The sequence below is a fragment of the Falco biarmicus genome, chromosome 5, assembly GCF_023638135.1.
Source record: "Falco biarmicus isolate bFalBia1 chromosome 5, bFalBia1.pri, whole genome shotgun sequence".
Lineage (NCBI taxonomy): Eukaryota > Metazoa > Chordata > Aves > Falconiformes > Falconidae > Falco > Falco biarmicus.
This window is the reverse complement of record NC_079292.1, coordinates 72,208,596-72,496,953: the sequence shown is the minus strand read 5'-3', so window position 1 is coordinate 72,496,953 and position 288,358 is coordinate 72,208,596. Positions and strand designations below refer to the sequence as shown.

Sequence of the window (288,358 nt, the reverse complement as noted above, 5' to 3'; positions counted from 1 at the left end):
GTACAAAAATTTAAAAAGATTTAATCAAACACAAGAGGCCAATAAAATCCTCCTTTTAATTTGTCTCTTTGGTTCTCAGCAATTTCATCTTCTAAAACTATTTTTTAATTCATCTAGCTAAAAGCACGGGGTTTCCCATTCATGTACATGTGTGAATCCACACATACATGTATAACAATTACAAAAAAATCCTATTATCAGAATTAAGCCGAAAAAATATTTCAGAAACCCGCAGATTCTTCTGCAAATAATTGTGGTCTCTAAATGAAAGCTTCTTTTTTTCACCCATATGTAGGTGTTAGTGGTTTCCATGACAACTTTCTGACAGTTTTCCACTATTTCCAGTAGGTTTTTGAATTATAGCTTATATATGTTATTAAAGATTAGCTTTAGTTTTTGCAGAACCCTAAAGCCTTCTTGACAAAGCCGTTATGCCAATAATGTTGGAGAAGTGTTTAGAGTCAATTTTGATGCAAATGTCACATCTCTTTGGATAAAACTGTAAAAAAAAAAAGAAATAGCAATGACTACTTACTTTTGTTATCTTGCAGCCTCAGTAGCCTATTCAAAACATAGCATGCTATCATTCAAGCATATCAAGAGGAGAAATAATTTGGAGACAATCATACAAGACAGATAGATCTCTGACAGCAATCTAAGCCATGGCAATCAAAACTAAAACTGCTCCATTTTCTCTGCTTTGTAGTCAAAAGCCCATAAATCCTTCAACTTTCACTGGGTCTCCCCTCCAACCATAAAATCAGCTTTGATTCTCTCAGGCTTCTAATGGGTTGGCTCAGGGAAGGAGCTCAACTTTCAAATCAAAGGAGAAAAAACTGTTATGCAAAAAAGAGCTTCTGTAAAAATAATGGAGCATTCAACACGGCAAAATTATGAAACTTCATTCATTATATGACAAGACATTTTTCTTTCATGCAGAAGGTGGCTGGAAGAGATTTGTTGCCATGGCATAAAGCTTGCAAATGTGGTGACTGAGGAAAGAGTTCTGCCATGGCAGAAAAGGCGAGATATTCAAGAAAGAAAAGTGCAACCCAACCATTGAAATTCTCAAGAGGGGCCTAACCTTAATCCTGCTTGGTTGTATCTCTTGTCATGACAAGGGTGTTAAAACAGACACGTTATTCCACAGTGGGATATCCCAGAAAATTAAGCCATACGAGGTTGGGGTTGAAAGGTCGTAGTGTTTGGTTTGTTGTGGCTTGTTTTTTGGGGGTTGATTTGTTTTGGTTTGTTTTTCGGGGGGTGTGGGGGTGTGGGGGTTTTGGGGGGATTTTTTTGGTTTTGGTTTTTTTTGTCTTTAGGTGGAACATTTGACATCATGTGTAACTCAGATTGGCTTGAATAAAAACATGACCTTGTAAAGCATCTACAATTGGCAAGCAGGCTGGGTGAGCATTCAGGCAGCACAGATGGGTGCCTGAAAAGGAAGAATACAATCGTCCGTGACTGCACATGTATAAATCCTGTGAAGATAGAAAAAAAGGATGCTGGCAATTTTATATTTTTCTTAGAACAGGGAGAACCTTGTACTGACCCCAAGCAATAGGAACAGTAACATTCAGTGATCCCAACCTGAAAGGGAAAAATACTTTCTCTTACATTTGGTGCTAGACTTCTCTCAGGAAGCATCTGGACACAAGAATTGGAGGGAGGAATGAAAGCACATTTGGGAAAGCCTCAGATTGTGCCCAACTGTGCACATCTGTGACTATGCACAAAGTTATGCAGTGCCTCATATAGCTAAACCTCTTTTTGAAACTGAACGTGAAGATCAAGCAATACAAAGCCAGATCAAAGAAAAGTGGAGAATTTCAAATTTCCTAAAACCTGAAAAAACAAGTTTCAAAACCCTTCTAATGCCACCCACTGCCATGGGGCAATCCTATTTGGCTGGTGTGCATCAGATCCTGTGCACAATTAGAGGTACACCGTTACTACAAGAGCTCTTGTCACACAAGAATGACAGGACAACAGCTCCTGCAGTCAGAAGCATCCAAAAAGGTCTTAAGGGTGTTCAGAGTGTGTTTTTAACACTATTCAGTACTTTAAGTCCTGTACACTGAGACCTGAAGTCAGCATTGGCTGACTAAGCCAGTGTCTTAATACAACAAAGCTAATTAGGTCAGCTCTTAGAGTGAAGGTCTGAGAAGGGGTTTTATTACCTGGCTGGAGTTGCAATTAAGCTGTTTGCAGGAAAAGTCCCTAACTTTGAGTGCAGTACCACAAGGATGCTTTTCAGTGCTTGCAGGAGTTTCCCCATTCAGTCAGAAGACAGAACACAACTGTAGCAGCTCTGAGGATCTTTCCTGTTGCCTTTGCCGTAGATGTTTTTCCATCTTTGTCAGATAGGCTATCCATTATGTTCTGCCTCTTATGTTGCTTCCAGTGCCCTTGAGTCCAAGCCAAGTGTCGCATGCTTCTTTTCAAAACCTCAGAACATCTCTGTGCTGTTATTTACATTTGGAAGATGAAGCAGAGACCAAGCTACTAATTTTCAGTGTCTACAAAGTGAGTCAGACCATTTGACTTTACAAGTCAAGGTAATTATTCTGTTTAAGCGGAAAGAACTCCACGACCTATCCTTGAGCATGACAAGGGGGAAGGAAATCAAACTGAACTCACTGACTGAACCATCATTTCTCCTTACAATCTAACTACAAGTGCAAAAAACAGGCAGATGGTGATAGATTGCATCATCTGACTCTCATCCTCTCTTAAGTGAGTCTGTTCATAGGTGAGCACTGCAGTGAGGTTCTGTGGCTTCCTCTGGATGTCACCAAATTCTGTTCCTTCCCACTTGGGGAAAATCACTGTCCAGAGAACAGCAACAAAAGATAACCCTCATCTTCCGCAGAACTTCCTCTCAATAAGATCCTGGCTATGAATATTTAAAATATTTCTGAAGCAAAGAAAAAGTTGCTCTTATAATCCATTGCTGATTTTTGTATCATTATACTGATCTTAAATGCCATGCAGTGAACTACTAGTTGGGTATTGAGTTTCCCTCTGTACTGTACACATCATGGGAATTCTGTTCCTTTCTGTAAAAGGAAAAGTGATTTCTTTTAAAAGTCTGTTTCAGCTCATCCAACATGACACATATATTGCTTTATATGAGGTACTCAAAGAAGGCAAGTTGTCTTGAGGTGGACATCCAAGTGATTAAAGACAGTTGAAGCGGCAGGCAATAATTCTGTTAGGATAACGCTAGGAAAGGATGCTACTCAACTGGCTTTTCACATGGATAGCAACTCTCTTGTCTCATTATTCTCCCCATTCCCACCTATGGATGGGCCCGTAGTAGGAGACAGACTTCAGTTTGCAAGAACTTTTTGTGTTCTCCACTGTATAGAAGGTCTATGCCAAGGTGTCATCTCTTGGCTCCTCTATCTATTCATACTGATAAAACTATAAAACATCACTCTTATAAGCACCTCTCTTTTTTACAAGTATTCAAAAGAGAGGTTAAAAAAAGAAAACCATCAAGTCTTCCCCGACCTGTCTCTTGGGAAAGAGACTGACCTCCCAAGAAGGCAAGGAATCAACTTCCAGCACCTCGAAACATAGCTCCTCCACCAAGGCTGCAGAACTGTTAAAAGGACAGAAAGCTCTAGAACACTAAGCACATTGTTTTCATACAGACAGTAAACCTGAACAACAAAGTGGTGCTGCAGATGAACTTGTCTGGGTACTTGTAAACCAAAGCAAGAGACTGTGCTCTACCCCTTGGGAAGCACTTCGCAACTCCTGCTGAGCAGCTTTTGAGGAACTTTCTGGCAAAAACAGGCAGTAAAGAAACATCTGTAATATATGAAAAGAAAATAATCTATGTAGTCACTACCACAATACAGTAATAAAATTAAAGTAAATCAGTTTTACAACAATTCCTGTATTCATGCTCAATCATATTGCCCAAAATTATTTTCTGGGCCTTCACTGCTTACTAAAACTAAACTTGAGATAGTATCAGTTCTGTTATTTTTTGTTGGATCAGCAACATTCTGTCTCTAATGTGGGAAGTTGAACTTTCACACACAATTCCTAGTCGTTGCTTTGTTTCTAACAGCAGAAAGACATCTATATTGCCTTTTAAAGTCAGCCCAAATGGTCTAGAGCAGAGTTGCCCAGCTGAGGTTTCTTTAGCATTCTCCTAACTGATTCTTCATTTTTCTTTTGCAGAACATTTTATTACTAACACCTGGTGCAAAACCATGTACCTTAACTGAAAATTAAATATCCTTCACATCAGTTCCAGTCAAGACTGTTGCTATACATTGTTTATATTGTCCCTATGATGCCCATTTCACTTCCCCTACTGCTAGAATAAAATTCTCTGGTTGGTTACTTGGCCCCTGATGCTAGTGTTCAGTCATTTGCACCACTTCACACCAGCTGCAACCACACCAGAGAGGACTGTGACGGCCAGTCAGCAAACACCTCCTCCTGCCTGACCAGTATAGGAAGAGCCCATTCCCAGAGCATGTGTAATCTGGTTTAGTAAAATTATAGAAAAGTTAATTACTACACCTTTTTCATGAGGAGGAAAAAAAAAAGTTACATCTTTTCAAAAAAGGAGACTGATTAAACTGGTTTCTTCCGTATCTTCATTAGTCAGATCAGAACAAACAGTCCCAATTCTTCCAATGACAGCAAGTGCTGCCATGGTGCTTTCATACCACCATGGCAGTAAAATAAATGTTTTATTTTATGTATATTATTTATATTTATATATAAATAAATGTTGTACTTAATGTTGTACACCGTCTCAACTGGGCTCCTCAAACAGATTATATCTACCTATCCAAAAATTTGGCGACTTTTATTACAAGAACTATCCAGACAAAGGGTCACCTTGTAGACTGGGAACAGAAGACAACTGATCTACAATTTCCAACAGTCTCTTTCAGCAGTGTTTTTGAATCAAATTATTTGGCACACAGACAAAACTTTTCACTCTTTCCAGAAAAATAATTTTTTCACTAGATTTTCTGTAAAAGACAATGATTTTCTATTTTTAAAAAAATATGGATTTTCAGGTTGGTTTGTTCCACAGATGCTCAGCTGAAATCCATGCACTACTGGTAGTAAAATAGATTAGGAATTTTAAAGGCAGGAGGAACGTTCTGTAGGTACTCTATTCTCAGTCCCAGCTAAACCTAGGTTAATAGTGTGCTTATAACTAACGTAGTCCCCCCTGTACCTGAGTTTAAGGATCCGGCTACTTATCTACGCAAAGTTGCTATCAGGATGGACATTCATGGTTTCAGGTGTTTGGTATTACAAACCTGAGATCACTGTAAGGATGAACACTACAGTAAGAGATCTCACACATTAAAAGTAAGGCTACAAGAGTTTTTTGTGTAGTTGTTTTGGGGTTTTCTTGTTTCGAGGGGAGTTGTTTTTGGGGTTTTTAATAGCTCATCCATATATAGGAATTTATCAAGATATTTCAGAAGTGCTATTTTCAGCATTGGCTAACAGATTCCACAGAGGTATTTGAGCCTTAAGTTTCATGTTATAATGTAAAACATTAGAAATGCTTACTTTCTTTTTTTCAACAAAACCACTTGATTTGATAAATACGGACCAAATACCTTAGTGTCCCAAAACACAAACTAAGCCTGAACATGTATGTGTGCAATTCTTGCATACATTAAAGGCAACCAACTTGAATAATAAAAAAATAGCTTTTGTTGTGGTATGCTACCTTTTTGCAGAACTGTGCTTTAAGTTCATATAGAGGAAGTATTTTCCCTACCTAGGTTTCCTGTGATTTCACAAGCTTCCTGTAGATGTATATTAAAGTTTGCTGAATTAACATATGGAATGTCTCAGACCATATTACCACATATTCTAAATATAATCAGTAATTACATATGATATCATCTGAAACTAATTCCGTCCCCTTCACAGCAAGCCTACATTTTAAGCTCACATCATACCGGCCATGTGCATTCCAATCTGTCTGTATCTGCTGCCTCCTTCTTCAAAGGCGTACAGGTGCCTCAGTGTCACCTTCCTTGCTGCCCCTCCTGCACAGGGCACACTGCCCAAGTCCACCAAGTCCATCTGCCAAGCTACCCTCTCTGTCAATGTTTGCTTTCCATGCTGCCTGTAGGAACAAGGACAGTTAAAATACAGTGTCAAATCAACAAGAGATACATACACCTCCCTGAGCTGACCGTATGATCTTCCTTCTACCTTCCTGTCTGTAGTAAACAGTTCTATGTTCTCACATTATTTCACATCAAAGACTAGGATTTTTTGAACCAGAATCCACAGACTGAATACGTGGCTTACTTTTGACCACATGCACAGATTACCCAACACAAAAGCACCTTAATGATTGTGACACCATTGTTAGTTATTTCCTTTTGTTACTAATTCTGCTGGTATTAATGGCAGTTGATGAGTACTTGACACTTCTAAAAAACAATCTTCCTTAGTAAGTAAATAAACATTGAGTGAGGAGCCTATCTTTAGAGACTCACCTATTGTAAACCTTGGACTTCTACTGGATGCTTTTTCTTTTCAAGCTAAATTAACTGCAAATATTATCCCACTGTTAATATCGACACCACTGAACACCAACATCCATTGACAAGCTGTGTTTGGATCATCTCCTCACCCCCCATCAAATATGCCAGTGCTTTAAAAACATCCTCAAGTAGTCAGAATTACTCATTCAAAATGTAAGCACTATAAACTTCACTCCATGCCGCAGATAATTAGTTCTGGGCATCTCATCCATTATGCCTTTGGGCATTTTCTGCAAATGCCACCTAAAATTCCAGAAAATGTGCTTTTCAGTCAAGAATCACAGAAAGCAGTCATGCCAGGAGCTGTAACAAGCTTGCTGACAGCTCTACAACTCTCACTTATCCAAAGCAGTCCTATGTTTTTTCAGCACTTTTTTCCTCTAAATTCATTCTTTTCCCACAAATGAGTGCTGTAGAGAATACAGCCTTGATAAACCAAACCCACACCCCCTTTAACAACAAGTGTAAGAAATGCTATGCCATCTCTAAAGCTCTTCCCTCTCATTCTCAACAAATATTCTGCTGATATAAACCAACAGTACTTTTATCCCAGCAGATGGATACCCCACCATCATTTTTTTTTTAAATTTTCTACCTCCTCCCATTCAGGGAGGTAGTAATGAACAGAGTGGAAAAGCAGCTTTTTGCCACTCGTGCATGGGAGGATAGTAAGTTTTAAAGCTTCTTGGCACAACCAGGCAAAGCTGAGCTTGCCTTAAAATAAATTCCATGTTACCAAGTCCAAACTGTCTTATGATAGTGGCTATACAAAGTAAATAAACATTATTTTGATGTCATAAAAATTGAAATCAAACTGTAGTGATACTTATGCCTTATGTGACATTGCATTCTGAAAATGCTTAGGTTAAAAAAAAATCAACACATTTTTACTATTGTATATAAAGTAACAGCCATACAGAGATGCCAAAAAAGGTTAGGGTTCCATCCTGTTAGGTGCCCTATACATACACAAAGACACAGAATTTGTCCCACCCAAGTTACACTCTGAAGTTAAGTTAGAGAATTTTTTTGAGAAAGAACACATAATCCTGATTTTACAGGTAAGAAAACTGACATATGTGATCACTGATTAAGATTAACAGCTTTAAATGTGGATCACCAGGCACAAGAACCTGTACCTGGACACTAATACAATCAATGGAAACAGCAGATACCACTTTGGAAAATCCACCACCATTAATTCACTTTAAATGGATCGCAAAGAAACTAAATTACTTTCTCAGTGTAGCGGATAAATCTGTGACTGAACCAGGGATGATGGCCAGATTTCATGCTTGTGACACAAGCACAAAGTCATTTCTGCTCCCTAGAGTATGTTTATTATTAGGTCTATTAAACAGACAAAAGCTCTTTAGCTTTCTACTAACAGCTCTTCAAACTCTACTGCCTTGCTGTTCACAGCTTCTATTCAGCATGACTGGATGGAAAATATGTGGATTTAGATTTTAAAGTGCTGGCAGAAAACAAATCCATATTTTATTGCTCTAGTCCATTCTGGAATACATTGTAGGCAACTTAATCTGTCACCTCTAAATCCTATCCTGGAGACTGCTGCAGTAGCCAAGAATGCTGTAAAGAGGTCCCCTATGAAGATACTGGTTTTGTTAGACAATGACTCATTATCACAAATGATATGTGCATCATTAAAATGCATTTCAAGTCTGATAAAGATTCATTGTTTCAAATTAAGATCTTTAAAAGGAAAAACACATGCAACATATGTTGAGGAACAACATTTGACAATTACATTTAAGCCAAGGTGTTAACATCAAAGCATCATACTACTATGAATGTAAATAACTGTATTAATAAAGTATTGTTTTGTTACACATGAAAAGTGTGATTTGTAGAATACACATATCTGTACAAGTTACACTGTAAGCTGAAACTGGCTGTGGTCATCAACAAGGCTGTGAAGGCTCCTGTCGACCCTAGTTGTCCTGATTGCTGAAAGCACAGGCAAACACAAAAACTAACTTCGCCATCCTTGCCAGGCCCTGACAGAAAAGATATTTGGCCAGTGGATGTTTTTCTGCTTCTTGTTGCTAGCTTTCTTCTCAAGAAGACAACAAGCAGTCAGTATGACTATGGCTTGGCTGCAGAGGCAGAAGTGCTCCGGTTACCAAAGTGGTCATCTGTAACGTCAGTGCCCATAGATCCACGTTGGGAGAGAATCCAGTCACTGCAAACGTGAAGGTGTTTCAAAATGTTTGAATATTGACAATACATTTGATAGAGCAGAATATGGCCAAGAGTCAGCCACATATTTGCAGAATTCATTTTATGAAAAAGACTTACTGTTAGTTCACATCCCAAGAAAGCAGCAGAGAACACGAAACACAATACAATAGATATTGGGAACTGTTGAAAGTGTTAATGAATTCACCTCGAATGAGCAGAAGTGACAGTGAAGACCAATCTTTCACAACTAGCACATTAACAAAGTAGTTTACAGGTATGACACCATGACAACTTATAACAATACCTGAGAAATGACTGTTCCCCAGGAACAGAGTTGTTAATGGAAAATGTGAAAAACCCCTCTAACAGTCTGTGTGGGGAACCTAATTCGTCAAAACCAAAGCAAAAAAAAAAAATCCCTCAATCCTCCAAAAAAAAAACCAACCCCCAAAAAAACCAAACAGCCATGTGTAAAATGTGTAAATAAAACCAAAAAACAAACAACAAAAAAACCACCAACCCGAGTCCACGAGTGTGGACTGAAAAAAAACCTTGGGAACACAAATGCAGACAAGGAGACAGAAGATACCACACTAAAGACAAAGCAAAAGCAGATCCATAGACATCAGGGATACTTTACTATTAAGAAATTTTACAGAGTTTAAATATTGCCAACCTAAAGCAACTGAAATACTTTAAAAACTGAAGAAGGAGCAAAAAAAAAATTAGAGCACTCTCAAAAAGAATATCCAAATCAGTTATCTGATAACTTATGGGTAAACATACTGGAGAGCTAGTACAGTATGCTTATGGAAGACTGTCAAACATTTAGTAATAGTGTTTATAATGATATACAATTACTCATGAAGTCAAGGATACATACAATATCATAGAACAGTTTGGGTTGGAACAGACCTTAAACATCATCTAGTTCCAATTCCCTGCCATGGACAGGGACACCTTCCACTAGACCAGGTTGCCCAAAGCCCCATCCAGCCTGGTCTTCGAACACTTCCAGGGATGGGGCAGCCACAACTTCTCTGGGAAACCTGTTCCAGTGCCTCACCACCCTCAGAGAGAAGAATTTCTTCCTTATAGCTAATCTAAATCTACCTCTTTCAGCTTAAAGCCATTCGCCCTTGCTCTGTCACTACGTGCCCTTGTAAAAGGTCCCTCTCCAGCTTCCTTGTAGGGCTCCCTTTAGGTACTGGACAGCTGCTATAAGGTCTCCCTGGAGCCTTCTCTTCTCCAGGCTGAACAGCCCCGACTCTCTCAGCCTGTCTTCATAGGATAAGTGCTCCAGCTCTCTGACCACCTTCATGGCCACCTTCTGGACTCCAGCAGGTCCATGTGCTCGTTATGTTCAGGGCCCCAGAGCTGAATGCAGTACTCCAGGTGGGATCTCATGAGAGTGCAGTAGAGTGGGACAATCGTCTCCCTCAAACTGCTGGCCACGCTTCTTTTGGTGCAGCCCAGGATTCAGCTGGCTTTCTAGTTTATTAAAGACTTAGAGTGCTAATGCTCAAGATGTCTCAGAAGAGGCTTACGAGAATAGCAGAAGGGAAGGAAAAAGGCTAAGTTTCTTGCAGGTGAAGGATTTTTCAGTAAAAGGCAGAAAGAAGTATAATAAAATAGGATGGTGTTACCACCAATGAGATGAAAAGGAGCTGACAAACATTTGAGCCAAAGTGGTAAAAATTTAGGGATAACCTGAGGAATGGTTGTTTAAATTTGATATTAAGCTTGGAAGGAAACCCTGCAGTTTGCTGAGGGACACAGGGCTTGGCACAGTCAAACCAGGATCAATTTCCACAATTACTGAACCCACAAAAGGCTCCTGTACAGCTCTGTAATAGCACTCCCTTCCCTCAGCGTACCGCTACAGCTGTCCAGGCATACAACACTCATTGCAAATCTTGGCAGAGTGCTTTTTTGGAAGCCACAGAAGAGAACTTAGAACAGCATCAGAAGTTCCCCTTTAAAAAAAAAAATAATAAAAAAATTAAAACAAATAAAAAAAATATTGATTTGGATTCAGGTTTACTGAGAAGAGCAATAGGCAGAAAGCAAGTTTCAAGGAAACACCCTGAAATGAGGAGAAAATACAACACAGTTTCCAAAGAGACTGTATCAACAACCTTTCTGTTTCATATATTTGGATGAATTTCACTGACAGCTGGAGCAGAAAGGCATTCTTCAAAAGCCTTTATCCAAATCTCTCCAAATTTGGTCAAAAGAGATCTTTAATCAAGCAGCTTTTAAAGGGAAGGGGCGGGGAGGAGGGGGGAGAAAAAGAAGGAAGAAACAAACTCAATTAACACCACACATATCTATTAGATATCTACGCTGCATGCTTAGTTTTTCATATTGCAGCACAGTGACACTTACACTGATAAAGCCAGAATCAACAATTGTTGGGTTGGGGTTTTTTTCTCCTCTTCCTTCCTCCCCTAGAAAAGGGGACTGGTCAAAGCTATAGTGAAGAAAAATCTTAAGTACACTGTACATCCATTCTCTGAAGGCAGGAAGAAAAGAGTGAGGGGCACTGGAGAAAATGAAGCACTCATCTCAAAATAAAACAAGAAGATGACACTGAAGCACAGCCAGAACTGTCACATGCCACTGTAAACAGAGCCTGTGCGAACAGCTCCATCCCTGGAGTCCCAGGCAGATGCTGGTGTCAGAGGAGCGCCCTGCGTGGACAGGTCACAGGAGGCCACGCTGCTCCCCAAGGGGAGCAATCAGTGGCGTAGATCTAAGACAGTTCAGCACAGCAGGATCATGTCACCATGGGACAAGGATTCAGAGCGTAGCTATGTTGTCTTATCTAGCAAGTTTTACTTCTGGCTGACAGAGCTGGCCTTTAGGGTCTCCAAAGACGCAAGTTGCAGGCTTCTTTGATGTGCAAAACTCTAAATGTTTGCTCTAATCTCAGCCTGTTTGAAAAATAAGCAAGTTTCTATCCCTGGTCTATCCTGTATCTTTCAAAATAATCTTGACAACATATACTGACTGGTAGAGTTGAACGTGTCATAAATGTTTTTTTACAATCAAGTTACTTTCACAGTCAGGGCAAACAACTGCTCAGAGCTGACCTCGGAGATCTCACTCAAGTTTTTAAAGGATCTCTGTTCATTTCAGCTGTGAAGAATAGGCTGCTCCGGCTGCCAGGGCCAATGGCAATTGCTCACAGCTGTAACAGCTCTAGTGTGCAAACAGTGTGATGGCAAACCACTAATTCCAGGCTAGGGCTGTGGCCTGAAAGCTGAGGGACCATGCAAGAGTCTTGCTCTTCTGAAGAAAGTACTAAAAACTTAACTAAGCCCAGCAGAAGCCAAAGAAAAGAAAGCACTGATGACAACTCACCATTCTGTCACTGCTGCTTCTTCTGTCATCTCCAAATCATAGGGCAAGCTCCTCAGACCCTCTACAAACAGTGTTCCTGTCCAGAGCCTGTGACCAGGGTATCCCCAAGAGGTCTGCATGGTCAGCTTTGCTGAAACTCAGAAACAACCTGTTTAAAATTGTGAATGATGGTAAAGTTGGAAGAGGGGGAAAGAAGGGGGGGTGGGCAGGGGTGTGTAGAGAAAAAAACAGCCAAAGGGACTGAAAAAATACGAAGCTGTGTAGATTCATCTGACCTAATATATTTATGAAAGCGAAGTTCAATAGGTATGACAGAACTTCATGATGAAGTCTTTTTCAGATCTCAAGGACAGTAGAATGAAAAAATAGTGTGATTTTTTTCCTAGTGTCATCAGCCAACCTACTACCTATGGCAGGGGTCCTCAAACTTTTTAACCAGGGTGCTGGCGTGCAGATGAAGTGGCAGGCAGTCATCTGCGGCTGCTTGGTTTCCCCCCCCCCAACGCCCGGCAGGGGGTTCTGTAAATACCAGAGGCCGGATTGAGGACCCTGGGGGGGCCATAGTTTGAGGAACCCTGACCTATGGGAAACCTCATCCAAAGCATGGGGCCATTTCTGGTTCTGCCATGTTAAATCTGTGAATCTTAGTGGCTGCTGACAGAATGGCATTATGATAAAATATGGTTCTTGTCACAAGTTTTCTGTTGGTTTGGTTTTCTAAGAAACGATGACACAGAAGCCCCACAGAACTTGCCTAAGAGCATGTTACGATGTGAAAAGCATGACATACACCATTGATGAAAATAATCTGAGACAGATGTCCTCAACTATTACATGGATCACTTGGAGGACTTCAGAAAGCTAAAAGCATGATGGCATCCATAAAAGTCATTGCATATATGTTGGAGTGCCAGCTATGTTTTGTGTATTCTAGAGACATACAAGGCAGAGAGATGACTTGTTCAGAGCTGTAGTTAGTTTAGCAGTCTTTAATGAGTTAGGTAGATTTTCTAACAAAAACAGTATCACGTGATCCATCACTACCATTTACAAAAAATGCAAGATAAACACTTCCATACAAAATGCTTCAAGGATGTCTTTTCCTCACAGAACGCATTAAGGGTGGATCTTCTACTCTATTCCCTCAAGCACTGCAGTCAGGCACAGGAGCAAAAAAGCATGTTAAAAAAGCTTTTGCAGGAGCTTGATGTCTTCCTTCTGCTTTTTTTGGACATAGCCAAGGTCTATACAGGTGTATGCCAGATGGGCATGGTTACACTGCTTGTGTTGACAAGTGCAATATTTCCAAACGTTTTCTTGTTTTTCTTGAACAGCCTTCTGGAGAATGCCTAAGACTTCTGCCATGTACTTCATTAAATTCTGGAAAATTTTAAACTTGTCTGTAGAAGCCAGGAGAAGATGAGAATATTGCAGCTGGGACTGGATGTTGTTCTGCTGGAGTTTGAGGTATTTCTCCATTCTGTCAGACAATTGGTGTTGGAGAAACAGAGTTGTATGAGAAGATTTAATGCACCCTTTGAAACCGAAGAGCTGTTCTTTGGAAACGGTAGGCAATGCTGGTTTTGTGCGCTAACAGTAAGCAGTGTAGCTGAGGGGTGAGAGGAGATGGCAGCTCAGCCAGGACCATAACACAACAAACTGCACAGGGGAATACACAATGGGTAGGACAAGTTCCTATGGAGTCCTTGCTGCAACTTCTGGGCTCTTTCTGGAAGTTGAGTTGCATGGAGAAAAGGATCCAGCAAAAGGAAAACAGAATGGTGCTCCCACAAGAAGAAGATAACTCTTTTTGTGATGTGCTGGGACCACCAGCTTGAAGTCAGTTCTCCAGGTGCTTGCAACCAACACAGTACTATGCAAAAGCCCTCGTATTGCAGTTCTGCACTGACTTGCTGGTTTTTTTCTAGGCATCTCCAGACACTTAAATGAAGTACAAGATATTAATTCAACATTGCTCATCCTTCTTGGTCTAGATTTAGTGACAGATTCCCCAAAGTAACATCCAATCCAGCCTTCACAGCTGGCTCTGTTTCCCACACACCTAGCACTACCTGGGAGTTTTTCCTCTATCATATGTAATACAGTTACAGCTTCCCCTTTGCCACCCTATCTGCAGCTTCTGCAAATATTTATTTCTTAGAAGAGAACACACCTGGGCAAAGGATTGCATCCTGTCCGTTGCCTCTGAAAAAAAGCAGTCATTTATGCTTTTTTAAGTTTCTCCAGAAATCTTAACCTTGATATGCCATGACAAATCCAGACATGAATTAACATATTATTGTTTCAGCATTAAGGCAACTAGTTGAGTTCAAATGACTGCAGTTATATAAAAATAGACATAGAAGCAGACAACTTGAGTAACAAATAATACTAGTGCCAGGGCTCTGGGGTTATAAGATTGATTTGCTATAAAGGAAAGCACCATAAGAAGGAAGGCACCATATGTGCTGTCTTGGACATCAACACAGGGAACCTAAAAAAAAGAGCTTATTCCTTTCAGCAAGAAACAAGCTTATACTTGCAACGAACCTTCTGTCTCTTTCCATACACTGGCGAAAACAACCCATGTCTGTAACACACGATTCTTTGTACCCCAAAGTGGCATTGACACAGACTTAAGAGGAGCCTCATTTGCCTGTACTTATCCTAACTAAAGAGAACTAAGGCCTCACTGACAGAAAGACTAACCTGCAAATTGAGGTTATTAAACAAAATTTCCCTTCAAAACACACTAAATTTTCTATCAAAGTTTTATTCTTGTCTCTCTCACACAAGGCACTGAGAGTGTTCACAGATGAGCAGCATTCTGTGCTATATGTGAAACGAGTTGGGGTTTTAAACCATGGAGAGAAAACTTCCACTTGCACATTTGGTCTTCAGTTCCCAGGATATCAGAGATGCATGGAATAGACTTTAGATCTCAGGGGTTTTGTGTATTTAAAAAAAAATAAATGTGCTAAGGATCACAGTAAATTTGGATAATGATGTGTTCGCTGACTTTAAAATCCAGTGTATTAGATATTAGTATCCATCAAGAAGTATATACCACATTATCCATCTTGAGCCTTTCTTCTAGCGTTCTGGAGGGTAGCAGTACGTTTCCCCCTTTCTGAACAGTACTCCTGGAGGGATTCTAGGTTCCTTGCATAATTTGGCAATTACTCAATTGGTTAAGCATTCAAGTAGACACTTTTTGAACACAGAGTACAAGTTTGCCAACCTCTACTCTTAATAGCTTCTTCAAGCTTAAGGGGTTGTTGAAAGTTGCTGAATCCCTGTATTTCTTAGAAAATTATTGTAGCAATTCAGAGGTTTTGTATCCCCCGTTTGCACTTTTAGAAGACCTAAAACTTTCAAATACATTTATTAAAATGGAACACTGAAGATTCAGTGATTCATTTCAAACTACAGATTTCCCAAAAACAAATCTTAGGCTGCCAAATGCAACCTGCCTAAGCCAGTTTCTGATGTTTTCACGAGGATATGACTGCCAAGATATGTGAATGGAGTGACTTTTTTCTGTCTTTGTCTTCTAGAGTCCAGATACAAATTTCTCATGAAATTTATTCATAGGGCTCTTCCCCCTCTACCCGCGCGCCCCCTCCCCCCCCCCCCCCAAAAAAAAAAAAAAATAATTACCAACTCCCGCTTTTTTGGGTGGTATTCTTGTGTTTACTTGTTCCTGACTGAACTGTCACATCAAAGAGCTACATCCCCTACATGCACTTATTCTAGTGTATTGTTACCAAAGTACACAAAGTACATAATGACTCTGTATGTATCTACAAGTTATCTCATAACAAAGTCAAAAACAATGCTATTTACTGAAGGTGAGAAAAAGCATTCAAGTTTGATGCTAACATCTACAATGGATCAATTGTTCAAGTTTAGCATTATGAATAGCATCAGACCTTTGTGCTATTTTTCTTGGCACACCATATTTTACAACATTCCTCAGTGGACTGTGGTGGAAGTTTCTAAATTAAACCTGCAAGTGTATGACTGGCTCTCCTCTCCCTTCCATTTGCTATCCTCTTTCATGTTTGTACAGGGTTTCTTACAGAAGAAATCTGGGCAATTTGTGATCTTCCAGGCTGAGACTAACTTCACCTTCGTAACTTTCATTGATAAGATCTTTTGCAGATACGCCTCTTTATCCACTGACTTTTCCTGGTCCTTTGCTTCTTTTAAGTCAGTAATTTTACCACTTATATTGCCTTCATATGCTTCTGTCCTTCTTTACAGTTACCTGGGTCTTTGTCTACAGCTTTCTCACATTTGTTTTTCTTTTCTCATGATGTTAGGCTGTGACTTCCTTTGTTAGTGTCCTGGGGAAATAGCACATGTAGCACCAGCTGACTGCATTGCTTCTCACTCCTCCTCTCCATCTAAGGCCTTTCTTGCTTACCCTTGGCAAATATTCCAACTCATGCAGACTTTGCAGGGGGGATTTTTCTGGAGGTATTACAGCACCTTCTTATCACTGTCTTCAGCAGCAGTTTCTTTGTTTCAATGATGTTTTATTCATGTACATTCTCCTAGCTCATCTTTCACAATTAATCATCACAACAGCACAAACTCCTAACAGCATTATTGGAACGGCACAACGAACTACAGACCTAGCAAGTGACTCTGCCTCGAAGCAACAGCTTGTAAAAATGAACTCAGGGATAGCTGGACAATTCTGCTTTTCATGCCCTCAGGCAGGATAGATATGTAGAAAGCTTAGACATCTCATACATGTACGGTACCTGCACTCCCAATAATGCCCTTGGAAACCATTTGACTAACTCAAAACTCAAATCCTACCATTCCTCTTGTAGTTTCCACCTCCTCTCTCCAAGGGGAGAGCATCCCCCTCCCTCATCTCTTAGCCACATCAAGATCCATGCCCAATCAACATCCTTTCTGCTAAGGAAGTTTTTTCTAATACTACTTTTATTGAAATTGACTGGCTAGAACTACCCAGTTTTTCACAAGTCACTTATAAAGCTGCATACCTTACTGATATATATATATATTGATCTTAGACATTATCTACCCGTAAAATTTTAAGATATGTGCAAATAACATGCTTGCAGTTTTTAAATATCAAAATAAGCCATCAATTTCTTATCTTTATGGCATAATAATGTTATATCTTGTAACTCACGATAAATTCACACATCTGGTACTTTTCTTGTCTCAGAATACCTGACTTGAGAGGACAGATAACTTCTCAAGATTTTGCATCTTCAGCTAGTTTGTACAATGCTTAGGCACGACTTAGTGCCTTCTCCAAAAGCCCTTTCAAAAGCATGTAACATTTTCAGAGCACAAAAATTACCTGTTTTCAGAAGTATCTGAAGCATTCAGAGGCTGAATCTTACTCACCTAAAAAACCCAGGCACATTTACAACACTGATGTGCTAAATACCTCATGCCAGACAAGGGTTTCATCTGTGTCAAATTGTAATTACCTGTTGCTTTATGAATGTCATCGTAATTATTACTTTCATTCTACATTTTAACCTCCACAGTGGATTGAAATACTCAGTTTCAGCTGAAAACTGCTTGATGGTTGACATCTGTCAACTCTGACACCACGGTTGTGCATTTCACATGCTTGGAAGGAATATAACCATATAAGAATCATTCAAGACAACATTTAAAAAGTCCCCTTCACTGGATCTACAGGCAATTTTAGTACTGCTGTTGATTTGAATAACTTTCTGCTGAGAACTTGGGTAAGGCTGGGTCAGGGAGAGGCGAGACATTGGCAGAGGTGAAATAAAGCTTATTTTCAAGAAATGACTGCTTTTGAAAGCACCAGCCCAGACCACCAGCACAGCCCACATGACAGGCCAGCTGCCAGGCACAAGGGTGCTGAACGAAGCCTCTAGGCTCAGGAAGGATGAGGTCAGGCAGAGGCAGAGTGTTCAGGTCCATTTTTTGTTTTCCAAGGGGCTGTTAGGATCTCTAGAGCATCCCAGGCTGCAGTTAAAAAATTAATTTTGTTAATCCTACTATCTTGCCCTCCAGCCACATCATTCTTAAGGATTTCTGGTCATCTGCCACAGTCAAGGTATTTTTCTGTGGTGAAAAGATAGAAAGTGCATCACACAATCTAGAACATGTAGTTTTCAGACTCTGGAGTCCTCAGCCCATGAAAAGGACCACACACATGGTTGGCATCCAGAAGTACCTCTGCCTAGGAGTCATGCTGTGCCTTTTCACACTGCTAGGGGACGAGAAGGGGAGAGAGACTGGGAGGTATTGCATAGGTTCATTTTGAGCAGATTGGTATAGTGACTAAACAGTTTCTGTAAGCAGGGCCAGGTTAAAGTAGTTCCCAAAGTCTACCTAAGAGACACCAGTGTTCCTTTTGGCTCTTCTGTGGCCCAGAGAACAGAAACCAAAGAAATAAAGTGATTTATCAAAATTAGGGTTTATCAGGGTCTTTGTGACTTAGCCTGGACTGTCTAGGTTGACTGTGCTCTGTTCCCTGCTCTAATTCTTTGGTCACATCTTTGATTTGTGGGCCATCTGGATATTTTTTTTTTATTCTTACTTATTATACAACCATGCTATTGCTTATTGGTGACTGAAGTTTTTCCAGGTACTGCTGCACAGGGGTGCAAATTCTCAGTGCAGTTTGGCATCTCTGTTGTTGTTACAGTCTAATCCCACCAAGCCAAGTGGCATATAGGGTCCCTCAAAGACAGTCTGCTTTACACCTTTTTACATAGACAGTTGGCAGTTTGACATTATCCCTGCTCCTGCCTCATGCTTTGATTTAGAATCTTAGGGTGAATATTTACACCAATCCAGAAAGAGCAGAAATATCTTTTTTTATTTTACCCAGACGTGCACAGCCTCATCTATCACTGTGGTACTGGCTTCTATCCATTACTCATTCTGTATTCCCATTTTACCATCTGCCCACGGCTAACCTGGACTTGCTATGTCTAATCTGTGCACCACCACTACTCTCTCAGCTGAAAAATATAATGGATTTGCTTGAATTCACTTAATTAGGAACTACACCATTCAGGGTGCTGTACCAAAAATAACTTGATTTATGAGTTGGCAATTTAAGTAGCCCCTTAGCAGCACTTAACAACTACTGCTGATGTAAGATGTGTCTATTGATTTAGGACCATCCAGGTTTGAAGTGAGTCAGGTAGCTCCAGCTCATGTGTCAGAGCTGGCAGTTCACATCTGGAGGAATAAATCCAGGTAAAAGACCTAGCAAAAATCTACTATCAAATCACTGTCTGGAGAAAAAAATACCCCACATCCACAGTTCTATTACCAAGCGAGTACAGGAAAGTAAATATCTTAGTGCTGCACACATTTTACTTACTCTTTTGATACATGGAATTGTGAGACAGATGGAATATATTGTCTCTACTTCATTGTTTTAAACACAGCTTATCAGCTAGTAGTTGTTTTCAGGACAGTCACTGCAGTGTGCTTTAAGATGCAAGAAAGTCAGGAACAACTTCTGCTTCCTCAGATTCAGATCACACTCACACAACACCATCCCTTGTTATAATGGAAAACAATAGGGACAGGTGAAAGTTGGATCAAATCCTGCTTTTACACTGGTGACCCCATGACCATACATCAGTCAGGGTTACATTTACTAAAACACATCGGAAAAAGTCAGACACTGTTAACCCATGTTCCCACAGACTTTCCTTCTGCACACCCTCCTCAATGCACATCACTGTTTTCCACTTTGAAGTTGGGCTTTGATTGTTGCAAGTACAGACCACAGCCTGAAATCAGTGTCTTGCCAACCCTCCTTGCAGAGGATGCAGCCTGGATGATGAGAGCTCACCAGCCGTCCTCCACCACCCTTTTTGCCATGTCCCTTGTACTGCAGGCATTTACCTACAACTGAAAGAGAAACTCCAAGTAGCCAATGGACCATCCACCTTATATGTACTTGTACCTGGGTTTTGAGCAGTGGCTGTGGGCTGACAGAGAAAGAAAGGCACCCTTTGGCATATACAGATATCTCAGAGTGCCGGGCTTTCAGTATGCTCCGGTCTGGGAGCGGGGGCAGAAGCAGGGCCCCTGGAGAAGTGGGGTTGCTAAAATGGGAAAGGAATGGGCACCTATGGAAAGGCTTAGATTCATACATGCAGAGGCACAAGGCTGGGGGAGAAGCAGGGGTGAGAAGCAGCCAGCAGTTAACTGTTCACTCGGGAACAAGCTGAGCTCCCAACAGCTCCAGCACAAACCTGGAGGATTATAAGTCACCCTAAATGAATTAGATGCTTTTGAAAAGTCTAAAAAAAACCTGCAAGGACACATTAATAGGCGAGGTATATCCTACACAATATCTGAAGGCAGAAATAGACTTAAATAAATTTAGGAGTGAGTACTATTATTCTTGTAAAAGCAGGAATAATACTACCCCCGTGCCCAGTAGGCAAGAAAACACATTTTTGAGCAAGGCACCAAGAGGCCAAGAGTGACTTGGGAGATCAGGGGATGAAAGGGATGAATGAAAAGCTCACTATGTATAAATAGACGTATCTGAGCACTCTAAAGATTTTGTAATCTGTTAACCAAACTGAGATTTTTGAAGAATAGATACTAGAGAAAACAGGGACAGAGAAATAGAGAGGACTAGGAGAAAGAAGATAGGATACCGTGACCGAGTAATTCTCCTTACACATAAAAAGTTTGGAGGGAAGGGAAAGGGGCGTTGTACAGCTTTAAACTCACATGGTGGTAAGTGTCAGTTCCGTGCTTCTAGTAGCTAGTCCAACGATAAACACATCTGAGCAAGAACTAGCCCACGCGACTGGGACATGCACGTGTGCCTCACTGAAGGACTTGTCATGTAGATCACAGATAATTCATCTGATGTGGCATTTGCTCGGGTAACCATGCAATTTTCTGTGAACAGCAAGCTAAGCAACCGTGCAAAATCCATAGTTCATTGCTCTCCTCTTCCCTGGGGTTGAATCAACTTCTGTACTTTTTTAATGCAGTATTTAACTATTTGATCCATTCATACTTCCCCCTCTCTTCTTTCAGCCAGTCTCCCATTTATGAATTTGTACCATATATGAGTGCTCATTGCAATTCATTCAGACATTCTGCATTCATATGGATGCAGAAGAGGCAGACACATTTATAGACAACATAGATCCAAAAGCGTGCTGGAGATGGAGATTGTCTTAAGTCTCCTCAAGTAACGCAGAGGTGGTCTTTCAGAAAAGCCATCCACTAGTGGACTCCCTAGGGGCTGCCATGGGATAATTCATCAAGGTATGCATCATAGACTGAGGAATCTCTGCTCCAGTGTAATCAGTTCTTCAATCTCAGTCCCCGGTTTTGAGGATAAAACTCCTGTTCCTCGTGTGATACCTTGTGTCTTATGCAATGCAGTATGGCCAATGCACGTGCTCTCCCCACTCCTCATTTGGGGATTTTCTGTGCTAGACATGGGTGGGTTGTCAGCTGCTCTTCAGTAGGTGGGTTGGAGATTTGTGATAGGTTAGGGTTTTTTTTTTTTTTCCTATGAACATTCCATAATTCAGTGAGTGATTCAAATTAAGACCCCCCACAAACCATCATTGTTGGCTGGACAAATGTAAGGATTCGTAACAGTGTGGTGCCACCTTTCAATTTCTTTTCTTGTCATAGCATACTCTTGCTTATGGTTCAAGCGCATAATCACCAAACATACAGCGTGGTATACAGATTAATGCCACGGTAGGACTTAAAAGTTTTCCTGATTTGAATGTCACTTTGTTTCTTATTAAATATATACATACAGAAACCTCTGTAGCATTTCAAGGTTATTATCTATGACCACACACAGAGATGTTTGAATTTATTATGTTTTTAAAAGCCTGCTTACCAGGTGGCCTTATTTTCTCTCTCTCAAGAAACAAGGCACATGTGCATACAAAATTCTGTCTCACAATTTATAGTAAAGGGGTGGTAGTGTGTGTGGGGGGTACTTAAGTAAGTAGATAATGTGCTTACCGCTTATGCAAAAAAATGAAGGTGTGCACACATCAAAAGATTTTGAAGAGGAGTATCCTATAGGAATACATTGCATCTGGGAAGCAAGAGGAAACAGACCAGACCAGACATCTGTCTGGTTTTTTCCAGTGCAGCAGTTATGCATTTGGCTAAATTACTTTGACTCTCAAAATGACAGTTCTGCTTCTGTACAATAATTCACTGAATTTTGGCTCGTTATCAGGGAAGGGTTGAATGTCATTCTATTCATAGAACCAGTGATCCATTGTTTTCAACCTTACCTGTGTGCCTGAGGCACCACAGAGGCTCGTCACGTTCAGGACTTGGGAGATCCTTCTGATGCAAGAATAGAACCTCCACACATTGAGCCACATGAAACAGGAACCCATTTTTTTTTGCCAGCAAGTCACATGATGGATACAGTCCTATGCTATGGAGCTATATGACAAAAAAAGCCCATCCTACCCCACTGCTGCAGCATGCTGTACCTTACCTGCCATTCACAGGTCTCACGCACCATGTGCTGAAAGTTGACGCACTAATGCAGGTTGCATTGGCTTGAGACTGGGAAGAAAGCGTAAGGTGCCATTCCTTTAGTGAAAGGACAAGATACAGGTACGCAAATCCTACACATGAAACACAACACCATATGTCTACATCATGTTCAGATGTGATGTCTCTGGGCAATTTGCCTTAAAGATGTTTTAGTGAGAAAACAGCGTTCAGGAGTATTACTGCAGGGCATTTAAAAACAATGGTCAGTGACCCCATGGAACAATTCTGAACAAAAGTGCATTTAAAACCTTACAGGAGAGCTACACAACCACACAATCAAAATGCTGGCCGACTGGCCAGTACTTCTCACACAGCAAAACTTGTGCTAAAATTCCACTTGCAGTGAAGTAACTCCAGACTTGTACTCATCTTAGACCCTTAACGCCTGAAGAAGCATTTTAAACTGTTTTCCCCATATTGCAACAATGCCAAGACCTGCTGGTGATTATACTAGAAGGACATCGGTCCTGTGTAAAATCCCTGCTGAAATCAAGTGGATCAGAGCTAGGCAAAGTCAGATCTCTCAAAGTTCCTCTGCTCTTATCTGCAAGGGCAAAGCCATTATTTGCACAGTGGAGACAAAATTTAGTTTGAAAATACACCTAGTTTGTGTGCCCATAGGGTTCAGAATTTTGCAGGAACACCAATGCAATAAAAAGCAAAGTTGTGCTTTGGATAGGACAGATCCTCAGATGTAGATAGGTCTCTGAAGCTACAAAAACTTCCCATCTCTCTTTAGAAGCTGATTTTGTTTGCTCTCATTTCCTAGCTACTGACTGGATGTCTTGACAACACAACAAATCTTTATTTCACTTTGAAGGTTTAGCATATCATACAAAAATAACCAGATCACTCCCCCTAACACACACACACACAAAACTCCACACACACCCCTCCCGCCCCAAAAAACAGAACTGCTTAGAAGGAAAGTCTTATTTGTGCTTCTGTTGTTTAGCATCAATTATTCATCATGTGAATTACTTCTAGAAAGATTTAAAACTCATATACCAGAAAATCCATCAGTATCTGTGAAATTATTCCACAGGTATCAATTAGTTGTCTTGAGATACAAGTCAAACTAGTGATTTCCTCCCCCAGAGAAGCCCAGAAAATGTTTGTCCTGACATTCACGAAACATAACCTACACTAATGGAATGAAAAACAGGAAAACAAGGCAGACAATGTAAAATTAGGTGTCCAAGTTCCTGACTCCCTGTTTCTACAACTTAAAAGACTCTCCTAATCCTAACACTCAGAGAAATTAGAGACTTTCGGGTGAGCAGAGGGCCAGCAACATTTAGTGCTAGTGCAGGTCAGCACCTAGTGGGTTGCGCTGCTCCCAGTTGCACAGCCATCTACAGAGCATCAGCCACACACAAGGAGCCCAAGAGGAGGATTTTTCACCCCCCTTCCTGCCAGGTGGGAGCCACAAAGTTTATCCATGTGCAGATGCATTGGAGACAGAAGAGGAGGGTGCTGGACTGTAAGAAGCTGACCTACTGCAATCAGGTGATGATCCTGAAATTATGGAGCTTCAGCTGTGCATCTTTCCTGCAGAACCGTAATTTCAGCTAGGACAGTAAGCCACTTAGCACAAGTTTTGCCCAAACCCACCCCTCCATGATACGGTTTATATTTTTAAATCCTAAGTTATTCTTAGCTGTGTTTGGAAGAGGAACCCTGCTACTCCTGCACTTATTGATAGCCTCCCCACAGCCTTTCCTTTGCTATACTCAACAGGGTTTTAGATGGGCTTCAAAAACACCCTCCCAGATCTGCTCAAAGATAAGGTTCCTCCTCTTTTTCAAAGCCTGCAGTATTAAATTTGATTGAAAAAGTCAAGGATTTCATTAGCTGGAGAATAACAGCTGCTACAACTGTTTTAAACATGGAAGCCAGCAGAAAGGTAGACCTTTTGTATACACAGTAAAATAAACAAAAGGTTATGTAGTATCCACGCTACAGCTCTGAAAATACCACCACAACCTTTCTGGTACTTTTCTAAAAAAAAAAATTCAAAATACTAATAAAATCTAGGAGTTAACTTCAAGTTAACTACAACCATTTCTATTGCCACTAGGTAATCTTCTTCCATACAAACGGAAGGTCATTATTTATTTCTTATTTAAGCATTTGAGAAAACTTAGTCCTTGCTGGTTAATTGTTCTTTTCCACTGCATTTAGACATATGCACAAGAAAGGAACAAAACACCTAAGGCTCCGCTTAAATAGATTCATGCCAGCAGATCCCAGCTTCTGTTGGGAACTCTCTCTAGAAGCAACCAAGATGAATGAATAGGGAAATGCACGAACATAAAAGCTCCATCTGGGCAAAGTTTATTAAAGGACTGGGATCCTAAGCTGACCACACATTAATATCCTATTTGCAATGCGTAGTATCAAATGATTCACAGATGTTTTAATAATTCACTTATAAGCCTATGTAACAAGCTATGTTTTTATAAACATCTAGACTATACTAGACAACCACCTTTAACTGTTTTATAAATGGAAGCTTAACAACTATGACCTTAAATTTTTGCATAACAGTACTAAAACTACGGAAAACCTAGAAACCTTTACATCAGGCAAATGCTACAAAGCCCATGATCCCAAATAAAACCCAACACAGAACTCCAGGATTTGGGTTTCTGCTCCCAAACGCTCTGAACTTTTTCTCATGTTGTCTGCAAAAAGAAGATTTTTCCTGCCTTCAAACAAGATGGTCTGGGGGCTGAGAGGGGAAGAAGTAGATTAAATGTCGACTGAAACACTTAATGACCTTCAGGAAGAAATATGAATGCCAGGTGCTAGCCTAAGGTTCCAGAGGCCTGTAACCAGTATTCAATAAAACTGAAATATTGTAAACAGTCTTCTGCTCTTTGACAGATGTTGCAATGATGTTGCTGCATTTTTCTGTTTTCAACACTCACATACTTGTCTTTTGGACATTCCTCATACTAAGCTCATGCTTATATCCGTTGTTTGCAGCAAGTCTCTAAGGCAACAACAGGGTTGGGCAAATAGTTTCACTTTGTACAAGATAATAGGTACTTCAGAACATCCATTTTTTTAAAGCAAACTTAAGTCATCTACACATCAAACACTGCAGTTGACTAAAAGTCCAAGAAAAATGAAACTGTGTGTCCAGCTAGACAATAACAACTTGATCCCAAAGTGCTGTAGCTGCCATTAATTTACAGGGTCAGAGTTGAACTTCAGGGGTGTGTAAAACACAGCCAGCTGCCAAACACCCACCCGTCGTAACCACAGGGTGAGGAGACGACTGTTTAAGTGCAGGATTTATTGCCAGAGAATACACATATCATGTAGTTTCACCCAAGGTGAAATTCTCTTCTGTCCAAAAAGTCTTACTGGCACCTACATACACAGCAGGTGCATCTCATGCAGGTGCCAAGACAGAATGATCCACAGCTCGAGCCAAGACACGCTCAAAAGCTGCACATGATAGGAAACAACCATCATCCCCACTGGTCTAAAGTGAAGCTCTGTTTTACCATCAATACAAGTCAGAAAGCAAGGGCTTGACCCTGGTAAGATGCAAGCGCTTGCGATTCCCTGAGCTTGACAGGATGAGACCAATTCACCAACATGAAAAATGAATCTGTCTGCTGTCTTTTCAAATGCATGGAAACAGAGTTAACACCACTGATAAAACTATTTTTTCTGAACACTTGTCATAAGAAAAGCAGCTCTTCCCCAAAATTCCCAGTTACTCTACAATTCCCAGAGGATCAGAGCAGAATCAGGCTACAGCTCTCAGCACCTTAACAAACCAGCCATTGTTTAACATCTTTGTTGGTGGCATGCACAGTGGGATCAAGCGCACTCTCAACAAGTTTGCTGATGATACCAAGCTGCGTGGTGTGGTCAACACGCTGGAGGGAAGGGATGCCATCCAGAGGGACCTTGGCAAGCTGGAGAGGTGAGTCCGTGTGAACCCCTGAAGTTCAACAAGGCTAATTGCAAGGTCCTGCACGTGGGTCAGGGCAATCTCAAGCACAAATACAGGCTGGGCAGAGTATGGATTGAGAGCAGCCCTGAGGAAAAAGACTGGGGGGTGCTGGTGGATGACAAGCTCAACATGAACTAGGAATGTGCACCTGCAGCCCAGAAACCCAACTGAATCCTGGGCTGCATCAAAAGAAGTGTGGCCAGCAGTCTGAGGGAGACGATTGTCCCACTCTACTGCACTCTCATGAGATCCCACCTGGAGTACTGCATTCAGCTCTGGGGCCCTGAACATAACGAGCACATGGACCTGCTGGAGTCCAGAAGGTGGCCATGAAGGTGGTCAGAGAGCTGGAGCACTTATCCTATGAAGACAGGCTGAGAGAGTCGGGGCTGTTCAGCCTGGAGAAGAGAAGGCTCCGGGGAGACCTTATAGCAGCTGTCCAGTACCTAAAGGGAGCCCTACAAGGAAGCTGGAGAGGGACCTTTTACAAGGGCACGTAGTGACAGAGCAAGGGCGAATGGCTTTAAGCTGAAAGAGGGTAGATTTAGATTAGATAGATATCATATAAATATAATAAAACCTTTTACTGTGAGGGTGGTGAGGCACTGGAACAGGTTTCCCAGAGAAGTTGTGGCTGCCCCATCCCTGGAAGCGCTCAAGGCCAGGCTGGATGGGGCTTTGGGCAACCTGGTCTAGTAGGAGGTGTCCCTGCCCATGGCAGGAGGTTGGAACTAGATGATGTTTCTGGTCTGTTCCATGATTAAAGGGTTTATGTATTTGGGACCCTGGAGACAGAAAGAGTTGAAACAAGCAGTGTTGTTCTGGGTCAGACTCTGGTGGTTGAAAGCGGGAGCAGGCTATCAGGGCCAGCAGGTATCTCTTCACTCAGCACGACGAGATCAGCAAAGGGGAGCTGTAGGTGGTGCTGGTAGTACCGCACAGCCCAGAGCATCTACCAGGTGATACCAGTGGTGTGGCAGGACCACCAGTCAGCCGCAGAGTTTCTGAAGTCTTAGCAGAGCTTTACTTACCACCTCCACTGCTCCCCAAGCTGCAATGAACACACTGCTTTATGGTATGGCTTCTGCACTGTATAGCCATAATGCCTCCAGATAATGCTGCTGCTCTGAGCTCCTGTGTAGAAGATTATCTTATAAACTAGCCTTTTTCTTCAAATAAAGTTTACATTGATTGACATGTTTTGCTTGGAAAAAGGGGATGTTTGTTCTGCCTCACACACTGTAGGCCTAGGTACTCGCCTTAAGTGTTGCTGGCAGTTTTTCCCTGATAATATACACATGCATCAGTGGCTGGAGTACAATCACACAACATGTTGCCACTCTGGAACTGAACAGCTTAAAACAGTGCCTTTTCAAAGCATTGCACATGCTCTTGGACGGCTTAGGACTTGATCCTGCAAGCACCTCACTCACCAAACAAGACCCCCCTTGAAACTGGCTTACATCCTAGCCTAAAAAGGACTGGGCCCTTGACATTTTCTTCCATTTCATCATTTTCCTGCCTTCTGTGTATTCAGGTGTTACTAATTTCGAACTCAGCTGGTGCCTATGCTCAATGCCAAGACAGCGATCCCAGAAATACCTGAGAAATAGGATAACAGCAGTTTTGCAAGCCAGTTGCAACAGTATCAGTAAATCCTATGGACCCCAGAAGAACTACTATTGCCTCTGAACTCCCAATACTCTAAAATCAAAATAGACACGATGCCCAGTGTTTGCAGAGTAAAGGAAGGTCACTTGGCTTACCAGTAATAATATCAAGTGACCAACTGACATAGATCTCACCACGGGTGTTTGTCCCCCCCACCAAGGAAACCCAGAATCTGCTGAAAACTTTGGTCCATCACATGGCAAACATAAGTCCCAGTGTCTCCTCCTCCCACGAGGAGGAGGCTCCCATCGAGGCTGCAACATGACTCTTCTAGAAGACCTTTTATTGAACTTCGCAATACCTGGAAGTCCAAGAGCAGGGGCAGGTTCTAGATTCCACAGCAGAAACATCTCAAACTGTCACAATTTACTACAATTTAACTCATTCCTCCTTCAACAAGGAGTCACAAGTCCCTCAGGATGAGAGGAACCTTGCACAGTGTTCAGTGTAGATGGGAGATGCAATATTCTAGATTTATCATCTGATACAGCAGCACAGATTGTTTAATTGCAGAGAGCTGTTCAACGTATCAGCCTACACATCTGATAAGAGTTTTTCACAGAAGTACACCAAGAACACCATCCAAGAGTGAGTTTCACAAGTCACCAAGTACATTAAGTTCCTGAAGTATTTGGACAAGTGGCTGCATACCAGAACTTGCTAAGTGTACTTCAGATGAGTTAAACAAAAGACCAAAGCATTTTCACAGGAGTATTCAAGAGCTTCATTAGTGAACAAGCTTTCCAGTTGGTACCCCATAAACATCCTGGATGAAATTATCACCACAGAAACCAACTCCATTTTAGACATCAGCAGTGTTGAGGTGTCACACGCAGTGACATCATTTAGTGCCACAAGGACCATGACATTGTCCTTACACTATTTTATTGACAACATACTTTGGAAAAGAATAACCAAACTAAATCCAAGTTTACTACTTAAAAATCCTGAATTTTGATAAGCAGATGGACTACTAAGGTTAGAAAAGACCAGATTGTTACATCTGACAGTAATAATTTAGATGACAGCTGTGATCGAAATAAACCATTCTCAGCTGTATTTTATTGGTATTACTGGGGGGGCGGGGGGAGGGTGCACATGCAATTCTCTCACACAACAGAACAAGCATCATCTTATTGTAGATTCCCAAGGATGTTTCTAAACCATGGAGTCAGCATGGTGGTTCCTATTGCTCAGGTCTGGGCTGGAAAGTTGAGGTCCAAGTATGCATCATTTCCCACCCCTGCTCCTCCCCACATACTGGTTTCTTTTGGAAGGGTATCTGGTGAATGAACAGAGCAGTAACTGTAACAGATGAGAGAAGTGTCATCTTCTCAACTTAGACACCACCCGAAACACAAACAAGCTGAGAATACAAATTCAGAAGGGAGGTTTATTTAGTTTCATACTGTAATACGCTGCTAACTACCTGCTATATAGGTGCAGTTATAGATATATCTGTCCTCAAGTTACTCAATGAGGGAAGCATCTCATTCACCAGACTAAGAGCTCTGTCCCTAGAAAAGTGCTCCTCCATTTTTTCCTTTTAAGCCTAGGTACTATCAAAGGAATATTTTTGGTGACAAAAATAATTTGTCTCATGAAATTCTAGACATCATAGCATGACCTACCTGGTTTGCAGCCATTGCTACAGAAGCAGCAAGGTCTCCCATAGGATCTACATCATCTCTGTCAGCTCTGTGCAATACCCTATAGTTTAGAAAGCGTACCAAATGCCTGTATGTAGGTAGGTAGGTGCTCCCCAGATGACTGCTAGAGCCACAGATGGAGCCATAGTTCATTGCAGCATTTTTAATTATTTTTTTTTTTTACAAATGTTTGCCTTTTCTCTAGACACTAGCAGCACAAACAGATATGTATCTATATATAAAAGACCCTTTTTTTCCAGTAGAGAACTAGTGTACAAACTGCTGGTTAGCCTGGGAGGTGGTACATAGGAGAATGTAATTATTTGGTTGAGGTTCTCTTCTGATCTTGCATGAGACTTGGTGGAATTTGATTGTTACCAGATGTTATTTTCAGCCTTAGGGTACAGTTTTTGGTTGCAGTTTAGTAACTAACCAGACTGACAGCTTGTCATGGATGTTTCTTTTTCTGAGATAGAAAGGATGTCCTGGGACTAAGGTCATGACAACCTTTGCACAACTAATAGGGTTTAAGTTGGGTGGATTTACATCCACCCTACCAGTCACTAGTGTATACAGTATCTTGTTCTCTGCTCACCGCTGTTTCCTTGGAACATCTGAAGCTTAGAAAAAGCGAAAAACCGCAAACAAACAAATCCTAAGACGTTTGAGGATGAAACAGCAGCAGATGACAGATGCTCCAGCTTCCATCTGGTTGTCAAGAGTGCTAGGATCAAACTCACAGGTCACAGATCCCGAACAGAAGCACAGGTAGACATGTGCTCTGAAAGATGTCAGAATTCAGAAGACTACAATACCACTGCAGATAGATGGGGCTCCTGCAGACCTACAGGAGATGCACACTGACTTCTACTTGAATAACTATTTTTCTTGAAAAGCCTCTTTTGTATATCCGAAGAATGGAATTATTGGCATGTCCTGTTAGAATGAAACAGAGGTACCATTGTCATACAGCTGCTTTAAAAAAAATTCCTAGACTGAAATAAAAACAACTGGAGTCACAGTTGGATCAAAAGCAACTGAAGCTCTTGGGCTTGCATCCATTAGCTGGAGGTGAACTGAAATAAATTCCCCATTCCACAGAGCTTTGGCAATCTCCCGGGAACTATACTCACCTCCAAAGCTATAAATAAATAAATAAAAGCAGCAAGCCCAGACCTCCCGCACCATCCTAGCTGACATAATAGTCCACACTTGGGTGGTCCAATTCGTAAACCAGCCTCTCTTTTATGACAGTGGAAAACCCTAAATTATGCTTGTGAAAACTGAATGTAGTTCCCAAAAAGATAGGAAAAACCCAGAATATAAGCAAAAGTCAGTTAAGTGCTCAAGAAGGAAGGTGTTGAATGAAAGAAGCTATTTAAAATCAAACTTGCTTTGGGCACTCCATGTTCCAGCGCATTTTGAGTCACTTTGGCACGCCCCCCCGCCCCCATTTTCTGAAACATCCAAACCTACAATAATATTGGCTGGGGACAGTCTCCTGCCCCCCGTTACAGAACCTCAATGATTCCAGGTTTGCGAAGTGTCAAACACCTGGCATCCTCTGTAAAAGAAAGATAAAATTTCATGAGAGCCCTTCTTTCTCCTGCTGAACATGCTTTCCAGAGAAATGGCAGTTGCTGAGGCTGCAGCAATCCTGTTCTTTTACATTATCCTTATGCTGCACGTAGCACTTCTGCATTTCCCCATCACTGTTACTTGAACGAAGACTTGTAATTCTCCCTAGAATAACCCACAACTGCAATATGAGAGCACAAAGTCAAAGCACCCCCAAGACACATACAGAATAAACATTCACACCTGAAGAGCCTGCCTATGGTTGCATGCAATTCCTTTTGGAAACTATACTACACCCGGTTCCCAAAGCCCAAGATATAACCAGAGTCCGAAACACACAGCTCTCCACCGAAGTCATGCATAATTTTAGGAACAAAAGAGCGAACATCCTCCTTCTAGTTTTAATTACAAAGCTTAAATGGAGCACATTTAACACTGTAGGGCTAGAGGCTCAACTCCTACTACCAGAGCGTATAGCTAAAAATTGTGACATCATAAACCAAACCCAAATGTGAGTGCATTGCACAAGAGGAATTAAGATTATTCATATAAAATAAAAACAACAGGTGTACTTTTCAGAGCTTGACTTTGCAAATTAAGCGGGATTTATAACAGCAGCCCTCAGGGTTACATAGAGCTTCTCTCTTACATGAACCCGTGTGAGACTAAATAACATGAAACTGCCAATTACACATTTTCACCTGTACCACCGGTTTGAAGGCAACCTTGTCTATTGATCACTAAGACTGTTTTCAGCTGCTTAATCTTATCATCTACCAAAGAGATAATGCTGATGGATCTCACTCCCACTTCTCCTTCCACATGTGCACCTCCTTACCTTCCACACTCACAAACCTCAAGATCCTTGTGTTCAGCAGAGGTCCCTGTAGTAACCCAAGGCCTCATTTCAGATCAGGTCTCAGGTGCCTATGAGAAAGCCTCTCCTCTACACAAATACTCAGGAGTACCTGGTTACAAGTATATGAGCTGCAACTAATAAACTTACATCATTCAACAGCTTGCATAAGAAGTCACCAATGAATCTGCACAGAAATTCATTACTGGGACTTCTCTTTACATTAAGTTTTACCAGAAAGACCAGGACTTTCCCTTCATACCCTTTGGGTTCAGATTCTTCTGCCCTCAAAAAAAAAAAAAAAAAAAAAAAATCATAAACCCCAAACTTTTGGTACTTGACCAGAAAAATTATGTACTTTCTACCCAAGACAACACATCATGACATCTCCTTAATTTAAAAGCATTAATCTTGCTCATTCTCATACAAGAATGGCTTTACACTTTGACACCGGAAACAGAAAAATCAGGCAAAACATGGACTCTGACCAGTATGAGTTACACCTAGGCTGGGATTGAGCAGTCTGACATACAATTGTACCTTGTAGCTCTACTAAAGCAACGAAGCAGCCAGAAGAAGAAAGGAAAACTTAAGTAAACGAGGTTTTCATGCAAAAGGCTTCACAACAAATTCAGCAGCCATTGACACTACTATTTCTGAAAGCGTCAGGTTAACACTGTTACCTTTAATTTTATCATATTTAGGAATAAACCCATCCTACAGCACCAGCAGTACATAAGATGTTTACACTAAACTATAGCCTTAAAAAAAACCACAAAACCCTCAAATCTCTAATAAATGAGGAATACAAAAGGTAAGCCAAAATGCATTATTTGCTTTTCCTTTGTAGCACAACTGACCCTCCTACAGTCTGCAGTTTTAACTATAATATTTAAATTTCTCATTGATTTTCCTAAAAATTTATCCACATTATGACTTACATAGTATACCATTATCAACCAAAATGCTGAAGAGCCACTGAGCACAGTATATATGTTCTGTACATATAATACATGATTAGTATTATATGTAAATCAATACAGAATATATAGTATATCCTGCTCTCTAACTTATCAACTATCTTATATTGCAAAATAAAGCTTAAGAGACCCATAGGCAGCTTTATTTGTTAGCAGTTTTAAGGATTTATGGCCGTTTTGGAAATCCCAGTAGTATACTAAAGCACATCTCATGTTCAATTTAAATAATGCATAAAGTCGCTTCATTGGGGGATGATGAAACTAGTCTACCTGAAAGCACTCCCCTCAGTTTAGCTCTTGACTTCAAAGACATTGAAGTGACATCTAACTACAACCAGCTTCATGTTTCATCCGTTTCATGTAATATCCTGTACATGGGTCTTTATGTTTTGTCTATAATAAAATGACCACTTACAGAGTTTGATTTTTGTTATAAAGTCAGGTTTACAAAATATGAATTAGCTGTATGAACTGTATTTAGGCATGATTACTGTGACCACGTCTTCAAAATCCACTTACTCTTACTGCAGAAATTTCTTTTCTTCAGAACAAACAAGGGAGAGAAGCAGTTGAAAGGGACAATAATTTTTGTTGAATCCTCAAGTCTTTTAAACACATGCACTGGACAAGAAACTGAATTTGAAGGAGAGGGTATAGGGAAGTAAGTGACAGGGCAAATTAGGTCATTTGATGATGTTCTGTAAGGAATTTCCATTAAGGACATGCGGTCTAACAGACACTCTGTACCAACCCTCTGATCAGGTAGATATGCCATGAATATAACTATGCCATCTGGGACGCAGACAAGATAAGCAGAACATGTTACTAATTAGGTTCAGCTGATCACCAAAGTCCTGGTTACAGTGAAGACTACAGCTGTATTTTGGAAACCAGTGAGTCTTGAAGGGGGTGGGGTAAAAAAAGCTTACTTAACAGAGCTTAGGGTCCCACACCACTGAAGACCCCAAACCTCTGGTAACAGCTAAGGTCTCAGAAGTGGTTCTTAGCACCACCAACCCGTCAGAACAAGAACCAGAAGGCAGCAGCCAGCACAGCCAAGCAGCCAGGCTGATTTTAGTATTCTAATGTAAACTAATTCACACGAAGACTGAAAATGGAACCGGGCTTTCTGATCTGCAGCCTGGGCTCTTAAGGATTGTATACCTTTTAAGAACCTAGACACAAGAAGCCGCGTGCTCTGCTTGCTTATATGCTCTCAGTGCAATGAAGATGACAGGTATCATTCAGAGGGAGAGACATTTATCACAGAACTCACTGTATGTTTAAGAGCAGTTTCTGTACTAGCTCTTTTGCAACCTGGTTGCAAACCTGATTTGACCTTGTGCTTTGGTCTTATACTAAAGGCAGATGCAATTTCCAATGCCTCATATTTTATTGCTGTTATAACCAAATGTATCCTTACACATGCATCACAGCCTGCTTTCATTTACACACACACACTTCAGACTACGACTAAATCTATCACTATCTAAAGGTTGGAAAACAAAGCCTGCACTGAAAAAACCTTAGAAAATTTTTCCTTTCACGTAATCATCTCGAAGGCAGCTGCCTGATAAAACAGTATTAACACAGTGAATACTTTTGTTAATTTAGAAATACTAGTACAGCTAACTCAAGCATCAGTCCTAGACATGCTGTACTCTGCTGCTAAAACAGGACTTTCCGATAGCTTGTGTTTACTGAAAGACTCGCTTAATGCATCAGCCCCTGTATTTCTCATGGAACTTTGCTAATAATAGTGAACAGGTCCAGAAAACTGGAGTCATTTGGGGTCATTTATTTAACAGTATTAAACAGACCAGGAATGTAGCAAATGGACCAATCATGCCAGAACCCAAAAGTTCATGCAAAGGTAACTAAGGGTCCTCTGAGTAGTAGGGCAAATGAGAGGTAGATTGGGGCATTAATAGGAAGGTAGCTCACCATTTTAATATTCTTTGTGGGCACTTTCACGCCCTCAGTGATGATAGACTTCTTCAGGCTGTAGCCCTTTTCTGGTTTTCCCCCTAACTCTAAGAGTGTCCTTTCTTCTTTGAAAAATTTACAGAATCTGGACTCACAGACATAAAACTGTACGGTTTAATACATTTGAACTGTAAACTGCCTTTACACTGAGAAAACAAGAGCTTGTCTGCATAAAAGTTTTACCACCACACCTATACAAGTCAAACACACCTACCCATGTAAGCACAAAAGCCTGTTTCTCCCGGTCACTTCTCAGTCTGGCTCAGTGTCCTTTCACACACACATTTAGCTGAAGAAAAACCATGGTGTCACTGCAGGAAAGCGACTACAAGGCATTCACATCTTACATCAGTGTAAGATTTTGGGCAAATTCACTCTTCCAGATCCAGATGCACTGGCAAAAAGAGGTCCATCTTTAGAGACCACCATTCCAGCAATTTACCACGAAGCGTTCAGGTGATTACACATTAATTCGCTTCAGGTAGGATTAAGTTAACCTGAACAGTGATGACAGCTGACCTCACATAACACAGAGGATACATATTATACTTCTGCCTTTGAGCAACACAGATCTCTCATCACCACTTGGCAAAACTGGTTTACAACAGTAAACAAAACCTGCCTTCTCCCTTGTGGGAGACTAAATGGGTTTTCCTTCACCCAAACATTTCAGAAAACTGGGGGGCAACATGTGTATGCTAATCAATATAAAGATATAAATTATTAAATATAGACCATCTGAATAGTATCAAAGTGTTAGGTTTCAATTTATTTTTGAGATAAGATTTCTGAAGTCAATTCTGCATCAGCAGAAAAGTTTCTCACAAAAAAATCCACTCTATCACACTTCTGTTTATTTCAACATTTGTAAGTGGCTCCTTTTTCATAATGCTTTTTAAAAGCAGCAGGAACCCTTTCTGATTTTTATAGTGTAAAACTTGTGCTGGAACAGCACAACTGCAAAATAATTTTCAATGCTTGAAAATACATTTTTATATCCACTGTTAATCAGCAGAATTAATGTTTCAAGCACTTATGGATATAAAGGAGGTTGGTTGTAAGCAGCATATTCCTTCACTCTTCCTTTTGTTTTTACTTTGTGATGCTGATCTCCAGACCAGATCTTTTCACTTTTGCTCAGTCATCAGTTGGCCAGAAATCCTACAAACTTTGGCAAAGAGCATGCTTAGGTGAGGCATCCCTATGATTGCCAAAACAGAAAAGGGTAAGCAACCGTTGCCACCAAGTTTATTAAACCAGGCAGAAACAGAACCCAGGTCTCCTGCCTCCAAATTCTTTGCTGTCATTGGCATCTTGGGAAGTCACAGCACCACTGAGCTAAAAAGAGTCTCTGAGGAAACATGGAGGACCACAGCAGTAGTGAACACATGGAAGGAAGGATTTTGAGTATTGATGTTGTGAATTATGTCATCCTATGAAGAAGAAAGTGCCAGATCTCAACGGAGGGTGCATATTAATTGGTTTTACTCTATTCCCCCCCCACTAGATTTGTGCTGAAAAGCCTCCAGATAGGGATGATGCTTTAGCACTGGACATCTAACAAAGGTCGGCTTGAATGGTCAGAATAGAAGTAAACTGGCAATGTCAGGCCCCCTTTTATGCTTTTTACCGGTGAACCATTTGTTCCTTTCCTGTGGATGCCCCTTTTCTGTATATAAACCACCATAGGTTCTGTGGTAAGAGAACAAAAAAGCCCCCAAACTGAAGCCAACTGATCTTCAAAGGGGGAAAGAGGAAGAAAGTACACACAAGAACAGAAGGGCATGTTGACTTTTGGATTTTTACTTTTAAAATATATAGTGATCAAAACACACATCACCTGTATGACTGACAGCTAAAACTTTGTCCCTTTTTATAAAAGGGACTGATGAAGTGCAGATGGCAGCTTGTGTATTGAGTTGGCTGCTTCATAAGCTGTAATTATGGTGGATGCAAAATGGATTGCCTCATCCATCTGGAATAAAAATGGGATTATCACTTGGTAATTTTGTTCTATATAGGACTGCAAAGTATCTTGCCCATCCCTACTCTTTGGCATGGCAGGGGTTTAACAATGAAATATAAAAGAATGCAGAGTCCAGATTATCTTTTATTTACAGAAGTGATAAATTAACCACTGGAAAGATAAAACCTGCCCAAGCAATCATTTCTCCTCACTGACCTCATGCTTAGGCATTGCTTGGAATGAAATCAGCTTTGGAAAAAGACATCCATAATTGAAAACAAATGGTGACAGTGCACAAAAAAGATACACTAATAACTGATGTGTAGCTTCAAAAGTTTCCTAAGCTCCGTGAAAGCCTGAACCTTTCCTAAATAGGCAGCCGGTATCTAGTGACGTACTCACCACTGCTTGCCACATTACTGTCATGCGTACATCACACATCAACCAATGGATTTGTTTGTTAAAAGAAAAAAAATAATAGGAATACTGTGCTCCTTTTAGCTGTGCAATCTACAACAAAATATATCTCACTATGAAGTCCACAATACATCATACAAAACACACAGTTAAGGACCATGGAAACCCACATAATTACCACTTCCATGAAATGACATTAGGCTTGGTGATACACATGCAAGTAATGACTTAGTTATTCAGCATTTACTTGTGTACTTACATTCAGGAGCTACCCAAGTGATAAAACCAGTGTTTTAAACCCTAAAGATTATTTGGTGATGCCACTACCATTGGGGGCAGGGAGGGGAACCACACAGACAGTAAATGCACTTTACACTTTGGCATGGATGACAACTAGACAGTTTGTAGAAATAGAACAAACAACTTGCACTATGGATTCCAACCAAAAGACAATCATTTCTTCTGTAACTTTTGATGAGCACCTTGCTAACACAAGTAAGAATTCAAACCCATCTGGATCATCAGAAAACAACCAATGTGGCACAAACAGATGTGGCTGAGAAAAAAAATAAAATAGCCTTAACACTGGAAAAAAAAATCCCCAAAAGCCTCTAAATCCAATTTGCAATTGTGAATAATTTACCACTATCCCATTATTTCTAGTTTCATTCAACTAATCATCTGCTGCCTTTCACATCATGGCAGAAAACATGCAGGAATTCTATACTTCTGCTTTGGCAGTATTTTGCAACCATTTTGGATAACTACTGAGTTGAAGAGCAACACTTAATTTGGCTCAATAAATTCTTACTTAGCGAAGATGTTTGCCCAAAAAAACCCCAACCACCTGCAAATACCTGTTTACTCACCGTAACAAATAAAAAATAATAAAAAAAAACCAACCCAAACCCAAAACAACAACAAAACCCCCAAACCCTGGATCTGCAGAAACAGAGAAAAGAGGTTGTATAAGAAACTGCCATCCTGGCACCTTCTCTTTGCAAGTCCTTGCCACTGCAATAGTGAGACTGAAGTCTGGGTCAAGGGATCGCCTTCATGTCAGCCTTATCTGCAATTAATCTACTCACATATTTTTAGCCTTCATCATTGTGATTAGAAACTGGAAAGTACGAGCCAGGGGTACAGAATGTACTGACCTCTACCAGACACTGCAAAGAGCCCATGACTATAACCATGGGTACAACACACTCACCAGAAACTTGACAATGACATTATGGGAATCCCTAGAAAGCTACGGAGGGTGATGAGAAGCTGGTCACTTTCCAGACAACTGCTGAATGATGTGGGCTTGCAACCAAAATATCTGGTATGAATCAAGGCTTAGGTTCTACAATTCCTGGGGTAGGTGTGGAGCACAGTGCATCCACTGCTGTGTTCTTCCACATCTGGCCAGGCAAAATAGCTTCTGAGATGCCAGGTTAAAAATTCAGACACTAAGCATGAGCAAGAAAGACACTGCACATCAACAGCTCTCCGTTTACTGCATTACCTTGCACCACACTCCTGGATTGGTGCAAAGTAATTCCCTTCCTTACTGGGAACAGAACTATGCTGCATCATTTCTCCTTTACTAGAGGACAAAGGTTATGTAGGTGATGAATGCAAGCCAGTAGACGCACAACAAAATTTTGGGCCACCAGAAGCTACTAGAGACCTCACGCCATTTAAGAAATACAGTAGAAAGCAAACCAACTACCACCACTTTTTGGAAGGAGGGTTTTCTTCAGAGAAGTTCTGTACAAACCAGAACAGAAAAAGGTTTGGTACATCTTGCTGCCATCATTACAATGCTGCTCTCGGCCAGGTCTGAGGGCAACTGCAGTTCTGAATTCAGGAAGTTTACTTTAATTCTGCCTTGTATGTGACTACTCCTTTGATAGACCAAAAATACATTTTCTCTCTGAAAGGACAACTCAAATAGAACAACTCAAAAAGAAACCGTGACCATGATTCTAGCAACATTTTTTTTTAATCTCCTAATGTGAATGCTGGTCTGAAAGGTTTTGCAAGTGGCAGGAAGTTAAAAGTTGGGTTGTTTGGGTGTTGTTTTTTTTTTAATCCATGCTGATATTCAATACTTGGATAATAAAATGCTTCTTTAAAATATTTTCACTTTTACTTGTCAGTTTTATTAAAAGAAGGCAGTTTCTATTCTCCTCTGCAATATCTGAGAGATACAGCTCAACAAGACAGTTAGGAGAGTTGTTAAAACAATACATAATTCTACCCTGTATCAACAAAGGTAAAAAATTGCATATAAGGAGACTGGTTTAAAAAAGCAACTAAACACCTTAAGTATTATCCCTACCAAGTGAAATATTAAATTTATGCAGTCATAGTGTGGTAGACTGCTGCCACCTTTTGGTTACAAATCGCTACAAAATTAAGTTTGCACCTAAAAGGCACATATAATGCTAATGCATAATGTGACGTGCGGGATGCTAGCATGTTGGAGAGCAGTGGGGTGGCAGAGGTACATCATTTATACTTTCTGTAAACTGCGCGGTGTGTGGCTGCATGTCTGGACATTTACTTACCGTCTTCCAACTTAAAACATCTTCATATCTTCTATGGCTGAAATCAGCTCCCATTGGAATGCATGTAATGGTTACTACACTATGAAATACCTACTAAGATTAAAATTAACAGTATTTTAGTCCAAGGGAATAAAAAGAGGAAAAGGCGGGGGGAATAAAAAGAGGAAAAGGCGGGGGGAATAAAAAGAGGAAAAGGCGGGGGGAATAAAAAGAGGAAAAGGCGGGGGGAATAAAAAGAGGAAAAGGCGGGGAGAATAAAAAGAGGAAAAGGCGGGGAGAATAAAAAGAGGAAAAGGCGGGGAGAATAAAAAGAGGAAAAGGCGGGGAGAATAAAAAGAGGAAAAGGCGGGGAGAATAAAAAGAGGAAAAGGCGGGGAGAATAAAAAGAGGAAAAGGCGGGGAGAATAAAAAGAGGAAAAGGCGGGGAGAATAAAAAGAGGAAAAGGCGGGGAGAATAAAAAGAGGAAAAGGCGGGGAGAATAAAAAGAGGAAAAGGCGGGGAGAATAAAAAGAGGAAAAGGCGGGGAGAATAAAAAGAGGAAAAGGCGGGGAGAATAAAAAGAGGAAAAGGCGGGGAGAATAAAAAGAGGAAAAGGCGGGGAGAATAAAAAGAGGAAAAGGCGGGGAGAATAAAAAGAGGAAAAGGCGGGGAGAATAAAAAGAGGAAAAGGCGGGGAGAATAAAAAGAGGAAAAGGCGGGGAGAATAAAAAGAGGAAAAGGCGGGGAGAATAAAAAGAGGAAAAGGCGGGGAGAATAAAAAGAGGAAAAGGCGGGGAGAATAAAAAGAGGAAAAGGCGGGGAGAATAAAAAGAGGAAAAGGCGGGGAGAATAAAAAGAGGAAAAGGCGGGGAGAATAAAAAGAGGAAAAGGCGGGGAGAATAAAAAGAGGGAAGGGAAGAGGACTCCAAGGAGATAATCAATCAGATAATACAATGTGCAGTTTGTACAGCCTGTATAGGTTACCCAGATGAGGCATTAGTCAAGATAAAGCTATTGTTTTGCATTTTTCCTCCACAATAATTCATTTCTGAATGATAAATGTAGCTTATTTTGAGACAGAAGCCACTTTTTTACAGCATACATTCAACTTTTATCTTCATCTGTTCGTTTTTAAAGCTATTACTAACTAGTCAAAGAGAAATAAAGCATGCAAAACCATTACTGCCACCATAGATTTGACCTACGCAGCCTATGTTACAACTTGAGACTATGTATATAATATATGAACGAGCAAATCCAGACAGTTTTACCCATAAGGAAGGTATTTCCAGACTTTGAGATCCGACTGTAACATAAATCCTCAGCCATTAAATCAATGGCAAACTCTCAACAACTGTAGAGGGAACAGCTGCAATGAAACTAACCGATGAGCACAAGACTATTAAAAAAAAAAAAAATCTCCCCGTCATCCTCCTTTCTTAAGGCTGTACAACCCAAGCAAACGTGATCTGAATGAGGCAGCACATCTACCTGGTCAGTGAGGACACGAAACTCATGAATGACTGAATAGCACAGCACAATGAAATAGCAGCAACACCACACGATGGCTCCCAGTATGGAGGCAGAGAAGTAAGTTTCTAATAAGTAATTACACATGAACTTGCTGTCAGCAGAATGCCTCTTGATATCCTTTTGTTTCCCTACCTCCTCACTTGTTTAAAAAGAAAGAATCCAGCTGCAGGCAACTGCTAATTAAATACTTTGGCTTTCAGCTACAGTTGCTGTATGCACACATCTGCTGTGCAATAAACACTGTTTTAAGTGTAATTGACATATTTTCCATGCTCTAGGAGAGAGTATTTATGACATGAAGAAAGAAAAAGCAAGCAGGGTCCAAGCCCTTGCCTCATATTCTCTAGAAAGTAAAAGCTGCAAACTGTTCAAAACTGTTTAAAATGCCTTTATTGCTTAAGGGCAGTCTTTAATCTCACATTCAAATGCTGTGCTCCCACAACAATATATTTACTAATTTTTTGGCCCTGAAGTTATGTAAATCCAAACATAAATTTCAGTGCCTAGGCATGTTTTAGTGGCTTATGTTGAGCATTTTGGCTCAAATCAATCATAAGCAACACCATATTCCACTCCCTCCGATTTCACAATCTGGGTTTCAGACAATGGATGTGGACAAAGGTAGGCAACTCAAATATCCGTAATGGGGTCCTCCTAAGTCAACAAGGTCAGACTCCGTATGTCTGTACAAATTTAACTGAGCTATGGGAACGCAGACATAGCACAGACGGAGCAAGCCAGAAACCATGACTGATCAATGACATTCAGTAAAAGGAGATCTCTGGAGTTTGGTCAGTGGCATTAAACATCTATGTCCTGCTTTCGGCTGGGATAGACTTAGTGCTGTGTTCTGGATTTAGGATGAGAATATGTTGGTAACACACCGATGTTTTAGTTATTGCTGAGCTGTGCTTACACAGAGTCAAGATCTTTTTGGCTTCTCACACACACTACCCGCGAGTGGGCTGGGGGTACACAACAAGTTGGGAAGGGACACAGCTGGGACAGCCAACCCCAACTGACCAAAAGGACATTCCATCCCACGAGACGTCATGATGAACAAATAAACTGGGGGGAGGTGGCGGGGAGGTGGCAGCCCACTGCTCAGGGACAGGCTGGGCATCAGTCAGTGGGTGGTGTGCAACTGCATTGTGCATCACTTGTTTTGTACATTCTTTCATCGTTATTTTCACTTCCTTTTCTGTCCTATTAAACTGTCTGTATCTCAGCCCATGAGTTTCGCCTTGCCCCACTGTGTGGGTGCTAGTGAGCAGCTGTGGGGCATTTAGCTGCCTGCCAGGTGAAACCACAACACACCATCACAGAATTAGCTTTTGACTGTAAAGCTGTTGTGCATTACTAGTATTCAAGTATTTCTAAGTCCCTTTGGAACTTCTAGTGAAGCTAACATAGCATAAATCACAGTGTATTGATCTTCACAAACTGCCAGAGCTGAATTTACCTGTAACTGGCTGTCAACCAACAGCCTGCTTTTAGTATGCAATCAACGATCTCGTTCTTTACACTTAGAACTACATTTCTCTATTCTGCTCTAAGTTACACTGTGACACCAAAGACATCTTGACTTTAAATTTTCTCTAGGAAAGTATTAGAGAGGGAAGTGCAAGTATGCATGTGGGAGAGAAGGGGAAATAAGTATGAGTAACTTGATGTACAGCTGACAGCAAAATAGCACCAGACCAGAACATTGCTCTTCTTTTGTCTTAACATATGGGAAAACAGAAAAGAAAAAAAAATACGCATAGAACCTTAGAAGAGCTATCTGGATCACAGTTCCTTCCAGCCTGAAGCTAAGCACACTATTACTAACTCTCAATCTTCAACAGCTACCAAACTCAAAAATAGCATCTTCCCCTCTAGTTCCAAGTTTGCATGAAAGATGACATCCGCTACTGGTCTGAGTTACTGTTGGCTCCACTGGACAGCTCAGCACACTGAGCCTTGTGGATATCAACAGGTAACACTCAATTCTTGCCATCACCCCTGAAAATGACGGTAAGAGGCTATATACTGGAATTGGTATGTATTTTTAAATAATTCAATAAATTACAGATAAAGGTACTTTAAGATGAGGATGCAAAACAAGTTTGCAAAAGTTAGGGCACACAAAATTACGGCTATGTGTGGAACTTAACTTTGGTCCACCTCTGTACTTGTACTACTGTGTGATATAATATAGCGTAAATGGATTAGCATGGAACGTACTGGACAGAAAACATAAGCAAGTTGGTTAAATTCTATGGATTACAAAACATTAAGAGGCAGAGAACAGTATTCCAACTCTATACATCATTAAAATGAAGAATACAAAGCAGTGATTACAGAGGATTTTCATAAAGTTACATCAAACCCCAGACATATATACTCTACAGACTATTGCAGAGTACCGTATAATGTAATATAAAGACACATGGACGTCCAGTCTGGGGAGAATTTTTTACTGTGAGGACAGTAGGAAAGCACACAGTAGGAAAGCAAATCCTCAGGGTTCCCATTTCCAGTCAAAATCCAAAAATACAGGTTGCAACACTGGTCTATGCTCATCACATTTCTTACCCAGAAAGAGTAAATTCACAGCTCCCGTCTCCTGGAACCAATGTTCTGTTTCAAACACAACACATGAACCTCTATTCCCACCCACCCCCAGCCCCAGGGAGATAACCTGAGATTTGACAGCATATCTAAATCTGTTTGGTTTTTCAAGTTTGTCAGCTATATTCAGGGAAACATAACAGATGATTGAAAAAAACCTTACTCTTCCATGAATATGAGGTTTTATTGTTGGTCAGATTTTAGTTCATCCTACATTAAGAGAAAAAATTACAAATAAGATTACAATAGTGAAGCTCTTCAGCACTGTAATAATTTTTCTCATAGATGTGCTTTGAGAGAGATTATGCCTGATTCCTCTCATTATAAGCACTAGGAGACTACAGCTGTATTAAGAAGTATTCATTCTTTTAGTCTCAATTCAGTTTCTATAATTGCAAGCACAGAGAATTTTAGAAAAAAGGGGTCTTACTGAAAAGGCATGAACAAATGGATGGATATTCTTGATTTTAGAATATTTTCTTCCATCAGATTTTTCAAAATAATAGTGGAGGTGAGGCTTCCCCCCCGCCCCCCCCCCCCCCCCCCCCGAAGACACATAATTCAGAAATTTTTATTAGAAGGTGAAGCAATGTAGTTTAGCACAGAATATTCTTTACTTGGAATAAGTAAACACCAGGATAACTAACAAATCTCAGGGCATCTTTACTTGACCAAGAAAATCCATGTGACATTAAGACCATCTTCTGCTGCTGGAATGTTTTGTTTAGAGTATCTAATTTTAAGGATCAAACTGCTTATTTTTCTTTCAGAGCCACATGCATTACAGGAGCCATTCACAGAATGTCTACTTAAGAACTTAAAGAAAATGTCTGAAAGAAACCACAGATTCAGCTGGGTTTTTAAAAGCCAACTTTCCTGATTAGATGGTATCTTTTCTGTTGTATTTGTCATACATTAATGTGACAAGAGAAATACTTATGACCCGTTCATACACAAGTTTAAAATGTCAAGGCAAGAAAGCATTAAGTGAGGATATATCATCAATTTCAGACTGAAGTATTAAAAAAGACTGGTTTTCTATGATAATCAAGTCACATGCTGCACTGAAAAGCTGAAAGGAACAGAAATCAACAGCTTAAATTCCTATTATTAAAAACAATGCATATTTAAACATAATTAACCTTTCTGTTCCCAAGTGAAGCTAGTCCAGATTTACTACGTAACTCATAGTGAAAAGAACTAATATAATTACCGAAAAGTCAAGAATATAGTGTTACCTGTCATGCAATTTGGCAAAAATCTGAAAAAAAAAAAAATCACAGTTACTTCAGAGAATCTTATATCCAGTAAGTATTAGTAAAGAACTGATGTGTTTCTGCTCTGTCAGCTAAGCACTTTAGTAGACAGAATGAGATGTAGTATCAAACCATCAGCTGTTTGCTATGCTCAAATGCTAGGAAGTCTTCCCAGGCAAGGATTTCCATCCACGTAAGCAAAATGCAGAGACGTTCTTTATTCCCAAAACAGCACTCCTCACTCAAAAATCCTGTTATTCAGCTTTAGAAAACTAAAATCCAAGACAATGCATTCCAAAAGGACTGGTGATTTGGGGCATAGATAGCTGGGTGCACTGCAACTCTGGAAAAGTGTGACTTTCAAAAAGCTTGATTTGGCACTTCCTCTTTAAAGGTGTCCCAGAAGTAAGAACCCAAGATACCCAGAACACATTTCAGATCTCTGAAAACCCTCTGAAAAACCTGACAGCAAAGGAGTAAACATTCCATGCCATGCCCTTTTCTGACCCACATCCTCAAGCATCAGCATCTACCTTCAGATAACAGCTCCAGTGTAGTTCAAGCATATAGTAGGACAAAACAGACAAAAGCTCCAGATCCAAGTTACTGCCACAGATGATCAGTTTTCAACTAAAACAGCTCCAACTCTAGCCATGATCTATGAACAACTCGCTAATGCAACCTAAACACAGGTGATGTCTAAGAGAAAGCCTGCTTAGCTCCAAATCACAGAAATGCAGACTAACTCATGTTGGGAGGGACCTCCAAGGGAGTATCTGGTCCAATCTCCTGCTCAGTGAAACACTAGTAACACTGAATCCAGACCAGGTTGCTCAGGATTTTCTTTGGCTCTTAAAACCCATCAAGGACAGAGATTTCTGGGATCTCTGGGAGTAATCCGTTCCAACACTTGACTACCCTCATAGTGAAAAAAAATATCTCGCATTTCAGTCTATGACCACAGACTCTCACCCTCCGGCTGTGCAGTTTTCAGTGAGTTTGGCTCCATCCTCCTTGTAACTTCTTAGGTACTGGAAGGCTGCTGTGAGGTTCACCTAAAGCATCCTCTTTCCAGGCTGAACTTGTCCAGCTACCTCAGCCTCTCCTCAAGGAGTACACACTCATTTTGCTATGATTTAACTTCAGCTGTAAAATCAGTCATATATTTTTGCTCACCTTCTGTAACGTGTTAAAGATAACACACGATCTCTAAGAAAAAAAGCATAGATTTAGGATATTTACCTCGTTACTCATTAAAGCAGACTGGAAACAGACTGCAGCAAAGGGTAAAATAACTACAAGTTTTTCCTGGTGCCTTTTCTCTACAAAGAAAATAAACTCTGCAGCTGGGTGTAGGTATTTGGAAAACCTATTAAAAACCCCAGCCCTGCTCTTGAGAAAGTTAACTTCCCAAAAGAAAGCACATGGAACTACTCAAAAGGGGAGGGGCCAATTAGTTCATTAACACTTTTCAAGGACAAAAATAAAAGCAGTAAGATTTTATTTTTTTTTCCCAGAACAAAGTGATCAATGCCACCCAACACACTCTACCAGTCCCATATTATCTGATACTCTAACAAAACTGAAATTCATCTGGGGACACACAAAGTGAAACAGAGCTTTAGAGAGGCGTGATTGTCATTTGAAATAAAACACCACCAAGTAATAACATAATTCATAGAACACAAACAACTTTCAAGCATAAATAGTTTTAGCAATTCAGTTTGATAACTTCAAGGTAAAAGCAGCCAGCAGTCCACTTACCTGTTGACTACTATGGAACCTTCAATTAACTCCAACATATCCATTTGTTCACAGATGTTTTGAATTTAAACTGATTTTTCCTTCCAAGGTAGAAGCTGTACCATGAGAACATCAGATAATACTTTTCTCAAACCCAAGAAAGAGCCTTTGTTTACATGAACAATACATGACTTGAATCCATTAATTCCCTTTTTTTTAAAGATATGCCTGTTACTATGTACAGAGTAAATAATGCGATAGTGACATTTTTATATTTATCTTTGAAAACTTCATTGAAATCTTACACTTTTGAAGCTAATGAGGTTTGTTTGCTTTGTTTTATTAGAAAAAATACTCAGGCAAGGTCTACAATCATCTGTCAATTATAAATGACTTACAAGAAACTCATGAAGCAATAAAATTAAAAAAATACAAATACAAACTATATCTGAAACACTTCTATTTGGCAATTTTATAACAAATTCAAAAAAGAAACAAAGATTACGGATTACTTTATAGGTACAGAAAAAGCAGTAGGTGAAGTGCTCAAGCAAAAAAAATAAAACCAAAACACTGCATTTTTTCAAAAATAAAGTCACATCACTACAGATTTTATGAATAATACCCTTATTAAACAACCATTCCAGAACATCTTATATTAGTGGTGCTTTTAATCTGCACTTTATTTCGTTTGATAAGATTTTTTTTTTGTGTGTATATAAGTAACATTTTTAACCCACTGGAGCTAAGCAAGGCTCTCGTGTCAGTACCAATGCAGAATGCATTTGTATTATATTAGGATATGCTCACTTCTGCAACCAAAGGGTTACTTTAAGTTTTATTCTATTTAATAAAAATTTAGTGTAAAAACTGCTGGTTATTAGTTTCACTGTAGTAAATTCCTCCCCAACAAGGAAGACTAACTCTGCAGTTTGACTGCATATATCCATACAAATTTTACATATTAGTTCCTTCCAATAGTAAGGAAAAAACTAATTTTGTGTTTACTATTAGAAAGGAGCGCCATGAATTAACTATGGGTACTATTCATCCCTCTAAGATTTCTGGGAAGGATGTTCAATGTATTTTTGTTCTTACAACAGATATTAACAGTAGTATATAGTCCCTTAGGTATGTAAAAGAAGGGTTTTTTTATTGTTAAGGAAGGTGCTTTTTTAAAACAATTCTTCTGGCAGCACTAGTGAATTACAATATCCTTCAATATTATTTCTACCATAATATATACATTTTAACTTTCATGCCTCTAGAAAAACATCTACAGTACATTTCATAATATAAAAATATATTACAAATCTGCTGAAATATTTACAAGCAATGTCCTATTATCTATATGCAACATTTTTGTCTCCATACAAAGACTAAACAGGTTAGACGCATCTCTATTTGTCAGTTAAAAAAAATCCATGGCTTCTTGCTTATTAAGCAAGAAAATGATTTTACTTTCCTTTTCAAAGCCAACTTTGGTGCATAAAGGATTGAATTTCTAGATTATTTTTTTTCAAAAATACCATTTTCTTTACATCTAGAAAACATTAGGCCAAATAAAAAAAGTATACTTTACAAGTGAACGGGGATCCTAAAGGGCCAAAAAAGTAAAACAAAACACCAATAACACTAACTGCTTAAGTAGAGGTTTTTCAAAACCCGTCCATTGATACGGATCACATAAAAGCAGATCTTAACATACTATACTACTCCTGAAAAGGGGGTCAGACATACTGCAACACTCTTAACATCTTTAAACCGTACTATATGTATTCATAGTTGATTGGAAAAGACAAGCATTCCATCAACATTCATTTAAATATTATAATCCAACATATTTTAGGGATCTGCAAAAGGACACGAGATTACAAATGACAAATGATTACTATCCACCATACTCAAAGGGCAACAGGATAATCCCTCGGTAGCTGTTTATTGTCTGGCGTGTGTTATATTTAGTTAACATTGACAAGAAGCCTAATAGCTTGTTGACAGTTCTCCTGGGAATTGTGAGTAAATGGTGATGGTTACTTTTTCTTTTCATCAAATATAAACTACTGTATTCACTAAAGAAAAAAGCAGCTTAAAGAAGCAAGCATGCAAAGCCTTTCAGTTGTTCCACTAAGTTGCCAGAAGAGTGTTTGCTCAGTCTCCCACTGTACCATTCCATGAAAATGTGGATATACAGTAATATATTAATATATTCCACGGAAGCATCAACTTCATTCACAGAATGTTTACACTAAGCATAAATATTTATCTAAGAAAAAGAAAAAAAAAAAGGATGGGATTTGACTAATGTGCAACTTTATTTCTAAATCCATTGTCAGTGACTAAGACTGCAGGTGTCCCCACTTGCTTGGTTTTTACCTCTTCAACCTCTTCTGGGGCATTGTTCTGTAAAAGAAGATAGTACAGTTTTACATAAAGACCCTGAAAGCCAGCCAGAATACACTATGAAATCATGACTGTATAGAATCTAGTTTAATTTTATTAAAACTGAAAGCCATTTTAGATGATCCCATATTAGCATACACTTCAGATAATTCAAATTTGCCGTTGGAGTCATCATTTTAGCGTGACATTAATAGCTGTCACTGAATTTCTTTAACCACTTTTTCCCCTTGCAAAATTTTAATCTTCAACTTTCTTTGACCTCCCACAGTTCATCCCAAAGCTCTTCTTAATTATACACTGCTCTGTACTGTTAAAAGTCTAGTGCAGTATCATGTGATAGGACTTTAATTTTATTTGGGAGAGAGAGAAAGGGTTGCTCATTTTTCTCCAAAGACTTAATCCCAAAGATTACATTTTTATTTTGAAAGGTTATTTTTTTTTCCTTTTCAAATCAAACTAATCTATCAAGTTCTGCAAAAGTAAACAATACAAAAATTAACACCTAAATCAGATTATAAAACAGTCACTGTGTTAAGCAGTTTTAAAAGACACAATCCAATTTCCTCATACCATTTTTATGATTTATGATTAACATCAATTGTTCATATACTAAAGTATTTTAAACACTTGTATTTGCAAAGATAGCAGATACAGTATGATGATTTATTTTCATATTGTAAACCAAGGTTTCATTAATTTGATTAGTGAAATACGCTGAATATTAAAGGTGAACTGAAAGGCTTATCATATACTGAGACCTCAGATTAGTGTTCTAGTTACTCCTTTAGACCATCCTAGGTCACTGGATATTAAAGAAGAAACACAGGAACATCGAACTTCTGTTACGGCAGAAAAAAACTCTTTTTTTCTGACCCATTTTCATGAATTTTTAATAGAAACCCATAAATATGTATCTCTGGATGTTCAAAAACTTTAGAGTGAATTAAGCATTTCAGATTACCTTTAAGAACTGTACACACACAGAACTGTGGGTACTGACAATTATGTGAGCACACTAATAAAGGTGGGTGGGTGGGGAAATCAGGGAATTATTAGAAACAACATGTATTAGAAGCCAATCTGAAGTCCTAAAAACACAAATGTGAATGCAGCTTAAAGACAAGTGACGTACTGTCCCCTTCTGTCCCCCTCTATAGAATCTTGTATTAAAAAATAACAGTACTTGGATACAAGTACAGATTTCAAGGTAATACTGCATGTATTACAGTTGAATATAAAATATGTAAAGATAAATTTGGACTTTAAAAAAATTGGTATACAAACCAGTATGTGATCTTAACAGAAGTGATCTTTCAGGATTCCACTGTATGTACCTCCTTTACTAGAATTTCTGTACACCAAGCACAAAAAAGTAAAATACACTTGGTAAATACACACATTCCCCGTTTCTCAGTAACTAGAGTTCAGTTCAAGTAGTAAAGTAATTCTGAAACAACTTAAGACCTCAGAACTTAACTCCTGGACGCTGACAGGATTGAGGCTCCCTGGTCTAGTGTATAATGTATTAGCAATCCTGATATTCCAACGTCAAAAAGTTAAGTGAGGCTTAAGACTATATTTAAGAGATTCAAAATTAGGACGTTACCTGTATATGTTCGGGTCCAGAAGCAAGGCAGTATCTTTTGGTAGTTTTGATAAATGAACTACTTTAGTTTTTAACTGATGTCGCTCACTTTCATTTACCCACACATCAGGCAGACTATGAATAAATAAATAAAATAAAAATATTCAAAAAAGATCAACTGTTTTTCTTACCATAAAATTATGCGGTAAACTAGTACATATGATTTTTTTAAAGTAATCTTCACATTTCACTGGTTAAAAAGCATTTGCACTGGCCTGAGGAAAAGACAGCCAGTCTTTACACAATGAACTTCAAAGTTTTTCCAAGTTCTCAGTGTGAAAAAGATACTAAACAGAACTTAGATTATTCCAGAAGGATACTAAACCAAACATACAATGATAATGGCACTACACTCTCCAATTTAATGTGAAAATGAATAGCAGGAAAAAACCCAGTTCTTTGAAAACACTTTATTTTACTGGGCATAAATACTTGGATGTTGTCAAAAAGTAAAGGCCAGGATATACTGCAGGCGCTGAGCTTCAAGTTACACTAATTTGCTTGCTCCAAGTTCAAAGCTTTCAATGTCAATATGCTCCAACTCTGCCAAAGTTAATAGTTTGATTATATTCTGAGGAAATCCAGGCAATCACCACAAAATATTCTGGCTATGTAACAGTTCCCATTGTGAGATGGAATAAAACTTGGTCTTCACACAATAAAAATAATTGTTCTTTCAGTGTCACTTGCAGTGAAACTTGGGGAAGAGAGAGGCAGATAACACACAATTGAGCTATGTTCTGTACTTTAATTCTTTGAAACCAAACATGCCTACTTCAGAGTGGCTTTATTGCATTATTGCTTCTTTTACTGAAAGTACATTGTGTTTTTAAGGCCTTGCTGAGGTTTTCAGGTGACACATTGTTAAGAGAGGTACTGGGCTTGCATAGGTTATCAGTATCTTACTTCCCTGTCTCCTTCTTAAAAGTCAGCAATGACCAAGGCCATGCAGAAAACACAAGTGATCCATTTTGCTTCCACTACTGGAAAACATAGAAAAAAACCCACACCCACCCAAAAAAAAGCATAAAAAACCAACCCAAAACCCAACAACCTCCTGAAATCCCACATAAAATCTGGGAGATTTTTGTTGGGTTTTTTTGCGTGTGTGGGTTTTGTTTGTTTGGAGGCTGGGGGGGTGGGGGAGTGGTGGGAATGGTGCTTGTTTTGTTTTTGTTTGGGGTTTTTTGTTGGTGGTTGGGGTTTTTTTTGTGTACATGACACAAGAGTCAAAAAGTAATTTCAGGTTAGGGAAAAAAGTTTAAGTTTGTAGCTGAGAATTCTAACATTCTGAAACAAAATTCAAATCGAGCAACCCAACATTTAAGACTATTTAAATGAAACAGTTCCTTCCTTGACCAACACTATATAACACTATATGCAATTTTAGAGATTTTTGCAAATTATTAAACTGAATCTCGATTTTTCAGCAATAAAAGTTAGCTGCAATTCAAAATCAAATTTTTGGGTAATCCATCCAAAAATTGAAATGAAACTGAAAACTTTTATCCTGGTAGGAAAAGGAGTTACTCCAATAATACCTTTCCCTTTTCAGATGAAGATGGAAGAAAAAAGAAAAAAAATGGAGGGGACGACACCAAAACACTCAGGAGGCAATATGCTAAGGTTTAATACGGATCATGACAGGTGAAAAACAATAAGACTTTTTTTTTTTTAAAGTCAAAATCAGGTTTTTGACAAATAACATTTGAAAGACATTTTTAGTAGAAGCTATATGCTGAAGATGCAGAACACCACAAACAGCAAATAAGAAAACTTTTCACATGCAAAGACTATTTGAAATATACATAAAGACAACTAATTAAGCTAAGTAGTACTGGCACAAAGAATAAATTCCTGCTCTAATTTAAAAGTTATTTCCCTCTTGTAGAGGAAATGGCTTAAAGACTGGTATTCACTTTTCCTGAAAAATTACTTAATGTACAGATAACCTGAGCAGTTAAACAGTTTCACAAAATGACTCAGCACAGAAAAAGTTAAAATTATGACTAGGTCCATCTGAAAGACTGATGAACAGCTCAGCAGAACAGAAAGTAATCACCATGACTGCATTCAACTCTTCTGAAGCGCGAGTACGTTCACTGCATAAGACTGATGACATGATACCTTGCATTTGCTGTTCTTAACTGCAATAACTGATGGAATTGAATCTACTGAATACTCAATAATTCAAAACTATGTAACTCAGTGCAGGAAATATACCCTCTACCTAACCCAATCAAGATGCAAGAAATACATCAATATAAAATACATTATTCCTTTGACCTGACTGACCAAATCACATTCTGTCAGGGATGTCTTAACATTACTGAATAACTTGTCTTCTCTGATGCAGAGATTCTAATATTGTATTCATCTGCATGATCAAAAAAACTCATTCAACTCTGTATAAAGGACAAAAAGTACTCTGTATGTTCCCAGTGTTTTATGTTTTTAGTGTTTTTTATCTTAAAATGCAATTAACTATCTTTACCTATAATATTTTAGTAACTTCAGAATGCTGTTACATGAAGTATTACCAGCTGTCCTAAAAAAATCCCAAAACCCTACACATTTTACTAGAATATTTCAGTTATCTTCTTGCAAGTTGAATTGAAACTTGCAGTCTACAAGTGCTGCAGTGAACAGCAAAAGTTACAGACACTTTAAAATTGCATCAAAATGCCAAAGATAAACAGCAGCCTTAGCCCTCTGCAAATAAAAGTTATAATAGATTCACACTGCCAAGTTCACATTACTGTAAATGAATAATTTGGGACACTACAAAACTAAGTAATTTAAACCACTTGACCAAAGCCAAGGTAAATTTCTGTTATGTTAAGGCTTTTCATCACTGTCCCACACAGCCACTTAAAAACAGCACTGAATCTGAACGATCTCCTTGTTCTAAAAGCTTCAGAAGAAAGAGATGGTATCTTAGCTATTTCAAAGTAGTAGAAAAATGATTTCTGAAGTACACTTACTACTCCATAAGTCCCAAGCCTACCTGAGGGCAGTGCCTTCATCCTGCATTGCACAGAAGGAACAAGGCAGAACTTCGAAAAACCAGGAGAAAAAAAAGCAGCCAAACATGCTGAAAGTGTATTCTAAGCTTCAGTGGGAGAGCCCAAAGAAGCAGCAACATGGGATGGGTACCTTAAAGGGACCAGCTGTAGCTGTTACACTGTTAAAATTGTGGCACCTAAGCAAAGATTCTTGTAGTTCTACTGTTACACTGATGACGGTACATTTTTCAGTACCTGAAAGTATTTCAGGATCATGATGAAACAGTGGGTAAAACAAAGCTGTCTTAGTGACAAATTTCTGTATATATACAGCTGGCAAAACCAACCTGAACATCAATAACAGAGAACCTTGTTATTAATACCCATTCTGAGAAAATGCATTAAAAATACATCTTCAGATTTACCTGAACTGGTATCAGAGTCTAAAGACTTGAAAGCTAAAGTAAAAAAAAAAAAAAAGCACTGCTTATTGTTTTTTAAAATTCTACATTACTCTTTAAAATGCATTTTTAAAAATATGAACTTTAATTTAAATATTCAAAGGCATAACATAATTTAGTGACAGCTCGTTTACCCCACTGTAAATCCTTCCCCATTTAAATCCTGTATCACTAGCAACATACTCACATGTCCTCTGGCGTCCAATGAAGCAAGAGTTTTATTTTTCCAGAATCTTCTTTTCTTTTAGCTATTACCTGATAATAATTACATAAATCATAATTAAAACCAACTCTGCAGATCTTTTGCTCAAATATTGTTGTTCTTCATGTTCAACTGAACATTCATAAAAAGCAAACTTTTTTACTCTCTGAAATGGTGTATTAACTCTAGATATAGTAGAATGTACGTATCACTACTCAAGCCATTCTTGGCAAGGCTTAACATTTTCCTGTAATATTTTTCTACTGAGTGGTCCCTGGGAAAAAAAAAAAAAAAATACATCCTGTAAGTAGTCAGCTTTCCTTTTAAATAATACAAATTTTTAAGCAGCTACTTCAAAAGCTTTGAAGAACATACTCTCCTCTACAGATATGCTCATGTTGTTCCACAACATATCTACAGAAGATGCAAGAACTGATGCAGCTTATAGTTTAATTATAACATGGCATAAGAATAAATTCTCTGACAAATATTTTGACATCTTGACACATCATACATATAACTTCCTAGGCAACCTTTACTCATTCCTCTTCAATACCTAAACAACACACTGAATGACACAACAGCAAAGGCTGCTTGGAAGAACTCACAGGTTTACAGAGATTGTTTAATGCGTACATACCAGTGACCCTTAACACTACTAGTGAGCATACTTGATACATCGTTGTATGAATGACAAATCAAATGACGTGTCAAAGACATGTCAGCAATAGGTAAGAGTTTAAACAGAACACAGGTGCTCCACTGCTAAGGTCCCAGACAAAAAGTGAGAAGTCCCTTATAGTTTCTCATACTAGCTCACAGTAGACCAGCACATAAGACACTCTCACAGAGAATGAAGTCTAACTTCAGGGTCCTACACATAAAGACTCCTGCCTTTAACAAAGATAAAGTTAGAAATACACACAGAGGAAGTATAAAAAAAGAAATCTGTTCATTCTGGCACAAATATATTCTTTAACACTGGCATTCAAAAGGTATCATAAAGATTTACAGTACCTGGAAAAACAGGGAAAAGCTGTTTGCTTCCTCTTCTACTGATTTACCCTCAACCTCTTTACTACATGTTAGAATACTTCATACAAATTTTCCTATTTGCTTCAAACACCAACTCCCCCACCTTCTGTGCATATGAGCATAAAATGGTAATTAAATCTTTGAAAGATTCTATACACAGCCACTGCAGATACTGTAAACTCCAAAAAGTTTACTAGAGAACCTCTGAAGCACAGAAATACCAAATGGTGGCAAGCATTCTTTATGAAAAAGACTAATTAAAATGTAGCATTCAGAACTTAAATACTGAAGTCCATAATCTGCATCAGCCAAAGCAACTTCCCACAACTGAGTATCACGGTAAAGTATACTTAGTCATGACATTTCAAAGAATTCACAAACTTGTTTAAAGTTTTATTTTTACAACTACGCAATGATCCTCTAAGCAAAAATGATGCAGAGAGATGCATCCATGGATTAAATCGCCAGATTATTAATACAGATATGTTTGAGATACCTGAAGGTATCGTATCAATATGCTTGTAGATGAGAACTGGGTTTGCACAGCAAGGTTTTGAGAAGCTGCTAGAAGCCTCCCCTATGTCCAACAGAGCCAGTGCCAGCTGGCTCCAAGATGGTCAAAGCCAAGCCCATCAGCAATGGTGGTAGCACCTCTGGGATAACATATTTAAGGAGGAGGAAAATTTGCTGTACAAGAGTAGCTGGGAAAGAGGAGTTAGAATCTGTGAAAGCAACAACCCTGCAGACACCAAGGTCAGTGAAGAAAGGAGAAGGTGCTCCCGGCACCAGAGCAAAGATTCCCCTGCAGCCCGTGAAGACCATGGTGAAGCAGGCGGTCCTGACGGGGGACCCACGCTGGAGCAGTCTGTTCCTGAAGGACTGCACCCCATGGAAGGGGCCCACGCTGGAGCAGTTTGTGAAGAACTACAGTTCTACAGTTCAGTGGAGAAGTTCACGGAGAACTGTCTCCCTCTCCCGTGAAGAGGGTCCCCACACTGAAGCAGGGGAAAACTATCAGGAGGAAGGAGCAGAAGAGACTATGTGTGATGAACTGATGGCAACCCCCATTCCCTGTCCCCTTACACTGCTCAAAGGGACAGGACGTAGAGAAATTGAGAGTGAAGCTGAGCCCAGAAAGGAGGAAGGGGTGGGGGGAAGTTTTTTTAATATTTAGTTTTATTTCTCAGTACCCTACTCTGATTTGATTGGCAATAAATTAAGCTCCCTGAGTTGAGCCCGTTTTGCCTGTGGCAGTAATTGGCAAGTGATCTCTCCCTGTCCTAATCTCAACCCATGAGCCTTTAGTTATATTTTCTGTCCTGTCCAGCTAAGGAGGTGAATGATAGAGCAGCTTGGTGGTCACCTGGCATTCAGTCAAGGTCAACCCACCGCAGTGATAGTGAGGTTTTTAAAACAAACAAACAAACAAAAAAACCCCAAAACTCAAAACCACACAACAAAAAACCTGAAGTCTTACACTAGAAGGTTTTAAACCAAGTTGTCATATGGTATGGAAAAGGCCATCCAATGGCCTAAGATTAGAGAAGCAATAAACAAAGTACAGTAACACACCGTTCAGTTCTTCCAAAAGGAGAAAGTTCCCATCAGTTAGCCCCAGTTTTAGGACCTCTCCTATATATGTGAATATATATTCACAATTCATCTGGAAATGGGATTGGAAGGCAGAATGAAAAAATCTGCTTTGCTGTCTGGCAATTCAAGATAAACTGAAGGAATGATCCCTGCAAGAACTGCAATAGGATGTTGTAGTGCAACACTGTAGATAATTGACAGTAAAAAAATCCTTTTTTTATTAATTTTTGCCAATTAGACAAAGTTTAATTGACTCTTGAATTAAAGTTTACTATAAGGCTCTTAAATTTGGGCATGCAAAACATTGCTAAGACTTTTCCTCATAAGTTTCAAACCATACCCACACCAGGATACATCCTTTTACTGAATTTGGAGCAGGGATGAAAACCTTTTTAAACAAAGATTTCTAAAGCACTCCTCCAATCCCTTCCAATTTGTAAGTTTTAGCCTTTGCCCAGAACCCAGCTGCTGCTTCTGCAAACTCAATTTCTTTGCTGCAGGCTGGAACACCTGAGCCTGGAACCATATAAAGTTAAGTCAAAGGTCAATTTACAGTGCAAATAAAACTCAGTTCTCACCAGCCTTCCCATTCAAAACCATACATTTTCTTGTACAGTCCAGTTCATTCTCAAATTAACCTACAAGTGTTAAGGAGATGCATAGGCTCTCTCATGTAATGCAAGCATCAAGGATATCACATACTCAAAAATTTGTGACATTTTAAAATGTTACAATATGGACACAGTAAACTAGTTACAACCAAATCACAAGGAAGAAGTTAGTCACCACAAACTGCTCTTCATCCTATCTAAATCTTGAAGAACAGAAACTAGGAAACCATACAAAATACACAAGTCACAGACTCTTATTACATATAAGTACTGGTTAAAGCTGAAGTTGCTGTCCCTCTATCACACGATCAATAGCACTGCTTCTACAGCAATTTACAGTACAAGATATGGTGATTCCAGAACCTCATAGAGCTCTGTGAGAGCCACCCAACATCACCTGCATTCTCCGAGGGGGGTGGGGGTGGGGGGGTGGGGTAAAAAAGTATGACATTAACAATTCCTCATTTTCAAGAATATGCAGTAAAAAATTTAAGACTCTCTTGTCTCACCATCACCACACTGAGAAGAGATATTTATAAAAAATAAAATAACGAAATACTGATGTGTAAAAGAGATTTGGGGTACAAAATTTAGGGCAATTCAGGTAGACCTGAATTATACCGCTACAGCTACCACCGACCTTATTCTAGAGCCCTCGTAACACCTTCAAGCAGTCAGTGCTAAACTCAGGGCTTGAACCAGCTCTCTCACACATGCAGAAGTTTAATAGAAAGAGAAAGTAAATTTTAGCAGTGGAAAATAAAATCAGAATTTTTCATAACAAAGAAGTTAAACATATATAATACAAGTAAGGTATTAAAGTTATGGCTAGGATGCTTTTGCACAGATACACTTGCATCCAATGTGCATTTTGCAGATTTCTTGCCCGTACCATTGGCTTATCTTGTCTCAACTAAATAATCGATACTCAAAATCTGAGCAATTCACTTGTTTTTGACTGGGATGAAAGATCCTCTCTCCATATATGGAACAAGTCAATTTTTATTTAATATTAAAAAGCAGTATTTTAGCTTTCTGTCAGGAGACAAAAGAAATATGGCATCTATTGCTTTTTCCCAATGTATTTTGAAATGGTCAATTTAAAAAAGTTTTTATAAAAAGGTGAAAAAAACCATGCAGTTTTATCACAATAGTGCAATGAAAATTTGACCACATACTAGGCAGGCTCGAGTCAGAAACACAGCTATGATGCAGACAAATCGAAAATTGCAAAAATTTTGCGGAAAAGCAACTTAAAAATATTATTTGCTATTTTGACACTAGTAATCAGAGTTTTATGGTCAAGTCTGCAAAAGTTAAAAATGACATGGAGGAAATCTAGCATATCTGCAGTAACGGTGCTCTGAAGACTTAAAATGGTTGTGCAAGGAACGTAAGTCCACTTAAGTTTTTAATTTTAAAATATCATTCAGCCAGTAGATGTATGCTCAGTAAAGCTTTGTTTGAAAAATCTCTTACTACGTTCTTTACATTTCATGCACTGTCCCGGGAAAAAAAAAATAAATAAGGGTGGCTAGGGGGTGGAAATCAATTTGAATTTCTCTGTGAGGGAAATGTGCATCAAACTTGTCTCAAATCAGAAATGGAGTTCTGCTGACCTCTTCTGGAAAAGAAAAAAATGTCACCCTTTAAATTGGTATGCATCATCTTACTTTTATTCACTCACCATGTTTCAGAGTTTTAGGATTTCAAAATCACATGTAACTAGTATTAATATGTGATCAGTAAACTGAAGTATCTAAAAGCTAAAACCAGTGAAGAACAGTTTAGTATTCAAATATATTAGAGAATTAATTCTAGCCATTTCAAAGAGCTGAAGGTGGGAGAGGGGGCCACAAAGGACAGAGTAATCTATAAGCTGGATTTTTTAATCAGTGTAATGTCTACTATTCTTTGGGTTAAATGGAAAAGTTTGACTTTTTCCATCTGAAAATTCAGAGAATCGAAGTACCAAGAATTTGACTCCAATTACAAAAAAAACCCAAACTGGGCAGAAAAAAATTATAATGAAGTAAAAGGTAAACTCTGGATGGCAAAAAACATTTCTTCAAAAAGGCTTTATTGACAACTTCATTCTACAGCTTTCCATATCTATAATTAAAAAGGATGGGTTTAAAAAATATACATGTACATTAAAAAAAGGAGCGCCTTTCCGTAGCAGATGAAAGCTATGTATAGTGACTGCTCAGAAATTCTTCGCATTAGTGATTTTTCACTACAATATCCATCCTGTAAAATGCTGCATTGTGCTGACACTATTCTTATGCTGCATTAAAAAAAAAACCCTACATCATTTATGCGAGTTTTCAGACAGCAAGGCTGTGTTCATGTTTTTCACCTTTTAAATTAATGCCCCTGATAATTACGCATTTTTTCTTCACCTGAAGGTGGACCACACAAACTGTATTATTAGGCTATTTAGCCAGTCACCATTCAAACTCAACGTCCTAATGCTTATAAGTTACGCAAAATGTGTTTGCATCTGAGGTGACCATGAGCTAACAGTGTACATCCACAAGACTGCTTCTATTCTACCTTTTCTTTTTAAAGCAGATTTTAGGCTGAGTGTCTTCAATATAGCTGATGTCCAGCACAAGCCCACACAACATCAGCAGCACACTAAAATAGGGTAGCAGTATAAGGCTGGAATCTTAGAACAGTTATCCCATTGGTACAACATTTCCCACAGCTGAGGTCTTAGCAATTTCAGATCTAATCAACCCCCTACCATCTCAAGTGACACATGCATGGATGAGCTAAAAGGATTTTCACCACTTCCTCCAAGTTAGTTCGAAGCAGTTTTAGAGCACATTCCTCACTAATTCCATCTCCTTATAAATTATTCCAATAGCCAGAGGTGAACTTCCACAACCGAGCAGTCTGTCTGGATAACCTTTCAGATTAAAAGCAAGCTGTGAATTGGAAGAGAATCTGCTTTTCTCACAGTACTGTGAAATCCACATTGGCCAGGAAAACTAGAATGAGATTTAAATACAGTAACAGCTAAATCACCTGCAAATCTTCACTGCTCAACTGAGCTGGTGCTCAAGGCACACAAATTTCAGGAGTAATCATCTGAGAAAAATTTCTAATACATGCCACAGATTGTTTATAAACAATCATCAGTCTTGGAGAAAAGGACAAAGTAAGTTTCATGCATATAAAATTATCTTTTATTTATGGAAAGAGACTTGACAGTTCAATAGGTTGAATCATGTGTTAAGGTTAAGCCACAACTAAAGACACAGCAGTCAGCATTCCTTCCTCGGACTGCAGTCCATCTTGCCCTAGTCTGCCAATTTACAAAGTGTGTTTCTCTGTGTCCACCCCATTTTGTCCCATCTCACAATTCTTTTCTTCAGATAAATCTCTACCTGTTCTGTGCCCGTATCGACCAATTCAGTCCAGGAAACCTGAGGTTACATAGCTTTTTGAACTTTCAACCCCTATACCTCAATTCAGTATTTTTTTCCTCCGTTTTTAACTTTCCTAAATTAATACAGATGTCTATCCTATCCAAACACAAATGAAATTAACAAAATAGGATATGGAAACAGGACTAAAGGACAGTTCCCCACCTGGTCCTTGCCCCCTAGCAATTCACTGATATTTTGGTGGCAAGTTTATTAAAACAAAAAGAATAAAAGGGGAACAACAATAGATTTATTCAGGATTCTATCTTTTAATCTGAAAAAAGGAATACACGTAGATTTCAGATCAACATCTTTAAATACTCAATTATACAATTACCCTCGAAAATATTCCTGTGATAAATTAGCACTGTCACTCATGACTATGGAAATGCCATCTGAATTGCATTCTTATTTAGAAGACATAACCAAATGCTTCTGCAACATTATTTACTGTTAGCTATTTCCCCAAGTGTATCAGACAGGAAACATTGCAAACTACTCAATTTGTGAGCTAGAAAAACTACTAACACTACCTTTAAAAAGTTAATGTACTAATAGAAATACCAACAATGTAAAATACGCCGTTAGTTATTTCTGGTTAAACACCTACAGCAGTTAAGAGGAAAAATAAATCTTTCTGGAGTATTAGATTTTTCAGATGCATAGGTAAACAAACAAAATGCGTCATATACATATATATATATATATATACTTACAGTACTATGAAATACAACACTGTGGCCTTTTCCTAAACTTTCTATATGTGCCGAGAGGTTAAAGCAGATTGCTCGATGTCTTATAGCATCCAGTGTTTGCGCATCAAAGAAGTCATGAGGTCTTGCTAGAAAAAAAAAGGAAAAGAGATCCTTAGGTGTTCAAACATTGAAATACTCAAACACATTCAGACATATAAAGAAGTCTGAAGTGTCATTAGTAAATCATTTATCATTATGGCAGTAGCATCACCTTGTCAAAGAGTTGTAAACATTAATTTAACTGAGAGGAAAAAATGGCTCCAAGAGGGGCACAATTCATTTAAGTTTGGTCAAAACATACTCCTTGTAGATCAAACAGCTATTCTGACAAACTCAATTACACTCACTTTTTTTTAAAGTTTCAGGTGAATTCTATTATTTCTTAATTTTGAAAATTAAGAATTCATTAATTTTGCTGAGTACCTCTGGGAACGTTCATTGCTATTATCTCTTATTAAAAAAAGGGAAGGAACGAAGTCCCAGTACAAATAAACTAAACCCAAAACTCATTAATTCACGTGAATTCTAATTTAATGTGAAAACAGCACAGTTAGATTGTGATGTTTATGGAAACCTAAATGGCCAAGTCACTCTTACAGCAATCAGTAATTCCAGTATTACTGCTGTGACTTTGTAAAAAATATTATTAAAGTACTTCAAAACATGATCAGGCATACAATCAACATCTTAAAAGCAGAATTATACCTATACCTTATTTCTTAATTTTATTAAAAACAATCTCCTCTGATCTAATTTATAATCAGTAAAAACTCCAGCTATTTTCAGTGAATACTGAGATGCTGCAAAGAGATCAACAATGGCACTGAAAACAAAACTGCTGGGTACTGCAGTGGAACACAAAGCAAAGGATTAAGTAAGAATTACTATGAACATACAGAGAATACTAGCTCATCAAGAATTTTTTCATCTCCAAGGAGTAATAACAATGAACAGTCACATCGCATGAAAAACTCCACACTCACTGCTAGACATGTTTCTTTCTACATACAAGCTGTCATTCCATGTTCTTTGATTATTAGTGAAGAGATTATTTTCTTCTGCCAAGAAGCAGCAACTGCATCACATACTACACCTCAATTTATGACTAAAGTGCAATTAACATTCATCTGGTATTTTTACAAGTAGTCGAAAACCAGCAGGCACTAATAAAGCCCTTTATCCTTTTAGAAAAGGACTTTTACAGTTAAAGTGTTTTTTTAAAAAATTAAATTCAGTAAAAAAATACTGAATTCTGATTTAGAGCATAAAGGTCTATCAATTCTACACTCAGAGTCCTTTAAAAAATAATTGCTACTAGGCACATATCTGTATACTACTAGAAATACTTCACACAATTTTGAAAAATATACCATATAGTACAGCAGTAAAATTATACGAGCAAATAAGCATGAATAGAAGTACTTGTATTTTTTAAGTCTTATATGACAGCAGTAGTTCTCTATATAACACACTGAAATTAAAACTAAGAACAGGAGTTGATATTACATTGTCAACTATCATTCTATACTGTAAAAACTGATTCAAAAGTTCTGTTGTCTTCATTTAAAACAACTTTTATATTCCTTTTCATCAAGGTTATCTATCCATTATTTCAAAACAAACTCCACTTAAAGCTAGTCTTTGCTACACTCCTGGGACTAACTGTAAACTGTAGTTAAGCATTCATCTGTGCATTATGTTCTGTCCTTACTCTATCTCTCAGATACTGCCAAATAGGCAATCATCTCATTGAAATCTTTTCTTGCTCTAAGTGGTAACATAGAACCACAGCTCATGCTGCAGGTGGTCAGTGATGCAAGCATATAAATATTTTATAAATAAATATGAGGGAGGAAGGAAGGGAGGGTGGAAAGGAAAAGATAACCCCAAATGTTTGCTTCTGGTATCATACAGCAAATTTCTCCACGATTTACCACTGGATAACACTAAACAGATGCAAAAGAAAGGGCATAATTTGTCAAAGGCATACAAATAGTTTTATATATCTCCTATTGAGTGTTAATGCTGTACCTTCTGTGTATCTTAAATTTACTTCCTCAGAAGTATTTTCAGAGTAAGGTATCTCCCTTCCTGCATAATACAAGTTCCAAGTACACATCACTTAAGTCAAATAAATTAAAACCTTCATACCAGTAGCCTACTAAATTAATTTCCAAGTGTTACATAACTAACATAGTCTTATCGTCAATTCCATGAACAGAAAGTTTCCTTATCTTGCTTACAGTTCTCCAGTGAACTCTATTACAATGCTTGTTAATAACTACAGTGTCATCCTAGCTATTCAAAAAGCAAGTGACAATATTGTAAATATAATCTTAGGTTCTGCAAAATTCTTTGAGGTAGCTTCAGAATAGCAATACTATGACCTATTTGAGAGATAGATACTTGAAATATGTTTGGCTCTGTACCTCTAAATGACAGACTACATAGAGCAGTGCATGTGTATAATGCTATCCAGAAGAAAAAGAAAGCTGTGACTGTAATCTTGAATTACTCTGCAACGTCAAAGTTTGTATAACAAATCAGTCTCTATATCACCAATAATGTAACCAGCTATATAGGGGGTGTCTATAGTAAAACACGCTTTCATCATAGAAGTACTAATTTCCAAATTTTAAAGAACACATGCTGTCTACAGACAGGAAAAAAGAAATGGAAAACTGTTCAAGAATGGCAAGACATTACCAAAGAATGGGAAAAAAAAAAAAAGTACCAAGTAACAGTAAGAATTCTCTACAGTTAAGGTAGAAGATCATGCCCTTGTCATATATAAAGCCACAATAAAGTCTCCTTTTTTTATTTATGCATTAATGTCTGTTAGAAAGGTAGCGTTCAGATATAAAACACAGAGGAAGCAAATTTATTGGTTTGCTGTATTTAAACTATTAAGAATTTATAAGAGGATGCTTCAATAGCAGCATGTATTAGCCATCAATTGCCAATAAATATTCAGTAAGCCACTTACAACTTGCAAAAAATAGCCAAGGACTAACCAAACCATGAGGAGGTACAAAGAACACTACAACAACATTTTCTCACAAGAAAAAATTGTTTTGTGATGCAAAACTGTAAATCACAAATAATCATTTGATGAAAAACTAAACACATTGTACACTATCACATAGCATCTTGCTTTACACCCATTTGTCGTAACTTCTTGTGACCCAGCTTGCAAAGAACCTGGTACTTAACTTCAACACCTCTCCTTTTGGACACTTTTAAAATATCTAAATGTAAGTCTATGTTCCTAGCTTTATACACTCTAGACTGAAAATACTTAATGCTATTATTTTGTTATTGTGGCTTCTTAGATAACGGTTCTTGCCCTTCCCCAACATACAAACTTGCACACTTTAACATTCTTTAACTAAGTAAAACTAAGCTAAAAACCAGAACGATAAGCAAAACTGTATCAGCCCTTTGTCAAGGTCACCTGATCAACAATAATCCACACAAAGTTTTAAAGAAAAGCTACCAATACTTAGCATTATCAGAAAATGCCATCAACTTTGGATCCATTTCTGGGTCGCGTACCCTCTGGAGAAATACATTACAGTAGTCAGTTCCCAACTCAGAGATTATTTCTGCCTTAAGGCAAAACTCTACAGCCAGCACTGCATTTGTCTCAAGAGGCAAGAAGATAAGAAATTGCTCAAGCAGATGTCATTTTTCTTCCTGTGCAAGACTTGATCAAGACAGCAGACCATTCAAGTACCACAGTCTGATCTTTAAGATTCGCATAATATTTACTTCTTACTTTTTTTCTTTGCTATACACTCATTCAACAATTCTGCAGTAAACATCTTAGCAGGTAATTTGAAGTTTTAACTACAAAGCACTGATATAAAACTTTTAAGTCAATAAAGTTCATCAATAACTAATAAAACGCCAATCTAAAAAACTACTTCTGCATATAGTGGGGCAGGGGAGAAGCGGAACTGAATTAAAACACATTAAATCAGCCACCTAACAAAATCAATCTGGAGGTGCGAGCCAAGATGCAACTCGGTAACCTCTGAAAGTGAAAACTTTGAAGTGACCAGTCTTAGACATCTATATTTTGTTTGAGTAATGCAGACAATAAATTGCGATAATCCTTCAGGAACCTGCAACTCTTTCAGTAATCCTCTCTTTCCTAGCATCTAAGATGAAGTAAAGGATACTGCAAAGTGACCACATAACCCTTCATTGATCAGCTTTCCCTTCTCATTTACATAGATTCCTAGATGAAAGGGAAAGCTCTTTGGAAGTCAAATTCTCTTTCCACCTTCTTTGAACGTCAAATCAGTGTCAAAATCAGAGGAGTTCCTGTAATTTACACTTTTAGATATTTAATGATACAAATTGCTCACATATATAAAAAAAATGAAAGAAAAAAGTCACCGTAACTGAAGTTAACAGTGGCTCTTCCAGCACTGAACTGCACAGCTGTCACTGTGTGCAAGACAGACACAGAAAATAAACTTCTCAGAATCTAGGTGATACTGGTACTGTCCAGGACAGGGTTCTTTGCCTTCAAGGCAGAAACATGGCACATGGGTGGAGTAATTCCCTTAGACCACTACTATGTGTATCCATTGTTGTAGTACTGTTTGAAAAACCTGTAACTACTTCTTCACAGGAACACAGAGATAGATACAGCTAAGTGTTTACCACAGAAGAGTTCTGGAAAAATAAGAATTACTGACCCAACAAAGCAACACAAGTTCTCCAGCACATCATCACTAAACTTGTACCACCACCCAGGAGACAGGACTGAAATAACTGTCTGCTTATGAACACAGCTCCGTTTCTGTGGACAGTATGAGATGTAACAGGCCCAGTGGTTCATAAAAATGGTATCCTGCCCTTCTCTCCAGTACTGCAAGGTTGACTTTACACCACAGGTAAAAATTCATGGAAGTTTTTTCTTCAGCTGTTGACATACCAGCAGGAAAAAAATCTAAATGGGTTTTTACATGTCTCTACTCTAAAACGCAACTGTCCCAGTAACAGTTTAAAATTAGTAAATAATCAGTTCAGTACTGGAAAGTTGCATCCCAAGCAGTTAAAAAACAAAGTTAAATACTTCAATAATTTCCTAGTCTTTTCCAACCATTTCTGTGCGTGACAATCTCTAAATAAATTTGACATGGTTATCACCGATACTAGGACAACTCTGGAATCGCACAACTGGATCAAAACTGACTAGAAAAGGTACTGCATAAGTGATTATTACTTGCTAGAGGAAACAATCCTCACTTTAAATGATACATCACACTTCTCAGCACATTGGTTCATACAAAATTAATGAACGTCAACTAACTGTGCAGAAAAAGATTTTAAAACCCCAGCAAGTCACATCTGCCCAGAACTAGATCTTGGTTATGCTCATAAAACTATCATTAAGCTAATGAAATGTTGTGCTTGAAAGAGAGCTTATATAATATGCATTTATCTCTAATTTCTATGAATCCGCAGTCTCTGTTTGCAGTACTGAACTTCAGATCTCATCACTAAACAGAAAGTTTTCCAATAGTAATATAGTTAAAGAAAAAGCAACTCTAAAAATGAAATTCATCTTTAAATCATAAACTCAAACTGTTGCTCACAGAAACCTGATCTCTTCTACCAAACACATAGATGCTTTACCTGAAAAAGGAACACAAACAGAATCTGGAATTGTTTTCCTCCCATCTCAAGAGATGCCAACAATATAATGCTAAAGAGATCACCAACCCTACCAGACTCACACCTGCAGAGAAACAACCACATTGAAGAGGAACTTCCCATCCAAGACAAAGCTTGCAAGAACTTCTAAGTGGAAATACTTACGTAATGATCGTCGTCTCTTGTTCTTCAACTTTCTTCTTTTATTCATTCCAGCTTTAGATGGAGATTCCTCTTTGGCCTTTGGCTGGCTGGCAACTTTTGAAGAGTTCTGCTGGCTGAAGTGTGTGGGCACATGACGGGCAAGTCCTCCCTGAGATGCAAAGCTGGCATTGCACCCACCAACTACACACTGAGAAAAAGAAACCAGAACAACTATTTTATCAGCGTGCTATAAGGCACTCATTCACAGGATCTTTTCATTTGACTTTTCTGGCTCAACCTCAAACACACTAAAAGGAAGGCAACTTCTTAATGACCATGCAATTCTTAAAACCAAACATAATCTGAAATAAATTTCTACCTGAACTTTGTAACTCTCAATAATTATTCCATGGAATAAAGATTTTTTTCTATGCTATATTATATTCCAGAATATTGTATAGCATAAAACCAAATACACTGAAAGTCTTCATACAGAAAATAAATGCTTCTGAAGAACTTTCCCCTTCATAGACTAATATTCCCACCTTTCAAAATACTGCACAGTTATTCTGTATTTCTCAACAGCTCTCCAATCTTCTGCATTTGATAACTAATTCTCCAATGTCCTCCTTTCTTTTAACAAGTCAGAAGTAAAATAAAACATTCTTACTCGTTAAATTTGAAACAGCTTAATGCTTTTTATAAATGCTATAAAAAGTCAATAAACAGTTATCTTATAGTTCTATATAAACCTTTAACTTCAGTAACTTGAAAGTTGTATTAATAATTTATGCATTTATTTTGGGATGTTACTATTATTTCAGAGCTATTTAAGAAAGTTCTTATTTAAAGAAAATGCCCTCTTTTCTCAAACAGAAAAATAAGAAAAGATCCAACAATACTTAAACAGAAATCACAAGATACGTGCAACTAAGCTAGTACTGGCTATGGTAATCATTGGTATTTTTGTAAGTATTTGGTTTCTATTTAAAATTATTTCATTTTCAAAATCAGTATTGAAATTATACTGTTGGAGAGGGAGGCACAAACCTTTTCTCCTGTGCTCTGAGCTTACAAGGGTAATAGAAAGGTCATTTTAAGATATGCATTCCATCATTGGCTGCAATGAATTGTGCATCCACATGACCAATTCTCCTTCTGATCCAGAGAGCAGTGGTTGATCAGCCAGTAGCAAAAAACCCATACCACTCTAAACTATTGGCAAGTTCTTCTTCCACATCTGTTCTGCTCCTTCCTCTCTTTCTCAGCTCTTTCACCTGTACCCCTCTTATCCAGCACTTCAAAGCAAACTGATGAGGCAGCTCCAACAAGAGTTCAGGACTAAGTAATATTGCAACTATATACATAGTGCTAAATTTTCTCTGAAGGACAAATTTGCAAGCTCTTACAGTAATCTGCCCCAAGTCTGCACATTTGATTGAAAGACAATAAAACATCACTCAGCATGGTTTGTAGACTGAAAAGTCTGTTTCTGCTTCAGACCTAGCAAATGGTTTTCCATGAGCACCATAAAACAATGCAGCATCCATGAAGAGAAAAACCTGTATTAACCCCAAACACTTAATACTTGCTATAGGACTGAAAATATGTATATATATATTTCAAGATAGTAAAAGACAAAAAATAGCAGGGTATTTTTCACATTTTTATTTGGGGTTCCCCCCCTCCCCCCTTTATTAAGGGGGAAAAAAACACAGAAGTAGTTAGGGGAAGTTTTCTAAGTACTGAGCTAACTACAAACATGTAATTCCCTGACAAAAGAACTTCAGGATCTTCACACTGTATTTGTTCCTCCCTCTCTCTCTCACTAGTAACTATCTTCATAATTGTGAAGATTTTTACCAAAAACCTACCTACGCCTTTTTAGCTTGCCCTGTAATTTCCCGTGCTCAAACAGCAGCAATATTGTATACTTATATTTTAGTGACTTACAATGTAAGAAATGCCAGCACATTATGAAATTCAAAACTCAAGAACATGATCTCATTTAAACTACAGCAACCTCAATGCAGTATTTATTACTTAAAATCAATACTGACAATTACAATTTACACTTACAGATTCATAGAATGGTTTGGGTTGGAAGGGGCCTTTAAAAATCATCCAGTTCCAACCCCACTACTGTGGGTAGGGACATCTACTGGATTAGTAGCCCCATCAAACCTGACCTTGAATGTGACCCATTTACTTGTATTAAAGATGATCAAATTCAAAATCAAATACAGGTAAAATATATGTGTGCATTAATTCAAATAGTTTTTTATCCTCCTTGAAATAGCTGTCTTGCCCATAAAAACAGTTTCATGAAACTAAACCAAGCAACTAAATCTAAACTTAGATTTAACTTTCATTAAGGTATTCCTAACTTCAGCTTCTGGATCCTTCTGATCCTACAAATACTGACATACACAATTAAAAAAAAAAATCCACAAAAAAAATAGCCTCCATACCCTGAAGTTCAGTCAGAAAGAGAAATTAAAATTTCAGCCTTGTCAATGCCTGGTAGAAGTCAAAAAAACAAACTGAAGTTTTGGTACAGTGCATCCATTAGCATATTCCAAGTTTAATAAAGTGTAATATCAAAAGGCAATACCTTCTGAAAATAACACAAACTTTGTATCAAGCGCATTTCTGAAACTTTTTAAAACACAGGTTCGTAAGACTTAATTGTATTTCTTGTCAGATGGGAAACCGTTATGACAAACTACAGTTTGACTCACAATGTCGTAACTTGACTTTAGTCATGTAAAACAAGCACAGATATTCTATACAGATTATCTACAGAAGCTACCACTTACTTGTCTTGCTCTACACATTTTACTTTCAAAAGCCCCAAACCGGCATCCTTAAGTCTTCACAATATATAAAATGTGCAACTAGAAATTATCTTTTCCAGAAAGCCTACTTACAGCCTGCAGCCACAGAATGAAATATTTGCAGAAATCATTACATTTAGGTATCACATATTTTGAGACTACCTGATCATGTCATCAAATAATCAACAGCTGATATATCAAAGATGACACAGAATTCCTTTGCAGTAGACAGGAAATAGTAGAAGAGGAGAAAAATCTTACCTGGTTTTTTTTCCTTTTTATTTTTTTTTCTCTAAAATAATATATCCAGCAATCCGTTACTAATGGGTAAAGTCTCTTCTCTCCAAAGATAAAGGAGCAGTTCAGGCTGTCACTTCAGGATCTCTGGACGGTAAGTCACACCAAATCAGCTTCCCACCAAATAATTATACAGATCTAGAGGGCTTCTAATAAATCAAACTCAACTATTATGCAGAACTTTAAACCAATCTCTTTACTTTTCCCCCAAAACCTAAATCTCAACATTTTGCATTCAATTTTAAATATGATAGATTGGGTCCGGATTGGTGGATATGTTACTTCAAGAGAAAATAAGTCAACACATAAGAAGTTTAATTTCTCCAGTGTACCCATACCCACCATTATTAATGGGCAGTAATGACCAGTGACTTTAACAAACAGGATATAAAAATATCTAGCAATACAGGGGTTTTTTTCTAGATTCAAAATTCAGAATGTCCTTTTTAGAATATTCAATGTGTAATTTTTCCAGTAAATCTCACAGTAATATTGTAGACATCTGGATAAACTCTCATACTATCTCAACAGCTAAGTGTTCAGGTAGAATGCATTTACATTTTCTAACTGCATCTGCATTGCTCTTAATGAATTGAAAATATTCTGCCAGAAGAGTAACATACACAAATTTCAAATGAGGACTGAACTGCTTGGCTGTGTTTTTTACATTTCAGCAAGTGTTACTCTACTGAGAGTCGTACCAAATGCAGTCACCATTTAATGAATTCTGGGAGTTACAGGTGGCAGAATGAGCACCAAATTTCATTTTTGTTATTACTTTCTTCTCCCCATTCTAACAAAGGACAAAAGCCTGCAATAAACCTGTGTATTGTCATTGAATGCCTTTATCCCACATGAGCAAACCTTGCATGACTGATGTGAAGCACACCCACTGGAATCAGTATGTGAAAGCAGTTGGTTGCACACCTACACGCAGTCTTAGATTTACAGAAGATTACTATATGCAATTATTTTGCATAAAATCTCACACTGTTTTGTGCTTGCTCTACTATTTTTCCTTTCATTGTGCCTAACATTTTGCATTTGGTCACCCAGACTACATTTTAAGAGTTCATTTGATGTGTCTTCAAGAACACGTACAGCATGTACACTGTACAGCAACAAGGTATGGTGAGTAGTACTTTGTTGGGGTTTTGGGTTTGGGTTTTTTTGTTTGTTTTTTTTGAGTACCAGCAACCATGCTGGAAAATGCAGGTTGTCACAGCATATTAATTGTTCAAATACTTACTATTTGTAACAGGCAAGTTTAGGACAAGCAAGAATTTCTTCATTCACTTTTTCTCAGCTTGCCAAAGACAGCTACCAGCATCAGTTTTCTAACTCAGCAGATTATACCTCTAGATCTACCTGTCTACATGTTCTGAAAGTCTGAAAGTTAAATTGCTGAACCCTTGACACGACCATCACTACATGTTGATCATACACCACAACATTCCACCATTTTCTAAAAAGCTGCAAAAATTATGTAATAACAGAACTAAAAAAGAAAAATGTTTAGGTTTTTCTCTCTCAACTCTGAATGTAAAATCAGACACAAACACACTAACATCTCCAGAGAAACAATTACATGCTCTGAGAATACGTATATTAAATGAATGTCTACAATGACAGGAAAAAAAAAAAAAAAACAACCAAAAACTAAAAAAAAAAACAACCCAAAACCCAAAAAACACCACGATGGCTGGAATCAGACTGCAATACGCAAAGAGAAAACTTCCAGCAGCACATGAGCCATTAACTTCAGGTATTAAGAGGAACAACATAACTTCAAAAATACCCAAGAGCGGGCCAAAGGCGGCCAGTAAGTTCTCAACCAGATACATGTTCTGTAAGACCAGTCTGTTTGTTCCTCCTGACAAGAAAAACAGATCTAGGAAACTCCGCTTACCAAAAGTAGGACTGGAAAAGCATGCTGATTGGCAGAAACAGTATTTGACTAGAGACTGAGAACTAGCTGTAATGGTTACTATATCTCATTTAACACACTTTTTCTTTGGTGAAGGGCTTGGTGGGTGCCCTAGGAAAAGACACTTTATCAGTAACAGAAGTTAGTGATTATGGCCTCAAAAAAAAAAAAAAAAAAACCACAGGCAAAAAAATCCATCCATGCGTTCCACATGAAATCCAAGGCTATCAGTATTAAAAACTTAGAAGAAAAAGGAGGGAATGAACAGAAAAGCAATATGACAACTAAAGGGGAACTGAGGTCCTAAAATCTGCCCTGAGATCTAGGGTATCTTCCCCCACCACCATCACCCTAATTCACTAGATAACTCAGATATAAAATGTCTCCTTCTTAGGGGCTGGACATGCACTACCAGGATATTGCCCCATATAAAAATGGAGCTAGCATAACAGAGGTCTCAAAAATGGATATTGATAAAGATTAATTTACTTTTTCTGTGACACAGGTATTGCAATATTAATGCTGAGGGTGACACACTAAACTACACAAAAAACCCAGGAGAAAATTATAAAAATATGAAACATTTTGACTTTGTAATTTAGACGTGTGTTCACTTCTGTGACATATAAACTATGTGACTCTGTAGTTCATTCGAATGTATGGAAAGCGCAGGTAAATCCACAAAGACCTTTTAATATGAAAGCACAGCAGCTCATTTACAGCTGGATACAGCTTTTAATCAAAGGACACCACCATGTGTACCACAATAATAGATAATTAAACCCAAAATGGGCAACTACATAAAACGAGTACATTTGCAAGCAAAAGGGTGACAGGCCAGGGACATATCCTTAATGGAGTAGTTCTAATGCCAATGACAGCTTTATGCCTAAGACAGTCCCCAACTACCTTTCAATTTAAGAAAATACTGTTTTCTCTTATTTTGACTAGAGAAATAAGAATATGGCAGTCTGCCATATATTTTTTACGCTATCCTCTGGTCATTATATGATTACTTTGCTTTTACCGTTACAAAAGTAAATTTTCCATGCTTTTAATTGTCACTTTCCTAGTTAACATTCTTTGCTTTTCTTAAAAGCATCCTGAACCGCAGTTCTTCAGACAGAAACACGTATCTATACTATTTCCATTATGGCTTTTTACAGCTTCCCTCAAAAATCCTGACACTCGTTTATTTTTTTTTTTCAATATAACACTGAATGACTAAGTATTTTCAGCAAGTTCTCTGTAAGTATATTCACATGACGCAACACAAATTTCATTTGTAATTTAGGTTTTGGGAGATATTGTCTGCTCATCATCAAGAACAAGAGGTCCTTAATCCAACTCTGACTTGAAAAAATTTGGGTTTTCCTAAATGTGAGCAGTCCAGATTTATAAGAACAGCTAAATGCACCAAATGGAAACATTTGCTCTGTTTTTGAATGACTGACATAAAACAATTAGTAATGGCTGTTCTTTGCCCAATCAAGACTAATTTCCAACACTAAGTGTTCTTCTATCAGACAGCAGGTTTCAAAAGCTTGTAAAAAAAAAAGTGAGGAAGGGGGGCTAGTTAATTAATAGGTTGCTACCACAGACAGTTATGTATGAGCCCTGAAGCCTATATTCAGCATAAATGACAGGGGAACAAAAGATGTTACAAAATTCTACTGAGACCACAATTATCCTCCATTCAAAGCCCCCAGGAACAGACTGAGAAATACAGAGATAAAAACAAACAGAAGGACTAAAGACAACAGTAGGAAAAAATGCGGAAGTGACACACGTTGGGCCATGATGATTAGTGCAATCCTAGCCTGTGCTTTGTTCTTTCCTTTAGTATGACCAGAAAGTACAGAAAATCAGCTGGTGAAATAACACATTAAACACAAGATTATTACTAGAACTAATTGTTGTAAATTTTAGGGCTCTAGCTCTAACTAGCCAAGCCAAAAACCTGGGATACCAACTTTTACTGACTTTGCTAAGTAACTCTGACAGATTCAAAAGTACTACTGATATTTCTGACCTATGCCCACTTCTTTTTAAACGCAATGTCTCTAAAATTTAGTTTCTTCGATTTAGATCAAGTATACAAATTACCCTACTGAAAGACTTTCCCTCAACACTAAAGCTTGCCATTATACTTTAAGGTATGTAAAATACTAAATCCCAAAATGACTAAGGTACAAGTTTCCTCTGATGAGTGGGGGGGGTTTTATTTTATTCAGGGATTAGCACCTAAGATTTGATCAGTTGCTGGAACAATCATATCTGCAAACTTTCAGGGATCTATGATCCTTATGCAATGCTTCCAAAAGCATGCTAATTTTATTCCTTTGAACAAAGGGTATGATAACCTCAAGAGCAAGTTACCTGTTCCTATTAGTCTGAAAATTTCTGACTGAGAGCGAAACTACACAGTTCAGTATGGAAAAAAAGTCTAGCCTTTATTAAAAAACTTTTTCATATACAACGCACTATTTTTACTCTCTAGGTTTGAGTTTAGTTTTGTTTTCTGTCACAACTACTGTTTATAAGCTATGTAGAAGTAGTAACTTCTGGAAGACATCACTGTAACACAAAATTATTTTTCAGTAATAAAGCTGCCTTAAAATAAATAAATAATAATTAAAAAAAAAGGCAAAAGATACTACCTGAGAAGAAAGAGAGGAGAGGGAAACAGTGACTAAAACTTGGTGGGGTTGGGGGGTGAGGGAGAGGAAGGTATAAAATGCTACCTAAACTTTTTTTTTTTTAAAAAAAAACCAAACCACAACAAACAAACAAAAAAACCAAAACAAAAAACTAATTCATTTTCATATCCTATATGGAAGGAGAACTTCAGTCTGAAGTAGTGTGGGTGGGACTTACCATCAAGTGATGCAGGACTGACAGCTATGAACTGCCCCAACTGTATCCATAAGAGGATGAAGCAACTCATTAATAACGGATTGGTGGATATGGGAATGATAAACACTACTATACCTAGAATTGCAGGTACAGATTAGGGGGAGAAAGAAAGAGAAAGTTAGAAAATACTATGCAGGAAACAGTCAGCTCAATGGTCCTGCATTCCTGACTTCCTTATTATTCTGAGAGGTTAACCAGTCACTGACTGTGTTTCAACTGAATTTTGTTAACAAAACCAGTTCTTCCCTCAAGCACAGGATGTGCACCATCAGGCATGATCCAAAGTTTAATGTGAAAGTGTAAAGCATGAGGCAAAATATCTCACTGTTACAGTGTAAGCAGCTCAACTGGAAAATAAGCAAAAAAATGGAAGTTCAGTAGTATTTAGTTTTACACTCTCCTACCATTTATAGGCTAAAAGAAACAGGGACAGAGAAAGCAATAGTAGGATCTTCACCTGTCTTCATAACAGAACAGGACCTTTGGGCACTACTACTGCAAAGATGAAAGCTCAGCTCGCTGGATACTTTTTAAGAAATCCTGCTGTGATGCCATTTTTAATTAATATATTGAATCAGGAAAAATAAATAGGATCGCTCTTAAAATAAAAAATTATGTATCTTACAATGGACCTTACCTTGAAAGGTTTGTCCCCACTGTGTGTCAGCATGTGCCTCTGCAACCAACTTTGACTTGTTGAAGGTGTATTATATACTTTGCAACCTTTCCACAAGCAAACAAACACCTAATAGAGTAAAAATGTGGTAAGTTTACACACGTCAAAGAAAACACAAAGAAAACCACATTAGCAAAGAAGCCTGTTTTCACAAAACAAATTACTTCAAAGAATTGTGAACAATTTTGCAACTACTTCTCATACCTCACCAAGATAAAAATAATTACAATCACAAGAATTCAAAAAAAGGAGGTCACTGGAAAAAATATCAAAACACAGATGTTCCTGCAGATACACACAATCAAGAGCCACAGCATCCACTGTAAAGAGTTTGCATCTGCAATCAATAGCTGTATCCACCAGACACTGAGACAGGTCATTTTTAAATGAAAAATTCACATTTTCTGGGTAGCAGATACAGAAATAAAATAATTTACTGTCATAAGCAATTAATAACTTCATCCTTTGAGCATGAGAAGCTGAAAACTCTTAATTACAATACAATTGTTTACATACCAGAGTTTTGTATTATGGAATACTGGGTATCTCTAATTAGGGCCTTATACTCAATTCCTGACGAAGAAAGTTACACTTTCTCATGGGATTAAAAAAAAAAATAAATCTATGGGTGTTCTGTGATTCTAGTGCACAGATCAGTCACATGCACAATAGTGCATTAAGAGTAGAACCTACTCTTTTGTCTTTCCTCTCACGTCTATCTATAACTGAGAGAATAAAAAAGCTCAATGAACTTGCCTTTCATTAGAATTTCCTCAACAGGTCTGTGTGAAGTGAGGTATAGGTCTTATTTGTGGCAACAAAATACAGTATCAGGGAGTAGCACTGACCACCATACAGGTTTTCAGAACTTCAAGAAACTAAATGGAAATTAATTCTCTTTGGGAGATTATAAAACTCAATCTTCAAAAGATTGTTTTTTTTCAAAACAAAAGAGCAGCCACAGGAGTGCTATGTACTTGCTGTACAATATGTATAACCCAGCTTACTAATACAAAGCTGAAAACCCTGCATGTCTGTACGAGTGATCCAGACCTACCGACACATGAAGGCCCTATCCCCTAAACCTTTGGTGTCTGCCACTCCTCAGTTTTGAGATCCCCCTGAAGCCACAGAATTGGCATTTCTGAGATTCCTGGCTCTGCAACAGCTCTGTAACTGTTCAAATATTTCCATCAGCAACTGCAGGGCACTCAAAGGAGTGTCATTATGAAGTTACAGGTCATGGAAATGCAATCCCTCCAAAAACCAAGACCCTGGTTTTACAACTTGCCAGAAGTTCAGGCAGGGCTTTTTGTGAACCTTGTAAAAAGGCTGAATCCGGTATTTTTGTGGAAGAAAAAAAAAAAAGTCCGGTAAGTAAAACTATTTTGTCAAAAAGTTTTGTGGGCTCTTCATGGATCTGTCTGGATTAGTTTGAAGCTGTTATCTCAGTATTAGCTTAAATATATACATTTTACCATACAAAGACGCTTATCACATTGCTTTTAAGTTTTCAATAAGCAGTTACTACAACCCCCCCCTTTTCTTCAAATTTATAGCCATTGTATGTAAGTAATATCTGAAAAATCAAATCAAATAAGAATACAACTTCTAACACCACTTAAACACCTCACCAGCAGGTGGCAGACAAATCCTTGAAACAAACCAGCCAGGATCAGTCCCCTTCCATAGCATCAAGTTGGAGAATTTTTCAAAGTAAACCAGCTCCAGTAGGGGGATAAAAAGTGTGAACTGAATGCAACAGTTACTAGACACCAGGTGCTTCCAACAACCTCCTCCTTCAGAAAGACAAACAGTCTGACATTTTCTACATAATAATATCCACAAATCATGTTACGTGGAATGTAAGTGAACAGAATTTTTTAAAAAAGACAAAAAAAAACCCACACACAACCCAACCACCCTGAAAAATCTTCTAGTCCCTTTTTAAGAATTGAAAAGGGGTCATGGATGGGTAACGAAGATCCCCAGAGGTGCAGTTATGGGAAAGCCCACAAGATACCAGTACACCTCATCCACTTCATTGTTTCATCCAGGATTCATGTAATACTTCTATAAACCTACAAACAGAACTACAGAAACTATCTTATAGGTGGCTAAAAAGCCAGCTCACTAGATGGATGATTCTGCTTAGAGCCTGAACTAGAAAGCCAAACATGAAGCCAAAAGTCCAACCATACCAAAAAACCTTAGCTAAATACAACCAGTTACAGCTGCCTCAGTGACACAATTACATAATAAAGTCATGCAAATTAGTGTTTTATTCAAGTCTCTTACTCAAGATAAAAAGTGTAATGTCCTAAGATATTACTTCTGGAGAAGGGACAGGACATAAAGTCATAAGATAATGAGTGTTATATGTTAAATTTTGGTATTAGCTCTCCAAGAGCTGCGATATACAGTGTTGAAACCGGGCAGATTGCTTCTGTTTTATGTGGAGATAGTCTACACAACGTATTGCAGGCATCAAAGGTGATTTTGGAGGTTCAGGAGGGGAAGGTAGTTAAAAGTACAGTGTTGAAATAACTCTACTGGAGGATGGTTGAAACATTAAAATTGTGAGACCAATGGAAACTGCATCGTTCGACCAGGGTTTAGACTTAAATATACATGATTATATATGCACCTCAATTAAAAAAATACTAGACGCAATTATATTGAAGGTATACTTGCCATCAGTACTACAGACAGAGCTGCTCTGGTAAGAGTTCGCACTCTCAAATCAACAAGTCTTACATCTTCCCTATTATACGTTCTATAGATGTTTTACCTCTATTGAGACTCCATTCATAAAAATAATCAAGATACAACTTCACCTGAGTTCACCTGCAGTAACACGTACACTAACAATTTAAGGAAAATTAATTCCAAGTATAAGCACTTCAAGATATACCAACAGCTTCAGGATGTTGACAAGTTAGCATATCTAGCCTCAAATTGTTTATTAAAAAGAACTTACTACATTCTTCAGGAGAGACATTCAATTAAAAACACAGAATACCAAATGAAGTGAACTATGCAAAAGACAACAGCTGAATGCCTAATACTGGCAGGCTGAAGGCCCAAACTTAGTTGCCACTAGCTACAGAACTGATACTTTAAAACATAAAATTTGCTACTGTCATCAGAGTAAAATACTAGCAACTAATAAAGAGGGAGAAAACAAAAATTAACACCAACCCCTCCTCGTTGACCATCCACATGTATGGAGCGAATGTGATCTGCCAAATCCGGGCTGGAGCTGAAGCAAGCATGGCAGTGGTCCCAACAACAGTTATAAGCAATGCTTTTTGCAGAGGAGGCAGGAACTCCTTGTCCATTCATCATAACTGGAGTTGAACGCCCACTGGAAATTGTGCTGTCTACATCCATAATAGTGCTGCTTATGCTAGGGTGGTGGGGAGAGAGAGAGAGAAAGTTTGTAGTTGTTGCATGTTAACAGAACAAATAAGAATCATAGCTCTTTGGGGTTTTGTTTCAGATATATTTAGATAGATTGAAAAGAAAATCTTACACAAACTTACAATTTATTGTGGTTCATCACTTTAACTATAATAAATATATAGCCAGAAAATAGCTACTATTACTCGACCCTATATCTTCTTCTGGACACTGGCACAAAAGGGAGGGATGGAAGATTCTCCCATTCACTGATTTGTCAGAAAATTAACTCTCATGTGATTACCAAAGTCATTGTTAAGCTACATTAAACAGCCATTCATTATTTTTATTTCCCAGGAGGGAAGAAAAGGGGGAAAAAAAAAAAAGAAAAAGGAAAAAAAAAAAGGCAGGTCAAACTGGAGATGTATTTAGCTCAGCATTCACTGCTAACACTAGATCCTTAAAAAAGAATACAGCACTGAGGTTTTACAGAAGGCTTAAAAGGTACACTTGGACACATGGATGGTGCCCACTACATGCTTTTTCTAAGCTAATGCTTTTCGTTCTGTTGTTTTAAAACTTTCCAGAGAAGCCAGACACCACAGTGGGAATACCCGGCCAGCAGGGGTCATTTTCATCAGCCGTTCTGCTCTGCATCTTGGCAGGTACAAACCCAAGTATCAAACTGACCCGGAACAAAATTGCAGAGTGTGCTCTTTCCATACATAAGCCAAAATATGGAGACACATGGATGTTCTACCTGGGAAAACTTTAAATAGCTACTGATAAACTTTTAACTTGTGAACCTGTTCACTGCCTTTTAGGACCTTTATGTTTTTGCCTTCCACAAAGCCACAGCATTACAGAACAACTCATCTTTGGAAGGACCTCAAAAGACCAGGTGGTGAAAATCTCCTGCTCAAACAGGAGCAAGTGAACTCAGATTGCTTGTGGTCTTGACCAGCTGAGTTGTTAAAGGGTGTTTTCAAAGCCTGGAATTTCTGCTACCTTTCTGAACAATCTCCCCAATGTCTGATTAATCTCATTGTGGGGGAGGGAGGAAATTTCCCAACATCTCATCAGAATTTCCAGTGTTGCAATTTCATCTGTCGTCTCTCATCCTCAGCAGCTGGTTGAGATGACTCTGGCTCCCCTTCTGCCAAGCCTCCCTATCAGGTCACTGGAAACAGCAGTAACCCTGCCCCTCTTATCCTAACAGTGAAGAAACCCAATCTCTCAGCCTCTCCATGTATAGTATTCGCTTCAGCCTTCTAACCATCCTAGAAACCCTCCACCGCATCCTCTCCAGTATGTGAGCATCTGGGATGAGTTCCAAACTAGTCACAGTAATCCAGACAGTCTTAAAGGCACCAAGTAGAGATGAACAATGATTTCTGTTGACTGTATAGACAAGCTTTAGCTAATACAGCCCAATATGCAGCAGTAATTTTTACGCAGGTCTCTACATATTCTTCTAAGCAAAGTGCAAGGGAAAAAAAATCATCTGATGACATTAAAGAAAAAATATTAATTTCCCATTCAGTTCTACATATTATTTACTTTTATCATACCCCTCTTATCCCCCACCACTTGCACACAATTTCTATGCTAAAGCATTCTGTTTTTAAAGGTATAGATACTGTTCCGTATTTTTTACTATCACCATATACATATCCCTCATTGTTCTATTGCACATTCTGTGATGGATGAAACAAAAAATACATCATTATTCAAATTTTGATAATATTATTAGCTTGTTTGGGGTTTTGCTCCAAAAGCCTTTACTAACAATTTCTTACATTATCTGTATCTTTTTTCAAATCATTACTGTGCTAGCAGTTTTTTTCCTGTGATAGATCTTGAAAATATCATAGATGATTTGTCTTGGTTAGATATCCTCCTCACCTACCCACCACGTGGATTCTACTGCATTTATCAATAAAAAGTGTCTTGCCTTAGAATAACAGATTCCTGATAGCAATGCTTTCTATAGTTAAGCTTCAGTTTTAACTACCTGGAGTAATTTGGTTTCATAGGCAAACTATGACCTGAGAGATACCAGCAAGGTAACATTTATGAGAATGCTCACTACCATGTCCCAAGCACAGACCCCTTCAAAGTCTTCTTCCAACCCATTATCCTCCTCCTATTACTGAAACTGACCAACTATTCTTATACTTTTGCTTTCCAAGTTAAAAAGAAAGTTTTAGAGACCTTTTCAAGAGTTCTTTTGCTTTAAAAAAATTATATAAAATACATACTTCCTAAATGCTATACAAATACCACATGCCTTTTTTAATTCTCCTGCCCAATTTCAAAAAAGATCTAACAATTCACAAATCATGACTTCTATGCATGAAAGCCATACAGGCTCTTTGCTGCTACACAGCATTTTTCCATGTGCCCACTATTTTGATTTTCTTGCCTTTTCTATACCCTGAATAAACACAGCTTGCCATGATTCCTCCCCACCTCCTCCTTCCCCCTAAGCAGTCTTGATTACTTTCATGACATACAATCTCACAATCTGCAACTAGCAAATACAAAAAAGGTGGGCAACAGAGGGCTAGATAGTTTTGAATCTTCCATATTGCTGCCTTTCCCAAAGAGCTGCTTTTATATTCACCAGAACTTTTTAAAAAAATAATATGCAACTAGCATTGAGCTGTAGCTACCAGTCCCAACCACATTAACAGCCACTAACTACAGCTACTGGTAATAGTAATTTCAGATCCCTCCAAGAAATTGTCAGAAGCTTTTAAATCCAAAATATGTTGCAAGCAACCCAATTTTTGCACCATGCCAGGCCCACAATAGATCCAACTAGGACTAACATCCCTCCTTCTTCAGCTGATGCCTAAGCCAAAAATTATCCCCAAAAGCAAAATCTGTAGAACTGTGTTATGAAAGCAAAGTTTACCAACAGGACAGGAAAAACTGAATAATTATATGTTACCCCCCAACTGAATCTGAGTTATCCAACTACAGTTTTCTCAGAATCAGTACTTAGAAGTAGGTCTGAATGTGTGCAAAATGGCATACAGCCTGACCACTTCTGTTGCATACAGTAATGTTACACAGATCAGTGGTTCCAACAGGAAGCTGCTTAACCAAGGATGGCAAAGCACTGCAGATACAGCACTCCTGCAACAGCTGCCTCAGATCATTTCACGTGGATACATAACCCTAACTTTCTCACAGCTGAAAGGTGCTGAAGTACAGTACTTTGCAAATACTTTAACCAGGAGCTCAGACTTCCAAAGCTATTTACCAGTATTAGTACCATTCTCAAAAACCCCACAAATACGCATATGCAAACTTCAGGCTCAGAAGTATGCATGGTGCTGGTGACCTCAAGGACAGACTATGAAGTGGTATTTTGCACAGTTCTTTCAAGGGTTCCCTGGTTTTACAGCCTGGTCTTATGCAGGAAAGTAATGAGAAAACATAACCCAGAACGATTTCTGTGAAGGAATCTGGGGGAAGGAGAGTGGGGAGAAGGGCACGAGCAGGTGTGTGTGGTTTCTCTGGGTCACAGACATGCTATCTGGTTAATTTCTCTAAGCAGAGATAAAAAAACCCTCAAACCGATGAACTTGTAGCCTAAGAGTCTATTTCATATTGCAAATGCAATTCAACAGACCTTGACCACCTCACCATACAAAATCACAGGTCTCTAATTCTACAGCCTAAAGAATACAAATACTTAGGCATTATGAATATATATATATATGTGCGCTATCCTACCTGTAGAAGAAAAATATATAAAAGTCAACTAATAATAGTGATCCAGCAGAAGATACTCTGATCAGTAGGGTTATTAGTGACAAAAGAAACCAATAACACTTCAAAAGCTGATTTAGTTATAATAGTTTAAATGTTTGCTTGGTTTGGTTCTAACAGCCTAAGTGTTTGCTAAGGGCTAACAGATCAGAGTTGCGTACACTATACCAAAATCTAGTATCAGAGGAACTGGAATAGAAAAAGATTGCCCATAGCACTTAAATCACATAGAAGCATACAGAATTTATTCTAAACTGAGTTTGAACATAGTCTAAAAATGAAGGAAAAAAAGTAACTAAAATCCAGTTGAATGATAACAGATCAGAATTTTATTTAAGAGGGAATGCCTGCCTTTCTTCTAGTTTGAAGAATGTTGTGTAAGTCATTAAGTAGTACAGACAAATATTGCTGTAACAGGACTTACTACAGAAACTAAACAGCTCATAAAACAAAATGGCCAGGAGTCACACAAGAGATCACAGTTTTCTGATGGTTCTCTTGATAGGCTCCACCAAAATGCAAGAAACCTGCTGCCCTGACACACTCCTCTAAAAATTAACCCATTAAACAAAAACGTAAATATTTTTTTTTTTTTTTTTACTTTCTCTTCTGCACCTCTCGAACCAACATTATTTAAGGTGATCAGGCACCTCACAGTACTGAGAACCTAGAATTAGTTTGCATCTTTCTCACTTAGTGAGTTCTGCGTGACCCAGGAAAGAGGTAAAGGCTGTGAAAAGGATCTGTGAAAGACCAGCAACATCTTTCTTCTCTGTAGTAGTGCCTTGTACGGCTCAAGCTTGTGTACGTTTTCTTCCCCATACTGAGAAAATCTGAAGAAGCTTTTCAGGGAAAAGTTTGTAGTATATATATAGCCTCAGAGAAGAAACCAACTTGGGAGGTCTCTTGCCCTCAACTTGCCATTTCAAGATAAAGCAGAAAGATGATAGTAAGCTTTATAGTCAGAGTTGTGGCTGCTGCTAAGTCTGCGAAGACTTAACTGCAACACTGTTTTCGTTAGACCTGCTAGTTCATCCACTTACTTGTTTCTTGGGATTTCAGAAAGGGTGCGAGGGCAGAACACACAAGTGGGCAAGATGTGTGCACACACTCCACCATCTTACCTAGTCCACTTGAGTCTTTTCCTGACCAAAATAGTGGAAGCCCAAAACAGGCTAGGTGACCAAAATAGCATCTGTATATCTTTCAATCTGTGAATGGGTCTTTTCAACCCAATCTGACTTTATATCTGCTTGGGATAATCCAAGACAGTGAAAAAGTTCCTTAACAAAGGGAAGGTAGTAATGGAAAATACATCTTTCTGCTTTCTCATCTGGAATCCAGAAAGCCTCTAAGTAGGAAAGTAACGTGTATTAAAGAGGAGAAAACAAAACAAAGTAAGGAAGATACAGATATTCTGACAAACTACTGGTAATAAAACAAAGAGATCGAAACAAATATTTAGCCAAGTAAGTTAAAGCAAGTTTTTCTGGCTTTTTCTAAGCCCTTTTTCCCCAGCTGGGAGATCTGTTTAAGTCCTGACTGCCACTATCAAAGCAGAATGACACGAGCAGAGAACTTAAGCGCTTGTGGCATTCCCCTATTGCTAGTGACAGACAGGTCTGGGTTTGCTCCCAAGCTGTAAGCAGGCTCCAGCTCCATTGTAATGGATCTATAGACCATAGCCTGATGAAGAACATTAGACATTTGAGTTTCAGGAGAGTTCAACTCAGGGGTCATCCCAAACAATAGAGCATCAAAAACAGTCACTGCTGGAGAGAGCTTGCATACACAATAGCTGTTTTTAAGAAGCACCATTCAAAAGACTGACTAATTACCAAAATTTAAAACTGTTACAGCAAGCACAACACAGTCATGGAGCTCATGTTATCACTATTTCCATCCTAATCTAAGCATCAGAATCAACTTGAAGTAAAAATCACAGCTCTAGAGGCAAGAACTGAATGCCCTTCTAAAATACCTTACTAAACCCACACCTTATTTTACCAAGTCTGCAAGCACTGGCAAACAGGGCCTTCCAAATGCAGAAAGGTAGAAGTAAAGACACAGAATCTTCTCAAAAGTCAGATCTCTCTCCCTCCTCCTCCATTTTTTCCCTCTACCAAGAGATCAACAGCTTTGGAATGAAATTGACATTTAAAGTGTGTTCATTAAGCAACAACAGTAGTGCAAGCTTAAATAGAGAAATCATTACCTCAAAGGCACTTCTTTCAGGTCTTATTTTCACCTGTACCTACTTTACCTGTAGCTAGAAATAACACCTCTTCATAATCAAGATGATTAAGATTTTTTTAGCATCACTTTCATGTTAAAAGGTTAGTGCCTGCACAGTCTATATGTTCATGCGAACCAAGTGTGTCTCGCTGGTTAAATCCAGTCAAAAGTGTATTTTAAAACAATCCTGAAACTGAAACAAAAAATAATAGCTAAAAACTTATAAGAAGTTGCAAGTCATTTTCACTTTTATAGAGAATAAAAAAAGTTCTTCAATCATTTTAAGTCCTGGGTTATTTTTTTGCTTTAAGGATCTGAGCAAAAGTCAGTCATAGTCAGAGTCACGTAAACAGGAATATTTTCTATAAGGAAAAAAAATTTCCAAAATGATCCCAAATTAAAATGCACATATCTGAAACTACATTTTACCATGTGCGCATTTGGGCACTAATTATTGTGTACTGTTAAATATGAATGAAAATATAACGAGCCTATTATTGAATGCATAAAAGAAAACCGTGTATCACATACCATTATTGACACACACTTGGCTCTCCAAGGAGTTCAATTTCCTCACTACTACAAGTAATCCCTTCCATTGAATTTAATGAATGAAATGCCCAAAATATTTTCTTTCTCTTTTTTTGTTAAATCTTTCAGAACAACAGACAGTAGGAGTCTAGAAGGAGTATCAACAAAAGAAAAACAGTGTAATTTTATTTTTACTTTCCATGAACCCCCATTAGCAACTGTCCACTTGAAGTAATAGTAGAGCCAGGCACCGAACACATGCACAAAAGCCCAATCAATTTCCTATTATACTTTTAACGTCTGCTAAACATACTCCCTGTAGACCTTAACTGAAGTAACCTTCCCTCAGGCAAATTCAGCCCTAACAGATGGGCCTTATACCATGCCCTTGAGGGTCAATGAGCACTACTTCAGCCTGATCAACAGGAGCTCATTTCAGAGTTACAGTACCTCCACCGAGAATGCTTAGCTTCCAGTCCCCAGATGTTCAGTAGGTAAGCAAAGGACCCAGATGATTTCAGCTAACACCAAGGGAAACAACTGTGACAGATCCTGTAATAAATAACCTCATCTTGTAAAGCATCAAATTAAAAATAAGCAAGAGATTTCAGTGAACACACACTGCAGGGTCACTACAACCAACACTACTGAATAGCCACCAAGCTGCACACAACACTAATCCAAGTGACAAATCTTCAGAAACGGTTTCTTCTGAAGTACACAGTGATAATCCAGCCAAAGCATCACATCCACAGATAAAAAGCATGATTAACATTCAAGAATCCAAATACTACAAACCTCACTGGAAGCAGATGAACATTTGAAGGATAAAAATAAAAAATACCCTGTTAGTTTCTTCAGCTTTTACTAGTCAGTGAAATAACCTGTCATTATTGTGTGGAGCTTCAGCGGCATTGTCCAAATCCACGAGGGAAGCTTAAGAAAGAAAATTGAACTGTAACACACAGATAAACTCAGAATATGGAAACACTGTGAATGACAGTCATTTCTTACAGCAGTTTCAAGGGTTAAAACCTAGAATCCAACACAAAAGCTTTTACCACATGGAAGACTAAATCACAACTAGGTACTAATCCTAAAAGAAAACAAACAGCAATCACAATCATTCAATTACAAACACCAAATCCAAACAGAAGAATGAAAACAGAAAGGGGGGGGGGGGGGGGGGGGAGCCTGGGGACATACCCCAGCACCTCATTCTTTACATTTCACTAGGAAAAGTCCAGCATGAAAACAAAAACTTCTCAAGTTTTCCCATTACTCTATTCCTTTCCAAGACAAAGGGTGGAAAACTCTGGTGTGCAGCTCTGGCCAATGGACTAGTTCCACAAAAATAACAGACCACCTAACACAGTTGTTTGAGGCCACCAGATTCAAAGTTATTTACACTCACTACTTCCTAATGCAAGCAATGGTCAAGCAAAAATTTTTCAGGCTTTGTGAGCATTTGATCAAATTATCAACTCTGAGCTCCCACCATTGATAGGAATCTCCTCTATCTGTCTTAGGAATTTTGTATTTTTTATAAAATCTCCATCACTTCCAAACATGGGAGCTGCTGCGTCTTCTCCAAGAAGCATTTGATGACTAACTTTTAATTTTTTTACATTCCATTCAGCAATATGAACTGCAGACCAAGGCTGTTAAAACCCGACAGTTTCAATGACGCAACTGAACTCACTACAACTGATTAACAACAGAAATTGCTACGTTGGCTCCTAAGTGAAAGCAGAGGTATAATTCATTCATATGCTTTTCTACTAAGATTTAACTTTTGCTGACCTTCAATGAATATTAAACAAATTTTAATGCCAACTCCTTTATGAAGTTTCTATCAGAACATCTGTATCAGGGTACCAATATGCAATAAAATGCAGTGCTCAAGGCAACTACACACAGGTGTCCAAGCAGATTAAAATTAACATTTGCTTTATGCTCTCCAAATGATCACGACAATTTAAAAGTGATATTAAAACAGATCCTAAGAAAAACAATGAGTTCACAAAGCATGAGCAACCACTATAAGCCAGCAACTGAGTGGAAAAGTTTAAGATTTTCATGATTTTTTTTGTTCCTCTCCCTGGTTTTGGTGGATTTGGTATTTTATGATACATCTACATTGGTAACAGATATACTCCTACTACTAAATTTCCATGATTTGTTGATTTAATTCCCCAAATCAAACAGTTATGTTTCACAAACAAAACAGTTTCTCTTATTTTAATGGATGTAGTTTGATTGTGGCATAGAAATGACGTAATGCTTTAGAGCTCCTACAGTTTCTTTTTATCTAACAAGCAAGTAACGCAGAGACAACCTTCAAAGCAGACAGAAAATAACTTCAGCTACCCGTATTTCTAAGTTGTAGATTTTTTTCTATTTTCCTGAGAAAACAATTAGCCTACAATTTAAACAAAAAGTATCCAAAATAGTTTAATGACTGATAATGACCAGTTTCTGAACTCAGGAAAACCTACCACCACTAAGAAAAAAGTATGCTGATAAACCACCATCAAAACAAGAACAGAACAAAAACAGATTGCAGAACACTAAACGGCTGCCAAAGAGAAAGAATTCTCATGGCAACAAGAAATTAGAATACCTGGATCAAAACAATAAGCCAGAACTACATAAAGTGAAAGCCTGCCACTGTGGTTTAAAGGCAGTCCCTTCTGTTCACATCTGCTCCTGTCCACAAAGACCCCCCAATATTGGACAACAAAACTGACTCCATGGCTCTTCAGAAGCAAGGGCAGAAAAACAGAACAGGCAAAAATTGCACATATCAGCAAAGTGACTTCATGGAAGTGAGGGAGAATCAATCTAGCAAGTAAGAGATACAATACTAATAAGTTAAGAGAGAGAAAAAAGGAAAATAGTAGTGTTTGGTGGTATAGCATTTTCCAGAAGCACCTTCAGGTTCTTGATACCTTTAAATAAGAAAAAGCAACATTAAGGCAACTTCTAGATAAAGGAAAAAGATGTGATTTCCAGGATTGCATGATTCTACTCACTTGGAAGCTCTTATGCTCCTGAATCACTTAAGCATTTATCTTTTTTTAAAATCAAATCTATGCTTTACACAGATTAAGTTATTCTAACAAAAACTTCTCAAAGTGAACAAAAGTCAAAAAGTATTCACACATCCATCTTAAAAATAAGTCCATAAAATGTATTTAATAGCTATATAGTTCTATGACTACTAAAAATCAATACAGTAGAAGATAAAACAGTCGAGAGAGAATTTTACACAACATGGCAAGTGATAACATTACAATTTTGTTTTGAAATTCTTTTTGAAGCAGCAGCTTATTATAGGGTAAAGCTATGTCTAGCTTAGGTATAAATACCTAGAAAAGGGAGCAACACTGCAAACACTTCAGACTGATAATATACAACCAGGGGAAGATAGTAAAGCTCTTCAAGATAGCGGAATCAAAGGAACTTAAAATAACAAACATGCACAGGAAACAAAACAAGACTGAAAAAGTGTGTTATGAATCACCACCTCTCTAGAGCTGTTTCCACTCTCCTGGAACACTTAACTTTGATTATTTAAATTGTCAGCCCTAGAATATTTGGGCTCATAATATTTACATAACACAAACCCAGGTTATCACCGGATTTGTAGCATACAGAGGAACAGGTAACACTAAAGAAACTTGGAATGACAAAATACCAGAAAAGCAGTGAGCGTAGAGCAGGTTAAACATACATGCCCTGTGATATGACAGCACAAAGACAACATATGCAAAAGGATTACACAAATCAAGAAACTGTAAGTGGTTCTGCCTTGAAGATAGAAATGAAGCTGACTCATTTCTGGGAACCACATTATCTTCAAGTTGATAATCCACTTGGAAAATTAGGGAACAGCAACAAGTGGTTCATAATTTTCAGTCTTTACTGATAAAATAGTATGTTTACTAGCACAGCCTAAGAGAAGCACAGAAGTAACACATTTGTCGTTAAAGAACCACGAGAATTAATTTTTTTTTGAGCTGTGCGGGCCATCCCAAGAACCAGTCAATATAAAGTTGTCTAATCAGTACAGTTAATAGCCTTCAGGCATGGTGTCAAGGAAGTTTCACCTGCTGTAACTACTACCATCCCATTCTCCCATCCTCAGGATACCTTCCCCAACACCCACAACACAAAACAAGCAGAAGACAAAACCCCCAAAGAAAGATGCAAAACTCCCAGAGGAGTACTAAAAAAAACCCTCCAGTTTCAGTTACCGTTACGTCAGGTTCAACTTAACAGAGAATAAAAATACATAGATAGGATAGCATTCTATAAAGTAGCAGCTTTGCCTACTCATACCTCAGTGAACAGTTGCTACTTCTAAGTATTAACGCAGGCATCAAAAGCAGAGAAACCAGCAAAGTAAAACTTCACTAATTGAGTCAATTCCTAACAGAAACGTCATAAATTAAGGTCTGATTCCTGTTCTGCTGGGGACTGAATTGTCTAATCTACAACTTGGCATGCAACTTAGCCTAAGGAAGTCTACTTAAATACATGTCAAAAGTACTTTTTCATTTACAAATGGAAAAAAAAAATGTTTATGTTTCTCTGTTTACTCTGTATACAATGAAAATACTTTCTTTGCACCTTTAAGATTTTTTGTGTTTGGAATCTAAGTTATGATTACAGCACAATAAAATATAATTATCAAAATAAGGACTTTACTGCAATTTTACATGGGAATTAGTCATCTGTACAAGATACATGGAACACCACTGAGATCAACAATAAGTGGAGATTCTTTATGCTATATGCTTATTTAGGTAAAGTATATTTATTAAATGATACTACCACTATATGTTTCAACAATCTTGTCTTTTCCAAGTCTCCCACCTCAAACAACTTAGGTTCATTTTACTCCCTCTGACACTACACAAGCTAATTGAATTACAGCACTCTTCTACAGTGCATCACCGTAACAGGACTTTGAAGATCATAAACTTTTTGCTTTTCTATCACGTATCTTTGGATAGACCTTACGCAACCCTCTATTAAAGAAAGTATCCATTAAACATTTGCAACTGAAGTTTATCAAAATATATTAAGATTTTAAATTCTAGCATAGAGAAGAGAATTAGATATGGGAAAAGAAATCCCCAGTCTTTTTTTTTTTCCCCTGTGCATTTTACCACAATGAAAGGAAAAAAAGTACACCAATATCTTGAGTGAGAGGCTTCAAATGTTTCCTTGGAATCATTTGTTGTTTTTTTTAGTTTTGCAAAATCGCAATCTGAGAATTGTAAACACTATCTTGGCACATCACAAAACCAATGATAAATAGCAAGCATAACATGGAATATTTATATTTCATTTTCTAAAGCAAATTTATTTGAACATGTTCAAATTCTAAGTATGAACAACTGTGGACAGAATTCATATAAAGCTATAAAAAGGAACCAGCTAGACAGATAGCAAAACAAAGAAATCTCTACCTCAAAGAATCTATCAAAACTACCACTTTTTCTGCAAGTCATGACACTGTTTTTTGAATAGCAAATGGGAGAGTGGATAAAACTCACTGTTCACATGAAGGAGTTAACTAGACATTAGATTCCCACCTGCTTCAAGGATTCCCTGCAATTGCTTGGCTCCTTTATGGCAGAAAGTAATTTTTCACTTCCTTTGGGTTAAGCTTTTGTTCTTCTTCAGGATATCAGACCTATCTCATTCCCCATCATACCTAAAGTTTTCTGTATATCACATCTCCCTTTTGCCCAAAACCTCTATTCTCATCTCAAATGCTCCATCTCGCCCCTTCTAAGCCATGCCTCTACTTTCCTACCCAGTAACAGGTTATTCCACAACTACCTCAACACAGTGGGTTCTAGGTGTACTTTCATACTGCTGTCTTCCACGCTAGCGCTGCATACTGCTCATTCCCCTGTTATTCTCTAACTGGACAGTGATATCCAGATATTTTCAAAAAATATGTAACTATATCAAAGCTATTGGAAAGATGTGCAGATTTGAGTAAGAGTGGTTATAGTACATTTCCACTGCAGCAGTGGAAAAAAAACCAGAACAGTTTTATCTGTGACCAGCCTCAGAAATGCACGACATCACATCTCTGTCAAATGGATGTTCAAGCTATACATAACACTTGGTTTAACTTAAAGAGAAATGGACAAGGGCAGGGAGGGAATGAAATAAAATACCAAGACAGGTCTTTCCACTACTGCCTAGGAAATTCCTTGAAACAACCCACCAATCAAACCTCATATTCAGAAGTTAACAGACTTAATGAACCACAAACTTAAAACAAAACGTACATAGACCTGCGTGGAGGTACAAATCCAACATAAAAGCAATACCATTTATCTCAAACTGAATAAGATAATGTTTTTCTCAAATTCTATGAAGTATATTTACATCTTACTACAATAACTGTAACAGCTCATTATACCAGACTCTTTCATCTAGTTCACAAAAAGACCTCATGTTAACCACTCAATTATAACAACCAACAGCTTTAGCAATAAAGATACTCACAGTATAAAATATCTGTCCTGTTTTGTCTTCCCATGAGAAGCTATTTTCTTCAGTGCCAGAAAGGCCTGGACATAACCATTACAGAAACAAGGAGTTTATTTTGCACTTTGAAAGCAAGTAACAATAAATGCAGTCAAACCCACAGAGTTTTGGAAACTCAGGTGATCTTCTATATAGCCCAATTTGACACGTCAATATTACACACACTCAAAAAAAAAAAAAAAAGGCTTAACCACCTTGCCGTTAGTGCTAATGAATGATTCTTCATTTCCTGGATAGGAACAAGTGAGACTATGCAGCAAAGAGAGGACTGAAGCACTTTTTAATCTGGTCACATGGATACATCAAGTATACCTATTAGTACCGTATGCCTTCCTGATTATATTTCAAATTTACTATTCTGACTTCCTTCATAAACATCACTCATATTCACATCATTGCCTAGTCAGCCTTGAAAATTTTTCATTTTTAAGAGTTTAAAAACTAGATAAAGACTATATTTAAACTTTTAAATAACTAGTATTTTAAAATCAGCACACCTATTAAAAATTGAGAAGGCTTTCATTTTAAACAACATTAAAAAAACTCTCAGCCTAGATCCTGGATTTTTCACATCTAAGCCTCTTATCTTTCAAACTATTAGTTTCACACTGCCTCATTCCACTCAATAAAATGAACAAACCTGACAGTCTGAAGCACAAAAAGGTTTATTATTGAAAATTTCTGAAACTTCCATTTTCAGTACTGCTCACCTATTACACAGAAACAGAATAATAGCAAGAATAGTAACATTTCTAGAGGTATTCTACAAGTCTAAGATGGTTAAGATAGCTAAAATTTTCCTTGAGTATTATTAGGATTATTGAGTATTCCTTGAGTCAGTCTCTCCTAATAACTGATTCTGTTGGTGAGTAACAGTAAATGTGAAAAGGCTGGGGGGGGGGGGAAGGCAAAAAGCAATCCCTACAAATTACATGAAAATTGCCCACTCTGTGAAAAAGATGGACATTAATGAGTGCAGTGCCTGAGGGAAAGATTACTACATAGGTCCAATGACAACCTGTTACATTTGGCATACCAGCTAGTCAATCAGCACTTCTATAACAGTCAGCAAACCAGCTGATATCTCCAGCTAAAACGTATTTTTTCAGTGCTTCTTGCCTAGTGGGTAAGAGGAGGTAGCAAAGGATGAACTGCTAAAAAGAAGGGCAAAGATGATGTAAGAACCAAAGACCAGGGGTAACTTCTAGATGAGAGTACAAAGACACAAGGCAAATTCACAAGGGTGAACAAAAAAGCCCTTCATACAGCTTTACTTTTTATATTTCTTCTAAATATCTTACTACAATTGCAATTATCTACCACTGTTCTAAAGTCAAACAAAATCTGATAATGCAACTATTTCAGATTTAAATGTACTTCCATAACAAACTTTCCAGTAAACAATTATTTCCGTAATCTAACACTAAGTGTTTGTAAGTAAATATTGTAGTTCAGCAGTAACAAATCAGCAAGTTGCAGATGCATCTTCACTGTATTCCGATCAGCTGATTTACACCCAAATCCATGCACCTGCTTAGGTCTAGTTTCAGTACCTGTGGCTCAATGCTGAACTCAATTACTCTTTTTATAGTTACCTGAACTATTATTTTTTCTTTTAAAGTCATATCAAATGTTTCTCCGCATTGTAATAAGACTAGCTGCTCCAGAGAACTCTGGGGAAACACAGCCATCCTTTCAGCACATGTCTGAAGTTAGGGAAAGGCACATGAAAACTGCCAGCATTCACATGCTGATAATAGTCTTTGTTCTAACTATAAATCTGGAGGATAACTAGCCTTGAATGCAGCCTATTATTATTGCACCAGCTGATCTAAGCTTGCTGTAAGGTTGCAGAAAAACTTCAGCACAATAGTGGGAACTTAGCACAATTCCTAGGAAAGTCTGGAATGATTACAGATCAACAAGACACCTACTAGTCATAGATATTACCCCTGAACTGTAAACGCCACCTGGTTATCCTAGGTATCAGTTTGGGGTTTGCTTCTTGCTTTCTGGGGTTTTCTTGGGGGGGCATGATGGGTGGGGAAGATATGTTTTAACAAAGTGCAAAGCCTGTCCAAGTATGTGGAAATAGCTGGTTAAAATACACCCTAAGTTTCAGGGCATTGATATTCAACGTTGTATTTGTTTCTTGTGTTGTTACTGATACTTACAGATTTCCTGCTGTAATGCCCCAAATTATTTATTCCATTAGCAAATATATTCAAATTGTTAGTAATAGAAGCTGCTGAACAGTAGTTATATTTTGATCATATGCAAGATTTTCCCGTTCAGCTAGTTTATTTGTAGTTTATTTTATATTTGGTATGACTAAACAAAAAATCAAGAGATAACACATTGATAATTGTAGAGAATGATAAAGATCATATACATGGAAACAGGAATTTGATTACTCACAGAACTCAGGCCTTCTCACCACACCCTCTTATTTATTCAAATTTTCTAAAGAGGAAACAAGAAAAGAAATTCCAAGCCTAGGGGCATGGTCTGAATGTTACCAAACCTGCCTACAGCAGAAGCATCTTTACGAAGTATACCCTTCTACCAGCTTCCTCTTGCTTAACACAGGGACTGTAAATTCAAGCATGTTACTTCAGTCTCTCTCCTTCCTTTTCTGTCTTCCCTCCCCAGGTAATCTTACTCTACAACACACTTTTCAGACCAGACACCAAGTTCCTTCGGACTTCAGAGACACAAGTAGTCAGCAAAGGTCATGAAATACTGCACAATTTCATACAAAACACCACTTAATAGATAGAATATAAATTCTCTAATAGTTACAGAACTTACATTTTAACACAGAGGTGATCAAATCAATGAATGATTAAATCTGTAAGGATTTTAATCTATTATCATAAACCTGTACTTCTACCTAGAAGTCTAAACTGTTCCCACCTCTTCCCTGGTATTTCACCATCCCACCTCACATACTATTTAGCTCTTCAGGACATCCCCTACTTTTGAAACACTCTGCTTGTCTGTCTGATCATCTTAAAGGCGCAAGATTATGTTGTGGCTGGCTTCCAAGCAGCAGCAACCGTTCACATCACTAGGTCAAGCAAGTGACTTGCTAGACCGCATGTAGCAAAAATAAAGCATTCTACCATGCTGCTGTGCAGGGAGTGCACACAAAATTAAATTCTCAACCACCAGGAGTAACAAATGGCACTCTTGGTAGCACTGCTCTTCTCCTACCCAACTCAGCTTTGAAATTACAGCACAAAATTCCCTCTCAGCACCCTAAGTTTTCAGCCTGGCAGCTGAAAACTTTGCTAAGCTCGAAAACAAGATACAGCCCTTATTTAAACCACTAAATGCAGAGAGTCCCTCTTCTGCAACTGAGTCTGTATCAATGGTATTAAAAACGCACAATGATGAGTACACACAGAGATTTAACTGTGTGAGAGTACAGCAAGAGAACCATGAGAACAATGACAGGGAAAGAAAGTGGCACACTAGCTCTGGAGCACACAGGCAGGGCAAAACAACTCTGCACTTCCAAAAACCCCTGCAGATTATTTCTGTTACTTCCTCAACCCACAAACTGACACACACTCAGATAAGATGAGGATTAGATTTTTTTTTATATATATATATATGAAAAACAATAAACTATTATTTTAAAACTCCATTATGTACCTGTTCTTTTAACAGAAGCCTACTCCCATCTTACAAGACTTCACGTAAAATCTCAGCTTTTGAAAAAACAAAACTCCAACACCCATTCCCCATTTCCATCTTGCATAAGTTTGGAAGAAAGAAAATGTGACTCCTATGAGTAGTCTCAAAAGTCAGAGGGCAGCCAAAGAATGTTTTCTCTCATCTTAAGACTTTTAGGCCAATTACATGATTTGGGGGAACTGACTCACAAGGATTTTGTTGTTTGTTTTTAACACTTGAGGCTGTAGACGTAGTGATGCTCTACTTCTTAAATATGGGTATTTGTATAGCTACACAGAACTTAACCTAATATATTCAAAGTACATTTCTGGATCAAACCCACGTAATTCTTCACACTTAACAATGAAGCTAATTTAACATACAAACAAAATCACCATTGCTGCTTAACTAATTCTAACAGGGAAGTCTGATACTTTTTTATGCTAAACTGGAATAAGAAAATAACACAACTTTCTTAAACTATTTGAAAGGATTAATTAGTACAAGGCACCTACAGCATTTCAAGACAGCTCTTACATCCATTTTTCATCCTATTTTCAGTTTGTCAATTAAACCGTTGCACACAACATCCAAGAAAACTACTATATGAGCCATGTTCTTTGAAATGCTTGACTCAGTACGCTAAACCTGCCATGAAAGGTAGAATTCAACCATGGGTGAAAATCTGGTTGTGCTTTTCCACAAGGATCAAGCTAAAATAAGTGTACACTTAACATACAGAAGTCTACAAAATAATTATTCCATTTACTATTACAGAACTCATCCAAAGATGACTTTGAGCCTCAAATGACTGAGCCTTGCTTAATACTGTGCATGCTTATTACCTGTGCCCAACTAATACGGAAAGGTCACTCTCGTTTTTATTTTAGTAAACTAGAGGAGGGGGGTTTGCCCCTTACGTTTTAAGAGGTTACCGCCCAGGTTTCTGCCTCTAGTGCAAAGACCCTTGTGCGGGCGCAGGTAAAATCGCATCCACCGATGATTTCCCATCGCGAAGCTTTGGTACACCCTGCCTGTGCGTTAGCGCAAGACACAACCCTAAAGAAGCCCAAAAGCACCATCTGAAAAAAAAATCTGCAGGTTCTGAGGAAAGCGGCAACCAAGTACCGCCACCTGAACGGGCAGCGCCCCGCGCTCAGATCGCAGCGGGGGCCGCTCCGGGGCTCTGCGCAAAGCGCCTAACGGTGATGGCTGAGGCCCCAGCAGCCCCCCCGCAGCCCGGTGCCGGGCCAGGGGGGGCGCGCCCCCCCCCCAAAAAAAAAAAAAAAAAAAGCAGCGGCCAGGCTGTCGGAGGCGGCCCGCCGGAGCCGAGGCGGGGGCGGAGGGCTCGCCGCGCCGCCACAGGCCGCCCCCCGACCCGCCCGGCACAAGTTGGCCAGAGAAACCTGTGGCTGACCCCCGCCGCCGCCCTGACAGCCCCCGCGGCCGGGAGGGCGGCGAGGGGCGGTGGGCGCCACGGGAACTGGGGCCCCTTCGCCGCTGCGGCGGGGCGGGCAGGCTGGCGAGCCCCCCGGCGCTGCGAGGCGGGGAGGCGACCGGACATGGCGCCCGCCGGCCCCGGGCCCGAGGGACCCCCCCTGCTCCCCGGGGAAGGGCCCAGGCGGCGGCCGCCGGTGGGGGGACGAGACACGTACTGACCTGTCCTCCGAGTCCATGCGGCTGAGGGGCTCCCCGTCCGAGGACATCTCCAGGCTGCCCCGCCGGCCCCCCGACGTGGCGCTGCAGCTGCTGCTGCCGCTGCTGCTGCCGCCGCCGCCGCCGGTGCCGTAGCCCTCGTCGCCACCGCTGGACACGCTGCTGGAGCTGCTCCCCCCGCCGCCGCCGCCGCCGCCGCGGCCCAGCCCGTCCTCCTGGCTGCCCCGGGGGCCCTTGGACTCCTCCTTGGCGTCGGCCTCGCTGCTGCCGCCGGGGCTCAGCGAGCGGGTCTCGTCGCTGCAGCAGCCGCTGCTTGTGCTGCTGCTCCCTACCAGGCTGCTCTCCTCCTCCTCGCCGCCCTCCTCCTCCTCCTCCTCCTCTTCCTCCTCCTCCTCGTCCTCGTCCTCCCCGTCCCCGGCCTGGCTGGCGCTCTCCGGGCTCGGCTCCGACATGCTCTCCGCCTCGCCGTTCAGCAGCAGCAGCGACTCCGTCTCCGCCGCGGCCGCCGCCGACGAGGACGAAGGCGACGACGAGGATCCAGCCCCAGCCTCCTCCTCCTCGGCGGCCGCCGCCTCGCCGGGAAGCAGCCCCTCCGGCTCCGCCATGTCGCTGCGAGCGGCCGCCATGGCGCCTGCGAGTCGCTGCGAGCGGAGCGGAGCCGAGCGGGGGCCGGGCGCGCGCGGCGGCGGCAACGGCGGGGGCGTGCGCGCGGCCCGTGCGCGCGGCCGCGCCCCCCCCCCCCGCCGCGCGCGCTCCCTCCCCTTGCCCTTCTCACCCGCACAATCGCGCGGCGGCGCGAGCCGCAGAGAGGAGGGGCCCGGTCCGCCGCCGCACGCGCTACGGAACGCGCCCGAGGACAAAAATGTGGGAAGGGCGGAGGGGCGGCCGCCGGCGCGGGGTGCCGAGGGGGGCGGTGCGCGGGAGGGGCGTTAACGGTCGAGCGGGGCGGGGCGGCGGTTGGGCGGCGGGGCCCCTGGCTCGCGCCTAACGCCTCGCTTGAATCGCGCCATCGTCACTCGCCGCGCCCGGGGAAGCGTGTGCGGCGGGGAGCCCCGAGGAGGAGCCGGGAACGGCGAGGGAGGCTCTCCCGGCTGGGGTCGCAGCCCCTGCCGCGCCCCGCCCCGCCCGGCAGAAAGCCCGGTGGCGCGAGCGTCCCGCCGCCCCTCAGGCGCCTCCCGGCGGGTTCAGTCAGGAGCGGGGTAGCCTGGGGCCGGAGGGGGCCAGAGCCCAGGAGTCACCGCTGGGGAAGGCTTAGCGACATTTGTATCCCTGAGAGGAAAAGGGGGGGGACGACGACGACGACGAGTCGGTAGGAACTCCCCAGCTGGCTGGACTCGTAATAACTAAAACGGGGGAAACGGAATATAGAACTTAGGAGAAAGGGAGAAGCGAGGCACCTCAGCAAAGAGACCTTACAGGGTGCAGGGCACGATGTGACATTACCCAGTGAGAACTGTCAAAAGACAATTTCAGCGGAGACACAAAGGGGACAGAAAAAGGTTCTCAGCGATACTCAGGAAAAGGAACGAAAAAGCCGTGGCACTACGCAGTGAGGAGGGAGAGCGCAAAGAGAATAAACTAAATGTGGCCTTAAGCCTCCATTTGCCATTAAGAGGCGTGTTGGCTACCAGGGAAAAGCAGTGTGACTAAAGGGGAATGCAAAGTATAGATTACGGCATTTAAATGAAAAGTAAAACCAAAGCGTTTAACGTACTAAAAGTGGGGAAATTGTTCGGGTTCTTTTTCCTCATGAGGCTAAATTTGGTTCTGGAGGCGTGGGCTTAGTAAATCGAGTTGGGAATTGTCCAGTCTGAAAAAAACCCCACTGCTATGTATATGTATAGGGGGAAAGGTGAGAGACAGCTGAAGAGAATGTCAATCACATACAAGACTTCAGGGGAAATTTTGAAAATTAAAGTCATTTTAATATTAATGTAAAATGGGATAAAGTTTACAAAAAGTAAATCATGCCAGCCTAATGTTACAGGCTTTTTGACAAGAATCTTGTTCTACATGGACATCAAGAAAGCATTTGATAAATTGTTGTGTGGAAGTGATTAGCAAAAGTTTATAGGAAGGGGATTTGCCATAGAACAGGAGGGCGGGTAGAATCTGAACACAGAGATGAAATCAGGTAGTTTGACAAATTACTGCAGGGATGAAGAGAGTAACTGAAAGAATAAAATGCTATTGCACATGTATTTTATATGTCATGTATACATCTGTCAGTCTTTACCCAACTCTTACAGAGCTTGCCACATTTAAAAAAAAAAAAGTGAAGCAATAGCAGTTTAGTTTAGAAACAAACTACAAAACACTGAACCACAACTCAGTCTAGAAAAACACTGTGCTTTCTGCACAATAGGAAGAACATCTCCAATTCAAGTTACAGCAGGTATATCTGGCATAGCCACAGAGATCCTAGATTCCAGAAGTTAACCACGTAGGATTAAAATCTGGAAAGGGTGCTTCTAAAACCTGCATAGGCATAGCTGGAGATGGCTCCCAGCCCATAAACAAATGCAGTTGTTAGCAGCAACACCAGCAACCCGTGGTACAGCAGCATCAAAACAGAATGCCACAGTGCTGAAACAGCAACACAACATTGGAGCAAAGGGACATGACATCGGATTAAGCTTTGAAAACAAACCAATAACACTGGGAACCTGCAGAGGAGTATAAGCGAACCTTGGAAAACAACAACATCAAAAAAGTGATGATAGTTCCCCAGATATCTAGAAAACAGCCTCAGCTATAAAGTGGAAATCGCAAGAATGCTTAAAAAAAAAAAAAAAAAAGAGAGAGAAGAAAAAAGACAAGGACAGCTGTAATGCTGTTTAAGCTGTATAATATATGTATTGCTCGTCTAGTAACCACCACAAGAGTCACCAAACCCTGAGCTTCTACATCCTCTTCTGCCTTCCCCCTTCTCTCCTGGTAACAATGTGCCTTGTACTTCATTCTTCACTCAGCAAGGTGTGGCACTCCCGGGTGGGTGTTGCTGCCACTAGTCTTACCGAAGAAGAAGCGTGAGGTTTCAAAAAATAGATGGCAGTAGCTGAAGTAATTCCTGTCTCTTCTACCCATTTATATCCTTATGGAATTCTCTGCTTTAGCAAGGGACAGATTCAGAGAGGGGTCAACTCATGAGAAACCAACAATGTATAAAGGACTTGGGTAAAAAGACATCTTTCTCCTGACCTAGGAATTTAAGGGAAAAGGGGGAAAAGCTGAAAAGTTTATCTCAAAAACCTCCATGTACCCTAATGTAAATTGTCCAAATCCACTCCACTGTGTGTTCACAAGCCCACCAATGTACTTTTTTTTTTTTTTTTTTTTTATCCCCAGTCTGGGTTTCTCGAGGTCCTGTGCGCAGGCAAGGCTCCCGCTGTTTGTGTACTGAAAGCAAGCAGGGCCATTCAGACCTCCCACTTTCCTAGTAGAACGGTAGAGACGCCAGCTCATTTGGTAATTTGTGTATTCAAAGAGGGTCAGGGAAGGAAACCTCAGGACACGAATGAATAGGAAAGCCGGTGTGAACCTGCCTAATGCAAATCACTTAGCATTTAAGCAAGAGATCAGTACCAAAGGGGTCACTACTGCAGCAGGCAGTCATCAAAGAAATACTCCGTGATAACATCTTGGTGTCCTGCTCTCAGTTTTCTGAAACCACAAAATTCTGCATCCAGGCTTGGTCCTTGAGTGCTGTAATATAGTGAAAGACTCACCAAGTGCAAGCAGCAATGATTAGTTGAGTGACTTGTTACTGAGCTTTGTACAAAAATACCCAGCTTGCCAAAGGTAAATCTCCTTTTTCTCCAATTTTTTTTTGACTTTTCAAGCCTTTTGAAAAAGGAGATCTATCTGAGAACAGGTGACTCTAGAACTTGCAAAGGCATCTAAATCACTTGTATTTGAATGGTCTGATGAAAGCTCAAAGCAGGAGACAGGCTGTTAGGAAATCCTTTGGCAAAAAGAACTTACACATCCACTTAGGCTTTGAGGGTGGAGGTTACTCTCTTGTTCACACAAAGGGCTTCTGGAATGCTCAGTCTAGCTTGGTACTATCATGTTACAACAGGGATGATGTTTTAAAGCTGAGATATTTATGTTCAGGCATACTAATCTCTGGTACTTGGAAGACATTCTCAACAAAGTACAGAGTGAAAAAGAAATGTAAGTAGATAAACTAGGAGAAGTTTGTTGACAAGCAAAGAATCCAAGCAGAACCATTCTTCAGCAGTGTGAGAACAAACCATGTTGGAGACACAGCAGAGCAGGGAGAAGAAATTAAGATGTTATTCTCTTACCTGAGGAACACCAGGGTGCAGGACGTTCACATTGACTGCAGCATCAATAATGAGCACACTCTAAAGAAGTAGTTTCTTCTTGAGTCACAACAATTTTGCTGTTTCGGGGTTTGGTTTGGGTTTTTTTGAAGGACAATTAGATGAGATCATCAGAAGATTTTGTACATGTAAGGCAGGTTTTTTGAGGGTTTTTTTTCCTAATGTTGATCAGCATCATAATATGTAATAGTAGTAGGTACTATAATATGCAAGCAAAACACTGCCAAACGGTAAGAAATGCCTATATAGAGAGAAGAAAAATGTCATAGGCCCAAGATACAGGAAAAGTGACATCCTGTCTTGCATTTGTTAGGATAACAGGGGAAATTCTGTAAAACAAAACATTTGGTCACTGAACTCCCTTCTCCTGCTCCTGCCTCCGCATGCATGTCTTAAGCACTGCAGGAAATTCCTGCTGCCTGAACCTCATGACTCACCTTGCTCGCAATATTCTGCCTGCTCAGCAGCCTCTGGAAACGGCACCCTTCCCTTCTTTCTGCCCCACCCTCCCACATCCAAATTGAAGGGCTGGAGGAAGAGACAGCAGTCTCCCATTGCTCCAAGTAAGCATCCAGCTCTCAGTTCTCACCCAGCCCTTCAGACCGGACTGAAACTGTCTCATTCTGCAATTTTGACCCCACCCTCTCCTGCAGCACGCAGTTAATTCTCCCTTTAAACTCAGCTTCTACGCTGTTTTCTTTTTAAAGGTGCCTTTAATCTTTGCCCATACTGTTTGCTTAGAAACCATGACTATAGGAAACGTCAAGCCTTGCTTAGGTTGGGTCAACCATAGGAAGGCTGCTGGAAATGCATGTTGTGCTGGAATCCTGCTCTCCCCACTGGGTGGTGAGCCCTTGCTGGGGCTGTACGCAAAACACTTTGCAGTGATATGAATTCTAGACGCTGCTCGGGTCCTTCTTCCCCCTCTTGCCTGCTTGTGGTTTGTTACAGCTCTCATGGTGACACACTGCCTCTTCTGTTGTGCCAGCACAGCTGTCTCTGAAATTCAGCTAGACCAAGGAACTGTTTTTAGTGGTAACTAGGAGAAAAAAAAAAAAGAAAAAAAAAAGTCATTCTGTTGCTGTTAATTCATGAAACTTAAGAAAACTCCAGACAGCTCAGTTAAATGTAACTGTGCCCACTCTGGAGATAGAAAAAAAGGAATAGAGGAATTAAGAAATTATTAAGGTGACACAAAGAACCAGGAGTTAGTTCAGGAGTGGAAAACCCCATTCTGTCATTCTGGAGCTCCTCCAGAAGCACATCCTAACATTCATTATATTTGCATTTGTATTATTCTAACAACATGCAAGCCCAGCAGAGATGAGGGCATCTTTGCATTAAGCCATCTATTAACACAAACAGTAAGAGGAAGCCTGTCTTCCGTAGATGCTTTCATACAATTGAATCAGATATTTTGAAAGTGCATAAAACCTCTTCTCTAAAATGCACACTAATTGATGTTAAATTTGCTGTCAAATGATATTGAAGGGAAAACAAAGCTAAACAAGAAAGCATGAAGATCTCCTGTAAGTGAAAGATACATAAAGCTTTCAGTTCAAGGCACTGAAAGGCCTCGTAATATGGTTCATTTATGTGCTTTACAGCTTGTTGCAAAAACTGAAAAATAGGCATAGAATTTCAAATAGATACTATTTAGCTATGATAAGCTATTGGTTATTATACGATACCACTGAGAATGAACTCGGAATTTGCTTCAAAAGCACAAGCTACTTCCCATTCTTTTGCATTTGTATACCTACCTGAATATTAATTCTGTCACTCCATGTCTCAAAATTTTTGTGAGTTCCAGGGACTTGCATAAATATATGCTAAAAATATGTTGTGCTTTTCTTTGAAAATATTCAGAAAGTTTTCCAAGTGCCATATTGGAAAATTTAAATAGCTGATGCAATACATTGTATGTACGGGTGAAAAAATAATATATGCAGTACTATACAAACAAATAGAGCATCTTTTCTCTGTCATGAATATTGTCAATATTTACGTATTATGATTTAAAAAAATTATAAGAGACATTTTCTTTTCCTCCCAAAGTATCCTATACCTCCTTGTGTGTATTTTTTACTTGGCAGAGTCTGCTCTTTTTCAGTAAAAGGCAGCCAAAATTCTTAAGTCTCAGAAGAATCAACATTCTTAAAGAGTGCAATTTAGATTAGTTTTAACCAGAGATAATTAGCATATTTCCAGATTAAAGAGTCTTAACATGCTGTTAATTTGGGGAATGCTGTTTTCCACATTCTTATACAGAACAGAGCCGGATTCCAGCTGTAAATGAAGGTGTGCACCTGACCACAGATACAAGGTTGCTACCAGTATGGCCATTTATTTTCTGCAGGTCAGTTACTACAGAGCTTTACAATAAAACCAGGGGGATGTCATCCCAATGCAGGGGGCAATTCTGCACAAGCACACTAGGCAGTAAATCCCAGCAGTTTTTTTCTAAAAGTGTAGATGTGAAGTCAAGAGCAGAGTCTTTCTTTGCACACATGGAGGTTCTTTTCAAAACCGTAAAAGTAATCAAGATCTTGCATGTTGCAAAACTGGTGTGTAACCATTACAACCAAACAGAAATGCATAATGAATTGAATGCTAATTAAATACAAATCACAGCTTGGATGGAGTACAAGTTTACAGCAGCTTTTCCATGTTCTTCTAGGATAACTTTAAAACTCCCCTTATTCGATTTGCGGTTGTAACTAGAATATGGGTTTTTCATAGAACAGTCTTTTTTTTAATATTTCATAGAATGTAAAAGAAAATTTCCTTGAAGAAATGTAGTTATAAAGTTTGTGCTTTTTTCCCCACCCTTCTTTTCATTCTTGGAAGACTTTCTTGTCTTTCAAAGATCAAGTTCTTGTGAACACATGTCCTTCCAACCACGGTTCTCAGCTTCTCAGAACATGCTGTGGTGGCCCAGCAAGGGGCCCTGAAGATAGTTAAGGGAGTGGAACATGTCAGATGAGCAGAGAGTGGGAGAGCTGGGACTGTTCAGCCTGGCAAAGTGAAGGCTTAGGGGTATAAGGTGTATAAATGTCTGGGGCGGGGGGGGGGGGGAGCAAAGAAGATCGAGCCAGACTCTTCTCAGTGGTATCTGGTGAAGGGCAAGAGGCAATGGCCATGGACTGAAATTCAGAAAATTCTATTTAAACATAACAAAAACCTTTTTCACAGTAAGGTCTGTCAAACAGTGGAAGACTTTGCCCAGAGAGGTTGTGGCATCACCATTCCTGAAGATATTCAAAACACATCTGGACATGGTTCTGAGCAGCCTGTTCTAGCTGACAGTGCTTTGAGCAGAGGGGTTGGTCTTGGCAATCTCCAGGAGTGCCTTCCAACCTCAGCTATTTTGTGATTCTGTAAAGTTGAGATATTCTTCCCACATTACACAAAGACACAGGCATTGCCAAATCTGCAAAAACAGTAAACATTTTTCTGAGCTCCCAGATATAACCATATACCCTGGCTTTGCTCCAGCTCCACATGGGGATAAAAAACATGTTCACATCAGTCATGTCTTGCACCGTGATTTCAAAAAATGGGAAGGGAACCCTGGTCAGGAGCCACAGAAGCTGAGCTGAGCTGCATGACTAGGACCAAGCAGTGAGTCCCTGCAGGCAGGTTTAGATGCAGCCTGAAAGACTAATGACTACATTCTGAAATCCCATGGTAGTGTGTATGACAAATCTAGGGTCCTGCTAAATCCTGTAAGATTAAAAGTGATAAGCAACTAAGATTACATATTTTCCAAGATCTTTCCAGATGTTGACATGATAGAGTGTTAAGGGAGAGAGGTTATTATCCTTAAGAGAGGCATTTATCACACAGTCTGGTCAGCCTTGGGCAAGATGCTGCCATGGAGAAGGTATCACATTCCAGATTTCCCAAAACCTTAGCAGCTGGACAATTTCTCTTCTCTCCACACTGCTCTGCTTAGGTTAAAATAAAAATCCAGGTCATGAAATGTTTATCAAACAGCTAGAGTTATACAGAATTAGTGTATTTATATAGAAATTATTATTTGGTAGGCTTAAGCACAAGCAAACAGCTACATTTCAGAAAAGTTCAGGTTTGCATCCATTATCCTTTCCATTATTATGGTATCCACTGAACAGCAGAAGCCATATTCAAAGTAATCAAAACTAATAATTACAAAAACAGTAGGATGACTTTATTGTCATTTGTCAGTAACAAATATTTATTACAGATATTGTATTTGCCTGATGAGCTATTAAAACATTTCCAATTCATAGCTCTTCAAACCTTTTCTATAAAATCAAGGATCCATCGTGTTCATGGAAAATAAGCGGAGTCCACAGAAGTACAGCATCCGTCCCTGTTCTCAATCAATCAATTAAATCTGAGAGAGAGAGGGAGATTGATGAGAACAACCTACTTTTCTGTGCATGGCATTCACTGAATGTGAAAAGGGGTTTCAGAGGACTGAGAAAGTAGCTGTTGTCATGACAGCACTGGGAAGCCCAGGGACTGAAAAGATCTTCATCAGCTCACTGCAGCAATTCTGTGCCAAAGGAACTGCACTGCCTGTCTGCATACTGACAACAGAGCCAGGGGAATGCCTGCCTGTCAAATCTCCCTGGTTTTGCTCTGCAAACTTCCCCACTCTGAAGCTGGAATATAGTTGCAAACTTGCAAAAATGGAACTCTCCTGCTCCCCTCCTCCCTCTTCAATACCCACACACACCTTCTATTCATGTATCCGGTTTGACAGGGGGAGCACCCAGCCTTGTGTACTCCCTTTTGCCCCACCCTGGCAACAGAAACATAGAACGCAGCAGTAATCTGTAGAAAACCTATACACATACCAGCACATTCTGCAATCCAACTCCATTGATGTAACAACTGCCACTCCTGTTACCTCATGTTATGGGCCAGTGTGTCTGTATGCTGTGATGTTTGCATGGCAGCTTTGGGGCAAGAGGTTGAGAACGTTTCTGTGGCAGTATCAGCTGCTTGGGGTCGTACTCTGGACAGCCGTGGGATCTTGGCAACTCTGGCCATTCCATTCCCAGTAAATGCACTGTCTTTCATGCTGCAGTTAGGCAATGTGCCATCCAGGCCAACTGCCCCACTGTAAACACCACAAGTACCAGTTCTGAGTGACCTGTGAGTCCATTTCTTTCAGTGAAGCTTTTATTTTACCAAAATAACTGAAATGTTTGGTGCATGGCTGAGATCCTCATAATGTAAACAAAGAAGGAGAAAATAAGGTCTTAACTATGCACATGTTGATTGAGTTCCAACAGTGTTTCTTTGAAGCACTGGGAAATAAACATTTGAAAACTTGCATTATGCTCCTGCTGATTATCACTAATGGAAACTGAGATTGAGTGCTTTACACCCAAACTCGCAACAGCCACCTTTATTGCAAACTAAATGGTGAGAGATGTGTGCTCTCAAATGAACTCTGTAAGCCTTGTCGGAAACTTTGGCCTTGCAGGTATTGATTGCAAAATTCCCATTGACCTCAATGGGGCCAGGATGTCAAAACCAGCCCAAGAGCTGGGATTGTGATGAGTTTTGAGGAGCTCGTAGCAAATCCTGATATTGTTGGCCTATAGAAGCTGGCTGCTAGGAGGTGGGGACTTGGCACGTATCACACAGGAGAGTCTAAGTTGCACCGTGACCCTTCCATAATTCAGAATTTAAGTAGTTCAGAGGGTCCCTCGAATACATTGCAGAATTGAGAGACCTAAATCTTAAATTAGCTTAATGCCCCAATGACATGCCCTACAGACATGCTGCATGTCTTCTAATAAGCAAAGCAGCAATTCCCCTCTTCTGAAGTCTATTCCCAGCCCAGTTGCTCACAGCCTCTCCAAAGCAACGGACTGTATAGGAGCAGGTAAACTATTTTTTCATTTTATTATGCAGCAGTTTAACCATGGTTAGGGTGTGCATAATAAAGTCTCTTTCCCAGGATTGCTCAGAGGTATAGTTGTCTGTCTTTGAAGTCTTCAGGTGAAAGCTGTTATATATAGACATGGAGTATTCTCAGTAGAGACGGGTCTAGTTTTTAATCACATAAGGCTTTTGATTTTACTCAGTCTTTTAAAATGTCTTTTTTTCAGTGAAGATGAACATTTATTATGTGCTTAATGATTTTTGCCTAGTGACACATTTAAACTGTATTCAAGAAACAAATACTGTCTAGTACTTTTCCTAGGCAGTTCAGTGCCCCAAAACGACATACTATACTACTTAAAATATCATAGGAAAATGTGGCACTATAAATTCTTAGCAAGCTGTTGCTGTAGAAGTCTACTATCAGGACAAATGGCAGCAGTTTGGCTTTATATTACATTTAACTAGATATTTTATCAGAACCATCATCTTTATGGTTGAATTTCTAGCTGGTTTGGCAACGTGAAGTATTTGTTTCATCTTGGTGAAAAGTGGATCCAGCTATTTAAAGCTTAGAAAACATAGGAAACATTTTTATTGTAACACTTTGGAGCAAGGTGAAAAAGATCTAATTTTAAATGTGCGTCTTACAACAATTCATGCCTACATGTCTTCACGTAAAACTGTGGACTTTAAAGGTGAGAAAAATATTTGATTTAGGTTGCGCTAGCGCATGAGGTACAACAAAGCAGCACATATTATAGAAATGTAATTCAGGCACTGAAAAGTGTTAAGGTGTCAGCCTGCAGAGAGCGATGACCTACTTCTGCTTGTTTCTGCCAAGAAAAATCCTTGCCACCACTTGAGGCCATGGTTTCTGTGCTCCCTGCTACCTTGAGGATCTGATCTTACACACCTGTCCTTCAGCCACCTTCACTTCCCAGTTTCACAACCACAAGTTCCATGTAAAGAGGGAGCAAAGCATTCAGCTTAAGATGAGGCTTTACAGAAAAAAACCCAAAACCATTCCCCCCCTTGATTATTTTCACATTAATTAATGCTGGACCAGTGGCTGTGAACCACTTGTTTTTCAGTTTTGTTACACTAGCATACATTTTGAGGATCTTTTTTTGTGCTAATACAGTCAGATTTTGGGGCTTGATTACACTAGGTGATCTCAGTCCATCACCTGCAGTGTCTGTGGTAACTTCCTTTGGCAGATTGCATATATAATATATTCATTTCCATTACATGCAACATACTATCATCAGCTGATGCTCTATAGTAAAATATGTATGTACAGTACACCTCAACAACCCCGTTTCTATCATGCGTAACAAAGTACAACAAAATAAACGCTGGTTTAAAAGCTATACAAATACTAAAACATGAAATTTGAGAGTTACTCTCCTCCTCCCTTATCTAGTTACAGAATTTCTAAGCAACATGCTGAATCTCCTCTGAGATGTAGTAACCACAAGAGATCAGACTCTCACACAGATTCTCTCTCGTATCATGTTTGTAGTATAAGCATGTTTAACTTTTAATTAGACAAGCTGTCCACCCGAAGCCAAAAGGGCTGTTCCCATCTGGGCTTAGGTCTGCTATGTGAACTTGAACTCTGTTGCCCTGTTTGTATGCAACTCCAGATTAGGCCAAGCACATATTTTCTCTGTTTTGCAATATTTTTTTCCCTGTAGTTCCTATTTAATATGATTGCCCAATTTTTATCATTAGCCATTGCTGTGCATGATTAAGCAGCAATTCCATGACACCTAAGTCACTTTGTCTTTATGGTTGGTAAAGCAACCCTGATTTAGGGGCAAAGGAAGGCTCTGAGATGTGGCTATAACCTTGCAAAGAAACCTGCTTATGCAGAGTCACATCAAGAACTTCTTTCATTTAGGTTAAAAGGATCTAGTCCTTAATATTTGAAAATACGCAATAAACATACAACACTGGATCATTGAGTGTGAAGGTTAATAAAAACACGCCTAGCATTAACATTAAAAAGGCTCTAATTTTTTCCTCGCAGGTAATTACTTCACACAATGAAATAATCTCCTTTCTTATCCTGGAAACACATGCATAAAACAGCTCAGATAACATCATTTACATATAGGCTGCTGCATCTGCATGTTAATGTCTGGCAGTGAAAAGTTCAGACAAGTTTGTAATCCCCGATTTCCTGCGCGTGCTCAGCACCCAGATTCCCAGAAAGTCAGAAGAGAATGGGATACTAAATATTACTAAGATGACAGGTCAGCTGCAGTCTGTGCCACATCTGGACGGCTCAGAAGGTATGTGGATTCCCAGACCACAAGATCTTTTGACAGTTCTGGACATTTTAACATCAGGGTGTTGATTTTTTTTTTTTTTTTTTTCCAGAAGTGTTGGTATTTTTATATCACCATTTCTTTTGTCAGTCACTTATGTTTATGGTGGCCATTCTAAGCCTATTCTGCTGCCTCCACTTGCTTTGTCAGCGTTACTATATTGCTTGGTATTGGAACCAATCTGAATTCCCACTTAAAGCCCTACCATGTCACCCATCAGCCATCATTTGCTTTCATCCCTTAAAACTACTATAAAATGGCAAGCACACCAGGAGGACAAAAGCACAGGCAGAGGAAAAAGGAGGAAAGCTAAAGTGGAAAAGTGGCAGCAGCATCTGCAGCAGCCTAACTTTGCTCTTTTGGGGTCCTTCCGGCTAAGTACTTGAACTTGGCCTGACAATGTACGCGCCCCTCATCATCTGCTTCCCCTGTTAACACAACTTACCTTCCCCGCGCGAATACTGGAAGCAAGCTTAGATTGGCTGCTTTTGCATCAAGGCCAACAGGTAATAACACTGTTTTTACAGCACAAGCCAGCGAGTCTGTGCCTACTGACAGCTGCAGGAAAAAGGAGGGCTGTGGGAGGGAAAGCCTCCTGTTGCAGTAATACTGATCTAGCAGCACTTTACAACACAAATCCAGCTTGCTGGGCATCCTTAAAATCAACAGCTCCTCGGCAGTTGTTGGAAGAGGCCATCCAATCAACTGAACAGAAATCCTGTTTGCTGCATTCAAAGATGCAGTTACAGCATCGCAGGATTTGGGAATTGCCTAGAAAGTCTGGAGTGCTTAGGCTTTAACTGGCATTCACTCCTTCCTGTATACGGCCATCCTCCTAATAATTTAGAGCCATTAGCTGTAAAGAGATCTTGGACTTCACAGACTGCCTATGATTAATTGCCTGAAAATGTTCTAAAAGTTAGGGATTCTGTTCAAAGGTGAAATAACTGAAGTGCTGTAGCCTGGAACCAGACAGACAGGGAAAGATGTATGGTAATTCATGCAGAGCATTTCTCTGAAACAGGCATCGCTCAAAGCAAGGCTTTAGACTCCTGTCTTTTACAAACATGCCCTAACTGTGCTCCTTGGAGTCCACAAGATTTTAATGAGGCAAAAATGATCAAAATGTCATGAACTCTGTTCTTCCTTGTCCTAAATTCTGGATAATGGAAAACAAGAGGAGCTTAGCTAGGTTATGTTTAGCTGATCACATAGAATGGAGTATGTTTAAGATCATGAAATAAAAGTTCTAAAATAAAATGCTGTGAGTTCAGAGTACTTATGCCCCCCATATTCCAAAGAATCAGATTATATAAGCAAATACGGTTTTCCCAGCCCAGTGTTGTAAATCCTTTTAGTATTAACCGATTCTTCTTCACTAGCACAGACTCCTAAATGGTTGAGAGGCTGGCGCTTCAACTAGGAACTGCTAATTTGTAAACAGCGATCAGGATCTCACACATTATCCAGGCACTTTGTCTTTATTAAAAATATTTATTATTTGTAGGCACAATATACTAGAAACAGTAATTACAAAATATTATAGGTATGTTGCCATAGGCTAAGAAAACAGCCAGAATTGTTATTCAAAGGTGCTTTAGCTCAAACAATCCCAGGTTTCCAGGGAATCTCCTAGCTCACAAAAGGACACCTTCAGCTAATCCTCACTCATACACAAGTTGGCTTCTGTGCAATACCAGCCCTTGCATGTGTAAACTCTCTAAGAGTCTCCAGGCAGCCAGAAATCAAACACAAAATTGCAGTATTAGTCACAAACATCAGAAAACATTAATCAGAAAATTCAGTTGTCTTTTCTCTGTCTAGATGCGACCATTTCAGTGTATAAAAAGAATAAATACAATAGCCACTAACAGCTGTTTTCAAGACTGGTGGATAAGCTATTAAAAAAATAAAAATCATTCATCTTTAAAGCTGAAACATCTGAAACAGCCTCCACATTCTTGCTGACTTGGGATTTTATCAAGAAAGTTGCACAATACAGAGCAGTTGACTACACGTGTAATCAGTGTCAAGACTCAGCAGAAATTCATATTGTGAAGGGGTGATTTTTCCGAGTTGATAGTTGCTGAATTTTGCTACTTTTTTTTCCAATCACTTTGAAATGTGCTCGTCAATTAATGACAATTTCCTCAAATTCTTATGTATTTGTTTGTACCTAGTAATTATTTGATTTCTAGCAATGTGACTAGTACTTTGAAAAAAATCTGTTTTTCTTCTAAATATAATTATTGCTGAAAATAAGAGAGATCCACATGCAAGTTATTTCAAAACATTGGGTGCCTCACATAATATGCTTTGAGCTTGATCTTTCAAGATGCTAAGCACCTGCAGGTTTTAGTGAATTCAAGCAATTAACTGGTGGCCTGGATTCAGCTGATGTAGGGACAGACAGCTGTTGTACGGATAAAGCACTTTTTCTCCATACAAGGAACACAGAATATTTGACACATCAGGCTGGAGTGGATTTAAAGCTGGAGAAGAGAGTCCTGGACTGTGCCAGTCACTTCACTGAAGTGAAGATCAGGAAAACTACCAGATGACAACATATGAGGATCAGGTATTTTTCTGAAAGTTTTCATTGACCACATCTCTAGGCCATAAGTAAATCTTGCTGCTTCTACTTATAAACTTAAACCTGCAGAGTCTGCTTTTTTTTTTTTTTTTTTTTTTTTTTTTTTTTAACAGTACTCATTTTACCTTCAAAGGAGGAAGAGGGTGTTTCCATTTTTAGTCTGAAATTCTTTGAAGTAGTCCTGTTCCATAGAACAGGGATCTGGATAGAATTTAACAAAAAATTAATTCCTTATTTTAGGTTTGGTTTCAGCAATAAAGAAGTAAATGAGATCACATCTGTTTTTGTCCTGATAGACTCTACAGCAGTCCACTGGAAACATCACCATTTGCTTACAGCTTTTTCTTTTATTCCAAACAGAACCTAACCCAGCCTAAGTAAGTGTTCTTAAACACATCCAAAGCAAGACTGCCACATGAGCCAATTAGCAACCAGTGATGTCACTTCGCTACACTTAGCTACAACTGAGAATTGCCTGCAGTTTCACAACACCTAGGTAATATTTAGGTAGACCTCAAAAACATTTTCTTTGCCATATGACAGAATAAAGAAACATCACAAAAAATACCAAAAACTTCATTCCATGAGTAACATTTGAATACTGACATCTGGAACAGCTGGGTAACAAGTTGTGCATGTCAAGTTCAGAAAGCAGCTGCTTTTAGCCTTCATTTCGGGCCAGACGTTTGCTTTCAGCCACCAGTATATTCCATTTTATTTTGTAGCAGCTTCTTCAGTGTTCCCATATGGACAAGCTAAACAGCTCCAAGGATATAACAGCAAGTATATATAATGTTCTTTAGAAGAAATAAAGGCCAGATGTTGCTTTGTTATCTTCACACGCATCCTTAAAAAAGTTAAATTGTTTCAGATATATTATTAATACCAGGTACAGGCAATTTGTTCAATGGCCATTTAAATGTCAACTTTCCAAAGGATGGAAAATAATGTTTTAACTGAGGATTCAAACTGGAAAAAGATTAAACTACCCTAGAATAACTTAAGTAGTATAGCAAAATCTAGGACCACTGGGACAAAAAAAGTTTTGTGCAGAAAATACATGATGACTCACTTCTGAGATCTGAATGAGTATTACTTCTGGCTTGTTTTATTAGAAAAGAAAATCACTTCACCTTATTGTTACAATATAATGAAAAGTTTGGGCTAAGAGTTATCCAACACCACCACTGATTAAAGATCTTCCACTTTCCTGCTTTACTCAACCAGGACAGAACTTAAGCCACCAGTCCAAGTACCAGAGGATTTAATAGATCTATTACTAACAGTATAATTAATCCATTAACGTTTTTCATGTATGTATGCCTGGTTACTATATCTAGTGGATCCAATAGGGTGGGTAATAATTCTTTCCCAGACTGTCCAATTAAAGTGATTTAGATAGAAATGAGCTGTTTAAAATTATTCTGATTTCCTGAAAATAGACCTTATTAGATTATAACAGATATATTTATGAGAAAATATTAACTGAAGTCTACTTTTCCCCCCTTAGTAATAATATAAACAAGGTTTGGTTTTCAACTGCCCGGTGAGGTCTTTCTCTTTCGAACCAGTCCACAACATACAAAAACTGCCAAGACACCAACTATAACTTTTTGAGTAATGTCACTTTATTAAGGGACTTAAAAGATTCATATTCTCTAGTAGTCTTGGAACAATGCAAATGGTGAACAAAAGACAAAAATAGATGTAATTGGTTCTGAAAAGCATGAACATCTGTAGAGAATGTGTTGCATTATTCCTAAGGACTCTTGCTTTTGAAAAAAGCACGTTCCATATATACAAGTGTCAGTGCAATAGCCAATAAAGCAATCAGAAATATAAAAATATCCTAGATACAAACTTAAAATAGATGTCTGAAGGCTGACTATCAGTGTTCTGATATTTCTGTACCTCAGGAGTATGATCACTGGGATAAGTTATTCTGATGAGGTAAGAGACAGTAGATGCTCTGCGATAACACAAAGCCATTCATTTTTTTCATAAGACACAAAAAAATAGAGCACCCAGTGAAACTGCAAGTCTTTGCTGCAAGTGCCCATAGGAAGTGAAATTATAGCCTATGAGCATTACTACATTCCTGCATCATTTACATTTGCTGTGTTTGCCAACAGTTACACCAGCAAAAACTTGCCAATTCTCCCACCTGCCCTCCCCCAGCTTCAGTATAAACTGCATGTACTTCGCAGATACACCAGACTGACACTGCTTTAAACACAGACAAGATCTATAAATGTCCAAAACCCACTTAGTCATTCTTTTCTTTATAGGTTGCAATTCTTTTTTTGGCAGCAAGGACAGAAAGAGATTGCAAAGCTTGACAGCTGAACAGCTCTCTCCAGAAGGGTTAGGGAGAGAACAGGGTGTGTTCTATTTGCTTTGCCCCAGGTGTTCCAGCGATGCCACAGAACTTAAACCTCAGTTGTTGAGCAATAAATAATAATGAAAAAAATCACACTCCTTTTCTTTGCTCTACATTTTGAATGGAATGATGCTCTAGTTTGGGGCTACTGTTCCAAAAAAAAGGCGTCTATTTCATCAAACTTTCAGCTGGATGCTGTCTGCCTGCATCACGCTGCATCATCTTCAGCTATCTCTTTCACTGTGACCCTCCAAGCTCTGCTGCTAAATTCTGCTTCCTGTTTCTTCACTTTTCAAATGGCAAAATGACAGGTAGGCAGACAGCGTACTCTGTGTCTTTGTGGCAAAGACCACAGGAAGAACTGGCAGCAGAGGTTGGAGGGGCAGAGGAGTACAATGAACACAAACTCCTACTTAGGGGGCAATGATAAAGAGTTAATTTCAAACTGCATATCAATCTCAGGTCTCCTCTATGGAAAAGTACAATGAATTATACAGTCCCCAGTACAGCAATATTAACTTGAACAGGATATGATTTCTATGATAAAAAAGCACAACAGGAGCTGGCAGTTGTCTTCTTATGAAACTTGCCCTACCACTTATGGCATGCACGTGCACTGAAGCACACAGCAGTTGCCTGAATCTTTAAAAGATTTCTTAGTTTTATATACTAGATTCAAAAGCTTTCCCTTAAATCTTTTGATTTTTCATCATTCTTTTCTAAACCCCTCTTGTCTCAGGCAAATTCAGACAGCTGTGTGAGATGGAAAAGCGAAGCTAGTAACATCTGTAGTATGATGACACTTGACAAATTATTTCAGGTTTTCTTGCAGTTTCTGGAAGATGGTTTGCAGATATCAAAGCCTCAAGGAATCATCATGCGTCTCTCCTTAACCCCACTGAATGTGGCATTCAACATTTGAAAATATTGAATTACTACTCACCACACCCCATCAGCAAGACAGGCTATTACCTCTCAAGTAAACAGGCAGGGAACAGACACACAGAATGACTAAGTGATTATTCCAACATCATGATACAAGTCTGGGAGAGTCACGAGCTGAACCTGTATTTCTTGCGTCTCCGTCTCAGGTTGTCTTTTTGTTCTGTGTTGCAGCCTTATTCCTTCCTGTAGAGGAAGACTGGAATCTCTTAAAAGAGTCTGTCACTGCTACTCTGGTTGACAGGTGATGTCGCCAATGAGATAAGACTTGTTGCATTTCCCACATCAAAATGTGGAACACAGTGTGACATCTGTTTGCTGGAAGAAGTACTAACCATACAAGTCCTTAAGAACATCAACATTTATTTAATATGATATAAAAGAAATGGGATATGAACATTCGTATTTGAACAATAATAGGTGGCTTCTTATACTTACATCGTATGTGCTCATTGTATAATATATACACAATGAACATAATTACATTTGTACACAAACTAAGTACTGGATTGAAAACCTGCTTATTGCTGTACACACCCTAACCCAATGAATGAGAAGCCCAGTACCTCAAAATACCTACGCTCCATTTTATTTAAGAAAAAGTAACCACTAACATTAATGTATAAGTTGACAGAAGTGTGGCAGTAACTGCTGACATTGCAACCTGACCAAGAAATAATTACAGCAGAAACAGGACATATTTTACTAAGCAATAATAAAAATGGCACATTTTAAATATATCTATATTATATATATATAAAAATTTTACAAATAAAATGTTAAAACAATAAGTTGTAATGTTTTAAAAGTGTAAAACAAGGTTTAGTGGCAATATGTAAAATTAACTGAGTTACACATCTAAAAGAAGCAAAAAAGTAAACTTATACGATCCATAATTAAAAGAACACTAAATTCTGGGGAAAATCAAATAAAGTTCTGACTGTAGGCTGCACATTAAAAAAAGCCTTTATTTTATGTGCACAGAAATCATAGCAGCAAGCTGGTATCAGGAGAACAATCTGAAGGTTGCTGAGTGTACATGTGGGCCATTTAAAGCTCTCTTGGAATAAACATTTTCCAGGAAGTGATAAAATGATGCTCTGTGGCCAAAAGCATCAAAACTATGAATTTCATAGATTTAAAATATACTGTACAATATCTTCTCATATTTTCATAGGTCAGCTCCATACATCTCAGGCATGAATTGTTTCAATAGAAGCCATTAGTGCTGAAAGACAGATATACATTAAGTTACTCTATTTTAGCAACAACAGAATATTGTATAAAGCAGTTCCTGGGATTGAGCACAGCAAGAAATTTCTGACCTCATGCTAGCAGTAGTTATCAATGGTGTAGAACATAACAAAATATCTTAGAAATCAGCTGTTTCCAAAATCAGTTTTCCTGATGAATATTACTGCTGTCGATACTTCAACAGCAAGAAGCAAAAGTGAGCTTCTCTCAAATTTACACAACTTTGTATGAAAGTCTGTTTATTCGGAGAGTTTTATCTTGTTATACATGGCTATCTCCAAATGTTCTTTATATAAAACCAGTAATAATAACAAAGACCCTAATTGCTCTTGCAAACAACAGGCACAATTTGAAGAGGAATGCAGAATTACTCAGTTGCTACCCTGTCATGGCAGCCTAGCTGTAAGGTGTTCTGAAGTTCAAGTGGTCCACCCAGAGCCTGCTGTATTTTGGAAACTGCTGAAAGGACTTCTATAAATAGCTTTTAACAGTTCATTAGTAAAAACATTTCTGAGCTTTGAAACCAGGTGCTGTATAAAATTTCATTATCTCTCCATTACTCAGTGTAAATGTAAGGCTTAAAACACGATGTTAGTGGTACAGATCCAGATTTGTCTCTGCAAAGCAAAAGCCATGACAAAGAAAGTAGCTTTGTACTCATGGGGTGAATTTCCTCAGCCCTACAATATCCTGTGCCACCAATTTCCTATACCAAATTCCCCTGGCATTGTGCCAAGAGTATCATTTTACTAATTGACCATAAAAGCCAAATATAGGTATTACCTCATTATTCTTTGAAATCTACCATACATTTTCCAGATGCTGCCTGAAAAATTTGGTTGCATATGAACAGGGCTGATCCTACAGCTCTGAAGTTTCCTCTGCCGCATAGCATTTCTGGCATCTGAGCTCTTGCACGTTAAAAGACCTATCTTTCAGCAAAGCGCAAAGCACTGGAATACAGCCCCAAAAGGTACGAGGCCGTAAATACTGCAGGCAAGCAGACTATGCATGCTTCATACATCTCCTGTGTATACTAGGGCCAGCTCATGGCATGAATTTGTTTTGGAGCTCCTAGGAAACAACCAACAGAGACATCAGGAACAGCAAAGAAGTGCGGAATGTATATGCGCAGAGTTCAATGCTTTTTCCAACACAATTCAAAGAATAAACAGCCAAAATGGATATATTTTAACTTCTGGAATCTTTTCTTCATTATAGCGAGGCATGTGTAAGCAGAGCGTCAGTTCTACACGTGCCATCCCAGATGCACCGTTTTGTCACAAGCAATTAAAGCCTATTTGCAGAATTGTACTTAACACAGAAATGGTACAGCTGCAGTACTACCTATGAGGATACACCACACTGTGGGATGTCGAGGACTGGGCATTAAGTTACAAAGCAGATCGCTATAGGAATGCTTCACTTTTTCTAGTCTCATATTTAGCATAAACCCTTAAAAAAAAGAAGAATTTGCTGATCTGATCATTTGAGCTGATGACAAGAGCTGAAAGCAACTTGGTGTCATTGGTGATAAATTTCTACTGAAGCTGTAAGTTGCTTCCCCTTTCAAGACAGGCATGCTATGGCTACGGACAGAACTCAGCAGCACAGTTTCAGTTTCACTACTGACCTGAAACTGAGTTGATAGGGTAATGTTTGTCCTATTTAAAAAGGAAGATGCATGATAAATGCATATGTATTTATACAATGAAACTGAAAAGCATTAACGCAAATTAGTATTTCCAGGAAAACTGAATAGTTCCACTTATCTTTTTTAAATAGTTCTGTAATAAAACTTTTCAATAAAAGTACAGAAGTCCAAGCAAAATCTAATCATGACAGACCACAACCATCAGGAAACCAGCAGCACAAGTGGCAGTACTGAACGTGAAGAGGACATTTTCCACTCTCTCAAAAGCAGAAAAAGATATATATATATTTTTTTTTTTTGTAAGAATACAAATAATATATTGCCCATAGTTCATACAAGAAAGGTGTCTATGATGAATACTAAGCCTAATTTTGCTAAGATAAAAGCTTGGCAATGGAGATTGGGACAGTGAATGACAAAATGCATTTTCAGATCTCCTCATGCTAAATGACTGCGAACATCTTGATTTAAAATTTTTCATAAGTTACATTGGTAATGGCATTTAATATTACCATTGCAGCAAAGCTCATTTTTTTAGTAGAAAGCTTATTTAAACAGGTACTTCCTGACAACAAAGAGATGTGGATTGATTTAATTGCTGTTAAAGTGCTGAAGCATTCACATTGGTATCCTATTAATTTCTTTAAACACTTGTATAAATAAATATGCTTACTTATAATTCCATTTCTATTCATTAAGTAGGTAGGAACTTCTAAATATAGCTTAAATCATGCTTTCTAACTTGATTCCTAGAAAAAAAAAATAAATCACCTACTATGACAAGGGAAGAGAAGCTGTGTAGGGCTATCGCTATAGAAAGAAAAAAGTTTTGTAATTGTTACATTTCTTCCACCTTCACTTTTTCCATTCCTGTGTGTCATGCCTCAGTTATCTAAGTCTTAAGCCATAAACTCTTCAGGGCATTAGACCATTCCCTCCTATGAATCACTAAGAGATGTAGCTCTAGTTGCTATTACCAAGACTGAGGCATCAAGATTCATGTGCACCTGAAGACTGATGCTGTATCTTAACTGGGTGTCTGTTTTCTAACAGCTTTGGTCTCTCATGTAATTCAAAGGGCTATTATCTTGCCAGTTGTGGAGAATGTGCTTGATAAGCCAATTCGTTCCTTTCTCTCTGTACTTGGGTAGAGAGTACATTACTTGCAAGTAAATCTATACATGTATTCGTTTTGTTTTCTGGTTAGTTGATATTCAACACTGCAGGTAACTTTGTCTTGCCAAGTATTGTCTACAGATGTTTCTCAGAAAAATAAGTAGACTACATATACTTAGAAAAATAGGAACATGGCAGGAGGGGTGGGAAAAAAAGACGTACTTCTCTGTAACTATACACACATGAAATGTGATCCTTCTGTGAGCTGTGTCTGTGTAGATGGAGCTGGTGACAATGACGATTCTGGTGAAGAAGGCAAACTTTTCACTGCGAGTCATACAGCAAGATAAATAAAAATACAAGTTACAGAATGCATGATTTCAAGCCATAATAAATATAAGCAGAACCAAATGAAAGTTACACAAGTGAAGACTTAAAATCTGATCAGCACAATAAGCACAACTTCAAGGGACACCATAGCTGTTCTCAGGAAAGATCATTACTCAGGCCTATAAGTGATTAGTAGAACACCAAAGGAACGAACAAAGGACACATGAATGCTGATGTGTTATTTATGTTGCAAAGAGGTTGTGTGTGTGTGAAGTAAAATTTAACTAGTTGTGATACTTCCAGACCCACCTTTATCCCAGTTCAGATTAACTAAGCATTTTTTATTCTGCTAAGCGCTATAAAATGTATTTACAAGTTCTGGTTTTGATTATCAAGTCACAGAAAGGATTGCTGACTGCACTACAAAGGTCCAGGTCACCTTTTATATCCATAAATTGAACCCTTTGGCTTAACCATTCCCATCACCAAATAACCTAAAAACATCTTAAATTCTATCTTCTTCCTTCATCCTCCCCTACGCACTCCCCTCTTTTTCTCTTTGCAAACAATTTTGCTTTATTCCAGCCTTGTCTTCTTGCAGAGTAGTACCCCACCAGTCATTTTACCAGTCAGCTAGTGTTTTCTGCTTTTTTGTACTCCTGAAAACATGACCAAACTGGGGTCTTTTACTTGCTAATTCAAATTCTGCTAGATATATTGGAAACTCTCGCAGATTCCTCTATCTTGGGCATACCTGGGGTCATCCATTATCAAGGAGGTGAAGGTAAATAATCTACACACGATCAGAATTGAGATGCCGTTCTACAAGATGAATAGGAAAGGATTTGCTCCAACTAACAACTATAGTATGACTCAATTTATGGCAACAGTTTATTTAATTCCCGAATTAAACAAAACCATAAAATCTATATTAAAGCCTCAGAAAAATGGAATTTCTGTAGTCGTCCACTGGGAAAATACTCTCCTCTATGTTATAAAACCATACACTTGACATCTAGACTAGCTCAGCACTTTACATTCACAAGCGTTTCAGAGCATCAAAAGACAATCAAAATGAAATAAAGTTTTACATATGTACTATATAAACTGTGCTTCAGTCAAAACTCTTTTCCATACCTGCTGTTGCCTGATTTCCTTTTGAAGACTGTGCTGCTAATTCAAATGAAGACATAATCCCTTCTTGTTCTTGAATGCTAACTACTTCACTTTCTTCTGAACTGGTTTTGGGTTTGTGGTTTGTAACTGTGGTTACACTCTGCAAGCTGATTAAAAAAAGCACAGCATTCAGAACTCACTAACTTCATTTCAAGTGTTAACCACTAAGTATAGGAGTTACAATTTAATTTTCTTTTGTTAGAAAAAAAGTTGCAACTTGCAAGTTTGTGTAATATAAATTAAACATGTATTTTGAAACCCTTCTACCTTGTAAAGTTTGACTTTTTTGGAAACTGAATTCCTTTCCTTTACATACTCATGCAGTTTCCTACTGCGTGATATCCATTTTGCTGAAGGGCGCTGTGAAGAAGTTATGACCTAATGTAAGAACTCACTTAGGATCTGCAGTGCAACTTACACTGAAGTTACAAATCCTTAAAGAGGAATATCCATGTCACAGTATTTCTCTAATTCTGCAATGCTCCAAAAGAGTGAAGTAAAAGTTAGGCAGGAGATACAGAAAAAGCTGTTTAGTCATCTCCTAAATATCAGTGGTAAAGAGCTTGCTAAGGAAGCCCTGGCTGAAGCTTTCGTAATAAAGCGATACAAAGCCAGAACTCACATTACTAAACACATTTTGTATCCCAAAGCAAGGATTATGAATGTATTCTCCTTATAACTGGGGCACTATTTGAAAATAAACATTGCTTCACCCACCAACTCATCACCTCTTACTGAACCCCTGCAGTCGTTACGTTTCTTACTAGATTTCTTTGAATGTAAAACCACTCAAAAATATATACCTTTTAAGTATTTACAGCAGCATTTCATTAGTTGCTTCATCCGATGAGCTAATAAATACAATGTGCAAGTTTAAAAGAGCCTCTGAACATCTTGTTTTATTTTTACCTTATATCACCATCATGTGTTTCTTCCAATTTATTTTTCTTTTCCTTTTCTGCTTTCTCTTCATTACTCACTTCTTTTGAGTCAGATACAACATGTGTATCTGATAAAAGATCACCAGTTTTTGTCAGCTATAAAAAAATTGAAATCATGAAACAAAAAGCTGTAGCACATACTAAGTGGCAGATAAGAAATACAGTATCAGGAAACAGTTTTATTAACAGACAAATTTTGCCATCATGTATACTTAGTAACTCAGAATTACATAACTTAAGAAATTTTTATCAATACCATTCAGGTTAATAGAGTTATCCTGAAACTTATACCACAGCCAATGGGCAGGGCTTGGCTTAATAACTTCCAGAACTTATCTGAACTGTTTGGATTGTAGCCTGGCTATTTTTTTGTGATATACCTCTCTTCACAATGCCAACAGAGATTCCAGCTACTGGAATATATTGCTGATAAGCCTGAACACTGCCCTTACAGGTATGATTAGATACTACCGATACAAGTATATTACATAATTTTCCCTTAAAAAGATCTGCATACATAAGAAAGCAACAGACTCTCAACAGAAAATGTTTTTAGAGAATAACAACAGATGTTACTTGATTTTATAGCATTCTCCAGACATATTTTTAGAAATGCTTAACACAAAATAGGAAAACAAGAGGAAAAATGAACGACGAAAAGGAAAAGCAAAGCATGATTAATTAAAGAATATGGATAGAAAAGAAGAAAAAAACCCCTCTACACAAATTTTTTTAAAATATTAAAATATAAGAAGGATATGATTACGTAGAAACAACTCCAGTAATCTATTCTTCACGGTCAGCCTGTTTTTGCCAAGTCTTCAGGGCACTTTAGTATCAGACACACCAAGGTAACTCACTGCCAAGTGAGTGAAAGCATTTCCAGACAGAAATCAATCCAGTGACCAAATAGCACAAACTAGTTACTGCCTACTTCCATGTACAAACTGTTGTGTCAGCTTTATTCTGCTTTCTATAAACGATTTGATGCACTACAGTCAACCGAACAAAAAGTGTATTAAATTGCTGTCAAAAAATACACTGCGATATTCTGATCAATGAACAGATCAATGATTATTATTTAAAGATGCATGAGTATTTGTTTTGTTTCCAAAGTAGTAAAGACCATAATTTTGTAATTTTCCAATCAATCAAGATAGTAAAGAAAAAGTTAAGCAAAGTGAAATTTAGGAAGAAAATAGACAAGAAAACTCTATAGAAAAGATAAAGAGATATATATATATATATATAAAAGCTATAGACAGATCTGATACAGAATATTCTATAGAGAAGCACAAAATTGTTAATATCCAAAAAGAAAAATTAATCTTCCAAGCAAAAGGAACTGACTCAATTTCCCACACACTGCTGTCTGTGGCTCAAAATACTTTTTCTGCTGCAAGACAAGCTGATGAACAGTTTAACAAGGGAAAGTTTAGTACCTCTTTAGTAAAACCTGAATTATGTTCCTGTTCTCCATCATGTTTTAGTTGTGCTATTTCTTCTCCAGGACTTCCATTATTTTGTTTCAAATTATTTTCTTTACTGGTCCTCTCTAATTCCTTCATGTTACTAGATACAGTATCATCCTTTTTTCGATTCTGTGGAACAAAATTGATATACAGATGTATTCATATAAAAGCTATCACAGTCTCAGTTCTGGGTCTTGCACTGTCCTCTGACTGTGATAAAACAAATGCTTAAAAAACCTTAAGTATACCACACTGCAATAAGAAAAATGGAAATTGTTAAAGACTTAGAATTTTCTCATTTTTTGTACCTTTCAAAACAGTTCAGGCTACCTAAAAAGACTGTACTTTGTGCACCCTGCCCCAATCCCCAGCATTTCTATTAGGCACCTTTTCATCTGAAATTTCATTCCTACTTAGCTTAGTCACACACAGGCTTAGTACCATTCTTATTTGAGCTCATAAGCACTGATTTTTTTTTTTTTTAAATAGCTTTTCCCGATTAAAACAAAAAGATGGCTAAAAATCTGCCGTCAGTACAAAATTCAGTGCACCTGCACGCACTTTCTCCAGTTACCTTGAATGTCTTCCAGGCTTATCCTGTTATAACAGAGAACAACACAGCATCTTACAATGACAGAGAATAATACTTAAAAAAAAAATTTAAAAAAATACTTAAAAAAACCAAACCCATTGTACAGAGAATAATTTGACATAAAAGTTTTGAGGAAGGATGACAGAGGTGACTTAAGATTGTGAACTGCAAATGTGATGTTGGCAGTGTAGCAAACTGAAGTGAGGTTCACATGAGCGTCACCAAACTAAGTACTAGGGCTGAGAAGAACAGGAGCCATGAAAGTAGTAAATCTTGTGACTGAATTCCTGCGATTTAACACACGCACTCTGTTAAAAGCAAATTCCATGTAAGTCAGTTCACAAATGAATCTTTACTTTCCTAACTGAAGAATGCACCCATATCATACACTTGTCCCAAACAGTAACAATTGTGAAACTACTTCCTTTTGTACTTTGGTAACCACTTAAAAATTACACAGTAGGCCATTTATAAAATCTTTTTTTTTTTTTTTTTCTCCAATTCTCAAAAAAAAACAAATCCCAATTGAAAAGACTTTCAGCAGTTAATGCTATTGCATTATTTTTCTGTATAAAAATCAATAGGCATAGAAACTAAGCTTATAAAAGTAAGAGCTATTACTACAGTGTAAGCCTCATCTTGGGGCTTTTTGCCAAACAGCATTCTGGAAGAACTAAAGTTGTGACAGAAAAAGTGATTCTGTAGCATGGATTACTAGCTAAATATTAAATTCAGACATACTCTCACTTATTCTATACATTTCTTCTCTCATCCGCGTAGCACTGATTTCACACAGAAGGCTGAAGAACATGCTGACATGAACAAAATTATTTTGCGTTCTATATAGCAAATAGTGCTGGCACAGAGGATTTGGCCACTTGTCCCACTGCTCCCAACATCCTGGCTAACCAGGTATGACACATACGTGATTGCAGTTTCCTCACCTTGAGGTATGACATGATACCATAGGAAAGTGGTAAAGCTCAAACACCGCTGTAAAAACCGCAAAGAAACATCTGTAAAGCTCTGCTTTGCATGTCCCCTTCTTGAGAAGGGGCAGTGTTAATCACAAAAATATTTGTAGAGGCCTACTTCATGTTTAGCCTTCATGCGAGCCCAAATACAGATGCTCTAATGCAAAGGCAAAACTTTAATTCAGTGTCTTCTGGGGATCCAATGTTGTTGAAGGAAAAGTAACTTTTGTATAGCTCTGAAGGCAGCTTAGCATGCTTAGAGAAAAAACAAAAAATCCCCAACCAAACCTAAAACTTCTCTGAAAATATGTGACTGAACAGTGCAATGCATTTAATCTGTTAAATCAGATCTTAAAATGCCTATGAAACATAGAAGAAGGCATTTCCATGCCACTGTAAAAAAAAACCCAAAACAACAAACCAAACCAAAACCAACCAACCAAAAAAATCCAACAAACCAATGTGGTCTAAGGAAAAAAAAGTATGCCAGAAGCATAAAAAAATCCCATCCCCCCAAAACAACCAACAACCCCCCTTCCCCCCCGACCTTGATTAAGCTATTGAAAAATGAAACATTCCTAGCATTTAGAAAATAGTAGGTTGTCTAACATCCACTACCCTGAATCTGGGTTTGGTTTTGGTTTTGTGGGGTTTTTTTTTGGATGTATGTTCAGGATAGTATTTCCTGGCTAATGACAAGCAGTTATATCTTCCTCCTCTCTCCCCACTCTTTACCCTTAAATAAACTCACTTCTTTGCCTTAACTGTTTAAGAATGAGTGAAAAGTGTTCTATTTTTATGTATTTATGGGCTCAAAAACTACAGCAAAAAAGCACCAGTTAAGAGCTATCATCATAAATATACATCCCTACCTAAAAAAGTTACAGATGTTTGAATATATTATATGGCAGAAAAATCTTCATAATTTACACATCAACTGAATCATGATTCTCCCCGAAACTGCCTTTAGTCACAAAGCTTGTCATTTCATGTTGTTTGCTAAATTTGACAAAATAAAACCTGTTAACAAACATCAAAATGCATAATCAAACATATGTAGATTTGAACTATTTATTTTACAAAAAGACAAAGAAGTGACTTCTACTATCATTAGGTATAAACATGAAGATTGGTATCTCCCCTCCTCTTGTGGCTGGCAGAAAACTGACTTTTACTCTATACAAGCACTCTCAAATCGACACCTATACTATCATGTGATTTTGAAAAAAGAACAATATTGTAACTTTTTAAATTGGACATATTAAAGTTTTTGAATAACGTGGCACCCACCTGTGCCAATTTGAATGGATTATCTCTGACAAACGACAAACTCTGTGAAGGAGACTGGTCTGAAACACCAATAATATTGAGTCCTTTTCTCTTCTCTCTCAGGCAAGCTTGTTGGTGTCTCTTTATTCTTTCCATCTGTTCCTCCACAGTCATTCGAGGCCGTGTGCTTTCTGCAAGACACAGCTGCTCCACTGCACTTCTTGGTCTTTCCTTAAATGGAAGAATATATACACACACACACACATATATATACACACACACATAAATATGTGTTTGTTTTAAAAAAACCAAGGTTCTAAACTGTTTAGCTTATTAGAAAGATCACCTAAAGATTTTACTAAAAAGCAGAAAAATAGTGCACAAGTAACGTTTTCCTATGTCTGTGAAGAAAGTACAAAACCCAATCATTAATAAATGAACACCAAAATTCAAAATAAAAGGAAGGGATACTTTGCTTTTTTGAACAGTGGCATTACCACCATCAATGATAAACATTAGGAAAATGGGCAGATGCTCTCTCAAAGCCATCCTATTAAGCTGAAACAATTTACCAGACATTATACAACAGGCAAACACAAGTTACTTGACTGAGATAGAAACATAATCAAAATTTAATGATCCAGGACATTTATACTAGTTGATCTAATAGTGATTTCTGCCTTTTTATTTCAAGAACTGCAGCTGGGCATCACTTAATGGCAAGTGCAGGCTGAGACAGAATAAATTTATCACCACTTAAAAATATGTAATTCTAAGCATTATATTATTCCCAAAATAACAACGATCACTTTACCTACTCTGTTCTTGAAATTCACTGTTTTTCAGTTAGGTCTGTATTTTGTATGACAGGAAAAAATTTACTTGGGGCTAATCAGCTGCATTTAGTACATTCACAGTAACTGATTTCACTTCTGAAAAGCGGTGTGCTTTCTCCAGTCAACATCCTGTGAGTTTCTCTCTCCTCTCCCATTCTTCCTACAAGTTTTCATTTTCTATTCATGCTGTAACTATGGCAAAAGTTTTCCTCTTTTTTGTGTCAACTACATGTAGACATCTGTCTTCAACCCAGAGACTACAGACTCTCTAATCTGAAATCGCAGGCTAATTACCTACATATTGCTTACTGTATGCTTGTTTTCTGGCTGCTTTAGGTATTTCCCAAATCATCTTAGTAATGAAATAAATAAAAGCCAGTATTTTTTATGCAGGGCCCCAGAAGCCAAATACAAGTCCTTCAAGTTTTCACCTAAGATGCTTCATATCCTTTTAACTCAAGCCTGAGCTTCAGTACCTTAGCAGATCTATCATTACCATTCAGTTCTTGCCCAGTTTGAATGCCTCTATGCAGTTTAACATACATGAGCTTTACATTTTGTCATTCTTTCTACAGCTGTCTCCATTAATCTGATTATTTTTATAACAGTGATTTTTTTGTAAAAAAAAAAATAATTACAAAGATAACTACCACTTTTGAATTTACTACAGAAATTAAACTTAGAAATTAACACATCACTATTCATTAATGTTCAAAGGTTATCTTAAAGTACCGTTCTTAGATCTATCTTCTTATTCTTCCTCAAAGTGACATAGGATGCGATTGTTGAAGACTCTGGTGTTGGTGATTTGGTCCTGGGTGGTACAACTCCCACAGGAAAATGTGAACCTGCAGAACAGTAAAGCAATATACTAAGTGCTATGCAAAACATTGCCCAAATACATGTTGTTAGCCTTGGAAACTATTTTTCAAAAGACAGCAAAGATTTGAATGCCTATCAAGTCTGCTAATGTATGCAGGCAGATGGGTAGCCCCTGGCCTGAGGTTTAGCTACACAGCTGAACAGAACATGGGAAACTGTTGCACATGGCACGAGAAACTGTTGGACATAAAAATAACAGTGGGAAACAGACACAAATTAGCGCTTTGTGGAATGGCAACATTTCACAGATCTTTAAGGGGGAATCACATGAAAGATGGCCAAACATCCCAGCTAACTGGATGGCCATACTGGGGACTTTTTCTGGACTAGAGTTTGCAAGGCCAGCAGAGATCAGTGCTATCACTTACAGCCAAGCTTACCTAGACAGCAGTGTCAAAATACAAGATTTAGCAAAAGTAGGACTAATGAAGAAAAAGTAATTATGAGTGGGATGTTTATTTGGAAAGAAGCAAAGGCTGTGATAGGGAGGGGGCAAGGTGGATGGGAAAGAACAGGAATGGAATAACGGAGAGGAAGGGGAATAAAAGGCACCAGCTTTGCATAAACAAGCTGTTCGTCAGCACGCTTGCCTGATCAAGTCCCATGCCTCAGTATTGCATTCTGTCCTATCTTCTTATTAAACTTTATTCTGTAAAATATTTTGCATGTGAGTATGCCTTCCCTTTTCTGTATGAGAGCGTGAGAGATGCTACTGATCCTCAGGCCAGGCTAGCTGGCGAGTAGGAGACAGCTACCGAGAGATCACAGGTCTGGGAGCCAAAGGCAGGAAAGACTGCAGGCCTGCGGGCTGGCTACCAGAGGGACCGTAACTCTGGCCCTGCTAACCAGGGCAAACCTTTTGTCTCTGAGATGCTAACAAACTTCAGGGAAGACTGGATGGCAAATCAAACACAAGGCATGGGAGCCAGCTGTTCAAGAGACCTTTAGGTCTAGGATTCAGATGCTGGAGAGGTTAGAGGTACTGACAGTTGACAGATGAAGATACTATAGGTCTACTCAGCTGCTGGCGGGACTCATTTGTGTGTGTGCACACACGTGCTCATGTCTATGTATGTATGAGACCAGCGAGCAAGCTTTGAGCCTGGTGAGCTGGCGAGTGAGAACAGGATCATGCTGTTTGTGTTGCCCCATTTTCACGCAAGTGCTGGTCTTGTTTACACGGTGCCTGTAACACCACCACTCAAACCTGTTTGTGTTACCAGTTGTGGTTAGCTGAGCATGTGCTTGTGCACAGCTGGGACTATATCCTCAGCCTCACAGCTCGATGCACTTAGGGACAGGGAACTGCAGCAGCCAGGCACTGTCTGGTTGGGAGCTGAGCATATTCTGTGTCCTGATGTCCACTACATATTTGGCCTCTTGTAGTCATATCCACCACTAGTTTTTTAGAGAAACCCTGCCAAAATGTTATTAAGCTGGCAGAAAATTGGAGTAAGTTAAAACTTGCCAAAATACACAGATATAATTACATAACACATGCTTTGTTTTTGCTTCTTGATACATGCAGGAAATCAAACTATTGAAAATACTGTTTCCTTGCTGATTTTGCCTAAAAAAACAGACATGCCTTCTCTGATACGCAAATTATTTCTATTTGTTTTTCCTGAGGTTGCACAGATTTTAGAGGCTATATTGACTTGGTGAAGGCTCAACTCTTTCTCCAAATTGTTCGACAGTCTGACAAAACAGCCTAGAAGTATTTGAATGCCAAATCCATCATTCAAAACAAAACCTATAAAGCAACAGTTTGGGTGTCCTTTAGACATAAAAAGGATAAAACACAGCAAAAGTCCATTTTCCTTTTGAGTCACCTTTATGTACCACTCAGGTCATAAATATTTCTCTGTTTGCAGACAGCTGTACGGGTTACTTTACATATCCCCATTAAAACATTTCTCTTTGATTGCTGACATTTGAAAAAAGAGGGAAATGGCTGACATGAGAAGTGTCTAGATACAGCTATGTGCACAATGAATTAGAAAAAATGTTTTAAATTTCCTCTGAATTTACTTGTTTTTAGAAACACCCTCAATAGGAAACTACATCATTTAAGTATGACTTCTTGAAACAGCAAGAAAGAAAAATTGCAGAGATGAGCTGCCTTTGTTTCCTTTTCAGCTTATAAACTGTTAAGATAGAATGGCATAAAAATGTTTGTGAACCAGCATATAGTTGTAGTGGCATACACACTATAAAAAACCCCAAACACCCAGGAATGTTTATATTTTTCCTACTGCATGGGGATTGTTACTACAAGTGAATGCCCAGAACAAGAAATATCTGTTAGAAAATTCGCATGCTCAAAAAGTGTAGACAGGTTGATAAAATGCAGCTATGATAAACCCACTTTGCTCTGTTGTTAAAGAAGATAAAAAGCCTCTCGCTGCTTGCTACCACTGCAGCTATTCTCTTCCTCACCCCTGAAGATTATTTATTTTAGAGGAATTTGTATTATAACTTTCCTTTGCTGAGGACTGGTTTTCTACAAATCGACATAATAAAATTATTTCTGCCTTTACAGAAGGAGATAGAAAGTAGATTGGGGTGCTCAGAAAGTATTGGTTTGCTTTATATAGTCAGCAGAGGCTTTCTTAGAGCATCTTGATAATTACTTTCCCTCTTGTCATAAATTAATACAAATAATGTGGAACACCACAGGTCAATAAAATCTAGGCATGTTGTCAGAAAGGCAAATTCCTCTATTTAGGTGGTTGATGATTACCAAATCTCAGGTTAAACCTTGCATTTTTCACCAACAAGTTAAAAGAAATTTAACATGTATCTTAAGTGAACCTTGCATGTGAGCAAATACCATGGTGAATTTGAATTGGCTAATTGCCTGGCAAGTGCAAGCTTACACCGAGCACATTGTTTACACCCAAACTATATGCTAACCTTAGTTTTAAAAACCTCCACTACCATTTGCCGAAAATAACACCCTTATATGATATTAGCTCTTGGTCAAATTCTAGTACTGTTACACCCACCTACTATGTGCATGCTTAGTCAAACTACCAGAACAGAAGGCAGCGATCTTGCTGGCACTGGAAACATCACCTTTTCCAGTGAAAAATGAATGGGTAAGTTTAGTCACTTTTAGTAAAAGTTCTTAATGTGGTTTTGGGAGGTGCTCAAGCTACTTTTCCGGAAGTCACCTTTAACAAACAATTCTGTGTGTTTTAACAAACAGAATGGAGAAGCACTTCCTGGTAAAAGACTCTACCAAGCAATTAGTAGGTTTTATGGAAGCTAGATGAAGAGAAGAATCTAAAGCATTTAGCAATTGCAAAGACCTTTATTGTCTGTACACTCCGAGGTCATGATCATTATTCCTATTATATCAGAGGACAGAAGGCAATTCAACAATTACAAGATTAAAAAAAGAAAAAGACATTGTTTCCCTGCCTTATGAGAGCCTGAAAATTCTGTGGTGCTGCCTTTTTGGACGTTCCGGCAACATAACATCGGGAGCTTGATTCAAAAACTGAGTAATTGTTCAAGGGCAAGAACATAAAATGGGTAATTGTTCAAGGGAATGGTGTGTGGGGAATGTGAGTGATGTGATTAGACATGGTGTCAATAAGGATTTCAGGGTTGTTGGTGAGTGTAATGTTTGATTTTTCTGCAGTGTAACTGACTGAAATCTTTCTCGTCATATAATTAAATCATTATTTTATTGTGGAAGCTGTTTCATCATATTAAGAAACGGACAGACTACAAAAAGTACAAAAGATGATATAGCTTCTATAACACAGTTAAAGCTTTGCATTCCTTGTGAGAAAGGCTGAGAAGTTGTAAACACCACGCCTGGGGACAAACCTTTAGCAGCAGACTCTGATTCTGAAATTTGTTCTGTTTTTTCTTCACCATTAGACTCATCCACTTCTGCTACTGTAGTTAACTCTGGTTCACTCTTATAAAGCCTATAATCAGGACCCTGAGGAACGACAAATTAAGAGGTGAATAAACAGGCATTTTCATAAAAGCATTTATGTCTTAAGACTCAAAACAGTTATTTTGTGATGACTCTGCTCTCACTTTAAGACAATGTTTCATTGTTCAAGTGTGCTATTGAAGCAGTATTCTTCTGTAGTTAATTTGACTAATAACATTTGCAGACTTTTCAGAAATTACAGAAAAAAATTGCCATAAAAATGCAGGGGACTTTTTTCTTTTAGATAATCTGCAGGAAACAAATTTGTAGAAGGCTTCAGCAAAAACTGATTCTAAGCCTAGACTTTAAGAACTTGTGAGTAGAAGAATCTAAGTTTCTGAAATCTACTCTGACACAAGCATTTAAGTCTTAAGACATTATATATATGTGTAGAGTATATGACAGGAAAATGTGGAGAGCAAATGATGGAGCTTTACATAAAGCTAAGTAAACAAAAGTAAAACCAACACAAAAGTAGCCAGATGACAAAATAAAAACTGTGACTGTGCAAAGGAAGGAGGATGCTTCAAGAACAATGTGGCAGTTTAAGCCACTTACACAATAAGATCCATTTCTCTGATATCCTTGAACTTGGTGAATCTTCTTTTCTTCTGGCAGATGTACTGGGCCCCTGCTATAACAGAGCAAGGAGCTGCTATCACTGGGCAGAGGGGGGATTATGGGAGGATGCTCTGTAAAGTCATAGGACCGAGGGAGTGGAGGACGAGGTGGGACTACTTCCTCTTCCTAAAGATTGTAGAATAGTCACCTTATTTAGATGTGCACACCTGTTACAATTATTTATAACTTTAAAAGAAAAAATATATTACCATAGCTACACCAGCTATAGATTTTGAAATTAAAGGGACAACGTCACACTAAAAAAGAAAAGAAAAGAAAAAAAAAAGGTTTAATTTTCTTTGGGTTTATTTGTTTTGGGTTTTTTTGTTTGTTCGCTTTTTAATTACTAGCGCCTAGACTGAAATATTTCAACAGTTTCATTATTCAGCTTATCAAATTTTTTTCTAATTCTAACACCTGCATTTTCTGCTGGATATGTATGAACTTTAAATCATCCTCTTAAAAATTAATTTCAAGATATTTTTAAAGATTTTCAGATAAATTAGACTTCTAGAAAGTTCTGTAAGCCAAATATATATTGCATACACTATAGATAACCATGACAATGTCCCTTTAAAACTGTAGCTTGCAGCCAGATTTTCAGAGGAATTAAACATTTTGGAGCTCCCACAATTTCAGCTGTTCTTGTGGGTGCTCTGGCCATCTGAGAACCAGGCTCAATATGTGAACAGACATAGAAAGCAATGTATTTTTTCCCATGAAAAGTGTGGTGGGTAGAAAACAAATCCATAAATCAGGGTTTATATTTCTAGGGTAAGAGCCTAGGGAGGGGAAAAGGTGAGAAACGGTAAAGAGAAACGTACTGGTGAGAATATAAAGACATAGAACAAATGAAAGTGTTAGAATTACTAGTGGAGATATCAAGTCTTCAAAACTAATTCATAATGCAGTATTTTCCCAGAAACATACTGAGTACATACTTCAGACATCCTTGAAACAATTATGATAATGTTCATTTTTATCATCGGTATATTAGAAATCCAATGATGTTAAAATGGTAAATATACTAAAACCATACCTCATTTTTATATTTAATAGTTGAAAACGTCCTTGATCCCATGATACCTGTTTGAAGGGAAGGGAAAAGCACAGAAAGAAAGAGAAAACTTGATTTCAATAGACAGCTTTTAAAATATGAACAATAACCTGTTGGTATCAAATAAATACACAAAGCATCAACTTCAAATAGACGATTACTAACTTCTTTTCTCAGCAATTGTACCATTTTTTCAAGCATACAAAAGCAACTATGGAGCTTATCCTTCAAAAAACACGTATCATCCAGTCTCACTTCCTGTAAGATAAAAACACATCAGTTTACCTGCCTCTGAAGAGCTTCTTTGCTGTTTATGTTTACTTAAACCCTCCATGACATCTTGAATTCTCCACAGTTCCTTCTGAATCTGAGCACGCTGTATCCCTGCTGACTCAGTCTGCCAATAGATAAACAGCATATATAGGCAATACGTTAGCATACACTGGAAGTGGAAAAAAACAGAAAACCTTTTCCTTTCTTTAGACTGCCCTGCCATATCCTTTCCCAATGAAGGAAATTGAATGCAGTAACGACAGGCACTGTCCTTTACTGTGAAAGTGGAACATTCAAGTATTGTCAGAAACAAAAAGGATTTTCATAAAACAAATCCCCAAAATTAATTTCATAATGTGTTAGTTAATTTGACAGCAATTTGCTAGTTCAGATTCCACTTAAGAATAGAGCTGTATCTACTGTCTCCAAAGAAAATCCAAGCCAACTTTGCACAGGAGGTCTACATACAATGAAAGAAAAGGAATTGTCAGTTCCAACCCTAACTTAGGTGGAAATGAACATGGTGTTTGCATACTGGCACATAAACCGTAGGCCTATTTGCATTTGTGGTCATGCATGCTTTGGAGTGCATAACACTAATTTCTCAGCTCTTGGGCTTTCTTGTAATCTCCCTTTCATAGCTGCATAGAAAATTAATCCCTGGAGCAAACAGCCTCTAACGCCTCCCAGCACGGACCACACCTGTCTGCCTGGTCCAGATAACCTCTGTCTGTCTGCATCTGTCCAATTCCTCCACAGCTTGGCAGAGGTAAGAAGATACACATCAGAACTCTTCACATGCAAGACCCAAAGCAATGCCTAGAATCTTTTTTATTGTAATTTATTTTGATACAATGATTTAATTATATTTTTTAAAATTCAGTAAATGGAAGGATCTGTGTGAAGATTTACTATGACTGTTACAGCAATTAAGGGCTGAGAAAACTACGCCTTTTCGGACCCCATCACTGAAACAGAAAGAGGATGCTTCCAGACACTGGAAGCCCAGTGCTGCAGCTTCAAAAAACACCAGGAAAAAACAGACCTCAGAACCTACACCTTTTTAATTTCTTTTTATACCTTGTACGTTAATGCACCATATGTCCCCCTTTTTTTCATTTGTGTAGTTTTTAAACAAAATCAGAAAATGAATGACTCAAGTGTACTTTAAGACCTATGCCACCTGAATTTCTCCAAGGCGATCAAGTTGCTCCTGCATGTGGTTCCTTGTTACAGTTACATCATACTCCAATTTATCATATTCTCTCCAAGCTCTTTCCAGTTCCTAAGTATATAAAAAAAAGTAAAGAATTACAGATGCACGCTCAAGTAAAAAAAAAAAAAAAAAAAAAGAAGAAAGAAAGAAAGGTGTATTTATTTTTCTTTATTCAGTGGCATGCAACTTCAGGAAGTAATGCATAAATACGTATCAGCAATAAATAAATATATATTTTTGAGAATGCAATGTTTAAACAGCTTTTTGATTTTCTAATGATACGGAATGGAATTCAAACAAACAGCACTTTGTCTTTTCACAAACAGAAAAGACAGGCAAGGGTAAAATCTTCAGAATACATCTTTATAGTCGGCAGGCATCTGGGTCTTAAGCCATCCTTCCATAGAAGAAGAAAACCCACAAAAATGGATGCAAATTTGTCTCTTTTATCACATAGAATACATATATGTGAGTACACAGCATGTGCATTTATATATATAATGTATTATATGCAAGACAAATATAAGTCTCCCAACCCAGCCTATAAGGTTACCGGTGAATGCCCCAGTCCTGCTAGTAAACCAGTACCTATGTATGTAAAGCACCAGAAGGGAGAAGGTGCAAAAAGAAAAACTTCTTTGAGGTCAGCTCTGCCACCTCACTTTTGAAGCCTTCATCAAGCAATTTACTCAATTTAGCATAAATTAATAAGTGAATGAGGAAAAGTATATCTTGAAGATTTCCTTTCTCCAAATTCCCTTTTCTTTGCCCAATCAATTCCTTTCGCAACATAATCTAACATTCCAACTAAACCCAGTATTTCAAGGCCTACTTCATAACCACTGGAATTTGCACAGAAATACCTTTTTGGATACATATATATATATATATATATAAGTAGGCAAAAATGATTCTTTGCCTTCTCACTTCAGTATAGAAACCATCACGAAGTGGAAAAGGACAGTACATAAAAAAAAGGAAAGAAAAGGAATTGCGAAGTTTTTTTTTAAAGTGTGTAGCTGGAAAGATCACTTAAATATAATGGCCCAGTATTAAGAGAGACCATGACAATATAATCTGTTATACTTTTCATCCTGCGGCTGCTTTTGCTTAAAATAAGTCACCTATCTGATTGAATACCTGAAAGTTTTTGCTTGCTAATACATTGCCATCACATAAAATAGCTTATTTGCATTAATCACTACTTTTGTAATCAATTTTTCATATTTTAAATATGAAAGTTACCACACCAATTAAAGTCAGTATGCACTTATTCCTGTCCAGGAAAAAAAAAAAAAAAAAAAAAAAGAAAGAAACACTACAGAATGAATACAGTGAAAAGATCATTTTCCAGCTGCCTTTGACAAAAAACCAAGCAAGTAAAAGACAACTGAGTTTTATTGGAACATAATGACAAATAACCAAAGTCAACCCCATTAAAGATATGAACATGAAGATAATCGTTTAACACTTCATTGAGTTTTACTGGCAAGAACATATTACTTACTGCAGTAGCTCGCGATACTTCTCGACAAGTGCTAAGCAGTCCGTTCTGCAAGTCATCTCTCTGTAAGACTACGCTTTGTATGGCTGCGGGATTATCTGCATTCATTTCTATCTCCTGACTTGCTGATAGCAAAGCTTGCTCAAGCGTGTACTATTATAATAAAAAGAATTATTTTTAATGTTCTGCATCATTGCGCTGATTTTAGTGTTATTTCAGTTATCAATGTTCTGATAATAAGCATGTAAAATAACATCCACTTTAGGTAATAAATACAATTGTCCTACTTTCTCCTTGTGCAGCTGTTGAAGCTTCTCCTCCAGTGCTTGTACAACTTTATCTTGTTCACATAAATGGCTAAGCTTAGCCTAATACATAACAGAAAATTTTTGCAATTAGGATTTCATTTTTAACATCTTCAGTAATCAAAATATAACTTGATCAAATAATTTCACGAATCTATATACAATATTATTACCACAAAATATGAATTCTAAAACTATGAAGGCAGTCTTGCATTTTTAAATTTACCTTAAGAAACCCTCTTAAGATACTATGAAATAAGTGTTATTATATATTATAACTTCAAACAGCATGGTTCAAAACTTATAATTTATGAGTCTAGAGATAAATCTTTACAACTTAAGAAGTAGTATTGAAAACTGCTACAATTTCTGTATTTCTCAGTATAATAAAGAATATTATATACATTCACAGGCCTTCCCATGGTTTATCTCAGGTGGTAGTTTTTAATAGTTAGCTACTAGTACTAAGTAGTACCTTAACTAACTACTACCATAAACTAGTTACTGTCAATGCTCTGCTCTGTTTTAGCTGTGACTGACGCTTGGCTATGACTAACACTGTTCCATTCCAGCTCCAGTTTGAGCAAATAACCGTTCAGGGCACTCTAACCAATTTGAAACAGTTGACTTTTCTATTTGAACAAAGTTTTTGGTTCAGTTTGTGCTGCTCTGATTTTTTAACTCTAAGATAACATTAGAAGACTGCTTTCTTTTTAACTCTTAAAATAATATCCCTTACATCTTTATGTCTACTCTTAGTTGCATTGTGCAAGCATGACTAGACATGCATATGTATGCATATACAGTAGGATGATACGTGTGTATTTTTCACCACCAATTTTACACCAAGTCCCTTTTCTTTACTAACTAGCAACCCAATACTCTCAGTGGTAACTACCCATGCCAAATTGCAGTTTTGGAGCACAGTCCTGTCTCCTGAGAAATTACATCTCATGCTTATAACTGAGCTACAGGTGCAGAGTTTTTCCCTTCTAAAATAATTAATTCTTTTCTAGAAGCAATTAACTTTTGAACACATATAATACTCAAAATTTAAATTTAATGCTTCCTGCAAGTTAGAAGCTTATTACAAAAACAGTCTTATGCCCCTCAATTCCACAAGGCAATTTCTGTTGGTAATCACCTATATGAAATGCATTTCAAACCCAAAAGTCGAGGGGAAAATTATTACCAAAATAAAGAGACAAACACCAGCATTTCCAAGGAAGAAGAAATACAAATGACTTACATCAATATCCAGCTCTTCAGTTCTATATTTGTATAGTGTACCCCTACATTCTTCTTGTGTTAACTATAAGGAAGAATAATATTGCCATAAAACAACTTAATTGGACTATGAAAATGAAACTACTGTTCAGCTTAAGAGTTTTAATACAGAAATCAGCTTTTGCTTGACAGTCAGACATACCACACTGAACAATATATTTTAGCCAATATATATTAATGAAGATAAGTAAATGGGAGGTCAAGCAGACTGTCAGTAGAAAGTTGCATTAACTTAATAGGCAATGTTTCTAATGCAAACCGGATTTTTAAAGATGCACAGCTAAATCAAACATGGATTATGTAGAAAGATGAAGCTACCAGAATACACCTAGACACAGTTATACATCGTTATGTAAGTTTCTTATGTACATTCTAAATACTGGGGCTCATTCCACTTGGAAATAATCACTCTAGGCCCACTAAGGTCAAGTGTATTCACAAGGAGCATGTTCTGATGTGAACCTGAAATCAGAACAGAATGACCAAAGTATACAAAATACGTCTAAAATACCTTGTTAGACATATGCCCAATAAGTGCCACCAAACACCTTTCTACCTGCTTTTCCAAATGGATTCCCTGCCCTCCAACAGCATTACCAGAAATGCCATAAAAGTAAGCCCTTCTACTTTAGCTTTGGATCTAGGCAAACTTGTCTCTCCATGCCAGTTAGCATGTAAGGTATCCTCAAACTACTTTCACACAGCTCCCCACATGAAGTGCTTAACTTTTTCAGACTCTGAACTGACCAGTAACAAGATCTAAAAATATTTTACATGAAAAAAGGTAGCTTCCCATTTTAGAATGGACTGTCACAGAGTAACTACTTAATGTCCTATACAGCAAGGATTAGCATAACGCTATCAGCCTTAGTGTTCTATTTAATTAAGAACATGCGTGCATTGAGGCGCAACATAGATGCTTTCCTTTCATCTATCTGTCATAATTAGGTCATCATGACTCAATAGTGCAAGAAAGACTATAAAAACACAAGTCCATTTTAAAGGACAATTATAAATACAAGGACTAGGGAAGGGTTAATCAGACAAGCATTCCAAACAAACAATAAATCTTCAACACACTTAAGTGTTTCATTTCAAGACATTATGTCCACATACGTCATGCAAATGCACCTGGTGACAATTTAAAAGTATGTATAGTGTATTAAAACCACATAGGAACTTTCTTTGAAACGGACATTTTATGAAAATGAGTGTTGGAATATGAAAAAAGCCACAGCACTTTTGCACCTCATGAATGTCACAAAAATTAAGATATCCATTTAAACTCCTAATACTGTAGTTGTGTTTTTTAACTGTTGATTTTATCACAATGAGAGAAAAATGAGGAATGGAAATATTTAAAAAAAACCAACTCATAAACATGGCCAAATGTCTTTAACTTAGAGAGAAAATCTAGTTATATTTCACAACATAAAGATTTTACATAACAAAGATTATACCCTATTAGATAAATACAACTTCCCAAGACATGGCTCGGCATTTTATATGGCTTGCCTGGAAAGATATCATGTTACTTTTTCAAGCCAGTATTTTTTTACACATTTTTTTAAAAAGAGAACTTTTTATTTTTTGCATTTCACCCTTAATTATAGCTGAGTTTAACACAGCTTGCCAATTCAGCATCCTTATCCCTGCCTACCTCCTTTAGGAACATATTTTATGTATTCAGAGAAGAAAACCACATTTTCAAGGAACACTATACACGTGCTAATTCTTCTTATTAAAATCCTTCCACACTTAAAATTGCTGCCAACTTCTTGCTTTTGTCAGCAGTACTAGTTTCCCACAATAGGCACTGCTGGAGAGCCACTTCATTTCAACTTTTCTACTTCAACATTTTATGTAGACTGAGCACAAAACCTCTAAAAATAGTATGAAACACTTAATCAGTCTCCGACTAAACAGCAGCTTCTCTTTCCACAGCACATCTATATATCAGCTTAAGGCAAAAAGTGCAGAATGCTATTGCATCCTACTGGAATTATGAGAGGAATAGCAGTAGACAAAATGCAATTAAACATTACAAGAAAGGTTAACAACCTCATAACCCTGGAAAATGCATTATAACAGCTCCAACGATCAAGTTATCAAAATGTATTTTATGTCACGTTCAACAAATGCCTCTCTCACCAAATCATTTCTACAAATACTTTTACCAGGACAGTAATTTCAGATCAAGAGTGCCACCTACTGAACCAACGACATGACTTGCTGATGGCTTCTACGCTTTCCCCCGACATTTGCCTACTCGATTACAAAAAAATTCCATCCCTCTTAATGTGATGAAATACACTGCACAGCTCCAAAACATTCAGGAGCAACACCCTCGATACCTACAAACAGAACTTGCCATTCCTGACATGCAAACTACACACACAGAACTTGGCCAAACGTGTATCTTACATGTAAAAAGCTAAAGTGACCTTAATTGAATCTCCATTTTGTGTTAGAAACAATTTGTTTTAACAATTTGTTAGCTACTGTACAGTCCCCATCTCCATTAAACGCCCGTACCAGATGAATCACAGATGTGGATAAATCTACCACAATGGACACAATATAAAATGTCCTTAGAGGGAAATTTTTTTCCAAATAAATGCAGATTAGGCAAATCTCTCTCTTGAGACATAAAGGGTTAAACCTATTTAAGCAGTCAAGATTAAAAACATTCCAGTGACAGTACTATTTCATTACCTTATAAGCTATTTTCAGATTCCACTAACCATTTTGATTCAACAAATACATGGCAGGCAATTTCACACTCTGAGAGCACACTGAGCACCTCTGCAAAATACTGCACTTAGGAAATTAAAACAGGACAATCTAAGACATATTGTGGGGAGCACGAAGTTAAAGTCAGACTTCCAAGAGGCTTTTTTTGTTTTTTCTTTTTTGAAGTACTTCTTACTATCAGGAAGCAGGGCAAACGGGCATTTACCCCACAGTAAGCAAGATTCTCTTCTAATTGTGCATAACATGACAGATAACATTGCAAATACAAATTGGAAATAAAAGATTTTTAGCTCAAATGCAATCATCCTGTGTTTGTAACACGACCTGAAAAATATTTCTACCTACAAATCTCAAAATCTACCATGCACAACAGTTTAAATGCATGCAGCTGCAACAATAATAATACTATTAATACTAATAGCCATAAACAAGATCTCCCTATCCTTACAGGAGCAAAAAAACAAGGACTATTTTAATACATTTTAAATATATTAAGAATAATAATCCAAGCAAAGACTTGGTGTTAAGTTGTTGCACTCAGATGTTTTTCCCTTTTTAGGGAACTCACACACATAAGAGGAACTGAGGATAATTCTACTTTTTAAAATCATCATATACTGCTTTAGAAAAGAAGATTAACTCTCCTCACCTAGCATTAGAAAGAAATAATAACATAAACAAGGTAGAAATGGGTGGGTCCAGGCTGTAAAAAGTCTCTATTTTTCTCGTCTTTATATATGGAATCATTGTCCTGGCTTATACTTGCAAATTTACAGTAAAGTCTGTAGACTGATGTAAGTCAAAGTGATTTAAATAACTGTGAAGATGTAACAAATCACAAAAATGTGTTATAAATTACACATTAGAAATAATATGTATTTTAGCTATTTTACTAAAGTACAAGTGAACAGGAAGACACCTTAATTTTTAATTAATTACAAGCTTTTCTTGCTTTCCTTTGCTTAACTCTAAATGAGCACAGTCATAAAACTTAACTGGATAAATTGAAGCAAAGAAACATCCTTTCTTTGTACCCACAGGAATAGTTACTGTCATCAGAAACTAGTTTATCATCTTGACAACAAAACGGGTTTCAGTTGCTTACACAGAGGCTTCTCCCAATTGTTTACATAGTTTTAAAACTGCATCGGGAAAGATGACTAGCAAAAAATATATATTCTCTTATTGGAATAAAAAAAAAATAAAAAATTGTACGTTGTTTAAACTTTAAATAGGTTCCCAGAATTTTAAACTGGTTAGTTTTCAATTACAAAAGTTTAGAAGACTATTTAGGTAGGGAAATTTTTAGTGTATTTTTCTCGTTTCCTGGAAATCAGTTGACACAGTATTTCATATCGGAAACTTCATCCATGAAAGCAGAAAGTCTTGCTGTTCTCCAGCTTGTGCAAATCTTCTGCCCAAGCCTGCCAACATGTCACAAACACTCTGACCTGAAGAAACCACATCCCCAGTGACAAAAGGTTATTCAGTCTTCATGACCTGTTGGTTTCATTGTTTCTTTGACAAGAATGTCAAAAAAGGTGCTTATCCAGTGTCAAATCGGAAGCAGCAGGTACGTCTGCAAGGTGAAGGCAGTGCTGTGTAGCAATACCTTAGCTGATGGCGTGCTTTGCCAAGACAGCACTCTGAAATTTTCTGGTATCTTTAAATAAGTGGGCAGACGAGCCCAGCCACAGCTATACCGCAGGTGTGTCTATAGGAGTGTTAGAAGCTGAGCTAGTTTACCCTGACACCTCCAAAGCACCTTTGGTCATGTTTTGGTATGTTGACTTACTGGTCTTACATACGCTATTACAGAAAATTGATTTGCTTTCAAAAAATTGTAACAGCTAGGCTTCTTGGGGGTGGGGGGGTGGAAAAGAAAACACAATTTCATCTAGGGCTTGAGGGCACCCTACTTCTCCCATTCCTCTCCCAAACAGCTCCTTCAGGTTCCAAGTAAAGCTCCTAGTTTACACACAGGAGCACAAATTGCATGATCCTGAAATCAAAGTCACTCACAACCCAACCTCCTTTGGAAAGCTGAAATTTTTCTTACAACTTTTCTGGATCACAATCAATCTACTATGTGAAGCTGACGTCCAGAAAAAATGAAACATGAAATTAAGGCAGACTTTTTTAGAAACAGGGCAAAGCATTAACCACTACCACATTACTGTTTTACACGGCAGAACATCTCCTTTCCTTCAACCTGTGCAACCTTTTTATGTCATTTTGGTTCACAAGGGCATAATTGCAAGCGTAAGGGAACAGGTCAGATACTCCCTTGTGACTAGCAGCCAGAATTGCACACCTCACCTGCTGCAAAATTATCATAGTCCTTTACAGAAGAACATCATCTTTGTTGCAGTTGAGGCTAGAAACTTCTTAGACATTCCCTGATGTGACAGCAGCTGCTCAATTAAGCACCGGTATTCCTAAGACTGCAGTGCCAACAGATATGTATTGGCCATGCTCATAAGTTAATGCAGGTCTCAACTCACAGACAATATTTCCATTCACATTTCTGATTCTTCTTCCATCTTACCATTTACAACCATCGCTAGATACTCTGTAAGTGTGCACGGTTAAGTCTGCTGTGACTTTATGAACAGACACTGCCTTTTGGATTTACAGTCCCCAGATCAAAGTATTTTTGATCCTTCCTTTCTCCAGTGGCTAAAGGCTTGGTAGGTACAAACAAAAACTTGTAAATCCACTTCCTAGAACAAAACAAAATTGCCAGAAATGACCAGGTAAACGCCACTCACATGCTTTTGTAGTGGTCAAAAGAAAGAAGCACCTTTGAACACTAATTGCAGAGAATCATGCTAAGACAAATGTTGGAAGCTTATTGGAAATTTTATGAATTTACTGGACACCTGCATAAAACATCAACTACTTAAATCATCTAGACAGAAAGAGTAATTCAAAAGTGTACATTTAATACTTAACAACAAAAACGCAGCAAAAGCCATGCTAACGATATTGCAGCATTTTATAAAGCATGGATGACTTGTGGTTTTCCAAAGCAAATAAGAGAAACACCAATGTTATGAATAAATCTGAGGAACAACCAAAACTGTCACTAAGGAAAATTTTCGCAGATGATAAAGCAATTTCATTCACTATCCAAGACCTTACTTGCTGGTACAGTTGCGGTCTTAGCGCCGAGTTCTCAATCATAGTGTGAACCATGGTGATTAAAGGTTCATTCTCTTTCATCTATTTCAAATCAGGAGGAGCATACAGCAAACATCAGTTTACAGCATGGCTAGATTTGAAAGACGACACTGTAAAATATAGCCTCTACTTTAATTTTTTCTAATAATGCAGTAGATTACATTTTATCCCATGCTTTTTACATATTCCATCATTCAGTAATATCAACATCTGAAAACTTTAATATCAAACAAATGTATCAAAACCACATAAATGCTCAAAACCAAAAAGTAATAGTTATTCACCGGTACTCTCCTCTTTTAAAAATAAAAATGTTTCAAATAACCCCAGCTTTGCAAAATATTGAAATGAAAAGTATTATCGGATTATGCAATAGGAACACTCAAACCTTTATCAGAAAACCTTTTAAATTATAGATTTAATAACTCAATGTACATTAAAAATATAAGCATTCCCAGCCTCTGAACACTGAAGCAAGGTTTAGGCTCATGTTCACGTATCAAAAAATGTCTTTATATACTACGCTGATTTATACACTTAGGAACTTTGAATCATTAGTCACCATATTTATCCACCCCCATATATGGGTGTGAAAATATTTCAGAACTAGTCAGACATTTTCTGTAATGATAATCATTTATTGATATGTGTGTAAATGTCAAAACCAGATACTTTGATGATTAAAATAAAAATTGCATACATTTAGGATTTCAAAAAAGTATGCAGCACAGAAAACAGTATGGTATTTGGGGTTTTAAAAAGGAAACTTTCCTAAAAGTAAGGGAAAAAATTATTAAAACAGATACGTTTTTCTCTCCAAAAGAAACTAAAAGTCACTTAATGCACAATCCCCCCTGTATTTTCGTTTGAAACTTTAGGAAACCTTAGCAACACTTGTTTCAAGTATGGTCAGACAGGAAGGAAGTGTGTGTATAAATATTTATGATCTTTCACTCTGTCTTTACACATATATATGCACTCACCATGAATTTGCATAGCAAGGCTTTGTTTCACAGATTGAAATGCAACAAAAAGCCTGAATTTTTTATGCCTTTTGGAATGTCTTACTCCTAATTATTTAGGAAAAAACACTAACTTGTACATTTGGAGAAGTATTTTTTTTTTCCTCCTCATGGGAAACACATTTTTCTTGTAGACAGATGACCTTTTTGTTGTTGTTGTTGTTTTATACATACTAAAGTATAATCAGCTGATATGTTAATCACCCAATGAAGAGTATTGTAACTTAAGAAGGCAAGCTTATGATGCTGTTTGTTCAAGGCAGGAAAAAAACCTCAAACAAGCAACCCTTCCCACTTGCTCCATCATCTACAGTACACATAAACAAAAAACTAGAACTGACACAAGAAGTTGTTCTCCCTTTACATCATTTTTTTTTTCAGAGAGTGGGTGCACTAGGTGATACCAAAAGATGTCTCAATAGTAAGATCAACAATAAGGTCCAAAGCCAAGCAACCAAACTACAGCCAACTGAAATATTTGTAAATTATGCTCTGAGGCTGAAATATTTTACTGGAAGTACACGGGTTTAGATGCATTTTTATTAGGAGGACTTTAAGAGCTTCAGGCTCTTTGGCTATTTCTTTCTTACAGTATTTCAAAATTTTACTTTCTGACCGATAACAGGCGATGCTGGAATTAATTTCTGTGGAACTGTTCAAAGATTATTTTCATCCAGATTAGAAAAGAAGCAAAGTGGTGAAGTGGATTTGCTCAGAAGATGTTCTGAAATAACACTTTGTCCCCCACGAGGTCCAACTTTGATTTATAGGACTTTCTCCAATATTTTTACTACCATTAGTGCTTAACTGTGCTTATCTAACACTGTTTGCAAAGGCCAGTTATATTCAGAAAAGCTCCAGCTCCTTAAGCCCTTATGGAACAAAGATGAAAACCCACAGAACTGGTATAGTAATGCCAACCAAAGAGCCTTTGTAGCAGTCAAATATAGCAAGCTTTTTTCCCCCCTTTAGGAAATACTGTTTCTAAAAAAACCACTGACTGTTGAGAAGTTAAATTCTTGAGGGAGCACATGTCACAAACCTTCCATTAACTGAAGCTAGCGCACACGCAAGGCAATGTGTACTGAAGAACTAGCAAAGTAAACCAGTTACACGGGACACAACGGCAAGTGCCATGCTTTAAAAGGCAAAGAGGATACCTGTTTTGTGTTCTTAAAGCATTATCATGAGGCTAGTCCCACACTGAAGTTGGACACTATTCACATTGAACAAATAGCTCAAGGAAAAATATTTGCTTGCTCATAACAGAAATAAGCCTTGATTTTCTCTCACTTCAGAAAACAAATAGTATTTGTTTGGTATGGAATTAATATTTTCATAAGCAAATTAAATCATAAGCAAATTAAAGTGTGTACTGCCTGATGCCACACAGCAACACAGCAGTAAAACCAAATAAAATTAATCAGTCTTGGCTTTATCGCTTTCTACTTCCAGTAAATAATTCTTCCTCCCCAGAAGTGATGCTTTATCTTTGTTTTTTTTCTTGAGTGATGTAGTATATAAAACCATTTTCCAGTTGTAAAAAACGAAAAAAACACCTCCTGGATATATGATCTATATGAACAGCCACATTATTTATGAGTGAGCATCTGAGTGGGTAGTTTGTGTTTTAAACTGTAAAGCCAATCTATCAACAAATCTCCCCTTCCTTCCTTTTCCTATATTCGCTTCCGTGTTTGATAACACCCTACACAGATGACATTTCAGTGTGTGCTGTTCTGGTGGCAGCAATCAGCTGGAAGAGCGGCTCCCCATCGGCAGAGCTGACCTCACTGACGAGATAAGACCGTATATGTTATGGGTGACAAAAGACTGAGCTGAGGTTGGCAGTTTTATCCATTTCCTATCAAGCTTCCTGATGGCAAAAGCAGTGGCAATAGGACCCGACCAAGCTTTTCTCCCATCTTTCCTCTTTCATTTTCTGTCCAAAGAAAGAAGGAAGCACTTTTCCTCACTGCCTTCTTTGTACAGCAATGCTGCCTCCAGCATACTCTTTTTTTTTCACCCTACAGAGCCCCTGGTTTTGAGCCTCCCTTCTTCCTCTGGGGAGGAAAAAGGGAAAGAAAAAAAAAGCAGCAGAAAGAACAACAGGGTGGCTGGGTCAGCTCCCTCTACCTTTTCCAGATAACCTGAAAAATACAAGTAAAGTAGTATCCTATATGGTGCTAGTATAGGATATAGAATTTTAGGCTGAAACACAAGATATCAAATATAATACAGAATATATGTCAGGTCTATCCAAACCCCCTTGTACTATTCCAGCCTCTCTTAATTTACTACCTTCGGCATCTAAGAAAGAGGGTAGTAAAGAGGAGAAAACAAAAGCAAACCACCAAGACAGTATGTATGTTGGCTGTGGGACCTTCACTCCTTTATTTGACAACTTCTTGTTCAAGTTCTGTTTATTTTTATGCACCCTTTGAAAAGTGAAAGAAACTAAAAATGAAAATACCTACAGAAGTGTATGAACTACTTAACACCTACACTATTTACATAAATAGCCATTTCAAAAAACAGGGATAAAAAAGACTAAATTTAATTTAGTAGAGCTTCTACTGTGTCAAACCAACTTGGGATATGCTGAAATAAATTATGAAAACACGCATGGAGAGTTTTACATAGATAGTTTGAGCTCAGTAGAAAAAGAGTTTTTCTGTAAAGAAAAGTTTTACTATCAACATAAAATGCAGAAGTATACTAAAAGACTGGTTTGCTGGAATTCTCTGTATCAACAGACTGATTCAAGTGGCACTTTCTGCCACGGCTTTATTTACAAAGGGATAAAAAGCATGTCTAGCTTTTATTTGAGTTCCTATTTTTTATTACTGTTATTGTAACTACTGGGTACAAATACATTAAGGAAACTGCTGGCTTGGATTTAGTAATATGCAGTAAGTGATCCCTTAAAATTTGATAGTGCATAAGACTGAGATTACATGTGCCTTCATAACATGTCCCACCCTGGCAAACAAGTCATCATTGCCTAGGGTTGCTAGCTATGTCCAAAGAAGTACCTTCTAAAAGGCAGATGAGTCTCTCTCCTACCTCTCTATAAACCTTGAGCCAGCAGAGTAACTCACAACGTAACTCTAAAAATAACAACAAAAAAGGATGCTGGGCAATCATTCTTTTTGGACGTAAGTCATCAAAGAAATCATGTGGCTGGATATATCTGTGTCAGTCTCTTCAGTCTTTTTTTCCCTATCTCTCTGAACTCCAACAACAACAACAAAAATATAAAAACGTCAAAAAGCATAACAGAAGAATTTCTAAGCATCTCAAAAGGAAACAGCAATATAAAATTAAGTATGATTTAAAAAGGCTATGGGATATTCTTGAGCCTTGATAAGAAAGCCACCTAACCAGTAGACAACTTACTGCAACAGCCCAGAATTTACCCTCCCTACACATGAACTTTAGTCTGCCTGAAAATTCACTTGTGCAGCCTCAGTACAAATAGTAATTACTGATTATTGTTATATACAGTACTGAATTCTTTGTGACCAAAGAGGTGAAAGCCGAAGACAATGGGACTGGAGTTCCACCATGTATTCTAGGCAAAGCAGGAGTGGAATTACCTAATTTAAGTACACCAGACACTTAAAATTCAAAGAGGGCAAATGATTATGCAAACTGGTTACAGATGCAGGTAACAAGGAAGAAAGGCCTCACTCAGACTAAAAGAAACTTTGATTTTATTTTTTTTTTCCCAACATAAAGGAAAGCTGATAATGGGCAAAGTAATAAAGAGATATAAATGAGATATCACCCTAGAAGCAGTGGTATTCAAAGCAAAAAGACTCTCCGGGGGATTTATTTCATACAGGTAGGTGGCAGTATTATATTAGAACAAGGGAAAAAAGAAAACTGATCCGAAACTGGGACAAGTATTCCAACCTGCTCTTCCATGATTAGTGATTAAGGTAATACATTTTAGACTTCATAATGATTTCTTACTGTAAGTGCAGTGATTTCTTGTATCTCTGGTAGGGGTAATTATGGCACATTTACAAGAATCAGACCTTTCCCTAAATCAATGTTTATCACATCACATTGCAATTCTAAATTTTATCTGATGCAAACGAAAAAACCTGCCCTCCTTACCACTTCACATGTTATACGTAGGCAATTCTCTCCATTTAATTCTGTCTAATATATATATATATTTTATATATATATATATATACACTCACAAGCTTGGCTCATCAAGCAACAGCCTAGTACACAGTTTTACACTTCACATGTACAGTTATACTTTCTTGGCAATAAATTACATTGTTGAAGACAGAATTACTCCCTTATTCCAAAACATTATAAACTGGAAATATTTGAGTTGGATGAAATATTTTGGCCTAATTTAGCAAGCAGTTTTTCCCCAATGTTCTGGGCCTCCTGCTGCTCTTTAAGACAAGGCAGAGATGTCACACTGACAACTAACTGAATTGGTCACAAGACACACCTTATTCCTCAAAGATAACAGGAAAATAAAGTCACTGGATGAACCAAGCACATGTATGTGTGTGTGTTTATGTCTCTACGTGCATGTGTGGTTCTTAACTCATTGAAATCCTATTACAGGAACATGTAGGACATAAAAGCTCCAAGAACACTTTAAGTCTAAGGCTGAAAAATTTAATCAGAAGAAAGAACGTTAGAAAAAGCTTAGCAAATTTTATATTTTTAACTAATGGACTTCTATTTGCTTATATTTCTTCTAAGAACTTACAACTACCTTTTATAAGTGCTAGCAAAAACTTCCCATTTAAAAACCTCACACACAACTTGTACGGAAGTCCCACTTGATCATGCAACAGAGCTACAAAAAGAGGTATGTGGTATCACCGTTCTTCACTGGCTATCAATTATGTTAGTGAAGACAGAATTGCACCCGCATTCAGTAAGTTATAAGAAATCGTGAAGAAGTAAAATATTATTCTTCTATAAGTATTTAAGAAATAACTGAGTAAAAGGAAAGTATTGAGCTATGCTTTTATTTGAAATATTTTTCATGTTTTACCTCCCTTTCATTTCACATCCTGTAGAAACATCTAACTCTTCTTAATCCAGAAAACTAAAATTATCAGAAGTACTAATCTTCTATAAATTGCATGTGTGTCATATGAGCTTGGAAATAAATACAGTACAACTTTGGTTAAAGATGGTAAAACGCCACAGTGTTATTATAAGGAGGAAATGAAGAACAGAAAAAGTAATTGGTAAATGGCTATTGTATTCTGATGACGTTTAAATTGAGGGTTATTTTTTCCATTACATGTCAAATCTGTAATCGATTATGATATTCTGTGCTACTTAAAAAGGTCATGTACTAAATATCTAACTTTACAAAAAGCACTGAAAATCCTTCTCCCCAAATATTTCCAGCTTGATAGAAGCAGGCAAAAAGCATTAAGAAATGTAAACACGCAAGAAAATTGCAAATCCCACCTGATGATCCAAATATATGGCATTCCTTTGAAGGTGATGTGAAAGAATCTCATTCTAGCAGGCAGCAGTCAGGGTGGGGGGTGGTGGAAAGGAAAGGGACAGAAGGTGCAGAATGCATGAAAAGAGCTTTAAGATGTAAACTAGACAGTGATCTTTCTGTTTTACGTAGAAATATAATGCCGCTTTTATCTGCCTTTTTTTGGTTTTGTTGAACTCTTAACAAGTACTGATCCCGAAACAGAAACGATGAAAGTTTGCCATGAATCAGACTACAAACTACCACATTACATTTTGGTTTTACATATAAAATACAGTAAGCTGATGTAAATGTCTACTACACAGACAACTATAAACCCTTTGATAAATCTGTGTTTTAAACATGTCCTGATTTTCATACACAGACTACAAATAAGATTGTATCTGATACCAGGCAGTAGAATCAATAAGTTAGTCTCATGGTCACTACTAATTTTGCTTATAATGCCAAAAGGTTAAACCCCTTTAATTTCAAACTTAACAATATATTGAAAATATTCCTATGTAATTTTGACTCCACTAATTTAAAAAAAGCTATGAGTGAAACCTCAAAGGGTTAATAGCAGAACATCACATACACAAGAACCAATGTTACTCTATTCTACTCCCACAATAGTCAGAAAATTTTGCACTAACGGTACAACCCGAACTGTGAGTAATGAATGACTACAAGTTAGTGAGAATGGTACATGACACACATTGCTTTATAGCTGACCTTTGGGCTGCTGGCCTCAAGTTTTAGTTGCATGAGCTGTGCTAGTGTGTGTTCCCGGATACTACTCAGTTCAGCTTGCTGCCGTCTCAGCTTTATTAGCAGCAGCGTGAGCTCCTCTGGCTGAAGGAGTGCAGTGTGACAAGCCAAAGAGTAGAAAAAGGGTTAATTGGTATCCTAAACAAAACTTAATTAAAATTAGAGTTCTTAGTATCTTTCTTACAAAGACTTTCTAACAGTGATACAACAAAAGATATACCATTTTCCCCAAAATTGTCCACTTTCAAATATATAACAAAGGGTTAACTTTTAACTAGTCAAAACAATTGATACTGCAAATGCCAAAACAGTGGAACATTCTGTATAAAGGACAAAAATAAGTGAGGATTTTGCAGAAGAAAGTCTGTGCAGCCCTCAAAACTTTTCCTGACATGCGTATCAAATTGATGATATTGACTTAAGTGAAGGGGGGAGGTAATTCCAGCCCTTAGGGTGTCATTACCTGTACATGGACAGCCATGTGAGCTTGGTGACACAATCAAAAAATGCCCTCAAGAATATTTAGTTTCTAAAATAATTATTCAAGTTTGCATCAAAATTAAGAGTAAAAATAATTAAAACCCCATGATAACTGAACTACATCAGAACCGATCCCCTTTCACAAAACAAAACTACACAAGCAAGACAAAAATAATTTTCCATCCCACCTTCCACAGGTCTGAGGCTACCAGTTCATTTATTGCTTTACTTTTATGACTAAGATGTACAATACATCCTTAGGAAGGGATGAAGAATAGTATTTAAACCCCAAGACTACATATATAATGGAAATAAAGTCACGCTCAAATGGGTATTTGTCAGGTAATCCTGACACACAGATCAGTTTAGGTCAATTTGGGAAATTCTACCTGAACCATTCCTGGGAACCACTTCTACTACCAATACTTCAAAGAAAACAAAACACTTAACTCATAAGTATTTTTTTGATGTTTCTGTTTGCTTCTGTTTCTTACACTTCTCCAGAAGTCAATCTTATAAGAGGCTAAATGTTCATCCAGCATTTTGATTTTCTCACAAGTTCTGAATTAAAAAATACCCCAAACCCAAATCAGACCCTAAGCCCCTGCTCGCTCTCTCCTGCAGTCACAGAATTTTCCCAAAGCAAAGAAGGAAAGAAAAAAAAGCTCCAGAGACCCACGTATTAAACCACTGAAAAATGAATACCAGTTTCCCAGAATAAAGAAGAACAAGCGTAGCGCTGGCACTGGTGTGAGCTCGCACCGAAGCAACCCACAAGAGGGAGCAAGGGATTGCCACATAGCGTCACCTGCCGAAACCATTTGCTTTGAGGGAAAACCAACACCAAAGCCAAATTGTCTAACGGTCAGTCTTGCTCTTATTGCAAGGTCCTCTTTCAATACTTGGATTTAAGATACTTAATTGCAGAGACTAAGTGTAAATCTAGACTGCTATGCAAGACATTTTCCAGTTCTCTCCAAAACCTGGTGACAATGCTTTCAGTCTGAAAGTTAGCATCATTGCAAAGCAGAACAACACTTATTTTTAGAAGAAAGATAACTGAAAGTAGCATCTTCAAGCAAAAGGAACAGTGAATCACTTTTTCAAGTTCAAAATTCTTCATGGTGCGTTCTACAAAAGCCCAATTTTAGTGCATTAGGAATAAGCTATTTAATGGTACTTAAATCCAGTGTTTGTAAGCCAACTTTTTTCCAGAGGAGCCCATTGAACAGTAAACCTTACTCCTCTCCAGATATTCATAGTGTTGCAAACATTTTTTACATTGCTGTAAATGCTGTGCTTTCGACATAACTCTTGGGATTCTTGTAACACAAAATTTTGTTTAAAGAGCTACCTACAGGTTTCCTCCTCTGGCCCCTGCAACGCTTATGCTGAGGGCAGGACTTCTGGTTTCTACGGTCAGAAGCTTGGACCTCCTTGCCCCCTAGCCCAGCTCCAGCAGCAGAGCCCAGGAGAGCTCAGGGGGCTGTGAACCCAAAGAAACATCTGCAGAAAACAGGGTGCAGAGATAAGGCGCCAGCTGCCAAAGGCCAACCCATAAATTTCCGAAGGTGCCAGGGATTCATGCTGGGAAGTGCAAGAAACAGGGGTTGAGGCAATGGAAGGATTTACTGGGGAGCTGTTGCCCACAGTGTGATTCAAAATCTGTATTCTTGATTCATAACTCTCTCAAACAGTAATTTCAGATGGATAGAGAAAGATTATGGAAAGGAGACAAAACCTGGTAAAGAAATAACAAATTTAGGACAGTCTCTTAGTTTTTGGCTAAGAGTTGCATTTCAGTTGGGAAGGTGGACAGTATTCACTGTTACTACTTTGATTAAATACCTTCAATGAGAATTTCAGCTCTACCACAGTAAACTAGCAGATGTCAGAAAAGACAAAATTTTACCAAATGCAATTTTAGTATCCTTAAGATTTCAAAAAAAGGTAAACTTTACTTCTAGGATTTTCTAAGTAATGGAGAAGTAAGTGTGCTGTGATGCATTCTACCCTTTCCCAGGGATTTCTGTAATGTATCAAAGATGATTAAAAAAATACCTGTATTTCTCAAAGAAAATCTGGATTCAGTGGCCACACAATATTCTCAGAATTTAATGGAACCACAAAGTATTGCTTTGCTTTAAAAACCCCTGATAATTAAGATAAAGCTACTTAAATTAAATTGCTGTCAGATGCAAGCTTTGAATAGAATAAAATTTTAGTGTTGCCTCTTCATACTTAAAGAATTATTCTTAAAAAAACCCCTGATGTACCAAATAAAAATCCAACTCACTGTTTTGCCTTGGAGGCTCTGAGGAGTAACAGGCTGTAAACTCAGACCTGCTGGCATTGACCTTCTGTCGGGCACAAAAACATGCTGTACAAAAACAAAATAGCACAGTATGATCCACAGTTCTCTAAAGACTCAAAACTATTAAATGCTAAAAAAAAAAAAAAAAGTCAAGCCAACTCCACGCTCATGACAAATTTGCTATGATTCATGCCAGCTTTGGCCAGTCATGCTCCCTGCTGATCTACCATCTAGGACACTCGAGTAGCCCACCTCTAAACTTTAGAAATACCCCACCTTTCATCATTCATTAATTAAAAGTCCTCGGTCACAGTTGTTACCCTACTGATAGCCCATGTAAACAACAATTTTAGTTTTTCACCCATCACTGAAAGCTGTTTAAAAACCCAAGATCTCTATATAGATGGGGTTTAAATCTTAAATCTACCCTACTGATTGTCAATAGCCAGTCTCCTAATTATCCATCACTTAAAACCAGGTCTGTGTTTTTAACTTAGTGGCAAAAGCTAGTTATGTACCCAAGTAGCATGAAAAACAAAAGGGAAACAGGAGTCTTGTATAAAAGATACTGAATATGAAATTAAATACTAGCATAAAGTGTTTCACAAGGGAAAAAATAATTACCAAAACATGGCTGAAAGGACAAGTAAGGACACACTTTGCAGCACTGACCCCCAGTGACATTTCTCAGATGTGTGAGAAGCACCAATTAGTAAATTTCCAGTGCAGTTGAGAGAAAGGATGTCAAAACAAAATGACTTCTTTGATAGGGACCTAACAGCTTCCAAAAGCAAGACTCAGTAATCAACTCTAAGTTGTTTAAACTGCTTTAAGATGTAGTTGAAGATTTTTTCCCTGAATCAAGAAACATAAAGACACTAGAGATAAAGATTTAGGAAAAATGTTCAGGAGCATTTTATGCAAACTCTAGTTTTACATCCAACTGAAAGGGTAATTTCTACGTAATTATCTCCAATGTATTAAAAAGCATGCATAACACAAGCATGATGGGTACAGCCGAGCCACATCTGGCTCCCAGGTTTACAATTTGTGTCTCCCTCTCACTGATGAAGACCAAAGACACGAGTTAATGCTAAGGTTGCGTGCAAATAGATTCTGATGTTTAGTAATGTCCCCAATAACTCAAAGGCATCAAAAGAAACAATCACACTCAATTTTCTACTGGAACCCAAGGCAGCCAGACTTGTGGCCAAAGAACAGAAAACAGCACGTGTAAAGAAATCTGGGATTTTCAGTCCTTGTAAGACTTCCAACTAAAAAAGCTAGAAAAGAGAAAGATTTCTGCACGTACTACAGACTATTTGGCATAATTTGCCTGCTGACTCCTTTCCTTTAGAGAAACATAGTATCACGGACAGTAACGTTAGGATAACGTGTTTTAACCTACTGTATTAGAAAAATACCTTTTTAATACCTTTAGATTTTTAAATGCTTTTGAAAAATCAAGCCTTTCTCCATGAAGAGTGATGAAAGTTAATCATCATTATAATAAATTACACTACAAGGTAACAGGAGTTTTACAGTAACTGTATACTTTCCACTAAAAATCCTTGTAAATAAGATTTTTAATTATTAAAGTAAGTATTTTTACCTTAGTGTGATGTGTCCTGTGCCTGCGATCAATAGTTATATCTCCCCTTTGCACTGGTGAAGACACTTCTGATCTGTAGGTCCGCTGTGGGGAATATCCTTGGAAACCAGCTATTGAACCATGAGAAGGCGAGGTGGGAATCGAATGCATTGTCTGATCAGAAATATTAATCATAGTTTTTGGGCTACTTAAAGTACTGTGTCTAGTAAGAGTTGTTTGCTTATTGTAAAACTGACGCTGCTGCCATTCATAAAGCTGCCACATTGTGTCATCACGCATTGATCTTCGTTTTTCTTCAGCTATTACCGGTCCTACGGCTCTGTCATAACCTGACGGTGTCACGCTGCAGAGGCTCTCGGGCCGTGCTTTGCTGTTTCTCGGTAGTGTTCTGTAGCCTTCTGGGTACCGAGGTAAAACTTGAGGTCGATGGCTTGGCATGTTTCTTGGCAAGGTCTGATACGAGATTATGCTGAAAGACAAATTTTCTTTTTATTAGTGGACAGCATTAATATTATGGCAATATAAAGTTTTTCAATATTTGTTAGGTTTATCTAACTAGCTTACTTTTACATATTTTTTTAATTCTACAAATGTTATTTTAAAAACATGCAACAAAATCAAGATGACAATTAAAGAATCAACTCTACTGATTGAACGCACTGTAGCAGCTGAAACTGGATTCTCTCTGATTAAGCTGCTTGATTATATAATCCATATTTCATCTTTTCAACAGTCTGTAGTGTCAAGTTTAGATCAAATCTTGTACTTGTCTATGTGCTGAATAGGTCCAGCTTTTGAAAGCTCTGAAGTTCTATACTGCTTCCATATGAGCCCATTTAAAATGTTCTCTTTTGAAAAAGTGAAAGAATTCTCCTCCTTCCCTAAGAAAATCTTGATCAATTACTATGTTAAAAAAAATAATGTCATTTTTTTTTAACAGCAGACCAAGGTAAAATAGCAGTAGTTGTCTAATGAAATAATATTTTGCAATTGCCAAGGTCAAGCCATTCCACATCAGCTATTCAAGTAAAAGAAACAGCAAAATATTTCCTTGTTTGATAATATTATTATATTGCTTTTCAACTCAGATACGAATTCAAAGGCATATTCTTTAATTTGTTGCCACATGAAATTTCTGGGGTGCTACAGTCATTTAGCAGCTTTCAGCATTATGCAAAATTTTCCATGCTGATTATTGACGCATGCTTAACTATGACAAAGCACTAATTGTGGTTTTTTTTTTTTTTTCAGAGGACAAAATCTAGGTCATAAACATAGACCCATTCAACCCTTATGTAAAATTCAGATAAGCATCTCTGAAAGGCTTTTGCTACTGATCACATGTATGATAGATGCCTGCCCAGAGACAACAGAACTGATCTCAGACTGGACACGATTCAGCCATCAGAGGGCAGCGGCTTCCAGCTACACCCCAGACTAAATCGAACTGCCACCACCAGGCACCAGGATTCCAAGATGGTTTTTAGTAACTTCAGTGCCACAAAAGCATTAAAGAAATGATGCAGGGCAAATGACAAGATAAACCAGCATTATGCATGTTAGATCCATATGGAATAACTATCAGAGAAATTGATGATTATAAACCCCACTTTTCACTGAAAATAGTTAAGCTGAGTATTTATGATCACCTGTAACATTTTGGAGATGAAAACTGCTATAAAGAGCTTTACATACAAAATCTGCTACAGTTTCTGAAGCTTTCCAAGAATTAATAAAGTATTGTCCCCATTTTGTAGATTGGACAGCTTTCCAGTCTAAGAACAACAACAAAAAAAAACAACAAAAAAAAGGAAATGGATTCTAAATCCTATCCTTTTGCTGCAAAACCTGCTTAAATACTTGTCAATTTCTTCATATAACATACCATTAATGATATGGGCTTTTTCCCATCTCTATATTTAAAACAAACCCAAACCATCAAGACACTGTTGGTTCAAATTCTAAATTTCAAAACATCATTTTAGCTATTCACAAACAGCTATGGTGAAGACTGGTATTTTTTTCATGAAGATATTTGGCAGCTCGATACACCTCACTCACTAAAGCTCCTCTCCCATTTTGTTAATGGAATGGGCAGTGTAATCCTGTTGGCTCCTTTAAATAACCCGGACAACTTGAAGTTCTCTGTAAATACAGCAATTTAAAGTCTGCACGCAAGTACTTGCATTCTAAAACATTTAGGAAGACAAAATATGCATCTTGTATAAACCATGAAAACTAAAAACCCCAACAGCCTCAATATTAAGCCTTGCTTTACACCATTTGATAAAATCGGAGCAGATTCACCAGTGTTCTGTTGATACTTGCAATAACGTCATTCCAGTCAAATCCAAAAAATAACTCTCGACAGTACTGCACCTATTGCCTTGCATGCAAGGGGAGATCGCTGCAGCTGGTCAAGCAGTCACGCATACTGCAAGGCTTCAAAATCCTTCCGCAACTGTCATCGTACAAATGTTCCCATATGAAAAGGCGGCTTCCACATGAGTTTATAGACTCCAGAGCTTGTCTCTAGGATTACTGTTGGGTAGCAATCCTGGTTCTGGTGTCCAAGTTGGATTATTTGGGAAAGCAACTTTGCTGCTAAGCCTTCAGGGGCTCAGCTCCGCTATGTTATGAAATACCCTCAGATCAAAACCTCAAAATAATTCTTCATCCTAAAGAATGCAAACACCAGCTGGCCCAGAATATAGAACTTCCTTGTGTGAATCAAGCAAACGGTGGCAGAGTAAAGACATAAACCTGGTGCTATGTGTGCAGCAGGTGTTTAATATATAGGATGAGGCTTATATAGGCAAGACAGGGAGACAGAGGCTCAAATCATGGGTTAAGAACAACAAAACCATCACTTAGTACTATGCAACCACACTGTATTTTTTCACATTTAAGAAAGACCACTCAAGAGAATCACTTTGGTGAAGACATGTACTTATAACTGACTTGTGCAAAATTAATTCAATAAAATGATACCAAAGTGGAATGTTTTTGTTTTTCATTTAAAAAAAAAACATTTATTTTCCATTTTAAAAAAATTGTTGGTCCCCCTGTCCCCCCAAAAAGCATCAGTTGTCTTTAATCATATGGCTCTCTCAAAACTAGATGTCTAGATCCACGGAAATGGCAGATAATAGATTCAAGAATTAAAAAACTGCCACCATTCTCATAAATTTCTCAGGCAATCAAACTACTAAGGGGGTCAGTCTGTTCCTCCAAAAAAATAATTTAACAGTGAGCCCTTTTCATTCCATACTGAGGACAGCTAATAGCTCCTACTTTATACATACTTTATACATCTGAACCTGTGTACATTTTACTATTTTAAATTTTTTTCCAGTCTGGCATACCAGAGACACTCAGTTTGATCCTTCATGATTTCTCTGAAACATCAGAGACTGATGCAATGGAGAGCATCTTTGTTAGGAGTCAGCAACCTTACTCCACTAAGCGAAGACTACTTTTCTCAAAAATCCAAGTTATGAGTTGATCAGGTCTTACTACAAAGAGCCTTACTAGCCTCTCACCCCAGCCTTAAGCTTATGTAACATAAAGGGGAGCTGCTTTCTACTCTCATTCACCAACTTCAATTCTACTTAAATTTCTGTCCCCAGCCAGAAACTGGCAATCTGAACAAAAGTAAAATGTAAATGAAATCACGTTCTAAAGACATCACTATACATTAGAAATTTGGATCATTATTCAAGGTCACTTCCACACAAAGCAAAAAAGATAGCTCAAGGCCAAATCTTTTCCAGTTTGCAACTTTTACGTAGAACTGCATTTGAAAGCATACCCTTTGTGCTATCAATGCTACCCTTATTTAAACAAGAGGCATTCTCTAATAGTCAAGAACAAAATATTGTTTATTAGCAACATATTGTTAACCATACTTCCCTCTATTTGATTCCCCCAATGAAACCAGTTTTAGGGGTTTTATGCTTGCTCACAAGTGAAAAATGCCACAGGTATTCAGATTTCTACTCTTTGCTTGCAAATTTTACAGTACAATTTTTTAAAAAAATCTAATTGCCTCAAAGAGCCTTCTCAGTTCTCATTACGCAAGCATGCATAATAAACTAAATATCAGAGTGTGCAACTCACTGTATGTACTGCAAGTTCAAACTTGATCAAACTACTTATGTTGAGTATTAAATGAAACAACACATTAACAATTCCTGATTATATTTAATGAAGGACTGAAGGCAATGAGGAAATGTTCAACCAATTTTGGCAAGTGTAAGTCAAACTAATGTAAATTTTTTAAGTTTTTGCAAAAACTGCAAAGTCCCCAACCCCTGTATTTTGAAGTCTGCCGAAAACATATTTCTGAATTTCATTCTGTCTTAAGCTCTGCTCTGCCATCTATCTATACACAAGCTCCCTAATTTCCAGCTCTTCAAAATACTCCTGTGATAGCATCCTATCTAATGTAATATTAAAAACTTTTACATTTCACTGCTAAAGCTACTTGTCTGTAAGCCAGCCTGGAAGCAATGTTCCTACACTTCCGTCAGACAGAGAAATTGCTGTCGGCACAAGACTCAACATTGTCAATCATTCACACATAATTTTAAAGCCTCATGAATAAGCACTGGAACTCGATATTAGAACTGGGAGATGTTTAATTTCAGGAGAAGAGAAGCTTCAAGCATCAGCAACTTAGTTAGATTTCTGTGACTTACACTTCAGTAGAACTTGTCTCTCTCTCTTCAGTTAAAGCTGGTTTAAAGTTTAAAAGGTCCCTGGAATATTTTAAGAAACTTAAATAAAATATTACTACAAAAATCTGTAAACAAAAATGCAGAAGACAGGGCAATTTTAAGAAGAAAAATAATTGTTATGACTGATGACACCTTCTCCCTGCTAGGACAGAGAAATTTCTAACACTCAAAAAAGGGTTTCTGGCTGTTTTTATATATTAATATAGTTTAATTTATTAATAATCATTCAAATGCTAAAAAAAGAGAAACTATAAATCTGTTCTGAGCAGTCATCCAGGCACTTCTCAGAGAGAACGATGATTATATATTTATGTAATGTAGACCAAAACCTAAAGAATCTAACCAGGATATGAGTCTGAGAATGACTTGCTAGAAAGCCTAGAAAAAAAAAAAAATAATAAAAAAATTACATAATACCTACCCTCTCGTTTCCTCTTCTTGTCCTTTTCCTCTCTGTATTTTAATCCACTGTTCCAACTGCAGCATCGAATTAGTTCTCTGCATAACTCGTTCAGACTCCATATGTGCCTGAACCACATTGTGCTGACCTCCATCTCCAGCCTCTGCCAGGACAACCCCAAGAGCTTTATTCTCAGACCCATTTAAATGAACCGGTCTGAAGTGTCCAGCCGGAATCATGCTTATGGGTAAAGTCCTGTATTCGGATCCCAAAGGATTTAACTTTACACTATTAATTTTTGTTAATGGTTTATCTTGCCCAACTTTCTGGAATCCATATTTTTCGGCTTCCAAAGCTTTCTTCTCCTCATTTTTGTTCACTTCTTTGTTCTTCTGGTTATTTTGCGCATCTGGCTTAATTAGCACCCGATGGTTTGAAATATTATTTGCCTCTCGCGGTGGTGTATTTTCGGTGGTTAACTTCTCTACTCTGGAAAGGAATAATATCACAAGCTATAGCAGCAATATAATATTCATTAAAAAATAGAGTAATAAAAATGAAAAGAGAATATACTGTTGTTTATCACTGTTATTTCAGTGAATACCTCTAGATATTTTACATCAGTATCTCGACTCAGAGAAAAATTCAGGACGTTTTCACAATAATCAAGGACATGTTAGTAGTTTGTTGTTGTTGAGGTTTTTTTTGTTTTTTTTTTTTTTTTGTGTGTGTGTGTGTGTGTGTTGTTTCTTGGTTGGGTTGTTGTTTTTTTGTTTTGTTTTTTGTTGGGTTGTTTTTTGTTGTGCCTTTTTTTTTTCCCCTCAGTTGGAGAGCATGAGTGTTTTTCTTCCACAGGTCTTTGCTAATTTAAAAGCATTTATAACATGGGGTAATTTTTTTAAGCCAACTTCCAATTAACCCACTACAAAAAAAATGTGCACAAGAGGAAAAAAAAGCCAGAGTCTGAAAAAGCGGATGTTTGGTTCCTGGAGGGCTGGACACTCAAGCAGTAAAAATATTCAGTGGCTCTCCAAAAGCTACAGCTTCCAGATGTTAATAGCCTAAAATTCAGATTACTTTTAAAGACATCTTTAAAAATGGTAGCAGATTAAATTGCTAACCAGCTTGTGATTCACAGTACTACTGAATTTAACATATAATGAACTCCTTTTAAAAAAACAAACAATTTTTCATGGTCACTAGCATCAATTAGGTTTCTCTGGTATGTTATCACTTTGGCTGGCATACATTTTGTGGAAAATAACTGTGGCTTCCCTAATTTTAAGGGGGAAAATAGCTGCTGACTTAGGGAACTGTACCACAAAAATAATATTTTTAGAACAGTTACTGCTTTACAGTACTTACACAAGTACTCAATGTATGCAGTTCTATTAGCTATCTTTTTAAAATGTGAGAAAGTCAAGCAGCTGTATCTTTATCTATACTGGGAGATGAACAGAACATCCAGCTCAAATAATATTCCCCCCCCCCCCCCCCCCCGGTTTACTAGAAAAAACACAACACAAAAAACCAAAAACCCTGAAATGTTTTGTTGATATTTTTTGGTATAGCAGGAAAGAAGAGGAAGAGATATAATTCTTTAAGATTTCATGTCTATATAAAACCAAACCAAGAATAAAACTTTTTTTTATAATGATGTCAAAGTAACCTTCCACAGTTTTTTCAGATTAATTATTCAGCTTTGTAACCGTGTCTGGTTCAAGTGCCTAAAAGGCACGTGAGTAAAAAGGCCATCACACTGACCAAGAGCACAAGTGTGACCGCTCCTCTGAACAGTAATTGCAAGCAGACTAACTACATACATAACTGTAAGCATTTTTGCTTACTCCATGTTGAAAAACAGGCTTAAATGTCTACAAGTCTACACTTCCCCAACAGATTAAGCCATGAATTCCCAACAGGTCATAATCATTCGGGACAGAACCCCAGCAAATACATACAGGGTTGAAAATTGTAAGGTCCTTATAAAATACTCCCCACTGCTAATAATACTGGACACTTAATTTTAAATGCACCTCCCATTGCCACCCTGCTCTTGCCATCAAGTCTCCATAACATGAAAGGAATCAAGAGACCCCTGCCTTGACAAGTATATGATTTCAATCCTATCAATCTGAAACAGCAAGACATCAACACCTGCACACTTTACATGCGTTAGAATAAAATGCTTATGCACTTTGCATGTTAACAAGGGGCATGATTTTTTTCCCCATGCCTCTTCTTGTCATAGTTGTGATGATCCCAATCTCTGCTTGATGCTTCAAAGTCCTCCAAAATTCACTCTATTAATATAAGTAACTCAAAATAGTCCTTTCAGTGATTACTCCTGAGCTGCTGACGAGAAAGCGTACACGCACGTCAAACGCATTGCAAATGAAAACATTCACACCAATAATCTAAGATGAACATCTCCTTGGCTATATGCATCAGCATTCTTTTTAAACACAATGGATTTTTTTCATACATCACTACTAAATGCAGAGGTTAGATACATCTGATGTTTTCTACTGTCAGAAAGGAGAGGGTTGTATTTCTGCCAACAGTAACTTTTAAAGAAAAAAAAATTCCTGATGTAGAACCAGTTTTTATGTAGACTTTTGTGGGGGAGCAAGCATGTGGTGGGACCTGTATACCTATGTCATCTTTTTTTATAATTTCTTAAGTATCAGTGAAGAAATGGTATGCTAATCTCCTACTGCAATTTAATAAAAAGGAGACACCTCATTTTTATTTTCCCCCAAGACTTTAAAGTGTTCCCAAGACAAAACATTTCTGCCTACGTTTCTTCTCAGGGTTATGGAAAAAAAAACTGGATCTCTTCCTTCCTCCCACCTTAAAACTGTACTACCCAGTGTTCTACCACAAACTAAAGCAATTCCCCAAACAGGAAAGTGAATGAAGAACTCCATTTCCCAGTTCTCAAGTCAAAAAAGGGTGTTAAAATTTCAGTTTGCAGCCAGTGTTCAAGAGTTTACAAATAAATGTAAGGACCACCTTGCAAATATTCCTAAACATCGGCATCAATGTATGCCTTAATAGTACCACATACTCTCTTATGCAGGACTTTTTATCAGTCTTTCTCAAGGTGCTTTACAGCACAGAAGCAGTTGCCATTTTACAGATGGAAAATCTGTGCTGCAGAGGGAGAGTGGCATCCCTAAGGACATTCATCGGCTACGCGGCAAGGTCAAGGCTTGGCACAGCGTTCAGTTCACACTGTCCTACTACCTTCTACTGTCTGGCTTCATTAAAAAAACAACAAACCCTAAAAATCACAGAACTGTTTTTCCAGACAATCTCTATGCTGTATCACTTGTTGCTATGGTTATACACAACAAAGCCAAGCACTTGTATTTGACATTCTTTGCGATGGTGTAGAGGCTGAATGACTGACATTCAAATAGACTTCTGGGCTCTCCTTCAACTTTGTGCATCAACTCAGTCAACTTGTTGTAAGCAAGAGACCTCTTTCCACAGCAAATTATCCAAAATGGAAAGAATTATCAGAAACTAATAGGTAAATGTAAGAAACATAAATCAGTATTTAAATTTGGCTCCATGTTTATATCTAGCTTTCAAAGACAGCTAACAAAACTTGCAGAGGATTTTGATGATGGGAGAGGGAGAAGGCAAAGAGAATCGACATTGAACACATCTTTCAGCATATACTGAATGCAATTTATAGACTTCCACAACCAAACAGGAATAATATGTATGGAACAGGAAAAGTAATATTTTTCCTGTTTTGTATAAATAAATAATTCTAACAAGATTGGGTGGGGGCATATAATTATCAGACAAGACATGAAGACTGTGATTTAACAAAGCCAGGCAGAGGCATCTGAAAAAAAATAATCCATCTTTTCCGAACACAGTGACATCAGTAAATCCCCAATGTGGATGTCACTATGCTAACAAGTGCTTTTTGGCAGCCTAGCTAATGCTGTTCAGGGAAAGTAACTACACTAGGAGGAGAAGAAAACCACCTTTCCTTAGTACATGCTGCATCACTTAGAAGAAACAAAGGCTCTAGCACACACAGCTGACAGTGAAAGGATAGAAAAATTATGCTTTTAAATAAGTGAGAGTAGAGAAATCGGTATGTTGGTGGATATTGGTATCTACAAACACAAGCAATTGGTACTGAGATACAACTTAACTGTGGTCTCCACTGATACAACGAAGGAGTAAGATGTTTTGCTAATCAAAACAGGTTGTTTGAGATAGTATTTTGAGTCATAAGCTTAAATAATTCCTCGCTGACTAAAGTATTTGTGTTTAACTATTTTGATAGGCCTCTCAGTACATTATTAAACTTTAATTTACTATATAGGCAAAATCAAAAAAAAAATGTTTATAAAGGAGTAATTACAGTTAAGTCAATAGGACCAAATAAGATTTGTCCTTCCCTGCAGTTACACATTACAAGGGTTTTTCTGCTGTGACTCCAGATCAGTTCTAAAAGAAACAATTACGTTTTTATTTTCTCACCTCGGTATCTCATTTCTGTATTATGTGGCTAACTATGTGTGGAAAGTAAGAATATTTTATGGAAAGCCAAGTAAAATCCCCACAACTTACTGCTTTAAATATTCCTTTTATGTTTTTTCTCTCCAAGGAACTCACATCCTCAGAAAAATAAATATACAGATTGTGGCTCTGAAATTATTTAAAGCTGAAACATTCAGTTTAACAGACTGATGGGTTTGGATTTCCATAGTATCATAAGCAGAGAAGTACTTTGACTTCTAGATTTAAAGAAAAATAGTCTAAAAACTCTCACTTATCATTGGGCAATTTATATCAACAAGTACTTAAACGGGGTTCAATATCAGCTTGCATAAATATTTAAGGAAGGAAGTTCTTCATAAAGCTAGCTATTGTATCGTAAACCGCTAGTCTGTTGGAAAACTGCATTCAGTACAACGTTAAAGCCTCTAGAAAAAGCAGATTTGAGAAATAAAGGCACTGGCTGAATCTGACTGAACCAAGATTATTTATGCTTAGAGCTATGTGCATGGCAAACTTTAGGTTACAGATGACTTAATACAATACATAATCCTTAACAGAGTCTTACAGGGAAGAAACAGCATTTCTTCTGGATAAGATCATATCTTGATACATGGCTCATTTTAAGAACTGGTTTGACAGCCAAAAGATGGATCTTTTAGAAAACAGATGTCTGAAGAACTTTCTTCCTTATTATAGCTAATAGACATGAGAGTCTTTGAGACTTCATTGGTCTTGAAATGTATTTTCCCCCCAAGTAATTATTTCAAGACTAGACTACTAACAGACTTTTCAGAGGTCACATTTACTTCTGTTTTGTTCTAAGGCTTCTTGCCTGAATTGAGACAAGATGGTGCTACACAAGTTGCTGCTCTTGTGCTTTTTTTGACACTTGTTTTGGCTGTTGGCAAGCCCATTCTGCCCATGATATCAGCAGAAAAACACTGAATTTGATCCTGAATGTTTTTCTATTCATTTAGTATGCTACACTGATTCACCAAGAAGTGTCTGAAGAAATGCAAGGCAGATTGCAGGTGCATTCATAGCTGGACAAAAAGTGTTAGATCATTATCAGCTGTACTGGGGATCCCCACCATTTCCCTATACTCTGTCAAACACCTGGAACAGGCAGACATCAGTGCTGGAACAGGCAATACAGCTGACAGAAGAGGGTAGGAATGCACACAGCCAAGCATTTCTGGAGACTAGAACACCCTTCGTGGCAGTGGGCTGCATGTCTGTCTTGTTAGAGCAGCCGTGGCCCTGCAGCCTGCAGGACAGCTAGCCTGCGGGAGCTGCATGGGGCGCCAGGGCGGGCTCCCTGTTGTGTCTTGATAGACTCTGAGGCAGCAATCATGACTGTAGAGCTGTACTAATGGACTGCACAAAAACGTGGTTATTTAACATTTTAGATTGCTTCCTATGTTAAAAGAAGTGTCACAAGTAATAACGTAACATCTGCCTATATAAAATTTACTAAATATCTTCTATAGACCATTGACTATTACAGGAGACACTATGAAGACAACACTCATTAAGAAGGCTCTGTCAGAGGGAGATACACTTTCTTCACATTAACTTCCTTCTACTACTAAGATGTCTTCTTCAAACAGTCTTCAGTGTTACAAACACCAAATGAAGTTAATTTCACTGGTTACGAAAAGATTCAGATTGACCCACTTCAGTATTATTCCCCCTATGAAGTGCTTATACAATCAATACATGATTTTTATTTGAAGTGGGTCTCATTTGGTTTAATAATTTCTCCATCTGTAAGATACCACAGATATCTACAATACGCTTACAATGCAAACCAAAACTGATTTTTCAGATTAAGTGTATTATTCACTAAGCAATATGAGGTATTTTATTTTGTCAAGGTAACTTCATTCTTTTAAAAGCATTCTCTTAAAGTCTCTGAACAGAGAAATAAAAGGAGGAAAATGCTATTAAGTATCTACTTGCTTATGCTCAGTCTCACTCCGCTCATCCTTTCCCTGTAACATTTACTGTTCTCAAACATGAGGAGGCTTACAGGAGGCAAAGAACATAACATCTTCATATATAATATGAAATCATACATAACCTGATCAAATTTCATTGTGGTAATTGGACCTACCACTCCTCCTTTCTGTAGGCTGAAATAAGTGTTTTTTCCAACATTACTGAAGGAAAAAAAAAAAGGACACAGAGCTTGAAGCACATGTGTAATTTTTTCAAAGTATAGAGAACAACATATTTTTTCCTGTTAAGCTATTTCATCATGCTGTCAAATGCAGAGAAAGAAATATTTCATATACTACCTATATATTTAAAGGATCTTAGAGATGAAAGCTAAGACTTCAACCTTTTGTTTAAGATTAGTCACTAAAATTTGCACAGGTACAAATTTAAAAGTGTTCCTAGCTTACCGTTATCCTTTTGAACGTCGTGTAGATTGGCGTAAGTAAAAGTTTCATTATGTTTAACTGAGAAGCCCACAAAGCATTAAAAAATGTAACATTAAAAAAAAAGCGTCTAATCATTCTGCATTCCATTTTACGCTTCTGCTAGCACGATACTGCAATATGGCTTATAGAAATGTCAGGAACAAGTTAACAGGAATGACTTGCGCTAGCAATGCAAAATTTGGAAAGATGGCTTGTATTTTGACAAGTTGAATGTGTTTACTCTTCTGCAAAGATTGTACCTTTTCCTTCTTTGCTACGTGTGCCTATGCAATTCTTTACTATTTTTTTTTAACTTAAATTTTCTCAGCATTGCTGCCATTTATTTAGCTCCAGTGTAGCAGGAATGAACAGAGCGTGGAATAGATCAAGTGACAGCAGCCATCAGCAACAACTTCTGTGCCATCAATAGCAAGGAGCTTTTAAATTTTCAGTTGATGAGGTTTCCATTATAGATGCCATGGAGCTGACCCAAGGGACCACATTCAGAGAGAAAACAGTTCTTACTAGACAGACAGTAGCAGACAAGATTCAGTTTCTGAGAACACACGGCTTCCAGTGATAACTTGGTATTCATTGTCAACACCTGGATACATAAAGGATATGGCTCCAGATCAGGTAAGTATGAATTTGATGACAGCTTAATGATGAACCAGAATGACTCCCCACAGGTTGCCTGTAGGTACAACTGTTTAATTTAGCCAGAAACTACAGTTGTGAAATTGAGGCTTATGACAGGTCTAAGCCAAAGACTACCACCAGCTGAGCTGCTATTGCTACTCAGTAAGGGGAAGTGAAGCATGCCTGCACATAGTATTTGTCATTGCACTTCTTTTGATGCCACTGGCTAAAGGAATCAGTCACTTTTTTTTTTCCTAGCCCCTTACACTCAAGGCATCCATATTCAGAATAGAACTTAAGATTATTTACTACTTCAAAATTTTATCCAACGTTACCAAATCAGTAAGGGATCTTCAATATAAGGAGAAATTACTTCAGCCAATTAACAATCTATTTTAAGGTACACCATTTAATTCAAATAAATCAAACTAAATATGAAAAAGAAATGCACTGTGCCACTGTTGTGTCAGTCCACACTACCTTTTCACAGGCTCTGTCTGCACAAGTGCTGCATCTGTCATGGCTTTCATCCACAACTCCATTTCCTTCCCTGTATCTGTGCAGAAATAATAGGTCCTCATGTTTGGATGAGCTGCCTGATTGGAAATGACATGGTCATTGCAATAAAAAGATAAGATTCTGTAAAAGAAGAGAGACAAATAATGTTACTGTATACTCATTCTAATGTTTTGTATAATAAGATTTATGCACATAATACTATCAGAAAAAATATTGGAAGGAATACTTCAATGTTTCCCTGTCACTGCATTCACCTTTTCAAAATAATTGCCTATAATTTTCAGTCATTGCTGCTTCTTCATTAATACTCAACCCCCCCTTAAATTTCTTCAATCTATTAAAAACTATCTTGACTATCCATAAATGTAAATTAATATAATTATTATAAATAAGATTTTGGCATAGGTTTTTGCAGTCTGAATGATATAGTAAATTTTAATTAGTACTTACCGTAGTAAATAAATGATGTGTTGCATAGAAGGCCAAAAGAAGAGCCAGAAGGAGCTCATAAAACAACAAAAAAAGTCAAGAGAAAATATTTAGTAGAGTGATTTATATCATGGTTAAAAAGATTAGCTGGGAAACACAGCTAACAATGATTCATGTAATAATGCGACTGAAGTGATAATAAAACCTTATTTTTATTTATATGTAACTATAACTTTCAACTTATATTAAATAGATTTTATTATTTTTATATATATACACTATGTAAGTTATAGTATATAGTTATTATTCTTATTAATAAATGTAAATAGAAACTTTGTATCTAAATAACTGGAGAACTTTCGTTAGTGGGATAAGTCCAGCTGCAGATACAGTCTACAATTCTAAAACACCACACAGTATTTAAGATCCATGAACTAAAACTAAAAGACTAATAACAAGTGATACTCATCCATCTTCTCATTCTGGTAATTATGTCTATATTTACACCAGGCTAAATACTGGAATCCTCTGCCACTGTACTATTCAAAAGTCAGTCTCAGAAGCTGTTTGTCAGTCCTGTTTTGCATAATAACTCAGTAAAATGAATTCTGATCACTAGGTTACTGTGCTTTCACACATAAAATTAAACTGAAAAATCAAGTCCCTTACCTTAAAGGCATATTTGCGGTTAATATGATCCTCAGCAGAAAGCACAGATATCTGAAAACTAGGTAGAAGTATGCTACCTAGTATTCCTTCTTCTTTCTCATCTGTGAATGCATAGTCTTTGATTAGAGAAACAAAATGTGTTGACACACAACAACACAAGAGCACTCAAGAAGTTTAGCTCAGAGGAAAATGAATTGGGGAATCCAAAAGCCAGACTGATTTGTTAGGTAGGTGTCTGTATAGTCTCAAAGGTGTGCAGTCCACAACAGCAGTTGTGCAGCCCCTCTCTGCCAACACACGCCACCGGACTTGTATCACACAAGTGAGTGTCCCCCAAAACCTGCTAAGCACCAGGAAGCATAAGTCACCTGAAAACACCTGCCTCCAGCTTTTTCCCCAAGACGGACAAGCACAAAAACCACTCCTGAGGGTGCTAGTTCTGTAAAAGTTTAAGCACATGAGCTACCTTATGGAATCTGCCTTATGGAAAACACCACAAACAACTACGCCTAGTTTTTTCTGGGGGTCAGTGCTTACCTGCGTATGACTTCAAAACTGAAAAGCAGATGGAAGTTAAGCCTCTAATTCAGTGACAAGAACAACACCTGCCATCTACTGCCTGCTCAGTAAAAATGGCAAATACCTATGAGAGCAGAAGTATTTTAAAATACTGCTTATAACTGTTGGCCTTTGAGAAAATTTGTTCATTCTTCTTCTGGTATTGGGCATATTAAGCTACAAGTTTTTATAATTCCCATGAAGAGTTTACACTCAATTACATTCTATTTGTGAGAATGCATGTGCCAGATAACTTGTAAAAAAACCCCACAAACTCCCCCAAGCACCCTTTTCCCAGAATCTTGTTTTACATAAAATTTTAGAGCAATACATTACAATAATAAACTGAGATTTTAACTGGAAGCCATAACCAGCTCTTAAAGTCAATTATGCTTTAATAAAGGAATAATTGGATGCAATTTACGAGTCAATCTTAATTGTATTCAAGATACAGACTTCTATTTACAACCAGTATCTTAGGAGACCATTCCTCATAATGCTTCTCTTAGTTGAAGATATTGCCCATAACAAACGACTACTTGTCTTAATTTCACAAATACAAATATAGCTATACAAAGTTTCAAGCATCGGAAATTAGTAGTTACAATTAAAATGCATGTAAACAGCACAAAAGGACTACCTCTTATATGCGGATTCAGAAATCTTTTCCCAGTTCTTGTTTACTCACTAAATTCTGAAAAGCCACTGCTTTTAAGTTATTCATATGGGGAAAGCTCTGCCCAGCCATTTTAGCATTACATGATGTTCAACTTAAAAATGATGCTTTCTGGGATAGATATTTAATTGGAGAACTGAGCATGAAATTAGTCTGATGAAAAGGTAGAAAAGGAATGAAAGGAGTGGATTTACTTTCAGGTACTCAACTGTACTCATAAGTATGCCTGAAACCATCCCACCTTTCCCTATCAAATATTTATTCCTTGCTAGCCACACACACACATAGACACACAAATTTGCCTTTTTTCCTCCGTCCCAGAATGCATGGCAAATACTGTGGTTGACTTCATTTGGACTGCTGTTTCAGGGAAAAAAAAAACCCTTCTGCTAGATTATACTTTGACTTACTTCTAAACTACATGTCTGGAGGTCTTTGTTAAAGACAAACTGCTATGTTCCATTTCCAGATTTTAAGAATCTGTTTCCAATTAGACTAGCTTTTATCTACACATCACACTGCCCTATAACCATCTTTACTTGTATGCTGTGTATAAATAATACAAGAGAAAAACATCTGATCTTCTGTCCAGATTTAAGATCTTTTATTTGTTGCAACAGTAACCTTCCAATATGAAAGTGGTCAGTCTTTTGTCCCTCTGTGAAACAGAAGACTATTCTCTGAGCTCTGAAAAAATACAATGGAATAATTTTTCTTTTCATCTATAAATTAGATATTATAAGGTACTAACACTGGAACACAATCAGTGAGATTTACTAACAAAAGCAAAAAAACCCCAACAACCACAATCACTGGTTGCAATCTGGGAGTAAAGTGCATGGCTCCCTCCTTTCAAATTTTCAATATCTGAGACAGAATTTACAAAACCATAAAAACACAGGGTTTAGAGTGCAAGTTTTTTTGTATTTTAGTAGACATTTCTAATGCCTTTAAGATTGTCACTTTACATGTTTACTTACAGTTTATCACCTTTAACTGCCTTCTCGCAAGTGATAGCTAAAAGCTAAGGTTTTTTATGTAAACAATTTAAACTATTCTGCTTGTATTTCAGCTTATTTGACACATTCACATGTAGAAATGAAAAATATTATAGAGCTGTTTGGATTTATTTTATTTGTTGTTGGGTTTACTTATGGCTTTTTTGTTTTATTTTGAGACACTTCATGTGCAAGGCTTTAAGTCAATTTAATCTGTTCTTAAGGCTGCTACAAAGCAGCACTTTCTTTAGAACCTTTCGAAGAGAGAGCCTGAAGACTTGTTTAAAATAGGAAAACCCTATAAGAAAGCACAGAGTATATGATGACCACTTAACTAAATGCACTGTAACTTTATCACGATTGATGCCTTCACAAATGAAATTATAGCCTAATTTTGACTGAGCAGTGGTTTATCTGGCTATGTATACTTCTTGGGGTAAAGAAACAAAGCCTAATGATTATATTTCAGTAATTCAGAATTTGTTAACTAAACCGGTTACAGTTACAAAGCTTTTGTTTCATGACCTGATTTGTCTTGATTAGATTAGAACCATCCTGCACTTTAACAGAACAGCATTTTAAATCTATCAGTCATTGCTTTCAGCATCACCAGCGTCAACACCACTTCTACCAATTCTAAAGTCTCATCCTAAACAGAAACCCTTTCTCACCCTTCATTTGAACCTAAGGCTGCAGATGGCCTTAACTGTTTACTTTCCTCTATTTTGCCATGCTTTACAATTTTCTTTGCTCCTAGCCTCCTTTAAACTGTTATGGTTTTACATCTTCTTTCAGGACTGAATACATTTCAATATGCTAAAATCCCATTTGTTTATCCCCTCAGGAGCACTACAGTTAATAATCTGTAATAGTGAAGGAATCCGTTTTCTAACACACATATCTCCAGACTAGGATTATAAACAGCTAATTTTCCCCATGTACAGTAAGTGTAATGTAGCTACATAAGGGAACTAATAGATTCCTTTGTTCCAAATACAGCAGACTTCTACTCATATAGAATTGGACATCATTTTACGTAAGTATTGACAAACATTGATTACATTCCCAAAAGGCACATATATCCTCTTTATCATTCCAAAGGCAGAGTTTCAGCTCCCCAGCACTATCCCTTTCCCATCCCAATTTCAGTAACATAATTTCCATGAAAAAACTCAGATTTAACCTGGCATATTTAGATCCTAGCAACAGAAGCAGTGAGAAAACTACAATCCAGAATTTAATGGAAAAGGTAGTTGTGAATGGGTTTGCCCTTAGAGCACATCTGACAGGCAGGAAGCAATTATGTGAAATCGGTAATTAAGAAAGAAAGAAAAAAAAAAGATAAAGTAGCAAGGCCTGGATATTGACAGCTATACAACTATTTTAATCCATTAATTTAAGTAGCAGCTTCTTATTTTACATTTGAGTGGTGTGTAAAAATTTATCTGCTTCCAGTAAAAGAGGCAAACGCAACTCTGCTGAGTGGAACTTACCTCTGTAATAGAAGAGACACAGATCTGAGAGCACAAACCACCGTTTCTTCCACAATTTCATTCCAGTGCTATCCTGTGTTAATCAAAGCAATCAAGTAAGAACTTTCAGACTGTTAATAGTAATAGTTCATAAAGTAAACCAGGTACTACATAACTGTGGTGGCTAGTAGTTAATTTTCTTGGCTGAGGTATTTTAAGTATCATTGACTTCTCATCACAGACTTAACACTGCAAACAAAGATCATAAACCAGGAAGCCTGAAGTTAACATGATTCTAGTATAAATAAGTGTCCATTATTTTAGCATGCTAGAGACTACCATCTACAATTAACTGAAAAAAATGTGTACATTTTTAAAAAAGGAAAAAAGCAAGATAATACTTGAGGTACATCCTCCTTTGTTTTCTGAAGAAAGTCTGCTGAACTTCATTTTCTGCTAGCATTCATATATCTAGAGGAAATTTCTTTCCCAAATAAAGTTTATTCCTAAAGTAATTTCATTTTCCTTTATGCTTATAACCAATTTACACTGCACAACTCTGAATGAAAGACTGCCACCATTACTGCAGTGGAAATAAGCCAGAGCATTACATTGCACACATCCTAGTAGAATTAGATTTAATAAATACGTTAATCTGTTCCAAGAAGAAAAGCAGGTGTGAATTATCAATAGTCTTGAGGTAAATAGGTTTTGTGACAATCGAGAAGAGGGATTCTATAATGAAAAACTGTGGGGTGGTATGGGCTTGGTTTTGGGGTGGTTTTTTTTGTGTTTGGGTTTTTTTTTGTTTTGTTTGTTTGTTTGGGTTGGTTTTTTTTTTGAGAAAAGTCAGCATAATTTTTAGCTTTGTATTTTAAGCCCTGCTCTTTTTGGGGTGAGGAAATAAGCTGTAGGAGGGAGAAGAAAGGTTAAAGCAAGCATTAGCTAGGAAATACTATTCAGAAAGAGCAAAAAAATCCTTTGCCACAAACATTTCCATAAATACAATAACTAAACACTTTATAGCACCTTCCTTCTGAGGACCTCGAAGTAGTTTAACAAACAGCAGTGAAGTCTGGAAGCACTGCCTGTAGCAGTCAGCTCCTATTACACAGCTGGAAAGGCAGATACCAGGAGGGGAGGCTGCCCCCCTCACCTCCCTGACAAAGTCACTGACCCAGCAGCAGATGAGGATGCTGGCCCCCTGGTCCAACATACACTGGCAATAAAATCAACCGTTTAAAATGAAAATCCCCAAACTTCTTCAGTATAAAGGATTATCACAAACCCTTGGACAGACTTTCTGAAGAGGCTGTTATATCAACATCACATTTATCCCATCACTCAAAAACACCAACAGGTTTCTGCACGGCCACAAGTAAGTATCTGCCAGCAATGAGACGTGCTAGAAATGATCTTTTGGCCTTCTTCAGACATAGAAGAGGGGCATACAAAATGACTGTGGTTCTCATATTTTAAATTCTTTCCTACTATAAAGCATATCCTTTCTGTATCAGTGAATTTACTAATTATTATTTCCTTATGATTGTGACTACGTCATAATATGGTTATAGTATACTGACATTAAACCTTTCCAAAAGAAGTTGACTCTGGACTTAAAAACTAGTAGAAAAATGGCAGAATAGCATTGCACGCAATAAGGCAGCACACCCCGAGTCAAACAAAACTTGCTGTTACCTGTGATTACATAAATATTTTAAGAAAGTTATCTTAATATCAAAGAGAAACCTGTACAGGCTTTCACTGTAAATTTCTGAAGATAGTATCGGCTGGTAGAGCTCTTAACTAAAATTGGCTTTCAATTTACTGCTACAACGTGGAACATACAGCAAACCCTCTTCTTCCAAAAACTAATCAAACATCATAGCATTTAAATAATGTTACACATAAGCTCTGTTCTGTGGTATGCATTTTGACAGTGAGGTGTATTGAAAACTGGTTGAACTACCAGGCCCAGAGAATGGTGATCAGTGACACCAGCGGTGGCCAGTTGCTTGTGATCTGCCCCAGGGGCTGATACTGTGGCCAAGACTATTTAGTATCTTCATTAATGACCTGCATGCTGAGACAGAGTGCACCCTCAGCAAGTTTGCACGTAATAGGAACTGTGTGGGGTGGCTGACACACCAGATGGGTGTGCCGTCATTCAGAGGGACCTTGACAGGCTGCGAAAATAGGGCAGAGCAGAATCTCATGAAGTTCAGCAAAGGGAAATGCCCAAGTCCTCCATCTGGAGAGGAATAACCCCTCACACCAGTACACATGGGGGCTGATCAGCTAAAAAGGAGCTCTGTGGGGAAGAACCCAGGGGGTCCTGGTGGACAAGCTGATCAGGAGCCAGCAATGCACCTTCAAAGACGATCAATAGCATCCTAGACTGCATTAGCAGTGCTGTCAACAGATGGAGGGAGGACATCCTTTCCTCTCAGCACTACTGAAGTCTAGCTGGAGTGCTGCGTTCACTGCGGGGCTCACTGCTACAGAAGAAATATGAACATACTGGAGTGAATCCAGCAAAGGGCCACAAAGCTGATTAAGGGATCAAAGCATCTTTCATATGAAGAGAGGCTGAGAAGGCTGGGACTGTTCAGTCTGGAGAAAGGGGGCATCTTATCAATACGTATAAATACCTGAAGGGAGAGTGTAGAGAAGATGGAGCCAAACTCCAGCTAGCAGTGCCCAGTGACAGGACAAGAGACAATGGGCACAAATTAAGAAACATGAAATTCCACCTGAGCAGAGGTAAAATTTTTTACTGTGGGCGAACACTGGCACAGGTTGCCCAAAGAGGTTGTGGTGCAGTCTCCCATCTGTGAGGATACTCAAAACCAGCTCTGGACAACCAGCCCTAGGTAAGGCTGCTTGAACAGGGGAGGTTGTGCGAGATTTAAAACTCACTACAAAGGACCTCAGAATGAAAAGCCAGATCATCACGAATCTAACTTATTCAGAAGCAAGCAGCAAAGATAACAACACAGATACTCATGTGCACAACCACCTGTGCTGTAATTCAGACTTCATATTTCAATCAAGTTAATTGATTGACTCACTTAATGAAAAAATCCAGAGAACAGTACTTTAGGAAGAGTGACTTTTTTTTCAAGCTAAAAAGTTTAATAGCCCCAAAACAGCAAAAAACCTCTTGCCTTTGTGACAACTTTCCAGTCTCAATACTGAACGAGAGTAGAGGCCACAAGAATATCTAAATAGGGAAAAATCTACTAAACAGATATTTCTAGATCTTTTTATCTGATAAGTATTTTTTAAAACTAACTCAACAGCATTCAAAAATCCATGAGGGTTATACCAGCCTATCAGAGTAGGGGCAGTAAATGACAATGCAGATTGAAAACTTTATATATATATATATATACACACACACACAGTTGCCTCAGCTGAGTTTAAATGACAAGTTCTTACAGGGTTGTTGTTGTACTTACAAAATATATTCCTAATATGGCCTAGTCAGTTTTGTTGTTCAATTTTTTGATCAAACTACTCTGATTTCCTGCATAGCAAGAAAGTACAGGTGGTCTGGTGTTGCAAAATACAAAGCAAGTCTCCAGAAGACTGAATACACTAAATACTAAAGAGCACATACTTCAGATTAGTTTATATTCAATAGAAAAACCTAAAATGATCTCTGGTTTTAAGATAATTAGCTTTCAGTTAAGAAAACTCTCTCTCTCTTTTCATATGTGAAAAAATGGCTTGAATTCCAATTTGTTACTGGAAGTATTTACTTTAAAAAAATAACAATTAAGACATTCAGCCTAACAAAAGAAACTTCAGAATTTAAAAACCACAATATCCTGGGCCATACATCCTTGTCCCATCATCTCCACATGCCTGAAACTAATTCAGCTATTTACTACTAAAATCAGTCTAGATTTTTTAAGCCCTTTGTGGATTTTAGAAAGAAATACATACATATGATATACCAATACCAATGTTCTGTACTTGCCTAATGCCCTTACCCATTTATATCAGATGTTATCCAATAAGCAGCTAATTAATTAAAATACCATGTGTCAGTTCCTCACAGCTCACAGCTTCACTCTGGTATTGCTATCGTTGCATTTTATGCAGATGACTGTCTTTTGTACATTACACACCTTACCAAAAAACCCCAAAACCCAGAAGGGGGTGAAGAGGGGAAGAGTACCTGTTTGTAGAGCCAGCCACGTCTGACAACTGGTGCATTAGGATTTCTCTTTATTGAGTTTGATCTCTTTCCAAAATTATGAACCTTCTTTGAAGATCGTGATGTCTAAATTGAATTGAACATGTTAAAGAAAACATGACATTAATATCTGTTGAAAAATCATAAGGCATTTTCTTTTCTTTAAGACCTTTTTCTTACATGTGTTACTCTGGGGAACTGCAGAATGCAAACTGTATTCCTTTTTTAAGATAAATTATTATTATGATGATGGTTCTTGCTGGCTTCAGCATTTCTTTTTTCCTCTGCAGAAAATTTAAAGACAAATCCCAAGACAAGTACTTAAAGTTGTTGGGTTATTTTTTTATAACAAGAAAAACCAACTTATTACATATCTGGCCTTCTTATACAGTAGGTAAAAAGCTTACCAAGCTGTAGAAAGAGAAGTAAAATGAATCAAACTATTACTAATTATGAAAAGTTACAACACCTGGGCAAGAAAATTTTACTCTTTCCTGATTCCAACACTGGCCTAATACATGAAAGTTGTTTAGACTTCAACAGGTTATAACTCCACCTTTCCTAACATATGCTAAATATTTTAAAGTTCTTTCTTCCCTCTCAAGAACCCTTTGCTCTGCGATGCTTTCGCTGGTTTGAATGTTCGTTATTTTACCTGCTTGTGGTAAGAACTACTTTGACACTTCTGCCCTGAAACTCCAGTGCTTATATCTGCTGTTGCTTATACCTTTTACAACCTTACAGTTGTGCAATGATCACAGATGACTAAGAGAAGTAGGATAAATAACCCATTTGAGATTTTATCCTTCTACTTGAGTAACCAAAAGAAATTGGAAAAGGCATACAGAAACATGCAAGTGCTTGGCCAATTCACACTTCATTCATTTCAGCCTGCATTTGGAAAGTCTGTTCTGCAACTACATGAGCTAAGCATTTACTTGCGTTTTAAATTTTGTAAGAATTAGTGCCTCAGAGACCATGGGATATGATACAGCAAAGTATCGCACTCTGCAAAAGAAGTCAAGTTTTTTAAGCTGTGCTCATGGCTTTCCTCCAAATCCACCATTTGAATTGAGACAATACAACCCTGTGCTTCAGCTTCCCCATCTCCACTACTGAGAGTAATCATAAGATTATGCAAAGTTCCTAACATACACTTGGGTTTTGTTGCAAATTAGGGTATGGTGTTTCTCTATGGAAACTCTCTCAACACGCACCGCAGAACTGAGCTGGGTTTTATACATGCTGCAGAGAGCATTCCACAGTAGGTTAAAAATCATAAACCGAAACCTGCAATTTAAAATGATATGCAGCTTCTGTTAATGATGCCATTAACCGAAGAATACAACATAACTTAGCCAAAAAAGAACAAATTACAAAAACTATGTGTGTTTCTGTTGTAGACAGACTTAAGGCAATGAAACAAGGTCGTTTTATTTTTTGAAAGAATCAGGTGGGAATATAAAAACAGAGTGCTTTTAATTTCCCTTGGAGATACAGAAATTTGACTCAGCTCTGTTTGGAAAACAAGATAGAACAAGCAATTGAAAGCCTAATTAAAAATAAAAGTAAAAACCTTTCACATTTTCATCTGAAAAAATTCTACCAGTGCAAAATGGACAAAGCTTTGTAAGAAGCCAAGGAATGACATACAGAGGACCTATAAGAATCCAGAGCACGTTACAAAGTTAACTAGATGTACTTCAGTTGATCTATATGGCTACTATATTGGCATATCACACAAGAGCTATGCCAAGATTTTGATCAGAAATAATTTAGAACGCTCATAGCTGCTCTATTAGGTATTAAAGGTTCAAAACCTCTCAAGAGCATTCCAGACTTCCTATGCTTGTAAAATGGCTAATGCATTAAGGATGCTTCTGAAAACACAGTAAACCACGAGTACTACTAATGTCAAGTCTACTAACAAATTCAGGTAATTTAGATAGATATCTGTTAGGTAGGTCTGATGATAAAACATAGTGACTCTAATTTCACTGAGCTCACAGCAAAGTTTTAATGGGTTACATCTTACCAACTGTGAATACAAACTTCCTTTAATTAAACACAGCATCACAAGTGCTTTCTAATTTTAGTTAATAAATACTTTAGATGACTCGTGATTATTTTACCACACACAGCATTCAGAAAGTAACTGTTCACAACAAATTCTGAGTCTCGAGACAATGAGTATTTTAGGATATTGGAATTTTGTAGGTGTATATATAAACATAATTATCAGTTCTCAAACTTTTTAGACCACCTCCTCCTCTTGTTATGCCTGGGATCCCTGGCCATCACGTATTCTCTCACACAAACATCTAATATCTTACAAACTGGAGAAGCAGGAAGAAAGGAAAAAAAATAAGAATTGAAGAGTTCAACTACCTTTTACCCCACACCACTAAAAATATAGGACATATTACACAGCTCCAGCTTCTGGAGAAGGCAAAGAGAAAAGGAGGATACTGAACAAAGGTCCACCTACTAAGTACTTGCTGGAAGGTGTAGAAGGTAACAGAGCTAGCAAACTTATATTCACATCTGACTGGTTCTAAAGAATGGTCCCAGCCACTGCGATGCCTCCAAAACCAGAACCCACAGGAGGGACCCTGTACAGAAGAAGCCAGGAAGTCCAGCCAGTGACATTCATACTTTCCAAAACCTGAAGACGACAAACACCAGCAGAGCTTTGAACTCTGGGTAACAGACCAGTCAGTAGCTGGGGCTGCACAGTTCATCACTTTGAAAGCTGCTCTTCTCTATCCTTAGCTGGTAGACACAGAACTTATGTGAGGCTTCTTCCCCAGTTGCAGAACTAGAACAAAAGTAATTAATTAACACTAAACATATTGTGTCTATGTTTGAAAAACGTGGGTTGAGAACCTTGCTGACAAGGAAATTTTCTGCATGTGAGCTGAAAGAATGGAAATCTAAATCTCCGTTACTTTCAACTTCTGTTGAAAAATATGTTTCCAGACTTCAAGGCTTATATTATCTTCCAAACCACAAACCAACACGATGCTGCCTTCTGGATTGTGTAGGCAATTTTCAGTGCCTTCAAGTGAGCTGAGTGGGTTTCTGTCTCAGCACTTTAACTTGCACCAGGAGGTTGCTCTTGAAACAAATCTCCCAGTTGTTCCCTTTCACTGTGCTTTGGTTTGCACAGTAGAGCAAACTGGCTTTATTTTAGGTAAGACTAAAATGTAAGATGCACAAGAAGCACTACTGGACTGGTCTGAATATAAACCATGAAAACACAGTACCGATGTTTAGCATTGAGCACAAACACTGCCCTTCACACCACTCCTGTTTATTATGCTATTTGCTAATGTATCTTACGATTATTACTCCAAAATTTCTGGCTAACCTGAATCCTGAGAAGGCATGTATGTCTATACCTGAACCAGCCATTTAAAGCTGGGCTGGCTTAAGCACTGTATGAGCATCTATAAACAAACTGATGAATACTTATAAATAACGTGATACATTCTAGCTGTAATGGAGACACAAGGAGCTCTGCAGCAGCTGTCCTGGGCTGTCACTCCATTCCACTTACTGTGAGATAAAACTGTTAGCCTTATTCTGCTGATCATCAGGACAGCAACGAAGAGCAGGGAAGGTGAACTGTGGAGGGCGATTGGTAATATGACTGACTTTACCCATTAAAAAGCTTATTCCCTGAACGCGTTTCAGGACATACAATCTTATTTGCCTAGGCAGTGACTTTAACAGTGGGGAGAAACAGGAAGAAAAAAAAAAAAGCAACTACAAAAGCATCTTCTTAATTTTCAAGAGGGGTGGAAATATGTAACTGTGGCAATCTCAAGCCTACACAGATCTTTTTCACAGTCAGAGGTCTAAGCTAGTGGCTATAAGTTTAGAAATGCACTTCAAGCTAATAGGGAAGAATCAGTGCTTAACAGAGCTGGAGTGTGTTATTTGGCCAGCATTATGTATACAGTGGGAAAGGAGGATTACCATTAAGACTTTCACAGGGGAGAGACTGATTTTTGCCTCACTTCATATTAGCCTTTAGACAGCAACAGCACTAGACTCCAGTGAGTCCTTCTGCCACGAAATAGAAACTTCTCCATGTTCTGTTTGTATTCGGGATCAATTAACATTAATGAAAGGTGGAACTTATTTCTGTACACCTCAACTGTCTGAAACGTCGGTCATACCACAAACTTCCCTTCCATTCCTCATACCTTCCAATTTTAGGTGTGTTCATGAGTCATCTCTGAATACAGAAATACCTAAAAACAGGTGTAGCAACCACATGAAGCATTCTTCTGCTCTGTAATTTACTTTCCTCACCAATATTTTACTCCTCTCTTACTGTGCTGCAATATACAGAGCCTCTACATATTATATTCAAAAACTGATAAAACAGCTAAGATTTTCAGGTTCTACTGTTGAGAGACATGCATAAAAACACAGAAGACAATCAGCTGTTGTATCTGGGTACAACCAGCAGGCAATTTCTATGTAGTTATCTTAAAAGCAATTCAACTCATTAGCTTTAAATAACCACCAGAAAATGCTGACTAATATTAGCTGTGGTTCTACTTTGCAAGAATTCACCTCCTGAAAACAAAACTTTTAAAATTATATTGCAGTCATTCAGACAAATTCATATTTGAAAACTGTTGTGCAGTAACTGTACATACAGTCACAGTAATCATATTAGTATTTTAAATGCTTTTGAAAACAAGAACAGACAGGAGGAATGCAAAGTAGAACAGATTTCTATTTTTTCAATATATAGTAATTTCTACAGGAAACTAGAATCATTAATCAATGACAGTAATAACAGTAACTGGGCCATGGCAATCTCAATTTTCTTGTAGAACACTATGAAACGAACATGTTAAGGGGCATTTTAAACTTCTCTTTCAAAAGAGTATGAAAAATATGTTTGTAAAACATGTGCCCCTAAATTGTAATTCCTTTCCTACATTTAACCTGAGAATGCTTCCTAGCTAGTTCTGTCATAATTAATTTTCTAACTACTGCAATCTACATCAGTATTACAACTCTTAACAGTAAGTTGTTTTGGGTTTTTTGTTTGCTTGGTTGTTTTAGGGCTTGGTTGGGTTTGTGTTTGTTTGTTATTGTTGTTGTTTGGGTTTTTTCTAGTTTGCTTTGTTTTGTTTTAAACTGCCTTTCCTGCATGGCCTTGAACATGATCATATGAAAATTGAGATGGATTTTGTTACTCTTTAATTCATCTGTGACTTCTTCTTTCCCCAGAAACACTAATAGATTTAAGACACTTTTCTCATGAAATAACAGTTTTCCAACGTAGGTCAAGGATTCTACCTATCAAATGACAGATATAAAACAATAAAAAATGTTTCCAAAACGCACTTGAAGAATGTTTACAATGTTTCCTACTACATGGAAAATAAACTATTTCAATCCACATTGCCGAAATTAAGGGATTTGCTCAGTTAGAACACATTCCAAAGTTTATTTTTCTCTTGCAGGCTAGATTAATCAGCTGAAAAGCACTTCTCAGGGTTAAAGTTTTTAATTACTTGTAAAAGTATGGGGATTTTTTTTCCTTGTTTAAACGTTAAGTGCTGAGTAGAAGAGATTACAGGGCTCTTGTCTGTAATCACTGATCTAAGTTGTTACCTTGGTGTCCTAGTAAACATAAGGAAGTTCTTAATTTTGTAGAAAATATACTTCCATTCAGAAAAGTTGTCCAGAAAATGGAAAAGAAAAAGAACCCAGAAACGCACACAATAGCCTCATCAGCTTTATCCAATAAACTTAAAAGCTGATATAATTGAACCTACCACCTCAATAAACATCTGGACATTTACCCCAGCCTTCTGAGAAGCTGAGTCAATGGAGAAAGCGGGACACAAAGCAACCTAGGGATCTCCAGGTATTTTCCTAGGAAACCAGAACTTCTGCTTCTGCCTCATGAGAGCAAATCATGTCACTGCCCTTTAATTTTACCACAGGGTCACCTTCCATCTCTCTTGTAACTACTTCTTACACACTATTATAATTCTCTCTATTTTAACTGGACAAATCCAGTCAATTGTGATTGAGCGATTTCTGTAACGATGCTTACGCAGATGTCTGATCAGTCACTCAAGGTTTTGCTGTTCACACAGATTAGAAAGGTCAGATTCTGTAAACAATCTAAGTACGTGCAAGTCATAAGATCTGAGATACCTGAAAAAAATTACAGCTTCAGTAATAATTTCAGACATCTCAGTTTCCAAATTAAATGTGAAAGGAGCCAAGTGCCCTGAAAAAGATATATGCTTGGTTTCTTTTTTTCATAAGAACGCTAATATATAGCACTGACTAGTACCTTGTGGAATAACTGAGTTATTTAACTTTTAATTTAATTTGGACATGAAGACTTACTCTGCCCACAGGGCTCATGGGATGAGCAGCATAATCTGATGTCAGATTATAGTTAGTTGCTTCACATATCATGCTTACTGGTCGCTCCTTCTTTTCTTCAGATGTCATTGCTGCAGCAGTCCTGAAAATAGAATATGTAATAGCACTAGAACATGCTGTGTGTGCAGACTGCTATTAGAAAGCACGCCTAAACGTAGCCCAGTACAGCCCGTGTCCTACTTTCCCAATTTGAAAGCAATTCACATTGAACTGTAAAGTTACCTGCATTATGTTTTAAACTTAAACCCATTAGAGATGAATTTTAAGATGATGTTTTAAAATAGGATTTCTCTGTTAGGATGAGGTGTTGGTGGGAGGAGAAAAAAGACAGGTATGAGCACGAGATGGAAATTGAAGGAAATGCTCTTCAAAGGCCCCATATGGCTTTGTCCCACTTCAATGAGAACATGCACATTTGTGAGATTTCACATATTGCAGCTCACAGTTCACACAGGTTTTCACTCAAGCCACCATATAACACGTTGCAGCAATGGTGGCGAGTAGGACACCCGATACCCATATAAAATCCCGAGGTCAGGTATGATTTTCATGCATAGTGTCTCATATTGTGTACTTTACAAAACTAATGCAAACCTAGCAAAACCAAGTTCTTATCTAGCGATTCAGAAAGTGTCTCAACTGGCCAAGAAAATAACCAATTGAGGAGAAACTATCAAGCAAGATACAATAGAATAATGGCATGTGATTGTCCCGAAGTGATTACAAAATTTATTCCTTTTTGGGAGCTTACTGGTTTATTACATAATATACAGGTCATTGGCTACCACTACAGGATAAAGTGGCAAATGGAAATGCACACAGTGCATAAACATGGTGCATTTCTATCATATAACTAAGTTGGGCTATGGTTTTTAATCTTAAAAATTCATATTCAATATTTCATGTTACTTTCAAAGAATTTAAACAAATAATTAAAACTTTATACACGCTTGTCTGACCTGGAAAAAATAAACATTGCAATTAGCAATGACTGAATCTTACTCCAATATTAACACGTTTTAAAACATGTATTTTATAGACTGAAACAGATGCCACTTACTGTTCATTCACAACAAAAATACAGTTGTCCTGCGATGGCTGTCCTGTTACTGGATGTTTGCAGGTTACTTTTCGTTCATTATGACTGTGGTAGAGAGATAAGGAAAATTATTAGGCAATAATTTTCTGGTTTTCCAACTCAAGCATACCATTGTACTGGATTCATATATCAGCTCAGTGAAAACAACTATGAATATTTCATTACAGCATCTAATAATGTATGTGTACACACATACACAAATGCATATACATATGTATAAACTAATAAAAAGAATGATAACAAGTATTAAAGGATCTTCATTAATAGCCTGGAAAGAGATAGGAAACTTTGGCACTGGGTTGCTAATGGTTTTGAATTTAAAAACTAGAGCTGTAAGAGTACTACTAGATCATATATGATCACTGATAATTCACTTCAGCTAAGTCTTTATATATACATACACAGGACTTCAGATAGACAGGGACAGGTTAAACATAAGACAAACAACTGCTCTGTAGGGATCAAATATCACTATCACAAAAGTGATTGTCTTCCAGCTTAGAACATGAAGTTCCCAGTTTAAAATTTTTCAGTAATACAAATAAATACTCAGTGATTGGTACAAGAGTGACTGCACTCAGAGTTCTACTTTTCCTGGTGACTTTTTAATTCGGAGTGCTACTGCCCTGCAGCAATCTTGGGAGTACCTTCAAGTGGCAGGGGGCCTGTGGCTGAGGGCTTCACCATCAGCAGCACAAAATGTTCACTTTGCAGTATCTCATTCCCCTGAACGGCAGGTGTTGCTAGATCACAGCAGCTCCCACAATTTGGAAGAAATTGCCAAAACCCAACAACTATTAGCTGCTACCACTCAAGAAGGAAATGTTTTGACTTGTGCCCTCCAGCCCTTAGAGGGGAAGGAAGAGAAAGGGAGGAATATCCTTCACTGCCTACCAGGTACGTCGAACAGCTGACAGCTCTAACTTGTGCCTGCTGCAGACCAGGGCTTTTCCACGCCCAGCCTCCATGCAAGCAGCAGGGCTCCAGCCCCAGTTATGCCACCAGCACACCTGAGAGCTCGGAGCCGCCAGCTGGCACAGCAGCAAGACCGTGCACCTAGGAGAGGCAAGGGTGGCTGAACTGCAATAACCTGCTCTGAAGTCTCTAGCTCCAAAATGTAGGAAAGAGCAGGAAAGGTGCACTGATGAGATTTAAACCTGATTCAGTGAATAAAAAGCATACGAGCTGGCATCAGATTAAGAACAGGCAGTAAGTATATAACATAGATGCATTATTTGGATAGAAGCCACATGCTTCAAAAAAACCTCATCTCTTCTGTATTTCACACTTTAAATAATATTTATAAATAAAAAAAAATATATATAATGCAAACCCCCCAGTATCTGAAATTCACACTGTAGATCACAAAGATGGTAGTTCCATTTGATAGTATTTACTTTTGCGAAGAATATGTGATGATAACCTTTTTCTTTTTCATGTAAGGTATCTTACAGAATACTCTCCCTTTCTTTTCACAGCTTCAGCCCTGAAAAATATTCTTAGACAGAGAACAAACCTGGGACAAAAAAGTGTATTAGTTGCAGGACAGCAGAAAAACAAAAGCTTAGGATGGCACTTCATCCTTAGCACCTACTTCTCTTATTGCCTATTCATTTAATCATCTTAGCATTCAAAACTATCTTTCAAAACAAATGTTACACTCTCTACCCTTCCTGATTCTTAAAACAACCTAGACTTAACAAGACTAAACATTCCCCATGTTGTTAAAAAATTCCCTTAGATCATAACATTTTGCTATTATGAAGCATTACTATTTAATTACCTCCAAACGAAAGCCTAATAAAATATTCACACTACTTTAATGGTCAATGGATAGTTGGATAAATCTGCATAAATCTCAAGTGCAAGATTAGAAAGACAGCCCAATTCTTTGCACTTTCTTTACTGGGATTTTAAAAACTAGTAATACCTAAATGGATAGGTGCCTTATGGGTTTAACTAATGAGCTAGTGAATGCTGGTTCTTTATTCTTCACACTAAATTCAACAGAATTCTAAGTTTAGCTTCTAAAGAAGCTTCTACTGCAGAAATGCAGCTATTACAATGAGGGGACAGAAAAGAGAGGACCTGAGTACCTCTGTGCCACTCCTAACTGCCATGGTCCTAACACATTTTTCAAGTGAAAATGGCCCAGGTTGAAGAGAATTAAAATTCAAAACATTCCTGAGGAAGCATCCAGGATTTTTTTGTGATTGTTCTTTTTCTTCAATTCCAAAATCTTTCTTTTTCTCCCCCTTTTACATTTCAGAAACTCGTAACACCAAACTGAAAAAAAAAAAAAATGGAGATGAGCTGGCTTTGCCAAGATGTTGCCATCTTGTTCACATTAAACCTTGTCAGCTAGTTGTCAGCTGACACCTAGAACTGTAGAAATAAGTGGATCACTACTTCTGCTCAAGGACCGTCAATACCCAGGACCACTACAGTGGAGACATCCCGTTTTGTAGGAGTGCAGCTGGCTCTCACACCGACACTGGAAGCGGCTACACTCAAAGACTGGAAAGGTGAGGTTCATACAAAACCAGCAGGGAAAGCAGGAAGGGAAGGAAAAGAAGAGAAGAGAGAAAGCACTGGCACAAACCTGTTAAAGAATATTTTCTTTCAGGTTGGAGTCATATATCAAGTCAGTATTGCAAAAATATCAAAATGGTATTGGATAACATAAAAAGTTTTCTTCACCACTCACACTGATGTCAAAAAGTACAGAGGTATAGCTGACATCACATAAAGAAGGCAAAAAAATATCTTAGACATGAAACACTCTCCTGTGGGATACACAGTACTTTCTAGTATTTGAGAGACCTTTATAGTCACTTTCTTCTAATAAGGCGAGGCAAAAGAAGAACCATATTTTCTTCCTTTCAGCTTAGACACAAGCGAAATCTTGCGAACGAACACTGCAAATTCAGCTTGTACAACTAAGTAGTACAATGACTGTAAATATGTCTAACTGAATTAGTAGATATTTAATACATCAACTTGAAAAGATTTTTATTATTTATCTGAATTACCGCATTTTTGGCATTGATTTAGCTGATATTTTGACATGACTCTTCAAAATAGTTGCGTAAGGTGTACAAGAGCTTCGTAATCATTGTCATAACCCTCCCACATAAACAGTAGGTTAAGGCATTTGTTTTAAACTTGATCTGCAGACTACAGAAAGTTTCATTAGAACAAAACTACAATTTGGTATTCACAATCTTCAACATCTGATTCAGACAGTTATTCAGTTACCCATGAATTTCTGGGTCCACGCACACGCTTACTATTTCATTTATTATACTATAATAATACATACCTCATCAATAAATCTCAGGGGGAAAAGTTGGTGGGTTTTTTGTTTTGGTTTGGTTTTATTTGTTTTTTTTACTGAGAGCTCTAACTTCAATTTTATACAAACCCCAGTGTGTAATTCAGAGCTTCAACTCTGCATATTTATGTGTCTGTACTCTTATTATGTGGTAAAGAGTGATTCACTTTGACACAGGCAGCTAGAAGCCAGTGTGTTATTTTTTTTTGCTTATGCAGAGATATAGTCTCCAAGAGGTACATGGAAACAACACATCTCTTCCTTCTCTCTCCAATCATTTTTTTTTATATCGACACATTTTGAGAACACAGGGTAACTATACACACACACACTGTTGCACCTATACTGAAGGATAGAACCGACTCACTATTTTAGCATCCATGGTTAGGTTGTATTAATGGCATGCTAAACACCACAGCCAGAGATGGAAAAAATTTGCGTATTTTGTTAGTATTCATGAGCATACTCTCCAGCCTCAGTATGTGGCAGAAACTATTCCTCATTAATATTTGCTGCTGGGATGTGTTGGGCTCCAGAAATCGACACAACTGACTAAGATGATATGACAGATAAGTATTTCAATGCAAAATATAGCATAGTTCTTCCATGTATCAATATTCGGATTTTGATTCCATTAGTGACCTGGGACATAGTGACCTGCTATAAAAAGATAAAAACCAGACAAACAATAAATAAAACCCCCTACAACACAAAATACTAACCACACCAAAATAGCTCACGCAGGGACAAGTTCCTTTTTTAGTTATCTCAGGGCAAAACAACTGATACCAGCTTAGCAGCACCAACTTGACCTCTTTTCTCCAGAATTTTTGAACTTCTCCTTCCCAGTCCTTTCCTCTGAACACTGCAAGCTTTGGCATCAATTAGCTGGTAGCTTAGCTCTGGCACATGGACAAGCCCTCAGAGCAAAAGGATTTATCTTGTTCAGGTTAGAAGCCGACAGCAACCTTGAATTTGACTCATGTTATATTTGTCTTCTTATCTACTCTCTCCCTTCCATCCCTTGAGACCCTTAATCTCTTTAGAAGACAGGATTATTTTACTAATTTCTAGACACATTCAAAAAACCTTGTTGTGTAGTTTTAGGCTACTCACTAAATGTACAGTCAACAGCAATCTTTTTGATGGTCAAAAGTGATCCAAGCACTATTAAAAAAACATAAAAATATAAAGACTTCAAATGCATCATTCAAATATATTATTCTATTTGTAAGTAGCAATAGAATGCATAATTCCAGGAGCAGACTTGCCAATGGAAGTCCTACACAAGCAGGGTTGGTTGGTTGTTTTCATTCTACCTTGTGTTTTACAGGACTGCTGAGCCAAAACCACCTGGTACCAATTATTTTATTCTAACACACAACACCACAAAATCAGCAAATTCAACATTCTGTCCAGTTTTACCATTCTGAAATTGCTATCACCTTTAACAGTACCAGGATTTTTTGGATAGGGAATAAACTCAGATAACAGCAGCTGGATAGGGGGACAAGAAAAAAAAAATATCTGTAATCCAGTTGTACAGATACAGAAAGCTGCACACAATTAAAAATGAAGGGTTAGACTATCTTTCCACTGGAACAGAGCAGTTCACTCAGCAGTGGCAAGAAAGATCAAAGTCCTTGGGTGGGGCAGTTGGTTTGAGGTCTCTCCATTGTATGATTTGGTTGAGTTCCCTGTCCTCCTAAAATAAAAAAAATGAGCTGGGCCAGAACTCCCCAAGACACATCTGGTTTTCTCCCACTAAAATTAAAACTAGATGCCACTTCAAAGCTTCTCCCATGCCCTTTCTTTGTAGATTTTTTTTATGTGTTCCTAAATGCTAAGGTCTTCTCATTTGCTCATTCTCAACGTGACCATCAAAGCAAAGGCTGAGTTCTACTTCAGTGAAAGAATACAAACAAAAGCCAGGACACAACTTTCAACAGGCCTCCATATCTTTACTTTAGAAAGAATGTTCCTTTTGACAAGAGAAAACTGAAGAACACATTTCAGAAGAATGCTACACCAATTATCTGCCTCCTAACATTTATTGTCTAAATTTCATAATCTGACAATCTAATCTCTACTATGCAAACGTAATCCCTATATATCACAAATACACTTAAGTACATAGAGATATTTCTTAGAGAAGCTGGTTTATGCATTTTTCAGACCTGCTTCATGAGAAAATAATTTAAAAGATTACATATTAAGTAAGGCAACCAAAATTACCAGAGTAATAAAGTCATCCTCTCTACATTAACGCTAAATGTTTGCATTTAAAGGTAAAGTTCAACTCAAGACAAACGTCTAGGCCAGCTTTATTCTGCTTCTGTGAAGCACTTAATTCCTGAACTGGGGTGGGAAGAAATAATAAAAAACCAAAACCAAACCGAACACCCCCCCGGCCCCCAACCAAACAAAAAATCCCACATCCAAAATCCCACATCCAATTTTTACCTTGTGTGCTTGCTTTCCAGTGTACCAATGTCTCCTTTCTAACTGAAATAAATGCAGTAACTTATAGTTATCTAACAAAAAGTTGTTTGAATTTGGAAAAAATCTAAGTAAATGTAGTCCCTACACAACTGTTAGCAAGGATGTGGTCTGTGGCTGCACCAACACTTCTATTTTACTAAATCTGTAATGCCACATTGTACAGTAAATAGCAGATGCAAGCACTTTTTTGTCAGTGCTATCATACCCTAGAATTACGAGTCTTTTTCAATTAAGCTTTTTAAACAACTTGGAAAACCAGGCTGTATGGCTCCACTGGAAAACATATGAGCATGGTAACTAAACATCAGGGAGTCCAAACGAAAGAGGGTGTAAAGAGACAGCAAGTTTCAAAGCGAAGTGCTGACAGACCTGTGTAACATCACATATGCTGCTAAGAGCAAAGTGTTGAATCCTTCGTGTGTGCACATGCTTGGCAAGGTGCATACAAAAGACTACTAATATTCCTGGCAGATATTGCAACACCTAAACTATAGCTGCTGCTGTCACCATTTTTTGGTCTCCTATGAATTTATTTTGTTCAATGAGTCAATTCCGTAGGCTATCCTTTTAGGCCTTTCTTAGTTAGTTATACAAGTTTTGCTATCCTTGCTGCTGCTGTAATGAAAAAGCACCTGAACATTTCTATACAACTGACTGTAATCCAGCTTTTCATTTATTATTGAGATTTTCCAAAAAATTAAGCACTACTGCCCTGAAATTGTAAACCTTTCTGTCAATAGGACCATTCTAAAAATCAGACTTTTATTCCAATGAAAATATTTATGTAAAACCAAAGCCTTTTCTCACTTAGGCAGATACGATTAACATGCTATGACATACTTCCAATGTAAAACTGTAGGTTTATGTAATTAAATGCAAATAGTAAATAAAAACGTTTCAAAATGCTAGGATGAAATACCTTCTAAAATAGCGTATACTGTATTACAGATAGAGAAGCTTTTAGTAAGTAACTGTCCTTTCTAATCAAGCACTGTATTTTCAGAAGAAGAAAGTTTTATTTTTTTAAATTTTGCCAAAACTTTGTGGGAGGGTGTCCTGTAGGTAACATATTTGGGAATCTGTAAGATACTGAGACTTGGTAAAGGCCACAGAAGCCACATATCTTTAAACAGAAGTGTGGCAATTTGTGAGATGTACTTGCCATGCGTCATCAATTTATGTAATAATTCACTACACACATTTTAACCCCTGGGCACAGTACCTAACAGTATCTTCATAGCAGCACTGCAGATGAAGAAAATTTTCAATTCTGTAAGTCTACAGTAGTAAAAATTACTAATACTGCTGTTTGAGATAAGTTTGAGAAAATAGTGAGGTGGGTGTTAGTAGGCAGAACTATCTGTAAGCCTCAGATTTGACAGTTGAAATCAAAGCATCCTTTAATGGATAACTATGTGGAAAGTTTCCAAGAACTAGAGCAGGGGTCCTCAAACTTTTTAACCAGGGGGCCGGCGCGCGGATGCAGTGGCAGGCAGTCATCTGCGGCTGCTTGGTTTGCCCCCCCCAAACCCCGGCGGGGGGCGGGTGTGTGTGTGTGTGTGTCTGTAAATACCGGTGGCCGGATTAAGGACCCTGGGGGGCCGTATCCAGCCCGCGGGCCGTAGTTTGAGGACCCCTGAACTAGAGTAACATAAAAATTCTGCAGTGAAAACCCACAACCTGTTTCCTAAAGAAAAATGATATTTGGAGTAGCATGGTTCAGCAGGTGGCTTGTGGACCAGAACCAGCACTGGATGCTCCAGCCTGGCTGCTACTGCCTCTTCCTCTTGAAGACCAATGGCAGATGTCTGATCACCTAATGCTGCCCCAAGCTCACTTCCCCAACGCAGGAGGGAGGCTGCAGCCTCTCCAAAAGGGGCAGAGAGAATGGAAGAAGTAAAAACTAACTTGCAGAGAGGGCAACAAAAAGCCACAGTCAACAGCTGTTCTGATACGAAGAACAAGCTGTCTTTGCTGCTGAAGCTAAACAAATTAGCGGACTAATAACTAACTATATTTCATTAAGATGAGTTAATTAGGAACCATTAATTGGTATTTTCTTACACATATGATGTTAAAGGTTTTAAGAACCTGAAACAAACCTGACTTGAATTTACAAGGGACAACTGCACTTAGGCTGTCTAACTGCATGATCATGACTGTAACACACTACCTGGAGCAATTAATCACACCAAGTACATTACAGAGAATTCAGTTGTCTTAGTCACCTTCCACAACTCTAAGAATCAATCTCAGTAAAAACTTCTAGCAAAAGCTTTAACAGCTGCATACCAAAGCTCACTATACAGGACACTGTCTCCAACACATATCGCTAAGCTCAGTTCTGCAAGCCTTGTCCTTCATGATTTATTGCAGTGTTAGAAGTGTGAGATGCACTCGAGCAAGTGTTACGAACAGAAGTACAAACTCAAATGCAATTTTATCTCACGCTTCAATTTCACCATGAAATCTAGACACATTTTGCAAGAGAAGCCTACTCTAGTAACAGTTCCTTTTACTAGTTTTTGTTTTTCAATAATTACATTTTGAAAAAGAACTGCTACTGATAATAAGAAAAGTGAATACAAATCAAGCACACACCTACATATGTGTATGCATACTTTAAGATACATTAATATATGGGTTATGCAAAAAACCCCCAATCTTGCTGTCAAAACTATTCCCAACTGAAGTCTGACTCTGCAAGCTCATGTGGTTTCAAAAGCTCAAGATGTCTCCACTTGGCATACCCTGAAAAAAAGTCAAAGCTGTGCTGCAATGTCTTAATTTTCATTCGTCTTGAAGAGCCTGCATCACTGTTGCTTCTCTGAACCTCTCAAGCGCTGACAACCCTGACTGCCCTGTCACTCAGTCCCACCACTTCTCCACTTTCAGTTCAAAAGGGATCTCAATGGATTTGGTAATCAGAGGACTTTGGATTTCATTTGGAAACAGTTGTGCATTTGTTAGTAAGAACAACAGATCCTACAAGCACTTAACCTCATTTTTTCGACCAGTTTAGAGCATCCTCTGATACAGAACAAGTATTTCAGAACAATGAGCAATTCCCCTTCACAAAATCTATGTGTTTAGTAAGTTGCTGTAGTTGTGTCCTATTAATAGTTCTCTCACTAATGATCCGTTTTGCCCCACATACATCATGGATCAAATTTCTTTTCATCCCCGTTTTAACCATATTGTGTGGGGTTTGGGTGTTGTTTCCATTTTTTGTTTGGTTCATTTTTTTTGCTTTCTGTGCACACAAAAGAGCACACTATGAGTATATGTTCATCACCTACTGCACAACTCTCCCATTTTCAACATTTAGCACTTAAAAGCCTTGCCTCTGCCTCTCTCTGTCCCCCCCAGTTAACAAACCAGAGGACCATGAAATGATTAACCATGCATGTAGTTGCCTCCCTAACTTTCCACTCTTTTCATGCAACAATTTCAATGTTTCACTGTTACACCTTCTTTCTCTTCCTACTTTCCACTCTTCCGTAATGGCATACAATTACTTATTACCGAAATAACCCAAATTTTATGGATTCTCATTCTCTCAAAACTCACATTCCACTTTGTGTCCATTGCTGGTCTCCTTAGATCTCGGCTCTCAATTAACTTCACTCAAGACTGCTTGCTGGTTTGTTAAAGTATATGACTTGCCTAGTATTTTTTTTCTTATCATTTAACTCAATGTTGTTTAGTTTAGTCTCAAACTATTTAGAGAGTGACAGTCTTTCAAGAATAATTACAGAAGTTACAGCACAAGTAAATTGTTCAACTAAACTCCTGATGTAGAACTGTAAAGCTGATTAATATTATTGAATTACAGATGCAATATGTAATATATACAAAAATATAAAAAAATTAATTTCAGTAAATCCTCAAGTTAAAAAAAACACACTCAAATTCAACAGCAGACTTTCAAGTGATGTTTGGTGAAATCACACTCTTGCTTTGCAAATCTAGCTAAGCACATCAGGATCAAAACATGACATACATTAACAGAATTAGTTAAATATCTTGTTTCTCTTAAAGGTTTTTTACCTTTGGCCAGACTTCTAGGGATATCTTTCCCTTATCACATTTGCCATTATTTATGATTACTCTGGTTTGGGTTTTTTTTGGGGGTGTGTGATTTTTTTGTTTGTTTTTTTTTAAGATTACGTGAATCACAATATTAGCTATGAAGCAAATACCTTTTTTATCTTCACCAAAGTTACACAGAAAGTGTAAAACTATACTGCTGTCTTCAGCCAGTTATATGACTTCCATGATTTCTTAATCACTTTCCCAATGCCTTAGAAGTTGGCATACTTCCACAATCACATCTCTAGTAAACAGTGATTTTTATTAAGCAACAACACACTTCTATTAATAACCCAGTAGAACTTCTAAAAGAAAGTTTAAAAGAAAGCCATGTTTATCAAGCACTTATATCAGAATATACTAGGTCATAACTAGACACTTCCTCAGTCTGCTGAGAGCGAAAAATGGTCTGGGCCAAGCTTCTGCAAAGTAAATACAGAACCATCTGGGAAATGCTTAGAAATAGTTCTTTTAACAATTTGATAGAAGAAAGCAGCTGAAATGTCAGTGCATCCACTTGTGTATCAGTTCTAATTGTGGAACCCATTCAGACATATCCTGTATCTCAGGCTTTCCCTCACAACCGGTCCTATTTTGCAAGAAATAAGGATAGATGCTGAAATTTATAAAAAGAATTCTATACATATAATAAATATATGAACACTCATCATTAATGCTTTAATCACTGGCCTTCTTAAAGCCACTGTAAGGATTTAATTGAATAATCTTGGTGGTCCACTGACAGAGCATATGCAAATATGTGCACCAGACCCCAGAGGATAATTAATTGAAGCTTACATCATGTGTGGCCTGCATTCATCTCAGACAAAAGAGTACAAAGTCTATTAAAAATATTCATTGCTTATGATGTAAAGGTCAAGTACAGAGACACACATGGTATAAAGTGTGGCACTGAACTGGAACACTGAATGCGTCAGCTGTCATCTCCAAGGTCCGAGGGCACAGCTCAGCCTTGCTCAGCTCTTACTTATTTCAGTCCATTTGGATTCATCTTCAGGAACCGATCATTTCAGAAAAATATTAATACTGTTGCTTTAGAAGACTAGCAGCAAGTTGGTTTAGAAGTCTGCAAGGCCTGAAACATCAGTAACAAATAAAATTGGTGCGAGATTTGTTTGAAATCACAAGTAGATCAGAAATTATCTCAGGATTTTCTCTGCATACTCACATCCTTTAAAAAAAAAAAAAAACAAACCCTAAACAGTTTTCTTGAAACATCCACACTAATGTTCATGTTTGCACTTCACGTTCATTTCTTCATATTTCAGAATAAAGATCCTGTTGGAGGTATAATGTATTTTAATCCAGCAGTGTGGACACCAGTCAGGTTTGTGGGAAACCTTGAAAAATGATTTACCTGCAAAGAGTAATGATTTACCTGCATTTTCTCTCTTTTCTCTGGTTTTAAATTCATAATTCCCTACTATTCCTCATTAGCTCCAAGTATTTCTAAAAATTAGGCAGGCCTCGACACTTCAGCAAATGCTTTCCAGAAAAAAAACCACCACTATAATATTATCCACAAAAAATACCAAAGAGTATCACACTGAGATGTGGTGTTAATTCCTCTTACACCTTTATCTTAAGCATGGGCACCAGACTTTACCAGGGAGAGAATGCCAGGCCAGATGGACCCACTGTCTGATCTACGGTGATGGCTCTTATGCTGCTATCGTGAGTTTAACTCCGATTGTCTGTGCCTAATTGTTGGTGCTAAGAATATCTGTCAGCAAACAGCAAAACCACCCCTTAACGTTGAACCTATTTTCCATGCTGCCTAATGCTATTAATCTACAGCATTCACTCCTTGCTTTGATGCATACGATCAAAACGCAATGGAAGCCCCCAGTTTTATGCAACAAGAAAAGGGCTAAGAAATATGCCATGGAAACAGGTAGAGCCAAACTACAGCTGGGAACTGGAGCCCTTCCTCTGCCACCAGGCACAAAATGGAGGAGTGGGGCATTTGGAGGCAGTAATGTAAAGGGAAATGTCCAAGGTTATGTAACAGTTGATTAGTCAGATTCATATAAAAAAAAGCAAAAGAAAATGAACCCTCTTTCAAATAGAATTTTGGTTTGCTTTCTCTTGATCTCTTCTTATATGCGTCATCACAACTGGCAGGAGCTCCAGATACTCAAATATCTTTATGTTTGTTCAGAATGTACACAGAAAAAGTTGTAGCACGCTAGTGTTATCAGATATTGTCATCTGATACTTAAGATTCCTAGGTGTGTTGGATCTTTTACACAATTTAAACATCTTCCCCAAAATTATGTCAAAAATGTGAACTTAGTTAGAAAAAGATCACTAAGAAAGAACAAGCAATAAAAAAGATTGCTTCCATAATCTTTTTCACGGAGGCATTAAAAAGATACTTCCATAAAAAAGATTATTCACACTAACAATTATTATGATAAAATCCATTGATTTTAGAACTCATCTACCTACAAATAGCAACAAAACCAAGTCAACCTGGACACAAAATTAAGTACTATTCCCTTTATGTAGTGTTTTAGCTACTTATTCCCATCTCAATGTCAAGCTTCTTATAGAATAATCGAACATCAGAATTTAGGCAGACTACTGAAGTAGTAGGAACGATTTATGGTAACATTGGCATCATTTACTCATTATTAGGTAAGGAAGTGGAAAAGATGAAGAGTGACTACAATATACTTTCTCTGTAGATTAAACCAATTTGGCCTTTTTAAACGAAGAAAAAAAATTCTTTCTGGAGGCGTAAACACACAGTTTAAGGTATTTTCTTTTAGGATATGGCCTCACTACACTGAAAATAAGATTTACTTTTTAGAATGTGTTTTAATACATACAGTCAGGTATTTTAAAAGGTGAACTGCCCAAGTAAGTACCATGAGAACAAAGTCATTTAGGTAGTAGGCTATATAATTATTCAATTTACCAGGTGAAATTTTAGCACCCCATCTGGTCGAGTTTATATCTACCACCCAGTGCTTATATGCCCTCTTCTTTGACAATATGTCAATCACTTTGATGTCTCTTGGTCTCATATAATTAAGCCATTGGCTCTAGAAGTTTGGAAATTTCCATTTGACAAAAGTATTTCTTGGCTGCGTCCCCTTGTACTTTCACATCTTTGGTTTCAACACCTAGACAGATTGTTCTGTGTTATCCATTTCTTTCATAAATGCAAAGGAACAACTACAGGTTATTTACAAAAACAACTGTTAGCAGATTTGATAGCTTTGCAGGAAATATGCACAGCAAAAACATATTATAATTCAGTTTTTTAGTTTTACATCCTGACACTCACAACTGTATCCTTATCCCACAATACAACTGAAAGAACATTCAATTTCTATTAAAAACTACTGCTGACCCAGCAACACAGATCCCATCAAAAAATGGCACACCAGATTGCCTCTTCCAATTAAAATCATAGGTTAACTGCAGCAGTAGAAAAAGCTGCAGGACAATACCTCCTCTTGAACAGACAAGATGCCTCTGATGACCTTGCCAGCATTTTCTTGCATTAAATTCATACTTCTGTGAAAGCCAGAAGCTGGGAGCTGGTTTCTTTCACAGGTGCTTTTTTCAAGTTGTGAGACTCCAAGCTGCTGGGATTGCAGCATGCCAGTCAAAGTCTACACACAAGCTGTAGAGAGCCAACTCTGGTAGGCTGCTCTCTCACATACTGAGCAATAAAATGCTAACAGCATTGTTGATGACTTCTTTAGTTTTAATTCCAGAAGCTAGAATTTTCTGATGTGAAGCACACATACACGCCCCCCTGCCACGGACCACTGAAAATTAATGTAACACAAGGGCAGCTATAACACTGAAGTATTTTGCTGTTGCATACAGAATGCAGCCCACAACCCGCAACTGGGACAGAAGCAGCACAGGCTTCAGCTTCAATGCCACAGTGAGGCAGGTATACACACGGCTGTTGCATTGGAATTGCATATGCCTGGTTCACCAGAACAACCAAACAGCTGTCATCTGTGTGCAGGCCCACATCTTCTGCTTAAAGCCAGATCTTGAGACTACACTCTTACAACTGCTTGGAGAAAATAGCTAGCTGTTCTAGAATGACAAGCCCAGCCCACCCTTTGCTCTTGTGCTGGCACCAGTGCTCAAGCAGTCACACAGTGCTCCAGTTCACACAACTGAAAATGAGTTGTTTTTCATGGCATTAACCCTTCTGCAGGCTCACAGCACAGAGTGCGGCAAGGGGAGATGGAAATGGCCTTTCTGACAACAGGTGACTATCGCATTGGTTTAACTACATCCTCAGCCTCAAGTTGGCAAAAGTGATGTTTTTAATGTCAGAGCAGTTCATCTGTACCAGACATTTGTAAGAGTGTAACTATATGTTAATGAAAAACAATCCTGGTGAAGACTAATTTCACAAAGAAACATCTTATGCAAAAATGACCAACTAGTCTGTCTGATTTGTGACAGAGGAAGAGGTCAGGGACAAAGGGAAACTTCTGTGGCAGGCATTACATTGACAGCAAAGTAATTTCAATGGAATTTTTAAATAACAAAGAAAATCCAATACCACCCTCTGTATTGGGTGGGAACACCATCTCCTATCAACTTCTTCGGGAACTTACATTGAATCTGGCTTTAGAAAGTATTTTAAAGGACTAGTAAAATCACATCCAAGATGATAAATTAACTGCAGTTTACCATATGAAGTATTACTTATTTCTCCTTTTACCACTAGAATACATGAACATAAGGAAGAGATTTGTAAGGCAGTGAATTTTCATACAAAATGCAGAAGTGAAAACTCCATCCCTCTTTTTTTTTTTTTCTGGATTACACATTCTATCAGAAAAGCAGATTTCAGGCTGCATTTCAAGACTATAAAACAGAGAATTTTTTAAAAAGTTGCTTTTTTACTCCACCTTATAGAGTATTTCCCAAATCAGCAATTTTAGAGAAATTCCAGATATATAAAGTAACTATACCATGCAAATTCTTTACAGATCTCCAGCTACTCAATACAGTTTTCACATGTTATGTACTTTCTGACACTAAATTCAGAATAGTTTTCTTCTGGCATCCACTGTTCCCTGATATTATTTATGGGTACCCAGCCTCTATATGGGTGTACCCCCTCTCCTAGTGAGGAAGTGGGGGATGGGGGGGTGTTGAAATATATTTATGGCCAGCAGGTTTATAGTAGCACAATACTTTAACTTTGTTATAAAAAAGACACACCCCAAACATTGTAGATGTTGCATTAAAAAGACCTCTGGGTCGTCCTGGCAGAAAAGAACACTGTTCACTTATTTGTTTGCCTTAAAACCAGATTCCTGGTGTCCACTAAAGATTCAGGCACAGCTTAGATCACAGAGCAGGTATCACAGATCAGCACTAACTCCTTATCAGCTTTCTATTGTGTACAACTGTTCTGATCAACATAGAAGCGACATCTCTAAAACAGGCTACTGTCTAAAGCTGTAAGTACAATAATGTTACTTATTAATGGTGGACATTACAATAAAAAAGTCATTTGAAGACAGCCTTTGAAGCTATTTGTGAATATTAATTCACCTTCTATCCTAGTCGAGTCTCATAAAGCAAGGGTACGGAATTTTCAAAGTGGAAGGCTGGGGGTGGTGACGGGGAGATGATTGACCAGCAATTTCTCATTCCATGTAAAAAAATGGGCACAAAATAAGTCTTGCTTGTGGAAAACAAAATGCCACTTGAATAACTCTTCCATGGAGTATGAATGTAGGGAGTTTGGCTGTATTATTGCCTTGGGCTGAGAAATTTCCAGATGTCAGTTGACTGCAGGGTGTACGAACACTCAGTTTGCTCCTGTTCCCTGGCTGCCTCGGGCAGGGAGTCTGAAAATGCTCTGCCAACAACAAGTCAGCAAAAAAGCTTGCCATGCTCTCCTCCCACTTCATGCCCTTTCCCTGGTGATAACTGAGGCAAAAACAGCCAAATCAAAACAACCTACTTTATGCATTTTAAAGGAGTAGAAAATGCACAAGTCAAAATATGTATTGGTAGATCAACTTCAGATAAAACTGATTTTCTCTTTTACTCTGACCCTGAAAATGATTGGCATTGCTACATAACTGTTTTAAACGATTTAATGCTAAAAGTTTGATCCCATAGTATGCATTTTACAGAAACAAACATGTTCTTCACAAAATAAGCCTTTTTAGTACTTTCAACAAAAGAACATTCTAGAAGATGAAAACAGATCAATGCATGAGGCAAATCAAATAAAATGTTAAGGCCATGCAATAAATTCATCACCTTCACCAAAAGCAAGTGTGAACAAGTGGTACTGCTTTCCCATGACTGTTGTTTGTACTTTTCTTCATTAGGCAGAAGGTATTTTGAGGTAAAGAATTTGTTCAGTGACCACTGCTCTAATCTATTTCACTGCTGAGTGAAATCAGAAATTTACCCTTCCTCTGTCCACTCCCCAAAATAAACATCACATTAAGATTTTGAAAATTTCTGGCAGAATGATAGCTTTCACTCTTTTCATGAAGGAAATTTGTTTCTAAAGCCAAATAAGGGAAAATACAGATCACGCTGAATGTTCACAGTCTGTGTTCCTTTAGAGATCGTATTCTTTAGATAAAATAGGAGTTTCAATACTAGAAGAAACATATTTAACCCCCCTCCCTGCTCCCCCATTAATATAGGAAGACTGATATAACTGGCTTAGTTTAGAAGCAAAGCCAAAAGCTTCTTTCAATCGCTTGGCTTGGTGACATACATCTTTAAATACGTCAATATATTCCTCTTTTAGCTTGTATTAGGTAGCCACACATTTCAGTCAATATATACTTTAAGGTTTAAACCCCACACACACACTTGCTTATACTTAAACTGTATACTTTTCTGCTTTAAAAAAACCCTAATCCTGCAAGAGAATGGGAAACTTATGAGCAAGACTTTTAATCCTATAGGTAAGAAAAAGCAACTGGAAAATTCCAGCCATCGCCACACTAACTCAAAATAACTATGGCTGTGTTCAGTTTGCCAACAAAACCAGAAAGTTTCAGATTAACAACTACGTGATGTAGCCAGTAAGTATCTTTAGACATGTATTTAAGAAAGGCCTCTCATTCCACTCTCCCTTCTTTTTCCTGGAAAGGATTTAAGCAAGTTATCGTGATTAATTTAAAAGTATAGCTGCATGTTTTCTTTTGGTAAGGAAAAGCAGCAAATTAGAAGTTTATGCACAATCCTAAATTCCAGGATCACATAAATCACATAAAGCATAAATATGGTATCAATTCTGTACCTACAATATAACATCACCACACTACTGTATCATAAAAATTGCCAGTTGACACATTAACAAAATTATCCTAAGCACAGGCTTCTGAAAGCTAACACATTACATTCACATAGCTATATACAACTCTGATTCAGATCATCTACATTCAGTCTGGAATTGATTTCCTGCTGGAAATAAGTACCTAACTTTTACCAGGATGAGTTTCACTATTCCCCAGAATCTTCAGACAAATGAATAAGATATTTGTGCATGTATTCATCCTTCAATACTTGTAATCATTAAAGAAAACAACAAAAGAAACCAAATCCAAAGTGACACAGCAAAACCCTGGGCTTCCCTTGCAAAATACCTCTGTGTAGGTAGGTGTGCTGTCATTTGCTAGGTATACTATGGAAGATTATCAGCATATTAAAATAAAAAACCTTTCAAAATTCAAATCTGCCAAGATTTCTGAATGTCATAGTATTGCAGCAATTTCACAATTAGACCTCTAAGTGCTAGGGAGGAGAAAACAAGGCATGTATTTTACATTTCTTCTGTGATGAGAAAATAGTTGCCATGAAGTGGAAACTAAAGCATACATCAGTTATTTAAAACTTAAGATACAACCACATACAGTTTTGTGGGTTGTTGGTTTGGTTTTTTTTTTTCCCCCTGAATAATTATTATGCTGACAGATTTTGCAGCTCAATATATGACATTCATATAGAAACAAATACGCAGCTTGGCCAATGATACATACAGATACATACACTAACTGGAAATGCATCTGTTTTTCCTTTTGGTACCCTCACAACACATACACAACCCCCAAAACAACATTTGAAGCACGGTCATCTTAACATTGCCATATGAGCTGTATGATAAAATAAAGTAACTTACAAGTGTATTTGGAAAGTACTTCCCATTCAGTGTTGCAAACTAATTAAAATAGCTCAAATTCCTGCTACATTCAATCTCTTAAAACATGTGATCTAGTTGACAAGCACGTTTGAATAAAGCCCTTGGAAATTATACACAGTTATAGTGAGAAATAAATCAGGAAACACTTAATCTCTACCTAAAATTAGGTTGCTATTTAAAATCTTAACTTGAATGCTATAAAAGTTGTATGCTACTTTGCATATGTTGTGGAATACTGAATGCTGGATAAAAAGAAAAAAAAAGGTGTTTTTCCAAAGGAGGAGGAAATGCTTCATGTCTAAAGATAAACAGTTGTTAAAATGTGTAAGAATTACTCACCAGTCTCCAGGGAAATTCATTCTTTACCAAAAGCTTGACACACAAACAAAAACCACATAGGGATGTGAGGTACAACCCTTTTTACTTGGAAGCTGCTCCCCAATGAGTACTGCACAACCCTGACCCACAGAAAAAGCAACTTAGCTGTAAGGATTGCTAGCCTCGGAGAAAGCCGATACCAGAGTGATGTCACATACTTCTGAAATGTTACTGCAGCTCCAAACTATTGACTCTTCCACCAATAAAATCTCTACCTCCAGATGATGGAAGATAAAACATTTAACAACAGGATCAAGTTTCAACAGGAGCTAACACTAAAGATTTTTAAGAGCATTTCATAGGCTTAGACAAAACATTACAATCGGAAAAAATGAAAAAGAACAGATGCAGGCTGTGTTACCTAGATACACTCTTCAATTTACCTTCAACCTGCAAAGTTTTTATTTGTTGCAGCAATATTCATAAAACACTTCCTGAGTTGGAGGGGAAGAGCAAAGACTAGTAGAGACCACTACAGCATCTCTATAGCTGAGAAGTTCTTAAACTCCACATGGTGGCCCTCAGCTGCCTCTTCTGGCCTCCTGCCCCGCTATCCTTTCTGTCACCCTGCACACTCTTGTCACAGTCACAGGGAGTACTGGGAAGCACAATGGACTCTAACCTAAGATCCTCAGAGAGCACTTGCCTAATGGCATGGGAAAACAAAAGACTAGGAAACTAGATGCAAAAAAAAATAACAATAATCACCATAATCCTTGTGTGCTAAGATCATGAGCTTTGATACCGAAATGGATGCATCCAAACTACTAAAGGATGATGTGAATCTATATGTACTATGAGGAATACCACAGAAAGGAAAGGAATGATCATAAAAGAGGTACTGAAAGAAATTACTACACCGGAAAGAAAAATCACAGACTAATGTTCTACTTTAAAAGTAAAGCAAAAAGATGACACGAATGCAGTATGGAAAATTCACTTTGCAGAAGTAAAAATTAGAGTTGCAGTTGCAGGGACAGATAGCTTCTACAAATCCCAGTATTTAGACTGCAGTATGGACAGAGATATTTCATATTAAACCATAAACATCAAAGATTATCTTCATGAATATTTTCAAATTAACATCACACATCTTTAAATGTGACAGCCCACAGATCTTCAACAGTCCTGAACCAACAACTATGCTAATTTAGAGCTGGTTAGTAATCAACAGGGGCACTGTGTGGGCAAGTACAGCCTTCAGTCAACTAGACTAAGGGCAGTACAAGTCTTGCAGTACAGAAGAGGCCTGAAATTTTTTTGATGTTTAATTAGTGAAATTATCTGTGACCTATAAAGAGAAGAATCTTGCATCAAAAGGTTCAAAATTCACAAGGTAAATTACTACTTTTTTAAAATGAACCAGCATGAGTAAGATGAGGAATTCTAAGGGAAGGATGAAGGAACAAGCAAGAAAGAATATACAGGCCTTCAAAATAGAGAAATGGCAACTTAAGTTAGGTACCAGAAACATTCTTCTGACAGAAAGAATAAGGACTGGGAAAAAAAACCCAAACCGGTACGCAGTCAGAAAGCAGTTAAAACAGGAGTTAGCTGAGGTGGGGATCAAAACCCAAGTAATATTCTTCCTCGGATATTGGCAGTATCTGTCAATATGAACAGGATCAGCCATGAGAGCCAGGAGGCAGAATGAACTAACGGAAATAAATCCACAGGAACAGGCTGCCATTGGGTCAGGGAAGAAACTGGTTAAAAAGAAGCAGCCAAATGCAAAATCAGGAAGCAATGGATGCACAGAATACTACTTAGAGAATTCAATCTTGTTCAGAGGACTAACCTAAAATTAGTGTTTTCATTGGTAACTAAAAAGAAAGGCATATGTAATGAAGTCTGCTGGTGACAAAGCCATGGGGCATCATCAGACATATGAGCTATATTCATTAAAATATGAGAAACAGACAAGTTTCACACAGAAAGAAATGGATAACAAAGAGGTAAGAAGCAATGATGGTGGAACAAAATTCAGGAGTACAATTGTAAGGTGATATCCCTAACTAACAAAATAGCTGTTAAAAGACAAGAAAGTGAATGGCATCCTATAGGCACACGGATGGTTCTAACCTGAGATCTCTACCTCTGCGTCCTGTGGCTACTTCTATGGTAAAACATGGAGAAAATCTGCACTTCCCACTAACTGCTTTTGCCCCTTTTCTAATGGGTCCATAACCTGAGAAAGGTCGAAAAACAAAAGAGCCAGAATATGATTAAGTAGCACAGCTATGTAAATTACTTATACCATTACTTTAAACCAGAACAAAGAAACAAATAATTAATTTGCCAGTATGACCACTCATTCTAAGAGAGATTACAGGAATAAGCCTCACCTGGCCAAGCAGTATGAAGCAGGACTACACTACATAAAGGTGATTCTAAGCTGTGAAAGATAAAACACTAGACAAGGTAAATAATGCTTGAGGCTAGAACAAACAGATGAAGGTTGTCCAAGATATAGAATCTGGAAATAAAAAAATCATTAAATGAGGCTGGTCTTGTTAATGGGTGAGATCATACAACTTTTCTGTGTCAGAAGGAGGTTGGCGTCAAAATCCACAAGCGCTAACCCTTAAGGCAAGTGACCTATTTTGAAACAATTTCACCTGTCACACTTAATGGCAAAAGTCTGGAGTGCAAAACCTGAGCAGAGGTTTTTCCAAAAAGGTACGGAATATGAGACTTGAAGCCAAAAGTTAACAGTCCAGGAATCAGCTGAAAAACTGCAGTTTTACCATCAGTCATGTGTTAAGTGATCAATACTGAAAACTACGCTTCCCTTTCTCACTTGCTTGCACGTTTCATGTATAAAATTGACCCACTGCTTGAAATCAAGTTGGTAATCTTTTCCTCCTTTTTTGTTAACAAACAACAGCCTTTATAGAAGTAACTGATCTCCCGTTAGTTCCACAGCATTAATGCCTCTCCTTCTAAGAGCTGTGCTATTTCCAGAAGCATCTAAGTTTCATTAATAGCCTCCATCCCTGATTTCAGAGTTAAGATTTCATTAAGCATCAGCACATGATGTTTGAAGACAAAGACAAGCAGGACCAAGGCAACTAGGAGAGAGAACTATGAGGTTCAAGACATGGTAGCTTACCATCAGGTAAGGGCTAATTTTGAATGGATGAAAAACTTAGTATTAAATTACAACTTCCTGCTAATCTCCAGTTTTTGATTTTAGTAAAAAATGAAAATAATTACTTCAGAACAAAAATCTAACTCCCCACTTCTGAACAGCCTGCAAAACGAGAGAGCACTCAGTGCTGAAGCACAGAATTTTAAACAGTTTAATATCATAAAAATGTAAGATAGCTGAGATTAATCCTGAAAATATGAATCAAAGCAGGACAACTAGTCACAATTTGGCACCGTTGAGCATACTATCCCAGGTATGGACTGTTGCAGTAAACCTAATTTGTTGTTTTCAAGTAAGAAGAATTTTTTTTTCTCCCCCCACCCCCATCAAGCCAATATAAAGACAAAACCTAACTGGGTCAAAGGAGCAGGGGAAAATAAAATTGCTTTGGGCACATACGTACAGATGACCACATCGTAAGCTTACCTGTATTTTACATGGAATTTAAGGTTTTATTTTCATGTTATCACTAAGGTCTTTAAAGATACAGTTTAGGGAATGTGCTTGTGATGACTGCAACAGGCTGTCTTATGGACAGTCTCGGGATAAGCGCTATGCTGTATAAAAACCTTAAGCCAAAAAGATTTTCCATATAAATGAGACTCCCACAAAAACATAAGTTGGGCCAAGACCCCTGGTGGTCATCAAGTCCTGCCCCATGCTCAGAGATAATTTCAATACCATATCAGGTTGCAAAGGCTTCTGTCTAGCCGAGTCTTAAAAATCTTCAAGAATGATGATGCCATAGCCCCTCTGTGCTCAAAAGCTTTGTGGTTTGTTTTTTGACTACTACTATTTCTTTTTATTTTCACCTGTTAGAATGTACTTTACTGGAATTTATGACCACTGCATCTTGCCCTTTCTTTGGGCACTTCTGAGGAGAGTCTGTCTCCTTTATAAAACCCGTGCAGGTAATGAAAGACTGCAGTTTAGGCATTTTCCAGGATACTGCTCCTCCACCTGCATGTTTGCCTTTGGTGAACTTCAGAATGTTCCAGTCTGCTCACTTGTCCCGTTTGCCAAGGTCTCTGTGAATGACCGCCCTTCCCTTCGGCATACCAACCTCTCCTCCCAAGGGTGGTGTTATCATGGAACTTGCTGATAGTGCATTCCACCTCACCACCCAACTTGCTGATGAGTGTTAAAATAGTTTCACACCATTATCAACTCTGAGAAAGACTTCTAGTAAACAGTCCCTCATTTAAAACTTCAAACTATTGATTGGTAATCCTTAAGCCTGATGGTGCAATCAGTTTTTCGCCCACCTTTGTAGTCCATTTGTCCAGTTCACACCCCCTCATATGGATATAAGGCTACTACATGAAAATACATCAAAAGCCTTGCTAAAAGTAGGTGGCTTCCACTGTTTTCCCCCCCTCACCTGTAGAGATAGTCATAGAAGGTAGTCAGGTTGGTCAAGCAAGATTTTTCCTTAACACACTCATGCTGGCTGTTTCCAATTACCTTCCAATCCTTCGTAAGCCTAGAAATAGTTTACATGAGAATTTGCTCCATAACATTCCCAGGGAAAAAAGTGAAGTTGATCAGTGTTTAGGTTCCCTGGATTCTCTTTCTTACTTTTATTTTGAAAACAGTAATGTTTGCCTTTTTCCAGTCATCATGGTTCTTCACACTGATAAAAAAGTCTCACTGTGACACCTGACAGCTTACTCAGCACCCTCAGATGTTTTTGTTCTTAGAATAAGAGTCCATAGCTGTTTCAAACACCAGTCAGAAAATTACTTTTAACTGAATGTCACTTTAAAAAAGAAATGTGAGGAGGAAGTGGCCTTGAGGCAGCTTATATCTGTCAAAACAAGAAAGAAGAGGTAGAACAACAAATGACCTCATAGGAAAGACTCACTGGTCCTGGTTGCAAAGAAATCCAGGTTGCTGGTATGCTCCAGGACCTACTGGCTGTCTTCTGGTATTTCGACTATATCCATGGAATTGCGGTAAATCTATGACCAAAAACACCGATGTGTTGCTCTAGCATTTCTTTAAGCTTGCTCTGCTTAGTTTAAGCTCTATATACAATGAACAAAAAAAATTAATAAATTTTGGAGTAGGAATTTTGACTGCTTGCTGTTGGCAGAACAGACAGAACAAATCTTTCCAAAGGGAAAGCCCAGCCTTGGCTTGCAACTGGAATATCTTGTTCTGCCCCAAACAAACAGGTTACAGATATGTAATAGAACCTGCATACCACAGGAACATTACCAATCCAGCAACCTTGGCAGGGAAAACAAGGTCTCAACAGCATGTGGGACACTTTTGCTCAATGAATGAGATATATAAACACCGAGAATGAACCCCAAATAAGCTTGGGAATAAACAGTCATCATTTAGAGCTGTTAGTCTTTCTAGAATAACATGTTTAAAGTACCTTACATGCTCACAGCATTTGATTCTATGCATTTAAAATGAAAAGAAACAATGAAAATGAATGTTTCCTCCCTTCCAATGCTTTTAGAGGAAGGAAACTATTTCTAGATTTATTTCTGGAATACCAGGATTAAAGCAAATGTCTGGTTAAAACAACAGCCATGCACTTATTAATTTAAAAAATTACTTACATTTCTCAACTACAGCATCTTCTATTAAAGCAAAATGCACCCCAATCCAAGTGATGTAGTCACTTAGATTGCACTCTCCTGCTAAGAAGGAGCGTGCCATTGGGCATAGCTGCAACCAATAGTTTCAGAGAATAACTGTATCGCTCTACTTAAGCTGACACCAGCCTCAATCTACTCTTCATACTACTAATAACGTAAAGGGTATTTTCTTTCCTTCATTTTTCTAAAATATGCTTCATGTTTAACCCAATCCAAATTCAGAATGTAACTCTTCAGAAAAAAGCAATCATGAAACCTGATTATCTAGGACTTTTATTCACTGTAAAACAGATTTTCAAGCATGTGCCAGCTGAAGGACCCGCAGTTTCCCACAGCTCAGCACTAAGACCTGAATCTCCCTGAAGCCTGTCACAGCCTACTGCTCCCCCCCGTGGCAAAAAAAAAATAATCCAGGAGGCCATTAAAAAAAGCATCACTTGCTCATACAGTACTGTTCTTGAAGGTTCTTCAAACTGAAAGTTTCTAGTACTTAGAGGAGATTTTTATTCTACAAAAAAATGAACAAACAGACCAAATCAACATTCATCTTGAACCCATATTTATAAAACAAAAAAAAAAGTTTTAGGAACTGATAAATATGAAGTCATTGATAATGAAAAGAGATTTTAAATTGATTTATAATCCTAAAATTGGCAGCCATTTTCCCAGGTTATAATAAAAACGCCATCTTTAAACACAAAAATACTTTAGATAGTAGTATTAGTAGCAGTCTTCTGTTAAAAAAAAAGCTCAGAGCTGCTGCCACACAGATATCACTTGCCTATTCTTATCAGTGTTCTGACGTGTCCCTTTTCAGAAGCTTCAGTAAGCTTTTAAAGTGAGCATAGTAAGAACAGTGTTCTCTGAAAGGTGAAACAAATGAGTATTTTAGAAAGTAATTCTGACATTTAGTGTAACTTTAACAGTAAAGGCATATCTAAGACATATCCTCAAACACTTATGTAAAGAGCAATCTTTTATATTCAAAGACTGACTGCAAAGTTACGTTACTTCAAATACTTTTGGCTTATCTTACTGGTACCTTATATGCAATTTACCCTCATCTAACAACCAATTGACCTCTATTTGAAATTTATACGCTGCTTATGAAAAGTGATTTCTAATTTAAGACTCAGAAATCCCAGTTCCCTGAGAAGCCAACAGCCACGGCCAAGCATAAGGGGCATGACCTGCAGTCTAGTCGCTGCTTCAACAGAACTGCAACATTTAGCAACAGTGTAAGAGAGGCAGCCACTAAACATTAACATGAACATTTCAAACTTTCTGATAGGCGAAATTGACCTGATATTGACCGAAAAGCTTCCTGCAAAGCCTCATGTGCTATATTGCAGCTAAGCAAACCCTTATTAATAAGCGCCACTGTAGCTACTTTGCTGTGGCAACCCTCTGACAAATTTGTTTTCTATTTAGTACCAAAAACCTGGAAAGACTGTTGTTTTGGTCAAGATAAGGTATTGTTTGACCTACACACACCCAGGGAAGGCTCAGCGACAAGCCAACAGATGGCACAAACCCAGATAAATCACAGGGAATGACACTGAAGCCAACATCCAATGCAGTGACCAAAGATTTAACTGGAGACTATGATCCGGTTGGATTAATGCCAAGAGATGGCCAGATAGTCTACATGGGTTCAAAAACACAATATGCAGAAGTTGAAATGGGGAACAGAGAGAACAAGAGCCTTCAAGAAAATGACAAAAGTAGGTGGATCAGACCAAGTTTGCAGATGACACCAATCTGCAGGTGGGGGCTGCCACCCAGCAGGACCCTGCCAGGCCGAGGGCCCAGTGTCCCTGAGCAGGGCGAAGGCAGAGCCGAGCCGCGGGGGGACGAGCCCCAGCAGCCGCCCCGGCTGGGCCCGGCCTGGGGAGCAGCTCTGCCGAGCGGCCCCGGGGCCCGGTGGGCAGCGAGCTGGGCACCAGCCAGCCCTGCCCCGGCAGCAGGGACGGCCAGCGGCCACCCGGGCCGGGCAGCGGGGACACGGCCCGGAGCTCGCGGGGAGGGGGGATTGTCCCCTCTGCACTTGTTAGGCCGTATCTGGAAGACCATGTCCGGTTTTGTTCCCCCTCAAACGAGAGAGATCGACAAACTGCCACAAGTTCAGCAGAGGGCCACCAAGATGGTCAGGGGCTGCAGCAGTGGTCCTGTGAGGAGATGCTGAGGGTGGCTTAGCCTGGGGAAGAGATGGCATTGGGGTCCTAACAGCAGCCTGCTTGTACCTACAAGGAGAGGAGAATGAAAGCAAGCACTTCACAATGGAGCGTGGGCAGAGGTTGAGAGACAACAGACATGAACGGAAACCTGAGAGGTTCAGACCACACATGAGTAAAAACTTCGTCATGCAGGACAGTCAGGTGGTGGGACAGATTGCCCAGAGAAGCTGTAGAGTCTCCATCCTTGGGGGCTCTCAGGACCACACAGGATAAAATCCCTCCACAGCATGGTCTGAGCTCAAGACTGACCCCACTTGGGGCAGGATGTTGGACAAGTGACAACCTGTGTCACTTTCGAACAGAGTAATCCTGTGATTACTTATCAGTCACCTTCAATAAGCTTAAGGAATGATAAAAAATCCCTTGGGTTCTTTTGTATTTCATGCACTGAATGAGGTGAGGTGAGATACTGAACCCACATGTGAAGGACTAAAACTTTACCACAAGACTTTAAACAGTGTATTTAAGAAAATAAATTATCAAATCTCACTGGTCCAAGCTGAAGCCACTGGAGGCAAGTAAAAGTTAAGAAAGTTAACTGAAAAACTAATTCTTAAATTTACCAGAGGTTTTAAGCAATCCAAAAATTCTCTAACACTGATATTGAAAACAACCTACATGCTGCATTTCTTTTAAATATAACATACCTAAGTGTGCAACATTTACACAAATTCAATGTTATCTAATAGATTAGATCATTAGATCCCAAAGGATCTTACAATAAATATGGTTTAAAATGCTTCTAAAGAACTTCTAGGTTGGAGTTCTTTCACTTATTTCCAAGGATTCCTGTACCACCCCTGTACTTCTAACACAGAGAAATAATAACTTCCATTATCTTTGCATACTTTGATGTTTTTGTGTGCTATTAAGTCAAAGTCTTTGGACTGTCATGAAGCAGTTCTAGCCAGCCTTCACATCCCTCATTTATTCTGAGGAACAAAACAATGAATTGACCAACCCATCTAGAAAGAGTATGTTCTGTCAATAAAAATGAATGCTAGCCACATGGAGTAATCATGTCAAATGCTGGTATTAGCATTACTACAAGCAGCACTGAAGCCAGCAAGGCAAGGTTTACACAAGGATCAGCATCTTTTGTTACATCTACTGACAACACTGGAAATGAGTTACAGGACTCCAAAGCAAGACCCATTGCTCAAGCTTGAAGCAAAGGCAGCAATGCCCACCAATTCAGGAAAGCTGAAAACCATCATGCTGAGTGGAAATTAGGTATGTTTATCAGACCAGCTGAGAAGAGGACTTCAGAGCCCAGTAGATGGGAGCAAGATTTTTTAATAATATTTTTTTAATTACTATTATTCCTTTTTTTTCTCCCCCTAAAGGGGAAGGTGTTTAAATGGTGGGATTAGCTGAAGCAGACAAGAAAATTACCTGGTATAAAACCACTGACTTAATGAGTTTTAAGATCTAATAGATTTCTGAATTTCCCATGCTTGCCATTCAAATGCATATTGCAGACTTTCCTTGAGGATTAGGACAATGGCGCAAGAAGCAGCTTTGTAAGAATTTTTCTCCCACTCTCTTTCAATGATTTTGAAAGTGTTCATACTTTCCCAGTGATTGCTTAGCTTCACTGGAACAGTTTCCACAAGTATGCTCCACTGAGGTACCTCAAACAAAATTGCGTTAGTTATTTTGATATCTCAAAAATAATCAGGACATCAAATATTCAGTGCTCAAGACTAAGACAGCACATTTTTTTCCAACAATTATACCAAGATCCACATTTTGAACAGCTCAGCTCTGCAGAATAAGTTCTGATGATCCATATCTATTGGCTATGCAAGTGAATACTGCCTGTCAGAAAACATGAATTTAACATTGACAGAAACAGAATTACTGGTAACCATTTTCAGAGTCACAAAGAATTTGGCACAGTCTGAAAAACCATCTAGTTAAAAGTTATAAGCTTTTTTACTCAATGTTTTTGGATTCTGTTTCTAACATAGATGACATGCTCTACCATTTTCATTTAATCATTTAAACAAAACCATGGAGGTAATAAGAGAAAAAAATACACAGTCTGGGAAGCTGAAGTTCTTTCTGGAACAGAAAGTCTAGTGCTAGAGAAACTACAACATGGTGGGGGTTAATGTAAAGTACTGGCTAAACTTGCATAGACACATATGTACACACCCACATGCACTCACACTGCAGTCACTCCAACATCTTTTAGCTTCTATTCACTTGACTGCTGTGTTATTACTCTTTCATACAGTTCTCAGACTTTGTTCCAGCTTTACATAGATGCAATAGAGGTTTTCAGAAATTTTATGTGAAAATGGAGGAGGGGACTGCAGTCAGAATCTCTCAACATCACTTCAACACAGTTGTCAGAAGATGACATGTTGCTGCTTTAATAGATGTGTCACTATAACAAAAAAAAAAGAAATTAAATAAATCTAATTCTGTTGAAGTCCCACGCTGTTTAATATATTTAATAGTTCTGTTTAAACAAAATCTACACTGTTCTTACTTGATTTCAACACAGACATGTTAATGAAATAAAACCCCACATCTAGTGGGTCAAATTATCGATCTCAATATATCCTGGAAACAAGAATCATTACAGGACAGAAAAAGGGCAAGGATACCTTAGTGATCATGGTCCCAAACTGATGAAGTACAGACCTTAAACTTAGTATGTTACAGGGCAGTGGCATGTTAGGATACCAGAATGGGCTGTGAGTGATCTGGAATTTCTAGATGAGATAATGCAAAGCTGGTAGCTAAAATCTCAAAAACAGTCCAACCTCCTGAACAAAATGTTTCTCTGGGGCTATTTGGCTTTCCTCCCTATGGGGCCAAGTGCAGCTCTGCCCTGACATGCATTTCAGTACCTGAGGTATTTCACTGACAGTTATTCAGGGATCACAACATCAAGTTAATTGCATCAGGGATATGCCCTTTGGCTTTACTTTCTGCTTCATTAAACTTTCTATGCAACCTTGGTTAATTAAACCTCTGTTTCCAGTTCCAATTTGTACTATCATGATATATACTCCTCATCATTAAAGCAACTAAATACAACTGAAATAGTGAGATCCTAATGCTGTAATGGAAGGTTGTGGGGAATGTTCTCAACTTATCCTGATCATTAAGGCTGTCAGAAATCAAACTGAGCCTCAACCTATCAAGTACCAGTCTTAAAAATCAAACTCACTAGGTCTAGAAAACAGTTAAGAAAGGTCTTAACTGCTTTCCAAAGGGCTCAAGTAAGCTATTCAGTAGCTGGTTTTCCTCCTTCTTGACCAATGAAGATCTGTAACGAGCTACATCTTACAGATATTTCTGCAAGATACAGCTTAGGATATAACTTTAAGGACCTGGTGAAATTCCACCAGTCACAATTATTTCCTTTGATTCACACGACCTCCTCTTTCCCTCATCCTCTGTGCAAATCCTGCCTCCCACTGGCATTGCTGTGATCCACTGAGCAGCAGCCAGACTATACCAGACAGGTAACTGAAGCCGCCTCTGCAGGAAACACATTATAGCTGCAATCATGCTGTACTTTGAGATACTTTCAAAGGCAGCACTAAAGTACTTATTTTGACAGCCTCAGCATGAGGGCTACTAAAGATATCTGTCTTCTCTTTGCTCATAGAGAAAACAAAAGTACTGGGCAGTGTGGGATGAAACAGATGGCATTACAGAAAATGGCATTGTTTAAGTCATGCCTTTTCATTCTTTGCTAGGATACAACAACTTTGACACCTTAGCGTATTTTCTCCAGAAGGAAAAAAAAAATTAATACTACTTCTCAGAACAGTGAAAAAACAAATTAAAAAATCTATTTAAGATTTGCCAGGTAAGATACACTGTCTTGCCTCAGACAAATTTCTATTTGGTACAAGTGCTCAAAACTGTACTGATCTCCTGGTTTTTAATGACAGTTCTGAAAATGTTTTTTCATTTCTTCATTCTCAGAACATTTTTCCCTCAAAAACCTCCATCACATGCTGAACACCTCCTTTAATTAAATCATGGGTCACAGTTAATATGGCCTAAAAAAAAAAAAAAAAAAAAAAAAGGAAACCTCTGTAAGAAGACTCCATAGCAAATATTGTTCTATCAACAGCTTGAATGTCATTCCACTAAGTGTTTTTTTCACTTTTTTTTTTTCACCAAACACCATGTTTTCACTGATTAAAAAGTCTTTATTTAAATGCAAATGACAGATTATCTGCCAACATGGTTATATTATGATGCCTATGTAATTCCTTAGAAAAAACCCGCACACATTATTATATATAAAGCCAAAAGTTACAATGGAAGCATCTGAAATATAAATGCAGACGGATTTGTGAATAAACTTTAAAATACTGAAATACTATTAGTCATTTCTATACAAAAGGGAAACTACAGAACATCGAATCCTTTTGGTGTTTGAAGTGTTTGGACAAGAACATAAAACATGAACTGCATACAATCCCTTTCAAATGTCCTGCAGTATATAAAAATTAACTTTTAATTCAATGGTCATGCTTTGGAAGAATATCAGTTTGCGACTAGCTTACAAACAAGTAAATCACTGTATGGCATGCACCTCCATTAAATTCAGATTAGCTTTAAGATGACAATTCAATTCTAGTTTTCTTAAAGCCACTGAGATGTTTAAATACCATTCTATTGTCTCCTTACCACAGTATTTAAGTATGCATAAGACCAAATATCCTAAAAATATTTCAAATGTTGATGTACTCTAGAGCATAAAACAGTATCCCAGGTTCTCTTAAAAAATATGGATGCATGTATACACATAAGGCAAGTGATGTTGTACTGTGCTGAAAACTCAAGGAAAAAATTAAAACTTACATACTATTTTGAGAAACGTTCCTGTACTTCCCTGCCCCCCCCACCTTTTTTTTGTTTGTTTGTTTGTTTTTTATTTTTGCCCTTTTCTCTTCCCTGTGCTTTTTTTGAGGACTGGAAAGTCTGACCTACAAAAAGGACTATTTTACTCTTGGTCATCTTTTAGGAAATGCAAAGCTACCAGCACTTACTTTATAAAAAATACTTTTCTAAATTTTTATTGATAGATACTCCCACTAAATAGCTATTCATTATTGAATTGCAATGATCTACTATATTTACAGCTAAAATCTACTAAAATTCATATAATTTAATTAGACTGTATATAATACCCATTTTATACCTCAGTGCACTGAAAAAGTACAGACAGTTCTCTGCTCATTCAGCAAGGACTTGGCCAACTCTTTACATTTCTACTCTTGGTGCAAAAATGCTGAAGATTTTTTAAAAATAATTTACAGCATTTTAGGTTTGCACTTTAATAAACCTGTTTCTCAACTTATACTATATACATATAGAAAGAACTAATAACGCCTTCTTTATTTTTCCATAAAATCTCAGACCTGATGCTGACATTACAGCCAATTATTTTAAATGAGTACTGGTGTGCAGTTTCTTTTTCATTTGGAAAAGTAATTTCAGATCATACTTGTGAAACATAGTTCCACTCCATAAAAAACGAAACTAAAAAATGCCATTCTTCTCTAGAAAGTACCAGATTACAGCATGGTGTCTAAAATGGGTCAAGATTTGATGCAGAATGCTGACAAAGTTTTTAGACACAACCTTCAGTCTAAAATTGTGACAGGCTCTCCATCTGGCACATGAACCGAGTAGATGCAATTGTCAGCAGTAGTAAAATCTTTCATTTAGAAGCCAACATGAATGGAAAAAGACTGAGCCTCCTATGTCCAAAAAATTTTAATTGTTCAAAAAATAGTTGGCAGGCAGCTTAAGTGGTGTATATGCAAGACGTTCCTCTTCACCCCACATCCCTAACCTTCACATCCTTTTCTGATTTTTTCCTTAGTCCTGTACAAACTTTTACATGTGAAAAAACCTCAAGCAGCGCAAAATTCATTTAAACATTATTTCAGCAGTGGTGCTTCCTCAAAATGACTAAAATCACTGTCATGTTCTTACAGGTATACTGCTTTCCTAGTGAAAAAGCACCACAAGTCAGTAACTTTTTATTCATGTGGAAAACAGAATAAATTTTTTATCTTCTTCAAAAAATAATAGAAGAAGGTGCATTACATGCCTCATATTGCCAGTCACATCAATGGGCACCTCAGAGATCCTTCCAGAGACCTACCCAGAATTTCTGAAAATCTGAAAGGTAGGTCTACATTGCAGAGTGGTAAGAACTTAAACTTTACACTCTGGTATTTTATTGCAAGTTACAATATGTTGATCCCCAATAAAATAAAATCCTAATGATGACTGGCCTGTGTACAATGACTGAATCATATCATTCTTTGAAACAGAATTAAATATTTTTTTCATTTTAATTCTCAATTCAGTGTAATTTAAACACATTCGGGAAAAGCTTGTACAACCAGCAGCCCTTATGCACATTCACTCTCCCTGCACATCTTCTGTGTGTATGTGTATATATATATACACATAAATAAAGAAATCAACAAAACTAACACCATAAAATTACAGCAAAACAAAAGGTAATAAATATATAGGTGTCAGGCTCTCTAAGATCTCAAATTCATCTAGTTATGTGCAATCACCATTACGATTACAAACACAAGGCAATTTTTTGTGCACGCTACCCATGACAAAATGTGGACTTATATGCTACATAAAATGGGTACAGACAAGAGCAGCACTGCAGGGTAGACAGCATCTTGCCTGTAAAACTTCAGTTAACCTTTGTAACTATAATATAAGAATTCCTCTTTGGAAAACTAACAAGAGTAAGCACTTCAAAGGAAAGGATAAACATTATTCTGAAGATTAAAATAAACAAGATCAAGGTTGTAAAAATAACTTAATTTGATATATTTAACTTCTGTTTTCCCTGAGACTAACAATTGTTCCCTTATAAAACCTTAAAATACAACTTTTTATACTTTTAATCTTAAGTTATTTCAAAGGGGTATCTCAGGAAAATCACACCAAGGTCAAAATTTCTTCATCAATCCAAACCAGAAATCTCACATTTTTGCATGCTCACACTGATACAGGAACACTGCCAAAACAGCTAAATGCTACTTGCTTTACACACGTTCACCTTCTACAATTCTGTTCCTCTTTATATTGCCATTCCCATTACCTGCTCTGCAAGTCTTTACCTTTCTCATCTCTTTGTTCCCTTCCTAAAAGGTGTTAAGTTTTCTAGGTTTGCTGTTCATCTGGAAGCTGTCCTATGGCAAATCTGTGCAGCTTTATAGCATTTTCCAGATCTCCAAGACACCCAGCTTACGGCACCTGAAAGCACCACCACTATGAAATGACATATTCTAGTTATAAGAGCAAAAACTTAGTATTAGAAATAACATGCTTTGAAGATAACAAGTCAGAACAGTAATATATTTTGCACGACACAGGTTTGCAGTTACCCCTCACTGTCTCTCATCAGTTGTCAGGGCCGTGTGCTAGAACCCTGTTTTGGCAGCCAAAGTGCAGGTTTTCTGATGGGTTATGACAGGCTTTGCCACAGAAAGGCCTCAATTAAATGCATTATCCTCAGACTTTAACAAAAATCTCATCTATTACACCCATTTAGATCATTCCCCCTGAGAACCCTGTGTCAGGGGATCAAGCAAACTACTGCTCAAGTACTCAAGATTCACACACACCACTCTCCATCCTGCCCCCTACCAACTTCGACTGTCAAGGCAATGAAAAAGCTTAAGGTTTTATTGATTTTACTCCAAAGAATCAGGTCAGTCGGAATCATAACAGGGGTTATATGTTCAGCAAGAATCTCTTTTATCAGGCACAGTGAATTCACTGACAAGCAGTTTATCCCATTGTAATTCAAATCTTTTATCCAGAGGACTATTTAAAGTACATGTGCACAATCACAACAGGATAAAGAGTACCTGCTTGTAAAAACAAGCAACTCTCCCAATCCAAAAAATCTATGTGACTGTATTATAATTGAGACCTCCAACCTCAATCCAGCAACAAATTGTATTCTAGGAAGTATTTAGTATGTCACAAGTTAAACTTTAAAACACACAAGAAGTTCAACCATGATATTAAATCATCTTTATTCACTGGGAGGTAAGTGTAATTAGGAACCAACTTTTTTCTTGGGGGGGGGGTGGGGGGGGGGGGTGGGGGGGGGTGGTGGTGTCAGATTTTATCAATTCACTCACTGCTTTTTACAATCCCAGTTTAGATGTTTTAAAAATACATTGTCAACTGAGGTTTTGCTACAAGCTAAATGCATTGCATTAAAGAATTTAAAAGTCGTATTTTGCAGATACTTTTGGAGGAAAAAAAATTTTAAACCAAGTGCAAGAACTAAGCTTTGATAATGCTTCACATCATAAATCCTGCCTTCCCACAGTTGAATAAAAGTTAATTAAATGTTAAGCTGTATCAAACATTCACTTTAGCTACTATGAAGACTATAAATTTGTTCAGAAATTCCTATTATATCCAATCTCTATATATGTAAGATCTAAGTTATAAATGATTATGCCTTTTTCTATTTCTTAGCCGGTTAAAGAAGGAAATACATGTATATCTATCAGCGAAACTAACAGATGACAACAGTTAACTTACCCTGTTTGGCAATTTGTGTTGAAACCAAATACTGTAAATATCCTTCAGCATTGTCTTACATAAATAAAATTATATTCTGCAAGACTACTAAATCTCCCTCTAAAATATGAGATAAACCAACCAACCTAGATTTTAAACCAATTTACTAAGAACAAAGAAAATGAAAAATGACTGAGAAGTGATGGTTGAAGAACTGTTGCTATATTTAGAATAGTTAGCTAATTTGATGTCAGATGAAAAAAAGATACATACACATTTTTTTGACTTCTGAGCAAAATAGCCTAGCATTCCTTTTAAAAAAGCAACTCTTCTCCAGTAAAGAAATTAATGCATACGTACCATAAAGATACCATCATTAGAGAACAGAGACAAGTATGAAGCTGAGTTTTATCTGAGATATCTAAAAGGCATTAGAAAGGAAAGAGATGAATATTGACTCACCAAAAATACTGGTGATCTAACAGCAAGGCTTGTCTCACATCAAGTTTCCAGTTCCAAGAGAAATCATATGTGCACTGATGGAAAGATGACAAAAGGGCATGCTGTGCTCTCCTCTACTTCAGTAGAATGACAGCTCCACTAACAGGGAACAGAGACACACGCTGCAAAATCTAAGAGAGTGGGTACTTGATATGAGCATGCTCGGTATCTAATTTAAAATGGCCTGATGCTTCATCTCAGCATGAGATGGCCTACTTCCAAACAATTTCAGAACTTTAAGTCAAATATAAAATCTTTAACTGGAATACACAAAACTACCACCAAGCAGTATTGATTTTTTTTTTCTTTTTCTTTTTTTTTTTTTTTTAATCTGCACTGATGCACAGATAATTATTTGCATTACTTCCCCACAAGGCATCCTAAGGCTTAAACACTATCATCATGTAATTATGTTGAAGCACATGATGCCACTGTAATAGACTAAAACCGATTTCAGGATAGCATATGATTTGAACACTAAGCAGTACAATTCATAAATCAGACAAAGACAACAAATCTTTTAAATATTCTCCAAATCAATTTAAAAATTACCCTACCTGGTGACTTCTGGGCAGCTTTTTTTTTTTTTTCCTAGGGTGGAAGAGGCAAGAAGGAGGGCTAGAGAACCGTCTAACTAGTGATCTGTGTTCCAAAGCAGTTTACCTGCACTTAAAATCTTTTTATACATAAAGAAATCATTTAGATTCTTAATGAAACAATTTATTTTGATATTGAAAGGCAGGTTATTCACACATGAAAATCCTATGACAAAGAAAACAGATATTCAAAGCCTTTCCCTTTAGAGATTATCATTTTTTAATTCACCCACAGACACAAGTAGGAGAAATCATCTGGTTTTGTTTTCTCTGTTTCACAGGCCTCTTTCCATATTTATTGTATATTAATCTTTTTTTAAATGAATACGCTACGTTCTTCCCCTGTTGTGGGAAGACAAAAGTTATGCCCCAGCATTTTTCATTTTTTAAATGCTTTCCTGCTTCTCATTCAGGCTGAAAGCGAAGCCAGGCAGGCTACTTTATAAATGCTGTATTTTAAAAGATGCTATACAAAAAACAGCACAGCCTACTTCCTGGTCACTACCACAGCTGGACACTAGAAATACTTAATTTGGAATAAACTACCACTGGGAAGGCATGTATCAAATCCTCTACTTCTAGTACAGTGGTTAAAGGTTAATAGAACGTTTGTTAAAGCAGCAAGATATTCTTCACTAATGTCTATAAAATTAAAAATGAGGTTTTCATATTTGTGTAAAAATGCTTGTATTTACTACGGGAATCTTCAGCTTCAGCCATAGAAATCCGAAGTCTAAAACTCAACACACTGCAGTCCTATGATTTGAAAATCCACTTTGCATGAAAACAAAATATTTACTAAGGTAATTTTAACATTCATCCTTACCCTTTCCTTTGCCTTTGAACTAACACAAAACAAGTACTTTCACGTTAGAAATTCCTTCCAGGCATAAACACAGAAGATGCAAAACAGAGCTATGGCACACTTAAACCTGATTTCATAAACAAACAGAAACATCCCTTTTTATATTTCAGAGATAATACCACACCACTGTAAAAAGAAATTTATTTATAATCACCTAACACTAACTGCATTAATTTGATTTTTTATCACACAATACCGTGGTAGTTAGTTTTCTTAGTCCAATACATACAAAAAAGAACCCTTGTTACATGATCTGTAACAGATTGCAAAATTCAAATTAATTCTACAGTCTACCATTAAGTGATGAAAAGTCTGCTTCTTGATAGGAAATTCAGTCTTTCTTTGCCAGCTAAATAAGTCTTTAAAGAAAAGAGAAGTTAGTATTAAATCATATTCCACATTTTTATCTGAGCTTATCTGCTCTCATCACCTAACTTTTCATCATTTCCTGTGTTACAGGAATGCTGTAAAAAAAAAAAAAAAAAAAAGCTCTCAACTTCTGCAGATTCAGACTGCTGAAATACAAAAAATTTTAAAAATGCAAGATGGTGTTAACAGTTGCCTCCTGAGCGAGAAATTTTTTTCATCCAGGCAAGTCCAATCTAGCTTCATTCTCAAAAAAACCCAAACCAACCACTGAAGAAATATTAATTGTGCAAATCTGTATCTACCTAATCAGTAGTTTGTAGTTTACACATGTAACACATATAGAAGACGAAGGGGGGAAAAAGAAGTCATTAATAAAATCCACTAAAATTGAAGTGAATACTGTTCTCTTGTTTAAGGTTTATTTGCCTTTGCTTCCCAAAATTCCATGAAGTTGAGCAAAATAAGAATTTTATTTGAGCTAGACAAAAATTTACAAGTTCAAGAGGTCTGCTGTGAAATCAGGTTCTTGTGAGTATGTTCTCCCCCAAAAGACAGTGTTTCACAGAAAAAAACCCACCCTCTGCATTTCATGGACATCTGCCCAACTTACAGGAGCTTAAGGAAGTTTCAGGACAATTTTTGTTCCTTCTTTTGATGAATCTGTATTTTATGCTCTTAATGACCTACAAATAGTAACTATGATAATGAAATGCAAAAGGGCTATGAATAGCACATAAAAACAAAATACTTTGATTCCAGAATTAATGCAAACTGCTACTTGCAAAGAAGTCTCTCACTGAACTTGAAATGGGTCCTTTACAATGACATAATTTTGAGTTTCAGGAACTATACTTTTGATAAGAAAGGTCTGTAGTAACTGAGTATAAATTTGCCAATCTGCAATCTAACAAACATCTCTTGAAAGAAAAAAAAACACAAAATCAGTATCAAAGTATGAAAACATACCCTGTACATAGAACTTCCAGAAAATAATTATTCTTCTGAACTTGACAAAGGTGACATCAGATTAAAATTAAACTTCAGACCTGGAAGCTGAAATATTTTTCTAAAGTTTCTGCATTGATATCCAAACAAAAGGCCTGTTATCATACAGCACACAAACTATGCCAGACTACTGCGTGTTGCTATAAAGACTGCGTTCAATGAGCCCTCAGGGAGTATTACAGGAATAGGAATAATTTCTGTGAACTCAGCACAAAGTTAGAAGACATGACAGAAAATGTTTAGTGACTGAGGTGGTGGTGGTGTTAGATTTTGGGGTTTTTTTTCCCTTTTAATATATTTATCAAGAAATCAGGTGGTGAATACTTAAGATATCTTGCTCCTTTCTAACAGCTTCGTAGCAACAGTTCACACACAAACACCTTTGATCACCTGTTCTGACAGTAAAGATATCTTATTATTTTAATAAGAATGGTGTTTTGCATTATGTTTAGGTTCATTTTAAATACCAATATCAAACTCACAAATATTTCAGAATGAAGTATGTTTCACTTTTAAGCTTACAACTCTCTTTTATATGGATTTTTTTTAAGCTGCAACTGAATCAACTGATGTTTTTAACTAAACGTAATAAATTCTTCAGTAAATTATATACATCTAATTTTCACAAGACTTTCTGGCTTCCTAAGAAGATTTTCATAATCATGCATTTTTTACACAAGCTCTTTCAGCTCTCACCTTGGTTTGGCATGATCACACAAACAGCTTCCCTGGATTTGGTCTACTCTAAGTAATAACTCAAATTCCTCTTCCTAATACTAAAACATCTTCCTTTTCTATATAAAGCTCTGTTCCCCAGAAACTTGTAGCAATTTAAAATGTTTGCCACTATGTTTTTATACCTTAACTATCAGCTAACCTATTCAAGTGTAAAGAACATTTTTCGAACAGAACCAAGAAAAAAGTGTGTATCTGGATCTAACCAACCACAAGAGAAAAACTACATACGCAGTTTAAAAGATGAGTTCTTTTGCTTTTATTTATATAATAACTTTTACGGTCTTGTTTCTATTCAGTTTTGCCTGTGCTACATATTTCCAGTGTGCCTACTGTGTAATATTTAAGTCTTCCTATACTAGTAAGTGTATTTCTCTGTGGGTTTTTTTTTTTTTCTTCTGTGATGATTCTTGCATCTTATTTGAAACTATTGTCTTGGTTTACAGCTTTCCTTTTGATCCCATGTATTGTTTTTGCTTTCTTCAACTTCCCTTTTTTTTCCCTCCCCTGTTAATCCACTTCTCAATGCCTTCAATACTGAAAACAAATTAAATAGATGTTGAATATTACTCATGAATACTAACTTCAAACAATCAGAAACAAAAATAGTTGAGAAAAATGAATACCTAAGTCTTCTGAACTTTCATTAATGCACATATCATATAGCTAAAGGCACCAGGAACTGATTACCACCAAAATCAGGACTAGGGCATGAAAATCCCATAGAAAGATAGCATTTATTGTCTGTGGTGTTTGTTTTACTTCTGTCAATATGTATGTTTCCACAGTTTATCTGAGTAGTTAAGACATTCAGAGAAGCAAGTTTCTTACTCCACTGGAGTTTAATACTCAGCACACCTGCAGCAAATCTAAGAAGAACAGATAGTCTTCAACTATCTTGCAGGGCTTGCATAACCCACCAAAAGGGCATTACTACTACTGACTCAGTGAACCTTCTCCAAAGGATGTCCTCTTCACCTCACCTCTTCATTTGAAGGCTTCATGATGGAAGACTTGACAATTACATGAAATTGCATGAATTGAGGAATCAAGGGATCCACAAAATACATGTACTACATCAACTGAGAATAGACCTGTATTCTACTCCTTATTAAGTTATTGCAAACCCCTGGTAAGTCTGTCTTTTTATAGTCTTTCACTCTTCATATGCCCACAATTGGATTGAATAGTCAACTGTAAGTTTGTGCGCTACCATTTACATTGTCGTTTTCTTTATAAATATGGGTATACTAAATGTTACAGATACAACAGTTTGTGCTCAGGTTCTTGAGTAAGTATAATGCTTATATCTGCTGTTCACAGCTTATAAAAAGCAGACTGTGAGTTGGTCTTTAATATATGACCACAGATAATACATCTGGAAAATTATATCAGACAATGTGCCAGAATATATAAAAAACTGCCACTGCTGCCTAGATTGTTAGTGTTGTTTTCCAAATTTATATATATTACAGGGTACCTGAGACTAAGACCAAATCTGAACCAACCACCTTTCATAACTACAAGCTATGTATGAGCCTATCCTGATCACAAACTCTAGCTACAGAGACCGACAACCCACTACTTATCCTCAGAGTAGAGAGAATTCCCCCTCACCCATTCTTCCTAATAAATTTGCTTTTCCTTTAGAAATACTCAATAGCTTTAAAAACATATTGAAGATTGACAGGAGAACAACAGCCTAACAAAGGAACTGTACTTGGTAAGGCAACTCTTGATTGTTTCTAAAATTCAACTAATTAGTGCCACTCTATTTTATGTCTATTTCCAGAATTGCCATTAAAAAAAATAAAATATCTAGTAAGTGATTCCATACATGAATAAGTTTACTTCTGCTCAAAACCAACAATCTCAGAGACCCAGTCTGCATACTTACTCTTAACGTCCAATGCAATTGATTTTTTTGCACATTTCTTATACTGCAAAAATCATACAAGAATTTTTTTTTTTTTAGGGCAACACCACCACAGACCTAGTCAACCAATAACACATCCTTCAATTCTATTTAGCATCAAAAAAAGCAGCATAAAATATTTTTCAGTTTGGATGTAACACAGAACATGAGTGAAACAACCCATCAAACATGAGTTTCTGTATAAGAAACACTGAAGCTCAGCAGCACTTTTGCGCTGCAAGCCCTATAGTTATTTTCAAATCATTATTCAGTAACTGTCACATGGCACGAATCCTTTTTATTAACTGATAAAGCCAGAGTTGGAACTGCTGTGATCCCATCTGGAAAATATCTGAATTATCCTCTCAAACTAACCTATCAGCCAGACAAAGCTCTTTGCAAGGTTCTTAAACTAAATCTGAATCTGTTATGCATGCACTCATTAAGCTTCTTTGTATCAACAGAAGGAATTCTAAAGTAAAAATATCCTTTTGTAGAGTTATTACTTATAAAATACAATCTTTTAATGAATTTAAAATTGACTATTTAGAAAAACATGCTACTCTGACAACTTGCTGACTGTGTACCTGATACAGAATTATAGACACGAGCACTGGCTGAACCAATCTGAAAGAGCACTAAGATCTCTGCCTCCTCTCCCAAGTCTCTTGATATGGAAAAATTAAGGTGATGAATTACCTGCAGTGAAAAACAAGACAAACTCTTCTGCATTACAGAAAATGTAGTGTATTGCAAGGAAAATGTGTATCATTTATTTCAAAATTATTTAAAGCAAAATACAGATCAGCGTCACTAAACAGTAAGGTAAGACAAGTTTAATGAAAGAAAGAAAAATTTTGAAAGTTTTCAAATGGGAAGAAGAATACAAGGCTCAATGAAAACTCACAAGCAGGCAAGTCAAAAAGTAAATACATTGCAGGCTCTGAGGAACCACTTGTAAATGTGTAGAGGGTGAAAAAGGGCGAGGCAGACCCTCTATCTCAAGCCTAGTATAGCTCCTCTTTTAAACTTTAGAATCAGAAAGCTTTTCAACCAAAAAAAGAAATTAAACAAAGAAAAAAAATCAAGATGCCTGATAGAAGGTAAGGTTACTTCAGAAAGTTCAGCTACATCATTTTTCTGTATTTGTTTTCACAGTTGGGGATGCATTTATGGCAGCCTTGTTCACCTAATTGACTCAAGGCTGATTCTCCAAAGAATTAAACTATTGGTTGAACAGGGTGAAGCAGCCAGGTAAGTGTTCTCTAACCACAGAGCTTATCTATTGTCCAAGGTATCAAAATTGCCTCATTTCCACAGAACTGGAAGGTCCCTGACCCTATGTCAAGTTTTACAAAGCTTCTAGGGTCAGCTAGAGGACTGCAGGCCAGGTAAGCCTTATGATTTGTACCAGTCAAAACAGCAAGAACTATTCTAAATGACTGAATTAACAGGTATGAAACTGTTGCAGTGAGGAAAAGTCACCACGACTTTTAAAAAGGAAAGCCATACCTCAGAGATCTACCAGATTTATTACCAGTAAATAAACTAACAACAACAAAAACCCCACAAAAAACCACAAAACAAACAAACAAACAAAAACCCACAACAAAACACCACCAAACAAGCAAACAAAAAGACCCAGAAAGAAGCAAACAGGCCTTTCAGCTCAGAGAGAACCTGGTTTTCCTAAAAGCATCCAGTAAGGTCACTCGCTAAAGCTGCTCAAAGAAACTAAGCTGCCAGAGGGTAAGAGGGAAGGCTGTCACATAGACAACCTGGTTGTCTGGTTCAACAGGAAGGTTCGACCAGGTAACTGGTTCAAAAGAATGAAAGGATACAAATTAGTAAGACCTGCAAGGGCTTGAGCTCACATATACTCTTCGTCCTGATTTCAAAAAGGGGATGAATACAGAAATAAAACTTTACCAGGAAGTATCTTGTACCAAGGATGCTATTCAGGATAACAGCAGCAAGGGCCCAATTGAAGAATTGCAGAGGAACTTTATAAGATCGGGAACACAAGCAGTTAAATAGCAAGTGATATTTAATAGTGGTAATGCAACATAATGGAAACAATCCCCCCCTGTATTTTACATATTCAAAAATGGGCTCTGAGATGACCATTTCTACTACAGAACAAAACCTTTGACCTAGTCATCTCAGAGAATTGACAGAAAATTTTGTGTGTAGATTAATCCTTACACACATACTAAAAAAACCCCACACCACAAGTTCCAAAAAAATGACAAGAAGAATGACTAAAGGGTGAAGAACACCTTCCACATGTAAGGAACAAAAAGTAGTTTGACAGGCCTCAGACCAAGCGATGCAATAAAGATCCTCTTACCCCTCAGGCTTTTATGGTAAACAATGCATCACTGCACCTACACGAAACACAGGACACACCAAATGAAACTAGATGGTAGCAATGCTGCAGTATGGAGCTCCATTTAGCCTCTAAAACAACTCATGGAGAGAACCCATTGGGTGCAGTTAAATGCAAAGGTATTGCCTCTGCAAGTCACCGAACACAGACTGCGGCTGGCCAGAAATTCCTGTGCAGGTTCTCAAAAAACGAAACAGAAATCCTTATTTCTGGCAAAAACTGTGAAAACTGTAAATATACTCTGTTAGAAACCTTGAAGACAGGATGTATCAAACTACTAGAGAAAATTTCTCCTATATTTGCTTTTCTCAGCTACTATAAAGCCCAGTAGGAATGGTACTACAGCATCAATTGATTACAAACCTAGGGTGTTGGGGTTTTTTATTTTTTTCCCCCCCAAACTTACAAATTTCTTCAAAAAGTTGGGTTTTGGGGTTTGTTTTGGTTTTTGTTTGTTTGTTTTTTTCTATTCTCCTGGCTTCCCCAACATCCTTTTCAACAACATAGGGAGTACTCCAATTTGTGGCATACAGTTTGACTTTCACTTCAAATTACACCAGTTTGCCAAATACGAACGTTTTCCTTTGGTGGGCCAGAGCTTACGGACTGTTCCCTATTTCCCTGGAAACTGATGTAGCATGGATTGTGCAAAGGAGAGGAGAGTAATTCTGGAGCCACAGACATTGGAAGATTATTAAACCAGTGAACAGGATAATTAAACCCTGAATGATCCATAGCCAATTTGCAGCTGTGTGTAATTATAATTTTCAATCCAATACTTGATCTAAGAGCCCTTATTAGGGTGTTCTCACAGGTAGATGCCTAAAAGAGGGATACTATTTAATATACTTCAAGAAAAAATTCACAAGCTAGTGTGTAGCCACTTAATTTTATATTCAACTGTAACACCAGATCCAGCACAGTGCAGGATTAGTCGCTAATATCACAAGCTTTCCTTCCGTACAATCTGCCACCAATTCAGCAGAGCCATCCTCACCAAGAGCTCCTACTGTCAGATACCAACCACTTAAAACTGCTGAAAGCAAATCTAATCAAAGTGACAGTTAAAATAACATCAGCACAGATTAAAATCATCATATTACGGCTTTCTCTTTTGTTAAAGTCAATTTAACTGATCTAATGGGCTTTATATTCCTCAATATGAAAAAGCCTACACGCATAAATGAGAACTAGGGGGAGCAACAGTTTAAATGCTTTTTTAATTGACTTTTGTTTTCAGGCCAACAGCCCAGGGATAAAGTTTCATTATTACTCCCATATTTCAAGTCCTTCAAAAAATATGCAATATGTACTCGGGATACCATTTAAACAGGATTCAGAGGAAATAAGTGAAAACCAAAACCACAAGCAAAATCAACGATTAAATTGGATTTACACAAATAATAAAAATCTTCAGTTTTGAATCCTACAGTGAAATTTTACTTCAGAAAGAAAACACCAAGGATATTTTGAAAGTTATTCATATTTTCTTAAAATATCCATCTTTAAGACATACTCACACTGACAAGGGAATAATGTATATTTACAGTATCCTTAAGAAGGTAAGCACTGGAGATCTGACTTCCTATAACTAAAACCTCATTGTCACCCAACACACTTAAAAAAAAAATAAAATCAAAGGAAGTTTGAGTGGTAAAGTTTGTGGTATATTACATGCTGAAACCAAATTCAAAAAACCTAATGAGTCCAAAATGGAAAAATAAAAATTAATGAGCAAGGTACCTTGTGTGTGTGGCTTCAATGCAAATCATGCACAAAGCAAACCCTACCAGACCACTCCTACATCCCAGCCAGCTTCAAAATTCTTAGGAAATCATCTGCAGACAAACAGAAGCTTAACAATTTTATCACATGAATTCCTCCATCTAAAAAAACTTGGCGGTCTGAAGTGCTTAAAAAACAATTTATGTAGAGCTACATAATTGATTTCCATACAATATCCTATGCTGCATGGCAAACAAATCATGTTTGAAAACCCTTGAAACAATGGTCTAATTTATTCTGTATATACACATGTAGTATTGTTACAATAATTATGAAACAACATTAACTACGGATTAATATTCTTTACTGGTAAATCCTTAGTTGCTAAGACTGTAATACTCAGATATTGCAGTATTACAAAAATGCGTTACTGCCCTCTTAATTGCAGAACGATGCCAGGCACACTGCAATAGGCTGGCAGCATTCTGCCAATGGTGAAAAATCAGATATTGTATTTTTTTAGCAAAGGGTGTTATTACAGGTCTTCACTTCTGGCAATGTCTTGTACCTGAAAGACTATATAAATGAAGCCCAAATATTAATTGTGGGTTATTAATCAAGTATTAACGGGCTTTTAACTTTTCCACCTACAGGAGGGCAGTTCCTAATGCATATACTTGCAGCTTCCATCTCACTGGAAGTCACACCACATGCAGCCCAGTAAGAAGTTCTGGGATACATGATTGCACAGCAGTGCCTAAAGAAGTTTGCCATCTTTCCCCTATTTTGAGTAATTCATTCAGTGTTCAAACAAACAAAACACAACCCGCATTCAAAAGCCCACACATCCAAACAGTCCCCACTCAAAAAATGGCCTGAAATTCAGTCTCTTATTTAGAACTAGAAGTTTGATAGACAAAGTGTTTTTCAAAAAAGTAAGTTTCAATTAATGTGCTAACAGTAAAAACCTGATCTTTGTTGGCAATCCTGTCCTTCCCTCTCTCTGATGCACGGTGTCTTCTGACTAGTGGTTTGCTTTTTAAAAAACTAAATCAGCCTAGATAAGACATTCTCAAGGTTCCTATCATACTGAAACATCTAAATATTATGACTACTATTAAAAAAAGTTAACTTTGTGATAAGGTTTTAAATTTTTTTCTTAAATAAGCGTATTTAAGACAAACACACATCCTACGAATTATTGCAAGTAAGTTTGTATTACAGTAAGTAGTGGTATTTGTTGTATTACTAAAGGCTTGCTGTTAACAAAACACAGGAGGAGTTGGCAGGATTTGTTTGTGGACTTGTTTTTTGTTTTAAGTAGCTTGCTATAAAGCTAATATCCAGAGAAATCCTTCACCCACCTCCCCTCACATTTTAGAACTGCTATTTCCTTTAGATTTTATAATGGGTAGTAAAAATCAATCTCCCTAAGCAATAACCTAGTACTCCACTACCAACAAGTGTAAATAAGAATCATCCAGAGAGCCCATACAGAAAAAAAAATGCTATCAAAACCCTTGTTAGATATATAAATATCTGAACTAGATGCATAGAAATACTTTAGTGTCTTTATTGTACCGTCACTCAAAATTAGGAACACCACTTCCCATTTCAAACAGAATGTACTAAAGAATATCAAGCCAAACTTCTTTTTAGTAGATAGAGGCATTTTGATTATTTAATGTTATTTTGAGGCTTATTACTTTTTTCCTTTTCTATTTAATTTCTTTTGACAAACTGTTTCAGACTTCTGTGTGCTTGAGAAGTGACTTGTGCAAGTTGACTGACAAGCATTTGAATTTCCTGTTGAGTCTGAAGACAGACATTACCTTTGATGATTAACACATGTATCCCTTCTGGATATGAATTTTAAACCCTAGATATTTATTTTAAAGACAAGATACAGCATTTCTGCTCTTTCAAGCTTTGGTGACAGACACTCAGAAGTAAAGTCTCAGCATTTATGTTTGTCTGTAATGTTCATTTACTCCAAAGCTTTCAATTTTATTAACACAGAAAAAACATTAACCCTCAAATATTCTACCCAATTTTTAAAGTTTAGAAACATTAGAATGCTGAACTACTACACCAGTGTTGCCTCCTGGCAACTTTCTGCTTTCAAACCCTGTACAGATCATTTGTACCTCTTCATGTATGAATGCAGGTTAGTGTGGCAACAGGTCCCACAACGGCATTCTAAAAATCACCCCCCAAATCCTCTTCGCTCTTGAAAACACCAAGAAATTCTACACAGGTGTCAACTTCCTTTCCCTGAATCCTTACCAGTATCCCAGAACAATTCATATTTAGAGCGATTCACATAAGCATAATGTAAAGATTTGGAAAACTTCACTGTATGCAAGTTTATACATGATACTAAATGCACTGCAAAGAAGAATTACACATAAGCCAGTCCTTTTCTTTGGCACTGCAGTATGTGGCATGGCTTTTACAACCTGAAGTCACTTCACATGGAAAATCTTATTCCTGTGCAAAGGAGTCAAATATATCCTCCATTAGTATTTTAATGTGGAACATACATAAGTTATTCACAGAAGTTTCTGAAAGAACTTGATCTGCAGTGTAAATTAATATACAGATGCAATTTAAAAAAAAAACCACACCACCTGTCCCAAAGAAAAACTAAATCCCATCCTAGCATTTAGCTTGTCCTGAAAAGGCAAAGCTTGTAACATAAGATAGTCTGCATTTATAAAGATGAGCCTCATATGTTCTTCCTGGCTTGTATAGCAAGAGCAGGAAGGTTGCCACAAGGACAGCTCTTACACTACTGAAATGCATCTTAAGTAGTAGAATGGACACAAGGTAAAATTATTCAGAAAAAATATTCTCACATTTATTTGTCCACAACTTCATCTAAAGTTTCAAAGATACTGAAAAAGGACTTACACGATTTTTTATACAAAGAACAGAATTTGCCTTCAGAGTGAAGAAAACAGAATAAGCTTCCTGGGGAAAAAAAATAATTCTCTTTCCTCTGGGCTATCTACTCAAGGATAGGACAGAGAGCAGGGATAAGGAAAGAGAAGAAAAGAATGGATTAAACAGTCACAAATTTCTATTGCTAGCAATAACAGATTTACTTTACCTATCACATCTTTTGTCATTACAAGAGTTACTCTCTTTCCTCTTCCGAATCAATGATTTAATTTATTCACACTGAGATACTCGTAAATCATCAGTGACCTTTACCTTCAAGACATAAGAATTTGGTCAGTTTCAGTAGATGTATAGCCCAAAGAAAGTGCAACATGTTAGAGCTATTCATTAGGAGCAACACATGATAAAACATTTGCAACACAGGTATTATAAAGTTCTTCCATGAAGGCTAATGCTTTTACCAGCCAGTCAATTACCAATTCTTCAGGATATTTTCCATATATGTTCTGATTATTTCAAAGTGTCTTCAATATGTTAGGCAAAAATTATCCAAATGTTTTTGTTAACAGGATCAAAATATTTTAACTGTATTTTCATTATGTTCCTTGAATTCATCTGGATACAAAAGTCAGCACTTCCATAATGCAATAAACTATTTTCATTCCCTCCTCTAATCATTTCAAGGACATAAAAAGCAACAGTCAAAAATATTTTGCTACTTTTGTCCCCTCACATATACTAAACAGTTTAAAGCACAGCTACCCAATAAAGCCTGCTTGTTTTTACAGGAAGGATGAAAACACTGAATATTGCAACTCTCTTCACCCTTAACGTACCTGCTTCTTCCACGCTGTCCTCATTCTGTCCCACTAAAGTTTACTCCACATCCTACTCCCGCTTCCCCCCCCCCCCATAGTTGACTTCTAAGCTTATGCATTATATTAAAGTAAAATATTAGACTGGACACTGACTGTGTTCTTGGAACAGGTTTGCAAAGAGGAAGAAATACTGAAAGCTTGAAATAAAGATTGAAAATAACACCCGCCTTAAACAGTCTGGATAATCTCTGCTATTAAAGCAAGGTAATACTAATTACAGATTTCTTTCTAGAAGAATCCTAGTCTTTATGTTCAAATCCAAAGCCTCACCTGAGTTTAATTGATCTTAAGCATACACTATTTATATATACTGTATTTACAGTACATGTATACTGCAATCAGTATTTAGACTTGTGCAACAGACTAGCATCACCTTTTACTCTGAGGCTGAACTACTCTGTCTCCTCCAAGAGCTACCACACAAACCAGGACAAGAAAAATAAAAAACACTCCTCAGCTGAGGTGCTCTGAGTAAGAAACATTAATGATTCCAAAAGGAGAAAGGCACATCGCCACAGCTGGTATTGCCCCTTGGCGGTGTTCACTCCAAGTCTGAGAGAATGCTGACAACATTTTTTCTCCCTCTTCCCCCTTGCTTTAACACGTTACTCCTATATGAGCACTTATTAACTGAAGGTAGCCATCCAGCTCCTCCAGCGAAGCACTGGGACAGGCAGAACAGGCAGTAAATGCTGCCATCTACCAGAAAGTCGAGACTTTTCATTTTCAGGTGGCAGTAAGCGAGTGGGGAGGTGGGGGGGGGGGGGGGGGGGGAGGCAGATGAATTGCTAGGTAGACATGGTAGCCAACTCTTATGCAGTTGTAATCTTTAAAACATAAAAAGTGACTAAATAGAACCCACAAGAAAAATGACCTTTCAAAAAGCGGAACTCACATCTAAGTATGGAAAGAAAAAATGTAAAGCTGCAATTCAGCAGGCCAAGAAAATTCGCCTCTGGCACATGCACACACAGACACAAAAAACCCACCACCACCCCCAGAAAAAAAGAACAGAGATTTTCTCCAAATAGACAAAAATAAAATCTTCCAGAATCTGAAGAACTTATTTGATTTGAAGATGCAGGAGGAGTACTCAAGGCAGAAAAAACCACAGCAAGCAGCCATACTTCTCTCACTGGAGAAACCAAGTTCCCCTTAAAAGTGTTTTCTTTATATGCAAGGAAGTTTTAAACTGTCTCAAAGCAGTATCTGTACAAGAGATTTATTTTACAGAGCTGATACAAGTGAAATACAGTAGTACCAGGTCAAATTAGTATTTATTTAATAATTCTAAGGAAATATAGTGAAAAAAAGGAGAGGGAAAAAAAAAAATAGTATGACATAACAGTATCTCTCATATAAACTGACTTTTGTATCAGAAGAATGAAGATGCCAAACAGCAATCCTATGTGCTATAAAGTGCTCCACTTTTTCAAGTTTAGTTTCTGTACTGAGTTATCAGGTATTATAATGAAGAACACAATTAATAGATATTTGAATATATATAGTATACTGCAAAAGAGTCAACAGCACCTCTGCAAAAGAAAGCCACACCTTGCACATTTACTGCAATGGAATCATACTGATCAGATCCATATGCTTATCACTATAAAAATTCTATTTTTACGAAGTCCTTCATTTTCAGTCCTCTTAAAGAAGCCTAATTACAATGAAACAAAACAAAGTCCTCTATGTACAGGTAGGAAGTTGCAAAACACAAGAACCCATTATACTCAAGATATGCATAAGCTGTCTGAAAACGCAAGTGAACAGCACAGAAATAATTTGCAATTGATATGAAATTATTCAGGACAGACAAAATTAGATTGAAGAGAGCTGCAGAGAAAACACATAATAGGCTGTGCCTGAAATACAAGATAGCAATTGAAACCAAGCACATTAATTGCAAAGTGATTCTTACAGGAAAGAGAAGCACAGAGACAAAGGTCAGACTTGAATTGAGCGGGTGCCACCTCTGAGTGAAGGGCTAGAGATCTACCTGGTGGTTTCAAGAAGCATCAGCTCAGTGGCAGTCAAAAAGGCAAACACGTTAGAGGAACCGGTAACAGCAAACAACCATACCACCATTGAACTCTTTCAGGCATGGAGATCATCTTGTCCCCCAACTCCCAATACGTGCTGAAGCACTCCATAAGGCACAATCAGAAACACAGAATGGTCTAAAAGAGTCAAGGTTCAACTCAGCAGGACTCAAGCTTAAAGTGTGGGGAGGAGACACACACAAAAAGTGGTGCAGATAAACCAGAAAGCTGAATTCACAAACGGTATTGAAAAGTGATACTGAAAATTACTTCTACACAGGACGCCCTCATCCTTTCTCAAGACATAAGAAATTGTAATGTTAATAGTAACTACTGAAAGGCAAGCTTTGTTTAACAGAAGAAAAAACTGAACTTTTAAAAATTCTGGATCTCCTTAACACGAAGTATTCTGGAAAGCAAAAATACCATATGCATATGCAGAATAAAGTACTAACAAATACCACGACACACTTTGAAGCAGTTTTTAGCTGCACCCATGTTCTTCATAGTTGCTCTATTTTTATTACATTATTTCCTAAAGGTCTTAACATTCATCACACAAAGATCTCTTTGGTCTGCCTAGTATAGCCATCTTGATGTTATACCCAAGATGACCATTGATTAAAAAGAAATAACTTTCATTTACTGGACAATTAAGATTGAGCTATGAAATAACGCCACTTGGACCAAACGTCCCTAAGGCAGCCTTAATTTTTTTTTTCACCATAGGAACATTGGCATCATGTAATAAAAAAGTAGAACATTTAAGATTACAATAAAATCCTACCCCTGAATATGCTTTAGGGAATGCACTAGCATTGTTTTGAAACTAGTATATAATTCTTCATGAGAACAAACAGATTCTTGTGAGGCCTTTCTGCCCTCCACCTATTAAAAAATATGTGAAATTGATATTCATGTCATAGCATAGAACCTGCACTCCCAATTCATTAGTTTATTAACACAAAAGAAATCTATTATACCCAACAGTAATATTTCTACACCCTAGCACAAAGTTTAATTACTAATGGTACTTCAGTTTTCAAACCAAACTTCCCCAAAACACAGAGCTGTGATGCAGCCTTCAGAATACGCTTTAAAACTATATGGACTAACATCCGTATGTCACATCACAGCAAGGTTAATACTGTAATTCAGGTGAACTAACTGTGCTCTCCGTCAAGAATTTTGCCAACAACAATCACAGAAAGCAACATTTGCGTAGGAAAGAGCACTAAAAGACTCTTACACTGGCAGTCTACGCAGCCATTGCTACGCATGTGTTTAGAAAAGAAAGAACACTCATTCCTAAAAGGCAAAAATCAATTTCCCTGCAGAAGGAGCATTTACATATAAAAATTGTGTAACCATCTGAACAAAGGGAAATCAGACATTCAGCTCCCCAAAGGATGGTGAAAACACTTGCTCCAGCATGCAAAGCAAAGCTGATTCCCAAATATGCCAAACAGTAAGTTACATTATACTAGTTCCAGTCTTCAATAACCACTTAATAGATACCATGTAACAAAGCTGTTTTGATAACCTGGTATCATTGCAAATGTATGCACCTGCCAACTGCATGACAGTTTTTTACTTACTTGACATCTTTCTTGTGTCAGAAAACCAAGTGGTCTTTTGACTTGTATGCTACACACGATACAGGAAAACAAAGGATCTTGGTCAAGGACGGGTAGTACCTTACCTTACATATAAGCACAGAATAAAACCTCTTACTTCAAAGAGATTACATTCAGAAATAGAAAGGGAAAAGACAAACCAGAAAAGCAGACAATAGGCAACAGAATGCAACTGATGAATTTACTTCAGGAAAATAAACAAAAAGCAAAACAAAAAATCCCTCCCTGAAGTAATATGCATTTATAAAGTCTTTCAAAATGCAGAAAGCAACATAAAAACACCCAAACAAAAACCAGCTCAAATACTGATTTAGCAAGTTTAACACATCTAAAGCAACATATTAATTTGACAGTGGGAACAATGACACTCGTGCAGTATATTCTTCGCCAATAAATCTAGAATATAGCTAGATATTTTAATGCTTTCATCACATGTTTAATGAATTAACAATTTGCAGGTATGTTAGCATCATGAATGTATACAAATATAGACTGTCATTGCAGTCTGTCCCATCAAGGCTTATGAAGGCTTATCAGGGACATTCTTCCTTTTAGAGCCTTTTTTTCCTTTCAGCTCCAACTTAAGTCCATTATTACTTGTCTTACCTACCAGAGACATAGAAAACCAATTACTCCCACTTTGCTGTAGCTGTTGATGTATTTCTGGAGTTCTATTCCCTTCCAGCTTTCTCTTCTGTAGGCCAATAATCTCTACAGGTTGCATTAACTAACTGACTCTGCAACTGGCTTGCACTGGTTTTGGTATCTCAGGAAGTCTTGCGCTCACTCTATGCGATTTCACATGTTCAACTGTTCATTCTTGCTTAAATATAGTGCACTTATATATGAATTTACAACAATTTCACTGTTTTCTGCAACTGGTGTTTCTGGAGGAAAGCAGAAATCTGCATATTCTGAAATCCACTACTGCCTTCAACAAGGGTCTAATCACCCCGATCATGTTACATAGGTTCTACCTGCTCTAATAAACTGGATTGGCGATAACTTGCTTTCACAGTCCCAAGATTCTCAGCACTGATCAAACCATTGGCATGTCTCATCCTCAACAGGCACACTCCATGCTTTTAACATTAGAGGTTTTGTTGGGTTTTTTTCCACCACCCCACCCAGCCCCAGCCCCAGTTTCAAATATACTTATAAAAAAAATCTTAAAGGCACCTTACAAGCCAAGCAAGTTTTAAACAGTTACAACCTTCAGCTAATATACAACTGACATACAACCACAGATACACAGGTATCTAATAAATCCTGGGAAGAGAAGCTGACTTGCGCTCAGGATCACCTACGTACCACAGGACCTACTATGCACTTCAACCAACAATCTTATAGTGGAAACCTTCACCACATGTTACTAAATGCAAAGGAATTCTGCTCTGTTTTTAAGGTCATCTCCAACAAAAGGTTCTATAGCCGAGGATATACCTATGTAGCGCACTCTCAAAAAGACACATTAATTGTACAACAACCTCTAAGATTCAGTTGCAAGTCCTATCCAGGATGATCAATTCCTGGCAAGAAAGAATACTAACAAGATTGCCCTCCAGCAAGGACATAAGAATTAACAAATCATTATTATAAAACTGTTGCACTGCTGACAAGGAAATCAAGATGCTTTCAAAAGTCAATTAATTCCAGATAGGCTTGAAAGTGTTCTTGTAACAAAGTTTACTGGACAGTATGTAGTGGGATAATCTCCTGTTAATTTTAGGACAATAGCGACACTTTCTTTTAAACAAACCATGTGTCACTGAAATATACACAATTTGTCAATAAACGTCCCTTTTATGGGGAAACGCTTACTCTATCCTACAAGCCCCAAAATCTGCTTCAGAGTTTCTTTCCGAAATAACAATCATTGTATGCACATTCAAAACATTTTCTTGATCTGCATCACTTACTTAATTGCTCCAATTTTTCCTTGAAAGAGGCAAATGGAGGGGGTTTTGAGGTTTCTGCCTTGCTTTATTCTGAGAATGAAGAAACCTGCAGCAGCAGCAGAACCACAAACAAACGATGATGCCAGCCAGCATGAAGGGTTGGGAATGGTCTGTAGACAAATGTGCTTTTAACTTCTAGACAGAAGTAGTGCATCATAACTATTGGCATCACAAAACATCATTGAATCCAATATCTAACAGTGTACATCTCTTTACCCCTCCTGTATATTTTCTTATTAAGAATTTATGTTGATTAAATATTTTATTTAAATACCAAACAACTTCCTTCTGTACTTATAATCCCAGACTAAGTAACTCTAATGAGTAGTAAACAAATCAAACTTTTTCAAGATTTAATTTTTAGGTACCACATTTTTCCAAAGAAGCAACAGTGGTACTAATCAATCATTCCAGAAAGTAGGACAGAAGTACACATGGAAATGCTACCGGGAGTACCAACCCCTGAAGCATTCAGAGAGCCTTTGCTGACAAAAGTACTTCAGAGAGGATTGGTTTTAATGGGATTTGAGCATCAGTTGACTAGGTACCAACTTCTACAGTAACTGAGGTTGACCAGAGAGGTCAGTCTCCAGGATGCTCCTAAGAATGAGAGTGGCTTCAGCAAGGAAGCACACTCAGAAGTCTCCCAAAAGAACAAAAGCATGGCCCTACTGAAATTTAAGCAATCCATTGCATCTGCAGTCTTTATTGTCCTTCTCCTACCCAAGATGAGATCGAATGAAAGCAAGAAGAGAATAAAATGAATAGAAAAGGAGAATAATGGGTTGAATGCAAGACAGTATCAGTGGCAAGCCTGGCTTTGCCATTAATTCCAAGTTAGAAGATCAAACCTCATAACAAGAATCCACAGAGATCAAAGGAGGAAATAATCACATATGAAGATACGTAAGAAATGATCCAGTATTTATAAAGGAATAAACTTAACATGATGTGGGGAAACCCCAACAAGTCATACAGGCGCACAATAAAATCCGGCCAGTGCCAGTCCTTCCTCTCAAATCACCGTAGTTGATCCTCTAGCTCAAGGCTACAAAGCTAAACAGAAACTATGGAACAAAAATCAAGCTACCAATTAGTTCAGCCTATAGTAGACTTGAAACACTGGTGTACTCTAGCCAAACTAACCAATTATTTTATTCCTCAGATTTACAGACTTCTACCAGACTTACAGACTCTCTTTTCCAGGTTTCCCCTTCCAATATTACACTAGATATCAGATATTCATTATACGTATATCCTGTGAGGGCCACATCAACAGAAGGTTGTTTATTCCTATTTCCCTTCTGTTTTTCTTCTACTTTCAAATGCTGACTTACCACTTCACTTTCAATTTCACATACCTACAACTACTTTAACTTCTCCAGGTTAGGACATCCCTTCCTGTGTCTTGCATCGATTCGCCTCTTCCTATTTCACTTCCTCTTATAGCAGATTCAGCCCTCTTGATAGCACCCTAGTATTGAATACTGAATAAGAAACCAGACAATCTCTACAGGTTTCTTGCAAGGAAAATAAAGATTAGAATGAAAGACTACATCTTGAAGGTAGCTTCTTTCTTGGCGTGCATCCAAAACTGCCTTTTTAAGACTATTATGTCTCATGTACTACTTCAGAGAACATGATTACTACTGACTTCAGAAATAAATTCTAGTTCCCTTTGTAAACACCCCCCACCACCACTTTTCTGACATTAAGGAAGCTGTAGGATCTTTTTTTGTGGGACCTCAAAGAAAAACCGAAACAACCAACCAACCTTAAGTCATTTACAAGGTCTTTCTTCATATGGAGTGAATCCAAGATGACAGCCTAAAGGCACTGGTAGCAACATCCTCAAGGCATCATTTTTATTTCAAAAGCCAGTTTGAACACATTTAGGAAATGTGGAAACAGGCTTTTGTTTATACAGAGTTACACAAGAGGGTCACAGGGATCCAAAGTGCAGCAGCCTGAAGCTGATGGTGATTCTGATGCTGATGTGAAGAGATTCCTCACCTCCTGAACTGAAAATTTCAATGTATTTTTAAAGCAGCAACACAATCACACAGTGCACTTAACACGGCAAATCAGTTCAGTAAAGAATACTCAATCTAATGAGGCTATTACACACTCAGCTGTTAACACAATAAAAATCTACAGTTTCCAGACAGCTGCTATAGTGAACTCAAGAGACTTAACATGCTAGCTGCCATTTCTTTAAATAAATCTACTGCCTAAGATGGTGTCACCCTGGTAGCAACTGAAAGCCTGAAAGTTTTAGGTTATGCTTCCCATCACTGATACCTGCTGGCAGGCAGGAACAAGAGACAAACTGAGAAATTGTCAGCCCAAAAAAGCTGCCTGAGTAACAGCACCTTTTGGAAGCATTTTAAACTAGAGAAACCACATGGATGAGGTCATTTAATTTACAGTTCTACTTTGAAAAACACAAAGAAATCTTGCATTTCAAATTGAGCAGGAAGTAATACACAATTACAGATTGTTAATGAAGGAATGAAGGAGCTGCCAAATGTGCTCGAAACTATCAGCTTCACCATAACAGCAGCAGCACAGAAGAGCCATGTATGCCCCTTCCGAAACCTGGCACAATAGAAGGTACTTGGAGTAACACAGGTGAAACTATGAAGACAGGAATCACTAGAGAGGGATTGCAGAGGGAGTTTTAAGGTGCAAGCAGAGCTGAGGCATTGTGAAGAAATCTTCAAAAACATGCGAAGTTCTGTCCTTCACTATGGTTTAAATGCTTTTGGTGTGTAAGCTAACTCTTTAAAATTTAGCGAGCCCAGAAATCTCTACACTACAGCTTAAGTGTCAGCACAGGCATCCCTTCCAAAATAATTTTGACGTGCCTGAAGCTACAAGATTAAATCCCTTAGGAATTCTAACTCAAAATGCTATCCCATTTAGAATAACAACTTGAGGGTTGTTGATGTGGAGGTTCCAGCAGAATGTGCTGGCAGGCAAACCATCTCAAGCATAATATACTCCTCAGCTACGTCCACTGTACTGCTCAGTTACATCACCTTAATTGAGTAAAAAGCAACTTTAGTTGTACTGAGTGCTGACAGACACAAAGACTAACCTGTAGGCACGTTTCAAAAACTCATCTGCTGTCTGAGGTGATGTGATTTACGCTTGGCTCTGAAATGAGGACCGAGACGACCGAGCTCCTGAGCTGGTTGAACAATAGACTGAGAACCAGCATATAAACATCCTGCTTCTCATCACAACCAACTGCAGCAACGTGACAGGGCCAAAAAAGCATTCCTTAGAAGGCAGTTTTCACTACTGTCTTTCTGACTGTTTCCCAAATAACTTCCCAGCTAAATAACCCAACATGGAGATGTCAAATATGCAAACTTTTATTGTCATGTTTTCACCTAATAAAAGGCGTTTGCCCAGACAGTGGTATACAGCCTACAGCATCTCAGCTACCTGGGTGGTCTGGAGTTTTTGAGAGGAAATTGCGTAAAACCTTGCTGGAACACATAAGAGTTTTCTAGCAACAGTAAATAACCACCCATTGCTCTACCGTACTTGGAAGCAGGGATAAAGCTGCAACTTAATTCCAGCTTTGTCCATTATAAAACTTTAAGTTGCAGGACGCTGCTTCGAAAAGGTCATCTTTTACTGTTAAGATCATCATTGTCCTGTTACGCCTTAGCCTGAAGCTTGGAATAATGGCATACAAGTCATCTATACGCTATATTTATTAGTAGATTGTTATGTTTTCAGTGACTAAGTAGAAAAGAAAGATGACAGTTGCTTCTAAGACTGAAAAACCACAACTGATGCAACTCTTTCTTACTCCAAGAAATATGTAATTTCACTTCTCTACTGATGGTTCACTAATAATCACAGTGAACACTAACCTTAACTGAGCACACAGGGATAAGACTTTTAACCTACAATCTCCAATATCTTTTTCTGCAAAGATACCTTGAGTTTCAGCAGCTACTGGTAGCAGTCAAAAATACAGAGGTACAAATTAACTCTAAACCTGACCATTTTGAGTTAATTGCCATGTGCGGTTCACACAGTATTGATCATTTCAATAAACATGATGCAAGATCTTTGAAGAAGCTAGTGCTGCAACCTGAAGTTTATATTATGCAACTTGTGTTAATTAGCCGTTTCACTGTACAGAATGACTCCATCAGCTGCAGTCTTTGTGTGACTACAATAAAGCAGATTTTAACTCAAGTTTTTTCAAAATTAAAAGTTTTGCTTTAAAATAGAAAGTATTTTATGAAAAAACAACTTCCTAAAGTTATTGAGATATTTTGACAATTTTTATATATCATGCAGCAAAAGTGTCAGAGAGAAATGCTCCGTATAAAAACTCTACATGATATTCAAGACAAATTCATTTACAGCCATCTTCTAGACTACCATTTTGGTAGTTATTACTACTTATGTATCAGAGTCACGCAACACTCCAGAGCCTTTTGCAAGCCCTTGTTATTTTCAAGAAAATGATAACATGGTTATTAACTGATAGAATTCTTTATTATTTTTATTTTGTTAAAAATCAAAGGTCTTATTCAAGCAGAACATATGAAAGGAGCTCATTTGAAACAAACAGAGCAATTAAAACTGGCAAAAAAGAAGAGTCGATAACAGCAGTTTGGCTGGGAAAGCAAGGAGCCGTAGTGCAGCTCAATTCCACATGGGGGACCCAAGTCTAACACTTAACAGCTCTGACACCGAAAATTATTGAGGCAAGATACCAAAGCTCTGGAAGAAGTTTGAAGTCCTTCTGAAGTGGTATGTCCAGTCACACAAAGAACCTTTTTGATTATCATAGAAGAATTACAGGTACGTTAACACAACTGATAAAAGGACTGTCAGTTCAGAACTGGGGAGGAGAAGAGCAAGCACACATGAACCCAAGTAGCTGACTGACACTGGGACAGGGTGAAGCGGAGACTGATCCAGTCTACCGACTCAGTGTTTTGACAAGCTCAACTTCATATTTGTTTCTTTGAAGAACCGACTCATTGCACTGGGCTAGGGGGGCAGCCTGCAGTAACCCACCACTCTTTAGTGTTTTGCAGTTGTGTCATAAAAGCCTATAATGCCAAAATACACAGGCCCCCAAACAGATTCTTGAACACTAAGGAATTTTCCTGACACGTCTTCATTGGTTGTCACATGAGATATTCCAAAATAGTTTCTCATTGCTTCTCCCCAGAGCCATTTCCTTCTTAAATAGTGACTACTGAAATGCAAAGACGACACCCAAAAAGCATTTTAATATCAAGGTTGAAATACCATGGTAACTAGAAGTTGCTATGCATTTTTAGTTTATTACTTCTTCTGAATTTCCATTTATAACAAAGAGTTGTTTCCTTAACGCCTAAACACATTGATAGTCCATTATGTACCTGAACAAATGTTTAGCGGAACAGAATAAGCTTTCATATATGTTTTAGACTTCTGATGAGCATGAGATACCGCACTGTTTTCATATCAGAACAGCTACTGAATCCAAATTTTTAAAGGGAAAACTTAAACACAAAATAATTGGCAAGCACCCAGCACAAGTGAAAGGTTGGTGAAAAGGCACTATTTCGGCCATAACGTAGAAGCTAACCTTCTGGATTTATTTCAGTCCAATTTGTCTGTTGAGGAAGTTGAAACCAGAACCACTCGCTCATTTACAAAACCAAAAGACTCAAGTAAATGAATAAGTATGTTCTACTGTGAAACAGACATTTCATGTGTTTGCCCCAAGAAGCGACCGTGTATTCCTCTTGCATGTAAGTCTCCGAGCAATATTTAACTGACCAAGGACTCTGCGTCCCGAGTCCAAAGCGTATTTCAGTTCAGTGATTCTACTTACTGTGGCATAAAGCAGATATTGCAAATTCGTATCAATACCTAACTGTGTGACATTGCTGTAACTGATGGCAGGGGCCCATTTCACACCTGAAGGGACACCTTTATTCTTTATGATAATTCAGCTAAACCCTTTCTGCTTGTATTTAGTACTTCAGAGCTCAGATTATAAAATTTTAAGGAACTGGGTTGCCAGAGTGTGTGTTTCTATCTCTGTTTAAATGCAACTCCATTGTTTGAAGTTCTTTAAAAAAAAGTTGGTTTGGTGAAAACAGTTCATATTTAACACATGACATATTTCAGCAGTTTGTACTATAATGGCACATGGAAGAATACTATATATTTCATATTTTTATCATGTGTTTTTACAGCTGAATGTGCTGCAACAGTTACTTTTGCTAAAAAAGCTATAGTTAAAACTAGTTTTGGCAGACTTTACACACTTAAATATATTTAAGATAATGGCTTGCTTTTCCATTTCTACATCAAGTATTCAAACAAAGCATGCACATCCAGTTACAGGCTGTGTAAAATTTATAGATTCTGGACAGTAAGTGCTTAATACTTGTGTAACTATAATACATCCTGCATAACCATCTTTGCTGAAAAAGCCTCTAGCATCCACTAAGTGAAACCATGGAAGAGAAAAAAGTAGGCTTTAATGAAAATTCTTAATCGACAAGCTAAAACATTTAACAAATTAAGAGTTATTACTTTGCTGCCTTAATTAGCACTGACACTTTAAAACTATGGAATTTCTGAACAGAAAGCAGCAGCAAAACATCACAAAAAAGGGGCATAATGGAAGGCTCTCAAAGTCTTAAAAGACATAGGATTGTCAGATTTTTGTAAAAGGAAAACAGTTCAAATTAGCTGAAAGGTATGCTAGATTAGAAAGATTCAATAGTTAAAAAAAGGCACATAACGTTCCAAAAATGTTTAAAATGCTGAACAGTCTCAATCCATGAAAACTTTTGAACAGAGGAAAATAGCAGGGAAATACATCAGAAACTTACTATATTTGACTATTGCGTATTTCCTGCTGGTAAGTAAGGAACGAGGATATTTTAAAACCTTGTGTGAATTGAGTATAACATGCACATTTAGCAGTTACTGACTACAGCAGCAAACAGAGGAAATAAATAGGAGCAGATCTCTAAAAGCAAAACCTTGGTGCCAAGGAGCTGTAAGTAAACACCACCCATTTCAGTTAGGATTGGGTTTGCTTTCAAATACTCAGAGCAGCTACAGATCAGTTCCATAGCTAGAACATTTGAAACAGAGTAACAGGAGAAGAAAATGTTGAACCACTACCTACTTCCTTCAGTGGTCCATCCTGGCTGACAAAGTGTAGAGCTGAAGGTCTAAACTTCCTGGAGGTAACAATCTGTGCAGCAAACACACCAGGGAAAGAGCGCTCCAGCTTACAGAAACGCTCAGCCCACCACAGAACAGAAGTCATGAGTTTCCAACAGAGGGAGCTGGCCAGACATCTACTGTTCTCAAAATAAAATTAAAAAGTAAAACAACCACACAGAATAACTTATTCACACTTCTGTAGGAAGCTGAATTTAAACATGCCAGCAGTCAGGCTATTTAAAAATGGGGAAATGTCACTTTTTGAACAGAAAGATTTCAAGGCAAGGAAGTGGCAGAATATTTAGTTTTATTTGGGATATTTTAGTTGAATATGGTGACCACGCTTGAAAAGGAAAAAAAAGTAAATTCTTTTTGGTCTACATCCTCTTTTTTTTCTGCTTTTGCCTACAAACCAGTAAAACATGTTCTAGGAGTGACTGTCTCAAACAGCTTTGCAAGAGGGTTGTGTTTTGTTCCAGCGACAAGTGGTATGGAAGACAGTGCAAGTTTTAAGGGGTCTACAATTCTAATTCTGTAATCTTTTCCAATTAGTAGGTCTGCTTAGAGGCCAATAACAGACCGTCAGATGGGGCAGCTTTATCACCCATGGGCAGGGAAGGCAACACTGCAAATTAATGCGTGTTCCTAATGATCTGACAAGGTAATCTTTATTAAAAGCAATTCTTCATGTGTAACCATGACTGCAAGACAAAAAAAGAAACGAACTTTAGAAGACTTTTTGCTTATGTAAAACTCACTAAAAATCCAAAGGATGGCTGAAGGTATCTTTTTCTATAATTCCATAAGAAACCTTGATAACAATTACTCATTGGCATAAGTGTGAATGTCAAGCAGTGACCACTCTGACTTAGCACAATTTGTGAAAGGACTCTGATGTGGATTTAAATTAAAAGGGCTCTTCCCTTTGCCCCAAGGTGCAGTAAAACTCAGATGCCGACTTCAGTATTTTGGCTTCATTTATAAACTACTTTTTGACTGACAGAAGACTTCCAAGACATTCACTTTAATGGAGATGGGAAGATAAGAAGGTGGCTGTTAGTCATATCCATAACATACATGCATATTGCAGCTACCAGACAGTCTTAAAATTACCAGGCTTTTAAATATATTTTTAGCACTTCAAATAACTGCAGGAGCAAAATTATATCCCTAACATTTCTTAGAAGAAAAAGGAAGACACTTCAGTATTTTCATATGTAAGAGGCTACTACCATTAAGACTTGATAAGAATCTTTAACTAATTTGTTAAGATGCCAGTTGATATTTATTAAAGATGAAATACAAACGAGCAAAATAAATCCCCTCATGTGTTATATACACAACTGATATACATTTTTTTTTTAAGTAGTACTTGGAAAAAATGGAAATATTAGTTCCATTAGGTTACTTGAGGCTATGAGAAGACCTCCAAATACACTTGTACACATACAAATCCCCATCCCCCCACCCCTCAAGAATTCCTAGAAATTTATAACCTGGCAGCTCACAGATGCTCTCTAGCAATTCAAGACCTAATACAGGTTTAAAAGGCAGCTGGCTGCCCCACCTCAATCCTAGGAGTTTACATGCCTGCAGCAGGGGAGGCAGAATCCTAAAACACAGAATAATTTTGACTGGAATGGACCTCTGGAAGCAGTCATTTTGACCAGTTCCTCACTCAGAGCAGGGCCAACATGGATCAAGTTGCTCAGGGTCTTGTCCTGTTGAGTCTTGGATGGAGATTCAACAATCTCTCTGGGCAACCTGTCCCTGTATGTGATTACCCTCATAGAATTTTTTTTCTCTTAATACTTCATTAAATTTTCCTTCGCTACAACTTGGTTCTGTTGCCTTTCATCCTATCATTACGTACCTCCAAGAAGACTATGCTTACCAGCTACTCAGCATCAATATCATGCCAATTTGTGAACATTGTAAAGAATACAGTTTCTTTATGCTGTGCTATAAATAAGCGACAGTTCTTGTTGTGTTGCTTTTCCTAAAAGTATGACACACAAAAAAAATCTTTGGTAAAAGATGGGGAGGTAACCTCTTAAACTTAACATCTAAGTGAGGTAATCTTTTCAATTAAACCGACATGAAATGCAATGAGCCTACCTTCAGACAGACTTTAAAGGGATCAGCTCAGTTTTCTTTGCCTTACAAGTTGCCAGTCTTTATCCCGCTACAGTAGTTCTTTACACACATAACAGTCTATTTTCTGCTATATCTAGATTAGAGACTTGCTTCAGAAAACCACCAAGTGTTTCAGGTTGCATCTACCACTTTAAGCACCTTCTCACCTAGAAGGCTGACTTGAAACTATTACTGAACTACCTACCACTTTTAATAGCTATTCAGCTTCATTATTTCAGAAGTTCAAATGTTACTTTTGCTGATACTGGTGAATTCTAACAACTTTAGGTAAAATACCTTAAGAACAATTACATGGAGACAGTGGACCACACAGAAACGAGGACTGTCTGACACCAACCCAAATATTTAAAATGCTGGAAAAGGTGTAACAGTTTCATATTTATCATAAGCTGCACAGGTTTTGAATTCTTAACTCATAAATTTTTAATTTATCTATGCTCCCCCCCCCCCCCCCAGTAGCTTAGTAAATAAAACAAAGATTGGAATTTTATGGGGGGTGGGGTGGTTGATTAGTTGGTTGGTTGGTTTTTTTCAGGGGTTGAGAGTGGTGCGTTTTAAGGGTTTTTTTTAGGAACTGTCTAATTAACATGTATACATTTAGACTTTTAGAAAGCTAAAGAAGACCGATACATACAAACTCTCTTTTGTGGTATGCACTGGAAGAGAAAGCATTGCATCACCAACACTGCTGCTAACATAAGCATCCAACTACAAAGTGCAAGCCAATGCAAAGTGTGCATCTTCCAAGAGTCATACTCCCGCTTGAAAATGCTTGATCCTTCCCATTCACCCAGAAAAAGAATCCAAAGTCTCAAAATCCTTAAAGCTGAAAAACTTTTATAAGCACCACGTTGAATCAAACATTCCTTCTATGCTTGTTCTTTTCTAGTTCTTTATTGTTTAGTTTTACATTTTGTGGTTGCTGTTTTTATTTATTTTAACTTAAGAACTGACATGTTATAAATTCCATTTATCCTCATCTTTCTGGTAGGTACAAATGTGACATACTATTTTCCATGTTAAAAATCAAAACACACATACGTTCATGAAACTACTTCTTGCCTTGAGGGATTTTTCTTCTTATCGTCTCATTGCATTTTCTTCCAAAAAGAATAAACTTTAATCTCACGAAACTGAATTGATTTAAATATTTTGGTCTGAAAAGGTATCAATCTCAGTTATACAAAGCTGTGTTTATGAAATAATACTTTTTTTACTCATTCTTCTTTCACACTGGCATAATTCATTATTTCTCAAAACAGGAGAAAAGTCAACACTGGCATTAAAGTTTGTATAATCCCAAATGATTTTAAAAAAAGAAAAAAATTTACAAGAGCTTCACAGCAGTCATCAGGTACTTACCCTAAGGCCTGAAACAAGTTTTTCCTGTTGACCACACCAACCATAAAGTTCATCATTTAGCAAGGAAGAGCACACTCCAATTAAGTAGTGGTGTACAAAAAGGATGTTTACTTTTTCCTTCTGTGCTAGTCCTTCTCCACTTTTAGATTGAGGTAAGATAATTCATTGCCAAGACTCCTCCACCCCAGCATTACTCATGTGTTTTGAGTGAGAAGTGGAACAAAACAGTGAAATGTTTAAGACACAGTTTAAATCGAAGCAACACAAACAGCAACGCTAGCATTTTATTGCTATTACCCATTTAACTACACGTTGCTATACACTTGAAAGACAAGGTCCTAAACTGGTTGTAAACTGCTGTAAACTGAGTTCACCACCTGCACCACCACCCGAGAAAGCTACAATCACATGTAAATGGCATTGTGCAACATACTAATAATCTTGAAACGCACTAAACATTACATTCACCACTGCTTCATTGCGTAATTTATAATAGCTACAATAATGTTGGTCTTAAAGCAGTAACTCTGACTTAGCTGATGAATGTCCTCCATTGTCTGACTGAGTTCAGGCAAAATAAATCACACAAAAGCAACTCTTTCTTGCTCCCAAAGGTGAGGATTTTGTGTTTGATCAAATACTCATCAAAAGGGATGCTAAGGACCTATGGAAGAAGTTTCACAAGCACTTGCTATTTTATGTTGTCAAATGAGAAAAATTCTGGACACAGGCTACCTAATTTTTGACAGGTATCGAAGAAAAACATTGGGTGGATTTGCTCTTACTTTGGAAAACTGAGTAAGTATGCAGATACCTTTCAGGCCATTTCAGGCCAAAAAAATCACAATAAAGAGGAAAATAGTACAAGAGAGCTTTCCGAAGCTCAGAAAAATAGACACTTTTTCACACATTGCCACAACAGACATAACAGGACTCCTTCTCCCACAGATGAAAACAGGCAAGTCTTGCTTTATGCATACTATTAGTCTAAAATAAGGTGTTTACTCCACTTCGTCCTAAGTTTTGTTGGGCCTTATGAGAGAAAAGGTGAGGGCTACAGTTTAATAATCGGGTCATTTCAACAAGAAGCTGAAGTTCTGTTTCTCTTCTGCCTCCAGTAGCCAAAAACCAGTCTTTCTCAGATTTCTGAACTACTTTCCTGGCAACTATTACCCTCTTAAGCAATCGAGCTGCAAAGTTAAGATTAATTTCTAGGCAAACAAACTCAAACCAATAGTCTGAACTTGAATGCTCCTTTAGAACCAGGACAGCACTCCTATGAGGTACAGGTGTGCGTAATCTCATTTTACAAACTCTGTGCCTAAAAGTAAGGTCCTAAGCCCATTAAGCCTCCTCAACAGCCCTGTATCATTTGCAGCCTTTAAATATAGTATTTGCATTTCCTTGCCCTCTGCTAAACTCCTGCAGTTTTTCCCTAAATAACAACATTTCTAATAGGAGATCACTGTTTGAATACTCAAAAATAACCAACCACAAAAAACACCCACCCCAAAACCCCACAACAAACATACACTGATTTTACTTCAAAAACACGATCAAAGAAATCAGCGTGAGTTAGATGAAAAGGTCAAAGCCTTTCATATATATAAATGTGACAGAACTGCAGACGTATCTCACATCCATTCAGTTTCTGAAAGAAACAGGTTTGATCAAGTGAAAAAGTTGCAGACTCAACAGGTGAGGGGTTCTCAGTGTCCTGCTCCATAAATAAGCTGCTTATAGCATTCCTGCTATTCTTAAAAATAGCTTGCCCTGTCCATATGAAACTATTCCACTCAAAAAGAATCACTCCACCTTCCTTTTCCTTGGAGGCTGGGGGCAGGGAAAGGGTTAATTCACTTATTTCCCCCCTACACTATTCAGAGCAGTTACTGTCACCACGGTATAGGCAGCTTACACCAAAATGTCAAACCTTACTCCATGTATCCTAAAAATTACTTGGAATTTCCTCGTCTGTCCTTCACTGTATCATTTTTTCACCAATGCTTCCAAATTTTTACAGAAGCATGAACTTAAAGTAACTGCAGTGATGATCCCACCAACACAGATTCTCTCTAGGAGGTGCCCAAAAGTTCACACTTGCTCTATTTTCTGAATGCTGGTGAACACCGCACTTTGGAAGACATCTATTAAGACAGCCATCACTGCTGTACTAACAAATGTTAAAAACTTCAGGACATATTAAAGATGTGAAAGCATAGTGGAAATCTCAAACAGGGGTCAAATTGGAAATACTAGTATACAGAACTATGCAGCTTTGGTATGGAACTAGTACAGAACTATGCCAGATATTAAAACCATACAAACCAAAAATCAAACACACACATACATCCTCTTTAGGCTCCAGAAAATTCACTCAGGAAGGACTTCTTGACTAAGAAGTGGATTATCTAACATGTCACACAGGAATTATTTTTTGAGGCTCTCCATAATATTTTCGCACATGGAATAGATCCTTATACATGTTTTCACAAAAATTTGTAGAAATTAATCACCTTTGAGGTCTAAACAACATCAGGCACATCTGAAATTACTTACTGCAGTCAAGTGTCATTAGATATGCATATCATTTCATCTGTCCATAGTCATGTCTTTGGTTGACAATTAAGACAGAGGATAACATGTAAGTCAACAGTGCTTTGACAGTCTCAGAGTGCACTCAAGCTGATGCAGATGGCTTTGTCCAGGTGACAGTAGCTGTAATACAAAATAAGGCTGTATATATACACTGGCAAGGGGGTACATGCATGAGAGGAAGGCTGCGAGAGAATGAGACAAAGATGCCAGAGTAGCTGTACCTATACTAGTTGCTTTTCTCCCACATAAAGAGGCAAAACTATTTTTCTCTGAAGTGATCTGCACTTGCCACAGGGAAGTTATATTAACTGAAGTCTGCAGAGAGAGCATAAAACCCAGTCATCTCAAAAAAAGTGACCTCAACCGAGTTACAAGTCTGTGTGTACACCAGTTACGATCAGTTACAATACAGGACTGCAGTTACAATCCCAGACTCCTCCCATCAGTTTCTTTCTTTAAGAAAAACATCCCTATGAAATAAGATGAAGATATTAATCTATTGGCATGAAATGAAGTAGTTACAACAAAACAGTCAAAATGGAAAAACAATTAAGCTCCTCAAAGTAAGTGCATATGTTATTTAACTTCCATAAAAGATCCTCTACAACAAATGAAAATAAAGATGAGTCCATCAGTACACAAATTTTCTACAAAAGTCCCTGTTCTTCTCTTCCTGCTTTAGACTCCCACATAATGGAGGGAACTGTTTAATTTTTAAATTATATATGAAATATAAATTAAAATAGATTTACTTGTAACCAGCACTGCAAAATACTCACACACCAAAAAACCAAAAAATATCACATAGTGCAAGTAGTAATAATAGTAACCTCAAATTTAATGAAGTCTTGACTCTTTTTGCCATATTTACAGGTAATATTTACAGTTACACTATATAAATAAAAGCTAAAGGAAACACATAAAAAAGATCACAGTTTTCCACCCTAATTCCAGGTCAGTACAGATGTTTGAAAAAATGTTGCTAAACAGCAAAAAGAAAAATGAAAGTACTTCTGTATCACACCAGTAAATATATAAATACAATAATGTTATGAAAAGAGATGTTCTGTGCTTTAAAAAAAATATCTAAGACTTCACAACATACAGTTTGTTTGAATGCATTGTATCAACAAATAGTCAACTAATACATGATGGTAGCTTGCATCTGCACTGTTAAAACATTCCTGGAGCACTACTATTATTTAGCACTGTTTAATGCAATTTATTTCATGTATAGTATATTGTTGAGACTCTCTAATCCAGCAGTATTATTAGCTACCTAGGTTAAAAAAAGAAATACAGCACAATTTATCATTCCTTAACTGTGCCTTCTGTATTTATATAATAGAATAATAACATTTTAAAGGATACACAGCACACAGCAAACCAGAAACACCTATGCTTATAGCTGTAAGCAAACATTCAACTACTACTGATTTAAAGACAAAACCAAAAATGAACAAAACCAACCCCACCCTGCACTTCCACCAAAAAAAAAATAAAATCTGAACACCACACACACCACAAAACAAACCGCGTTTTGTCTGGGAACATCCAGAAAAGCTGTCACACTCAATCCTCCTCCAATTCCATTTTAAATTACTTGGAATCAAATGCTTCATGGACACACATGCATATATGAAAGCATGAAAATAGATTAGAAATACAAAAATTTGCATAACATCCCAAATTTTAACATTGGAGGAGTTCTGCTATCCATTTACATGAAAAAAACCCAACGATATGAACCAAACTGAGTTATGTTGTATCCCTATCATCCATGGTATTGAAAACACTTAAAAAGCTAAAGAGATTTTCTTGCCCATGCACTTCTCCTGTACCAACAGTTTACAGGACCAAACCAGAAATGGGGCAACTGTCAGTACTGCTCTGCAGCTTCCCTGTATGTTTCTATTTTGAAATGCACTACAAAGCTCTCTCAAGAAGGTATGCAAAGTGTTGGATTTTTTTTGTTTGGCTGTTGTTTTTAAATTATGCATTTAAAGACACTAACAGTATCAAGCTCCTTCTACTATTACATTTACTTCCGAGTTGTCAGTTAAGCACAAGACCAGGAAAAATGCCTAGACAGGTCTGGGTCCTAAAAGAAGAATATTGATTATTAAGACTTTTTTTTCAACATTTTTTTTTATAAATTTAAAAGTTGCAAGTTCCAAATTCAATAAGGTATGGGCAGGACTTATTAGTAGTTACTGTAACACTTAAAACTTATAAACAAACTATACAAATCAACATTAAGTAGAAATAATTGTTGCCTTCAAAAAAATCTATGTTCATAAATAGAAACACTGAAAATACTACACAAGGAAAAAACACCATAAAATTCTCCTCTTCAGCTCACCACATTCAGGACAAGTTGGTGCCTTAACTCATTTCATTAACTTTTTACCTACATTTCAACCATTATTCATTGACCTTTCATCATATCCACTCAGATACAGAGTCTTCTCCACTAAAATATATTTTAAGTATTGTCTTAACATCATACAAAACTCCAGTGCTGCAAACAAACTCAAACTACAGCTTCTCCTAGAAGCCTGGGGAAGGTGCTTGCTTATAGCATTCCCTTCAGCCCAGACTACATCACACCAGTCTGCTCTGAACTAAGTTTGAGCTAGCCACCTTAGAGTTTCAGTTCCCTCCCAGGTACACACAGACAAAACTTTTAATTTCTGCATTCAAAGTCTGTCCTGATTCTTCAGCTCAGGCAGACTAAACTGAAAATGCACCTCTCCTTGGCACTAGGATACATGAAGATGCCCAGCTTGCATCGTTACAGAACAAAACATGTCGTTTCAGAGACATTTACAACTCTGTGTAAGCTACAACTGTACTTGCAAACACAGAAGCAGCAAAAGACAATCACTTCTCAGAAATTTGTGTATGTAGTTCAATTTTTGCTTAGCATTCCTCCTTCCACAGTTCAGCCAAAAGCTGATGCCCATGGGAAAAAAGCAGCTACAATATTATTATATACTATTAATAATTATTAATCATTAGTATGAATAATATTATGCCAATATATTATTATAAGAGGTACTTAGAAAGTACCTCTGGAGCTCATTTAGTCTGACCCCCTGCTCCAAGCAGGGCCAGCTTCAAACCTACTTCAGGTTAATTAGAGCCTTGCGCTGTCAACTTTGGACAGTCTTGAAAGACAGAGAACCCACGGCCTTACTGGGCAAGAATTGAGATGAGGTAAATCACAGATTACAGATTTCACAAGGATATTGACATTTTCTTATCACCAAAAACTGCCAAAAGCCCCTACTATTATTGACAAAATCATATTGCCATGTCAAATAGCACTGAAAGAGTTAGCAGCAGCTGTCCGTTCCTATAATAGAGTTTCTGCACTGAAAACTTGCTTCTGACAGTATTTTTCAAGGCAGAAACATTTCCTGAAGTCATCTTGCCAAAACTGACAAAACTCCTGGTATTCAGTCAGAAATATTTCCTTTATTTTTAGGCATATAGGTCCATGTTTTTAATGCTATGCTGTAATAACAGGAGCAAATACGGCACATGCTCGCTGCCTTTAAAACCAACAGACACATCAAATCTGTGGAGAAAAGAACTGTTTACAAACAAGTCAGACAAAATAAAGGAAAAGATCATTAATATATCATTGTGATAAATGACTTGTACTTCTGAAGTCAACTTCTGTTGAAGAAGTTTTTAAAATTAATTACAGAAATAAGCACAAAGACAACCTAAGGATTCAAATTTCTCTAGGAATTTGTAGCCAAGGGAAACATTCCTTTTGCCATAATTTTATATTTAGTGCTTCCCTCACTCTCTTCTATTCTACCTTCATCTGCTTTACCACAGAAATATTAGTAATGTTAATTCTTTTCTGGTTTTGCTGAAATTTTAGAGATCTCAGACATGAATCATTTTATCTAAATAATTCTCTACTTTTTCTCATAGTTATTCATTAGGGATCAGTAATTAAATAAAATTATTAACCTGGAGATTGAAAAAAAATCTTTACCCAAGCAGTCAGCTTGGCATTCCTTTTCTTATGTCAACCTCAACAGTTCTCTAGCTGTCATCTAGAAGTCCAAGAGAGGACCTGAATTTTTAACATAGAAACTAGCAGAAAACTAGAAAACAAATCTCAAACTTTTTTGAATATGTATACACACATGTACACATACATGATAATCAGGAAAAAGCACAAAGGGGAAGTAGCCTTCCCCCATTCCCAAAGTCACTTTAAAAAGTTCATAGAAGTTTAGACTCATACCTGCAAGTGTAATCAAAGGTTTTAAACTCACCTCAAAAAGTTCTAGTTATTACAGATATCAACACACACTGCTAAACCAGAACAGTTAGTTATACCATTTTAATCAATTCCTGTTAGTACAGCTACATTTTAACTTGACTCACCTACCATTTCAGCTATATACTACAGCATTCTTTTTCAAATCTCTGTAAACAGACCGGCAAATTGTTCAATTCAATAAACAGTATTAACAAATTTTCTGGATTCTAAAGCTTCTGCTGATTTTGGACACAGCCATAAAAGCAGACTTCAAAGAGTATTTTGACACCTTTATTTCAGCATTCCTTCTATGCTATAAATAGCACCTACTTGCTGTTTAAGCTAATCAAAGAAAACTGTAAGTATAAATAGAAACACAAGTTGCAGGGAAATACTGAGCTGGCATTACTTAAGTATGCACACAAGAATACTGCATAGAAAACTATAAGCAAACCTACATAGTGAATTTTTCCCCATATAGCAGTACCATGCAGCATGCTATTTCGTGAGAAATGTTTCAACGTTAACAAACCCTCTTAAGACAGATGGAGCTATACCAATGTAAGTGTCTTCTCTCTTAATAGCTGCTACTGCCTGATGAACTGGTATTTGCAGAAGCACTTCTTGAAAGCAATACAGGTTCAAGTCAGCTCAAAAACTCAACTAAAAACTACTCCTACAATAGACAAATTATCAGTTTGTACAACTGCATGACTGCAAAAGCCATTGTAAGAGAAGGACTACATGACTAAGATAAAAGGAACTGTGGGACTGATCTCTTCTAGATAGTTACAAATCAGTTTAAACCAAGATGAACCTATCCTGGGAAAGTGTAACAAACGTACACACACACACACAAACAAAAACAAATAAAAAAATCCCTTCCTCCCTGGAGTGAGCCATTAACTTTCAACTTGGCAAACTTATACACATGCTATACAATTTTTTGATTAGTTATGAAAGAGTAACTGGTTTCACGAGCACTTCAGAGAGAACATACAAAGCATGAAATAACTGTTTTGCACAGCACTCCCATTCTCTTAAACCTGCTATGCTTAACCAATGGTAACTTCCATTGATAATTCCATGCACAGAGATTTTTGCTACAGAATTCACTTGTCTGGGTTTTTTTGGTTTACATACTTCATATTGCCAGCACTTAAAGCAGCCTCAATTCACCACTGCTTCAAGCTTGCTCAAAAAGTATGTACCAGACAGTAGCAGGGAGCAACTGCTACTGTGGGAGTCTTTGACATAACTTACAAGATAATTCCTTGTGTTATTTCCTGTATTCCAATTCCTTCATCTATTACAAAGTGTAGCAAGATGCAAGAATTAGGTCCTACAACTTCTTTGTAGGGAATGCAAATTAGAAACAAGTGTAGCTGCACCTCAATAATCTATCATTTTTGATGTGGAAGTGCCATCACATAGATTAAAATGTAGGTATAAGTAATTACAAGAGCCAATTAACCTGTAAAGAAAACAGAACCTATTTTCAGGTAAAAATATTTTGCAAATGTTATTTCATATAGAAGAATTTTAAAGTAACTACATAGAAAGATGAAGTCTCTCTAAAGTGAAGTCCATTTTCCATTTAGACTTCTGGAAGACTGGAGATTTATTTTTTTTTTTTTTCTTATTCCCCCCCCCCCCCCCCCCCAAGTTCTGTCCATGCTTTTGCTGTCAGCAACCTGGCTTAAAAAGCTGAAGACAGTGCCAAGACACAAGTTGTTGACTTCTCTGCCAAATATTCTTCTATTGTTTTTGCGGATTTAAACTGACATCTGCTTGGGTAAAGTAACAGTCACAAAACAGTCCAAATTAAAGAGCCTGAAAATTGGGAAAGCATGGCAAGATCTTTATCAACACTTGGAAACCCATTCAGTTATTCTTTAGTTTTGTTATTTTCTTGTTCTCTCTTCAGAAATGGATAAGCCATGCAAAAGAAGTCATCAAATGCCTTTAAAAGTCTGGCTAAAATCCTGGTAGGTTTAAATTTAGGCAGTGTTGGTAGAATGATTCACAACCTAATTCCTGGTGATGAGCAGCTTAAATGAAGAAATTTGATTTCTCAATTACCATTTTCCAATATTCTTCTTACTCAGGTCTCTCTTGTTTACTCGATAGAATAAGAATCCAGGTTTCTAGTATTATTATATACTTATTCCTAATCTTGTTCTTCCCAACCCAAGTGAGAAATAATTAAATGCAAATAAATCCTAGAGTAGGAATCCAGGTGGTGTTACACTAAGCAGCTTTTACCAGCTAAAACCTCTTTATGGCATTCACTTTATATTTTAAAGATATTCCAGAGGCACATCCAGCAAATTTAGGAATTGATTCCTACCCATTGAGACCATTTACATATCCATTCCCACAAAATGCAGTTTAACAGCAAAAAACTTCATTTGTGTCAGCCAAGAATCTGTATTTCCGTTCTTCAAGATACCTGAAAAGGAATAAACCCACAGGCTTTCTCTTTTCTTTACTAACACAAGAGAATACTGATTCCAAAAAACTAAACCTTCTAACAGAGTTCTCGTACTTCAAAGCCTTTTGAAGTTTTGTGTATACAATTTACAGTAATTTAGTATTAGCAATAGTAAGTCATATTTATGAATATTCTTGTTACTTTGGAACTCCAAATTCTGACATCAGTTATGGGGTGGCATGCAGAGAAACAGAATTTAGTTTTCAGAGTTGTCAAGCACTGACATCTGTATGTAAGAAAACTTCGAAATTCACTGCTCTAGTAAATTCCTGAAGTTTCATTAATAAAAAAAATAACAAAAGTCAAATCTATAACTTTGTAGAAAAGTTACATAATTTATGCTTAAAGCTGTACTGTATTTGTATCCCACTTGTTATATTTTCCAAGAAATGTATTTCTTGAGAGCAATATTATAAAGCATAGTTATCTCCCAATAATCCAAGTACTGATTTAGAATTGAAGAAAAATCATTCTTCAAATGTCCATGTTTTTAGGTAGAACTGACACGTCTTTTGGAGAGAAAGGGAGAAAAGAGGAAAATAAATTTTATATTTATTTTTTTTTCCTTTGCAAATAAGTAATCAGTCTGTCATTTAGGCTGTTGAAAATATCTCATTCTACCCTCACCAAGCTTGTATCATGCAAGTTTATCTCCAACTATCTCTTAGGATTTCTGAAGGCAAGTACAAGTTTAACAGTTCAATTCCATTTACAATCTGAAAAACAATTTCTGCTTTAAAATCTCTTTGCCTGGTACCACCTCACTCGCACAAGCACCTTCATGCATAAAGTTAAGTCAGTTACATCAGTCTCAATCAATACTCAACTAGCAGACACTATCTAATGATTTCATAAGTTTTACAACCCTTTCATTAAGGGATATAAAACTTATGAAATCATTAGATTTCATATCTAATGATATGTAGCATTTTCGTGTTAACATAGTTTTTTTCAAAACAAGTTAAGACCAACACGTTAGTACAAGGAACATATTGCCACACCGCAATGCCTTGTGCATACACAGGATCCATCAAAGCTTTAGTGATAAGATACCAGAGATACTCTTCAAGGCCATTCCTAAGAATCTGCGTAACCATAATTAAAACAACACTCTCCTCACTTACTACTAGTAAATGAATATTTATAAATTGGTGATTAGCGTTGTTCTTGAGAGCAGCTGAACTAGGTGAGATCAAAAGTCTGCATAACACCGTGCCCTGTTCCCAGCCGTGATTAGCAGCAAGTCTCTTGGAGAGCCCATCAGTACAGGGGAGACACAGCAATACCTTGCTTCAGCAATTGTAAGCCTCAAAGGTGGGATACTACATGACAGATGACCACACACTCTTCTTCCATGAATGCAGACTTACATCCTGCAGAATCCTGAGCTATACTTTCTGTGTGTTTTGACTTTCCTTAATTACATAAGCATTTCTCTCAGATATTTTTAACATTAGCCACAAGGGTCAACTCTTCTTGATTCGTAGTTCCTCCTGCTAGTTCTTTTATTGGAAGATACAGCAAATATGTTCTCTACTTTCCTTTCTACCATTTATAATTTTATAGACTTACGCTCTCCACATCAGCCCTCAGTGAAATATTACAGGCATTCTTCAAATGACGAGCTTCTATCTTTGATCACCCTTGACAAACTTCTCTACCTTCTTTACTTCTATTATATCATTTTCCTGTTAAACCAGTACTACTTTAGCATAAAGCTATACTCATGTTTCCAGACATGCTTAACTAGAACAGTATTATATCAGATGTCAAGCCTTTACAGTCACGTGACTTTTTCACCTGGAGTCTGATTTTAAGAAGTCTTCTTTCTGTCTACACTGTGGATCAAGGCATCAGTTTCCATTTTTTTCCTAACTGAAAATGACAGAATATAATCTGAATATCAATAGATCATATTTTTTATATCCTGAGGGTGTGCAACACTGTCAATTCATAAACCTTACATCACGAAGATGTTAGATTTATAAAGTGATGCCACCTTTCAAACAGGAAATCTTGTTAAAAAGAGCTAGAAATCCTTGCATGAAAAGGTCGGTCAAAAGCAGTGGCACCACGACAAAAAAAAAAAAAAAAAAAAAAAAACCAAACAAAAAAACACCACACCTAACTCAGAAAGACAAACACTTTCCTGAAAGGCTTAGAAGTCTCTCAGCACTGCCAGGAGATCAGGTAAAAAGTAGAAATAACCCCTGCTTGTCTCTAATAAACAAGCTATCATTGCATCTGTCTGTCTGGACAGTACCAGTCATACAGCTCATGACAACAAAATGCTAATTAGGTATAGATGCTTTATTTCCACTTGCCTGCCACTACAGTTGGTAAGTTGACCATCTATTGGTAAGTTCCCCCCCACTTCCGGGAAATTCTAGTAAGACAAAAAATATGATATAGTTGCACGCAAAGCTTTAAATGCATGTAGAGCTTCCTTGCTAAAACTGCAAGAATATTAGTTCTATGAACAGACATTTCTCCAAGTTTATTTTAACAAAGGGTAAATAAAAGATTCAATTAAGATATTGGTTTAAAAGGAGATATAAAGAAGAAAAAAACCACAAACACCCCAGAACTTAGCCAACTTTAGAAAGACATCACTAAAATTTAGGATCTGGTGGCTTCATAGACTGAAGTGATAAAATAGCATCTATCATCTGCAGATTGCCTGTGTAGATGTTCATATCACATCAGGGAACAAAAAAATGCTATTTTTTAACTGCTTCTGGGAAACAAGACTCACAGCTTAAATTTAGTACCCGCTTCAAAAAATCTGTACTACTATTCACAACAACTGGGATTTATATGGAAATCTTTGAAAGGCAGTCTGACAAAAGGAGCTTATACTCTCCTCCGTATGGCATGTTACTGTGGAATTCAGTATTCAACATGGCACATTTGTAGTGAGAGTGCAATCTTGCTCCTAGTTAACTTAAATAAGAAGCCAAGTATTACACTTTTTTAAGAAACCAGTGGTAGAATCTATCTAGAAAGGGATTTCAATTTTCAAATCACTACCTAAAGAATGAACACTGCAAGTCAGCTACAAACTCTTGACCCCAGTATTAACACTACAGAAATGTGCTTTTTTTTTGTTATTATTTTACTTTGGGAAAGTCCCTCTCCCCAGGCAAGGCAAATTAAAAAAAAAAAAAATAAGGAAAAGTCGTCAATTAAGTAGTCAAAATAAACAAGTATATAAAAAGGAAAAAACATTCACCAAAATGAGTTCTCTATAGAATGTCATTAGAGACCTCAATAAATTTTTTTTTTAATGCTGAACCACTTATACAGGGCAAACAAGAAAATCTTTTAATTGGCCTCTAACTTCATATTCCTCCACGTATTAATCTTGTACCACAATGAAAACCTTTAATTTGTTTTCATAGCAGAAAGGTCCCCTACAAGCAGATGGTTAACTTTGGTTAGATAAAAAAAAATAAAAATCTTCCAATAGGAGAGCCGAGCCATGTAAAATGTTTAACACGAACCACTTCAGCTGCCTCAAAACAGGTTATAAAGATACATCAACTTTTGATGAATTCACACTGTTCAGTTCATCTACTGCCCAGACAGGTCATATCTTGAAAACATACCTGTTTCCTTTAAGCTGAAAACAACAATAATTGTATATAAATTCCTGTCCTAACTCCATGTAATTCTCTTCTCAGCTGCTGGGACTATATGCCAGTTCTATTCCCAAGTATTTGAAAAAGCACAAAGCTATCTTCCCTGCAGATTTTTTTTTTCTCCATGGAAAGTTTTTTTTCCTGAAGAAATGTGTCAATTCAGAAGCATGCTGCCTCTCCCCACTTATCTCCCTACCTATTTACTAGTGTAATTCACAAAATATTTCTATCACTCAATAGGTTGCTTCCAGTTACTGATGCACATCAACTAACATTCTGATACCATTACCTTTTTGCGACTTACCTCCTTAGCTTTCTGAGAACCAGTTTCTGTCAAATTATTATCTTGGCCATTACTATGCTACCTGGTGAATCATAACAGCATAAAGTAGTAAACACTGGAAGATAAGTACAGCTAATTACTGAAAATAAAATCACAGCTTCAAAGATTGTTCCACACATAATGTTTATATACTCTCCTTCATTACACCTTGAGGCAAGTAAATATATATTTATTAAATATCCAAGTATAGCTTACAGACTAGTAATGGTCTTTTATAATTTCTGATGGCCCAAAGAATTATCAAAACACCAAAGAGGGTTCAGAACATATACAGCAAAAGCTCAAAGCAGTATCCCCAGAGAACTCTAGAACAAGCATTTCCATGATATTTTGTGCAGTACAAGGCATGGTCTAAAAACATGAAAAGTTGAGCTTCCTTGGAAAATGAAGAAACAACAGTGGGTTTGGATGCAAATTAAAAAAAAAAAAAAATCAAGTACTTGAACACATAATAGAAATACAAGTTGCTAAGTTATGAAAACGTATTATGAAATTAGATTTTTCTCCTTTGCCATTTCTTTTGAGTGCTAAGTGCTAAGTACGTACCATTATATGGAATTAAGTCAAGCAACTTTTTTTTTTGTTTTTACCATTTCAATACATAACTTGGAATGCAACCAATGAAATAGCACATTTATCTCTAAAAATAAGACCAGAGAGCTTAGTAGCTCTTTATTATGTTTTCCTTACAAGGATCCTTTACAGAAAAGGACATGTTTCAGTTTAGAACAATGATAATTAGTGCCTGTGGGAATAAAGCAAACTAATTTTTCCACAGCAATATAATTTCCTGTAACTTTAATTTTTACATGATGATGCTCTAGTAGCTGCTCAGATACAACATTTTACTGTCTACAGTGTGATCAGGATTTGAAACAATTAGCTGTTTTCAGTTTAATCCCCCCCATTTAAAAAGAGTTAGTTTTACTCATTTATTATAAAAAAAACCTGTATATGAAGAAAGAGAATTTGCCAGTAAGCTACACATATTTTTATGGATGCTAATGAATTCCTCTAACTTTGGATTAAATTATTTAAAGTGACACAACCAAACAGATGCAACTTGTAAGTGCATCTGGATTACAGGCATTGCAGCCATCCCCTTCTCGATACTGCAATGGAACTCATCTTCAGAACTCCGGGAATCCATCTTCACTGACTAGGAAGACTAGTATTTAATCTACATAAAAGGGGGCATAGCCAAACACATAAATAAAGCTATAAGAGCTGCCAGTGGTTTGCAGAGAGACAACATTACAGAAGCTACACACCAACATGTAATGCCAATCCCAGAATACTCTTAACACAGTTCAGATGTGTAGGAAACTACTGTTACCTTAGAGCCCCTGAACAGCTATTTTACATTCAGCAACCGTAAGAAACAGTGTTTTAAGGGGAATGTAGCTGTACAAAAGTCAGCAAATGCAACCAAATTTGACAGAACCTGCACACTTTCCTAATGAAATGAAAAATAGATATCAGCACTTTTTTTTTTTTTTCTTTTCTTCAAGTTTTAATGGTGCACTGGGAACTATGTTTAATCATCATGCCTCATGAGGAGGATTCATTAAAGACTTCAAAAGAAGCTTCTAAAAAAGACCAATATTCTATTTCATAGGAGAAAAAACACCAACCAAACAACAAACCAATCCCTACGTTCCCTTGTAGACTTCTCAGACAACTGTATTGGATCTTTCCCAAAATAAATCCTGGGGTTATAAAATTAGACCAAGAAAAGCACTGATGTAACGATGAGTTGAACGGACATTGTGTCATTCACTCAGGCAGTTCCAAAAGCCAAAACAGAGTCAATCCACATGACGAAGTTATGCACGTATTAGTAGTTACATCATCCTTATGCCCTGACTTTAAGGCTCTAGAAATTCAACAGCACTAGTGCAAATTGTTGTAAAACAAGAAAACCCAGCAAACCTCACAAATCCTAACAGCCAGTTCTATACCAGACTTCTTGTAATCCTGCTGAAAAAATTCCCATCATTTTCAAATGGAAATCAGAAATTATTATTACATCATTTCATAAACAACAAACCCCACGTTCTTTTGAGTAAGTAACAAAAATAGCTTTTTATTTAATTTTGAAAGAAAGTATGGAACTGGTAGATTAGCTGGTCCTACTACTCCACAGCCAATAACCTGAATTTTTACTTAAATATTTTAAGCATTGTCCTACCAGTACACAGGTATTTATGCTTTAAATTTTTAGAGAGAAATGCTATGTAAAGTTGATCTCAAATAATATCAAGTATAGTGAAATATGCTGTTTAATGGCACTAGACTATTAATAGAACCGTTCAAGAAACATATTTGAGTACCATTCTTCAAAGACTGCTTTATGCACCATAATACATTTATCCTTGCTTCAGAATGAGCCATTTCATAATGCACTAATTTGAACTTAACATTACTTTACTTACAAGACAGCTACAAATGCTTTCCATTTTAGAATCTGTTTTATTCTCAGTTCACCACTGTACTTTTTCATTAATACCCCCAACAGTTAATTTCAATATTCACTTTAATCTGCTAAGAAAATTGGATTGTAGCATTCAATAATCAAGTATTTCTTCATCTGAGTCTCATGAAAGCCTCCCACACAAAGCCACAGATGTGTTGGTAAAACTTTACCAGGAACATTACAGAAGCACGTAAAGCAGTGTGGACTTACCTAACGATGGCAACACTATTTATCTCCTCCACAAAAATAAAAGTTTTGATAAAAAGAAAGCAAAATTTCCCTGACAAGTCATATTTTTCTGTTGTCATTTCACAGTAACATTATTATGACATCTTAGAGACCTGGAGATAAAATGGAGAATTTATCAGTCTCATCATGGTGTGGCCAACAGAACGCACCAAAGAACAATCCAACCCCTGACTTGTCCATTAACATTCAGAGGTTATTTTCTTCTAGTTTCACCAATTAGGCAGATTCCTACCACCAAAACTAATAGCAGCCAATACTTCATACACAACAGTTCAAAAGACAAATATGCCTAAACATGCTGATCCACTGACGGTACCACAAAGCCAAAAAACTCAAGTTCAATTGTTAATCCATACTTTCACTCCTTGTAAAATGAGAATGGCTGCATCAAGTCCTTAGCAGCACACAGATGCAAGTAATTCAGACTATCATATGACTAATTAAAGAGCATCACTGATCTAAAGGAAAAATCACTGGGCATTTCGCCCTCAAAAGAACTGGCAGGTTCATATGAAGTACAGGAGACTGTCATAAAAAGCAATTTGGTTTTGCTGTGCTATGCGAGTTTCACCACAGTCCTTTTTCCCCACCGTTCTTTTTCAGGAAAAAAGGTAGGGAAGGAGGTGAGGAGAAACATGGAGTAATAGACAGGCTGAAGATTTTATTTGTTATCAAAACCACATGACTTCAATGCCTAAGTATCAATGTTTTAAATATGTTGAAGGTGAGCAGCATGCACACACATGTACTGCTTCCTCTGGCTTACAACCTTAAAGAAATATGCCAAATAATCCATCAGTGTATATAGAGAGATGTTCTTAAAAATCCCTATTAATTACCACAATTACAGTGAGATGTCCCTAGCACTACTCTGCTTTTAGTTTAGGGGAAAGAAGTAAACAAAGTAAAAAATAAAACAAATCTGTAAAGCATAACATATAATTTAAAGTCTCGACTTTTCACTGTTTAGCACCATATCCTAAGCAGGTTCTAATTTTGACTGACTCGCAGAAGATCCTGCAGGGTTCATTTCAGGCTGCAGGCATTTGATACTGAACTGACCTCACAGTATTTACATTACCCTTAGGAAAATTTGGCATGCAGTCCAACTGGGGAAGATCATGTCTAAAACTACTTGAGCTACCAGTGCTTGAAGCAAGCAGAACAACAGTGAAAAGAGTAGGGTGAACATTAAGGGCACATGTACAGAAATAAATTAAAAAGGAAGAAGAGAAAGAGAAGGTCAAACAGCAGAAGAAAAGAAGTAACGAGGAGACAAGAGATGGAAACAGTTGTTTTTCTGATATAAGTAAGTCCCTAATTGGTTTTGGGTTAGGTTTTGGGTTGGTTTTTTTGTTTGGGTTGTGTTTTGTTTTGGGTTTTTTTTCAAACTAGTAGTGCAGACAGGCTTTTCAACTAGTAAAAAGCAAACTACTTCAAACTCAAGGAAAATAAACTGATCAGAAGACTTGAAATATTTGTCTCTGCTCAAAACAAATTAACAGCTGCCAACCACAGCTTTGCCTCTTGTGGTCACCATACCTATGTCAAATTTAGAGAGAAAAAAACCAAAACCATAAAACTCCCCCACCATAAGCTCTGCTTTTGACTATTCCCACTACAGTTGTAATAGACATCTGTCAAACCCAAAACAGATTCACCTCCACTCATTACAATTTAGGTCCTTACTGCTCCAAAGAAATCAGATAGGAATACAAGTGCCAGTCAGCAAACCCTACTCCCATTTCCCTTCAAAGTGCTTATCTCATCTTCAAACAAGTGAAAAAAATGTTTGTTCTTCACAAATTCGCTCTGTCAACTACATAATCTTCTACACACTAGCCTGCTGAAATCCTATGAAACACAGGTTCTGAACCAACCAGGTTATTTCTTCACCTCCTTGAAAAATTAAATAAAAACCTTAAGTTACCGTAATTTCTTTGAAAACCCCTTTTCCAATTGCACAAGCCAATTTTTAAACAAAGTAATAAAATAATTGAAAAGCAAGAGTTCTTGCACAAGTTAATGACTGCAATACCTGTCTGAAATGATGGTATCTTCAATCCGCATTAGAAGTTTTAGAAGTTTCCATCTGCTTTAATTACTTACAAGTAGCATCACTAAAAGTCAAAAGGAAAAACCAATGCCATTACTGAACGACTATCAAAAGACTCGCTCCTCTTATTTAAAACCAGGATGTTAATAACTCCAACGCTGCAGCCTGATGCAGTCTCTCAGGTAGCCCAAGCTCGAAATCACTTAAGGGCTGTGAAACACAACCAAACCCACTTACAAGCTGATATGACATCACTGCTTAAATCAATAGGTTTTTTTTTTACTTATGTCTCACTTAACGTAGTTCTTTTCTATCTACAAAATCGCAAGATTTTGACCCAACTTACGTATTTAAGCTCAAAAATGTTTTGAGGCAGCAAGAGATTATAATGAAGCACTGGCATTTGAATTGACTGCTGAATTTGATAGCACTATTTGTTGTTTTAAACCACAAGTGAGCAATCAGAGGTAACAAATCCCGAATTTCTTGTTAGACAGGTTTGGCACTCTCACCTGAAGTTGAACAAAAACCACAGAGTGAGCTCTGTTCTGAAGCATATTGCAAAATCTCTTTCATGTTTAGCTTAGGATACAAGAATAAACAGCATTTCAGGAAGAAGTTCAGATTTCTCCTGATGTCTAGAAATCTTTTTATATTTTGAAAGTGAAGCAAAATGCAAGCATTCCATGTAAGAAATCTGGAGTGGGGGTCCTTGAAAGAGGCATAATGTGACCTGTATACACATGTGTATGTGTATATACATATATATACATGAAATACACAACCACTGCTGGCAATGAGAGGACCAAAAGGTTAGTTTCATTTAATTTATATTTAATCAGAAGTCACTTTACACATAATACTATGTATCACTCATGTAAATAATTCCAAAACTTGGCCTTTTATGCTGTTTACTACACATTGTGGAATGTACTCAGCTGGAAAATTAAGCAGATGTAATGGATTTGTTGTCAAGTTTGTCTGCTCTTAAGAACAAGAAACTTTTCTTAAGCCCTATTTGTTGCTAACAGTGCAGAGAAAGTTTTAACCACAGAATGTCTTTAATTTGACTTCCAGGAAAAAAAAACACCTTTAGTTTAGTAATTGAATTATCAGACAGACAGGAGCTGCAGAGAAATACCAGAATCAGTACAAAAGGAAATAAAAGTCAAACCACCTTTTCCAGCAGTGTTACCACAATTAGCACTCTACTTCCTTCTAGTCTCATCGCCACACTACAAGGCAAGGTTTGCTGAAGCATTGCCAATTGCAATATTGTCAGTTCATTTTTATCTGAAGTTGAGCAAAAGGAGGTACATACACAGGAGACAGAGTGTATGGCAGAGATCAGAGCACACTACTGTCTCAGGGTTCTTCAGCCTGGTGTAGTCCCTACTTATGCTTGTATAAAGAGATAAGAAACCCTAAATCAGTATTTTTTACTGACTGCAAACTACAGACAGATGGCCCATGACTCCCATTGATGAGTGTAAATACTTAGGTTCCTAAATACTTCAAAGTCATTGTAGCACAATTGTAGTAACTACCTCCTATCTGATCAAGGACAACTATAGCTACTTACTACCGTAAAAGTCACTATATTAGAGACTTTTATTCTTAGGTGTTTGATTCAACCAACTAAAAATGTATGGGTTCAAATGTCAAATCTTTTAACTCTGCAGATACAACGAAGGTGGATTAATTAGTAAAAACTAAAATGTTACTAATTGCAAAAAAGTTTAGTAATATTTATGTGCTTTAACAACCAAAAACATTTCAGTGTTTCAGATCAGGTAAGCAACTGATATCCACATCAAGCATAGAAGACAGAGATTGTACTATAAAAGAGATTTAGGATCAGAACAGATAATACAAATTTCTAATGAAGTGTAACTTGCATCATTATTCTGATTAAAATTAATTGTTAAAATAAACATTTGACATTATGAACTTGATTGCTCAAATGCATGTTACTGTTTGTAATTTTCTTTTTCAATCTTTGTGTCAAGTGTTATCCAAAAACTTCAACTAAAAAGTTTTATATTTGGAGGATTTTCTTTGTATATGGAAAAATAATAAAGAAGCGTTACAAATGGTGTGGCCAACATGTAAAAACAACAAACCAACCAACCCCCACCAGCACCCCAACGGTCCTGGCCAGCTTTACTCTCTCCATCAAGAAACCAAATTATCTTTTTTGACATTTAATCAGATTAATTTTTTTTCTTCCCCATAGTTATTTGAAAGCACCATGTGTTTATTCTTATTGTTCGCAATATTTTATATCAACGTGAGATTTCTTTCATATAAACCAAATTCATTGAATAATTTTAAAGAAGATATGTCATCTGTTTTTACACATCCCAAAAGATATTTGCAAAAATTATAAGTGTTAAACATTTGTCAGCAGCTGCATAGTCTGTAGGATTTAACACAAAATTAATGAAAAAAATTACAGAATTATGCTAGTAGTACAGCTCAGAAAAAAAGCACAAAACCCTGTATTTTTGCAGGATTTATACAATTTCAGTAGTTCTACTTACTCAAAGAATAGTAAAGAATATGCAAATTTCCATGAAATACTGAAATTGAAAGATAGCAGAGATGGCATTTTAAATCAAAACTTTCAGCAGGTATTTTCCTTTCAAACACCTTTGTTTACTAGGATCCCTCTTACCTGGTCTGACACACTGAAATGTTTCCAGTTAATAAAACACAAACGTAATTTTTTATGTATTTGTTTCTATTACACATGATTTATAATAGATTCAAAGAAGAAGAATACAGAAAGCTAATTTTAAAGGATAGGTTGCATGGCAATATAGGTTTCCTTACAAATAATTGTTCTTACTAAGTAACTATGGAGAAAGCCATGAAGACCTAAGTTGCTGGAGCCTCCTGAATACGGCAAGTGGTTTTGGTTTGGTTTGGTTTTTGGTTTTTTTTTTTCATTTTTCATATAAAGCTCCGAGACCATCACAGGCTACACAGGCATTCAAAATGCTGTCTTTTTTTCCACTTCACAGATTTCAAATAAGTATTCAACTCAAGTTTTATAGGTCTGGAGCAGAAAGATACAACTTCACAACCAACTATTTAAGCAGATTTCCCAGTCCTACCCAGTACTGGGAAGTAGGAATCTTTCCCACAGTTTTACTGAAGTGCCTATACTATCAAGTTCCCATTCCCCAACTTCTACTTCTGAAAGTGGCTACTGATGCAACTTCTTCACCCTCAACATCACCGTTGGAGAACACCTTCCCTTCAACCAAATGCAAAAGCAAGTGAAATAAACAGAGAAAAGCTGCTGTCTTCCACGTTCAAAAGAAAGAAGGCAAGGGAAATAGAGGAGAGAATGGGGAAGTGTTTAAATTTAGATATTTACTTACTGAAACACAGAAAAACATACAGGCACCACATTGGCAGAAATCCCAGCAGTCAGGGGTATGGAACTTAGCTTCCAGCAAGCATTGGCCTCAAGCTTCACATGAGTTTTCTCCCCCTCTCACTCAAACAGAAGCGTACTGAAGATCACTCTAAACTGCCAACCAAAGTGTATCTCAGGTTTAATGAAAGTGTAATTCATTATAATAAGAGCCAGCGTAACATAAACATATGCAGGAAAAACAGGCTTAGCGCAGCACCACAAGATGCTAGTTTTGATCCAGTACAACAAAACACTTGCAGACCACAGAAAAAAAGTGAGTGCAATTCCTTTAAAGTAGAAGCAGAACACAGTGTGTACCAGGTAAAATCTGGACCCATAAAAGTTCTACCAAATACTGGCTACAGCAAGTAGACTCCTTTGTTGGCAGTGTTCACAAAGCACCTGCCTGCCAGTTCAGGTGTTTTTGGAAGTGTCCCTCAGTTCCAGGTACTGCAGGGCATGGATACCAAAATGGGGAAAATAAAAAGAACCTGTGCAACACCCTGACACAGCAGGAAGATGGAATACTGGTAAGGACCTAAAAATAATTCTTAAGAGCACATACCAGTAATCTTCTTTTCGCAAAGGGGTGAGGGTTGGCAAAAGAAAAAAGCATCACTATATTTACAAAAAAACACAGCAACCATCTACATAAAGTCACAATCGATCAGTATTTCCTTTTCTTTTTACCATGCTTCACACATTGTAGATAGCAAAAACAAAAGACCACAGAAGAATGCGCTACACTGTAGTAACACCTTAGATGTATTATCTTTACCAGCTACTATTACTCAATCACTAATTAAGACCATAGAGAAGAAATATGATCATTTCCAAAACAAGAATCTAAAATTAGGAAGTTAACTGTCCTAGTTCAACAGATACCAAAAACTTGAGTGTTCTCAATGTCTTTTCATGGATTTCAACATTTTATGTAGCAATTTACATATAGTTTTTTAAAAAAATAATTATCCATTAATTCTTACAAGCATGTAAAAACTTAGTAATGGTTTACAAAAATATAAATCAGTAAGCTCCCTTCATGGCTTCAAGTCCGTCTTAGTAAAACTAAAACACTCAAAGTACTACTCAATTTAGAAACACTTCAGGAAAAAAGAGCTCGAAATACCAGCCACAGACATCACAGTCAAAGAGGCTTTATAAGCACAGTAATTCCTAACATTCACATTTGATCTTCTACCTGACAGACTAACTTTAAAACAGGTTCATAAGCCAGGGGTAATAGGCCCTGCCAGATCTGCACGAGCCAGACAACACGTTTTCTCAGGGTGAACTCTTGCCACCCTTCCCTCTGGGAGAAATTCCATTGAGTTTGCTCCTAGGAAATCAGCTCCCACTCCTGCTCCCTCCACTCACTGACTTTCCACTGCCAGTGCTCCATTCTGCCTGGTTTAGCCTTCACTCCTCCCCCTTCGGCAACTACTCCCACCCTTTTAGCCTTCTTCAGGACACCACCACCTCCATCCTCTTCCTTCCACATCTACCCCATAAACTGCTTTTTTTGGGTGCGGACCCCCCTCTCCTTCTCTGACCCACACCTGTTTATTCCTGTGTCTAGAGCCCTTCCACCTCCACACCCAACTTCAGCACTGCAATATTTTTGATTCTTCAAATATTTCAATGGAATAAAGAAGTAAAAGTTACAATAGATAATAAATGTGCAGACATTCCTAAAAACTTCTCCTTTTCTCAACAGCTTTGCTCACTGCAAATATAAAAGGCACAAGTTAGTTAATTGTAATGTTATGTCCCAGGTCACCCATCCAGCCATATGACATTATTTGACCTAGAGTTCTCACCATTTAAGAATGAACCAAATGAAGGCCATGAAAAAACTTTTGGTTTTCCTTAATTTTAGTAAAATAAAGGTTAGAGTTAACAAGAACTAAATTTCTGGAGGGAACACTGTGATTCTTACTGTTGGAGGAAAACAGTCTGATCTGTTCTTTTTTTTTATTATTATTTTCGAATTCCATTTTTCCTTTCAAGAAAGGGCTACTGTGCAAACATGACTAGGTGTGCTTTGATTTTTCTGGAGAAAGTCTCAGCTGAGAGGGAGAGGATGCTTAGAATGCACATAAAAGACAAAGGTTCGAACAAAAGCGGAATTCTCAATGAGCACAGGTTTATTTTAGTAAACAACAGAAACTCAAAGCTGAACAAGATCTTATCCCTCTTAATCACTTAATAAATTTTTCTCACCTTCCCTATTTTCAAGCTACATGACTACAATAAACAAACCTGCATTGATAAAAGTTTCTATAAAAGCATACAAAGCCTCGATTTAATGCAACAGTGAACTCGCCTCACCTCAGCTTTGGCCTGGGTTTGCCAATGCCTTGCTTCAGCAAGCAACAGGCAAAAACTGTGCTGATAAATACAGAAAAAGGTAAACTTCAACACAAAGCCCTAAAAATGGTTGTTTAAGAACTTTTTCACTCAGCTTTTGTACTGCCCAAAAGGTATCAGTCCTGCAGCAGAGTTAAGAAATACGAAATTCTAACACCCAAACGGTTTATCTGAGAATATTTCTGTAGAGCCCGAACTAGGTAGACTGATGCAAAAATCCCCAAATATCATCCTTAGATTGATTTTTGATACAACTTTATTTGGTAAATTAATAAGCTGAGTAATATAAGATCCTAACATATTCAGAACTACTGAAATGAAAAAGGAAATAAGGTAAGAAAAGTAAGCAAATGCCTGAGTTTAGATATTCAGGTGGATTTAACCAGGAATAAGGGGTTTTTTAAAACATGCATATGAATAAATACACACACACATATACAAACACAGAGAGGACGTATTTATGCAAATTTATAGCACGCAAAACCAGTGCCTTGGTGCCTAATGACTATGTAGTCACCATGAGGTACTAAAAACATTAAGCTGAAAATTCTCCTTGATCTTAATAGATGTGGAGCCTGAAGCCCATGACCAGGTATGTCTCCTCTGTTGACAGGTTTCATGCTGGGCTTGTCATATGGGTCCATTTCCTTATGAACTTAAAAAATAACATAAGGAATTTAAGCTTCCCATACTGCCATCCAACTTAAATCTGCTTTGGGATAAATCTCTTAACTTTTCAGAGCTCAATGAGTGCTCAATACACAAAGCATAAGTAACTAGCCCAGTGAAGTATTCTAAGCATAACAAAAGAAAATGTCAAATTTTTAAGCATCTTGTTTTACTTCATAGTATGGAAGATCCAACAGTTAACTGATAATAAACTAATTATTAAAGGTTATGTTCGAATGTGTTGATTCGAGTCATACAGCCCTATATTCCAGGTAAAAGTTGTATAAATAAAGATTACACCCAAACCAAGCATTACTTCAGAAGAGTTTACTGGTAGAGTTCCTTCCCATCAAGTGATGAGAAAGGGCTATCCAGGCACATTTCTAACATTAAATAAACAAAGCCAGACTGTATCACTCCCAAAGAGACAAAACACTAACAGTATAAGGACATCTCATGAGAATGTATAAAGTATATTACAGCATTACTTTTTTTTTTTAACTCCAAATAACAAACACCTTTTGTTATTTGCATTTACATGAGATGGGGAGGATGTGGGAGAGGGATTCCATCATTACGAAGTATTAGAATTAATTCTACTAATCCAAAAAAATGCAACAGAAAGTCCAAGTCCTAGTTAGCATCAACTTACTAATACAACCCTATAGAAAACCATAACCATTTTATGCAATGGAAACAACTCCTTATCTATGCCTGTTTCAGAATATCTTTCCTTCTTAAAGCTAGAACACATTACATGTCATGGGAGGAGGGGGGCATTTGCTATTTACTTATTCCGAAAACAAGTGTAGACTCCCAAGAAAAAGATAGCATCCTTTAAAAATAATCACATTTCAATGCAGTCTGTATCCTGAGTCATTTGTTTGAAATGCCAGTCCAAGGAATGTTAAGATTTAGCTGACGATTATCTCCTCGACATTATCCCAATTTGATTATACAGTGTTTACTACATCAAAGCCAGAAAAAGCGCAGTAATAGATTCAGTGACACACCCACTTGGAACACTGAAGACCTATTATTAAAGAACCATAAGAATGACTTTCAAAAGGTTTTTATTTTCAAACACAGTCTAGCATATGATCTTACCATAAAGCAAGGTTGTTAAATATTTTTAGTCAACCCACATATTTGAAGCTGTGCTTCAGAAGTTAGGTGATATTATTTATGTGATCAGGAAACTTGACTACCCTTCTTGTCTAACTCTCTTATTGGACACATTACAAAAGTACAACAGCCAAGTTTCACACAGCTGAATGCACCAGTAGCGTGCCATTAACGTTCATTCCCTTGTAACTCACACTGGAACAACATACTTCTTTCAGATCTGACCATGAACGAACAAGTTTTCAATGTTCTCAGTTTAACATAGTTTTATTATTCCGTAATCGATATAATAATTATTACTATTTAGCAAGTCAGTGCACTTAAATGAGCCAGTTACGGTTAAAACTCATCACGTGGGGGTGCCTGTACAGCCCAAGATCACAACAACCTGCACTGTTTCCCACTCACGCTGGAGTACCACAAGTAGTTTAGATTCAGACAACTGGAATTATTATAATCAACACATCATCCAGAGTTACAATGTCTAGTATTTTAAGATAGTGATTATAGTGTTGTCACCCTGTCTATGTTCGTGCTCACATCTTCTCCAGCACCAGTAGGGCTGACTGCTAGACAGCTTTCAAAGGAGCAGCTTAAAAGGAGAAGTTTAAACTCAGCCTAAGAGGCTACGCAATGAACATGTACTCAACTAAGGATGCCAAACTGGTCATACCATGTGAGCCTTTCAGCAGGCCTGACAGAACCATCCCTGCTATCCTCCTACACCTACCAAATCACAGAGAAGCGCTGTTTATGCAAAATGTTTTCAAAGATGCAGCACAACTTTTAAAAAGAGCTATTTAGTGCTGGCTATCAGCAAAACAATCAACTTCATCCACATGGTCTAAAAACACCTTGAACACAAAATATTTTAAGGACAAAAGTACACAACTTACCACTTGGTAAGTTTGTCCATAAGCGCATCAGTCACTCTACAATAGCTGTCCACATGTTATTTTTTAATTATTATTCTAAGAAAACTCAGGTTGCTATTTTCCAATTATTACAGCTAACACATTCATAGTTTTATTCTGTGAGAACAAGTTCCATCTGAAAGTCTACAAGGATTTCTTTTGACATTATATACACACACAAATACAGCTTGGTTAAATTTTCAATTTTTTTTGATTTAATAATCTGATTAGAACATCAGAGGTGAAATTCTTAGTACGTTCCTGTCCTCAGTCTGGTCTAGTTCTTGTCAGTTGCTATACAACACTAGTGTAATGTAAATTACAAGAAGGCAGAATAGAACAGTACAACAAACATGTTGCCTATTAACAAGAAGTCCCCTTCTAGAAAGCGCAGCACCAGTTCAGACAAGATTTTTGGAGCATTATCCTTCAATATATTCTTTTTATTTTTTTTAGGATCAAATCAAACACATCCCTATATAAAATAAACCATGCAACACACATACAACGTCCATCTCACTGACTACAATGCAACTTACGCTGAGCAGCTACCCTTTGCTCAACACTAAGACACAGAAAAACCTACCTGCAGCCTATAACCTCTGTGACAATCAGTAACCTTCACTCATAGAAGTTATCCCACTGATTACACTATTCATTTAAAGATAGCAAATGAAACACACAGTGTAGTGAGCAAAATCTGAATGAATCGAGAAAAGCCTGCCAATTGTTAAATAACAGGAAAAGTAGTATATTAACCAGACAAATGCACATAGGTGCTACTTTAAAATTTTCCAGATAAGGATGGTCTGACTATCTGGAGAGGAAAAGCTTGTAAGTTGTTACAGATCTGATCAACACAACATCTGGACTTCTACATAAGCACTCAATTTCCACTCCTCTCATTCAAAAAGACTACATACAGCAAGTCTACCATAGTGGACACACTCAAAGCATATTAAAACTTGAATAAAAAAAAATTAAAACCAATGCTAGAAGGAAGAGATCTGCAAAGAAAAAAGCCACATTAAACCTTCAGGATGGCTTTAAACAATGTAATTACTAGAGAGCAGGGCTGAATCAAGACTCTTCTCCTAGTGACGATGTAACATCTTGCCTTTCTGAAAGCATTTATGGCATGACTATAAACACACAAGTGTCAAACAGACAAACTCAAGGTATTCTCAATTTGCAAGGACATTTGTTGCTAGATGATTACATTCAGCAGAAATTTCATTTGAATCTGCATCCTTAAGCAGCTTTAATTAAAATTATTAACATAAAAACTGAAGAAATTGTTTTAGCTGTGCAGAATTCAATAAACAAAGGATTACATAGACCATGACAAGCTTGAATACTCCTTTTAGATTTATAGCATTACATTAAAATTCTGTTTGGAATACAGTCATGATTACAGCAACATTTAGACAAACTAACTGAAAATTACAGTATTGTGACAGATAAACATTCAACTTACTTTACATAATATCTTGCACCTTCAAAAGTATAAGCTTCCTCCCAACCTGTGGGTAAGTCTGGAAAACAAGTAGCAAAACATTTAAATTAACTTTTGAAATTATGCTAGTCATACTAGTCTACTCCCTAAAAGTAAAGTAGTTAAAATACTGTGCATCCCACATGTTGAAAACTTTAGTCCTATAAACAAGTCTTTTAGAACTGACCCACAATACCATCTCAGTTTAAATTCTGTAATCCAAGAAAAGCTACAGGCATGAAAATCTGGTTTGGATTTCTCGTTCTCAAATAATAACAACAAAGGTTCAAGCATGCACTTATTTAACAGTGTTCCCTCCTTTGACCAGTAACTAGAACTCACGGTCATCGCCAGATCTTTCTGCCTTGAACTTCAGTAGCATCAAATTACCTGACAGGCAGAAATCTGAACAAAAATCCATTTACTGAGTTTGCGTTACATGCCAGTCACAAGCATCTTAACTGGCATATCAACTATACCACAGAGCATTAGCATCATATTAGCATAATTCCACCACTGTTGTGACTAACAAGTGTTCCTGCAGTGTTTACAACTCTATTCAATTTTACATGAAAATAATTTTTAATGCAAATCTAGTGGAGGAAGTGGGTACATCTTTTCCTTCTCTATTATCACTCTTAAAAGACCAGATATTAAAAAAAAAAACAAACTACCACTAATGGTCAATCTTTTTTCAAGTAAAAGCTGCCTGATGTAATGCAAGCTCTGAAGATGCCAGGCACCTCAGTGCAACTCTAGGTACATCACTACCCTTAAAAATTTGCTCCAGTTAATAAAAACTGTAATTAATACATAAGACTAACTCATTGAATTATAAAAGCATGAATGTATTTCCCAAATACAATAAAAAATATTCAGCCTTGGTCATGTGCTGCTCCTCCCCCAGTTTACCTATTTATTCTGGCTGTTTTTTTCTTCACTCCCACCTTCTCCAGAAGAAAAATCAAGGTGTCTTTGATAACAGCACAGGGCAAAGTATCAAACAGGAAGTTTATCTAGCAGAAGTATTTATGGCTGCTATAAGAACTTCGATAAAAATATCTTTCCAGCACCGAACATATCCAGGAATAAAAAGCACTTCATAATGGTGGCCAAAGCCTTCCTCATCATCTAGTAAATATCTTGGGAGTATTATTTAAAAGGAGCTTCACATTAATATACACTTCCAAAGGAAGTGCTATTTGCCCAAAAATCATTTCTTAAGAAGACATATTTTGAACACATTTTGACCAGGTTCCAAAACAGTGGTCAGGGCAAAACAAGATAAAAAACCACCAGAATTAATCCATTTGATTTTATCTATATGTGGAGAGATTCATTAACATACACATGAATGAGAAAAACTACAGAAACAGGTTTGTTTTGCAGATACTTCACTACCTGATTGATAAATAATGGTCAGTACATCCAAGGTCATGCCCCACTCTTGCATTCAGAAACAAGTCTAATTTACCTGATAATAACCCTGCTATGGTACATGTAATACTCTAGATATTCAAAAGCAAACTGCATTTCCTTTAGAAGGCACTTAATGGCAGAAACAAACGAGACACTTGGAAAATTACTGGGAAATCACCATCAGTCAACAGACACTGATACGAGTTTCAAAAAAGAATTAACACTCAGCTAACATTAGTGTCCAACAAGCAAAGCACTTCCCATACATCTGCCTCCATGCATATTGCTGTCGATGAAGGCCAGTTTCTTAATTAATCTGAGTACTGAAAGCAAGGGAAAGAGGAGCCTGATAGCAATCAGAAGTTCTATTTCCTGGCATTAAATGACTTCTTGCAAACAACAGACCTTCACTGCAAATTGAACTGCAGAATCCAATAGCCATAAACCTGTGCGTTTCAAACTATTTCCAACTCGAAAGAACCCCCAAACAAACAAAACAAACAAAAAAAGGCTACCCACAGTTTTTTTAAAGACTATTTCTGATTTCTTAATGTGCAAGTATTAACCAAACATTAAAAGCAAATAATCTGATACAGTCCAATTCACTTGCAGATTTTCCTGCGATTATCCAAGTGATTACATACATAAAACCAACTGCACTTATTACTACACTCCACCACCTCCCAGTGGCATATGCTGCCTGTGTGCAATTCCAGCAGTCAAGAGTTTGGCTCTGGGTCTCCAGAGTGTCTGCTGTAAATCCTCCTCCTCCAGCACCTCCTGCTGCTACTTCTCCAGAGTGGAACAATCAGCAGTAGCAAAGACGACACATTCCACCCTCCAAGTTATTCCTAATGTTTCAGTTCCTTTTCCTCCTACCTATTCCACCTCTCGCAGTCACTTAGAAACCACCCACACTCTCAGCCTAGATGGAAGCGAAGGGAGGAAAAGGGTTTCTAGGTGACCAGTGAAATCAGCCTCTACGTTTCCAGCACACCTATCGTGGTTATATCTAGGTACTGCTGGAAACCGAAACAAGATGAGTGGTTTAATACTAAACTGTGCAAGGATGCTATGCAGGTGAACGAACGGGGTAGCCTGTAGGAAGCGTAAGAGGAATGAGGCGGTTTCTAATGGTAACTATATATATATATATATTAGAGGAGTGATACAAGGCAAGTGAAAGCGAGCAGAGAAAATTACACAGACACGGAGGGAAACCACGGGTGCAAAGGACAGCGTTTTAAGAAAGAGCCGAGGAGCCCACTGACGGCAAGGTGGACGCACGGCTGCACTGTAATGTCATCCTTGCTCAATCCGGGGGCAAACAACTGCAAGAAGTGCGGGGCGTGCGGCCGGCGCGGGATGAGGAGTTGTCCTCGGGTGGCTGCGGCGGCACCGAGGGGGCTCCCAGCACCGGGCGGCCGGGGGGCAGCGGGGCGAAGGCGGGGGCGCTGCCCGCGGCGGGGCGGAGGGGACGGGGCCGCGGGGCCGAGCCCGCCGGGGGCCGGGGGCGCCCAGGAGGCGACGGGCTCGGCGAGACCCCGGCCGGCGAGGAGAGGAGGGCGGCGCTCGCCGGGCGGCCGGGAGGGGGCGGCCGGGCCGGGGAAGCGCCGGGGGCCCCGGCCGCCCCCGACCCCCGGGCGGGGCTCCTACCTGCGCTGCGGCGGTGCCCGGTGATCACGGCCTCTCCGGTGAGCGGGTGCAGCCAGGTCGTGCTCTTCGCCTCCTCGCTGCGGGGACGGACACACGGACCGAGTCAGGCAGGCGCAGCCCCGCCGCCCCCTTCCCCTCCGCACGCCCCTCCCGGCCCCCCGCACGGCCAGCCCAGCCCCGCTCCCCTCCTCGCCGGCCCCCCGCTCACTTGATGAAGAAGACGCGGCCGCCCTGGCTGATCCCGTAACTCCAGCTGCCGGGCAGCGCCCGCAGCCGCTCCGCGCTCAGCTCCGCCGGGGCCGCCATGGCCGAGCCGCCGCCGCCGCTACCAGCGCAGCCGGGGAGAGGCGAGGGGAGCGGGGAGGGGGAGCGGGGAGGGGGGCGGCGCGGGCACGAGCGAGCGCGTCCCCGCCGCCGCCAACACCTTGGGGTGGGGGAGGGCACAGCGCGAGGGGGAGGGGGTGCAGCGGCACGCCCCGCCCCGCGCGGGCACGCCCCTCCCGCCGCGGGGGCGCGCGCGGCGCCCTGGCTCTCTGCCCGCGGGGGCGCGCCGCCTGCCCCCACCGCGGCCGTTGGGGCGGGGCGGGGCGGGGCGCGAGTTCCGGCGGGCGGGGAGGGAGCGGGGAGGGAGCTTGGCGGGGCCGCGTCGCACCCGGCCCGCAGGGGGCCCGCGGGCGGCCGGGCTCGGCCCTGGCGGGGCAGGGGGTGCCCGGGAGGCGGGGAGGGCTGCCCGGCACGGGGGCGAGGCCCGGCCGTGCGGAGGCCCTGGCTGGCTGCGGCCGTGCGGGGGGAGGGGGCCTCGGCCGTGCGGCGCGGGCGGGCACAGTCCGGTAATGCTGTGAGGAGCGCGGGGGCTGAGGCGCTCCCGTGGCGGTCCCGTGTCGCAGCTACAGAGCTGAGCCGGATCGCTGCGTTTCGTCTCGCCCGGGGCTGACCCCCCCGGTTCTTTGTGGGGGTGGTTCCCCACCGGCCGGGGGCCCGGCCCCGCCGGCGCTACGAGCCCGCACCGCCCGCCCCGGCCGTTTGAGCTGCTGCTGCGAGGCACCACCTCTGGTGGTCTCTCGCCGGGTCCTCAAATGGCACGCATTGCTGCGGGAAGCTAAAACTTTTGTCGAATTTCCTGCAGCGGTGAAAATACGCTCTTTCAAGTTTTATTTTTCTTACAAAAAGATGTAGTCTCCCGAGGCAAGAGTGGAGAGGTGCCATATTTTTTCATCACATAAGAGATCTAGGATATGGCATGCACACATTTGCAGTGTTTAGGGAGGTGGTAGTAATTCAGCTAAAATCCACATCCGCAAAAATGAAAGTGTGTGTGTGTGTACTTTTATTCACATGAATAATGTGATTGCATGTGCATTCATACGTAGCTGTGCACGCCTTTGATTTCAGTTATACATGACAAAAGTAAATTGCTTAAAGTGTGTAGTGGCTGTGATACTTCTAAGAGAATCTTGCCTTACAAAACCACTTTCTGAGTGAGGAGTGAAGCTGGGAAGTCTGATCGTGTTCCTGTGTCCAGAAAATAATTTGAAATTCACAGCTGACAGTGTTCTGCATAACAGTTTTGTCCTCTCTCCCATTCTGAACACCTTGGGGAAAAATAAAATCTGACAGAACAAGCTGCTGTGTGGTTTGGTCCCCACCATGCCATGTGGTCAAAGCCTTAAAACCCAACTGCCCCACGCAAGATACTCAGGACCTGAAGAACAGTGAACATGTGAGCAGATCTTAAGTTATCTTTTATGTTACTGGGTATAAGAATTCCTCCCTGTCCAACAATACCCTTCATTTCCACTCACCACTGACAGCACCTGAGATTTATAGTCTACCAGAAAAAGATACACTGGAGAAAACACAAGTTATTCTATAAACAGTTTCCTTCTCCTAAGAGCAAGAGCCCGTGGATGATGAGTAAAAGTGAATAATGACCCTTCCTCTGAAGGGCTGTGGAATGCTGCCTGGCAACAGCAGGGGGGAAATCACACGTGGTTTTGGCTCCTGAGGTGGTAGTGGTCATGTCCTGATACTTCCTCATGCAGCCTAACTAAAGCAAAGAGCAAATGCCCTTCATCTTCAGAACACTGGGTACCTTCCACCATGCAGAATCAATTTTCTTCTCTAGAAGAGGAGGGCATGCAGCACAGCTAGGCTTACATTGGCCCAGATCTGTAAATTGGGCAAATTAGGTAGGATTTAGGTGCATAAATCCTGCCTAATCCCAGAAATGCCTGCCTTAGGCGAGTAAATCTTACCAGGACCTTGCTTTACAGCCTTCTTTCTGCTTTGTGTATGTTTAGAATTGCTGCAATCTTGGTAAAACCAAAAGCGTGGTACCTAAAATACATCGGAGCCTGGCTGAATTCTCAGGCAAGGCATTCCTCCAAGTGCTGCAGAGGCCTGATAAATCGGCCGCATTCGGGCCGCACTTACAAAGGACTTAGAAGATTAGTTTCTGTATAACTCATAGGAAACAGGTTGGCATCAGAGTCACCACTGTGAACACTACAGAAAACCTCTTCAGCCTGAAGGATGAAGGCCATTTAAAACGATGCAACTCTTTTCCCAGGAGGATGTTTTTGCTGCAAGCTATAAGCTATTCTGAAGCTGAGACTGAGACTATTGAGTATGGTGAAGGTGCTCATCCTGCCCTTTTGAAGTTATTTTGCAAATATAATTATTGGGCTATAGGGTGGTGGCATGATGCTGCTTTTTGAATAGGAAGCTCACCCATGGAGTGATGGAAGATCTTGGTTCTACTCCATTGTTCAGGGATTCATGTATTTTGCATTGAGTCATCAGATAAAATTTGGTATTAGTTCTGGGACACATGGAAGGCACATTACAAGTCTACTTGCCAATACTAATCCTGCAAGGTGCCATGCACAATGCACCCACAGTGCTTTCTGGGAGCCCAGAGTTTAAATGTTTTGTGGAACAGAGCCCATGAACTGCAAAGTGCGTGAGTGAAACCACACCTTCATCTTTTCTGCAGGCTGGTGCCAGCAGTTCTTTCTGAAGACTGCTGTTGGTTCCATAGTCAAGTCTTTTGCTTCAGAGTTAGTCTGAAAGTTTGATAAAAACAAATCACACATTGAGTTTTCACAAAGCTCAGTAAGAGTACATCTTTTCTACAGTCAGGTAAGTGCCTGAATGCTCTTAGAAGAGGGACTTGAGAATAATATTTTTTTAAAAGCCACATCACTTAGGGGAGTAAAAATCTCTTTTGAAAGCAGTTTATATCACTGGAACAAATCCATGCATAGTTTAGGACACCACATATTGTACCTTTCACATCATTCTTTTATAAAATTAAGCTGATTATTCCAAACGTGAAATTGGTCAATCTGATTTACAAGACCCAGAGAAATCCATCGGGATGCTCCCATCTGGCCCATACTTTTTTTCCCAGAAGAATTGAAGATGAACTGTTGAAGTGGTGACCAGCACTGATGCAACCGCTCTCTGTTTTCTACATGTATGGCCTGATCTATCTGCTGCTTCTGTCTCTGATGGGAAGTAGACAGGGGATGTGGAGTGAGATATGAATCTGTGTGGGAGGCAGAGCCCTCTGACCATTGTATTGATGACGTGACTGGGAGCTTGGGATAAAGTAAAAAGCTCCACTGAGCTTTTCCCCATGGTTCTCTATTGTGACCCCACCTTTTTTCCTTCCTCTTTCGCCGCCCCAGGACAGTAGCTTTCCTAGCAACTCCCTCAGGGTCAGGGAGTACTAAGGGAGTAGTAAGTTTATTGATGTTTTAAAAAAAATAATTTGGCCCAAAAATGTATTCATAATCAAAATATTTAAAATTCCTGAGGCAAAGGAACCTTGCCCGCAAAACAATGGATCCCTTTAAATGGGATTAATTAAAAACTAGCATTGGGAGAACATTTATTGTGTAAGACTCGGAGAAATACACCCACACCTCTCCCAACAGGTATGAGGTGACAACATAGGATAAGCCAAGAAAAAAAGGACTACATCTAAGCATAGCGTCTGACAAAGCCAGTAGCCTCTGTAGCAGGGAGTGGACTGCAGTGCCGACACTCCACCTAAAACCTTTCACAAAATTGTGTTCATCAAGATTGATTCTGTGTGTTCTGTCAGTATGAATCAAATTGGTTGACATTATTTCATGGAGTCTTTGACTTTACCTTTTTTATGCTGTTTAACTAGCAAGACAATATAACGCTTAACATCACAAGAAAAGCCCATTGCTGGTGGTGCAGTTTTATGTTACACCTTCTCATGAGGGAGCT

General features: G+C 37.9%; 2 protein-coding genes across 24 annotated transcripts; both read right to left on the bottom strand.

Moving 5' to 3' along the window:
• Positions 1-47,778: 47,778 nt before the first annotated feature.
• Positions 47,779-99,736, bottom strand: AEBP2 (AE binding protein 2). 2 transcript variants are annotated; one of them, XM_056340630.1, is made up of 9 exons: positions 98,941-99,736; positions 80,272-80,479; positions 77,032-77,139; positions 68,439-68,625; positions 62,565-62,689; positions 55,161-55,228; positions 51,469-51,582; positions 51,147-51,213; positions 47,779-49,862 (listed from the first exon to the last, which is right to left on the bottom strand). In XM_056340630.1, exons 1-8 carry the CDS (start codon positions 99,561-99,563, stop codon positions 51,159-51,161), a joined length of 1,488 nt encoding a protein of 495 aa, XP_056196605.1. In that variant the 5' UTR covers positions 99,564-99,736; the 3' UTR covers positions 47,779-49,862; positions 51,147-51,158. The 2 variants fall into 2 exon arrangements, with proteins under 2 accessions (XP_056196605.1, XP_056196606.1); XM_056340631.1 differs by lacking the exon at positions 51,147-51,213 and having other exon boundaries at positions 98,941-99,734.
• A 15,971-nt stretch (positions 99,737-115,707) lies between these two features.
• Positions 115,708-284,546, bottom strand: PLEKHA5 (pleckstrin homology domain containing A5). 22 transcript variants are annotated; one of them, XM_056340516.1, is made up of 30 exons: positions 284,304-284,541; positions 284,096-284,172; positions 281,003-281,060; positions 187,510-187,593; positions 186,411-186,531; positions 180,000-180,104; positions 175,835-175,907; positions 172,110-172,210; positions 170,973-171,088; positions 162,916-163,383; positions 157,756-158,224; positions 156,126-156,209; positions 153,314-153,433; positions 152,563-152,616; positions 146,036-146,116; positions 140,100-140,162; positions 138,833-138,913; positions 138,549-138,698; positions 137,009-137,110; positions 135,838-135,949; positions 135,535-135,581; positions 134,433-134,621; positions 133,760-133,877; positions 129,770-129,885; positions 128,223-128,432; positions 125,337-125,495; positions 123,863-123,990; positions 122,915-123,060; positions 121,690-121,774; positions 115,708-118,651 (listed from the first exon to the last, which is right to left on the bottom strand). In XM_056340516.1, the coding sequence occupies exons 1-30, from the start codon at positions 284,399-284,401 to the stop codon at positions 118,633-118,635; spliced, it is 3,834 nt and encodes a 1,277-aa protein (XP_056196491.1). In that variant the 5' UTR covers positions 284,402-284,541; the 3' UTR covers positions 115,708-118,632. The 22 variants fall into 22 exon arrangements, 21 of the variants coding, with proteins under 21 accessions (XP_056196491.1, XP_056196496.1, XP_056196493.1 ...); XM_056340521.1 differs by lacking the exon at positions 134,433-134,621 and adding an exon at positions 134,705-134,752 and having other exon boundaries at positions 284,304-284,540; XM_056340517.1 differs by having other exon boundaries at positions 118,608-118,651; positions 121,670-121,774.
• Positions 284,547-288,358: the final 3,812 nt, after the last annotated feature.

Excerpts from the sequence above, each read along its gene's own strand:
- AEBP2 (XM_056340630.1), bottom strand. The coding sequence starts at position 99,563 with ATGGCGGCCGCTCGCAGCGACATGGCGGAGCCGGAGGGGCTGCTTCCC. Across the intron at positions 80,480-98,940 it reads CGCATGGACTCGGAGGACAG|CATAAGCAGCACTATTATGG; the intron begins GTCAGTACGTGT and ends CCACCACCCTAG. Across the intron at positions 77,140-80,271 it reads TGGATGGTCAACGAGGAGGG|GTGTTTGTTTGCTTGTGGAA; the intron begins GTTGGTGTTAAT and ends TTACTCTATTAG.
- PLEKHA5 (XM_056340516.1), bottom strand. The coding sequence starts at position 284,401 with ATGGCGGCCCCGGCGGAGCTGAGCGCGGAGCGGCTGCGGGCGCTGCCC. Across the intron at positions 152,617-153,313 it reads TTGAGGCCAGCAGCCCAAAG|AATGAGATTCTTTCACATCA; the intron begins GTCAGCTATAAA and ends GCTGCCTGCTAG. Across the intron at positions 123,061-123,862 it reads ACACATGATGGTGATATAAG|CTTGCAGAGTGTAACCACAG; the intron begins GTAAAAATAAAA and ends TTTTTTAATCAG.